The sequence below is a fragment of the Hippocampus guttulatus genome, chromosome 9, assembly GCF_054856545.1.
Source record: "Hippocampus guttulatus isolate MCC_2025c chromosome 9, RoL_Hgut_1.0, whole genome shotgun sequence".
Taxonomy (NCBI): domain Eukaryota; kingdom Metazoa; phylum Chordata; class Actinopteri; order Syngnathiformes; family Syngnathidae; genus Hippocampus; species Hippocampus guttulatus.
The window spans coordinates 14,890,547-15,134,339 of NC_141269.1; the positions used below are offsets into that span (position 1 = coordinate 14,890,547).

Below are 243,793 nucleotides of genomic sequence, written 5' to 3' on the forward strand. Positions count from 1 at the left end.
GACACCTACAACCAGACTAGAGGAGGTTGCATGCCACCCCGCCAGGCCCTGCCTCTTAAAGACACACATGCATCAAACATGCATGTGTCCTTTATACTCCTTGAAGGCTCAAATAATAAACATCACATGTTTTGGTGTTCTTTGGTGTGTTTTGCTCCTCTTGCTGGTGTGTTGTAATGCAACACAATATTTGTGGAAAATGTTGTGAGGGGATTTAACCTGCTTACACAAGCCAAAGTACCACCAAACATCTGTTTCACTTTTGCAAGAGTATTGCTCTTGTATCAAAGCTGGTTGAGGGCTTTTCGAAGCAGCCGCCATAAGGAGATTTGATGCCGATACACAGGGCTTGTACATCATTGCCTTAATGTTTAAAAGTTTAGAAAGGGAATGGTTGAGAATGTGTGTGTGTGTGTGTGCGCGTGTGTGTGTGTGTGTGTGTGTGAGGGTTATGTACTGTAATTGCAGGCAATGTAACAATGCAATGTTGAAGGGGGAATAGTCTCGCCAGCAGGAGGCATAATAGTAATGCATTCAATTCAGCAGGGTTGAAGTCAAAGACTTTTTATGACGCCGATGCAATGATTTGCATTCACAGAGTGGCTCCAATGATTATTGTTGTGACAACGCTGCAGCCTTCGGAGTCCTGCTGGAATGAAATCATGCTGCTTAATTTGTCAATGTTGACCATTAACAAGAAGAATGTTGTGTTTTTGTCCCTGAGTCTTCAACCTACGCCACAAAAGGCAGTTTGGGCCTTGGAGGGTTCTTAGAGGACAAGTCACAGTCAATATGAAGCAGTTGAGCTGAAACGAACCACCGCTCTATTAATTTCGTTAGTTTTGTAAATAATTGGCCCCTGAGGATATAGAAGTACACATTCGACTGATCATGTCAATGACAGGACTCGCACACAATCAACTCACATTCACACTGAAATCTACCGAAAATGAAAATTCCAACTCATGCATGTTTTTGGAAAGACGGAAAGCCCACAGAAACAAAGGGAGAACATGCAAACTCTACACAGTAAAGCCCTGACACCAGCTGGAACCAGCTGTGAAGTGACCGCATTAACTAATGGCCCTCTGTGCTCTCCCTATTGGAGTAAAAGTCCCCATCCAATTCCTAAATCTACCACACACCTCTCATCCTTGCTGCAAATCAGTGGCGGATGATGGTCTGTCAAGGAGGGGAAGCTCAATTTCGGCCTACATCATAAAATGTGTCCGTTTATTTATATCTGAATTCTACTCTGCATTCCTTTTCGAAAAAAATGATCTGTGTTCAATAAAACCCACCAGAAATAAAAGATTAATTTGTCGCTAGTCGCTTTCAACAAAGAGAGTGTGCTAAAATGAAGAAGTCTCCAGTTCAACTCAGAAGAGAATGAGAATTGAAAAATGCTCTCATGGGTGCCGACACCAAAAGATCGATGATTGGCTCATTTCGCTGTCAATCAAAAAGAGATTCAGCCTCAGACAGATCATCCAATCATGATGCAGAAAAGCTGAGCATCCGGGCCCGCTGATACACGCTCACTGTCCATAGACTCCCAGAGACGCTGAGCGTCCGATGGGCGGGACAAAACCAGCATTTATCCAATGACTCGTCTCGTTTCAATGCATTGGGACAACGGGCTCTGAACTGTCTCGACGCCCAGCGTCCACACTGTAGACGCTCAGCGTCCACACAGTTTAAAGCACAGTGAAGCTGCGGGAATGAATGAGAAGAGACTTGCGTCGTAACCAGTCTTAAGAAGCTGATTCGGAACAAAAGTTGAGCGCCTTGTAGCGCATATTTAGTCAATGACATGTACACACAATTGTATGGACACACATATATTTGATCACTTATTTTTGACATTTTAGGGGAAGCTGAGCTTACCTTGCAGTCTTAGAGCAATTGCCTCTGCTGCAAATGTACTGGAAAGTAAAAGGTGTTAGTGGTAGCCATATGATCATCCAGTCAAGGAAGCCTCCATTCGATTTCTATTTTCTGTGGTGTCTGAACCGTTCCATTTATTGCCATCCTGCCTCAATACCCTCTTCTGTATTCCTGCCTCTCTGGTGCTTTTATTGTTTACAGTGCGCATTTTGTCATCTCTCGTAGTGAAGGCTTCGGTGAAGTTCGGCCTTGCTGCATATGGTGCAGATAACAGTAAGTGATTGGACGGTCAAGTGCTCCCCACTGGTGTTTTACTTAACCGGCTGATGCTGCTACATACTGTAGCTGCCAAGCATTATGCTTAAAGTGAAGTGCATGACAGTTGGATGTCGTAACTGTTTGTTTTATGTATGGTCTGCTAGAATGGTTTCCCAAACTTTATAGAGCCAAGGCATTTAATTTAGATTAGAAAAATCTCCATGCTCCCAACCAAATAAAAAGGGCATAACATATCCAGTCCTGTGAAAAGGAAAAAAAAGGATTCAGAGCCATGAGGGCATGTGTGGAAAAAGTACTTGCCCACCTTGTCAATCATGAATTACCTGTGGCTAATCAATTTTTTTGCAAAGTTCATGTTCATCACCACACCCGAATTTGATTAATCCTAAACCTATTCAGTCAAGAAATCCCGATAATAGAATCTGTCGGCCAAAAGATATCAAAAAGCTGAAACAATACGCCATGATCCTGAGCTGTCACCTGATCATGGTTGAGGTGTTTGTGTAGTGCACTGATCCTAGGTGCTAAGTTGTTGGGAGTTTTTTGCCTCTGGCAAACAGATCCTAGGTGAGGGACCAGAAAAAGGACGGCGAAGAGACCACCTGTGGAGACTGAAAGCTTTGGGCCTCGATTTCCCTTGCCCGGACGCCAGTCCCCGGGACCCCCTCTCATGGAGGTGAGGCTCATAGGCGAGCGCCTGATGGCCGGGCCTGCATCCATGGTGCTCAGCCTCGTACACTCCAAAGTGGCAACGTGGGGCCCTCCTTCCCATGGACTTCACCATCTGTGAGCGGGGCCAAGGAGGTCAGGAAAAGAAAAAAGAAAAAAAAAACAATCCAAATATTTCTGTAATGTACTTCTGAAATAAATTCCTGATCTGCAAAAGAAAGTCACTGATGTTCTGTCACCTGAAAATGTATCCTCCTTGACGACAGAAACATGTGATGTGTAGCCTCATAGACCAACGTTAGCAACAGCCTATGGTTGCGAAAGATAACCTCGACTGAAAATAGAGGCAACAATAGAACTCCCTGCCCTTGAGTCGCACTTGTAACCTCATTGACACAAAGTTATACAATAGCTGAAGAAGCTTACTGAACAAAATCAAAGATTTTGGTACGAAATCAAACAGAACGGGAGTCTCTGCTTTCCAAAGAAGACTAAAGTGCTTACAGGGCGTTTTGCTGGACTTGACAAGGTTAGAAAGGCGAGAAGAAAAAGATACCACTGTTGTGGAAGGGGATGATAGAAACTCCTCTGGGCTGGATGTTGCTTTGCTGAACTGTTAGTTGCATTATCTACACAGTAGTTGTCTGCTGAAGAAGCATGGCGATTTGTCAATGTCAATAGCAGCCACGATACACCCTATTGTGGAGGGCCAATGAAAACTACAAGAGAGTACAATATGTGGAGGCTTATGTTGCTGACAAGAGCCCTAATTCATTAGCGGGACAGTCTTTGTTAGCACTTATTTATCCCACGTTCCAAAATAGTTCACTTTAGTTAACTTTTTACAGTTTAGTGTTGAGTACGCAATAAAGCTCCTTTTCCGAAATCAAATGTCAAGAAAGTTATGGAATTAATAAGTAAGTTTTTTTCTCAGCCATTACATCCTTTGTCCCCAAAAATCACATAACTATTCAAACATAATTTCAGTAATCTAAAACAGCGTCGTTTTCATTGGTGCTCCACAGTAGGAGGTGATCTTCGTATACGCCGTGCTATTCTTTGGCTACAGAGCTGTTGGGACTGATTCGTCAGCCTCTCTGTTGCCTGCAGCCATATTTGTCAGACATAAGAATCAGTTCCACGAATGATCAATGAATGTCCTTACTTGGATGCTGTATTTTAGGTGTAAATGATTGAGGATGCTGCTGAGGAATGTTTCTAATGGATCTTAAAGGGATCACCGGATGGTCCATTTTTCACTAACAAAGTCATTATACAATATCAGCTATATATACAATATATATTAGCTCACATGATCAATTTTATCAATTTGTGTTGGGGAAAGCAGTAAATAATTAATGGCATTAGAAACAGCCTTTGGAAATGAACAATATGGCCACGCTCCCCTCCCCTCCCTCCATATCTTGGTGGGAGTCGTGATGGGGACTATTTGCAAATCATTCTAAATTCATCGCTAATAACGTCAAAATAACGGGGATCAATCGGCCCCAATATGTATGCGGACATCTCTACTTAAGCTCACTACACCATCTGAAAATATATCAAAACGATTAGCCTTTCCGTGATTTAAAAGAGTAACAGATGAGCAGCCTACGTGAAGCTGAAGTGCACCTTCTGTCAGTTGGAGGTACCCGACTGCATGTGCGGCGGTAAGCGTCCAAGCCACGGAGCCCCAAGTCTGGATGGCAATAAGCCGCTTTCGTTCTGCTCAACTCGTCACTATAGCAGCTGAAAGCTAATTCTGCCTCAGCAGCTGCAGCAGCATTCCTCCAATGTGCATATACTATAAACCTAAAAAGTCCATTTCAGTGCTCTAGTGAGTCTTTATCAACCTAAAAGAAGACACAAAACTTTAAATGGTTCACTTAGACTGAAGTTTAACACTAGACAACGTTTTTACACTTTTATTTGAACTAAATGTGAGCAAGAATTGGACATTTTGCAATAATGTGTGTGATAAAGGCCAGTTCTATTTGAACAATTGTGTTTTGAAGCATAGTTGAAATCATCGCGTGGAATTGCATAGCATCCCTACCCTTCATAGAAGTCGGTGCTCCGCAGTTCTTCAGTGCATAAAGTCAAGAGGAGCAATGGAGCATTTTGCTTTGTACAACAGCCTTTATCGGACCAGATTACAAATGAGCAATAAACGGTATAAAGTGTAATACTGTATGTGAAAAGTTTTTAAAGGACCAATGTTGATAAATGCTCTTAAAAGAGATTCATCGAGAGTGTCTCCAACCCCAAAAGTGGCTTCTGGTTTGCCGAAAGGACCAGTTTATTCGATCATAGCAGGTCACAATGTTCGCAAAAGAGCCCAGTCATAGCCAAGATCACTCACTGTGGTCCCAATTATATGGACAGAGCAGTGGCCCCGGGCCAGGAGTGAATGATTATAATAAGGCTTGTCTGTCTGCTCAAAATCAGCTTAGAGTGCACCCAACGCTGACCGGCAGCATCACTCCAGCCTTAGTTGGATTTAAACAGGCCGCATGTGAACGAGCAGGGTGTTTTGGGGATTGGGTCCTCGCTTTCTTTCCCAGGATGATGAACCAAGACCTCTTTCGCCCTTCTCATCACATCTCAAAGCTATGAAGAGGATCAATTAAGACTTTCTTGTAACGCCGCCTGCTATTTAATTCAGTATACGGCTGAGCAGTCGGTGATTAATGACAGGTATTTAGCTGCGAGACGTGGTCAATAAACGCACTGGCCCGGGCAACCTAATGCCAGGCAACAGTTCTCCAGGCGCAGGCCCACCTCAGAGAGCTGAGGGAGGTTAACGGGAACATTGAGTCGAGGGGAAAAACAAGCTCGCACGTCAACTTTTCGACTGCTTCGCGGTGGCTTTCATCTGGAACAATTCGAGATTATATTATGTCCACTGGATGACTGGCAGTGTGTGTTGCAGAAAAAGCATTAGGAGGACAAAGACAAATCGAGCACAGGCCGTGAGGGGTGAAAGACAGATGGGGACATTTAGGTTTTGCTCTAATCGTTTGTAGTGTGCATGCATGTGTGCCCTCATGGGGCACAAACGCACATGAATAAATAAGCACATTGATATCCAGTGAAACTTCGAGGATGTGAATGCCTTCAAGGAAATGCGAGAGTAAATAAATCTGACACAAAAGTAATTGTTTTAACAAAGACACGATGTCAGTGCTCCGGTCTTCACATTGCCCACATCTACTTTCAGGAAGATTTTGTTTGCCATCTTAATAGAGTCGCCAACACTGTAAAATGACAAGACGCGGCATTGTCTTTTGGTGAAAGGCTTCCTCCTCCCAGTGGAGTGAACATGTCTGATAAATGGCAAGATATAATGAAGCTGTCATCGTGGTTCAAAACCTGCCAGTGGTGTATTTTTTTTTTTTTTTTACCCTCTGGACAGGGGAACACAGATGGTTGATTCTGTATCAATGTGCAGTTGCAGCTGTTCCCATTTAGTGCACATGATGGGACAGATAACCCCACCAGCTGAATATACATATCAGAATTGTTTCCATTTCATCCAGTAATCTTCTCATGAACACAATCACCAGGAGGTAAACATGCCACCAATTAATGGAAGAAGAGTGTTGGAAAATATGATTCCGTGGACAAGCAAGAGTACACGTGAATCAATACGTTAGTGTCCACGGACTCTATAAACGCAAGTGCTGAGACACACTACAGAACGGTAATCAAGCAATGGTGGGCTGTAGGCATGCTTGGAAGTCTGGGGTGGAAGAATTGAAGAGCGCTTAATCTCGTGAAACGCATAAATGTTTCCCTGCTGAAATTGGGCAGCAGTTTTCCTACTGAAATTGATGCGCTGTTGAGGAAACGCCACCAATGTTACTTTGTTTGGAATTAACACCAACAACCTCGGAAGTTATAAATGTAATGTTTTGAGCAGATGACTGACAATTAGGTATATTTTCAACAAATTTGATCGATGCACGCGAGTCAAAATCAGCGGCTTAAGATGCAACACAAAGTCGTTTAAATTCGCTTTCATAATACAAGGTGTATTCGTGGAAAGCCATAATCACATTAGATTTATTCTCACCCTTCAGTGCACATTATTGTAAATTTAAAAATCTTTCTCACAACAGTTGTTTGTAGTGTGTTTTGATTAAATACTTTGTCATCAAATAAATGGTTATTGCTTCTTCAAAGAACAAGTTACTTTGGAGAGTGATGACAGATCATATTTTACTCTCTCTGGGGAAACAATTCTTCAGGGTCTTTACAAGCGGTTCAGAAAATGGATTGATGAATAGTTTGTTTATACTATAATTAAAAGTTATTTCGTGACACCGGTCAGTGGTGCAAACTGGAGGTCATATGTAAGCATGTGTACTGTATTTTAATTTCGACATCGTGCCAGTCAAAAACAGGAGCAAATTTGCCAAAAATGATTAACTCGAGGCAGTAGTCCTGCAGTTTTGGAGCGCGACACTCTCTCTCTGTGCTCAGTCTGACTGAAAATAACGTTGGCCTTCAATTGTCGATAAGCGTTTTGGCAGAGTACTCCGTTGTAATTATTGTATGTGATTAATCAGTCATACAATGTGTCTTTGACCCGTCTTACCAAAATGGTCAGCAGTCTCTAGGGAGTAAAGTTATACAACGGTGACCTTTGCTCATTGTCATTTGCAAAATAATCTGGCTGTTTACAAGAATGTCGGCATTTATTCTGACGTATCTTCGACAATACCATAGACAAAAGGCATGACACATTGTACACTGAAAAAAAGTTTAACGTGTTGTTTTTGAATCAAAATTGTTGAAAAATAGTAGTATGCTTCATGTGAACCTTCTAATTTATATTCAGGATCAAATGTCATTTCTTTACTTTCACCTAAAGTAAATTTACAGTGCAGCACCAACCTTTTTTTTCTGTTTCGATTGAGTGTGATTTTTGCAGCTACAATGCCAACCTGGAGGGGAGGAGTTGCCGTTTTAAGGCATATACTTCTTCCAGATGAACCAAAATGTCACCAGAAAACATTGAATGGCAACAGTTAGAAGCATGTGCATTGCGTGAAGCTTGTATGAGTATTTTGGTACAGTACAGTATATACGAGCACTGAGACTTCGGTCGTGTCTCATGTGTTTGCTTTTCGCCAGAGCAGCGTAGTGGCTCACTGTACTTTCCGTCATGTCTGCATCCTTCAATCATCTCGGCACAGTTGTCCCAATTCTTGTTTCCAACTATATCAAGCATCAAGTACAACTTTATTGTCAAATGTGCCGAATGTGCAACATACAGCACAGATGAAATTTCTTCCCTCTCAAGACAACGTATAACAAGAGGAGCCGCTGCGGGTGCCCGCGCCGCCATCAAAAGAAAAGTATATGAACTATAGTATATGGCCCAGTGTTTACCAACATAATTTATATGAGAAAGCTCTCATGACACAACACCAAACAAAAATCAATATTTTTTCATGGTAACTCCTGCTATTGTTCCGCCTCTCACTATATGTTGCTGGCATGGATAGAAGAACAAAGATACATTATTTGTGGTCAATAAAAATAGATAATAGTTACAAGTTAAATTGAATAATTTCCCATGGCACACCCGATGATCTTCAATGGCACGGCTCAGTGGTTGGGAAGCACTGACACAGTATTCTGCAAAAGTCTTAGGACACCAATACTTTTGCTTTAATTAATCTTTTTTTTTTCAAATGTGACATTTAAAACATGAAAACACATGCCTTGGCTCATTAAAGGATTTGATGCAACGATACATTATATCTCTATGAACTATCATTCACAGAAATGACCTGTACCTGACTTCATTGCAGCTATACAATAAAGTCAGTGTTATCTTTATGTTGGTGAGCGCTCTTTCACATGTGGATCGTTGTTACAAGTGTGACCTCCAGTGTGCAAGCAGAAGGAGAGAGCTGCGCTTCTTCCTGTGCGTCTGGACAGCAATGTGATCTCCTTTGTGGAGTGAATGCTGACAGTCAGAAGAATGCCACACTCCTTACCAGGACTTCAACCTGAGTATTGGCGCAAATGCGCCTCCTCAGCGACAGCAGCATGCGTTCATATAATCAACAATTTTGCACGAAAGACATTCGTGAGATGAAAGGAAGTGTTGTTTTCAGATTTCTCTCCCATTACTGTGCTCATCTCATCTCCGGGGTGGAGAGCGTCACTCCTTTCCCGACGTAATTTAAAAAAAAATAAAAAAAATTGACACGTGGTTGTTTTGCGCCCTCTCAGCCTCAAACGTTCCGCGGGGGAGCGAGGGAAAGAGGAGGAGGGGAGGAGAGAGAAGGAGGAGAGATGCAGGAGCAGCCAGGAGGATAGAGGACGTGCTCAGAGGGGTGTCCGCTTTCTCACCGCGGCCACTGAGCTGCGGAGCATCCTGCGCGCATTTGGAATTTACACTTTGATCAGCACCTCCAACTAAGAAGAGACTTGCATGATGTGGAAGATGAGCCAGTGGAAAGAGAAGGAAAAAGACATGGTGGATATGTTTTTTTATTGTCAAGTCATAATGTGACATTGCTTCACATAATGCATGTGACTTTTTAGGAGAGATCAACTATACGCCAGCATGGATTTCTTGAATTTCTCCGCTTTAGAGGAAGGAATGGAGACAGACAACGTTTCCACTAACAACACCTCTCAGAGCAAGTACACCCCTCTCGCCATCTGGAGTCTAGCTGGACTTGTCAGTTTTCTAATCCTGTTTACAATCGTGGGCAATGTCTTGGTTGTTATCGCCGTTTTAACGAGCAGAGCCCTCAAGCCACCCCAGAATCTGTTTCTGGTGTCTCTGGCGACTGCAGACATACTGGTGGCCACCCTGGTCATGCCGTTTTCTCTGGCGAATGAACTTATGGGCTACTGGCTTTTTGGTAAGATTTGGTGTGACATCTACTTGGCTCTGGATGTCTTATTCTGCACCTCCTCCATTGTGCATCTCTGTGCCATTAGTTTGGACCGCTACTGGTCAGTGACACAGGCGGTAGAGTACAACTTGAAGAGAACGCCAAAAAGAGTCAAAGGGATGATTGTGGTGGTGTGGTTGATCTCGGCTGTTATCTCCTTCCCACCTCTGATATCAATGGATAGGAGCAACAATGAGACCACCCCCCAGTGTATTATCAATGATGAGACCTGGTACATCCTCTACTCCAGCATTGGGTCCTTCTTTGCCCCCTGCGTCATCATGATTCTGGTCTACATTCGGATATACCAAGTGGCAAAGACGAGGACCAGAACCATGTCAGAGAAGAAAAGGGACGTGGATTCGCCGCAGGAGAACGGTCGAACAGACACGACGGACAAAGCCGGTTCCTTTAAGTCTGAAAGGGGCGAGAGCGTTAAAGAGAAAGAATGTGAAAATGGCCATTGCAAGGAGCACACGGCGAGCACTTCCATGACAAACACGTCTAAAAATCCACACGTCGACCACCACGATGATTTTGAAGACAGCAGTTCATCAGACGAGAAGCCCAAGAAAAACTCCGCCTCATCCAAACATCACCAGGATGAGCGAAAGGACCGCAAGTCCAGCAGGAAAAGCAGCTCCGCCTCGAAATTCTCCAGCAGGAAATCGTGCGCCAGTTCCAAGTCCATGGAGCTGTTCTCATCTCGCCGCAAACGCAGAAGCACAGTCAACAGGAAGAAAGTGTCCGCAGCCCGAGAAAAACGTTTTACGTTCGTCCTGGCTGTGGTCATGGGGGTTTTTGTTTTGTGCTGGTTCCCCTTTTTCTTCTCCTACAGCCTGTACGGAATCTGCAGGGAGATGTGCAAGATCCCTGAGACTCTGTTCAAGTTCTTCTTTTGGATCGGCTACTGCAACAGCTCATTAAATCCGGTCATCTACACCATCTTCAACCAAGACTTTCGCAGAGCTTTCCAGAAGATTCTCTGTAAGTCATGGAAAGGCTCTTTCTGAAGGGCGTTTATGGACATTTTGGGCGCCAGATTACCATTTAAGCGGATCTGAGTTGCAGAGTAAAGTGTTGGCCGGGGGAACTATTTCCACCTTTTACTGTCAGGGATTGTACTCGAAATGAAGGCATGGAAACGGATCAAAGGCCTGAACAAAAGGTGCAGGAAGCTGCTCCGCTTTTGTTCACAGTCGAAGCTTTCACGAAATGCCAGGCAGCTTTATACACTCAAATATTTGCTCCGACCAAACCACTCACGTTGATTTACGCTCCCTTCATTGAAATACAATAAACAGACTCATAACAGTCACTGTGATGCACGCGCCGCACAACAGTCCCACCTGGATGAACTGCTCAGGAGACAAAGGGTTTATTGACACGCTTCATTCACATGATCTTTGAACGTAATTGTCAAAAACTTGACAATCTCCAAAAAATATCCATAAAACAAGAGGGCATCTGTCTTCTACGGCCCTTAATCTGTTTTGTTTTTTTTACCTTTGAAATGTTTCACTCAATATGAGGACCAATGGGACGAAGGGGCTCCTTTCTTACTGTTACAGTGTCAAAACGAAAAGAAGAAAAAAAATGAGCCACTCACAAAAAAAATCGATCCATGAAAGCTCTTGTATGTAAATTATATATCTGCCTCAGTGGGAGGTTTCTGCCTGCCCGTACACTGAGAATGAAGTGGCAACCTTTCACCAGGATGTGTGGCTTTTTTTTTTTTTTTAAATGTGTGAGAAATCTGTTGAATGTGAGGCTCCTTTGCCGCAGCGGGTCCAGTAAGTCATCTCTTTGCGGGGCATCTCTCTGCAACTACAGTATCTCTTGAGTCTGAAACAATACATGGATCACTGCCTCCCTGCTGCGGCAGATGGACATGCACGGAGGCTCCCGCTGAGTGTGTGAAAAAATGGTTCTAATGGAGGAGGAAGGGGAAAATGAAAGTGTATAGCGTGGAACAATATTGATGAGGGGTGTTAATCCCCACTGCCACTCATTGTGCGTGTGTGTGTGTGTGTCCGCCCACGTGCTGCGTGTGCCTGCGTGTGTGTATGTGTGTGCCCACGTGTGCATGCATGTGTGTTTGTGTGGCGAAAGCCTGAATTTTGGCAGCGGGACCGATCCTCTCTGCTCAAGTCTGTCCTCCTTCATTGACTCTCGGATGGATTTTTATGTTTTCCACCAACCCCACCAAAGTCAGACACATTAAAAACCTCTTCCATCTTATTGCTCACTTTTATCGTCTGCTGCCAGCCCACCTAAGAATGCACATTAGACACTCTTCTCATTTACGATATTTTCCTCTTGACATGTAAGCCATTCCCTTGTAAATATGTGGAAAATGATACAGTATTATTGTGTGGCGCCTCATTCTCACACACCTCTTGCTATGATCAACAACATGTACGGTTTGCATTATGAATAATGCCCTCGTGGATTTTCATGGCAAACCAAACTGTCTTTTTGTAATGTTTCAGAAGAAAAAACAAGAACAAGTGTTTGTTTCTCTGCTTTGAGCACATTCTAACAGATCAAATAAATATAATTGAAACTGTGTCCTGATGCCTCGGCTGAGTGTATTTTTCATCGATGTTAACGGGCTCTGCATGTTTATAACTCTGCGCGACGATGCTCCTGTTTTAAGTGTTGGTTGCAGTCCGAACATTAATTTTACTTTCGCAGTTTCTTCCTCAAAGTGGCACAGATGCGCAGCAGTATGTGGCGTAACGTCTCGGTGGTCAAAACAGTAGCGACTAGTAATGACGAAGGGTACACTGGATGAAAACAGAAACTCCAGTCTTGTGCTCCTCAACTCATTCCCAATTACAATTTGGAATTCAAACAAACGTTTTGCTGCTTTGTGTAGGGGATTTTTTTTTTGTCTGGAATGTCAACACATGCTGTAATGAAAATGTGTGATGTTAACCATAGAACCAGATACTACTTACATAGGGCTGCCTAATACAATTACATGTAAAGTTGCTTTTGTGCTGAAGTCGTATATTTTTCTATTTCACAATCAATGTTGAGTACATTTCTCAAATATTACATACTGAAAATCTGCAGCCAAACATATGAAATGCTCACATAAATATCTTCCTGTTCTTTCTCCGTTTCTTGTCAGTCAGCCGTCTTAAAACGATGAGTTTCTTTATTCAATTTGTCTTCTGTTCTACAGTAGTAGGTCTAAATGGTTCTTTAAAATGTCAATGTTATTTATGAATGTTAAAATGTTACTTCAAAAATCCCTTATATAGTTTGCCAAAGTTTTAAGATGGAAACAGTTTCAGTTTGGAATGAATTTTCGTACATTATATGGTTTGAAAAATTTGTGTGTGGAAATTTTAAAGTTGGAATTCAACCAAATATGTGGTTTCTTCTTTGTTGTAGCAAGTATGATTTTTTTCAACATTTTTTTAACAAATCACCCTCCATCTTCTTTGAAACTTGTGCTTTGTAATGCTAATTTACTAAAGGGATGGACCAGAATTCACAATCTTGCAAAAGATTGTAACATCTAGTCAAAACGGAGGTCAAGTCCAGAGTCAAGACTTCAGTTAATGACCTTGCAGTCCATGACACATCTCTCGCCTCCTGTCAGAATGATAATTACTACTTTAACATCTTTTATTTTTGTTATAACAAGGTCACATGTAATGGCCCTCCAGACTACAAGCATCTGCCATCGATAATTAGGGTCAATAATTATGTTGTAAATAAAAAATAATTTTGGACAGTTGATAACTTTTTGGATGGCTTGCAATGCAAAGCTCCATGTGTGACCACAGTCTTTACTATTAATGAAACTTCAGAAGGATTCAAACAGTATGGTTTGTAATGTATGCCACAGTTTTTGAATTTACACAATTTTTTTAAGGTATCAATTTATCATTGGGGATGATAAATAGATACCTTAAAAAAAGTGGAATGACTGTGGTGGGAGGATGTGAGGACTTGCGTTGTCATGATGCAAGATGACTCCTTCTGACTGATGATCCCTGCTTTTGAAAAACAAAAAGTAAGTAAGCTTCTATTTGTATTAAAAGTCCTTATACCGAAAAACTCACCTTATTTATTGAATGACCCTTATGTGTGTGTGTGTGTGTGTGTGTGTGTGTGCGTGCGTGCGTGCGTGCATGCGCGTGTATCAAGCCAGCCGCCACAAGAGCTGTTGTTTGTATGCTACGCAATGCGCCCCGAGGGTCAACTAGTAGGACTGTACATGGATATCAATGCCTCACTTGGCTTTTATTTTCAAGTTGCCCCTTGTAAGCAGTTGTGGCGGCTGACTTGACCTCAAATTGACTGAAGAAAAAAATAAAATAAACTCAGCCAAGTTTCGGTTCCTACAAATTGCTACAACATGGCAACAAACAGACTTTTTCCAATCATTTTTGTATTTTGTTGCACTCTTGTTGGCCATCATAGTACTTCGACTCTGCAGCTTGTGTTCCCATGGTTTTATTACATACGTTAAAGTTATGACTCCACTGACATAAAGAAAACAAAATTACAGCGATGACTTAAGACCGACGGTCTATTTTGCACCAGTTATGAGCTGAACTGCAGACAGTCTATGAAGGCTCGTCAGTAACCTTAGCTTTCAGTGATGTACATTTGTGTATGTGCTTGCAAAGACAACGAACAAAATATCCTATGATTCAGTCATAGATCAACTGTGGGTGAGAGCTGCTTCAGAAGCTGAGATAATTACCAGTGACCCCAACAAGATTTAATACATCCTGTACATACTTCGCCTGTCTCATGCCTCTTTATTTATTCCCTGAAAGCTGAGCGGTACCATTTCAGTGACCAAGCAGAATAGATTCTGTCGTCAGTGCCGCTCCCTTGTCAAAGTGTTTATAGGATGCTGTGTCAGCAGGTCACTTCTCACTGACACTTCTGATAGCCGCAGTGCTGCAAACGAGAACGAAATCCCATCAAATGTCCAGTTCAATGGCCCGATTTATATAGTTGCTCCCTGAAAATGGTGCTCGAGATAAGATGACCAGAAAAGAGAATCAACAACTGTGCTGTTATTGTTTTCGTTTGCAGAACTACCATATCAAGTATATCCAGCCATCGATTTTTGCTTATCCTGGTTTGGGTCGTGGGTTTGCTGGACCTTATCTCAGCTGACTTTGGGCAAGAGCCTGAGTACACGCTGAGCTGGTCACCAGCCACTCAAAGGTCACGGAGGGCACATATACAAAGTAATAAAAGAACAATTCACAATGACATTCACCCCTACGAAATATTTGGAGTCTGCACTTAACAAAATTGGAACGTGGGAGGAAGCCAAAGTATCCAAAGAAAATCAACAAAAGCAGAGAGAACATGCAAAGTCCAGATAGAAAGGCCTCTGTCACTGCCCCTGATTGGCTACATCCAAACATCTATCCATCATTCCATCCACCTATTTTTTTTATACCGTTTATCCCCCAAAGACATAGTCAAGCAGGGATGTGCGGTCAAGGTAGGCAGGTGAGGCAGTGCCGTCCCCTGCTGGCCATTCTCTGCATGTGAAGAATGAATGAATGAATAAATAAATAAATACATACATAATTATGATTGCATTACATTGTTCATTGTTCCATTTACGGTCCACACTTTACATTATATTTTCTTTTCAGTCCATTAATCATCTATTATTTTGTCATTAAAATAACATAGCTGAATTTAAATTTCCTGTTCAAATGCGCGGATGACAAATGAAGAGGCGTTCAATGTTCAGTGTCTCCAATGACCACGCACACATTAATTGCCGACTCAGGCAGTAGGCGAATGCACTCTAACAAGAGACGTTGCCGTTTGTCTTTCTATCTCCGATAACCATCTTTTTATCACACATGCACTGCATCTACTGACATTCATGTATTAAATCTTTCTGATCAGCCAGAAAACGATTGAAAGAGCACAGTGGAAACAAGAAAATACATGCTGGAAGCGTTGCGCTCAATTGGAACAGTGCATAGAAGAAGCCCATAGACGTACAGTAGATAATCACGAGAGGAAGCGTCGGTTGTCACCTGCCATCTTGAACGGGACTCCACAGCGATCTCTTCTATTCACTTGTGTTGATGTATCTGTGTTGGAGGAATTGGAAAAGGAAGAATAAGAAGAACTAATAGTCATGAAAACGAATGTGTGACGTATCCCTAGTTTAGCATGCTGCTTACTTCCATCATAAGGTTTTAACAGGAGCAGAATGCGCAATAACAAACCAGGATTCTACCTTTGGCTACAATGTGATATAGGACTGAAGTTAAGGTAAGCCATTTTGGACTAAAAAGCATATCTTATTCGGAAATTCACTGAGCGTGTGTGTTCAGAGAGGCAGTGTGCCCTCACCTCAGATTAATTTCCGTACGCAGACTATATTTTAAACCAGCGGCAGCAGCAGCAGCAGCAGCTCATGCTTGAAGTGTTCCCATCTGTACTGCCTAATGTACTAGACTCTGACACTACTTTTTTGGGGGCACCCATAACACAACCACCATTAGGGAATGGGAATTTTGAGTGCTTGTCCGAGCCCTACTGTTTTTGGTCTCGTTTTTTTGTCAAATAAATTTCCCCCCAAAAAGCTAGTTGTTTTGCAGAGCCACTTACAATATTTTCAGTAACTTCTACTTCCTTTTGGCAGTTGTCAAATAGTATTGGTGCAGTATTGCCACCGTCTTTAGCATGTGGCATCCACCAAAACAAGGATTTACTATTTACAGAACCAAAAGGTGCCATAACCAACCAGGATTCTACCTTTGGCCAGAGTCCACACAGGATTCTAGTTAGCGTAAGCTATTTTCAACTAAAAAGAAAAACTTTACCACAGGTCCAAGCGTAAATTTAAAATTCATCTTGAATTTGTTAGCTGCTGTAAACACGATTAGGTAACCAGGATTTTGGGTGCCAGTCAGACCTGTACAGTTTTTAATTATTTTTGTCTTTAAAAAAGTGAGTAACAGTCCAGTGTGTTTTATATATTTTTTTCTTTTTTCTTCATGGTGCATTTTTTGACTGTTACAATTTAGCAGAGCAACTTATGGTAAGAAAAATACAGTTAAAAGTACTAACATTTTAATTTGGGGGTGGGGGGGGGCAGCCACCATTCTAAAAATTATAATTTGACTGCAGGGCACAGACTTCACTATAATCCTTTAAGAAGGAAAAATAAACCAAGGAAAATTTACAGGGTGGTGTGTGATGACAATCACATAAACAATGACGCCCACAACACATCAGGACAATTGGACAGAATCCATTATCAGCAGGAAAATGAAGGGGAAGGGTGTGGGTGCTTGAAGCTACAATATATGCTAAGTGACAATGTCTTTTTTCTGATGCCCTCTGCAAGGTGAGAGCCACACAAGAAAAAAGTGCTGTACACGTTTCATACATTTCAGTGAATCATAATACATAGTTTCATAATGAACTGTTGTCTTTGGTTGCCCAAACGTCAGAATTTCAAAAGCTTGACGTCTAGCTTGAGAATGCACGTTGTCGTATGTTGTAGATATTGGTATTGTTTGTTTATTTGTTTTGACTGCACAGAAACTGTGACGAAGAATTGCAATGAAAAACTACTTACAAACTTAACAGCAAAAAACATGGCGAGATCAAAAAAGAAAGGGCATGAAACATGGGAGGTCTAGCAGATTCAACACTTGGTGACAGAGTCGTGCGCAAAGCGAATTATCCAACAGAGATATGACAACTTGGAACTCCTTAAATAGTCATCTGATTAACATTGGCAGCAGGTGTGCAAGCTGCCGGGAAGACCCTCCTCTGCCACCTGCTGGAGACACACCAAAACAGAATCATGACACAGAGGATCCACTCACATAACCTGAAGAAGTACACACACTGACGTCATTTTTTCATGAAAGTACTCTTACACAAGTAACTATTTGGAGGACTAATTTGTACTTTTACTTGAGTCCGTTCTTCCAAAGAAACAGTAAGTCTTACATCAGTACAATTGTGGGCTACTCCACCTCTGGATATGGGTATAAAAAGGAAATTCACAATTAGAGCCACTTCAACAGAGTTCCTTCTTGCTTTTGAGTTATGGCAGTGGTAACTACCCCACAGCCTGACATCCTTTCTCAATCCCTCAACTTCCCTGCCTCCCTCACACATGTCAGGAGCAATTTCAGCAGATCTGCACGAGTGCTCAGTGGGCGAGAAGTGGCAAATCAAGCCAGGCTGCACAGCAAAGTATCTCATTTTGGACATTATGTTGCTGTACATATGAATAAGAGGTTCCATTTCTCAGATGTTATGGAAAAATATTTTCAGGCACTGGATTCTTGCTTATATCTATCTTCTAATGGAATAAAATAAAATTGATTCCGATGGTTTTCTTGTTTCTCCATCTGAGTTGTACAAATTTTCCAAACGTTTTCTGTTTGCAGATGATAATAGAGCATCAGTGAATCCGTCAACTTCAATTACACGTAAACTCTATTTCACCTCTTCTTTTAAATAGTAATTATGCTCAGGTGCCAGTGTTCAAATCGCTATAATCAGTCGGTGTGCATAAAGTGATATTCTATTACGACTGCGACTCTTACATACACCATCAATCGAAAAAGTAACAAAATGAGAGAAAACGTTCGGCCTTTGCTGTTGCCCACAGGCGAAGTCCTGTGAACAGAGTCAAAAATATAACATCAAAAGAGCCATATTTCCCTCAAGAGTAGGGGAAGTCGTAAAGGACAGAATGTATTGAAACGATTGTTTGGTTGGTTGAGAAACATTGCTCTAATATGCAGTATGTTAATAGTAACATTGAGAACAAATATTTTGCGTTTGTGTGTGTGTGTGTGTGTGTCTCTTTTACCTAAAGCCGATAAAATTTGAATTCAAACAATCAGGCATCTTTCAGGGGTAAGTGTGGATTCTTGATGCATACATTTTAATGTACTAAGACTATATGTCAAATTTTGTTTGTAAATTTCAGTGTATAAATCACTTCACATTATGCTAGGAGTGAAATATTTAAAGCAGAACTTTTAACTGTAACTTAGTACAACTACTTATACTGATAAATGTGATTTTTTTTTTTACATTCCCATACCTGTCAACTCATACGGTTTAGCCATAGTTCATACGGATTTTGTGGTGAATCTTACGTATATGGCCGTATCGCACAAATCATATGGATTCTGAAAATTTCCGGGGTTTTTTTTCACCAACTCCAAATGATTTGGAGTTGGTGAAAAAAGTAATGCAGGAATACAACTCTGAACACAGTAATGCCACTAAGTAGAATGACGATTAGACATTAACCAGACATTGTATTATGGAGATCTACAATAAATATAATTGAAAATTTCGTGGGTTTTTTTCTGCCGTTATTTTGACATATAAAATGCTTTGGTATGTTATAAGGATTTTTGCTCTTTATAAGGATTTTTTTGGTAGTTTATACAGGTTGGCGCTCCGAAAGGTTGACAGGTATGCATTCCATAGGCCCAGGATCTGAGTGGACAAGTGGAGAATATTCTTTGGTCCTGTGTATCTAGCTCAGCTTTAATAAATGGCCCCTGGAAAGGGGAGGGGTACTCTTCCCTAAACTGCTGCTGCCTAAAGAGTAACGTTCACTTTCTCTTCAGTACCTTTCGGAGAACATATCTGCAGTTGCTTTAGATCAGGTTTATCCCAAAAGTACATCGAAATATCCTGCATATTATGTATATGAAGTAATTGATAGGTCGTGACCGTGTAGTAGTTAGTACCCTGCGTTGTGGCCGCATCAATCTTGGTTCGAATCCTGGTCATGGCATGTGCAAATGTCATGCTTAACTTCTGCGGCCCGGTGATCCAGTTGTTAGCGCGTCGACCTCACAGTGTAGAGGTTCAATTCCAGCTTCGGCTTCTCTGTGTGCAGTTTGCATGTTCTCCCGGGGCCTGCGTGGGTTTTCTCCGGATACTCTGGTTTCCTCTCACATTCCAAAACCATGCATGGCAGGCTGATTGAACACTCTAAATTGTCCCTGGGTGTGAGTGTGAGCGCGGATGGTTGTTCGTCTCTGTGTGACGTACGATTGGCTGGCAATCGTTTCAGGGTGTCCCCCGCCTACTGGCCGAAGACAGCTGGGATAGGGTCCAGCAGCCTCCGCAACCCTTGTGAGGATAAAGCGGATCGCAAAATGGAGGGATGGATGGATGGATGGAAATAATTGATGATTAATATCTTTAGTGGTGCTTCAATTGATCGGCCACTGATCGCCATCGGTTAATTTCCGCAAAGTGCCTGATCAGGATATGGCAATCAATGCGTTTCATTGCCAATCATGAAAACGATCACTCACAGCTCCTACTTTGCAGCCTGCAGCCAATTAGAGACCAGACTGTGTGCAGTGTCGCGTCTCCTCCTCGTTTTCTTAACACCCCACATGCTACACTAACTGAATTCAAATATATGTGCATTTTCTGCACTGTCAATTTGAAATAATGTCCCATTTTTGTCTTGTGAAGGATGGAATTGCCGATAGAATGTGTGTGTGTGGGTGTGTTTTTTTTATCTGATTCTTCAATTAGTTGAAAAATATACATAATTAATTGAATATAAAAAAAATATCTGATGAACCTCCAATTTTTGATGAAAAACAGGGGGGGGGGGGTAAATATTTTAAAATATACTGTAGGTGGGGGAAATCTGTGAATAGGTGAATGGTGCCAAACCACAAGTATATATGGTGGGGTCCACTGGGGGATAATCTTGTCGAGCCATAAACCAGACGTTCTGTTATCAGTTAATGTTGATTTCATGTCCAACTTTTTCCTCATTTGTTCAATGTTTAATGAAACAATAAAGGCACTTTATTTGACTTCCTGCTATTTCTTAAAATGAAAATACAGCTAAAAAACGGCAATGTCAGGTTGGTGTCAGAACGCCAGTGTCAGGTTTATTTCAGTTCATCTGAAGTGTACAAAGAGGTTAGCTGCAGGTTAGCTGCAATGCGTTCCACTTTTGCCTCTACTAATAAGTGGTTGAGAAAGACAGATATGAAAAGCTTTGTCCTCAATACAAGAGTGAATTCGTGACAGCGATATATGCTTTTTATTGTGCGTCCCAGGCATGGCCTTGAGATTTTTCTGCAGCCGAAAGGCCTCATACGCAACACCGTCAGTCAACAATGAAGAACAATCACCTTATTTCTGGTTCCCATTTTAATGAAATAAGCAGAGTCTTGGAGGGACTAAGACACAACCAGTGGAGAGCCGGCCTGAGGGCGGTAAGACGAATGCCAGGCAAGTCCTTTTTAGTGGATTCTTTATTCCTTTATTGTTTTATCGTTTGTTGTTGGACGACTTATTTTTGCTCCATGTGCAGCACTTTGTTTACGGCGTTTGAAATTGATCTAGTGCAGTTGAGTTGAGTCGAGTAAATATGCTTGATTATACAGTAGGTGTTGGATAATCTGCAGGCCCTTGGCAAATTGATGTAACATTGTGAATACAACCCCCCCCCCCCCCCCCCCCCAAAATAAATCCTCTCTGAATCATTACTATAGGCTGTAAATTATTGAGTACATGTGATTTAAACAGACACACAGCAATGACCAAGCACTGACTGGAGACTAATGTGTGTTGTGCTGCTGTAATATTGAGATGACGACATTAGAAACTAATAATGAAATGCAAATGATACTCAAATTGGTACATAAACTCCAAAGACACTCTCCTTTTCCACTTTATACTACAACCCAAAGCATCTCGTGGCCCTGTTTGTCTTTCGGTGCCAAGCACTTACATAAAAAAAACCCAAACCAAAAATAATACTCAAACAGTTTGATTATGTACACCTTGCCGGCCCGGGTTATTCTGAAATCGTAACAAATTAAGCACATTGCACGCCTCGTGAATCTGCTGACTGGTGACATTATGGTAAATACAGATTAACTTGTGTCTGCAAAATCCTACAGTGCGCTTTGAAGTGTAATGTATGCAATCGAAACAAAACAATTTTGCAATTAATAGCCGCATTCTAATCATCTCTTTTCTTTCACCATGCTTTGCGGTTTAATCACTCACTGCTTTATGGATCTGGGAGTGTTCAAAATTAAAGCAGCGAGTCATTAAGTGAAGCAATCTTCAATTATTAGTCAGTTAATCTGTCTAATTAATTTGAGCGTTTGGTAAATTGCAGCATATATCCGCATTCTCTTTTGAAGAATGTTAACACACATACAGAGAAGCACACACAGACACTCACGCTTGCGTTTTCATGTAAGTCTTCAGCGAGACATGAATTCTGAAATGTCTTGCAAAGTGTGGAGTCCAGCAAATATGTGTGTGTGTGTGTGTGTGTGGGTGGGTGTGTGGGTGTACCACTTTGTACCACTGTTTGTGGAAATTTCACCCATGACACAGGACCACGCAAGTAGTTTCCGCATTCGAAGGTTTTATTGTGCAACTGCTGGCCGGCTCAATAGATCTAATATAGTGTACTTCGTTTGCAGGTCATGAAAGGTACTTTACACTTAACATTGACAATGAAGGCCCTATTTTCATAGACAGGCATCTGTGCCGTTGGCGTAAAAAGGGGCGCATCTTCATTTTCGTGCCGAGGCAAGTCTAGTGAATCGTGTTTGTGAATTTGACAGATCATGCGACGCCTCCAAAGGCGTTGTGCCCTCTTCTCATGCACAGCTGACTTAACATCATCAAGGGGGGATCTTGCAGTTCATAAACATGCTTTGCACGCGCCCATCTCCTGATTGAAAACAACGAAATGGAGTAAAAAAGTTTAATAGGACCAATTAGACACTGCACAATCCAATAGGCATCGAAACCTTGGATGTATCTATCTATCTATGTGGTTTGATTGTGTGTTTTTGCAATACAATATTCTTTGTATTGCACTGATTGTGTCGTCCCCAATTTTTATCTTTGGATTGCTGATGTTCACTAAGACTGTACCCCTTATGCTTGTTTGCTATGTATCGCCTTTCCTTTCATAAACGTTGGTCAGGTGCAGCTTTCCCGAAAGGTGGTTTAAAAAGTTGCATTCAAGCACCTTTCCGAAGCATTTTTAGAATTCGAAGGACCTAAGCTCCAAGTGCTTTGGAAACATGCCTCAACTTCCTCTTTAAAAATGTATGTCAGGTCGAAGGGCAGGGCTCATGAATGATAAAGAGGTGCTTTAAATTTCCTTACTATCTCTCTTTCGGTAACCCTCACGTATGATCTGAAAACTGACTGCAAAGTGTCAGGCTGTTAAGGAATTACAATTATTGGAGAGAAAAGTCCAGTGGTGGTAGTTAGTGATGTGGCAACAGTGATGTCCTTAAAATGTGTGTCCGAATCATGTTTGGTCGTCGTGATGCACATGAAGAAGTTGTTGACAACTGCTTCATACCAGCTCTGCCTCCAGTCAGCAGCGAATTGGAGTTTGCAATTACAAATAAAAACAAAAGTTATTAAAATCCACCATCAGATTTGCATCAAAATGATTTCTTCATTGGCAGGCAAAAACAACTATGCTGCACTAAAAATTGTGAGTCCTCCTGGAACACACCACACAAATATGTGATTTAATACAATTCAACCTTATTTATACAGCGCAGTTCGCACCAGCTGCAACGATAACAAGTCACATATAACATAAAATAACAAGAATACAACAACAAAAGAAAGTGAAAACAGTCAAATTATAACACAAATTAATGATACTAACACATATACAGTAGATGCCAGAAGACAATAAAAAGAGTGTCAGTCTCATTTTTGTCAACAGCCATGGAATAAAGATGTGTCTTCAAACAAGTTTTAAAAATAGAGAGGGACGGGGCGGCCCGGTGGTCCAGTGGTTAGCGCATCGACCTCACAGTGCAGAGGTGGTGGGTTCGATCCTTCGTGTGTGAAGTTTGCATGTTCTCCCCGGGCCTGCGTGGGTTTTCTCCGGGCACTCCGGTTTCCTCACACATTCCAAAAACATGCACGGCAGGCTGACTGAACACTCTAAATTGTCCCTCGTGTGAGTGTGAGCGCGGATGGTTGTTCGTCTGTGTGTGCCCTGCGATTGGCTGGCAACCAGTTCAGGGTGTCCCTACTACTATTACTGCCCGAAGACGGCTGGGATAGTTCTCCAGCACCCCCCGCGACCCTTGTGAGGATAACCGGATTGGAAGATGGATGGATGGATGGACTGGGCTTGCCTCACACTTATCAGAAAATCATTCCGGAGGGAAGGACCAGCAACAGTAAAGGCTTGATCCCCTCTGAGGCTCCGTTTAGTCCTCTGCACCTCCAGTAACGTCTAGACCACAGACCAGAGGCAGGCAGTCGCATAGGAGTGGAGGAGCTCAGAGAGGTAAGCTGGGGCAAGACAATTTCAAGATTTGAAAACAAATAAAAGTATCTTACAATGAACTCTAAAAAGCAAAGTCTACCCATCCATTTTCTGCGACAATTCAATCTTACTTTGGACCAGATGCGGGGTACTTTTTGGACTGGTTGCCAGTAAATCAACGGCTACAGCACCAAGTATTTACACTCATATGCACCGACAGGATATGGCGACATCAGAGTCAGCAGATTTGACAACTAGACTATCAAACTCCCTAATTGCAAAATCACAGTGTAGAAAGAATTTACTCATGTAATCTCATGGTGCATAATGGGATGTTTTGTGGGTCATTTTCTTGTAGCGTCTGTCTTACTTCCTGTTTCTGATAGCTGTCTGTCTTGGCCTCTTGGTTAACGCGGTTATCTTAGCTCCCCGAATTCCCCTTTGGGTCCACTCAAACGGTTAATAAGACACTATTAAAGTTGACAGATTATTCAATTTCAACTGTGAATTTTTGTAATGCATCATAAATAAAATGGGCAGTCTGAGTGATTCGTAAGATGTGTGTTGGGGAAAAATGGACTTGAAAAAAAGCACAACAGGCAGTAAGTGGGAGTACTTTCGTTTTTCTGGGATGGACCTATCAGGTTGTTACCCACTATTCCCCATCAATACACTCTTGGCTTAAATAGAAGAGCAGCAACACCGCGCTTCATGCAAGGTGAAAGACGCAAACCAGACTGCCAAACGTATGGGTGAACGTGTGGCTATAAATCTGACACAGTAAAAAGATGGTATTCGATTACAAGTTCAGTGGGAATGTGAATATAAAGATGATGTGTCAGTCTGGTGTCGGGGCGCGCAATACCACATCAAGGAGACAGTCTGAATTCCTCCTTTTCCTCCATTCTATCAATGATGACACTGCTCTCTTGGACAATAGGTCAGCACATGCTGTCTGTCCAATGCATGTGTGTAGATGAAGCGGGCACTTGCTGAGTCACAAGTAGAGCAGATGTGTACGGTTTTGTAACAACACACTGTAAAATCGTTCAGCATGAGATACACTCATGGTGGGGGTTGTAGGATTTTGATAGAACCTGGCAGTGTTTCATGTCATCTTTAAAGTCTTACCTGACTGACAGCGTCCGTGCGGGACAAATCATTTGAGTCAGTCACAGGAACAATGACGGATCTGAATGACCCACATGTCTGCACAGCAAGGCTCTGTTGCTTCCACACAATAAAATATATTGAATGTTCCTTAGGAGATACTGTGGAATAGAAGCACATTTCAAATACATCCGCATCTAATTTAGCTTAAAAGCAAAATCACATTTCCATTAGGAATTGTATAGATTCTGGTGATCAATACTTTTAAGTCAGCATCTTTCTAGCATCTTCTAACTGGTTTAAATTAATTTTCTCCAACTGTGGTGGTGTGCTGGAACATCCGCAGCCTTTCAGGTCAAATAATTTGAATGAACAGCCCCTGCAGCCAGCACAGTGGCGCCATCGCAGAGGAAATCTCAGTTTATAAACATCAGCAAAATGAAAGGGGTTTGGCAGTGAATAAAGGAGACGAGTGAAGACAGAAAAACACCCGCATTGAAAGAGGAGGTCTCCAGTTTACAGGGCACAAAATAACATAATGGGGTGTGCAAGTGAATGAGTAAAGATGCATTTTTGCTTTCATGTTGCAATCTCAAGGCTACTTCTTTGCAATCCCAATTTTTCTGTGATCTCTCATAAAAGTGATGAGCCAGATTGCAAATACTATGGCTTTTTTTTTCATATTGATTCAAGAGCACTATTTCTTGTTTTCACTTTCTGACATCAAAACTTTTCCAGCACCCCTCAAAAAAATTATGCTTGCAAAATACCACTATAAATATCACTCTTTCTCCAAACTCCAATTTGCCGACATCTTAAATTGTGCATAGATTGCCTAAGATTATGATTACATAAACACATGGGTAATTGTTTCCCTTAGTAACAGACACCGTAAGTTAAGGATCAATAAAATACTACCTTTGGCATGCACAGGAGTACCTAATTAGTTAATATTTATATTTCTAAAACCTGCTAAGTTTTTACAAATTATTATTGAGACTAAAATATATACTACAGCATTAATTTAAGGGCAGCAAGTTGGTCGATTGGTTTGCCTGTCTGCCTCACAGTGCAGAGGTGCAGGGTTCGATTACGGCTACGGCCTTCCTGAGAGGAGTTTGCATGTTCTCCCCGTGCCTGTGTAGGTTTTCTCCAGGTGCTCCGGTTTCCTCACACATTCCAAAAATATGCATGACAAATTAACGAGGCACTCTAAATTGTCCCTACATGTGAGTGTGAGCGCGAATTGTTGTTTGTCTATGTGTGCCCTGTGATTGGCTGGCAACCAGTTCAGGGTGTACCCCACCTACTGCCCGAAGACAGTTGGGATAGGCTCCAGCATGCCCCTCGACCCTCGTGAGGATAAAGCGGATCAAAAAGATGGATGAATACAGGCACTTTAAACTTTGTCAATCTGCTGTACAAAGAGGGTGACCTTAGATTTGTCGACTTTGTTGAAATTTAGACTGTGGAAGGAAGTTGAGAAATGAAGTCCTGACTGCTAATGTGGACAATGGGCTGGAAGAACACAATTGTGTATGCACTCGGCACAAGTTTTACAGTCCAAAGAGTATGATAGTGTAGAGCAGAAGACGAGTGACAGTATGTTTCATCAGGATGCTAGTCAGGTTATCCGGGCTGAAATGAACCTGGGGCAGTGTGTTTAGTCAAAGAACAACAAGGGACAGGCAGGGGAAGCAAATATGTGTGAAGACCCAGCACCGATTGCTCCTTTGGACAGTGAATCTTGAGCCCCTGGACAATGCCTGTACAGAATCATGTATAATGTATTGGTTCACTGAGTCAAGCTTAGGGAGCTCAGAACACACACATCAGTATCAAGGAGCATGTCAGATGAATGTCAGGAGTCTCAGTGTACAGTGCATCTAATGACTGTACAGTTGCTACATAATAAAGTATGTTCATACAGCTCAGGTTCATAACGTTCAGTGTTATTAAAGGTTCTAAAATTGATGCAGCCATTTACTATTTTCACACTGGTCTCATATATGCATTGTTGTACATACAGCATATTCTTGTCAAATAATTATTTACACTGTCATTCACCTGTACTTATTGACCAGATATAAGAAAACGAATCCATTTAACTCACCGATGTATTCAAACCGGGGCAGCCCGGTGGTCCAGTGGTTGGCACGTCGACCTCACAGTGCAGAGATCGTGAGTTTTCCCCAGGTACTCCGGTTTCCTCCCACATTCCAAAAACATGCATGGCAGGGGAATGGAACACTCAAAATTGTCCCTAGGTGTGATTGTGAGCGCGAATGGTTGTTCATCTATGTCTCCCCTACGATTGGCTGGCAACCAGTTCAGGGTGTCCCCTGCCGACTGCCCGAAGATGGCTGGGATAGGCTCCAGCACCCTCTGCGACCCTTGTGAGGATAAAGCGGATCGGAAAATGGATGGATGTATTTAAACCTACGTCAATGATTGTGTGCACAAGGTGAAAATTAATTGAGGACCATTAGCCTGTATAGTTCTTGGCAGCAATTCCCAGGTAGGATGCGCATGGGATAGCAAGAGCAATTTAATTGGATGCTTAGTCAGTGGTATGACCTTCTGTTGTTCCCGTGACATCCATGTTTCTCTGTGTGATCTTTCTTCAAAAAAACAAACAAAAAAACAACCTCCAATAGTTTGTGTTTGAGCTGAGAAAATAATGTTCTAAGTTTAAGCCTTTGCCTTTTCATATGTACCGGCGTTTCAAAAACATCTGCATGAATTAAATTCTCCACACCCTGCTCCCAAATCTGCAGAGCTACACCTGTATTATGAAACAGAATCCCACAGTTGCTTTGTGTTAGTTTGGCTAAAATATCTGTCAACAATATGACTGTTTTTTGTTTTCATGAAAATTACAAAACACCAAAAAGACAGCAAAGAGAGTATGGTTTCGGTAATGTTCCCGGCGTTACCAAACCCAAGTTAAAGAGGCCAAAAGGGAACAGTTCTCACATCTTTTTCGGGCAAATCGTCATAATCGATGTATTCTTTTTACAACTCATGCTACTGCAACAAGTTTGTTCCAGGCTGAAGAAGAAAACACCAACTGTTTTCTGAAGCTGAGCCCTGATTGGTTGTTACCTGAGCCCTGAGCAACTTTGATGTCATTTTCAGTCCACAGCAAGTGGCAAAATGGCCGCCCCCTGAAATGGACAAAAACGGTTGGTTTTTATTGCTGAATAACTAATATTCCACACATACAATATTAACCACAATGTCGTGTTGAGACTTGTGGGGCTGCATAGAACATATGATTGTAAATTTTGACTTGACTTCCCCTTTAAACATAAAGAAGGGAAACAGAAAAAAAAAAATTTGAGACGAGGGCAAATACGACGGTATGTCAGTAATTTTTCCATTTGTCTAGCAGTGTGAGCATGTACATCTGCTATTTTTACTAGGTTCCAACAGTTAACATTAGTATGTTTAAATTCTTTTGAGATTACATTTTATAAAATGTTACTTATTTATGATTTCAATTTACAACTACACTTTCCAGCTACGCAAGCACGACTGACCCATGCGCACCAAATCCAGCAGACATTCAAACAGCTTCTTCCCTCTCGCCACTAACTCCCTAAACAGTAACCCGAATCGATCGTGGCTCTTTGCATTTTTGCATACTCCTGCGGAACAGTATTACCGTAATCATCATTGTAGCTCCAGCTTTCTTCATGCTTGCACAATTGTCACTGATCTATATTCCACAGCACCAATAAAACATTACAAAAAGCAAAATCACAAAGAATATCTACTGAACTCCTAAAATAAATTATCTGTCAACAATAGTGTCTTTGAATGAATAATGCAGAAGCGCTGCTCTGCTAATTCATGACTTCTCAATCGAAAATGCTCACAAATTCCAGTGTTGGGTCTTGAGATTCTAAGAGTCCATGCATCATTCCCTCAATTGCTGTCAAACCTGAAATCAAAAGGGACAATTTCCTTGGGTCAAGTCCCTCATCCATTTGGACAGCCTCCCCCATCCTCCTTGTGTGATTCCAACAAGAAACCCTCTGGGAAAGAAAAAAAACAATGACTGACTTGAATGATCATAATAGGCACAGCTACAAAAACCTCTCTGCGGGTCTGTGTGTGAGCTAGCCATGGCAACAGGCACCAGTACGTGATGGCAATGAAATTTATACAAAAAAATTACGAAAATGATTTTCATTTCCACCGTTCTGTGTGTGGTGTGCATCACAATGGGGAAATATTTAAAATTCAACTATATATTCACATTTGCTTCACAAAACTCAGTGTGTGATGTAGCATTGATTCAACCACATTTATCCAGCCATCTGTCCATTTTCTCAGACATCGCGGACAGGCTAGAGCCTATCCCAGCTGGTTGTCAGCCAATCGCAGGGCACATTTAAATGAATAACCATTTACACTCACACCAAGGAACAATTTAGAGTGTTCCATTAACCTGCCATGCATGTTTTTGGAATGTGGGAAGAAACCGGAGTACACACAGAAACCCACGCAGGCATGCGGAGAGCATGCAACCTCCACAAAGGGAGGTTGGAGCCGAAATCGAAACCTGCACCTCTACACTCTGAGGTCGACGTGCTAACCAATCAACCACTGTGCCACTCAACCACATTGAAAAGTATAGTTTTACTGGGCTCCAAACTAACTTTTTTTTTTTTTTTAAGGGGCTCTGTGGCGCCTAAACTACAATTTTAGGGGTGCACAACAAGTGGACTTGCAAAGAAAATATCCACTCCACTCAGTTTAAATCTACGACTGATAAATGGGCTGAAGTGTGGAGCGGATGTTTGTCAGTTCTAATAAATATTGAAGAATAGGATTTTTTTTAAATTGCAAATTTATTGGTCACGAAGGTGTGAGTTGATGAAAAATGTACTTGCACTGTTTCAAATTTTAGGAGCAAAATGCCACCATTTAGGGGCAATCTAGAGCCCTGCTATGCAATACAGACTTTGACATAGTTTGGCATGTGTTACGAAGTGGCATTATACAACTATTACTCAATTGTTTACCTTTTTAACAATCATCTGAATACAGAATCCCAATCTCTGGGCAGCAAGATATAATGAATAATGCAACAATGGTGGTCTGGCCCAAAGAGGGAGTAACCTGCATGCGTGCGTGTGCGCCCCACAGTGAGTGCAACAGCAGACGGAGCCCAGACAGACTCCCTGCATGAATCAAAGCTGGGCTGTGAGGGCTAGTGGCAGATGGAGAGGTGATGGTGACAGTGATAGATTTGAATATTGACCTGTTTCACTTAGTCATTATAGCCTCCTTCACACCATTAGTCCACAGATCCGTCGCCACGGGCGGGCCGTAGGGGGCTAGGCCCGCCTGCTAAGTTGTTTGTGAAGGTAGAAGTGAATTGAATGAGGAAAACCCGGAGTAGTGCAAGGAAAGACAAATACTTGTCCTGTGCATTATTGAGAACCATTCTCTGAGTGGGCCGCAAGAGGTTTTTGGCCAAAACGCTGGTGTGAAGACGGCTCATTTACCTCAATCGATGAATAAGTAGCAGAACTTCACGGCAGTCGTTGTTTCTCTCTTAGTGTTAAGAAATGCTGTTGTTGAGTTATTCATCACTCGGACATTAAAAATCTAAAGGAAAAAAATCTGTATATTTTGTAGCCGTGTATGACAACTGATGTGTGTAAAACGTTTGGAGTGTTTTTGTTCAATTAAAAGGCAAATGAAGCAATACTCCCTTCATCCATGCATTCAGGTTTGTTATCCAAGCTGCTCTAGATTTCTATTTCCTCAGTTACAAGATGCAGACATTGCCAGACGGGGAATTTTTCGAATCTGGGCCAGAGATCTTCACATGCACGATCAGGATCCGAGGGACAGTCATTGGGAGATGCCGAGGTAAGTTCGCAGCACACAAGTGCACCACAACTGCGACTTATAGCCTTTAATGTCATGGAAGCAAAATGGCAACGCTAGAGGATCTGCTTACTGTGAAGAAGAACTCAAAACCGCCGCCTTGCAATTAAAATACCTAGCGCTGCAGTAGTAAATAAACCCTCTAGTGTAGAGACTGCAAAAACATCTCTAAGACAAGTCGTGATCGTACTCACATCAGCCACTCTGAAAAATTAATTGGCTCTCTTTGAAACAACTCCCAAAATGTCAATCAAAGGTAAAGCTGTCTTTCAAGCAACCGTCGGGAGGACAAAGGCATCCGAGCCTTTTAATTGAAAAGTGACCCATGTGTGTCATCTTCATGGAGCCCCTCAAAGCTATGCGGTAGTACAAGGGGTGAAGGATTTGAGCAATCTGGAAGAAAGGGAAAAGTGCATTCGGACGTGGACACACCATCCATCCAGCCTAAATATGCTCATCACCTTTCCCATTTATCAGAGGATGTGTGTGACCACCTCTATTAATTGCTTAGTTAAACTTCAAGGCACGGAGCAAGTTTGACAAATGGCCTGTCCTCTCACTCAGACTGGGGGCAGTCCATCTGTAGTGCTATATCGCGTGGTCCCCTTCAAAATAACAGTAATAGGACTGAAATATCACTATCTCCCGCAGCCCCAAGGGAAGAGAAATGTACTGCTTGATGGAATATATTTCTTGTAAATCTTCCTATTTTCTATAAATCCCCAAAACATTAGCATACATCCCCATGTTTGAAATGCTGCTCCTTATACAAAAGCACATGCCGCCATCACCCGAATGGATTCGCTCAGAATGCGGAATTGGGACACGGGAGGCACAAAACAATATTTGTAAATAATGCATGACAATTTGAATTAGCGCTGTAGACTCTTGTCAGACTGCGCAGCTCACAGGGCAACGGAGAGCTCTTTAGAGAAGGAGCAGTGAGAATAAAAGGGTTTACTTCAAACCAGCCCTTTCAGACGCTCATGAGAAGTGCCATTTTAACACCTCTGAATGTAATGAGGGTTCAACGCTGTCGTTGGAGGTGACACTCCAGGATGGGGTGAAAAGCAGGCTGTCATAAGGAGAGACATTTGGATGTGATGACTCATCCAAGTGGACCGAAAAGTCAACGCTTTCAGTTCGAATGTCAAATGCTCACGCAGGGCTGTGGAGGATATTAACTAACTTCTAATCCTCCTACTGTCTACAACAGCAACAGCAAGAAGTGTACTGCCGCTAGTCTTATTTGATACAGTGCAGTATTAAATTGAAAAATACTGTCCAGAGAATTTGCCTTAAGCTTTTCTAGATGAATGGAGCACAACTTGCCAAAATTCACATCATTGCTGACCACAAACTCGTTGAAACTCAGGGCGGTGTTTTTCCAGACAGATGCACGTGTGCACGGCAGAAAGCCTGGCAGAGGTCAAGTAGCTACACGAGTAATCAAAACATGAGAGAAAAAAAATGTTGCTTGTTACACAAATGTGCATGGATATTATTGCCATATTTAATACGACATCTTTCTTATCTCGTGAAAGAAATACATTTTTTCATTTTGAAAATAAAAAAGGCTCAATGTATTCTTCCATCCATCCATCCATTTTGCGGTACACTTCATCCTCACAAGGGTCGCGGGGGGTGCTGGCGCCTATCCCAGCTGTCTTCGGGCAGTAGGCGGAAGACAACCTGAATCAGGTGCCAGCCAATTGCAGGGCACACGCAGAGACGAACAACCATCCACACTCACACTCACACCTAGGGACAATTTCAAGTGTTCCATTCACCTGCCACGTATGTTTTTGGAATGTGGGAGGAAATTGGAGTACCCGGAGAAAACCCACGCAGGCACGGGGAGAATATGCAACCTCGACACAGGGAGGCCGGAGCCGGAATCGAGCCCTGCACCTCTGCACTGTGAGGTCGACGCCCTAACCACTGGACACCCTGGGCCGCAATGTATACTTCTCTTCTGAAGTTATTTTTATGTTAGTAATGGTCGGTTACTAGTTACTGTTTGTCTCGCGTGCAAATAAGGAGGCATATGATTGTTCAAAATTACGGTAGATTAATTCATATAATTCTATATGAAATGATTGCACATCTTTTGCATTCTGCATTGCAGCGTCATTATCACAATCACATCTTTTCAACATATTATGCAGTTCTAATTTCAAATATGCCTCCTCTCTCTGGGTCGAAAGTAAAACAAAGCAAGGAAAGATAATGGCTCTCTTTTGAAGTCTTACTTGCCAAATAAATAAATAAGATGACAATGTTCTAAATAATACCTCTCCAGTAGAAAATCCAGCGTATAAAGCAATAGACTCACAAGGCTATTAATTTAACAAAGATTAAAAAATGTCACTGAAGGCTTTAGTTTTCTTCCTTATAATTGGTATCTTCTCCATCCTGTGTTGCCGGGTCTAACAATTTAGCAACTCTCCTCATCCAGCTTTTTTTTTTGTGTTCCACATTCTCCATATGAGCTGGGGCATAGTTTATGAGCCCCTTAAATGGGGCTCTTGGTACGTTTCAGAGTTGAGATGACCCAGACATTTTTGTCAATTACATAGTTTCCATTATTTTTTAATGGACAACATGGGACCATACTTATACAGAATACCGGTATATCCATCCATCCATTTTCCGAACCGCTTGATCCTCACTAGGGTCGCGGGGTGTGCTGGAGCCTATCCCAGCCGTCTTCGGGCAGTAGGCGGGGGACACCCTGAATCAGTTGCCAGCCAATCGCAGGGCACAGAGAGACGAACAACCATCCACGCCCACACTCACACCTAGGGACAATTTAGAGCGTCCAATCAACCTGCCATGCATGTTTTTGGAATGTGGGAGGAAACCGGAGCACCCGGAGAAAACCCACGCAGGCACGGGGAGAACATGCAAACTCCACACAGGGAGGCCGGAGCTGGAATCGAACCCGGTACCTCTGCACTGTGAAGCCGACGTGCTAACCACTGGACTACCGGGCCGCCCTACCGGTATATTGAAACTTAATTAATTATACTCCAAATGACCTGCGTGCTAAAATGAACGTAACAAAGGACTGATTTTATTTGTGTCACAAATCTCAAGTCGGTGATATGTTCTATTGTTCGTAACATGCCTATGCCGTGCCATCTGTTATGATCTCGGGTTTTGGGCAGTGGTGTTACTGGTTTGGCCGCCATATGTGCATGTCTAATGTTGCTCAGGAGTTTGTGTGACTGTTCAGACTGCATGGAAATTTTCAGGGAGCATTGACTCCAAACACCCTGGGCAAACTCGAGGCTGTGCCGCCTGAACAATTGTAAAGTACATTTTTCCTCATCCTCTCCACGTTGATAATCAACAGGGCACAATGTTAGGTACAGCTGCAGCATCGAAAGAGATCATAAGCTACAGTACATGAAAAAAAATCTAACTTTCTCAAGATAATAATACCTAGTTTTGATTGGCGTCACATTTATTATTGTAAGTCACAGTACCATAGAAATGTTCTGAATCGTACCGACAGGTGTATGGGATCCTAATATTTTGCCCCTTATGTATACTAAGTAACACGTCTTAGTATCTACGACCTTACCGCAACCACCATAATGAACAACATAATAGATCTCATTAGATGTACAAGTGTAACTACAGTACGTCATGCTCTTTGACCTGTTTCAGTCACCACCACCCAGACACCGATCATTATCAGATCGATATGTACTTGCATTTACATTCCATTCACAGATTAATGACCCTAAAATATAGCACTTCGTGGAAGACAAAAGACCTCACAAATCACCAAGCGCTTCCTTTTAATAGTTGGAGATGACCCTGAGAAGTAAGAGGACATCATGATTTGTCAAAATGAAGTTTGGAGCCATTAGCCTCTGCAAATCCAATCAAGGAAAGAAACCTTGGAAAGGGAAAACCTTCAAGTAGAGCACAATATAAGAATTATTGAATCATACCCGTTGCCAAGTCAACCAGTGGAATAAAAAAAAAAGCAAGAATGTTGCTTTCTCACAGAACCACACTAGGTTTTACTCTGCTACCATCTAACGGTAGGTTTTCACTCATGCGCATGCACACACTGCGTATAAACTGTGTACCAGCATTTTATACATATACGATCTAAATTAAATAAATATTTGACTTTATGCTTTTGGGGTGTGGGGGTGTTTGTGTATATGTTTTTTTTAGCTATCTAATTAGCTCATGCAATGCGACACTATTGGTGGGTGGAGGAGGGGGGGGGGGGGGGCACAAGCCAGTGCAAACTGCAGCACAGTCCTAAGACGGAATGAATGCAGAGAGTTGCTTTAGGAAGGGCATATGTCTTAAAACATGACCAAACAAATATAAACATTCAACCAAAGAATTCCACACTGCATCGGTTGTGGCTCGGCTTAACAAGGGCCCTAGGAGCTGTTAACCTACAAAGTGCAGGTTGGAAAACAATGACTGAATAATTACTCTCCGCTCAAGTGCTCATATTTTTTGTCTTATATAAACTAAGATGTGTCATACTTCATATTTAATAAGGATACTTTAATGATTATATATACTATTATTCTCTACCTCAATATACAGTAATTATGCGTGAGATCGGCTCAAGCATGAAGTATGTAATTTACTGTAATCTCTTTTTTTCAGGGGCCATGAACACACACAATTGCCATCTTTTAAATCCAATAAAAAGCATCACATGGACTTGAAGCGAACAAGATTTGCTTTCATTGCAGATTTTCATTTTTAATTTGAGGGGATTTATTGGACATACAAATCAGTCTTTCCTCACCATTGGATTGGGGCCAACACATTGCCAGGTGGTGACCATTTGACACCTTTGCCCTTCTCTTCACCTGAGTGTACAAGTTCGATGACGTGACCACTAACTGGTTCATCGAACTGCGTCCTTTAAGTGTACTGTTGTGATAGCCTATCATGCTATCGTGTGCTACATGAAAAGTTATGCATTGGCGCCACCTTGTGATGCTTCTCGTTTAACTGCTTATGGGACGAGAGAGTGAGGAAAAAATGTCTCTGGAAAATGAATGACTGAATAATGCCGAAAGACATCGGGGGAATTCTTGTAACTTTATATAATAGAGTCAATACGGTGCATTTGAGACTTACCCATCTTACCCAACAAAATTTGAGATCGTCCATTGACAATTTAGAATTGTCAATTAAGCATAGAAACATGTTTATGACATTGTGTGATTGATTACGAAAATGGAATATACATGATCCAGAGGACACATTTTTACCAAATTGGTGGATAATAAAACCATGTAACAAAAAAGATGTTTGCCTTCATATTATTTAACCACTTATTACCCACACATATGACACATCAAAATCATGTGCAGCCAAAAGAGGAAAATTTGTTAAATAAAAAAAAAAAAAGCACGTCCACCTCACTGTGCAGTGAGTGGTTTGGCTGCGGCCTGTGGAGTTTTGCATATTCTTCCTGTGTCTGTGTGGGTTTTGTACAATGCATTCCTCCCACATTCCAAAAACATGCATGGCATGTCATTGAACGTTCTAAATTGTCCCTGGGTGTTAGTGTGAATGGCTGTTCGTCTGTGTGTGCCCTGCGATTGGCTGGTAACCAGTTCAGGGTATACCCCGCCTACTGCCTGATGACAGCTGGGATAGGCTCCAGCACGTCCGCGACCCTTTTAATGATAAGCGGATAAGATCATGGATGCATCCATCCATTGGTTGGATGGATGGATGGATGGATGGATGGATGGATGGATGGATGGATGGATGGATGGATGGATAATTAATGCTAAGGGTCACCAGATTGAAACAAACTTGTGAAATAACACCAAAAAAATACTTTTAATTCTGTTATTTTTAATAATGAATCTTTAGTCCTATGTTCCTCCAATACAGTTTGGTTTGGGGCCACCACATAAAAGAACAAAATCCAACTGCAATGGACAGATAAGACTGCGGAAAAAATCATTGGCACCGCCCAACCCACTCCTGAGGAATTGCACACCGCAAGAACCAAGACAAGGGCACAGAAATTCCTACTGGACCCCCCACACCCTTTACAAGTTCCTTGTGTGTTCTACATACTTGGCCAGTAAAGCTGATTCTGATCTTATTCATCTGAAGACACTGACCATGCTAATGAATTCTGAATAATGAACAATTTAACATAGGGTGCAGATAATTATCAATCAACACTATTTTTGTTGTATAAATCTCTGCAAATGTACTGTAAATATTTTCAATCATCACAACATTCGTAGGAAATCACAAAGTCCCATTTTAACTAGCCACCAACACTGACTCGCTATACGACAGTATTTTTAGAACAGCTGCGGGCTACTCATGTGTCCTCTGGGGAGACCCGGTGCCCACGGGCATCATATTGGCGGCCCCCTCCCCGCCACACTACAATATTCCAGTCTATGTGACAATTATTGTCATGCAGCATTTATTTTATTTAACAACAAACCATTACTCTCAGCCATAAACAAAAAACATCACACGAGTTTACACTTAGTCAAACTTTCAAGGAGGAAGACAAAATGCTTTTGTGTAGGCGGAAGTTCTGTTTTCACACACTCAGTCTTGCGATTCTAAATCTCACACCAGCTATGTTACAGTAGTGATTGACAGGTGGCGGTCAGCATGTTTACTGCGACTGTCTCATATCTGTGTCCATTGCACTCAATCTCGGCCTACAAAGTAGCTACGTTTCCATAAACCTTAATTCATCATCATCATCATCGTTGTAAAGTGTGTGCTGGTACTGTCTTTCTGTGTTTACTACTGTATTTTTAAGGGTGCAGTAATGACTCTGAAATGCTATAAAAGTGTTTGGGGATTATTACCTGTTGCATATTTTGGGCAAAACTACTGTATTAATGGAGGCAATTAAATTGACTTTGACTGGAGCCAGATTTATTTGCGGAAATGTGCTATTTGCGTTGGGCTTCATCCCCATCCGCTATGAAGAGTGAGGATCTACGATACTGTACATCCGTTTTCAAACAGATGACATTTGAGGCCACTGTTGCTTTTACTTATGACTTGGGTCAGGATTAAGATGAGCCCTTTATTGACGAACATTAAACCTCAATCCTTGCACATGGAGGCAGGGTGGCAACCACTGCAGTCATGCATAGTTCTACCTACTGAAAATAGGCCGTGTGTGTGTGTGTGTGTGTGTGTGTGTGTGTGTGTGTGTGTGTGTGTGTGTGTGTGTGTGTGTGTGTGTGTGTGTGTGTGTGTGTGTGTGTGTGTGTGTGTGTGTGTGTGTGTGTGTGTCTGAGAGGGAGCCATGGGAAGAGTAGAAGTGGAAGAAGGGCGGAGCTTCAAGAAACATTGCGTGACAAGCCTGAAGAAAACAGGGTTCCCTGGTTCACATTCACACACACACACACACACACACACGTACAGTAGAGTGCATTGATAACTGTGCGCATGTCCAAAGACTGTTTATTCTTTTATGTATCTTCAGGTTGACTTAACAGCCCTGCCCCCTCTTCACTCTCAGGTCATTTCGCCCTCTTTTCATTTCTTTCACTTCAAGTCTGTCCTACTCGTGTCTTTCAAACTGATGTTGGAATATAAAGAATGTTACACTCCTGATGTAAAGGGAGACAACATAAATGGTCTAACCTGTCAAATAAAAGCTGTACAATTACAATTATAACTTACATTTAAAACACGTGTTTACCTATGCAAGCAACTATGACCACATAAGTAGAACACATTTCTTCCTTCAATTCTGAAAATAAGCAATGCACTTTTTCATGTATTCACTTAAAAAATAAAATATACTGTCGATAATAAAATGCAGAGCCACATAGAGCCATAATTACTCATAAATAAAACTTGTATGCACGATTTCAGGCCTGATAGGATTAAATATTTCTAAAAGGAGAAAAAAATATGTCCAGCTGAAAAAAAAATATAGGACTACATAATAAATCACTGCAAATTTTTCTTTGTCATTTTACAGAAGTTGTAATAACCCTTTGTGCCCCGTTTATGATGTGTTTGGTCCCATCAATCCCTTACCTATCAAATGCATTTTAAATAGTAATTATGTAGTATACGTTAATGTTATAATACATAGGTAATGTGTAAGTCGTTTCAAGTAACTACACGCAGAAGGCTGAAAATTTTAATGTGTGTGTGTGTGTATGTGTGTGTGTGTGTGTGTGTATAAACACACAATTAACTTAGGTTTTGAGCAGATTAAACGACTTTTGCTAGTTTCAGCTTCTGAGTGTGTAGCCTATCAAACGAACGCTGTTAGCTCCTTTACTTTATGCCACAATGAAAATGCACGCCGGTTTCGTTTAATTGGCACGTGCAAAGTCAACCGGTAGTCAAAAAGACACACACGCACACACACACAAACACACACTCACACACAAACACATTGACACACGCACACGTTGAAGTATAATAAGGCACTGTATATTTTTTTAAAATACTGCAAAAAAAAAAAGCGGGCGCTCAATTTAATGGTCACACGGTCACCTGGATTCTTATGTAGGTATTAAGTTCTTTGTGACAAATTTCCATGAAATGTCCTTGAACACGGGTGGTTGGTAGAAAATCTATAAATGAATACTGGCACCATTTTTTGTTTGTTTGTTTGTTTGTTTTTAACGCCAGCAATTAAGGGATAATATTGAGCGGATGACCAAAAGAAAATAACACTTTCAAAAATGAAGACTAATCTAGAGACGTAAAACGGCATTATGTTTCAAAGCTGTTTGAATAAATACATAAAAAGGCGCGAGTCTATTTATTCATAAAAAGAACAATTTCGTTGCCACATAAATTCAATTCACTTGCATGAGTTAACTGAGTTGCGTCCGCACAAGCCATTATAATAGTGATTATATCTTTTTCCTTCATCCCAGTGTTGCCACATATAAAGACGCGCCTCCATTAGCTCAACTTCTCTCGCAAGTTTTGCACAGCTGGAGCACTGCAGGATATTGTATGCTATATGGTATCTAATTGCAAAATTGCGTTCTGCTATGTTTCTCCGCGGGGGTTCATGCGTCTCTCTGCAACTAGTGCGTGGGTGCCAAATGCGTCCACCCTGCATCCAAACGTTCAAACGATTCATGCAGATATGATGCATGCAGCATGTGATTCATGCATTCCATGTACTGCAGTAACTTTTATTGCAATATTCCTGTTTTTTTTTCAGCATGAAATGATTGAAAATGTTTATTTATTCTTTATTTCTGCTTAAAACAGATACAGCATACTGGAAATGGGGTATTGTGGCGTTTCAAAAGTGTTGGTAGTGGGGGGAAGCGGGGGTGAGAAAGGAGAGAATAGTGTAGTTTTCGGAGTGTTTGCACTGAGCTGACGAGCAAGTCGTGACAGGGGTTAACGTGCCGTGAAGGGGTTAAACAAACGGACATTCCCCTCACAAATCCTCCACGCTCATGTGGCCTTATAAGAGGAGCAATTCTACTGAATTTAACCTGGCACGAACTTTTCTCATTAAACCATTTATACGCTTATAGGTTAATGATTGCTGTATGTCCTGCCACGATAAGCCGATTTGAGTGATAAACAATGTGTTTTGCTCCCTTTTTTAAAAATCAACCCTCCTAAAATGTTTGACGTTTGCTGCACTAATATATTTACCATATCTTATTTGTAGAGCCCCAAGGTTACATGTAAGAAAAAAAAACACCTTTGCCTTCCCTCACAAAGTTTTGCGTTCTCTCGCAAAGTTTGGCATTTCCTCCTAAAGTCTGCGAGATAAAGCTAAAAAAAAAAAGTGTTGCAAGGAAAGCTTTTTTTTAAAATGCACGTTTATATAGTTCTGGGTCTTTTCAAATGAAAGTATCAAAGATGGAGCGTTTTCATCTGCGGACGGGTTTAATCGCATTTTACTTTGAAATTGGCTCGAAATCCAAAGATAAAATCCGTTCTTGATTTTAAGCATATTTTAGCGAAAGGCATTTGAAAGCGGATAGTTGTTCCTCAAACAGCCACGCGTTGGAGGCTACTGTAGCCAAACTGACCCGGAAGTACATAAACCCGTTATAAAAGTGTTCCCTTACAAAAAAAGCAACAACTTTCTGTTAGCTCGCAATCTTTGCGATGGAACACAAAGTCGTTTTTATTTTTCTTCCATGTCACCTTCAGGGCGCCTTAGTTTTACAATTATTTGTAAGCATCGATTTGCACAATACCTCACAAAATGTAACCACAACAACAATGATAGAGTGTACATTGATGATCACACCAGGGCTATCTTTGAATATACTGAAATTTATCATGATCTACTCTTTAACAATAACTTCAACATGAAGAGGCTTGACCCCTGAGAGGAAGTCGGTCTGCTTCAGAGTGTCATGTTTTATATGTGAAGAGGGTGGGATATGGGGGAAGGGAGGGGGGCAAAAACACAACAGCTGACAAATGTATTCACTCTGCAGTGTTCAGCATAAAGCATATTACGCCGCAAATGTTCTAAAAAGAATGATGAGCATCATTCTGAGAGTAAATGGTGTTTTCTGTTTTTGTTAAATCTTCTCATGTTCTCAAGTTTAGTTCTTCATCAACTTCTCATGTTTAACCATAAAAGGAATCCAATTTCGTCCCATGGTGTTATTTTGCTTCCTAATACAAATATGAAAGAGCTGACTTTAAATCTGAAAACAGTGGAGCGGGTGTAAAAATCCCTAAACCCTCTTAAGTCCTTTGATTTGTGGGTTGAAAATCTCCTCCAAACATTCCTGCTTTGTGAGCCTTTTGCTGATATGGAGTTAAAACTGTCCTGCTAAGGTCTGGCATTTGTAGGCTATAGAAGCTGTTGACTTGCACTGAGGGGAAAGAGCACGGTAGAGATTATGGGCAATTAAAGCCCACTTCATGCCGGTCTGCTGGCGTCACAAAGTCTGGCTGAGAACGCTCACCTCCGCTAATACTATCAATGCGAACAAACTCTGCGGCATCAACTTATTATGTACAGTGAATTATTAATACGAGAGCACGCACATTCCGGCTCGGCTAGCTTGATAAAGGCGCACAAACAACAGGGTTACCTACTGAAGAGCATAAGAGTACATGCTTTGTTAAAACAGATGGAAATGCTTCATTCACCCTGTTCCACAGGTTAAATGTGAAAAGTCGACATCACGTAGATTTCATGAAAACTCCAATACTCGATGCAGTCAATGTGTTCATTGCGTGCAATGGGTAAGAAAGAGTACAAGAAGGAGTGCACTGTTCTCCATTGAAGCAAGACTTTACACCATGAACATGAAGATATTTTGCTTGCGTGACCTCTGTTCACATGTTTCAACCCCCGCAGAGAAACACTCCAAAACAACGGCGTCATGCAGCAATACAATCTTTCAAAATATGGCTGACACGGCGGTGCTGAAGCCTCAAACGTGGAATGAATTTGGAGTCCAAACAAATCTGCCGGGAAAAATACACTTTTTAAGTCACACGAAAACTTGCAAGTCAAATGGTGATCGTGCAGGGCGTTCGCAAATTGAGCAAAATTCAGCTATTTTCATGAGACTTCGTGTAGAGGATTGACTCCTGTGGTGTTTCACGTTGTCTTGTCTGGCATTGTCCTCAAGTTCAACACTCTTCTTAGATGCCATGAAACCCCTTTGCTTTATTTAACACATGTGCAAGTAAACCACAAAAACAATGACTTCTTTTTGTTCGACGCGGTGCCGTTTGTGTCTGAAATAATCTTCTTAGAGCATCTGCAGGTTGCTTCATGTTTTCTTCCAAAGATGATGTGGCTTGCACCAGTTCTCGATGGTTGATAAAACCAGTTGCATAACCCTGCTGTGGGCTAACATGACTGAAAGAAAAAGCCTTTGGCGTTTGCGGTCAGGTTGACCAATCAAATGGATACTTTAATCATCTGAAAAACTTTCTTTTGAGGGAGAAGAAAGTTAAATTTCAGAAAAAATATATATATAGTTGGACTCGGTCAAGTTTATAAAAATATTTTGCCAGTCCAACTGCAAAATGGGAGTCAAATGCCAAGACCGAGACAACAAACGTACCGAGTCCAGACTCGAGTACTACAGCCCTGCTTCTGCACCATGTTTAATTCAAGGAAATAAATGAGTCCAAAGTCGCTGATGGTGTACCTGTACACCCACCTGACTTGTGTGCAGGAAATGTGGGATCAGTTCCCGCTCCGTGACGGTGTGGATGTATGTGTGTATGGTTGTTCGCCTCTATATGTACCCTGTGACTGACTGGCGACCAATTCAGAGACTAATCCGCCTTTTGCCCGAAGTCACCTGGGATAGGCTCCAGCACCCCCGCGACCCTTGTGAGGATACGCGGATTCAAAAATCGATGGATGAATGGATAAATAAGTCCAGTTGCTACAAATTAGAATGTATGACATTTTGTACAAAAGCTGACTAAATTCCCATGAAAAAAGTTGGGGTGTTTTGCATGGGTATACGGTGTGTTTCGCTTTGTTAGCCATCAGAAGTCCCCCCAGCAAGCCGCAGACAAAGTGTCATACATTGACAAGTTGGAGGCAAAGGTTTGGGGGGCTGGGGGGGGTCCACACTTTGAAAAGAGCTCGAGTATTTTCACGCGATCTCATGCAATGCTGCTGCTGCTTGTCAACCAAGTCGGCTGAGGTCAGCGTAGTTCAGTGAATGCGAGTGTTTTCATGTAAAGAGCTGTGAAAGGCCCATGAGGAGATTCATCCTCCTGTCTGTCTCGCTGCCTCCAGTGGAATTAAGTGGGTCAAACTGTCTCCACTTTCATTGACTGTACGAGTCAAAGAGCAGCAGAGCCGAGAGCCATTACAATCACACTCGATTGACTAATGGCTGGTATAAAAGAGTAATTAGACCTGCGAGTAAAGGAAATCGGGAACTCCAAAAGGACAAAATGGAATCAGTCCCGGTTGCCAACTTGACTAAATGTTCAACTCGCTTTCAAACTAAGGTTTCTAGAAAAATATTCTTTCCTCTTCAAGCAGTTTTCAATTCAGTCTTACTGTCGTGTTAAAGAGGACTTGGCGTTTTCGCTTCGCAGATGGTAATCCGCCGTGTCCAGCATCAGGAGGCGCAAAAGATTGGTCATCAAAACAAGAGAAACACGCTCAATTTGCTCTCGCCGTGTCCCGGAGCACATGCTGTTGATATGATTTTGTGTGATGAAACATGGAGCGCAGTTGAGAAGCCGATGTTGCGAGCTGTGGCGGCACGGAGGGGTCGCGACTGCGGAGCTAGCCGGCAGGCCGTGAAAAGCAAAGGGCACGCCAGACTGGATGAGGATCAGGAGAAGAAGAGAAAATGAGAGGAGGGAGCAAAGTGAGAGGAGCCTCTGGGTCTGTGGGGCCCCCCTGTGCAGGCGGTGCTGGCCAGGGGAGTAACATCACTCACATGGCCCAATGTACACACAGAAGACTGATCTAATGTGGGCTTTTGGCACACACAAGCACACCCAACACAATAACAGATCCGAACCTGCAAATTAAAAAGTTCTGACTTGAAGCACAGATCAGAAAGCTTTTCTTGAATTGTTTCCTATTTTTATTGTTGTTGTTAGCATTTTCCAGTAAAAAAAGGACCTGTCTTTTTCCCGGAGTAAACTTTGCGATGATATATTTGAGGCTCATTTCAAGAAAGGAGTAGGAAAAAAAAGACAAGGGGGCTACATTGGTTCTCTTCATGGTTTGACCGCGCAGGAGAAGACAGGTGGAAGACTCAGTTGTTCAGCGCAGGGCTCAAGTTACCGATGTCTGCTCCGCGTGCTAGTTTGAAGAGCAACATTACCGCTGTGATCCTCTGTCAAATGCTAAGTCTAACCTGAGGGACGGAGGGGGAGAAGAGAAAGAGACTCAAGTTAAAGGTCACAGCCGCTGACTCCATTGAGGGAAATAAAAAGCTCAAATGTCTTGCCATTTGCGCTTAAAGGGTAAAGACGTCCGTCAGCACTTATTTCAATCTTTTAGATGATCAAACGATGAAACACTTATCCAATGTAGTCCTAATAAACGGATTTGGCTTGAATACTGGAAGTATAGTCACATCCAATAGTTGAATTTCTCAACATCGGATAATTTCAGGGTACCATATAAAAGACATTTATTCAAGTGCACACGCTGATTTGCATCGTAAAATCATTAAGTATTCGTAACTAAGCAGGAACACACTTAAAGTTATATAAATAAACTTAAAAAAGATCAAACTTGGCAGTATGCTAACAGCCATCAGGACAATCCGATGATTCTAATTTGCAGTGGTGCAACTGCACACTTCAAAAAGACATTTGCATAGTACTCTTTGTGGCCTTGTTTAGCAACATCCATCCATCCATTTTCCGAACCGCTTGATCCTCACTAGGGTCGCGGGGGGTGCTGGAGCCTATCCCAGCCGTCTCCGGGCAGTAGGCGGGGGACACCCTGAATCAGTTGCCAGCCAATCGCAGGGCACACAGAGACGAACAACCATCCACGCCCACACTCACACCTAGGGACAATTTAGAGCATCCAATCAGCCTGCCATGCATGTTTTTGGAATGTGGGAGGAAACCGGAGCACCCGGAGAAAACCCACGCAGGCCCGGGGAGAACATGCAAACTCCACACAGGGAGGCCGGAGCTGGAATCGAACCCGGTACCTCTGCACTGTGAAGCCGACGTGCTAACCACTGGACTACCGGGCCGCCCTGTTTAGCAACACATAAGTCAAAATGTTGAAATAGTAGACACATGCCTCAGTTGTGACTGTCAATTCTAACAAGGAAGAATTTTAATGTAGTCGTTCCACTGGATCTCATTAGATATGCGCAAGTGCAGTCTTCAGATTGCATGATTTTACGGTGACACATGCAAGTTTTGGGGTATTCTATAGGCCTCAGGTATCAAACTCAAGGCACTCGATAATTTTATGTGGTTGTAGCTTGACTCAATTTTTAAAAACTAGCAAGAAAAAAATAAAATATAAAATAAATTGGGGGTGGCAATTATGTAATGTCATGGGCCAATTACTCAAGTTCCCAAACTGAACATGCAGCTCATCATGGCAAGCAGACATCAATGGCTGGCTATATGCTTTTAAAAGAAAAAAAAAGCATCTTCCGGTGGCATTTTAACTGCACTTCAGGAGACAAAGAAATAACAAATTCATGGCAATTGTTTTAACAGCATCATAATACACTGTTCAAAGTGTTGCAGTTGCATTTGTCTGCTGTTCATTTCCTAAAAAGCCAACAATTAAACTAGTGATGTTTCAGAATGTACAAAATCCAGATGTGTATATTTTCAGTTACAGCTCCAGACATAAACTATAGACATGGACTTCATGAAAATAATTATGAAAACCTCGCCACATCCAAGAAGTAAACTGGGGTGATATAGGACACAAATTCAAACTGTTAAAAGATCACAAGACTGTCTTGTAGAGACAAGATGCTAGAGGGGTAGAAGCTACAATGTGGATCTTCCTTATTGATTTGCACTCTAATTGACCCAAATAAAAACGCAACAGAGCCAGCCGGGTGCGTAAGGGACGGGCCTTTACAGTAGCAACAGTCACTGGTGCAACGAGACGGTGACTCGTCTGTCCTCGGAAAAGCCCATTTGCTATTGTGCTCGTCCAATCACTGGATGCCCCCCAGCGCTCGCCAAGAGCGCGACTGGACCTTTCACTGTACTGTAGTGCTTCCGTCGTCCCGTCCCAGCAGCGACTCGTCGTCCTAGCACAGCGCTAAAGCAGCGATGCTTCACATGCCCGCTTGGACTTTTTGGACGTTGTTTTAACGCTAAATGGAGACGGGATTGCTTTGCTAAATATATGTGTATATTTTGCTCGGCGAAATCTGGAAAACATGCAGAAGAAGCTGACGAACACCCAGAGTCCTCTATTGTCATCATCGAGGGCGTCGTCTTTTTTCATCGAGAATCTACTGGCGCCGAGGCCACACGAGCGGGATTCCCCTTCCGAAAGCGGCCGATGTGGAGCTGCGTTGCGCACGGACTCGGTCAGCCCGGTCTCGCACGCGCGGAGCGGCGTCATGTTTACGCCGGCGCCGGATGGCTGCGGCTCAGCCTCGTCCCTCTGCACGGAGCCGCTGGTAAACTGGTACGCCGGGAACACGAGCTTGCTCTGCAGAGCTTTGGATGCACCGGGCAGTGAGTATTGCAAAAATCTCAGGTTGCGGGATGCGGGTTGTAACAGATCATGTAATTAGCTTTCAAGGATCAACGTAAAAGTTGCGCAATATCCGATTGACTTTAATAGAGTTTTGACATCCCTCACGACCCGCCCTTCGCCCCCACGTGTGACCCATTCCGAATCAGCAGCTCTTCAAATGACGACAAAACTGTATACGACTGTGCTTTCTTAAACGCAACCCACAAAAAATGTTCCAAGATATAGGCGCCTTTTAATTACCTGTGCATCGATTTCCGAAATCGATGCATTACTCGCGTATATCTCAAGAAAAGTCTATCCAAGCCGATCAATACCAAGCCTAGGTGTAATTTTTTAAATGCACATACATAGACATTTGCATCCATATTTCCGTCCAACTGATTTTTGCTCATCTGCACGACGATGTGACGATGTCATGCATGAGCCAGGGCGACAATTGTACGAGAGAGCGTTGTTACATTTTGATCTCCGATTAGGTCCATCTGTGAACACGAGGTGCGAGGACAACTGCTGCTCGGTGTCGACCAGTGACAGAAGTTCCCCCGCCGTATCAGAACCGATCACAGACGACAGCTATGAGTCGGACAGGAAATTAAGCGACGGCAACTTGATTGGCGACCACGACGAGGCTCCAAGTGGCTTCGATGCGCCCTCTGACTCGAATCAGACCCGGAAGAAGAAAACCCGTACTGTGTTCAGCCGAAGCCAGGTTTTCCAACTGGAGTCCACCTTCGACGTGAAACGGTACCTGAGCAGTTCGGAGCGGGCCGGCCTGGCCGCGTCGCTCCACCTGACAGAGACCCAAGTCAAGATCTGGTTCCAGAACCGCAGGAATAAATGGAAAAGACAACTGGCGGCGGATCTTGAGGTTGTACACATTCCTAACCCGAATCAGAGGGTGGTCAGAGTCCCAATTTTGTATCACAGCGGACCCGGAGCCGGCTCTGCACTGGCTTTTAACTTGAACGGACATCAGGTCTTCTCCAACTCCATCACTTACCCCTTGTCCTCCTTGGCTCACTCCATGAGCATACTGAGGTCGCAGATGAGCGGCTTGGTGTAAAGACATATCAAAGTATATTTTGCCATTACGGTGCAATAACACGCAATGTCGCGGGCAATCGCTGATAGCGTCAGAAGGAAACATGTGACACAAAGTGAAGTCATGTTGGTGTATTCAGTGTGCGTTTGTTTGCTACTGTCAGCAAATAATAACTTGTAAACGGAGTGCAATGTACTCTGTTAAGCTATTAACTATTTTTTGCCAAACTTTTATAAAAGAAAACACACACACGCACACAAACACACACACACACACACACACACAAGCACACACAGTTTCAATTTCATCATTTTTTTTCCACTCAATAAATGGATAAAAATACTGATTATTTTTTCTGTGTATGGTCAGTGATTAAAATATACCCAATTTATTAAAACAAAGTAAATAGCAAAGATTTGGGAACGCCAAAACGTCAATGCTATTCTGTACGTTTTTTTTAATGTGACAAGTCAGATTCGTTGTTTCAATCGTTTTTGACTGCAGGATTAAATTTATCAAAAATTATCAACAGGTAAATAACACCCAAACGCCAGTGGGCTCTTGAGCCTACTTCATTCTTTTTTTAAAGCGTCTGCAGTTCTGGTCGTTATGAATTAGGCTCAAAGTGTAGTCGATAAAAATGCATTACAGTTTGAGATTATGATTATACTACACTGAGATTAAACGTAAAACTGCAGCGAGTGTATTACATACCTGGAGTTGTATAAAAAAAATTAAAATCGACATTTGTGAGCAAATAAATCAAGATTAATAGCAAAAAGATTCAGGTGAATGCTGGTTTGTTATCCAGCAAAATATTATTTGAAATCATCACACAATATTTGATCAATCTAAATAAAAAGTTTAATTAAAGAGCGTTACGTGAATGAAGTCTCATTTTCCGATATCAACCACACCGGACACAATATGCACACTTGCACAACCAAATGCGATAAAGTGTGAAATCTCAAAGGTTTGCCTTTTCAAGGATAATAATGCTGTTTTGACTAACACCACCAGAGAGATATGAATTTAATTGTCATGCTTATTCCTGTGTTTTGCATACACGAGGCCTATTTGTAAAGATACACGCGTGCGTGTTTCTAATATTTTGGTTGCCGTATTTAGCTGCAAAACAAGGGCAAAAGTGTGAGAGAGTATTCGTTTTTAGGCTTCTTATTTTGAAGAGTTATGCCGATACAACATCGCGCAGAGCGCATGCAAATGCATACACTTTTCCCCCAGTGAAATCTGTAGACAATTTTAAAAATGGGGAGGTTCAAAACAACTTATGTAACCGTCTGGTTAACGTCTAAGGTGGAAGGTCAATTAAGTATTTGTGCAAATGTGCACCACAGTGTGAAATGACGTGTTGGCGAACAGCAGGTTTTGATGGAGAAGATGTAGTTCGGGTGAAGAGAGAGACTCTCGTCCCTTCACTGTGATTGGTCAACACTGCTTGACGACTGGACCAATCAGCGAGGATTTAGTTCGCCCCATCCAACGTGACGTGAAGGCTGAGATTACACACGGAGCCTCTCCAGCCAAGCAGTGTGTGCTTCGTGGATGCTGCTATGGTGTGTGCACCGTCGACAATTTAGCGGTGACTGCTCGCGTTTATTCAAGAGGAGAAGTAAACAAAGGGGCTGTTTACGCATTGGAGAATATGAGTAAAGTGGACGCGCCATGTCGTCCCAGCGCCTCTCTCAAATTCACCATTGACAACATCCTCAACCTGAAAACAAGCGGGCGCGGCAGTGACAGCTGTCACCCCCAAGGAGAGCACGATGTCTCGGCTACGACGACGTGTCAAGGCCGCGTCCTGCAGAGCAACCTGGAGGGGCCCGCAGCCCAGCGCAGGCGCGAATCGGACGAAAGCGGTAAGGGCTTGTATGGGGACTATTTGATTCACATCACCATAACGCATCGCCAATTATACGCGCCCGAGGATGACACAGTCTGAACGGATGTTGGGGCATTTGTTGTTTGTTGCAGACTTTACCCAAGAGAATAACCGGGCCAGCGACTCGGCCATCGACATTCACGGTCGGGCTGCGGAGACGCGTTTCGAGAGCGGGGACAGTAGTTGCGACGACTGCAGCTCCACCACCACGACCACGGAGATTCTTAAAGCGGACAGTCCCACGAAGAAGAGTAAAATGATCACGAAAAAGAAAACGCGCACCATTTTTTCCAAGAGACAGATCTTCCAGTTGGAGTCTACGTTCGACATGAAGCGCTACCTGAGCAGCGCCGAGCGCGCCTGTCTCGCCAGCTCTCTGCAGCTCACCGAAACGCAGGTCAAGATATGGTTCCAGAACCGCAGGAATAAGTTGAAACGGCAAATCTCGAGTGAAATCGACGGACCGGTGAGCGACTTCCCGGAGACGGTGAAGCCCGTGGTGGTGGGTCAGCTCCCCGCCCTGTACAAGGAGAGCAGCTTGCTGGGGAGGTGCCTGATGCCCATGCCATTGCCCGTCGTGTACCCGGGTTCGAATACGCCTTACCTCTGTTTCTCCAACACCAGCAAGTACTTCGGCCTCTATGACGGGGACGTATGACACTGCCACCAAGCCTGCATGTGTAAACAGACACTTTTGTTTGTGCCAACTGGAGCATTTATGGCGTTACGCCTATCCAATTCAAAAGGCCGGACACTGGCCCATCAGTGTTTAAAAGAAGGCTGCAAGTAGTAGGAACATATCACATTCAAATGAGCTGTTTTGGGTATTATTTATTTCTTAGCCTGGCTTTTGTGTAGGCCTAACATGCATTAACACCTGAAAAGAGAACATATAGCAGGCCTAGCAGATGAATACCCTGCCTGGCCGTGCATGGCCTCCATCTGTAACATCTTCTTGTTTACATGATAGCCCTTTCTCATTGTTATTGTTATTATCATTATTATTCTCAACAACAGCCTATGCCACCAAAGAAATTAATATACCATGCATGCATTTATAATATCATGAGGACTTTTGGATTACAGAAATTATATGTATTTAAATGAATGTCATTAACATTTTATTCACGCATGTCTATTTTTTGTCCTTAAGTATCTTACACTTACGTTATTCTTACATTCGCCTTTAGGCTCATTACAGCATTTACTGCAACTGTAATTAAAACCTCTTTATTCAAGAAAACCTTTACAGCTGATTCAGTAATTTCAGGTGGTTGTCTTCGGCTCAGCTCTACCAAGTGTTGACTGTGTTCACTATATAAATTATGTTTCCGATTTTACATGAAGTAAGACCCATAAAGACTCGTGCAACAAATCCAATATTTCAACAAAACACTCAGGCTTCCCCCCAAAAACTGTGAAATTGTTTTTCTTCTCTAATTCTTAAAACAGCACAGCATGCACACTTATGATTCTGGCATTCTGGAAATAAGAAAACATTGACATGGCTAAATAAATAATATAATTACAAAACCGTCACGTAGTTCTACTTAAATAATGGCTCATAACACCAACTTCCATCTATTAATCAACCCTTACGTGTAAAATAATATTTTTTTCCACCATATATTTTTCAAGAAAAAAAACAGACCAAAGTAATTACGAATCTATAGTTGAAGGGAATGAGTGGACAAAAACGTAATTATCAAAAGCGGTACAGCTGCATGTATGATAATATTAATAATAATACTAATAATAATTCATTCTTTACTAATCCATATTGAAAAACACTTTGCTCGCTGTGTTTTGTTAATATGCACAATTTTCTGCATCAAATGAAGCATCTTGCCAAACAATAATTATAATATATAATAATAATTATTATTATTATTATCATATTATATATTATAAGCACACGGATAACCCCTCTCTTATACCTGCTCCCTTTGTTAATGTACCATCTTCAATCATCCAAGTAATCTTCACTGACATACTGGCCCAAACCGAACATAATATAAATAGCCTATGTGACACGGGAGGAGCTGGCCCTTGACTCTAACGAGAGGCCATTCTGTTGGAAAACTACATGGAGCTGAAATATTGAAGCAGTATCTTGAGAACATCATCAGCTCTGATCAATTAACCATTGCTTAAGCCAACAAGGCTTTTGCATTCTTAACTGTAAGGATGATATACAAACGGTAAATTCTAGGCTCGCAAACTACACAGTAAGAAAATAAAGTAAAAAGAAGAAACAAAACAACATTACGGCAACATATTGTATCTGAAGTAAAACAAAAACAAAAACATTGAAGTACTGTTTGATGTTGTTTATTCCCCAAATACCTCCTGTCTTGACTTGGAAGTCAGTCAATCCCATCAGTGCAGTCCTTTGACCTGCAGTGTACTTTGCCAAAACACTTACACTCCACATGTGTCACATAGGATAGCTCCATTCTCTTCTATTGAGTATGCAATCGATAGGCAATAAGCATGCAAGCAATATTAATGGTCAAATCATCCTATTTATACGATGAGAAGGAAACATCAAGAGATCAATCACATACAGTATGGTGTCTAAATCAATCTTTTTTTTTTTAAATCAACTGCATCCATACATTATTGGAGTACAGGGGAAATTTATGATTGTTCGACTAAAACATAACACAACATTGATGTGGACATGATCATGAAGGTGTTGAGGTAAACAAAGCTACAATAACACGAATCAAGAAGGAAAAAATGACCAATGTGTGCAATGTCTGAGGGTGTGTGTTAAGTGGAAAAAAGGAGGTCGGTTATGTCCGGCAGGCTGTCTCCAGTTTAAGTGCTGCAATGCTCACTACCCACAGTCCTTTGAGGCTATCCACTCAGACAGCAAGATGGCAGGGAAAAAAAAACTTTTCTGTTGGAAAATATTACCTCTACATTATAATATTTGAGTGACAATTAAAGTATACATTGTGATCATTTACTGCATGTTTTAATGACTATGTTCTACTAAATGGCAGGTGAAGAGAATTTCAGCAAATGCAAGAACGTTTTATATTATACAAGCACATTTTTTTCAACATTTGGTCACTACCTCCTTTTAATCCCAGTTTGTTTTCATAAGTGCGCTCAGAGCCCTAATTTTACAGTATGTACTGTATGAGCAGGAGCAAAAAAAAAGTATAAAAGGGAGGGGTGGCTCAGTCAGAACCATTTGATGAGTGTGTGTTTGTGTTGGAAATAGTCTGATCACGTTTGTATTTCTCCACGGGTCTGCGCCTCCGTAAAGCTGAGGTCTGGCTCCTCAAAGGCAAGGAAGTGCTGCTCCTAATGGTTGCAGAGTGTATCCAAGAGTGACCAATTGTGTGCGTGCGTGTGTGTTTGTGTGTGAGCGTGCACAATATGTCTGTGTAAAAGTTTCTGGCAGCCTCTTTCTGCATGACTAGATGGGGGCCCCTTCTCTCAGCTCGGCCGTTTCTTTAACCTCTGTTGACCTCTTTTAGTCATCTGACAAAGATCGTCACCTAAGACGAATGGAGAGACTGTGCCCTGAACATATGTCTGAAAGACAATCATATTCGCAAAACAAGCCTACATTGGTCAAACCAAACCGCGCCGAGCCTAACCTTTACCACATACCACAACAATGGCAAGTCTTGTTGCAACACACTGGACAAACATGGTGGACATGCTGCAGTGAAAACACTTGGCTTCCTCTCTGATGTCAAACAGAGTCTCTTCCAGGATGCTAGTTGAACTTCATTTTCATATTTACATTTTACCAATTGAACGAGGGGTAATGGAAAACAAAACATTGCAGTGTTGAAGTGTAAAAAATAAGTTGCCAAAATCAAGCACCACATGTTCAGACACACGGTCGACTCTCAAGTTGTTGTATAGGACAGCTTTTGAGAGCCAAGGTACATATTTTACATGACCCGTCATGTAAAATACTGAAAAAGTATTTGGAGCTTTTTTCACATTTCTGCACAAAATCACCATTAAATTTGAGCTGATATTTTTCAAAATCACACGGATGGGCAAAAGGCTGAGTTACTTATTCACCCCCTGTTTTTATGGTTTGCATGTTATTATAGAGTGAAATTGGATAATTATCAGTGTCGTGTTGCATGATGGTAGCGGACCCAAAAAGCAGGCAGGAGGGAGACGCAGGGTGCACTGAACAAAATGTATTAACCAAACACTGGTAAAACTAAATCCAAAACCAAAAAAAAAAAAAATCCTAAAAACACCTAGAAACCAAAGTAAAAAATAGACAAACAAAAGCCCATGGCAGAAACATAAACACAACATGACAGCAATACACAGTGACCCGACAAAGACTGACAGAACCCAGGGAACTAAATACAAGCAAAGTGACGAGACAACAAGAAACACCTGGACCAGAGACAACGGGTTGAGGGACCTGATTGGTTAACACAAGGGACCCGGATGACGAGAACAGGTGAAGACAATAAAGGCGCATAAGGGAACAAAACCAAATATTATCTAAACCAGGGGTGCCCATGAGGTCGATCCTGATCTACCGGTAGATGTAAGACAGGTCCCAAGTAGATCCGAGGAGTGTCGAGGAGAAAAAAAACCAAACAACCATTTGTGTGTCTTTGTACATGTTAGTAAAATATTTTTTGTGTTAATGTACACTGCACCCTAATCATCTTATCAGTCTCATTTTCACCCAAAAAATATTTAAAAAATAAAATAAAGCAGGTAAATCTTTTTTTTAATTACGTCACCGGAAGTTGTTAGCGTTCAGCAGTCTGCAATTGCAGCTTGTGATCAGAACTGTTGCGCTCTATCTTTTATCGTCATTATTCTCATTCAGAGTTTGCTTCGTGTACAATTCACCGAGGGCACGGGCAAAGAATAGGAATCTAGGAGGGCCCAGGGAAGCACTTTAAAACGGTACGCGTGAGCTACGATAGTTAACAGGCTGCAAAAGTGCGTCGCATGCCTCCGTTTCAGGCTGTTTCTCATCATAGCGTGCATGTGTGTGTGTGTGTGTGTGTGTGTGTATCATTGACATTGAGACAGGAAATGAAATGCGCGTGAAACGCGCGTGCCGGTAAGGGTAGATCCCGGGAGGTTAGTTGATCGAAAAGTAGATCTTCGATCCAAAAAGTTTGGGCACCCCTGATCTAAACAAACAAAGAAACCATAAAAAATCAAGGACAACCCTCTCCGCAGCACTCCATTAAACTCCACTCCACATAAAAATTAAAGACATATGACGAGGACAGAACGATAAATATTCATTTCTATGGTTATCAATTACCAGTTGCTTTTTGCCGTCACTGCTACCACGTTGACATTCATACAAGCCAATAAGTCACGGCACGTCCAAATTGTGTCAGCGAATTGGTGTTATTGTTGAAAATGCCAAAGAAAAACCAAATTCACTTTTGGAATGTATGCCTTGGATGTACTTTCACAAGATTTTCTTAAGTCTCACCAAATACACTCGCATGAGGGCTGTTTGAATCCTGGAGTTTTATATGACGCTAGAAGCAGATTTTTCTCAAAAATTGTGGTCACATTTTAAATTGGATGACTTCTGTGACATTCCAATTTACAGGTTTCACTGTACCTTGTGGGTGACACAATTTCATTCTCATAAATGTACTGAAAGTATGTGGAATGTCTTCGATTTAAGGTGCATAAGATATATCCTGCAAACTAAAAAGAAAGATTTTTCTCAAATCACCGATTTGGTGCATGTGCTCCTCATCAGACAAGAGCAAAAACCCCATGGAAGGATTCCCAGACGTGACCCGATAGACCAGAGGGCAACCCGAGAACAAAACTACATGACACAGCATATTGTCAAGTAAACAACAAGGCTATTAGTTAGAGACGGAAACCTGACACAGGAGCTCTGCGTACGTGTCACACTTAAAGACTGTTTGATGGCCTATTGATCTGCTGATTTTAGACCCCTCCTGTTCCCCTTCTCCATAATGCAAATTGCTGGAGGAAATTGGAAGATAGCAGAGAGGATGGATTTGGATGACAGCACGGGGGATACAGAGGGGGAGTTGGACCATGGCCAAATACTAATTGCTGCGCAAGCCAAGTGAGAAAATAACAATAAATGCGTGTCAATGCTTTTAGAACAGGATATAGAGTCGTTGAATTACAATAAAGATTACAATGTCTCCATTTTCCAATGATAATTTAGCCTGTGATTTAAAAATACTTTGTGAGGTTATTCATGACGACGATGGGTCTATCCCCTTAGCCACGCCCCTCCCGAAAATGTTCGGCTACGATTGGATGTCTTCAAAAAAGTGCGGGCGAGGGTGCCGCTCATGCTTGGCGGACATACGGCAAAGTGAAACATCCAATTTCACAGCAATCCATCCAAAGTGTAATCCCACACTACAGAAAGGTCACAGGATCTCCAAAATCAAGAGGATCCCATCTTCTGGGAACGAGGTGCATGTCATGACAACTATTGACCTTGCCATACACACAAATATGTTGACACCAATGTTGGAGAAGAGACTGCATCTTTATATCTCAGAGGACGGTGTACAAATACTAACATTTGGTTCGGGAAGGTGCATACTGGTGTGAAAGTTAGGAGCCTGTGAAATATATTAGATGTTTAACTTTCGAACAAGGAGGAAGGAGTTGGGGGGGGGGGGGAGCAATACCTACAACATGCCTATTTCTACTTTTATTTTAAATGAAACGAACAATTAGAAAACAGATTAAAAAGAAGTAGTGTACAGGATTAATTCTGAATTTTCCCATTTCATTTCCTGTCTCAATGTCAATGATACACACACACACACACACGCACCCACACACACACCCCAAAGCTGCTCAATTAAACAGCATGGTGTCCGATGCCCTCCCTCTTGTCCCGTCCCCTCAGACACCCTTGTCAGGATAATGTGCCATTAATCTACCGCTGAAAACACATTATTGGCCAATCAATAGGTGATATGGGGGGGGGAAGGGAACAGAGGAAAGAGGAGAAGCAAGTAGATGGACAGGAGGCAAGGGAGGAATGCTCTATGTCTTGGGGGAGGCGTACGAGCTCCACTATGCGGACACGGAATACTCACTGTGGTTTCGCGCCGAATGTCAATATAGGTCCATTAACAACAGATAGCGTTGTCAAAGTGCCCGAACTCTTACAAGGATTGGAGACAGGTGGAGAAGAGTGCATTAGACAATTGATGTTTTTGTAAGAACTACGAAACTAGGGGAAAATATATATTTCATCAACTGAGTTGGCCACTAAAGATGCATCCAACTGAACCAAGGATTCATAAACACTAAAGAGACGACAAAAACTTTAAAAACAAATTTCAGCGATGGTAGGATACAGCTTTTAACCAGAAAAGTAGAAGGGAAGTAAATCCCAAAATTAAAGACGAAACCTTTACAGGGTGAGATCCAGTTTTACATTTAAAACAAGTATTGTAAAAATATTTTGGGAAAATAAAAAAGATGTATAAAAAAATGGTAACACCCTGCTTGCGATACGCTTGCTGCTCTGGCTGTGCTGTGTGCGTCTCTTGGGCTCATCTGTCCCACAGTTGATTTTTGACTCTGAGGTTCTCCGCTTTAAAAAATGTACACAGGACAAAATTGCTGTTACCCCACCATTTAAGAAATTAAAAACATCAATGCTGAAAGGACACAGCATCCTAGACTGCTCGTCTTGTCTCTATGCACGGAACAATGAAATCTCAAGACTATCAAGGCATTCTGAAACAAAGCTTGGTTCCAGTCGCAGGTCAGGGGCCCTCCAAAGGGACCTGTGAGCGAGCGATGACCCAAATCCTGTTGAACATCTATGGAAGGATCTGAAACATGACGTTCCTGGAGAAGGCACCAACAAACGTCAAGCAGAATCAGAATCAGAATCATCTTTATTGGCCAAGTATGTAGAACACACAAGGAATTTGTCTCCGGTATAACACACACACGGCTGGAGCAGTTCGCCCACAAAAAGTGAGCCAAAACACATCGGTGTATTGAAAGTTCCGTATTTCAGAAGAGTTTCAAGGCTGAGGTCAAAAAAGATATCTTTCCAACCCAAGTTGTCCTCTTCAAAGTAATAATCACCCTGGACTATTTACTGCGACCTAAGCTCGTCAAGCAATGAAACGGAGTGAGAGATGATAAGACTGTTATGTTTCTGTTTAGGTCACATTTGGGGTTTTTTTAGGTGGCGACAAAAAGGGCACAAAACCAAAACATAACCAATCAGAAACATAACAAAGACCGATGAAACCAGACTTGCTCGGGGGAGTCATCACCGGTGATGAGTAATAGATCTCCGAGGTCCATCGGAGACCAAATGCCAAAAGCCCGCAGCAGAAGAGTCCGACGTCAACCGAGGACAAAGAGAGCAAGTCAGTCCAAGTTCCAAAGTCACGTTGATGGCCTTCTTCAACATGAGGAGCATCGTCCACTGAGAGTTCTTGTCACAAAGCCAACACGATCAGTTAGCACGTCACCAAAGAGGTCCTACTGGTTGCTTCATTCAGTGTGTGGGAAGAGGCCATTTTTGTGGCAGGACTACTGGCTCCGCTTCACCAGGATCACGTGCGTCCTCACAATGCCCAGAGCTTCTGACTGGTCCTCACTGAGAAGAACATTGCCGTGCAACAACCCTACTCACTTGACTTGGCACTTTGTAACTTTTTCCAGAGCTCGAGGGATTTATCAATGGGATCTTTGATGAATGACTTTGACGGTGAAAACCTGAAGTTTGTATTTTGGACTTCAAATATATCATTTGTCATTCTGGAACTTTACATTTAATTTTGAAGTACTATAAAGTGGAGGGCACCTTCATTTTTGTCCCTCATTTAAAATACTGTAATTCTATTGGACCATAAAACTAAATCAAGGCCTGATTTTCATTCAGTAATCTTCAGTGTACGTTTATGCTTTGAATTATTTTTGTCAGTTTCAAGTTATTTTAGTGACCATTGTGGGTTTTTCCTCTTGAAGTGAAGGATTCCATTGACTCTGTCCACATCTGTTAAGTGTTTCTGACTGCATCTAAATGTATGAAGTTTTACAATATTGCCATTCATCGGAAAATATTTTTGAAGTTTAACTTATTTTGACACGGTGTGAATGATGATAAAACTTTCTGCCAAGTGGTGGCTGGCTGAGTTTTCTCCAGGGCCCTATACAATTTATATATACTTTACTACTTATGTCAGATGTGACGTGTTTAGGGCACAGGAATGTCGCTCCACACCTTTGCTCTATCTAGGAGCTACTCCACATTTCAAACCTTTAACTAGAGCCAATGAATACATTTTCTTTACACACCGGAGTGGATTTTACTTTACCACAACAGATCACAGAGAAGGATGTTATGAATTCACTCCATTCAAAAATATAGGTATATTTGGAAATATTTTGTTTTAGTATCAACATTTTTATTTCTTAGTGTGTTTCCATGGCAAGTAATATTGCAAAGACCATGTGTGGTGGTCACACTCTCGAGCTCCACTTATTTAGGCATTTTGGTAGCCAGCAAAAAGCGCTGCTATGGGACAGAGTTAGAGAAACGTAAAACGATGCACAGATATGGAAAAGAAAAAAATGCATGTATTATTGAAATCCAAATAGGATTTGTAAGAATTGTGTTTTTGTGGTGAAAAATGGGAAGCCCTTTGTTTGACTTCCCTTTAGTGCTTCACACCTGATCTGCCATTTCAGATCGCTTCATGTTATAAAGATTGACAAGGATGACAAATAACGATGCACCTTTTCTTCAAAGTGAATAGTCGACTGAAACCTGCTCGTTTGAAGTGCAAACGATACAAAACTATTCCGTGAAGACTTCTGCACATCAAAATGTTTTATTTTTTAAAACAAAAAATCAAAGGGGGCTAGTTCTTTTTGGTCCTAAAGAGCTAGCAATCTCTTGATTTCCAAAATTGTTTGCCGATCAATAAAAGTGACATTGAATAAACCACTAAAAGCTAGCTCAGGGACTACAAGAGGACGCGTGTGAAAACAAACATGTAGAAAAAGATGGCAACACACTGCTTAAAGAACCACAGCGACATCTTCACAGCCATGTAGCACAGGATTCGGTCATCCAGAGATAAGGAGGGCAAACCAAGTAATGTGCGTGTATCAGAGCTGACCTGCACGGCTCTTTAGTGACTTGATAAACTGTAACACTCAGTGGGTCCTGTTGGAAAACATGTTGTTGTGAAACCTCAACAGTGTGCATGCTTACTACATCCTGCACAAGTGATCCATGTAAGGGGTGCCAGACACTACCCAAAACAATTGTCTTAACAATGATCTTAAATGCTCACTAACATTAACCAAGTGCATATTACGGTACTGTAACTATAATAACTCCCCCAGGAAGTGCTGCAGTGTGCTTGAGCAAGAAAATGAGCCTCTAATTGCTCCTGATGAGCTCCACAGGGCTCTCAGTTAGATGGACAGCAGCAGGATCAAGCCAGCAGCGTTTTGGCAGAAAGGGCTTGTGAAACCCGGGAGACCACCACAATGAAAAAAATGGTGTGTTGGATTTACTCCATTTAATTTGTCAAGTGGTTGCACAAAATAAAATCTATACTGTACATCTACTCCTAAATCCAGATGATTCTATTGTGTATAGCCACTTGACAAAATAAAATGCAGTATTTCAACACCATTTTTTTTGTCAGTGTAGGTGACGTTACAGTTAGTGATGTCATCGGTTGCTCAACTCGAAGGTTGTGAGGGAACGTGTTTAGCAAAAATATGGGTGGATGGCTGCAGCGTGGTTAAGTTTTTTTGGGGGGGTGGGGTTCTATTACAGATTCACAAAGCTTCTACTCTTCTGGACTTCCGTTTAAAATTTAAATGTCTTTATTCATTCAGAGGTCAGAGGCAAGAGTTTCCGCAAATACCCTGCTGTAATGAATATTTGCAATAATTGAACTAAAGGGCCTTGAATAACTCTGGATTGATTAATGAATCTGCTTTGGCGTGTCTGTTACAAAAGCAATGAACATAACGCTCCGTCAAGAAGAACTGCTTGCCTAACATATTCAGGTTTATGCTTGCATTGAGTTGTTGGCAGCATGGCGCACGTGGTAGAGTCCACCTTCCCGAAGGTGGTGGGTTTGTAAGCATGTCAACTTTTGTTTAGCGACGGTAATTTATAGATGTATTTTTGTATTTGAATCAATACGGAGATACCCGATGAAACAGCTACCTAAGTAACTATTAGTGAACATTAAAATAAGAAACTTGATTCGATCACCACTCAGTAGAAAATTGATGCCACAGCTACTCTGAATTAACAGCGTCACCTTTGTATGTACATATTTGCGTATGCACGTATATGCTTTTTATTAATTCATCATTTTTCGAAAACATTTATTCTCAGCTAGGTGACAAGTAAACTGGAGCCAGTTCTTGCTGACTTTTGGTAGGAGAAGGCTGACATCCTGGAATGGTCGCCAACAAACCTGAGGACAGAAGGTTTCAGCGCCCGATACCCCCATTTTTCATTCAACAAGACCCGTTTTGAGATGAAAATGTGCAAAAGCGTAATAGAAATCGTAATTATTTTAGTTTGCCCTCTCAAGCTGTAAGGTGTGTGTGTGTTTTTCCCACACACTTCCTTATACACAACAAACACACCTCTTAGCCCTGAAATGAGTGGATCTCTGGAGGATTTTGCTCCCCTCTGGCCAGTTCTGGGGATGCTCTAAGTGCTCTGTAATAGCCAGCAATCAGCGCTGATGGATAGAAACCAACGTCCAGCCCCCAGGAACAAAATATAAATAAGTAAGATGAATAAATAAAAGCCCCGTGTCCTCACAACCGCATATTGCATTGGGCATGTGTTTTATAATGAATATAGATTGAGAGGTTGAAATATTTATAGTTCGGGGGCGGGCAGTGTGTGTGCGTATGTGTGTGTGTGTGTGTGTGTGTGTGTGTGTGTGTGTGTGTGTGTGTGTGTGTGTGTGTGTGTGTGTGTGTGCATCTGTGTGGTAGTGGAGTGTGAACTGACATCCTAAGTGGACAGGGATGAATAAAGAAAATTCTTCCTGCGGAAGCTTCCAAGCAATGTTCGCTTGTAATAGTCAATTGGGACCTAATGCGACCCACACCGTTCAAATTTGAAAACGTTTTCCAACCGTTTTGAATCCCTCACTGATGATATCCTTTTGGAATTCACTTGGAGTTTGTCACTCTCCTCCACCAATGACGCCATAAATAATAAAGTTGTTCACTGGTCAGTTAAGAAGTGTCTGATCACACAGGATGACCATGAGCAGCTCCGGGCCCAGTAGAAGAATAACTCTGACTGCAGAGAGATGAGACCTTGGCCTTGACATGAACGTACAGTTTACAACAATAAAGTGAATTATTGCTGGATAACCAAGTGTTTTAAAACGAGTAGTGAAAGTGGACTTGCAATGAAGTGAATCAGTGTCCCACAGAGAATGACAGGATTCACCATTTGGTGAATGCTTTTCTACTTGACCTATACTGCCGCATGGATTATTTTGAGCATTTTCTATCTTTAGTTACATAAATGTTTGTACAGTATAGCATAATCATAATTGTGATTGCAATATCAGAAAAAGGGATGATGGTTATAAATGTCTTTGGGATCCCCTAACGCACGATTTCATATATATCTCTTACGTTAGCTCTGAAATAGTCGACACATCCCTGTTTAAAAGCCCATTTTTGTGTGATCTAAAAAAGTGAGAGCACTGCAAATCATTTCCCATCATTAATGTGACCTGTTACCTGCACATCTTGACTGAAAAGAAAATGAAATCTCTTCGCCAGGGCAAAGTAAAATTAAGCAACTGGGATAACGCGGTTGCACAAAGGTGCACGCACTCTCCTAAGTGGGAATGTGGCACACCTGCCACCGTTTAAAATGCCTTTGAACAAACCCCAAATAACGTTCAGACATTCTAGTGTGTCTTTCCTGGCACTGAAGTTACATTTTACAGTCCAAGCAATGGTCTGTAAAGGACTTCCACGTCATTAGAGGGATCTCATTATTTTGCACTTTTGGTCAGGGTAAGGCTAGAAAAATAATTTCAAAGGCATCGATTCAAAGGCAAGAAGCAAACTGGAGTTTCGGCGATGATGAGCATCTCCTGTTCTGACTTATCTTACAAATGATATTCCAGTTTCAACTTATTTGGCCAAAATGAAACAAGACAGGAAAAGCCTATTCGAGGCACCATAAATGGTGGCAGGTAGCATTTTAATGTTCGCTAACCAATGACATTCAAACCTCAACTGTTAACCTGAATAATGACTCCAAACATGAGTTGAACTTCTCTAGTAGGACACTGTCGAAAATATGGGCCCTTCATAACCGACGACTTCTACGGCAACCTGAAGTGCCACATTCATCGCTATGTAGAGCGCCTATTAGATGAACAGACGAGAGACAAGCATGAGATCTAAGTTGACGTTAACAACTTTTTGCCCTGAAGCCTTGAGATTGTGTTTCAATAATAATGAGCATCACTCATGAAAGCTACTCGCTCTTGTGGCAATGACAACAGAGCACATCGTATGAGATCTCTCTTTTTCTAGCCTGCACAACTCCCGGCACTTTCTCTACTTAAGAGGCATAAAGCAGGATTGTTGTCGCAATGAAAAAAATGTCTGTCTTGAAGTAAATATTTTGTCCCGCATTTGGGGCCAGTTTCAAGACTAAGTGTTTTAAAGTGCCGTTTGGGGTTAAGAGCCTTCGATGAGTGCCAGAGAATATTTCACAGTGGCAACTTCTGGCGGCAAGCGGAATAAAAAGTTGATAGTCTGTTGGGAGGGTTGAATAATGAAACAAGAACATGTGGAGTTGCCGGAGTTAAGTACACTTAGGAGTGCACTCAGAAGTGTTGTGGAAGAGATAACAGATGACAAGATGGAATGAGGAGGTGCCAGGATGATGGTTAACAAACCTTTGAATCTGGGTCGTCTCTTGGTCAAAGGAACAGATTTGCCATTGGCGTAGGTGGAATTCAACATCCAGTTGCTTAGACACAATTAAGCGCGCGGCTTGTGTACTCCGACATTAAAAACCTAGAGGCACTTAATGTGAATGTATTACTTTCAAGGGGTTACAGACTCTGCGAGCGAGTGTCTGGTTGTGACAATGCAGCAGACTGAACAAAGAGCACAAGTGCGTTCCCCTTATTTGTGTCTGAACATGAACGCGCGTGTTTGCATGCATTTGTGTGTCTGGGCACGTGGATTTGTCGTCCCGCGCACTCTGCCATCAGGAGGTTTTAATAGAGTAGAATATTCCTTTGCATTTTACATGACTTTAGGGCAAGCTACTCTCGCCTGTCTGCTTTGCTCAGATCAGATGCTAAAATGGGAACACAGAGTGGACTGCAAGCCTCGGTATATTGCTCGGCAAATCTTTGTGTGGGCCTCGATGATATATTGTATTTAATGATACACTCACAAAGCGTATTTGTCAACAATGGCAGCGCATTTATGTTCATTAAGTAGGTTGGGCGGGTACCGTGTGAAAAATAGTTTTGGCCTTAACTAGATGAACTACATTACAGTATTGCCATTTCGAGAAATGTATTGTCTATTATTGGTGAGAGCCAACTAAACAAATTTGGCACCTTTCCTGAGCGTTACCCTTCCGCATTACATTCCTCCCATGGCTCTCTCTTGCAGTTTCGATTTATTAGTTATTTTACATAAAATACATAGAGTACATGCACATATCATAGTCCAAGGGCGCTATTTCTATGCCCAGCGCAAGTCTAGTGTAAAGCGAGTCTAATTGTGCGCATGTGTGGAATTTTCTGTCTTTTGCAAGAACAAACATCAAGCAAAGAAGTGTATCTGTCAAAGGTGTTAATCTGTGGAATAATTTCGAAACGGACCTGAAAATGAGTAAATCACTTGCTGAGTTCAAGAACAAATTCAAAAAAATAGTGCAAACAACCTACATCAATCAGAGTTAAAGTGATAAATTCTAAACATTAAATATAACAATAAATCAGATCTAAGTTGATAAATAGAGAAAGGTATTGCAATATCCATTATAAATAATAATATAAAGAGACAATTGACACAAGAGTGCCAGGGTGTGTATGTATAAAATCCCAATACAAACCAAAAGTTGTAAAAATATCACGGTTAAGGGTAAAGCATGAGCCTTAATGGAGACGTCTTTCTTCTTACTTAATTTTTTCAGATTGATATAAAAATGATCTATTAAATATAAACACATAACACGGGGTAGGACTAGACACGTTTTTTACTTCTTCCTACTCCCTTGAACATGACTGTGTTGAATGATGACTGATTTCTCTTTCCTTTTTACTATTTTACTTACCTTACTTTCTGTCAAATTACTACTGTGTATGTTTTATGTTCAATAAACAAACGAAACGAAACGAAACAAAAACTAGTGCAGAGAGAAGAGGGTGTTTGCGCCGTTGTGCGCCATTGTGCTGCCGACTCCCAGCCAATGGAAGCAGTTACTGGCTCGCTGTTTTTAAATTCAGCGCAGAGAGAGGCCCGCAGTCTACATGGGGGAAGGACTCACTGGAGTCCATGCAGGAGATCGACATGTGAAGCGCATTTACAACAAAAGGAACTGCAAGAGGATCTCCACCCGAGGATGACGTAAAGTTGGCCGCTGTGAAATGAGCACTTGGAGACCGCCTTGCCACCCCTGATTATGCGTCCGTGTGTGACAACAGTACTAGTTGAACAGTAAACTGTCAATGTCAAGTTCAAGGATTTTCTGCTTGAACGAACCCCTATTTACAGTACCGGTATGTGTCAGTTCTGAAGCTACTTTTCTTTCCACCACTGATTGTTTTCTTTTCCTTTGTCTGTCACTGGTTTCCATGCTTGTCCGTTCTGTTGAAAAATTAACATTTTTCTTCCTTTTGATCACACATCGAATTTGAGGATCCAGACCGCAAACGTATCGGTTACATATCACATATCACATATATTATTTCCACATACGAAAGAGGTCTGGGTTAGACATGAAAAAATTCTAATTGTTGTTATTGCAAGAAAAAAAACATTCAGTCAACTGTTGGCAATCATTTGATTGTAAAAATGATTATTGCTGATTAATGGGTGACTGCATCCTATTCTTCCAGTGGGTAATATAGATGGATGACACTTGACGCAATATTCAAATCCCACGTGCAATATTTGTGACATTTTGACCCTCTCAAATAAAGGACACTGAAATGTTCATTTCCCCAATTTCATTTCCAGGCCGAGATTTGCGTCTACAGAGTGAGGACAGGGATGCAGTCAAGCTGTTGTTGTCAGTCTTGCCTCGCAAAATAAAACATACACCGCTTCACAAACCACCTGAGTAGCTTGACTACAGTCAAACAACAAATCCCACAACAAAACAATTCCTCCCAAAGACATCCACGTCGGGACCTGTGAACTTCGCATTAAATAAAATCAAATAGATAACAACCAGCAGGCGTCAGTGATGAAAAGCAAACATTTAAGGGATGTGTGCTGAGGAGAATAGCGGCTTGCTTCAAAATATTGTTGAGTATCCCTTGTCTATAAAACAAAGTTGTAGCATCCGGAGGAGTGAAGACGTAAAAATATCACAGGGGCACAATACTCTCCATCCTCTGCATCTTTGCACTAAACCGAGATGCCGACCCCAACTCAACTCAATTCACAGACTCTAGGTAGCATTTGGCTGATAAATATTAGATGGCTGACTTTTATTTCGAGCAGCTTGTCGTGTTTGTTGTTGCTTACACAGCAAACCGCGGGACAGAGGGAGAGGGAGAAAGTAGCGAAGATACAAAGCACGCAAATAGATAAACATTTAGAGTAACATGCCCCAACACGGATAAAGCAGAAGAAAACAAAATGCTTTCTGGATTTCACCTGAAGCAACCAGAAGGGGTGTTTTCCATTTTGTAGCTTCAAAAAGCTTATGCTGTGGAATCTTCTCCTCCAATCAATATTTCAAAGGTGTTGTGGGGAGAAATAAATAAGTAAATAAAACACATTTTAAGTCTGAAATGCTCTTATTGCCGGAGCGCTTCCATGTATGCCCTGTGGTGAAGTCGTAGAAGAACATGTGTCCCATCAAAGAGTTGCAGTGCACCGAGTTGACAAATTCATCAATCGTGCGATAAATGAAAGAGGAGGCTTTCAATCCATGCCTGAATCAAGAATATTGATATCTGGACATTATAGGTTCATTTTGTTAGTTCGAACGCTAGATTCATCCCAATGACACTGAACTGGTTGTGAATCGAGAAGAAGTTTTCAATCTGTTATTCAGAAACTGAAGCTAAAATGCTAGCTAAGTGTTGTAGTACATCAGTTAGTAAAGACTAGAGTTGAAATCTGCCAGGTCAAAGTCAAATTGTTGGGACTGTTTGTTGGAACATCGTTATTCCTTTCTGGGCACGAGCTCCATACAACAGGTTTTAAAAATATTCACTCTTCTCCAAAAGTATTGAAACAATGAGGTAACTTCCTTTATTTCTACTGGAGACCGAAAAACATTCGATTTGACCTCAAAAGAGGAATATTATAGGTGACAGATCAACAGCTTTTATTTCCAGGCATGTACAACCGGGATCACGTTGTCAACGTAGAGGCATTATTTCAAATGAAGCACGGAATTTTTCTTATTCACCAATGCAATGGAATATAGTCTGAAATAGACTGACGTAAATAAGATCCATTTGGCATTCCCAAACGTTTACGTACTTTTGTGATGCATCCCCAGTCTTTCACCACTGCCTTTTTTACTGTCGTTTTATTGTTTGTCTTTTTTCTATTTTCTCTGTCAGAGGTCAAATGCATGGCGTCCAATGCTTCTTTCCACTGATCAACTTTTTGGCAGTGTGTTTGGATGTCTTTATGTTACTGAATTAAGCACCTACCAATCAAGTTTGGTTGTCTGTTTTTTAACTGGTTTAAAAAAATGCTTCTGTAGCATCCCAAGTTCATTTAGCTTCTACCATGAAGTGGTTAATCGAGGAAGAAAGCCATGCAAACCCAAGCCGTGAGATTAACTTCACTGAGGTTCACAGATGAACCAAATACCTCCAAACTAGCATTTCCATCACTTTGGTCCGAATAATATGTTATAATATAATATACATATAATAATATGTTGCTGAGGTCACTAATAGTTTCAAGATCTTTTCTTACACCTTTCAAAATGCATCTGTCATCAAGGGCCTGGTGTTTCCAATGGTCGACCTGTTACTTAATACACCAGGAGATGATTTCTTCTTCAGCACATTCCAAATGTCCTACTGGCTTTGCATTTTCCATCTTCTCTCGTTTCACAATTCCTTGTTCTTCCATCAATGGACAGCTATGGTTTTCATGCTGGTTACACCTCTAATTTGTCTTAATGTGCTCTTCACAGGCAAAACTCAGATCTGAAAGTAGGAATTAACTTTCAGGCAATGTATTGTTTAAATAATAACAGGGGAACGAAATACACCCATCGGTCACATTCCCCAATACTTTAGCTCACATGACCAAAATGGTTCGGTCCAAATAAAATTTGCAACATGTCAAAGCCAAATGTTGTCACTTAACACAAAATAAATACATTGGCCTGGTCATGTTATTTCAACAAAGAAAAAGAATCTTACTACTTAGGTCATTGTATAGTATAACACAGTTGTTATATATATATATATATATATATACATAAACGAGTGGGGGTTACTTGTCAACACATTTAATAGAAGTCAAGTCTCATGTCATGAATCTTTATTCTAAACACACAAGCACCGGCTGGCAGTCACGTGTGTGCGCCAAAGACAGCATGTATGAGCCTAACAGAGAAGTTAAAAGTGTGTGGATGCTGATTTATGAAACTTTATTGGTAATCAATACGTTCGTTTTAGTCATTTAGATACAGTGATTGATACTCAGAGTGGTCAGCATATGGGTCTGGAACTCGAGCTGCATGTCTGACGCTTCCCATAGGGGTAACACTATCTGCGCTACAGCAAATTCATTTCTTGTTTTGTGCTCAATCAAATTACAAGGAAATAAAATCATTTTTAAAAAAGAAAATGAAAAGAAAAATAAATACAATGACATTTTTATGCTGAATTTGAAACTCTGGCATTTATTTTTTGCCACTGTTGTTCTTCACTTTAACTCCCGAGTTAAGCACAGTTTATTGTAGGGGATGTTTCTTGTCTCTCCATCATCATGCAGCTTAATTTGACAGGAGGGCAGATGAAGATAAGAAGAAACAAAGCCCTCTCTTTGGTTGTCTGTCTGCACGACGCGACAAGAAACTCCCCAAAAGGCATTTCTTCTCCAGACAGAGGTAGAGGATTTTTTTTCCTTTTTCTTTTTTGATTGATCTTTGATTAAATGCTGTTAACAATGCAGAGAAAGGTTTTGGCCCCTTTCCCAAGCTGGGGGCCACATGGGTCATGGACAAAAACTACCAAGAAATCCACCATTGTGCTTCCACCGTGCTCCAAAACTATTGTACATAATTCTGCTGTTGTTGGTAGTTTTCCAAAATATTAAAGCGATTGGCAGCAAATAAACACTTTTGATCATGAACAAACGAAGCCACTGCAAAGACATCCGTTTTTTAACTTTTATGATATGCACATTTTAAAAAAGAGGTATTGACGAACTGAAAAAAATATGGTAGTATTGTCATATAAAGGATGCATGAATATTTCTTTTAATGTCACTCACTTCATTGGTCAGACAAATTACGGCCCGGGGGCCACATCCCAGCCACCCAATGTCTCTGACTGGCCCTCAAAGAGAGCGTGAAGTCAAAATATAACATAATTACATCCTGATTTTATTTTGAAAATTGTGCTTTTATTTTATATGTGGACAGCATTTATTTTTTTCCGACAGTATTTGAATAATATTAATATCATTATGTTTCCTCTTTTTTTTTCTTGTCAGCTCATCTTCCATGTCACTGTTTCATGAAACATGAAAAATTGATGTTATTAAGCCACAGATTTATTTGCATGATTGTTGTAATCTGTTTTATGACTTATGTTTCCATCACACATGTTAGGTTGAATTTTGAGAATTTGCGCTTAAGAGAATGCACATCAAAGTGTTAAGTAACTTAAATAAACTCTTTCACGTTAAATTATGGTTCATTTTGGCATAAGCCTAATCTTTAATACCAAAAGATTTAGGTAGGATCTTGAATAAAAAAAAAAAACATACTGAATCACAATTACAATAATGGGGGTGGAAGGATTGCAATTAGAATATTTTTCAAAAACGTCCTAAATGCATGTCATGAATTTGTGCTGTGTGCCTCTCTCTCTCCTTTGCCCCTCTGCTATTTCGTCTCCTGAAGAGCCGCTGAGGTTTTTCCAACGTATTAGGAAAGAATGTTTCATCCAAGGTGATGAGGGAATTCACCGACTCGAGTTTTATCAGATCTTGGTGATTTGGACGGAACATGAAGGATCGGGCAGGACATTATAATGTCATGCCTCTGCAGACGCCACATTCAGACACACTGAATGCCCACAGACTCACACGCACGCACACACATAAATTACTTTGAAATAAGATGACTGACAGACTAAATTGGCATGAGAAGTGCGCATCTACCACATAAAGAATCCGTTGATTTAAAAAAATAACTCCAGTTGAGTGAATCCTTTTTTTTTAACATCACAGTTAACAATTGTCAATGTGTTATTGTGATTAAAATATTTTTTTTAATATGAAGATGTCTTAAATACATAGCCTATTTATTTATTTATTTAACTATTTCATCTATCGGTCAATTGTCTTCAGCATCACAGGAAATAAAAGAAACTTTACAAGTTAACATGCGACGACTTAATGCTCCTGCTTAAACTGCAGTATATGTTTGTACCTTAGCGGAAACCTTTTTAAGGTGTGTGTACAACTTACACAAATTTAAAAAAACTATGCATCATTCATTCATTCATCTTCCGAACCGCTTTATCCTCACTAGGGTCGCTGGGGGAGCTGGAAGCCTATCCCAGCTGTCTTCGGGCAGTAGGCAGGGGACACCCCGAATTGGTTGCCAGCCAATCGCAGGGCACACAGAGACAAACAACCATGCACGCCCACACTCACACCTAGGGACAATTTAGAGTGTTCAGCCTGCCACGCATTTTTTTGGAATGTGGGAGGAAACTAGAGTACCCGGAGAAAACCCGCGCAGGCCCGGGGCATCATAAACAAAGAAATCACAATATTCACAAATAATAATAGTTTCAATTATACCTCATATTAAGCATCCATCCCTTTTCAAATGCGCTTATCCTCACAAGGGTCTCAGGCATGGTGGAGCCGATCCCAGCTGTGTTTAGGCAGTAGACGCGGTACTCCCTGAACTGCTTGCCAGCCAATCGCAGGGCACACACAGACAAACAACCACTCTCACTCACAGTCACACCTGGGGACAATTTGGAGTGTTCAATTAACCTACGGTGCATGTTTTTGGAATGCGGGAGGGAATTGATCAACCTGGAGAAAACCCACGCAGGCACGTGGTCACCATAAAAACTCCACACAGGAAGGCCGGAGCCTTCAATCGAATCCCGGACAGCTGCACTGTGAGGCAGATGTGCTCACTAGTTGTGAACCGTGCCACCCAACCTCACCTTCAACATTTATCTGACAATCTCTCTCTTTCACACACACACACACACATAATTCTCACACTTCGGCTGCGTGTATTTCATGTCCAATGCTGTACCGATTGCAATCGATTTAAAACGACAATCACCGCTTATATCTACAGTGTATGACCTAAGCAAAACAGAAACACAAGAAGACAGAAAGATGGATAGAGAGAAACAAAAATGCATGCATAAATAAAACAGAATGAAGAAACAGTTGAACAAAAAACATTGGGCGGATCAAAATATCCCAGTCTGCGTCTTGTGTCTGCATGTAATAGGAGTCATGTGAATTCATATAAATACCCCTGACACATTCACGCCTGGTTGTGTGCAATCGAAGAAAGATGTATTCATTACTTAGCGTTCATAATCCAATCTGTGACTGATTTAGCTGTCTGCTGCCCAGGAGTCAGGCAGGCGCTATGGGATACCCCATCCAACACTCCATTTTCCCACACCGGGAAAGCAGGACACTCGGATACCCCCACGGGGCCACAAGTGGGTCTGAGTGGACCGATCACCTTAGTCTAAACTGACATGTCTGCTTAACACACACCCAAACACACTCCAGGTAGCATGCAGCGCAGAAATTTGGAGGCACTACAACATTAGGATAGATATGCGCTTCGGTCTCTGGTATAGAATATCTTCCCTCAGGGCGCTCACAATGTGTTTGTTTGATCTGCTCTATGTACATTCTCTGACTATGTCAAATTGACCATTATGTATTTTGGCATGTTCCCAGCATGCATGTAACAGAGGCAGAGGAGTATATAGTAACTGTAACAAGCAGCATATATATATCTATATGAGAGAGAGAGAGATTTTTTTTGGTGGGGGGGGCAGCTTAAATGATTGTTAGAATCACATTGATCAAACGAATTGTGTCTGGATCACCATAGGATTTTTTACTTGCATATTTCAAATGTTCTTGGCTGTTGCTGCAGGCTCCTTCTATACAGTAATAGATGTCATACCAGGATGGATATTTTAAGTAATCACTTTTCCCAATCCCGGTTTAGTTTGTTTCGCCGTGAGGCCAAAGCCATACAGAATGATTGAATTTTCATTTAAGGTCCGGAAAGTTAACCACCAAAAACCAAGAGAAAAACATCCTGTGTCTCGAGGTCACGGTAACTAAGCAGGTATTGGGATCTCTGCCCTTCGTAATGAATACGCAAAGACTAATAGACCTGGAGTCTGACCTCTAATAAGTGCTCCACACTTGGAAACATGAATTGCTGTCTTCAAAGCAGAGCCACTTCCTGAATGTTGGCCTTTCATTAAACATGTAGCGTGAAAAAGCGAGTGTGTGAGAACTTCAACACACTGGAAACTAGTGCAGAAAGGTGACTGGCCCCTCAAGCAGTGAGGAGAACCAGGGGAATTCAGACACACACGCACACGCACACACACACACAATTATTCATAATTGCAGAGGAACTTAGTCGCTGTGTGTGAATATGTGAATATGTGTATGTATACATACATGCGTGTGTATGAGTCCCAGAAATGGACACGTTCAATGAAAGGCTTTGAAAAACTGGGCAAAATTGCAGGGAAATATTGAAAGCAAGATGCTGACACTGTGAAGTTTGGTGCAAAAACAGTTAAGACACAAATCTCAGAATTTCACAAAATACGCTACTTTTCATGAGGAAAAAAAAGTACACAGTGGGACAGCAATTGTACTGATGCCCGAATTAAATGGATGCAACCTGATCCATATTTGGCTAAAAATCATCAAAAGCACTCAAACAACAGAAGCTGTCAGCAAGTGAAGAGATGCACTGAAATATTTTGGATTTAATGTACTGAATCTGTGTGAATGGCTCATATCTAGGATTTTTATTGCTCAAAAAATTGTGATATGTACGAAAGAAGTTAAAACCTGGTTTTAGAGGTAGGTGCCTATTGCTGGCATCGGTATGCATCCTCATACCTCTCAAAACATTTTTTTTTTGGTAGTAAAATGAATAATTTCTATAACTCACTTATTGTAGTTCCAATGTTTTGTTTTGTTTTTTTAAATGAAAAACAACAGTTTTTTTATAATGATGATTTGCTTATGCTCTTTTCACCAATCAGTCATTCCCCCAAAATACAACTGCATACCAACAATAAATACACAAACAAAGAAACAGACAAGCTATAGCTAATCAAAACAATCTGCGATCAGTAGAGGTAGAACTGAATGTATTGCATTTGAAACATGACTTAATTTAAACATGTACTTTTGCATGCCTCCTCAAACAGGACACAAGCAGGGGCTATTAATCTGATCAATGGAATGTTAAATGGCGTACAGGATATGCCGCGGCAATACTAAGAGCCCTCGAGGCCCATCGAGGATATTCGACCTGATGGAGAAAACCCATGTCCCAGTCTCTTTAGGGGGCTAAATCTCTCCCATGTTAGATAAATTAGTCTGGCTTACTACCTGGACTTCCTATAGTCAACTCACAACCTTTTGATCTCTAACCACGGCAAAATGGATCCAGGCTGATGAATTTGTATTCCCCTGTTATGATTGATTGTGTGGGTGCTCAGGACCGAAAGGGCTGTTTGCCACTAGAGTGAAAGTGTGTTCCTTTTAAAAATTGGATTTTTGGAAGGAATTTCATTGACAGAGACGTTGAAAAAAAAAATTCAGAAATATAGCGGGGGACGGGGAGCAAAAATAAACAATGGTGGTGATCATTGGAAGTGTATCCTGGATGCATGTCCATGCTGATGAACCAAAGTGAACCAGACAGACATCTAATGAATCAGGCCTGCAATAATCTCGGTTCCCATATAGGCCAGGCAAAAAGAGACGAGCTGGAGGCCATCAAACACACTCAAACGGCAGAAAACAGAAACATATGGTGAGTGTGTACATGGTGGGACTCACAAAAGAGCGTGCACACAAAATGACTTCACACCCACCAGTCACCAATAGACTCCTTTTTACTCTCAGGACTGAACACGCCAAACAGCAGTATTTTGCCTCCTGCCAAGGGCTCTTGCGGTATCTTTGAATCATATCACATCATATCTGATTCATTTCATGACTGTTGGACTCAGCTAACGTTGTTTTTTGTGACCGATTTTGTTCATAACCTTTATGGACAGCAGTTCTAGATGCAGCCAATGTGTCGAGGGTGTCCGGTTTGGAGCAGGAGATCGACAGGCGGATCAATGCAGCGTCTGCAGAGATGCAGACATTGGTCTGTTGTGGTGAAGAAGGAGCTTAGCCGAAAGACAAGCCTCGGCATTTACCGGTCAATCTACATTCCTACCCTCACCTGTGGTCACGGACTATGGATCGGTCAGCCCGTCACTGACAGACGCCTGTTTTGCCAACAAATGATGGGGAAACTGAGCGACTAAGCGCCGACGGAAGAGGGTTTTCGTCCACCAGCGGAATCACCACGAACCACGTCAGCACTGATGGACTTTCTCAGTCCGTCAATGATGGAATCCCCGATTTTGGTGACGACTGAAGAAAACACGTGCGGTGTGTCTCATGTGTGGTTTTTCACTGGTATGAATCCACCGGGGCTGCTTTGAGCCAAGTGCAGAAGGGAGGACAAACTGTAATTTAGCCAAGATGGAGGCGCGGTTAAAATACAGACGACGGAATGACGGACGAAAGATGATAGATTTAGTCGGCTTGAAATAATGACGGTCTGGCGTGACTGTTTGGTGGTGGTCATAGGGGCCATAGGGACCTACTGGCAGCCACGCCTCTGTCATCCAACTGTGGCTACAGAACATAGTTTCCCACCAACAGAGTGTGAAAGTGTGAGTGCATAAGTAATGTATCCGGTGTGAGCACTTTGATTGTGGGGCTCTTCAGAAAAGTTCCAAATGAATCTGAAGCATAACTGACGTACAATGATGAACGGGTGGGTGTCGAATGATGTGTCAGAAATGTACTGATACGTGCACCTCTGCTAATTACAACAACTAGATTCAGTGGTGGCGGCACAGTGGCTGACGAGTTAGCACATGCAGTTCACGTCATGGGTTCAAATCCGGGTTCTAGTCTTTTTGTGCGGACTATGCATGTTGTTCCCATGTCTATGTGTGTTTTTTACAAGTACTAGAGTTGTATCTTGCCGTTCAAGTGTAGATTGTCTTTGGTCAAATTGTTTAACGTTCTCATTTGAACACAAACAATCATCAAGTTTGATTGTTGACGTTTAAGCCATTTCTGATAAAACAACATGATGACTTTCGGGGATGAGACCTTTTTCTGACATTTGCTTGACGAAAGGATTAGAAAGAATGACGGTTCAGCCTATCTGACCCACAGGCACTGTTCAGGACATACAGTACAGGAAGTAGAAAGTCAATGTTGGACAAGGTGGTATAGTATCAGAGGTCGATTTGGTAGTGTCAGGGTACGAAAGGCCACTCGTCTCCACGGACACCAGTTTCTTTACAGCCCTTTTGGCTCTGAATTGTCAAAGCAAAAGTTAATGGCTTGTCTCATCTGTGTCTGTATGTTACCATTTTTTGACTCCACTAAATGTACAGTGGAATCGACCGATATCCTAGAACTGACTTGGATGTCTCAAAAAGGTCATTCTCAAGACTCAAGTGCAATCCACACATATGAGAGCCAGTCGGCAGGCCATAAACACTATGTCTGTGCGAGTGTGTGTGTGTGCCAGTGTGTGTGTGTGTGTGTGTGTGCGTGCGCCCACGTGAGAATGAGTAAGTCCTGGATCTCAGGTCTCTTTCAATGACTACACCTTTTCATCTTTCTATCGTTGAGCCTTCTTCCCTGCCCCACTGATGTTACCATGGAGATGACCAAATGCATATCATATGCATGCATGGGTTTGTGTAGCTTTTGCGCCCAGGGCTGGGCGGCAAGCAGAAGGGGGAGGCTGAAGCAGTGCACGACACACAAATGTGTTCTACATAAAATGCTAATTTTACATATTTAATGCCACGGAGCATTCTCTATTGGGAGCTGAGCGGAGAAGCACTGAAGCAAAAGGTGAAAGGAGAGAGCACTTATTGCATACACTTGACTGTCCAAAGGGATGGGGGATGACAGCACAAATTCCCTCCTCTCCACTTAACTCATTTATTTATCCGTTTGTACCCGTGTCTCCCTCCGTTTTGGCGTTATGAGCTTTCTTATGGAATACACGAACTTACGTACGGACGGCGAACACAAAGCTTAACTAATTTACACCCTTTGACGTATAAATACGTCAATTAGCGCATAGCCGTTCCCTCCCCATGACGTATTAATACGTCAATCACGTGTTTTCATGGGGGAGGGTGCAAGAGAGTCTGATGCAACTTCTCACCACAGGATTAGGCTTGACGGCAATGTTAAATAGCAAAAAAATGGCCATCGGGTGGCAGTGGTGCAAAAATCAACCAGGATCACGCCGCAGAAGTAGTAGAAAGGGCATACAGTGAAGGAGGGGCGTATGTGGATAGTGGATTGGAACATTAGCAACGAGCAACGATGGAGAAAAGGAAATAACTAACTAAAAAAGATTTTTTTTTTCGGTATAAAAGCGTCCTCGAAACAAAACAACAAAGGAGATGGTGTTTGTGTGGAAGAGAAAATGACGCTTCGGTCACGTAATCGAAAGCGGCACCCGTCAAACGAACGTCGGCCTGCACAAACATGGCGTGCTACACGCAGCCCGCATAGCTCACGCCGAGTTTCGAGTTCATCTGATGAAGATGAACTTGCTCCACGTCAGCGATCATCGCTTGGCAGAGCATTTTGTGCCTCCCGATGCTCCACGTCGCCCACAAATCGTCTCCCCGGCGACTTCCAGCGATGACGGCAAAGAGGCTGCATTGCTTCGCATGGCCGACGCCGGGCACACGTCAGCGATTCGTTGGAATCGTCTCGTAGACGACGGCGAAAACGATGAATTGGAGAGCGATTTGGATCCCGATATGTCGGACGAATGTGTGCCTTCGGACATAACGGAAAGCAGCTGAGAGTCCTCGCCAGAGCCGCTGGAACGAGGAGGTAACTGCTGACTAGCTTGCAAGTTCCCATTCAAAACTTCATCACTTCTTATGCCTCCTCAGTCACTTTTATGTACCGCTACATTCCCCGCTATACTATGAAGTTGCCAGTAACACTAATCATTTATGTACGGTTGATGCGTCTCGTAGTTGTGGATGAAAATATGCACCGTAAATGTGCTGACTTGCATGTCGCCATAGGTTTTAAAAAAACAGGACACATTTGGTCCGCTCAGCTCTGCTAAAACCACTAGTGTTAAATTCATATTCCATTTCATTTCAAATTGGATGCTGAGCAACGTGGAATGAATGGTGTAAATAGCAGTGTGCGAGCATGTATGTGTGTGTGTGAGAGATGTTGAAATGTAAGTGGAAAGCAACCATAAAAAAAATAGAAAAATAAAAGTGTGGTAATTGTACATACTTCAATAAATTACTGATTGTCCAACCAGAAGCCAAAAGATGACGACTCCTCGCTTTGGTGGTGGAAAGAAAGGTAAATAAAATTATTGTACCTCACTCTGCAGCAAGATATATTTGCAACTTTTTATGTTTCTATAATTTATAGGTCATGCATCTGGACGTGGTGGGATGAATCGATGTGGTGACAAACTGGATGGAAGCCAAAAACCATCTTCTCCACAGCTGCACTTTTGTTCATAGTTCACTAGTTTTGTTGTGTGCAAATAAATTATTTTGCTACAAAAACATTATTTGTAATGTTCTTTTGTAGGAGGAACACATTATTGAGGTATTTGAGCTGCCACAAAAGCAAAAAATAGTGTAAAACTTGAAATGATGCTTGGAATGCATGCTTTTACAAAAAGCTCATTTTCTCTGGATTTCTGCAGAAAATCTGCCTTTTCCATCAAACTTAGCAGTTTTCTAATGCTGATTGCCAACGAACGGAGAAAGCTAGAAACAAACTTTTTTTTCTGCTGAAAGAAGAGAGTCTCACCTTTCTTTTGACAGGTTGCATGTATATATAGCCATAGAACAGAAAATTCTGTGGGCCTTGCAAATCAGTCAAAATTCAGTAAAATGTGAGGGATTGAGGGGGTTGCTCCAGTGAAAAGGGGTGGCATTCAATGAGTTAATTGACACCATTGAGTACAAAAAACGAATCTTCGGTTGCTCGACTCATGGCACATTCACCATGATTTGCCACTTCTCAGTTAGAAAATGTCACTGGGGGCACTGTGGATAAGAAAATGGATGAAATAATGTCTTTACTACATGTAATTATTAATATTTAACTATTTCAATGACCCTGTAACCTGATAACATAAGCTGTCCACTGTAGTAACCGCTGAAAGGGTTAAATGTGTGATGATGATGATGAAGTCAATAAATGTATTCCTCAGTTGCAAAAAACACATGTTCTGGAGATGATGATATTCAAACAAATCAAACTTTGAAAAAAAAATGATGGCATCAAATGCAACACGCAGCAAACATTTGAACATTAGTTCAATGTCCTAGTGTTCTTTCAAGGTCTCTTACAATTGTTCTCCCTGACCTCAAGTGTGGTTTCATGGTTGATTTCAGTTGTTTCTGCAGTAATCCTGTGTTGTTTTTGGGGCTAAAGGTAAAACCAGATTAACTCGACTTTGGATCTGTGAACTCAGCTGGAAGGCCAAGAGGGTCGGTTCTCATGGCGAGAAAATGGAAACACGCACACACAAAAACCACAGCGTATGGATATCAAACACGAAGAAATGAGAGGCCGACATAAGCATCATCAGCTCATCCTTTTCACAGGTCTTCAGTGTTGCTCTGGTACTTTTCACAGATCTCCAAACTATTTGTTCAATCTTCACATCATTGTGTCGCTGGTGCACCATCAAAACAAAAAGCAGTTTTTCATTTCCTTGAACGAGTTACAAATGTTTTGGCCAACGATTATGTACAATCCTCTTCTGTTTCGGACATTTTCAACTGCTGACATCATGTCGATCAAAATGTATAACAATGGGTCTCTGTTGAATGGTTTCACACTCAGAACATTTTGGCATTAGTTCATCATATAAATCTTTACATGCAAACTGGTTCGACAACTTGTCAGAACATGTGAAACATATTTGTGTACATTTCATCAGACTTTTTTTCCCCTCAATTTTCTAAGTAAGGGAAATGTGTGAAGCATTAGCTGAACCATTTTTTTTCTGAAATAGCTAACTATAGATAATTGTGATGTGGATGAGAATTTGTGCAGATTGGCCTATGTTCACATTTGTACTTTTTCTGTGTGTCATGCAGTGCTGTCTTTTCCTTTCTGTATCACAATGAGATACTCTAGCAACTAATTACAGTGCAAACAGTAAAACGTGAACGTGACTCTTGTCTACTCTCTTGCAATTACTCGTCCACATACACGAAGGTCAATTTACAACACTGAAATTTGTCATCAAAATTTAACTGTCAGTTTGCATTGGAGCATCCCCCCAGAGTAATGACCATGAATAAAAATGGTTTGATATTCAGTAGAACGCCGGAGTGGACCACCATCTCACAGCATGGATCATAGACTACCTCACAAATCGGCCGCAGTACGTGAGGTTGCAGAGCTGTGAGTCGGACAGGCTTCTCTGCAGCACTGGAGCGCCGCAGGGGACTGTTCTGGCTCCATTCCTGTTCATCCTCTACACCTCGGACTTCAGACACGGCACTCCAAACTGCCACCTTCAGAAGTTCTCCGATGACTCTGCGATTGTTGGCCTCATTATAGAGGGGGACGATCGGGAGTACAGGGGACTGACGAAGGACTTTGTGGACTGGTGCCAGCAGAATCTCCTCCAGATCAACCCTAGGAAAACTAAGGAGTTGGTTGTGGATTTCTGCAGGAAACAGTCCTCACCGGCACCGATGAACATCCAGGGTATGGACATAGAGAGGGTGACCTCCTACAAGTACCTAGGTGTTCTTTTGAACAACAAACTGGACTGGTCTACAAACACGGACACCCTGATTAGGAAAGGACAGAGCCGACTCTTCCTACTCAGGAAACTGAAGTCTTTTGGGGTTCAGGGGTCGCTCCTTAAGACTTTCTAGAACTCGGTGGTGGCCTCGGCCATCCATTATGGCATTGTCTGCTGGTCAGGCAGCATCTCAGCCCGGGACAGAAAGAGACTGGAGCGACTGGTCAAGAAGGCCAGTTCTGTCCTGGGCTGCTCCCTTGACACTCTGGAGGAGGTGGGCAACAGAAGGATGCTAACTAAGCTAAAAGCTATGATAGACAGTCCCTCCCACCCTCTCCAGCCAGCCCTGACAGCACTAGGTAGCTCCTTCAGCCAGAGACTGTTACACCCGCGCTGCAAGAAGGAGAGATACCGACGCTCATTCCGACCGACTGCTGTCAGGCTGCTGAATAAAAATAACAACAATAATAATAATAATAATAATTAAATGATGTGAAAAACAATTGTAAATAGCACTGCGATTTATCCCTTTTGTATTTATATTGCACTTAATTGAACGGTGTTTGTTTGTTTTTTCTTCTTTCTACCCACATTCTTGCTGCTGGAGGCTGTAAATTTCCCCAGTGTGGGACAAATAAAGGATATCTTATCTTATCTTATCTTAGTATCGTTTGGATAAATTAGAAAGAGTCATAAGTTGAATTACTTCCAGAGGATGAGACAGTGGGACCATTCATTTGACAAGCATTACTTATTGTATTCGTTTTTGTGAAAATTATTTCATGTTGTTTTGTCACACGCTGAAAGGTGTCATTTACGTATTTCTACCACCTACCCATACATCATCCAAAATAAGAGCTCAAATGTACCTGTGAGCATTTCCTTGCAATTCATAGTCTGAACTCCAACGCCAGAAGACTTTTTCGTCAGGCTGACAGGTTGCCGCTGTTCATAAGCTCAGTGGAGTCATTGACTCTTGGGTCTGGTAGTTGATGATACCCATGGCTGGCTAGAGCTATTGACAATCCCCTTCACTGACAGCCTCCCATTAGTGTGTGCACTTGTGTGTTCATTTGACTCAGTCATCTGACAATTTCCAAAGTGTTTTGAGTGAACATGTGCAGTTATTTTAACCCTAAAGCCCCCAACACTTGGATATTGACTCTGGTGAGGGGGTGGTCTGCCCTGTTTGAACACTGATGAGTCGAGTCAAAAGTAAAAGGCCACATGCAGTGGATATATACTGTATATATTTTAAAAGACTTTTTTCACCTCCCTCTTTTACACCTGGGCATGCAGAATCTGTGCACCAAATGATGCACACACCTTCAGAATGCCCTGTACCTGTTGCAATTTTTTTGTGTGATAGACTCAAACCAAGAGACAGAAGCACACGTGAGAACAGAGTCAATAAAACAAGAGGAAAACATCTTTAGACAAACGTCTACGTTCAAGATTCCTGTGCTTGCAGAGGAAAAACATGCAGGTGAGTTTTATTTAATGTGACCTATAACCCAAACATTGGGGCAAAAAAATTATTTTATAGGGAAAAAACAATAAATACTACAAAATAACCTGGTTGTGTAAACATACACAAACTCAAACCAATACTGTCGATCTTGTGGCAGTCTCCTATGGAGCGCCCCTGGTGTGAAGTTACGAGAAAAATAATCTGATTCCTCAATTTACAAATCTGTGTGTTCAATTTGTGTCATCTGTATCCTCGGTTTAGTAATCTGTACCCATAGTAAACTCTTTAGTACAACAATAAGAAACGGAGAAGAACGCACATGAAGAACAAAGGTAGCGCAACGTCATTTCGAAAGCATGCAGTTTAATTGCACTGTGTGCTACATTGTAAATAAGTAAAAAAGAAAAAAAAAAAAAGAAACTGACGGATTCTTGAGAATACCACACCAACCAAATTCTTAGCGGCGATTGTAGCTAAGAAGCTAATCCAAATGTGGCGTGTAAAATGTTTTGTACCCTTCTCTTGACTGACACCTTTGAACAATGAGAACCCTCTGACGCTTTGGGAGCGCTCTGCACTCCGTGGCTTGTGCTGCAAGATGTCACCACGAAATTGACAGGAAAAGCCTACTGGAATACCAAAACTTTATTTGGGGCTAATCAGAGGCACTTTAAATAGTGGCAGTGGGGTGCTTACTCCTATTTAACATCAGATGGATTTTGATTAGTGAATTCTGAACACAGACGCATCCCCCATTTATGAGGCTGTGCACAATTGGGCAACCACATTAATTCACTGATCAATGTTTGCTTCTGTTTAAAACATTTCACTTTTTTCAATTAGGTTGTATAGGTTATAGGTTACATGAATGGTGTGGGGGGAATTTTTTTTTTATTTTGGTCTCATTTTATTATATAAAAAACAAACAAACAAGGGTGTGTAGGCTATTTAAATCTATTGTAAGTCCCTCCCACCCTGTACGTGTGTGTGTGTGTGTGTGTGTGTGTGCGCGCACATGTATGGATAAAATTTCCTCTGTGTAAATAAATTATAAGTCTCTTGAAAGCCTCTTAAAATAGCCAATGCTGTGGATGGATGCAGCATGGTCTGCTGCGATGATGCAAGAGATTGTGCCACATTGCCAGTCACTAATATCCAAAGCAGGGGAAAAGTGACAGGTTAACCTTTTCAATTATCTCGTAGCCTGGAGGGAAAATGATGCCCACTACTAATTAGATGTGGCATGTCTACAATTGAAATATCATTACTCCCTGGGGCCTACACACACACAGTTTCAACATGATATACAGGACCCCAAAAAAATGCCCAAACAAAGCAGCTGGAATTCTATTCCAGAGTATGCTTGAAAAGTTCAACTCAACAGTCAGTGGACTCGCTGTGTTGTACATCTCAATAAAAACAATCAGCCATTGCACTCACACATACACAAATCTCAGTGAGTGGCTGACTAGACTCACACAGTTTGCCCAATCCCCCTACAGGCACCAGTCCAGTCCATGAGGTCATCGCCTGCCGAGACCCAGGATTATAACTCCAAAGGAACCCTTGGAAGCATGCGGTTATATGTTCTGACAGCTCAGCAGTCCGATTAAGCTCCCTGTTGGCTAATGCTAAGCTAATATTAGCTTTGTTGCCAAACCAAATTGCATTTCTCGGTTAAAAAAAAAAAAAGAAGATATACCTTTGCTATGTGCTCCCAGTACATCCTTGTATTTCCAATCCAAATGATTTCAATCAATGTGGGGGATTTATCATTGGGGATTACATGAGGCCAACTTCTAATACTAGATTAAGGTGGGTCATATGCATAGGATTTGGGTTTAACTAGTTTGGCGGATCAAGGCAATAGGAGTGAAAGGTGCTATTGCTTGCCTTTGAGATCATTTTTTCCTCAAATAACGGAATGGACTTAATGCAGTGTTCTAAGCATACAAATAATAGCCCGAATCCTTAATAGAAATGCCAGCGTAACCTTTATCTGGAAGGGCAAACTTGGCAAGAATATGCATTTTAAGCAAATTCGAATTTAAGTTTTGTGCCCTGCGACTGACTGGTGACCAGTTCAGGGTGTATGTACCGGTAGTCTGCCTTCCGCTCCAAGTCAGCTGAGATAGCCTCCAGCAACTCCCCATGACCCTCTTCAGGATAACAAGTGTTGAAAATGGATAGATAGATGGATGGAAGAATTTAAGTCCATAAATCCCAACCGGTTTAATTGAAGATAAGCCAAGTTAAACAGTTGGAAGTGACACAATATAAAGTGAATGTGAGAGCCTTGTGGACATAATTATGTGTTTTTTTTATTTAATATCGACTGCATATATGGAACTTATCGTTAGTGTCGTGCAGACGCCTCGCATATCCAAAGCCATAATTTTTCAAGGGGGGAAAAAAAAATGCAAGCTTTGGTGAGCAATTAACATTGCTTCGTCAAACAGAGAGAGTAATTTGTAACACTTTGGATTGGACAATAATTTGTAATCAGAAGAGACCCTTACTGGAGACTGACCAATAATTAGCGAGAACAGACCTCAAGGGGGCTAACAAACTACAGCGCTTGATACTGCTAGTTTTAAAATCATGTTATGCACCAAGTCTATAGTAGCTTAAACACAAGCAAAAGTCCCAGCTGTTTGCTGATACTGCGTTGCACAGTATGTTCATGCAGTAAAATGAGCTGGATGAGTGCGCAAACTTTTTGGACCGAAAATCGACTTTTCGATCAACCCGTTACTGCGCACGCGCATGCACACGCACGCCATGATGAGCAACAGCCTGACACGGAGGCATGTGACGCACTTTTGCAGCCTGTTAACTATCGTAGCTCACATTATTCTCTGAATGAGAATAATGATAACGATAAAAGATATAGCGCAACAGCTCTGATCACAAGCTGCAATTGCAGACTGCTGGGCACTAACTAACTTCCACAGTGTACATTAACACAAAAAATATATTACCAACATGCACAAAGACCCATAAATGGTTGTTTGTTTTGCTTCTCCTCGACACCCCTCGCGAGCGACTTGGGACCGTCCGCAATCTACCGGTCGATCTCGATCGACGTAATGGGCACCCCTGATGCTGGAAGATAACCTTTTGTAGAGTTCCCATACATGTATATTTAGTTATAATAAATGAGCTCCACCCCACATGGTATGTACAGTAAATAGTTTACTAGCAAGAATGTCGGTCCTCAACATAAAGCTGTAAAAATAAATGTGGTTGTTTGCGTGCTCATTCAATGCAGCGAATTTCATTCATGCCTTTATCAACAAACACAATGAGCCGATAATACGGTTTGGCAGAGAAATCAAATAGAAATGATCATTGTGAACAAAGAGGGAGCGGATAGAAGGACAGTCTTGTCTGAGAGAAATCAACCATCATCATCTCCATCCATATGAGTTCTCCGCTTCATTTTCCCTGTCTTAACACATCGACCAGCGGAAAAAGGCTGAGGCAAACGGCTCGACTCGACGCCACCATGCGTTATCCCTCAGCGTCTGCTTACGCCTCTTTGGATTTAATCAACTCTGACAAACCAAATATCTCTGGAGAGTTTACACCACCACTTTGATTTGTCTTCCAACAAGACAGCAAACTCTGTCTTTGAGGTCAGTCGATTCTCCAACTGTCATGTATTGGAGGGAATCTTAAAAGATGCATGGGCACACTCAAGAAATCTAATTGCGGGAACCGAGATGATTTTACACATTACAATAGCAATTTTTTTTATTGAATTTTTAAAGAACATTTTAACATTTTTGGATTGGATTTTTTTTCCAGCTTCACCAAGTTGTCTTTCAATGAAAACCACATGTACTAGCAATTTAGTGGTGGAACTACTTTTTTAAAAGAAGTATTATTTTAGTTATTTCAAGATCTTTAGACCAGGGGTGCCCAAACCTGGTCCTCCCTGGTCGGTATTTTGCATGTTTTAGATGTTTCCCTCCTCCAACACACCCGATTCAATGATTGGCTCGTCAGCAAGTTTGCAGCAGCCTGAAAACTATTCTGATCATTTGAACAGGGTGTGTTAGAGGAGGAAAACATCCAAAGATAGCGGCCTTCGAGGACCAGATTAGGACACCCCTGCTTTTGGCAAAGAAATACAAATTAGGAAATCAACTACCGTAGTTGATGCGGCTCAAATGTAGATTAGAAATATTTGACTTTAATTCTGACCCAAGCATACTTCAATGTCTAATAAGTTTCTCCATGTTTGCATTGTCTATAAAAAATATATATATTTTAGAGCAGCAGTCAAGTCACAGGTGCTGTGTGCTCCAAGATAAAGTTCTCATTTTGTTTTTAATCATTCCATTCATCATTAATCTTTTTTTTTTTTTTGGTACAAGGAGCCAAATTATATGTCATGACTTCATTTTATAACATCAGTTGTAGAACCTAAGCTACATAAATATCCCAAAGCTGTCTTATCAATAAGAGCCATATGTACTGTATGTTTGCTATGGTCTGAATAACTCTCTGTGATTTTATTACAAATCAAAACGGGAATTATTTCACATATAATGTGTGCATGGATTTAAGAATGGAGTCATATCAACTTGATGTAACCGCATATTTCTGTTTCAAATCATTTGATTATTTTAATAAGACAGTTGTTCTAAGGTTCATCACCATCACTCCGGGTGTCTCTGTATAATGTGTTCACTGAGGCTGACTGTGCGCGTTCAGTGGTGCGTTCACGTACTCTTGCATGACAGCTTAAGTGGCTCCGTCTAACGGCACTGATGTTGCCTGCCATTTGCCTTCAGGGCTTCTCCTCATGCTTTCTCTTCCTTGCTGACTTTTAAAGTGTTTTTCTCCCCATCCCTCCAACCCCCAACCCCGTGGAAATACAACAAACAAAGCATGACTTTAGAGAGAACAAGGCCGCTGATCTCACAGTCTCTTTGTTGAGTCTTCCACAGCGCTCGCCCACTTTCCTGTGACTGTAGTTGCGACGATGGAATGATTACAATTTCTTTTGGGCTGAAAAGCAAATATGTTGATTTCTGCCCTGATACAAATGTCTTTCCTGAAAATGTGTAGCCTTTCTAACCTCATTATTAAATATCGATCGCACAGCTACCTCCGCCGAGTGGTTAGCACATCCACTTCACAGTTCAAAGGTCAAATCAGGGCTCTGGACTTCCTGTGAGGAGCTTGCATGTTTTCCACGACATAAAGGTCAGGCAAAATGATCTGACACATTTGTAGGTTAAATAAAAGGCAAATAAAGTAAAGAAACAAAAAAGTGTGTTTATTTTCGAAAAGTACATATAATGCCATTCTGTTTCATTATGTTTTAAAAATTAAGAGGAGTTCTGGTGGTGCGAGGTCGGTCGGTTGATTTTCGTTTCAGTGCAGATCCAGTAGCTCTGAAGTTGGTAACCCATAAGTCGTAGAAAAAAAAGTACTGTGTTTCCGGTAACCCGACCGACCGAGAATTTCTACGTGGAAATAAAACTTTACGGTCGGCATTTTTTTTCAAACAACCCTCTACATTTTTGTGTAGAAGGTTTACATCGTGCAAACTCTCGCGATATTCAAGTTGAGCGCGTTCGTCGTTTGCTCTGTCGTCTGTCAACAACATTGAAACATGGCGGCGGTCGCGATCTGCGACGACAGTTTATACCGCGTTTTCTGTGTTACAGTTGCATGTTCGCACCGTAATGTTAAGAAAGTAGCATCCATTGATGTATAGAAAAAAATCAGCGAACTATTTGATGAACACCACGGGCAGAGTAAACACCGAGGGCGGAGGAGGACGTTGGCGGAGGCGCGCCCCGGCCCCCCCCCCCGAGTCCGGAGCGGGGAGAAAATGAAATAGGTGGCGGCGGCGCCGGCCGCGGAGCGGCGGGTTCAAGGTCTTCTTGTTGTATGTTTTATGGTTATTTTGTTTAAATTTTTGATGGGGGAAAAAAAAAGATTAAAAAAAAAAACTTTGTCCGACCTACCGACCCTATGCTGAAATTTCATGTTACCGGAAACACACTACTTTTTTTTCGACGCCTAAGTCGTGTTTCGAGCTGGTACGGGATCGTGTCTACCAAGATTGAAGTGCAAACGGAACGCTCGTTGTGTTGCAGTTACAGATTCGTTTGTTTTGATAAACATTACCACAATGAAAGCGCGATGATCACTTGTCCAATTCACGGCGGCAACTGAAAAAGAAACGAAAAACAATGGCATTATAAAGAAACACAGCAAAATGGCATTATATATTTTTTTAAAAAACTGGCATTATATTAAAAAATGGCATTATATGAAAATTAAAACACTTTTTTTTTGTTTCTTTACTTCATTTGCCTTTTATTTAACCTACAAATGTGTCGGAGTGTGTGTGTATATATACAGTATATACTGTAGGGGGGGGGTGTCAATATACTCCAAATTTGTCATCATAACATGTACTGTATCAGATCCCCTTAGAGCTCACTTGAGCCAATGTTTGGCTGCTACATGTAATTTTGCATGGTCTAATTCTCAGGATTGCAAAGGGAACAGGAGGCAGAACAGGCCTCGGGCAACAACAACCAAACTGTATTAATGCTTATATTCCATAAAAGTAAAATGGGTCGGAAAGATTGTGAAAGGAGAAATAACTAATTTTATCCACTGTATGCATAAAGAGAATTATGGACCATACTCTGAGGACAATGGCAACTCATCACATCTAACAGAACGCGGTTTAACATGCCAAACAGCTTCTTCATTGATTGAAAACCGTGCTTAAAGCCGACGACACACATCGAAACAATTGGGCTGTTTCCCCACAAGGACATCAAATTGCTGTCAATCTTATGTCTGATAAGATTGCAGTGGCGGGCCGTGCATTTCAACCTTAGGCCTTCGGTGACGTCACATACATTAACACAATACAGTATAGGCTCGTCAAGCAGCACTTAATTTCAGGAGCATTTAAAACCATCAAGTATGTATTCATAATTAAGAGCAGGAAACTAAATTTATAGATATTGTCAAAAATAAAAAGATGATTTAAAAATACTAAATAAAATGCCACCCAAATTACGCTGTGTGATCTTAAACAAGTATGTCCAATAAATTGCGCAATGTCACAGTTTCATATAAGACACCAACCAAACAACAACAAAACAAACTATTCTTTGAAAATAAAGTAAACAGATCATTTGCATTTTGAGAATCGGCTATACAACAGCAAATAACTGACGATGTTGAGCAGCTGAGATTGAACGAACTTTAGTGCACGAAGGTGACGACAATGCACCATTATAAATTGCAGGTGAGCAGATTTATTTGATACATTTTTGTATCTTTGTCATTTTATTTCGTTACCATTAATTTAATACTAACGAAATAAAATGACAAGAAGAAATGTAAAATAAAATTCATTTACTCACCAATGTAGTGCCTGTTCACTGAGCTGCACATCTACGCGAGTGTCCCCAAACGTTTTTAAACGCACCGTAGTTTGTAAGTGCCCAGCCGTGCTCCGATGTTTCCTTGCTGCCTTGGTAAAACAACTTAAATGGGTAAATCCAGTGTGGCTCCAAACACCAAATCGGTCCGTTGCAAGCAATAGGCATTCCCAGCAGTACAATTTGCAGCGTTTCTCAGAGGCTGTGAGCCACGGGTACCGTTCGCAATTGCTCGTCTGAAAATGACGGACAAACCCTTTTCTTTGCTGGGACAGACTCGCTAGCGCAGCAGTTGGGCGACCTCTTCGCACAATATCCAGCTTTTCGTGGAAGGTCCGTCTTGAAAATTGTGTGGAAAGTCGTTCTGCAACCAGATCAACGTCTTCTTCTTCGGCCATTTTGGGTTAAAATGCAGTGATAGCTCCCTCTAGCAGGTGCTAATCCAATCACCGAACGCGCACGTCCAGTCTCGACGTAAGGCATTCTAGCTGGCCCCATAATAAATAAGTTATTCGTGACATTGAAAGCCACTCGACTAAGTGGAAATAATATGACGTAAAGAATACAGAGAATAATTTTGTTTACATATTTATGAAAATAAAATAACATGAATTAAATGTATGTTATTGGAGGAATGTTTAGGCCAGCAGAGAAGGCCTTGCTGGCCCTGAGGGTCCGCCACTGTAAGATTGTCTTATAAAATATTATCATTATGTATGAGGTGTGTTAAGAGTAGATTTGTCCCAATGATAGGCTCCAAAACCAATCGGGCGGATTAAAATACAGTAGTGAACACATTCAATATTTATAATCGAAAATCTTTACGTTTGCCTTACGGTAAGCCGAGTTCTCCTGCGCTCTTTCACTCCACAAACTGTGATCTGACAGAATCTAGCCAATTAAAGAAGCTGATGAACAAGGAAGTTCATCCATCCATTTTCCGAAGAGCTTATTAGTGATGTGTCGGTCACGAATGAACCAGCTGCTTGAGCCGGTCTCCTTTTTAGGAGCAAAGTGACTGCTACATCACAGACAACGCTACTAAGAGTTGAGACCTTTAAGCCGTAACTGTGTGCAACGGTCAGCCAGGCAGCTCCGGAACTCAGAGGTGCTTGACTGTAAAAATTCAAGGAATAAGTTTGGAGCCAAACAGTTACCTGAAGACAAGTGAGAGGTAAAGATGGCTGTGGACGCCTGGTTCAAGGTGCCAGTTATGTCTGCATGTCCTAGCTTTGGCTTCCTATACAGGCTATTTATCCTTATGGTTTGAACAACAACGACAAAAAGTTTGTAAAAAGTGCATTTCAGACGTATGTTATTGTCAGTGAATGATGCCTTACTCCAAGACTCAAAATCTGCAGTGAAGAGATCAAGCATCAATAGGAACAAAACAATACATTTGGTGTCACAGCGTTGCCTGCTCAATCTCAAATATAAATGAGAAGAAAAAAACATGGGTATGTAATGTGTAAACCATGCAAACTTTCAAGAGCTCTGCCTGTTAGATTTGTACATTTCAGTATCTTTATGTGACAGCTTTAGACAGCGTTTGCCCTCGGAAATCAGCTTAATCACACACAAATGGTGCATGGCTGTGTCCAATTTCACACTTACTTTTCCTGCTTACGGCAATACTGCCCTAACCTCTGACCCTTTGGCAACCAGACACTCGATGTTGCCGTACATCAATGGCAGCGACATTCAAACCAAATCAAAAGCAGGTACTGTCTTTTAACAACTGTTGAGTACTGGAATTCATATTCATGAGCCCATATCGGATATATTTACAAGAAAAGAAAGAACCGGTCCCATCATACGGGTAAAGTGACAGGCCAAAATGAACCTACATTCAGAATGGAATGTTTGGCAATGAGTAAGTTAAAAATAAGTCAAAAGTCAAACATGCATGTAGGAGAAAGCTGAATGTGAGCAATGGGCTCTGTAAGAGCAAAAGTAGTAGACCTGCATTTGTTTTCAACTTTGTCCTTTCATTTGCCATTTAAAACCCTCAAGGGACAGAACAAGGTGCAAACAAACTTAATACTTGGTGAAACTGTCACTTGTTTAAAGACCTTAAGCTGGCAAATTAGTTGTGGGGGTCAGACCCCCACTAAGTTCTTTGTCTGCCCTGACACCAGTCTGTCATGCTTCTGTAGAGAAAATCAAATAAAAACAATAGCAGCATAACAGGAAAGATCAGTCAATGCTTTAGAAAATCCTCGTGATGTTCATTGTTAGGATCATGGATGGGTAACTGTGGCAGTGTTGAGTAAAGGAAGTGAATCACGGTGTGTGTGCGTGTGTGTGTGTGTGTGTGTGTGTGTGTGTGTGTGTGTGTGTGTGTGTGTGTGTGTGTGTGCGCGCGCGCGCGTGTTCCTCACATTCCCACATGGAAGTAAAGGAGGTTAGAGCATCCATCCATCCATTATCCAAGCCGCTTATCCTCATGAGGGTCGCGGGCTGTGCTGGAGCCTATCCAAGCTGTCTTTGGGCAGTTGACAGGGTACACTTTGAACTGGTCGCCAGCCAATCGGAGGGCACTCAAAGACAAACAACCATCGGCGCTCACACTCACACCTGAGGACAATTCAGAGTGTTCCATTAACCTACCGTGCAGGTTTTTGGAACGTGGGAGTACACCGGAATACCCAGAGAAAACCCACACAGCACATGGAGAACATGCAAACTCCAAACAGAAAGGCCAGAGTCCGGATTTGAACCGTGGTTGTCTGTACTGTGTAGACGTGCTAACCAGTCATCCATGAATTTAAAGCAATATGTCAATTTTTACAAGCTATTGCAATTGTGTATAATATAATTCGCCTTGTTTGACCAATGCATTGCGACAAGGAATTCCTGTGAAATGACACAAAAGACAGAAGCAAGATTCAAGAGGTTTTAGTGCACTTAATGAGTGCTTCTCTAACAAGTGCGTTAAAAATAAATAAATAAATAAATACTTAAAAGGTTAGCGTGAATCTGATCATTGGGGCCTGAGAGCCTTTCAACAAATGATGGCCTTACCTGTTCAGTATTACTACCATTAACTGCTAACTAACATTCATAAGAAGCTAAAGCGGCGTGAGCACATTTTGCTTTCCCAGCGTTCTCACACACATCTCTTTCAGTTACTTGTTCACTCCTTAACGTGCCGCCCCCGCACACAGTCCACTGTTCCCCTGCACACTTACTGCGTGCACGTCCAGTGGAAGGTCCAAGCCTGTAATTGCTGCCTCTGTGGCGTGGACAGACAGGCGGTCTGGGGATTGGAGATGACACGCACCCATTATTAGTGAACCAAGCACTGTTTTTGTAATTACCGTGGGTTTGGCTGAGCACAGTGAATCGGATTCTGAGATTCGCTATTCAGGAGCCGTTTCAACTCCATCTGGCTGCACAGCTTCTGTTGGCCCCGGCCTGAACAGTGCTGGGCTGTGTCTGGAGCCTGAAAAAATTCCGCTTGATGGTGTTAGGAAAGGGCAAGCGAGGGCCTTTACTTTTCAACAAGTCAATATTTTACAATATCAAAAATTCTGCCTGTCTCTGAAGAGAATCAGATGTTTGGGATTGTGCATGATGTGGTGGCCGAAAGTGAAATTCCTGACCTCATATCTAACAACAAACAAAAAAAGCCACTTACCATGCAAACCTAAACATGATTTACGCATTCTGCACGCGTGAATTTACAGTGCTTCACAAATGTATCTCACTGCCTGTCATGTCAAGAATACCAAGCGTAATGGAGTGCCTTACTTTTTTCTTCCTTGTCAGTGACCTCTGGGTGTTTTATTATTTTGAACAGGAATGAATAATTTCAAACCTTTTTTATGCCACCATTTGCGATAACTCACTGACCAGAAATAAATCAAGCATAACATTTGACCGCTATTGTTTTCTTTTTCTGAAAATAACTGCAATTTGACATTTGCATAATCAATCAATAATAATAAGATAATCAGATAATAACAATTACTTTATACAGCAGTTTATCTTAACATCACGGTTTGCTAACCATTACAGGAACAAAAACAAAACAAAAACGAGCTTTTGAGGGTGATTATTTGTTGTTCATTTCAAGCAACTGTGCCATAAATATTACTCTGGGTGGTGGTCCAATGCATTTGTTCAGCAGAGTAGCCTACTGTACTGTACGTCCACAAAGATGAGTTTCCACGAAGTCTAGACATACACATTAGTTCTGCCGCATAGGTCAGCAAGAGAGGCGGCCTTCCACTGAGGCATGAGGAGCTGAACCCTCGTCTCTTCAGTATGATACCGGGACTGAGGTTGATGCTGCTGTGCCGGCAGCCAGTGGCTGTTGCGTACCTGAAATCTACATGATAGTAATGCAACATGGCAGCTCCGAGGCCAGAGCCCATACAACTTTCTCAGCCCTCTTCGGGTAATTGGTGACCCCTGAACCTGCCTTTCGTACAAAAGGAGGAAAGGAAAGGGTGACACGGGAGGAGGAGGGGAGCGCAGCAAAAGGAATAGTCAACAAAGACACCGCAAAGGGGAAACGGGGTTGTAAAAAGAGGAAGAGGGGAGACAGAAGGATGCAGAAAGAGAGAAATTGAGGAGACACAAGCATGAGAGGAAAAGGTTAATCTCTTTTCGTGTGGATAGTCTGAAAGTTCAATACTGTGGAGACAGCGAAAGTCTTTGGTTCAAGTTGTGTCCATCACACTTTGGGGGCAATGGAGGGGGGGAAACCTTCACCTCATGTCTGTCCTCACTCCACATATTCTTCAAGTTGAAAGACTCACTCACCTCTCACCGAGGGATTACGCAACAAAACGTACGTGCAATCCAATACAATGAATGCAGATTATGATGTGCATTTTGAATAGCGTCATGGCAAAATACATGACATTAATTTCAGACCCTTATTTTTCGAATCAAGTCAGGTTTATGTTCCTGTACACATCGAAATGTCTTAATTGGATGCTATGAAACAAAAGTCTTGATGAAGCTTTTGCTTGCCGTAGTCCCCCAACTCGGCCGCATGCTTCACCAAGGTTGCCGTAACACCAGCAAGACTTTCTCTGTTGGTCAGAACAACATCAGATGCACTGACCTAGATTTACAATCCAAATCGTAATGGTGGTTCCATGAAACTGTGTTCATGGTTTTTCGTCCAACTTTCTATCGTTCTCATTTTGTCAGCTGCACTGCTATTATGTTTGCGCTGTTGATGGATTCTACCACTGGGACGTGATAGTATTGGCATTAACAGTGAAATTGGGTAAATCTGAAGGCCAAGGTACCAAATGCACAGCTTGCCACTGCATTCTAACCCTCACCTCATTTGGCCTATGCCTTGATTCACATTAAATGGTGCATACCATCGAGAGGACTGAGCTAAAAGGGTATCTTTGGCCCTGCTTTTCTCTGTCATATTGGAACTGACGATGTGATTTTGTGGACCATAGCTAGAAAACCAAACAGAGACTTTTAAGAATCTTATGAACGATTCGCCTTATTTCCGCAAATGCCCATGAAGCATATGAGACCTAAAATGTTACATACCGTAAAGGTTAGAATTCAGTAAAAGGGCCTTTACAGTCGATCTGTTTGGCATTTAACGCACGTTGTTAATGATGTTAATGATTCTTCCAGGTGGGCTGTTAGATTCTCGACAATGATGTTTATGCGATGGGTTTTTTTGGCTACATCAGAGATCTTCCTATTTTGATCAATCAATTCTTTCGTCCATCACATAGCACACTATTGCAATAAATATGGAGGAAAGCTACATGGCCCTTGTCATACATTTTGTCTTTCCAGTTTCAAAGCTTTCTGCTCCTCACCCGAGTTGCACTATGTGGCTCATCTTTGTCTTTATCTGTTGGCAGTGCACATTAGTCTGTTCCACTGCATTCACCGCTCCAGCCCCGTCTGTGTGGGTTTTTCTATGCAGTATGAATCCATTTGTCTCCACTGACGGAAAATAATTGCAAAGCAAACAAATCATCTCTGCCACATTGAGCAGGCCTCTACTCCTGGGGCATAACAGCTAGATAGCTACAGGATTGAAAGACTGAGAGCAGCAAGAGAAAAGGAGAGCGACGGACGGACTTCAGAGCAAAGTGGTTCGGTATTTGCATTATATATGCTGAGTGTTAAAAAGTGTTAAGTTACAGAAAGTGATGCAGTCAGATTGAAAGTGACTACATGGTGCATTGGGGAGGCCGAGGAAAGAGAGAGAACGTCAGTCGCAGTCTGCCCGATGGAAAGTCACTCCGAGAGCATAAGGAGGAGACATCTGGGAACACGCTGCCTTGGAAGGAAGATAATTATAGCCCAATTCAAAAGTGGTACTCGCTCCATTAGAGGCAGTAGAGAAGAGCAGAATTCCATTTTAGGAGAAAACATGAACAAAACTAGTTCTTGTGCGCTGTGTCATAGACGTTGCTCACACCTATATGCGCCAAGTGTTAGCAGTAGCAATCCACGCATTGTGTGCTTGCATGACTTTGTTCTGCTGTTTGGTCATCAGGCTCAACCATGATTCTGTTTTTTGGAAAAAAGACTTACGAGCACCTTTACAAAAGATGAAAAGATTTGAGACCAGGCAGAAAAAAAATGGTTGTTCCTACTTTCTGTTAGGGTGACAGACCGATAGAAGAAAGAGTTGTTCTCTTGGAACACTATGAACACATTCTGTCTGACTTTTCAAAGCCTCGCTGCTTAGAGTAGCGTGGATTTGTTCATAGTTTGACGTTCACTGTAATGTTAATGCAGGGAGTTTATCGAGGTTTTTGTTTCAGGATGAAATACTGGCAGTAAAAATTGAACTCGAGCCAGTCTTGTGGGATGTATTACAATTGACACATTGTTTTTGTCCCTGGTATGCATTACAACAAAGCATTTGGGACTCATGTATTGGACAGTTTAGTTACAAACAACTTTAAACAGCGACAATGACTTCTTCTTGCAACAATTCTCTTTACGGTTAAACACTAACAGCAGTGAGAGCCTGAGAATCAAAGCCTAAGAAAAAAAAAACGAAACACCAAACCAATTCCAGACAAATCCATTGCTGTGCTCAAGAATTTGAGAGTCATGTAAATGCATCATGTTGAAACTTTATGAACAACTGGTTAGTTAGGTAATTTTCTGGGATATTTTGTGTACTTGATCAACACTGCAGAGCTCAAATATTTATGGGAATTGGAACTTTTCAACACCATTCCTTTCCCAAGGCAATCTTTCAATGTGTTAATCCTGCAAGCCAATAACCATAATATGAACAATTTTGCTCGGATGGAGGTCAATTATTTCTCAATTGTGAAACAGGTAACCCCCATGGTTTTGAAATAAATGAGAAGCCTTCTCAATTAATAACATATTACTCAGTACAGAATATAACCAAATGTATTATTTGCAATTTGCTGAATAATTTTTTATTAGTCCATGTATTCAAAAATATGTACAGTGAGAAATCTTATATGTCATTCAGTTGTTCTTCAGCCTACTTGGCGACATTGCCCAATACGCAGGGCCAGTACGCAGAAAAAAATGGAAGAGTAATTTTTACAGGGTCACAGTTTGGGGATTTTTTCCACACCTGATTCAAATGATCAGGATCATTATCAGGCTCCTATAGAGCTTGCTGAGGATCAAAGTCTCTTCACTTGAGTATTTGAGGCTCCGCCACCTACTCTCATCGGTGTAAAATGTGGGTGAGTAACTTGGGTTTTCATCAAGTAAAGGTTTATTTTTATTGTTTGGAGTACAATTAGTCCACTACTTTGAGTAAAATTTTATCGGAATATCTGAATACTCTCTTCCAAGTTTAGACTGGGACCAAATAGTATTTTTCAGAGTTTAATTTTCCTCGATTAGAGTAAAATCTACTATCTGAAATTGACTGTGTAATGGATGCGTGATGATAAAGTGAAGAATTTCTTGAACGTACGTGAATTGTGGATAGTTCAAACATAGCTTTCGTTAGTTACACAAAAAAACGTTTTTAGTTTCCCTGTGACTTGAAATTGTGAGGCAGATGCTTTAATGCTAAAACTAACCTGGTAAAACACTGCGAAAGCGTGAGCTAATCACCACAGTTAGATAACCCACGATATTACTGACTACTAAACTGTGATACCTTGTCTAATTGTAAACCATTCCCTTCCTGGCCAAATACATTTTTATTCTTGGGTTATGTGGTTTCAGTTCTGTTTTGCTCCACTGATTAGCGGAGCATGTCTATCCACTGAAAACATCATTTTGATGATTACCACCAGCGCAAGGATAAGTGACCGTCTGCCTGCACACAATTCGGATCGAGAAATGTTCTTCTGCAAAACACCTGAGAAGCATCAAAGTAAACAAATAGCAAATCATCTTGTTTTAGGGTTCAGTAAAATAGGCCTACGGGTGGCCCGGTGGTCCAGTGGTTAGCGCGTTGGCCTCACAGTGCAGAGGTGGTGGGTTCGATCCTTCCTGTGTGGAGTTTGCATGTTCTCCCCGGGCCTGCGTGGGTTTTCTCCGGGTACTTCAGTTTCCTCCCACATTCCAAAAACATGCATGGCAGGCTGATTGAACACTCCAAATTGTCCCTAGGTGTGAGTGTGAGTGTGGATGGTTGTTTGTCTCTGTGTGCCCTTTGATTGGCTGGCAACCGTTTCAGGGTGTTCCCCGCCTACTGCCCGAAGACAGCTGGGATAGCCCCCCCCCCCTCCACAACCCTTGTGAGGATAAAGCAGTTCAGAAAATGAATGGATGGATGGATACAATAGGCCTACTTTTTTTTTTAACATTTAACTTGATTTTTCCATTATTACCAGGGATGGTGCGACACAGAGGCTGAGGAGGGCCAATCAATGTAACCCCAGCTAAGTCGGTCCAAAATTGTATTTGATATTCGGAAATATATTTATAAATTATTTTCTCAGCAACTCTATCTGTGATCAAGCTTCGCTTTAGAGAAAAAAAAATCCTGGAACTTTGCCCGATTAACTTGAGTGTGTGTGTGTGCACATCTATAAATTAATGCTGAACTAGCTTATTTGAATATAAGAATAAAATAGTAAATTATTTACGCCACAAGTATGTGCAGTTACTGTATATACCTTAATTACTGTTGTTGAGTAGTCTTCATGTTCAGTAATGTAGTTTTTATTGTGAGAAAGCGTTGGCTTGGTAGAGCTTGAGGCTTGCGTACATGTACCCTGGCGTTCTCTGTCGGTCAAAATTGGTATTACCATATAAGAAAAAGAATGCATCCTGGAGCGAGGGACTCGCTGTGGCGACCCCTGATGGGACAGGCTGAAAGGTACAACAGCTGCTATATTCGTACACAATGTCAAAAATTCTCGGTGGTAAAACTGCAACATATTGTTTGCTGAGTTCAGTTGCACCTAATTACCGTGCGTACCAAAACTTGTGCGGGGTGAAAGTATTATTTTTTTAAATCCTACATTTATAAGTTGACACATGTTGCAACACAAGAAATAACCATTAGACTGCAAGAACAAAACAAGCGTATTTTATGCAGCTGCCTTTACTTTTCTGAAAATCTGCGGAGTGCGTTCCATTTTTTGGGGATGTCATCACCTTCAAATGCTCACTAGAGTTACATGTGATTCCTGGTAGAAGAGTTTCGTCACATCCTTTCAAAAGCATTAAACTTGTGTTTGCGGTGTTGAAGTCAATGTTAATATATCTCAGATGCTCCAAGAATGCATCCAAAAAGCGTTTTACAGTGGTACAATGAGATTTGTGTTGTCCTCAAGTGAATTTAGACATTTCGCAGCAGCCAGCTTGGAGGCGAGATGCCAGACTGGGAGAAGTAGGACCACCACCAGGGCTTTTCCTGACGCTCTGTCCCACCCTCAACTACAGATGACTCGCTGTAACGTTCAAACTCATTGTAAGGGTCAAATCGATCCCATGTGTCTGTCGTGGGGAAGAAGTGGTCGTCAAGATCCGGCTTCAGGGGAACCTGCGTACAAGACGTAAAGGAGAGTGACAATAGAGAGCAGAGATCCCATTTTATCCATCATATGTTGCAGAACAGTCAACAGACCTTCTTCAAAACAAAGTCCACACGTCCAGCCTTGTTCAAGCTGTGAGGCAGATGAACCCGTTTGCTGACCCTTGAGTAACCTTTGGCAGTGGCTGTCACGATGTGAGTCCCAGCGCTCAGCAGACGCCAGTAGTCTCCACCTTCAGCTGAACGACGAGGGTGCACAGAGCAAGAGTGGTGACGTCAGACAAGTAGTCAGGAAAATGAGAACAAAAACAAAAAGGAACAAGGTGATATTCCAGCAAAATTTTACCCGTGGTGATATCTTTCCGAATCCCCTTGACAGAGATTGTGGCATCTTTGATCCCATTGCCATGAACATCCTTTACAACACCTTTAATCCCCCGATGGACCTGTATGAGCAGCTCAATGAAAAAGTGAAACTCTATTTTCTTTTCCCATCACATGCACCGGCAACAGTTTTGGCATCTTTGTCAACGTTAGCTCTGTGAACCATTATTAATGGCCCTTCCTCAGATAGATGTTGGGAGCAGTTCTCATGCAGTCAATGTTGCCAAGTTAACAAAACTTTCAGATGTACTTGCCGACTCTATAAAACTGAGCAAAGCTTCCTTGTTGCGCTTCCATTCGGGGTAAAGCTCGACTTCGGAAGGGAATTTGTCACAGCCCAGCTCGACGGTGATCTCCAAACAATTTGTGTGCAGGTAGTTAAAGTCTGACATACCTGCAAAAGAGAAATACTACATGTGGTAACTGTGCAAAGGCAACCGTTAGAGTGCTTTGAACAGTTATTATTTACATCACTCTTGTTCGAATGCAAATACACTCTTGCTAACATAACCGATGACTATTTGGCGAAATGACAGCTGTGAGAAATGGTCATTAAAACCCAAAAACTACAAGGGGCTGACTTTGCACAGTGCTTGTACACTAGCCAGTACATTGCCTTGGAAGTCCGCTGAAACAAATGAATACATAGTATTCTCTTTCTCACCTCCAGGAAAACTGTACCACAGTGCCCCGTTGATGATGCCCTTCGTTAGGTAAAAAATTGCTCCACACCTGTCTGTGTCATTGTCTGACATAGTGGCATGGGCGTCTGCATACGTACGCGCCAGTTGCTTAAACACCTGCAGGTGGCATGGTTATTGGGAGAGTTACGTCGACAACTATCATCCACATCAGTCTTCCCATTTCATTCATTCATCCGTTACCCGTTCATCTTGAGTGGGTGAGAACATCTTCTCCTCGTGTGGGTGTCTGGAGTAGTCAAAGGGATAAGAGACCACCAGCTCACCTCCATGGAGGCTGGCTGACTGGACAAAAGGAATTGACCTGATCCACTTCATCACCGCAAAGGTCTCTGGTGCCACCTACAGTGCATCACATGTATTGAACTAACTATATCAGTGGTTTGAATTAGTACATTCAGTTCATTGACAAGAGGACATAAAGTTTTATCTACTGTATTATGATCTGAGTGATTGGTTTATTCAACAACAACATCGACACTTAGAGAAAATATAAATAAACGCGACCTAATTTCATTGTACCTTGTCAAACCAATAGCCATCAGGAATTGGGATGTGATCAGTTCGGTAGTGCCTGCTGCGACGGTTCCGGTAGAAGACCGAAGTGAGGTCAGGAAAGTTGCGGTTCAGGTCAATGTTCTGGGCGTTTGTGCGGCCATGAGTCCAACCGTTCAGCAAGTGACCCTGAAACATTTATATTCAAACAACTGGGAGCGTTAAACCATGTGAGAAAGAGTGACCTCAATGTACACGGCCCATTGATTGTGACGAGGAAGACGATGTTAAAGGGAGCAGGCATCAAGGGAAGCATGTGGTGACAAAACTACTAAGAAAGTGTTAGACTATCTTTGTCAAGTCCATTGTTAACACGTAGACAAGAGAGACCATGTATCCGACAAGAGAAGTCATGTGATCAGTCCAGTGCATACAGTATATGCATGCAGAAAGGAAACACGGAGTAAGAAGCCCCTTTTTTAAAAAAAAGTTTAGTTTAGTTTTAACTCATGTTGTTTTCTTGTGCCGCTTTTTTCATGTACTGTCTACTCGTTATGTTTTCGTCTCCAACTATTCTCATCAGTCCTTTTTCTTGTGTCAGTCAATCAGCTCCCTTTCAATCACTCGCGGCGTGTCCATTGGCTCAGCGATTTGTTTGCATTTAGTTCCCTACTTTCGGTTCATTGTTGCTGTTGCGAGTCACCTTTTCCATAGTTTTGTCAAGTTTCTTGTCATGTATGTGTTCTGTTTGGGTTCGTTGTTACTTTGATGATGATGATTATTTTATTTGTTGTTTATTAGGGGTGGGGTAGGCTTTGCCATTTTAGTATTGAGATTTTTCCAGGTGTCTTCTTTGTCTCATGGAAATAAATTCCTCTCCGTTTTTTGTGCGGCGGGAGAGGATAGAAACAAATTGGTAAGACACGAGACACACCTGGATAAGACACGAGTAGCTCGAGGAAGGTGCTTGGCGGACGCAAGGAAATGGGCTGACGAGAACTGATGGAGACAAGCATCTAACAAGTGGACGAGATATGAAAAAAGGACGCAGGAAAACATGACATCAGATGAAAAGTCAACAAAAACACAGATCCACGACAGTGTTAACGGATTTGAGAGAAGTCGCTCTTTCAGAATGTTAAGATTTCCGACGGAAAATGCGTTTGCTGGGTAAAGGGTGACAAATGTGTCACAGGATACAGAATTCGCCTGATAATGATGATGAGTAAGAAATACGTTGATTACTGGTTAATTGAAAGCAGAGTTCTCCCACTGCCAGGTAGCGTGCGATATAATTTGTCAATTCTGCTTGCGTTAAAGCTCATAAATCTAAAATAAGTGATGACTCGATCTGGGTGTGGGAGGACCCGGGTAGGTACAGGCAAAAAAAGAGAGTGGAGGGTGGAAGGCATGAGTACTGCCGTGAGTCAATGATTTCTACTTGTCATCATTCTCTCACATTATTCGAGTCACTCAGCCCTGACCTCGTCACTACGCGAGTGTAGTGTATGCCGTTGTCTTGCCGGCCCCTATGAGGTAGGTCTAAAAAAAAAATTGAATTCGCTTTAAAGAGGTTTCAAGCTTTGTTAGATTTATTTACAATCATTTTGTACTGTCCTGGATACTTTAAGGCCAGGAAAAAATACTCGCTCAAGCCGAACGAGTTCAAATAATGATGGATTACGATAACAATTACAACGAGGGGATGTGACAATTACCTCATCAGATTGAGCCACAGCTTCGGAGTCGATTTCAAGTCACTGGATCATTGGATCAGATCGTTAAATCATGACATCCATTATTCCCACGGTAACAGAAGTAAGAATACTCAAACAGTCCACTGAAGCAACGCGTCTAGCTAATAATATCTTTGGACAAACTAATAGCAGCAACCACTTTTTGAATGCTGTAATTCAAATTGGTTGACGCGATCTGACTTTGGGCCTCTGCCCTTCGCTCAGGCAACCGTTTGATGTGTTTTTGTTTCGACAAACGTCGAACAGTAATCCAGGGGTGCAACGGTTAATTGATTAATCAATAACTAATCGATTGTCAAATGACTTGATAATTATCTTTGATCATCTATTGACCGTTTAGATCCCTTTTTTGTAATTAAAATTGTCCGAATGCTTGGAATTTAATCTTCTAAATAATAAATATTATCCGACTTATGTATAAAACAGACTGATCATCAAACTATAAAATGTGTTACATTTCGGAGACTACAAAAACTCGAAGTTGGAACTTTACATGACATCATGCCTCACTGCAAGATCTTCACATTTCAATTTGCCATCAAATCAGATCATCAGATCAGCACTTTTTGCCTCCACCCTTCCTCCAGAAAGACAAAGCAGAGTGGACTGACAACGGATAATGGCAATTTGTCTTTTCTTGTACTGTTAACAATATTTACTTCCTGGTTGATGAGCTCCGGGTCATTGCTATCCTCTACCTCTGCAGCGGCAAGCTCGTAGCCGTCGGGGTTCATGGAGGCCAAGATGTGAACGCGGGTGGTGTTGATGATGGTTTGTACCCGTGGGTTTCCCAAGGTATACTCGGAGCACAAGTACTGAGCCAGATAGATGAGCAGCTCCCGGCCGAGTACCTCATTGCCATGCATGTTGCCAATGAGCTTGACCTCCGGCTCCACTTGAGTATGAAGACAAGAGGCAAATTTGGAGAAAGCAGGCATGATCTTCAGAAGTTGTGGAAAGAATGTACGGTAAGCGTTGCGCTTGGTCCCTATCCGAGCATCCACTGCGTCCACTGTCGTGTAACAGTTTCCACTTTGAAGACATAACAGCTTCCACCGCTCTGGGAATGACTTGATGCAATATTGTATCATCTATTGGTGTTTGAATGGTACAGTATTGCCAGAGTTATTTTGAGTATCTATATGCATCTGCTTGTTAATGTAATTAATATTTCATTAATAGTACTGTTCATATTGAACTGAGCAGTCAGACCCTCTTCTGGTTTGGAAATTACACTCACTGATTTGAAGTCTCACAAGATTTTCGGATTTCTCATGTGACGCTACACATCATGACGGTATAAACGACTTTTTTCTATTGCACGGCGGCGTGCAACACAATACGCCAGATCGACAATTGGGGTGTAGCGCGGTCTACAAAATTCATAAACACGCTAACTTAGACTTGCTCCAGCAAAATACGTTCTGTCGGGGGCGTGCTGGCGCCGTCGGCCGGAACGCCCTGCTAGAATTCCCTAAAAAGGTAAACTGGACTTCCCCAGCATGAAAATGAAGATGCTCCTGCTTTTACACAGAGTGCATGGGTGCCTGTCTATGAAAATAAGGCCCCAGATGCACATGATAATCAGTGACTTGAACACTTGAGTGTTAAGTGACTGTAGAACAATTTCATCTTGAAGCCATTGAGGCTCAACGGATGACATTACTTGGCTGCAGCCAGCAGAGACACTGGTACTCCATCTCAACTAGTAATTAGTCGTCTACAAAAGCACACATTTACATGGGCAATGTAAAGTTCAGCTACATCCACGATATTGCTAAATTCCAGAGGTGTCAAAATCTAGGTCCAGAAAGTAAAACACCCTGCTTCTTCTCAACCGGCAGGTAACCGAGCTCAGTTTACCCGCCGGTTGAGTGTTTTTACTTTCTGGCCCTGGATTGGACACCTCTACTCAAGACGACATTTCGATTGAAACAAGCACTCAACACAAAGAGATTCCACCATATCTTGATATTTTGATCAAGGAAATGTAGTCAATGGCCCGTCGCTACCATTCAATAAATACATTTTACTTACATAGGTCATGCTGTCCAGGATTGTTGCTGAATTCGATGACCAGTAAATCTCGGCCCTCAGTGCTGCGGCCGATGCTGTAGACACGAGAGATGTGGGAACACTTGGCTGCCGTTCTCTTCAGTAAGCTGTACATCTGACTGTTGGTGGTATGGGTGAACTGGATGATGGTGCTGGGCTCATCTGGCGAGAGGCTGGACCTTGCTTGCACCTGTCTGGCTGAAAAGGAGTTGGGACGGGCGTGGGAGGACTAAGTTTGGAATTCTGTTCAAGGGGCCAAACAGTTTTTTTACCTCTTAGGGCAGCCAGTGGGTCAAAGCAGCCTTCTTGGTCACTTGCAAAGAAGCGGTCACAGTCCAGGAAGTATGGCCAGGCCATGCGTATGGCCTCAAAGGTGTGAGCACAGTCCTTCCTCAGGGCCTCACACGTGCTGCGACAGGGCTTGATCATCTTGTTATCACGGCAGGGCGACGCGAGTACCGAGCAGCCCACGAGACGGATGTCAGGGGAACATTCTCCATTAAGCAGGCCATGGATGACACTCAGGAGGAGGTACTCTGCCCCCGATTCGGCATCCATACGAGTCCGGTGGCCAAGGATGTTGGGAAACATTGTTCTGGAGCATCAATGGAAGATTTCATCACATGTGGGATTCAAATGTTCCCTTTTTTTTTTTTTGCAGTAGATACGGGGGTCTTCGGTTTTGTTGCGAGAAGCGCGCGGAGTAAGAATATGTCATCACACGGCACGAAAAGGCACGCTACTCCCGTTATTTCCTCTGATTGATTTATATTTATTTGTCATTGTCATTCTGACTTTACAACTGGATTACTGTCTGTTAGTAATAGACTAAAGCGCTGACCAACCTCCGTACATACTTGCAGCCATAGGAACAGAACACCTTCGCTAACCGGGAAGCCCTGTATATAGCCACTGAGTAGAATAACCAAGCATGTTTGATACAGCATCGCACAGTGGGACTGTTTTCTTTAGTGACGTTATACCAACCTCTGGAACCCACCTAGTGTATCCTACATCATTACAGTAGCTCAGATGCATCTCTGTGCAGGTCGCTGTGGGGAAACAGAAACGTATGTTATCACACAAAATTCATTGGGTGAGCACAAAAGTGTAAAACCAAATGGGACTAAGCTGCCATTCATTTTACAGGAGAGGCATGTGGAATGTCGCAGCAAAGAAACATTTGAACATTTTGGGCACTAAAGGTCAGGTCCGAAAAACTAAGGGTTTCCTCATTCTTTGAAGCTGAATGGCAGGCTGCGATCAATAAGGTGTGAGTTATATACCTTGACTCTCGGCTGGTTTCATTCATTAACTGAACCTCCATGTTTTTGGGGGGTTTTTTTGGAATGGGCTACCCATTACATACCCAAGATTTAAATCTTGAACTTTAAAACTGTGAGGCAAGTTTGTGTATATATAGCTAACAACAAATTGAATTTGAAGTGAGAAGTCATGGAATTTTGTGACATGCAAATATTTAAGTATGCAATTCTTCAATTCATGTAAAGAAGCGATTTGCTGAACAATTAAGTGTTTATAATGAGGGAATGAGGGTTCGGTAAAGATTTTCTGCCAAAACTGAAAAGAACTAACTAATTTGGCAAGAAGTAGACTTGCTTTAGTCAGCCAACCCCCCCCCCCTCCCTCCCTCCATCAAGCTTAGATGTAACACCTGTGATGCAGACATTAGAATTGCTTGATTACAGTTATTAATAAATGAAGATTAAAAACTCTTCTCCGACGAATAATGCTGAGTCACTTACGTGTTGCTTCGGTGACACCGATACTGCATCTTCCTGTGCGGGAGGGGGAAAATGCCACACATGAAGATGGATGGAATGAAGGGTCGTAAGATCTATGTATAATCTATGTATGTTATTTTTGTTATTTTGACTTCAAAATGGCGCCGCGTGAGTGGCTGCCTTTCCACCAGCTCCTATATTTTGTTGTTCTACTTCTTCCTTTCATAACTTTGCTGCCGTGAATCTGGGATTTCTCCATTGCGAGACTAATAAAGGTTTTCTTATCTTATCTTATCTTAAACGCTAGGAGGCGCTATTTGCGAACACAGAGCAGAACTTTTGTTGATGTGTTTTACGAGAGGATTATTTTCGCTTAAATCCACAGTAATATCGAGGATTCATAATGAGAATGGTGGAAACAAACAAAACGTTGTTTGTTTCCACCATTCTCTCGTTTAAGCGTAACCATGCTGCATTCAAGAAAGGCCATCCATAGACGCATGCGGACATCCTTCTAAAGTTGCATGCACCCTTTGTTGCTGAAGTGTATGAAAAAAAAAACGTCATCAATTTACTCACCCAAAAGTTCATCTCCTGGATGGCAGGTCTGCTGTGGTGCGCACCAACAACTTCCCGACAAAGCCAGAAACAACCCCAAAAGTCTTAAAAGCATGTTTCTTTACGCAGGAAAAAGCTTGACAACACTGTGTGATGTGGCAGCTGCGAGCGGCGAGATACAAAAGCGGGGATAGTAGTTACAAGCCGCTGCACGGAAACTTCCTCCCTTTGTTTGTGCGGCGCATCCCTGACCCTGAAGAGCTGAGCAGAGTTGAGCCAAGCGTGGCTTTACCGCTGCACTGATCATATTTCACTGCACCGCTCGCACAATGTGTGTGTTGGGGGTGGAGAGAGAGAGAGAGAACGTAGTTAAAACCAGGAACGCAAAGAAAATTGTCTCAAAGCTGACATCATCGAGACAATGGACTTCCGATTATTGTAAAAGGGCCCAAAACAGGCATGGCTCCGGGAGCAATACGTGATCAAAATTGTTAAATGCTTGACTTTGTTCATGTGTGTGATGTGTCGCAGATTTAAAAAAAATCTTTTGAGATTTGAAAATTCCTTGTCTACTAGGCCTAAGCTTGTTTATACAAAAACACATCAATTCCAGTACTTGTATGAAACCTTCTGTAGAGGTGAAATAGGAGCTCAGCAGTAACCCTTTAAATTACATTGTACTGTGCATATAAATCTGATTGAAAATGCATATCGGGGAATTTATTTCCATATTTATTTTTTTGCCATTTATCTTCCCCTCGCCAGAGATTGCAAATAGTAGCATCTTATCCTCCCCAATTCTAAAATCTTAGATCAGTCTTTGTGAACCAGGAGGTACCCAACTCATTACAAACATGCAAACATATGCACAATAAAAAGCACAACTTGTATTCTTGGGGGGCATGGGGGGCTAGAACAGTAATTTCAGTTGGAAGAAATTGAAAATGTAAACTATTAACATTTAGGGGAACAATGCAACAAAGTAAGCAGCTTTCTGAGTAGTTTTTACTGGCACCTATAAATTGGGAAACATTACAAGGGATAATTAGTTGTGTAAACTCTTATTTCTTTGTTGTGAAATGCGGGAACACCAATTTTCAAAACAGTAAAACTTAAGATATTTTGTTGAATTGCATTTTTTATCAAAGTTGGCTGTCTTGGCATTGTGAGGTCACTCAACTTTTTTTTCTTTACTGTATGGTGTTCCTGTTATTTTCTTTTATTCTCTATCTATCACACAATGTATTTGGTGTTATTGAGGCAGACTAGTTGTTTGTATTGTGTGACATTGTGTTTGAATGACTAGCTGGTTGCGTCATCCACTGTCTAATTTTTGGCAGAGTGAACTTTGCTGATGGCAGAAACTCACCACAATGTGCTTGGACACAAACACAAATTTAGTGCAGCGCAATATGTATTGTTGTGTTTTTTTATTTAGTTATGTATTTCAATGATTTCTTCTGGAACTACTCCATTCACATGCAAGGTCAAAACACTACTGAGTGCCCCTCAAGCTAAGTTTAAATACGTTGCACAATGGTGCTTTTATGAAAATAGTATTCTCAAAATGTTTACCTCATTTTGTGGGGTAAACAAGAGCATTTCTCAACGCATTTACACACAGACGGCATGTTTTTACTTGATTAAGTGCCAGTTTATTCTTTAAACAGGTATTTGTGTTGTCATATGGTACAATCATACAATTTCAAACGCATGGCACTGGACACAATATTCAATGTCAATTTCATTGTTGTCTGAGTCTATGGAATGTGATATTATGCAATGAAATAACATTTCTTTACAAATTCAACATAATTGGTAGTGTGCAGTACAATAACATTTATGATGTAAATGCATACTGTATAATGTGTACATTTGCTTGTATGAAGAAGTCCTTGGAAGTGCCTCTGCAGGCAGACTGACCAGCCCTATGGAAATCAACAGTCTGTAGAGTTTCAAAGGATGCGTGACACACATCACAACTGTGCGTGCCTGCATTCAGCATACATTGTTCCATGTCCTTGACACCAAAAAATAAATAAATAAAATGGTCACACTTTGTCTTCACGAAGCACATGACCAAGCCCTCAGTGGAAGTGTCTTTGAGCAACGTACGGGTTCCCTTCCATCTGCTCTGGAGCTACTTCCAGACAAACATTGAGCAGAAGGGGTGCAAGTTGCCGCCTCATTAGAAGGAGCTGCACACTGAATTCATGTTGTTCTGGCGCAATTGTCCTCTGTGGTATCAAATGTGCTGCTCCAGCTGCTGGCAGACAGCAAGTAATGATCCTTTCTCAAAAAGCAGCTGATGATACGTATCAGGACCTTTCTGTACTGATGTCGCAGGAGACAGTAGACAAAGGGATCGCTTGAAGCCTTTGCATAGCACAAACATTTTGTGGTGATGCCCCAGTACTGCGGGATGTGCACAGAGGGCAACAACTCCACTAACCTGCAGGAGAAAAGAAGGGCTTTGGATTGTTTTGTAATTTGCGCTGGTGTAGCACTTATTTTGAACATTTTGCTTATCCCATGTAACGAAATAAAACAAACAAAATATTACACAATGAGACTTTTCAGGACGGTGATAGACCATACAGTAGATATGGTATTGTTAAATGAAAACCTCTTTGACCGCATCGTTTCTATTATTTCAGATACAGCTCTTGTACTGGATCTCATTAGGATGTGCACGTGTAATGTGTGGCTGATAATTTATATACACAATGAAATGTAGTTATGACTACAAATCATATAATATACAGTATATAAATTTTATTTTGAGTACACTTCTGCATAAAATGGTATCCTTAACATTAAAGAAAACAAAAAAAGCGGTGCAATACATACAGTCACTGAATATACAAGCACTAGCTTTATTAAATTTGACTCCTGCTCTGTATGTGCGTGCTTGGTGCAAAAAAAAAAGGCTACACCTGATAGGGCAAATATCCATGTGCACACTCAGAACATTGGTTGACGAACTACAACGAGTGCTGTTATTGAAGATAAACTATTCATTGTCTAACCCAAAAAAAAAAAAATTGGGAGGTTTCATAGATCGATTCACTTGTGGAGTATGGAGTGAAATGTACCCCAGAATCATTCCTAAGGCTACATGCTATAACTATGACATAATATGCAGAATTGAGGAAACTCAAATCACAGCAAGAAATGTACAAATTGCATAAGATATATAAACGCAAACTGGAATGACCGCAACTCAACATCATTTGTATTTTCACAGGTTTTCTGTTCCAATGTGTCCAATTGACTTTTGCTATAAAACATCACTAAAAGAAGAAAGATAGTAGTGGCCAAAAACGTTTGCACAATACTGTATATCCCCCATCCATGTTCTACTCAGCTTTTCCTCATTAGGGTTGTTGGTAATAGGTGGGTAAACTAATACAAAGCCGGTAATTACCTTGTTATAACATACGGTGAATAGCAGAAGACGAAGGAACCGATGAAAATGCAGATTTTCTTCGTGGCCCTCTGCCTCCTCTTCTTCTGTTCTGCCAAACACCTTTCTTTCACACTAACAAGACAAAGAAAGAAAGAGTCATGCACATGTGATGTTTGAACCTATTATATATTTATCTGATCATGTCGCCTGAATGTTCTCGGCACAACGACAGACAAGCAATTAGACTTCGACGTGCCCCAAAATGTACGCTTGTGCCGTACCTGGGGTGAATGTCAACCAACAGGAGCAGAGTCTGCACTGTGATGACGTCGATCCTCTTGCAGTGGGACTTGGCCACTCTCAAAACTTTGAGGTAGGAGAAGCACAGCACGGCCAGGCTGAAAGTGAAGCTGCTGCAGTGGAGCAGCACGGTGAAGGTGGCATAGGCAGCCAGCTGTGACCTTCCCTCTGTGGCCAGGTGAACGGTGCACGAGGCGTACGTAGGGCTGTAGCCTCCCCAGTCCATGAGCAGCTGAGTGAGAGAGAATGTGAGGGACTGCAGCCAGGAGTAGAGCACCATCAGGATGGCATCCCGGTAGCGCATCTTGCTGGAATAGCTCAGAGGAAACATGACGGCGATCCATCTGTCCAGGCTGAGAGCCGCCATGCTCAGCATGCTGTTGGTGGTGAGGAAAGTCTCGGCAAAGCCAACCAGTTGGCAGAACAAGTTCCCAAAGGGCTCTCCGCTTTTGGACACCCCGAAAAAGGTGGAGGGCATGTTGATGAAAGCGAGGAGGATGTTGGAAAAAGACAAATTCAGGACAAAGACTCCCGGGACATGGGACCTCAACTCTGAGCTCTGGGTGAAACACAGCAGCACTGACATGTTGGTCACCACGGAAACAACAGCCACCACCACGATGGACACTTCCAGGAGGAACTCGGGGATGGTCATCATTCGAGGCTCCAATTTGGCAGCACTTGTGGAACAAAGTCCTACATGTCTGAGCTTCCCATCAGCTGAACCAGATTGCCACATCAAGTACTCAAGTGGAGAGCTGTCCAGTGCTGAAACACCAAACCTGATGATCCCTTCTGGCATGAGCTGCCTCAGCGACTCCGAATCCGTTTTCACCTATTGTGAACCAACTGCAGCAAACACCAGAGGAAAAGTGTGTGGACGGTGGCTTGCTCTCTCTCTCTCTTTCTATCTCGTGGCTCTCAAACATGCGCACTAGCCGGCGCCTCCTCTCACGCTGGCGATGCCGTGCGCTCTGCACGTGCAGCCGCTTGCTGGCTCATGTGACGCTTGAACAATATTCATGCAAGCAGCGCTTAATATGGGCTTGTCGGGGTGTTTGCACCCTCATTTGGGCTCTTTTCTTCCCCGGGAGTGCAACAACAAGCTTGACAATTTATAGACACACAAGGTATGCATATAGAGCTGCATGAAAAACATCTGATCGGCCTTTACAAAGATAATGATCTTCAACTATGAGTAAAATTGTTCATGGGATATTCATTTCTGAAATTGTTTATTACTTACAGTGGCTAGACATGCCCTGGCATCATATTAAGCATGTCAATTAACATTTGAGAGCCAAAATAATAGCAAATATGATACCGTGCAATGGAACTGCCAAATAGAATAAAGCACATATTGAAAAATGAATACCTCTGACAGCGTCGAGAAAGTGAGCAATATTATCGTCTTGGTTTGTATTTACCCATGTAGGGGGACCAAATGTCGTGCCCAATGACTGTATGTGTATGCTGTGTGTCATTGACAGCTAATCTTAACAAACTTCAATTAAACAAAACATGATAACATGGCCACAACTTAAGCGTGACCATGATGACAGATGGAGTTCAGGAAACAACAAGTGAAATGTGGTAACTCGCTTGTCTCCGTGGCAACGCAAAATCTCTGGTGGGCTCACAACTCTTTGAATTTCATCCCTTTTAGTCCTGATTTGTGCTGAGCTAACCACTTGCCAGCATTTGCTCATATATCCTGAATATCTACAACACACATATATGGGAACTCGTGCTTTTGGCTTTCAAGGGACTGTTCGGTTTAGCAAAGACGTGCGTTGTCTATGGCTGAGCTCATGTGCATCACCTCAAGCATGCAAGTGTGAGCGTGCTTGAGCATGTGACTGTTTGGGCAGGTTATTCCTTACAGTACAGTATGTAGCACACATGGTTTATGATTGTTAGTGGGCATGAAGTGCTTTTCCAAGCACCTGCCCAGATGTTGTTTTTCTCCCTGTGGTCCCCCCATAGGGGCCATTTATATACAATAATTAACAGACTGCTAGCAGATTTATTCTTGCCCTTTCATTTATTGACAGTCACTATCGTCAGTGGAGCAGTTGTCCTTGTCCATGTCAACTTAATAATGATAGGAAAAAAGTCTCTTTGCTGCTAAGAAGAAAAATATAGGGAAAAATGAGGGAGTGACAAGAAATAGTCTCTCCCTCCCCTTCGTCTTAAGGAACCCTCTCTGTGGTCACATGCTTCCTCTGGGTTCTCAGAGCCGAGGATGCGGTTATGCAAGCAACACAATGCTAATGGCACAAGCACTTAAGAAGTGCTGTTAGAACGGCGAGGAGTCCACCCAACAAACTGCCCGTGGCCGTATGACTCGATGCATATGCTGAGTATGTTGGGCCATTACATAACACCACAATTCCCACGGTCGGCACCACAATATGGAAGGCTTTTGAACTGTCCACCTGCCCTGCACGCAAGTCAATCTTATCCCACCTGCAGGTGATGTTCATTCTCAGCTCAAGCAGCCCTTACTCACAGGTGTATGCTTGACATTTAAGGGTCACGCTTTTTGACAGGATCACCCTGACGGATGTGTTCAAGGTCGAATCAGAGCCAAGAGTGAGGTGTTGTAAAGATGTGATTGGCATGTATGTGTGCATGGGGCTGGGGTTGACTTGATCCACAGCAATAGCATTAGATGGGTGTTTGGTGCTCTGTGCATGAACCCCAACTCACACAGAGACTCACATGTGCAGACATACGCAGATGCACTCGTTTTCAGCCACGCTTGCTGTCACTCTCGCTAGCCCACCCTGCCTCGCTCTCCCTTGCTACATCCCTCCCAGTCACGTGCTGATAGTGGAGGAGTCTGGCTGTGGAGTAGCTGTATGATGCTAATTTAAGATGAAAATAACAATAACACGTACAATGCTCTATGTTTGCCGCCGGTATTGAGAAATAGGCTCTTATACTGTCTAGCTATCTGTTTCCAGTATCCATCTAAAGCAGGGGTGTCCAAAGTACGGTGCATGGGCCATTTACGGCTCGTTTTTTAGCAGGCCACAAATACCAAAAATTAAATAATATTTGAAATGGCTACTTTAAATTGAAACAAAAATGGGATGGGGGCAGTGTGACAGTGTGGGTGTTGGAATCTGTGCGTGGGACCCCCCTGACAACTGCTACTACTACAACTAGTAATACAGTTGTTTTATACAGAACTTACCGGTATTTTTGATACTGTATACAAAGATGAGAATAAAACAATTAAAATAGAAACAAACATCTCTTTTAGTCTCTGTGCAGGGGAGGATCTATTTAAGTGGGATAATGTGTTGCAGGCCATACGAAAATCCTGAAGAATTCTAATCAATTTTCTTTATTATCTATACGACAGATTTAGTGATTTTTATCCATCCATCCATCCATCCATCCATCCATTTCTTCCACTTATCTGGGGTCAGGTGGCAGGGGCAGCAGTTTTAGCAGGGACTTCTCTCTCCCCGACCACTTCATCCAGCTCTTCCAGGAGAATCCCAAAGTCTTCCCAGGCCAGCTGCGAGACAGACATCCCAGCATGAGCTGGGTTATCCCCTGGCCCCCATTCCTGTGGGACGGGCCCAGAACATCTTACCAAGGAAATGTCCAAGAGGCAACCTGAGCAGATGCCCAAGCCACCTCATCTGACTCCTCTCAATGTGAAGGAGCAGTGGCTCTACTCTGAGATGACGAGTTTGTCACCCTATCGCTAAGGGAGAGCCCAAACACAATTTTGACCGCTTGTAACCAAGATCTAGTTCTTTCGGCCACAACTAACAGCATGTGACCATAAGTGAGGGTGGGAACCAAAGTGGACCATAACAGTGAAAAGCAAAATATTAATTTGCAATCTCTTCCTTCATCTGGACTTTCACCAAAATGTAAACTTAAACGTGTGCCTCCTCCCGCCCCTCGACAATCCAGTGATTAGATGGCGACCCAGTCCGTTGTGTAAAGTGCGTCTGGCCCAAAGTCAGTTGGGATCGACTCCAGCGTCAACAATGGTGGATGGCTGGATGGACGGACGAGCAGCTTAAGAACAACAAGTAATATCAACAACAAACACTGTGAATAAAATGTTAATAATAATAAACATGTGATGATCAAAATATTCCATAGCACAAGTATTTAAGTACAAGGTAGAATAACCAATCCACTCCCAAAGGTCCTCAATGATAAAGTGAGGCCCGCAGAGCCGACAGGATTGTGGCATAATATGGCTTAACCACACAGATAAGTCAGTCAACAAATACATGAAGTTAAAAAATAAACCTCATGTAATTTGTTCTTTTACCGAAAGTGCTTTAAACTATTTTCATACAAAGACAAGTGCAAAGCACGTGGAATAACACATGCCAAACTTCTCAAACAGTGCCACAGACCACTGATATGACATTAAAGTTGATAGTTTCATTCTTCCAAGAAAGCAGTGGTCATATTTTGCTATCCGAACCCCTGTTGTCATTGCAGTTTAGTTAGGTGTGTTTGTGTTTCTCCAGCAATCACCACCCCCCTCTTGGGTTAAGATTTTTTTTTTTTTGGTCGGGTCAGTCTGCCAAATATTTTCTGCAATTATCTCTGCGTCTGTTTCTTGTCTTGAGCCTTCTGGGAATGTGTATTGGGGGTCTACCAAGAAGTAGTAATACTAAAACAAAAATTACAGCTAGGCAAAAAACATCCCGTAATAGGTTCTTGGTCTCTGGAAGAAAGGGCAGCAAAAAAGATGACACCCAAAAAAAAACAGAAAAACAAGAACACTAGTTGGAGCCCTGCATGCAGAAAACGACTATTATCGTGTATACACAGGCAGTAAGCATAAGATGAACCCTTGTTACCAAAACCCACACACACATCTAATGAACTTAACCAGCACTTACAACTATATTGCTTATGCAAATGCATGCGCACAGCCCACACAGAGGTCGCATGATTGAAAAAAAGTCACGGAATGATTTAAAATCCTATGAAATATTTGAAGCAGGAGGAGTTTAAGAGAGAACTGATTGGGGTTTGAAAGTGAGACATTGCAGGATGAAGAGAAGGAAAAAGAGATAGAGACATACATAGCGTGAGTCAGCAGTCTGCCAGAAAGGAGGAGTTGAGAAAGAGAGGAATGCCTCCCAGGATTTAGTCATCTCAGAGTTCAGACAAAAGAATTTCTGGCCTCAGTTTACTCTGTGTGCTTATCCACGCATTTGTGTGTGGGGGTGTCATTTTGAGGCCATCCAGTTTTGAGGAATTTGTTCAAAACCAAAGCAAAGCATTGGCTTGTCTCACTGTGACGATGGTTTGGCTCAAAGCAAAATAAATAGTTTTACATCAACTTTACTAGTGTAGGTCTGGGAGCACACTGAGAATTTGGAGCAGGTCATTATAAGTTTTATATTCCATTTCCAGGGCAGCAGTGGACTGCACGTCTGACTCACATTTTTTAGGTTTGAAACGTGAGTGTGAATGGCCGTTTTTCTATACCGTATGTGCCTTGATATTGGCTGGCGACCAGGCCAAGGTGCTTCACCCAAAGTACTTTGGGCTAGGCTCCAGCTCACCCGAAACTTTAATGAGGATAATCACGAGAGAAAACGGATAGGAAAAGCCAAAACTATGTATCTTAGCTTAGAGAATCAAAATAATATACAGCCTTTCATATATATATATATATACATATATATATATATATATATGTGTGTGTGTGTGTGTGTGTATATATATATATATATATATATCTCCATCCATCCATTTTCCGATCCTCTTTATCCTCAGAAGGGTCGCGGATCTCAGCCGTCTCTGGGCAGTAGGCGGGGGACACCCTGACCTGAATCGGTTGCCAGCCAATCGCAGGGCACACAGAGACAAACAACCATCCACACTCACACTCACACCTAGGGACAATTTTGAGTGTTCAATCGGCCTGTCATGCATGTTTTTGGAATGTGGGAGGAAACCGGAGTGCCCAGCAAAAACCCACACATTTTGTCCATATTTTTTAAAAATAGCATCTTTGTCATACATCTGGTTAGGAAGTGTGTGGTCCCATGTGGTCCCCCACTAGCACTGATAAAAAAAAAATAGAAAAAATTGTGGCCCCTCTGAACATTTAATTGTCCATCCCTGCTATAAACACTATCGATTCTACACTGTGATTATACAATGTAGATTAGAGAGCACTCAACATATGGGCTCACTTCGTATTTTCCAAGACTAATTGAGCAGTCATGGAGCCGCATTTTTTTCAAGAGATGGTGCTTACTTTGTCTGCGTTACACTGTGCGCGATAGGCAATTGTGTGTGTGTTTGTGTGCGCGTGTGCATGACTCACCCAATCGAGGCAGATGGAAGTAGTTAGGGCCTATTTTACTTCTGCAGCTCTATTTTAATTCTTTCCCCAAGATGTTACATTCTATAATGGTCTCGTTGAATAATGTGTTTCCTTGCTTTTGGTCACTGTTGAGTGCCAGGTGACTTCTATAGGAGCACATAGATGATATTTACGAGCATCAATTAAGCTGCTGCTGCTCCTGGCCAGACGAATCATGTCAACGCTGCTATCAATGGATGTTTTTCTTTCCAATGTCCATAATAACAAACCAAACCATCCATCCATCCATATTCTAGGTGGTTTGTCCACATTGGGGTGGTGGACCTACTGACTTTGGGAAAGAGACGGGATACACCCTGGAATGGCCACCAGTCACATTTACACCTATGAACAATTTACAGTCTTCAATTAACCTATCATGCACGTGTCTGTAATGTGAGTGGAAGCGAGAGCCAGTGAGACTGGGTAGACTGGGTGCTTTGTTCGTGACCCCAGTCCCCGGATCATTGGGACACATACACCTTTCCACCACAATGTGTATTGACAGCTCAAGGAGGGCTTATTAAAATACATCATAAAAACCTATTTCTCTGCAGGGATTGGACAGCTTTATACAGACACGCTGCTTGTGCATTTCATACTTTCCTGGAAGCAGATTTATGGAGTTAAAAAAACAAAAAAAAGTATAATTTCACTTCCTGATTTATAGCCATGTCAGAAAGCGGTCTGCACATCCACAACACCATCTATTGGCTACTTTTGGAATGATGAGCTGTGCAGTGGTTTACAGTACTCATTTTGGTCTCGAGATGGCCCTGTAGTCATAGCTCAGAGGCAAACTTTGCCACAGAGTTAAGATACAGAAACTTGACTTTATGCTTGTTTGGGTGATGGTGGCAAGGGAGTGGGTATTGTGTGTCGGGGGAAACCTAATCAATCAAAATTCTCGAAATACCTTGCAGTGTGATACACGTCAGTCCTACACCACTACAAACTAGTACCACAACAATAAATCTCTCTGAGTGTGGTAATCAAAACAAATTATTTTGTATGACTTATTTTTTACAGGGCGGCCCGGTAGTCCAGTGGTTAGCACGTCGATTTCACAGTGCAGAGGTACCGGGTTCAATTCCAGCTCCGGCCTCCCTGTGTGGAGTTTGCATGTTCTCCCCGGGCCTGCGTGGGTTTTCTCCGGGTGCTCCGGTTTCCTCCCACATTCCAAAAACATGCATGGCAGGCTGATTGAACACACTAAATTGTCCCTAGGTGTGAGTGTGAGCGCGCATGGTTGTTCGTCTCTGTGTGCCCTGTGATTGGCTAGCAACTGGTTCAGGGTGTCCCCCGCCTACTGGCCGAAGACAGCTGGGATAGGCTCCAGCACCCCCCGCAACCCTAGTGAGGATCAAGCGGTTTGGAAAATGGATGGATGGATGGATGGATTATTTTTTACATAAAACTATTGGCTGCATGTCATTAGATTGTGCAAGTGTGTATATGCTGTCGCTAGTTAAAGGATTTACATCTCATTTGTCAAGTTATGTGGGGGGGGGGGGGGGGGAATCATCGTGGATCTCAATAATATGGGGTTTTTTTCTTCAATGACAAACCTGTGTCTCCTGTATTTACTCTGTCGCTCCACTATGATTTGAATATACATATGTCTTTCGCCAGACTAAAAATACCGCAAGCACCCACTCACACAAAGGGCTTCAAAGCACACACGCATTGCAGCACTGCCTCAAGGGAGACGCCGCACATGGAAACTCCTACCTGGGCAATGTGGAACCAATTTGTCTAGCGTGGGACTTAACCAGGGGCGGGATGGCACTTGGGAAATTTTATAGGCCCTAATTCCGACATCATTTCCAATACACAGCGATCTTTTAACACAACATTATTGCATATTTCTGTTTAACAAATAGGTACAGGCTGATTTATAAGGCAGCCTTGCATGCCCAAGCGCACGAGCATGCACACGCCAAGGGCCTGACGAGCACACAGCTGGTCGAGTGTGCTCGGCCTGAGTAGAGTACAGTGTTCAGAAACAACAAAACAGTAAGTCTGCAGGGTGCAAGTTGTGTTCATGCTTTGATGGACAGTTGCTTGTTGTTGTGCGACCAACGAAGCAGCAGAGTAACAAGCCCTGAGCCATCACCCCGCCCCCCTTTTGTGTTTATCCTTTTTTTCTGAGATCTGATTGCTGAAATTTATGTCTTCAGCAATTTGCAAATGTAGCAAGGAGGCAAGGTAAGAATGTTGTTGAAAAAAACAAAGGCAGGTGAAAATAAAATGATGAGGACAAAGAAAAAATTGAGGGATGATCAAAACAAAAGAGCAAAATTTGTTACTTTTACAGGTGATGTGCAGCTGTGGTTTCATTTACACAGACAGTAAACATTGTCCTTTGGAAGATGTATTTATTAAAAAACAAAGCATGCACTGCAAACAAAAAAAATACTCATCATTTTTTAACCATGCATCGTTATAAATATTATTTAACCTTGGCATCATACAACGGCACTCATAGATGTCCTCCTTGTTTTGTAGTGCTTGACCATTCAACTTCACAATTAAAAACCTTTCCCCTTCTTGTTTACACATACATCTGAGTTCATCCATTTTCAATAGCGCTTGTCCTCATTTGGGTTGAGGGTTGATTTGGGACAAAGAAGTAAGGAACAAACTGGACTAGTCGACAGTAGTATACAGTAGACAAACAACCATTAACCCTCACACCAATGAGCAATTTTGAATCTTGAATTAACCTAACACTTATGTTGGAATGTGGGAGGAAGTACATGGAGAAAATCCACACAGCATAATGGGAACATGCAAACTCTACACAGGAAAGCCTGAACCGGGATTTGAATTTATTAGCTCCCGATTGTGATATGCTATACATCATAATAATAATAATAATAATAGATTTTATTTATAAGCGCCTTTCAAGACACCCAAGGACACTTTACAATAACAAAAAACACAAAACAATACGGGTTGAGCAGCGGCAGCCAAAACGCACCAGCGTTCACTCAACCCGAAAGTCAGAAAGAAACAAGGGAGGGAGAGGGGGAGAAAAAAAACCCCACGCTCGAACTACCCTCATTTCAGGATAATTTGAGTGAGGCAAAAAACTCCTGCACAAGCATATGACAGTTACAACAGGTCACAAGACATAAACAATGAAGACGTACCGCCATTATGGCACCTAACAATGTGCCATGCCTAAAGTAGGCGAAGCTACATTTGAAATGCTGCTCAGCAAGGTGAATTCCAACTTGTGTGTGTCTTTTCTTTGATATGTGCATGTGAGTGTGAACAGACTTTTCTGATTGCATAATGACTTGTTACACCAAAACACCTCTGCTGACGTCGGGAAAATCCAACTTGTGATATTGCCGTGCTACTGCGAGACTGAAGCAAGCAAACACACAGCGCTAATGCTACAAAGTCAACTAGTACAAAAAATATATAACATCCTGTTCTTTTTGTTGTGCTTCCAGGAAACGCCAAAGTAAAAAAAAACAGCATATAGTCCAATACACATATGGCATCACCGTATATCGGTATGTTCACATTTAGGTAATTGTAAGCACTGTAATGCCCAATAAACGTCTCTTCCCTCCAAGTACTCCTGAGAATACAGTACAGTAATTAGCAAATGCTTTAGGACTAAATAGAAGTTTCAGGCTTGTGGAGCTCACCTGCTTCTGACGCTGCCATCTCTGTCAAGCCATTTGCAGATGTAGTGGGATCTGTCACAAAGGAGATAACACTGATACAATGTACTGACTCCATTATTAGAAACGGGTTTAACTCTTCACAGGAAACACATTTCTTACCTTGGCTCTCCTCAGAATTTGACTCATATTCATTGGAATATTTAATCTCTGACTCCGCAAGAAAACACCTGATTCGGTCCGAGGGTATGGCAAAGGAGATGCCTGCTGTCACTTTTAAAGTGTTGATGCCTATCACCTCGCCATCCTGAAACAAATTGAAACATGCACTTCATAATGCCCCGTGAGAGAATCGGCATTTCCATCATGATTTGCTGCAGACACATTGATCACTTGTGACTGTATTTAATGTGGTATTTTGTACAGAAAGTTACAAGTTACACCCACTCGTCCACACTTTTCAATGGCCATTTCACTTCATTTGACTTGATATTAACGTCAGTTTCTAATTTCTATTGCACTTGTCCTCATCAGGATCACAAATTAGCTGAAGCCTATCACAGTTTACGTTGAGCAAGAGGCAGGGTACATGCTGAACTGGTTGCCAGCCAATCACAAGTTACAAACGACAAACAATTGCCAGTGGTGCTATGATCGATCGGCCAATCATCATGATCGGACCAACCCAGTACCTGAATCATGATATATGTTTCTGCATTTTCTGCACTATCAATTTGAAATAATGTCCTGTTTTTGTATAATAAAGGGAAGGAAATGTGGATGGATTTTTTTTTCAAACTACAACTAAACTACAATTGCAGACTGTAAAATCTTAATCGTTGATAGTTTTCTTTGTTTTTGTACTTTTTTTTCACAAAAAGGTAAATACTGAATAACAAGAATAATTTGCAGTGGCACAATGCCCAAATGGTGAGTACATCTGCCTGACGGTTCTATGGTTGTGGGTTCAATTCCATGCGCTGGTGTGGAGTTGCGCATATTCCCCAATACCTGTGTGGGTTTTCTCTGGGTATTCCAGTTTCCTACCACATTCCATGAACATGCTTGGCAGGTTAACTGATGATTCTAAATTGTCTGTAGTTTGAATGAGTAATAACTTGTATCTACAGTACAGATGAGGTTTTTGAAATGGCCCATATAATACTCACCAAGTTAACAAGGGGTCCTCCAGAATTTCCATACTTGTTACATAAGTGGATAAAAGGGAGAAACAATGCTCATTTTTATTTCGGCATTTGCGCAAACAATCAGAATGTTATGAATGAGCGTGTGCGGGCATACACTAACATTAATGATGGCGTCTGTCTGGATGTAGTCGATGTCAGAGTCGTGGATGCCCAGTTCCTTACCATCTCTCTGTGCTGTGCTGACGATGCCAGTGGTGACTGTGTTCTGCAGGGCAAAGGGGCTGCCTATGACCACCACAAACTCACCTGGTCTGAGATCAGCTGACTGGCCCAGAGGCAGCGCAGGGAGCTTCTTCTGCTCACACATCAAGACACACTTTGAGCAAACGTTGAATGGTAAAGAGCAAAAATGAGACAGAATAAATGTCAGAGAATTGGTGGGAAGGAAGCTTCCAAAGATGAAGTATGTCAGGTATGGGTGTGATAATACACACGTCAGCGTCACAGTCCTGCTGTTTATGGACATAGTGCTGTTAGGCTTCTGAAGATCTTGCAAACCATTTTCAGAACCTGGCAGTGTGAAGTGTTATACACCAGCCCAATGATCTCCAACAACCAGGCCATGGAACGCCACTGGTCTGTGGGCTATTTAATACAGGACCATATAGAGAGACTGAACTGAAGCTATTTATCAGAGTTCAAAAAAGGTTTTATTTTGAAAATCTGGTGAATCCACCAGTGTAAAGCATGATGGCCAGATCAAATTTGGACACTTGCTAAAATCAGTGTGGACAGTTGACCATGAAAACACAGATTTGAGGAGGAATCTGATGTTAATCAGATCCACGTTCCTGCAGTCTGAACACGGCCTAAAAACAACAACTACAGTAAATTTAGCATGAGGATAAGTTGTATTTTTAAGCATCCATCCATCCATCCATTTTCCGAACCACTTGATCCTCACTAGGGTCGCGGGGGGGTGCTGGAGCCTATCCCAGCTGTCTTCGGGCAGTAGGCGGGGGACACCCTGAATCGGTTGCCAGCCAAACAACCATCCGCGCTCACACACACACATATTTAGAGTATTCCATTAACCTGCCACGCATGTTTTTGGAATGTGGTAGGAAACCGGAAAACCCACGCAGGCCCGGGGAGAACATGCAAACTCCACACAGGGAGGCCGGAGCTGGAATTGAACCCGGTACCTCTGCACTGTGAAGTCGACGTGCTAACCACTGGACTACCAGGCCGCCCTATTTTTAAGCATTTGTTCTGATTTGTTTTCGTGTCATTTTATCAAAAATATTATTCTATTGAAAGTGGTCTGCGACATAAAAAAGGATGGGAGCAGCTGCTATAAATGGTTTGGTACACTACAGTATACTGCAAGTTCAAACAATACTCACTTGCATTAACAGAATTTTGTTCCTTTTTCTTTCTTTTTTTTACCTGAGGGTTGATCTTGATGGTGGCAATGTCAGCCTTCCTGTCTACATCTCTGACCACAGCCTCATACATGCTGCCGTCATGGAGCTGAACATGCAACTGGAGTTGGCCCATCACCACGGCACTGGTAGTTATCACATGAGCATTGGTTATTATCAAGCCAGAGTGGGTCACAATGAAACCCGAGCCACTGGAAAGATGCATGTGGTGGCCAAAGAGAGGATGTCTGAGGAAAGAATAAAGAGAGGAAAAATAATGTGGTACAATGTATACAATCTGTATACAGGAGACCCCTACATACTTGCAGTTTGGCACATGTGGATTCTCACATGTAGTTTAAAAAATATATTTTCAAAAAAAACTTTGCCATTTAGACAAAATCCATCAATCGACCATTGACTTAAAAATCATTGCAAGACAAAAGGTATGGTGTTAGAATGAAGAAATACTTTAAAAAAACAATTAACAGCTTGTATTGTTTAGTAAAAATTAAGGGTCTGTAAAACAGTAGATCTTACACTGATTAGAGTGCCTCATAGACTCTCAATGTGTATCATTAATGTTTGGCATTACCCTCAATGAACTGCAAACTTGAGGAACAGACAAGCACATACAGTAACAATAGCTAGTGCTTCAAAGCAAATGTTTTCACAACACTTAGCGCAATTGAGTGGAGCTGTAAGCTATTATTGATCAGGTGTGCCGTTACTTTTCCTGTTTGGAGTTTGCCTGTTCTCCCTGTGCCTTTGTGGGTTTTCTATAGGTACTCCAGTTTCCTCCCATGCGTCGAAAACCTGCACGGTAGGTTAACTGAAAACTCTAAATTGTCCGTAGGTGTGAATGTGAAGGTGAATGTTTGTCTATTTATGGCCTGCAATGGGCTGGCAACCAGTTTGCCGTTTGCACCACTTAATGTCCAAAATCATGAGATTAGCCTCCAGTCTACCCATGACGCTGGTGAGATTAACCTGGACAGAGCATGGATGTATATTTGTTAAGGAGGCAGTAATTGTGAAGTAGTTCAATCGCTTGATTTCCTGAGAGGAAATCCCAGTGAAGTTCATTGAGTGGTTCAGTTCCCACTCAGTGACAAAATTGCAATCTCTCGCTGTATGTGCCCTGCTCGTGTAATGTATGGAAGATGCATGACTGATAGAAGTGATGTCTGCTACATACTCACAACATACTGCATAAATGCACATACCTTAGGAGCAATTCAATATGGACAACGGCTGGTGCTATTTGCTCCACGACATCAGCGATGAAGTTGAACTTGTAGCGGGGGCTACTGGTACCTGCACTGACATATATTTCAGTCTAAATGTCAGTATTTACATGCATAAACACACAGTCCAATATATACATACACACTATTTATTCCCCAAATTACATTATGATAAGATAGGAATAATGAATTTCATTACTGTAGTTACTGATTAATTTCCAACTCGTACACAATAAATGAATTTAGGACCAGACTACATCTTCTGAATGAATATGCGGGCTGAAGTTGCCCCGAGTTATTGCAGCATTTAAAACTGCTGATTTAACAAGAACTCTGAATTGGGCATCACATCCCGCAATGTGAACGTTGGCCTCTAGTGGGTTTTCGCTCTTCGCTGGGCGGCCCGGTCCCTATCGCCCGCAGTAGCATAGGGACTGGGTGCAGTGGCGGTTCACTGTTCATGTAATCACGAGTGAGTTTAATATCACTGAGAAATCTGTGGTTAATTAAAACACAGCTGAAATTGGATGCCAATGTGGACAATACAAAACAAACAATACTCATAACATTTGCTTGTCTTGCTTAAAAAAAAAAAATTAATAATTAATACTTCAGGCTCGTCCTCAGTTTACTCAAGACTATGCCTATGAGCTGTGGTGCTGAAGCTCGCCACAGCCATGACATTTTGCTATTTTGTACAAAGAGACCATTGATGCCTCCCTCTCACCATCATGCCAGTGCTGACTTAAGACATCCAGTTGTAATACAGTACACAATTTTGAGCGTACTCCAGACAATCAGGAGTCCGCTAAGGTGAAGGCGAAATGACTGTCGGCAACTATTTGTAATTATCAACCTACTCATTTTAAAAACATGGCTATTATTTATTGATGATATTGATATTGATAAGTAAAACATTAGGTTAGTGGTATAACTATTCTCGCTACTAGGGTACTTATGCCGAACAAATTCATTGTACAGTAGCCTTGACAACTGTTTGGAGTAATCTGTGGGGTGGAGGGGGCCAATATTTGCGTTTATTCTAGTCTGCTTTGGGGGTTATTAATTCCTCAATAAACTCAAGCATAAAACCACAGGAAAAAAACGCAAAAAAAACTTCACGATGGACAAAGACTTTCGCGACAGATTGCAGCGGCGTTGGGGGGCAAGGTTGTCTTAAGGGTGGGGTGGGGGTCCTTCAGAAGATTTACCTATGAGGGTCCTGAATTTGGTACTACTGTACTGTGTACACTTCTGGATGTGGCTCTATATGCGCCCTGTCTGTTTGTAGGAATACCATACTGTAGTCGGAAAAAAACCGTTTCCAGCAACACAACGTACTAGTACGTGGACAATTCAGCGCAAGGGATATCGAATAAATGCTCGAACGGCTTGCTAGTACCTGCACTTGAAAGAGCACAATTTCCTTTGTGCACTTGGTGGACTGCGGGTTTCCCTTTCCTCTTGCGGTTGGCTGTTCTCATCTTGCAAACATTTCCATACGTTTTCCCGTCGCTCCCACACACCATATATCCCACCTTACAGCGGCAGATCCCCTTGGAGCCCCGTCGCACGCACACCATGCCGTCCTTACAAGGATTGCGGCTGCAGGGGTCGTCCTCGCCCTGTCCAGGTGCGCATACCTTGCAGCAGTTGCATCGGTCAAGGACGTATCCAGCTGCACAAATGGGGCTTGGACAGGAGCTCGGGTCGCACCGGGTGAGGCAGCTGGGACGGTATACGGCTCCGGTGAGGTTAAAAGCGCAGAGAAAGGCTGCTGTGAATAAAAGTTGCTGGGTAATCATGATGAAGACGGTGACTTTAATTTCAGTGGAATACAAACTCTTGTCAAGTTGTCAAGCCCTGAAAAAAAGGTCTGCAGACTCAACATCACTTATAGGTAGAAACAAGAACCTGGAATCATGGGCGTAGTTGATAGGTGGGCAATGGGGTCGGCTTGAGTGGTGGGGTGGTATCCTGCATGCCTAGTCTCGTCGTTGCAGTCAGAATCCAATTGGCCACCACATACTCACGGTAAGGAATGGTCAGCGATTACAATGTTACAAGCTGTAACGTTGTATGTGATCGTTGAAATATGATTAGTTTAGTATATGAAAGATTACATTGCATAAGTGTCACCTCTGCACAAGTACGTGTTGAAATTAAGTCATAATGACTGGATTAATTATCATTTGCGCGTTGTATGTACTCTGGCCTCCTCCACAATTGCAAAAAGATGCTTTTTGTGTTAATTGTACACTCTAAATTGTGCGTAGATGTGAATGTAAGCATAAATGAATGTTTGTTTGTAGTTGTCTGCGACTGGCTGACGATCAGTCGAGGCTCACCTCACCTCTCACCTTCAGACACTAACTCTATAAGCAGTGTAGAATGGATAGATGTTTAAATATATAAATATACTGTTATATTACACATTATGAATCAAGCAAACAATGGAAAACTGTTAAAACAGAATTTGCAAGTCTGAAAATATTTGACAAGGGCTTTCATGCTGATTTATAAGAGTCAGTAATTTTATATTCACTTAAAACCCTGAATTACAAAATAAAAATGCATGATATACTGAGCTCAGAAAGGCACCTTAGGAGTGAAAAGGCAAAAGTATATTTCGGTCTTCAAAGGTATAGCCACAAGATGGCGACTGCTGCTTACTGAGGCCACAATATAAGACGACCCGTTTCCTATACTGTACCATTTTTAATATGGCGAGTGCCACACTGTACGGGCACATTACAGTCATACTGCTAAAAAGGAACAAAAGCTTCATCATCAGATGGTTTCTGTATTTAATTTCTCACCTAAAAAATGTAAATGTAATTTCCCATGTCGCACAGTAAAGGAGGTTTCATGTTTTTCTTCTTGACCAGGATGAGACAACGATCAGAAAAGCTACAAAACTCCACCAAACGCAGATGAAATGCTCCCAAATCTTATTAATTTTGTTAAATATACAACTCTGCTCATACAATCATGTTGGAATAAAAATGTCAAGAAGCATACATACACTTGCTTTGACTTTCTTTAAACAATAAGTCGCAGAGGGATGACAGTGGTGCGGCTCTCCATGCTGTGAGGTAAATAAATACATCTCAAAGAACAAATACATTCAGTGTTGTGAGATTGGTTTTGACAGCATTCACTCCCTGTGAAATGTTTTAGAACAAGAGTACAAAGAGTAAACATTACATTCAAGCAATATGGTTATTCCAAGTCATCTCCCTCTTCCGCCCAGGCTTAAATTCAAGTTTCAACAAGAGTATATATATTTTTTTTCTTGGGGCTTTTCAAGAGTAGTTTTGAAGACAAGGGTTTGGCAGTGGTACTGTAATGGTTGGCAACACTGGCTTTGTGTATGCTCAATAAATTTGGGAAAGGAACGTTGTGTTAATCAATTTTAGTGACACTAATCATATAATTCTCAAATCTCAGTAAGTCTCCATACAAGGCAAAGTGACGATTTTTTTACGTTTTTTTTGTTTTTGTTTTTTAGAAATGCCCATTATTTTACTTAGAATGTCAAACATTTGCGGACCACAGAGGTGTTTTACCCTGTTCTTTTTAGTCCTTTGACCCACTTGTAAAATCTGTGAATAGGATAATTGTGATTGAAAAAACAAACTTCTTGCGTGTCTTAACAATAAACAAAGCCCATTCACGCTGATTATCCAATCAAGTAACCCTGACAACCCCATTTAGGTCCAGTCTCTCTCGGAAACAATGGAATGGAATGTCATCCTCTCAAGCGGTCATATGCTGATCACACATTTCCATCACAACCAGCGTTATGAAAAAACATTCTTCATCCTACTTCTTCAAAACATTCCCTGATGGAACCAAAAACACCAGTGGCTGATGTTCCCTCTCTACCAAGAGGAGAAAAATGGTCGCTTGCAGTGGAAGGTCTGAGTGAAGGCGTTGCCCAAGGTTACCACTCGGCCCTGGCCACCTGACCGGCTCCGCTCCACTACTACGCGAGGCATCTGCACTAGCTGTAGAGGGCTCTTGCCATCCTTAAGAGCCTGGGTGAGATTCAATACCTGGTACACACAGCATTCAAATAGATTACATTCACAAACAATTTCAATTGTCAAAAGGCAACACTTAATGGTAACAGAATTTCAGATATTGCCAAGTTTGCTGTATTACATTTTTAATAAATTAACCCCCCCCCCACTGTTATTGTAATTAACAACCATACCGCTGGAAGGTGGTGTGTGTGGGACACAACAAAATTACATTTGACAGCTAGCAGAAAACATGCCTTAACTGATGCTCATTTAAGTGCTGCATACTAGAATGCATTCAGAAATACAAAAGCGATTTTTAAACCATGTAATGAACTCAACGCCCGTGGCTAGACCTGGCCAGCTACATTATTTTTTGTGGCTGTTTCCAGCCTAGGGGAACGCAAAATGAAAAATAAGCAAAAATGGCAGGGCCTAACAGTGGCCCACAGAGCACCCAGAGAAAACCCATGCAGGCACAGGGAGAACATGCAAATTCCACACAGGAAGGCCAGAGCTGGAATCGAACCCAGTGCCTCTGCACTGTGAGGTCGCCGCACTGGACACCGGGCCGAAATCCAGAATTGAGACGGCGAAATTCCAAGGATTTTGACAATTTCAGGTGACACAATCTTTGTACACCGTACATAGAGCATTCAGTGTCTATGTATAGAAACATTGGATTTATGTGGTCAGGAAACGTGTGTGTGGATGGCCTAAAATGGTATTGGCAATGCCTCGGGGCAAAAGAAATTCTGTGGACCATTTTTGTAGTTTAATTGGTTGATTTTTTTTCTCCAGCCCTAGATGAGACATTCCCAAAAATAAAGCACAGCAGATAAACACCGGATAGAGAGGGGAGGAAAGGAGAGCCTAAAGGCTGAAGAGAGACAACAGGAAACTCACCTGGCCTCTCATGACGGACATCTGTTTCTCAAACATGGTCTTGTCAAAACCTTTGTCTCTCTGACAAGAAGAGATTGACTAATGTTAGCTGATTCCCTACTCGTGTTCACAAATTGTAGCATCTCTCTGATGGTCTATTACTGATAACATTGACAATAAAAATGGAATTTGTAAAAGATAAACTATTGCTCTGTACCATAAACATCTCATAGAGATCCTCACTGAGGTCCTGCACAAAGTTCATGTCCGAGAGGCGGGACAGCACCAGCTCTCTGGTCTCCTGGGAGAAAGACACTTTGGCCTGGGGGAGCCACGCCCAGTGAAAGGGGTCTGAAAAGAGAAAAGCATAAACTCACAATATTTGGTCTCAATAAATAGTTTTATTCAAGTGTTTAAGTTTTAAGATTGAAATAAAACACCTAAAAGACCACCAAACAAATATAGCATCATGCACACTGTCTCTTAATTAAAAAATAAGATGATAAAAAAAGACCATGATGACCCAGTGCCAACTAATAGGGGGTTAATGATAATCATGATTGTAACTTTGCATAATGACTTTCTCAGGAAAGATCACTGATGCAAAACATCATCAAGAAGGGATCCATAAAAAAGGTCCAACTCACAGGCTCTCCATTCATCAGGGTGTTTGAAGGGAAAGGCCAGGCCATTGTCAATGGCTGCGATCTTGATGCAAGGCTGGGAACTGTTCTCTGGCCATTCTGAATCCTGTAGTGAGAAAAGAGACTCAATTATTAATGACTGACACCATCATCAGTTATTGGTTGCTGTCCAAAGGCCTGATTAACTGGCCAGACAGATGAACAGCCTAGTGCTTGTTAGTCGATATGTGGATAATAATGACTGATGGTAAGTAGTCACATCATCCTGGCACCCACTGGATTCTGGTGCAGTGCAGTCAACATGTATATATTTCATTATTTCATGAAACAGGAAAAGTTGAAGTGATAAAGCCATGGATTTGTGTGAATTATTGTCGTAATCTGATTTATGACTTGATGACTTATGTTGACGTCAATCTTGTTTGGTACCTTTGTTAAGGCACAGTGAATGCTTAAGACGTCTAGTGAAAGTGTTTTGCAAATTAAAAACTCTAATGGAAGTAGATAATCTGTATTTCTTATGAATCCGTGGTTCATTTGCCTTTATTTTAGTGTAAATGTAACCTTTAAATCCAAAACAATTATTTAATAAATCTACTATAACTTACTGCAATACAAATTAATGTGTTACATGGACAGAGGACCTTGAAAAAATAATTGTATATTAAATTGTAATTGCAACACTGAGGTAAAAAAAAAATCTGAAGAACTTTATTTTTCAAAATACAGTTCAGGCCTATCAAAAGAGCTTTTTGTCATCAGCAGCAAATGGCATTAAAATACTTCTGAATAACCAGCAGAGGGAGTAACTACATCAGACCCAACTTGTTTGCTGCCAATAGAACAAAATGTAATCAATAAATAGATAAAAGTAAAAATGCACATTTTGTAGAGGGTTCTAGAGACATTTAATTCAAATGCCATTAAATTAAATGCCAGCATGCACAAGATGAAAGTGCCATTAGCTCGACGATGAGACTCACCTTTGGTCCGTCGCACTCGCCTGGTTTCTCATACTTGATCAACCAGTTGTCGTTTCCTCGATCTGACATGGAATGGATTTCATTAAGGCATGTTTATGTGAAGATAGAATAAAGCAGCGATTCTCAACTTGTGGGTTGGGACCCAAAAGTGGTTTGCAGACAATTAATGGGAAAAAATACACAAATTTGTATTGTGAGATTTTTCAGTAAAGTACAGACTAGGAATATAACAAGATCCAAATGTCACAAAATGATATCATCAGGATATGAACCTCACGATACGATAATTATCACGATATTCTGGGGAGTTTAACAATATAGCTCCCAATACTGTATAAAAACCCATTATATTGTTTACCAAAAAGTAATTACATTCAAAAACCAAAACGCACAATATTATGTTTTTGTACATAATAACAGCAATGACAAAGATGTAGGCTGGAACAGTCATTGTAACATCATGTGTTCTTATCGGCGCAACAGAATAATTAAAATATAGTTCACAATGCTGTGTTTGGCAGCGGGCGAAAAGTAATGTTTTTTTGTTTTATGTAATAGGACAACGGTGGCACCATGGCAATTTTAATAATGTGCTATCGCCGTTCTTGTTGTATCCCTAGCACAGACATTTGAAAAGTTCCCACACTGAAGCTGTTAGGTAAGCAAGAGCAAGACGGAGAGAATCAGTGAGTGAGGAACAGAGAGCAACACAGAGAGAGAGAGGGAGGAACAGAGAGAGAGAGAGAGAGAGAGAGAGAGAGAGAGAGAGAGAGAGAGAGAGAGAGAGAGAGAGAGAGAGAGAGAGAGAGAGAGAGAGAGAGAGAGAGAGAGAGAGAGAGAGAGAGAGAGAAAGCGATAAGAAAATGTCAGTGAACTACTGCATTGTCATTTTGCACTGTAGTTCAGCGAACACTCTTGCATGGACAAACACCTGTGTTTCGGATTACATAATCCAGCACCACCAGCCGCTCAAACTGTGACTGTAGCTGTTTTCTGATGTTCTCTGGCAGGGGTTCTGCTTCAAAGTGCCTCAACCAATGGTCGGCCTCACGATAACCTTCCACAAACAGTTGAAATGAGCCCACCTAAACGAAGATATAAAAATACCCAGGATTGCATCATTGTCCCTCAGCATTTGCATTTTAACTGTGTGCAATTATGACATCAAATGGAAGATATGTCAGCCAACTTCCTCATTTTACTTCCTGAGAGCATCGTTTTCACAAGCAAATATAATACAGTCTAAGTGCTCTATACAAAACATTACCTATACAAAAGACCGTTACACTGAAAGGTCTTGTATACTCAGATTTTGGTTAAATACCATTGAACGAGGGGAACTAATGTCTCAGTACGCTTCTCAAAAGCAATATTAAGTTAAAAAAAAGCATTAAAAGAGGAGAAAAAAACCCAATGAATTTTCAATGATTTTCTGTAAACACTATTTATACCTATACAGGATATATATACAGGTATATATTTTAATCTATGCCGATCACATATAGTACCAGGCAAAACATTAAAATGCTTTTCTATTAGATTATTGAAGGTGCAGAATTGGTTAATAATGTACCTTCAATCATGTATAATTAATAATAATGTATATCCACTTTTTCTGAGTCATTTTGCTAAGTGGTGTGCCATGAAATTTGTTCCGTTGTGAAAAATGTGCCTTGACTCAATAAGGGTTGGGCAACACTGCTCTAGCACTTGCTAGGGAGCACAGACATACAATACGAAATTCTGATCACATACTTTTGAAGCTTTACTTCAGACCCCCCTCCCCCCACACACACAAAAAAGGGGGGGGGGTGCACAAAGTTTGGGAAGCACTGATATAAGGAGGAGGTAGTATTACCTTTGGTGGCAGGCCCACTCTGTGGAAGCGTCGTCCGACTTTGGGCACCTTCTCTAAAGCGTACTTCTTCCCTCTGGATTTGGCTCTGTCTATGGCACTGTAATGAAAGGTCTCACTGGCCAAATACACCACCTGACAGAAGAAAACAACCACTCAGTTCACTTGCTAAAACGATTGCTCGTAAAGAAAAATAGCACTATTTATTGTATGCAGATACACATGAGAGAGTCTAACCTTGGTTTTTGGCACCACACCAAGGCCCAGTTTGCTGTCAACTAGCGAAGCAGCAGCCTCTGAGAGGTAACCCTGGTTTGGCAGCAGGCAGCCCCTCCCAAAACAACATGGACAGCAGAGCTAAAGAAAGAAACACAATGGTGATGCACTTTATCTGCTTACGTATGACTGAAGAACTAGAGAATGACGAACCATGTACTGTAACATGACTACCTTGTGAAAATATTTGGTCCATTTGGGATTCAGATGACCATAGGGTTCCTCTGACTTTGGTTTGAAAACACCGATGACTTTCTGTTGAAGACAGAATGAGTGATGTTGACTTCCATTGGCAAAATACAAAAAAATAATAATACACAGATAGTGTACCATTTAAAAAGTTGAAAACAAGAACAAAAGATTCAAGTGAAGTTACACCAGCAGCGGTGACTATTGAGTGCCATAGACGCTGCAAATAAGAGTGGGATCCATACAATCTCTCTGTCGTGAACATGCTGCAAGATGGCTCTCTCTTTTTGATACAACAATCTTTTTCTCCATTAATATTCCAAAAATAATATTCCGCTGCTCAACCCATATTGTTTTGTATTTTTTGTTATTGTAAAGTGTCCTTGGGTGTCTTGAAAGGCGCTTATAAATAAAATCTATTATTATTATTATTATTATTTCACAATTTCTCTTTTTGGGGAGGGTGGAGACATGGTCTGCATTTAAAAGAGCACTTAAAAATATATCGATACTGTTTTCGTGTCATTTTTGAATGTCACAAATGAATACGTTCCTTACCCCTTTTGGGTCTTTAACAAAGTAACTCCCACTGGAGCCCTGCGAAATCCTCTCTGGAAAGACACCACCCTCAATGGCTTGTTCAGCCCTTTGGATAATATCCGCAAACTCAGGATCATCTGGGAAGTGGTTGATGTCCCCATTGTTGATACCTAAAAAGACCAATGGAGAGTGGTGTTCACTTTTACATCAGAATTTTATCTTGTTGAATTTTCTATGAAGGTAGAATGATGACGCAAGCAACATTCCACCAAGGAACATGTATATGGCAATAAATGTATACAATCACAATGATTACACTTTTGGGTGCTGAAATCGCTGAGCCAATGAGGCTAAACAGGACACAAATATTTATATATTTAGATTTATTTAGATACTTTTTGTCTTCTACTTTCTCCCTTTCATAATATTGCTGCTGTAAATTGGGAATTTCTCCATTGTAGAGACAAATAAATGTTTTCTTATCTTATCTTAAATCTCATAGCCACACTTAAGCCTAGTTAGCCACATCATCATATTTGTGTGGCCAAACCCTTGACCATGCTGAGCCAGTCCTCGTCACTGCAGAGACATAGCTCAAATAACAAATAGCACTTCAGGGAATATGGGGGTTTTTTCCAGGTTGTAGGCTTAGCTTGATGGCTAACTGCACGTCGTAATGGTAGAAATGGCCCAAGCTATTATCAATTGCGAAGTGGAAAATGTGCAGTGCCACAGCTAAATTGAGGTCACTGTGTACTTATATGCTCAGGGTGGAGCGACTCATTCTGTTCCTTCGTTGCATCAGCCCGGCCCCATTATAGCCCCTCCGCCAAATATTCGCACAACTCAGAGGGTGAGAGTTCTGCACTGTATCTCAGCAATTCAGTACTAAATTGTATGTTGTATGTTTTCAACGCTTATTTTCTAACATATTGCATATGTAACATACATTTTTAGGGAAAAATTTTAACAGGAAGTTAGCATATCCGGCGAGTACAACAACTTGTTTCCAGCTGTCAACCAAAATAGCATTCCACAGCCAAGGTAATAACACAATCACCACCACCAGGTTGACAAGCATTGTTTAAACTTTTTTTTTGACTGTCAGAATAGCCCCTCTTCCTCTCCACTCGAAACAACCCGCTTGTAGTTCCTTGGTGAACAGAAGCACACGAGACCTGGTTTGAACCAAGCATGAAATCAATCAAATAAACATATGGTACATTTTGGAAACAAACTGCAAGAATAAACAAAAATGTGAAAGGTCATGAATGTTTACTGGTAGTGTGGACACCCTTTTATGTGGTGGTGTTTTATCACTTAAATAAAAAATCTTCATCTAATGGTCTGACCCTAAAATGATCAAATCATGCAGAGGTCTCAAATAAGAATAAATGCATTTTATGTCATAAAGTCAAACCGAGTACATTAAAGTGCATTTGACATTCTCTTTGGCTGAGTGAACTATCGTTAATCACAGTGATGGACATACCGTCCCTGGGACTGACAAAGAGGATAAAGGATGAGAATTTTTTTTGTTTTGTTGTGTTTTGCTTTGTCTTTAAGGACAGGCGGTGGTTGTGTTGGCAGCTAAATACTATCTTTGTTGACCCTTAAAAAGTGGTAAACAATTCAATGCAGCCGGTTAAGACACCTGGCTGTGTTGTATGCCTCAGTGCCCCCCCCCCCCTTGAGGCACGGATTTCTAAAAGTAGTTTTTATTATTGTTATTGATTTTTTATGTTGTCATAGTAGCTATTTTTGTGTTGTGAAATACTAACGTTGAGTTGCTTGGCAGTGAGACATTAAAAAATATAAAGAAACATGATGTCATTTTGTTTGATTAATGGCCAGTATTGTGTGCAACAGCCAATCACGGCGTTACTGAAAATAAGGTTCAATACGCAGGCGAAGACGCGATGAATACGTCAATGTTAGCTGCAAGAGTCCTGCTCATATTTAAAAGTGTGGCATTCTGTAATGTGGCAAAACATGCCATGTGTTTTGTATCGAACCGAAACGAATCATTTCACTTTCAAGTCGAACCATCCCTGATTCACACCTGACGAATCGAAAACTGTATTCAATCGTCTTGCACGCCACTAGTTATTTTAGATCCGATACAAAAAAAAAATCCACACTTCTGCCTCAGCATTAATGAATACAGTAGCTATTGGACTAGTGCGTCCTAGTCGTTCTAGTTGTGTGCATAAATGTTATATAGTAGTGTAAGGCTAAGGAATAGGCATAGCTACGGTAGGGTAAGGTAGTCTTTCCACTACTAGTGGGCTGAATTGTCTCGTCATTAAGGGCAAACAGCGTACTAGCTATAGCGAGGAGATGGACCTTAAACTATACAGTGTGGACATCAATGACAGCGAATAAGCATTCAAACGGAAAGCTACACAACACCGTGAACCAAGTAATTGTCTCTTGAGGGATAATGCACAACGTCGCTATACCTAGATCATTGCTGTGAGATCCGGGTAGCAATTACGTGCTATTATTAAATGGCGGGTAAGTTATAGGGTACGCCAGGATCTCAAATACTCTTCTCTCAGTCGGACACAGCTTCTATAAATACACAAACCAGAGCTATTTTCGTAAATATCCAGCAGCACTTGTTCTGGTCAATTATTACCTGGCGAGGCTAACGTGTCTCTATCCGACGACGAGCTGAGTCTGCTCAGCCTGCTCTTGTCTCGGGCACTTTTAAGTGGGGACGAGTTTCCAGCAACGCACGGCAACAACAACGCGTCTTCGCCGGAGCCTTCCGCCTCGAGCTCGGTCAAGACGCTCTCGCACGAGTCCAAAATTCGAACGGCAAAGCCGGGGTTAGACTGGAGCCCCGAGTCCGGCGTACTCTTGTCAAATAACACTCTTGAACGATGTACGTTGAGGGAATTGGACTCCGGTAGCGAAACCGCGGTTGTCTCGGTGTCCAACGCAGGCTCCGAGGTCCCTGTCGGGTCGCATTCTGACATCATTGTCGAGCACTCAGTTCTTAATTCTTACTTCTTAAATGTACACTAATAGAATGCCACACTGTGTTGGAGTTGTCAATAATCCATTCTCAATTGATGTCCCTTTGAGCGCACATCAACGCCAAACACTTGTTCCGTGAGAGCCGATTTCGCTCACACTGTCCATGGCAGCATACACCGACCGACGGTCTCACTTCCTGGTTCATTCAGTACGCATGCGTACTCAGATTTGCCTTTGGTATTGTTCGTAAATCGAGAATGTTTCCGAACAGTTACCTTTCATAATTGTGATCAGTCGAAACGACGACTAGACACGTTTTGTTGTGGTAACAGTTTTGACATCCAGGTTTGATAAACGTAAACGTAGTAATACCTGAGAAGTGAACGATAATTAATATCGCTCAAAATTAAAAACAATCAGCTAGGGGCCAAATGGATCGGATTATTTTCAGTCAGTCACGGTTTGACATCACAAAACAAGAAAATACATGGATAAACTATCTATAGTATATAAAATGCAGAGACTTATGCCGCAGCTGTGGTTTTCTAGTCGCAATGGATTCATCGAATCCATTTTTGTAACGTAAGTCACCACTAGATGTCAATACTGCTACACACAAAAAGACAAGGCCAAGTGATGAGTCTTGGCAAAACTAGAAACGTGTTCAAATGCTTTTGTTTCCACACACTTCACTTTGTCCTTGGATATGAAATCATGAATATATCAGGCATACAAGTAGCTCTCAAAATTCAACCATATTTTCCATTGTTGTATTTTTCTTTCTCCGTGCTCCTGTTGATTCCATGTCAGAGGGCCTCTTCCTGGCTTTGAAATCACCTGTCCTGAGGCTTCAATAATGAGCCTACACTCACCACAGCTTCTTGCTAACCCCTGGCTCCTCTCCACATATATGCCCCTGTCCCTTCACCACCACCTCTCTTTCTAATAAAGCGCTGTATTTGGAACATGCAAATGAGCAGTCAACCAGCTGGTTTCACAGCAGTAATGTGATTTATCAAGGTAGGAGGTTAGAGGGTGAAGGAGACGGGTAGGGGAGGGAAAGAGCAGCGATGGAGTGCTTGGGTTGAGCAAAGGGAGGATGAATGAGGGATCTTGGTGGATGAGAGGGAGACAGTCACATTCAAAGGCATTCTACACACAAAGCGTCATTCAATTGACTCCACTTTTGCTTTGTCCATTAGATTTCTCCTTACTTGCTGAGATGTGTTGACTTTTGTATTTTGTATTTGTATAAACCAGGTAAGTCTAAATTGTGGAACACATGATACTGCAGAGAAGCTCATCATATCACTCTATTTATGTGTCAACTATAACCATCAGATGACACACCCCATGCATTAATTTTGGTGCACTTCAGACTCTTTCGGTACAAGATCTGTCAGTAGTTATCTTGCCCATCCTTGCCTTTGAAGATTAATGGGGTACCCATTAATCCACAGTTCAACTAATTTCTAGAGTAAGCTGTTGCTTTGTAAATAAGATTAACTTAACCCCCAGCTGGTTTGTCTTTAATGAAAGCTTAAAATCTGTTTTGGTGTTAGGAAATGTTAAAATGCATTAATTATTAGTGTCTGAATGACCAAGTCACACACGTTCTTTCATTTCTTAAATCAAATACAGGTACACTGATAATATATAGTCCATCATTCTTATGTGCTCTCCTCTCCTTGTCAGTCAATGATGGTAGATCAGTGCAGTCATCCCAGTTGGTTTGAGACTGCCTGTGGATCCTCACCTGTTACCTGTTGAGAGAAAGCGATATTGTGGGGTGGAGGGTTGGGGAGGAGGTGATTAAATCCAGCAACTGGATATATAACCTTGCGTTTAAGTTTGAATGTGAGTTGTTAGAAACTACCTCTTGGACCAAACATCTTCATGTAGCAGTATGAACAATATGGCTTCTCATCATACTGAAACACAATAAACAAGAGGGGGTTTTTTTTCTTCATCGTCCACCTATTTGCTTTATGTGTTACAAATTCCCAATTTAGTTACCTCAGCATGTTGTCCAGGTGTGAGCTGTCTTTTACACCTTTGACATTTCAGACACAGTGGATGGTAATCTCTTCCTAAAGACCTCTTCTTCTCACCTGAACCAACACAGAGGAATGATTTTGCTGAGAAAGAGGAGGATGTGTCGTCCACTGTAATGAATGGTAAATGAACATAATACTGTGTAGTTCATGCAGTCAAAATGCGGTGTTTCTTTCAAAATATGTTTCTTGTATTTGTATTTGTATTTGTGATTCTGCTTCGATGATTGCTAAGGCAGAAAGTAGGGTTATTGTCCATTCATCCATCCATTTTCCAACTTTATCCTCACAAGGGTCGCGGGGGATGCTGTAGCCTATCCCACCTGTCTTCAGGCAGTAGGCGGGGGACACCCTGAACCGGTTGCCAGACAATTGCAGGGCACACAGAGACGATCAACCAACCACGCGCACACTCACACCAGGGACACTTTAGAGTGTTTAATCAGCCTGATATGCATGTTTATGGAATGTGGGAAGAAACTGGAGTACCCGGAGAAAACCCACGCAGGAGAACATGCAAACTCCACACAGGAGTCGGGATCGAACCCACGACCTCTGCACTGTGAGGTCGACGCGCTAACCACTGGATCACTGGGCCACCCTAGGGTGATTGTGTCAGACAATTTTAACTTAATTGCTTTTTGCTTAGGAGAGACAAACGTACTGAACACACTGACATAATTGGAGTGACATATATCTATACAGTATATACTCTAAAATCCCTACAGTAAAGTTTTTTAAAGTATATTTTACAAGGAAAGTTTTTGCATAGTATTTCTTTATTACAAAAAGACACTCCAATTACTTACTACTAGTTTTTTCCCCCAACCAAATATTGTTCTGTTTTCTTCAGTGTATAATTGACTGGTTAAAAGTAAGTTACTCGTGAGAAGTCAGAGAAATAAGAAAACTGACTGTTATGTAAACTTGTTTGACTACACCCACATCCTGTTGTCATTATGGAAATGAGAGAGTGCTTGCTTATAAGAGAAGAATATGAAATATATTTTTTCTATCTCAAGAGAGCAAAGAACAGGGAGATGTGAATGCCACAAATTAGTCTCTGCAAACCTTTTCGGCACATATAAAATGTCCACCTAAGCTATCTTTTAAGACATGTACTTCAAGCTATTATTTGAAAAGAGCAAAACGCATTGTTCTTCATGGGTTGAGCCGACAAGATCAATCAAGCAGAATAGAATGTAGCCCATTTGTAATAATAGGCCTACTGTACTTTGAAGTTTAACCTTTCCCTGTAAAAAAATCCATTATAAGAATGACACTTTTATACTTGTCTGATATGTTAAAATATACAGTATCAAAATTATACAGCACTGTATGACTTCTTCAAAATGTTTTCCTTCTGTTGAACCACAAAACTAAAAGAGCTGGTGAGAGAGAAAATGTCAGAAAGACACTCATCTGGCATAGAAAGGTAAGAGGTCATATACTCACCAAAATAGACAGGCTTCCCACAGATTGGACAGTAACTTACCATGACTGTGTAATTATTGAATGGCTAGCGTATGTGACTGTTGTAATGAGAATGAAAGAATATGCTCTATCAAAGGGCGATGTGTGTGTGTGTTTTCACACCGTTAGCCAGTATACCGTTTGAAGCCACAGCCAGGATGTGGTTTGTGAAACATCACAGGAAAAGAGAACTGTGAGTTTCATGAAGAAAAGCAAAGAGCAAGCAGTCAACATTATTAAGGTAAATTTTATATCCAAAGCAGAAGCATTTGGACAAGGGTAATTTTTTGGGGTGGCAGGGGGGCTCCTTTAGTTGCTGCTTGTTTGTGCATGTTCCTGCCTTCAGTCTTGATATTGTGAAAATCTCATATACGCCTTGGCTGTAGTTTGTCTGATGACCAGTCCAATGTGCCCCACCTCTCACCCTAGGTCAGCTGGTTTCGGCTCAAGCACATCAACAACCTTGTACCTGATAAATGGATGGATGGAGAGATAAATCAAAAGTCCATACTTTTGAGGCCCTAAAAATGAAGGTGCTCGGTCAGTACAAAATGGCTATTAGTCCAGTGGTATAGGCTATACAGCATGCCCTATTTTGTAAAACCCCTTAAATTGAAACATAAAGTCTACAGTTGACTCACATCTTGATAAAAAAGACTCCCAGGAACTTAAACACAGCAGTCTTTTCTTTACTCCTGCACACATTTTCTTCAGACTAAAAAGAAGGAGGCAAGGCACTGAATATAGAAGGGAAACCAGATACTTGTGCCTTTCTTTTTCTCTTGTTCTCACTCAATCGACACTCATGCACATGCATCAAGCGAGCACTCACAACTACACTCATGCACAGACCATTTTCCTTCAGTGACATCACAAGAGGTCGCAGCCAAAAAGCAGGAGGAGAGGCAGTGTGAGACCAAGTTGGGAGAACGAAAAAGAGTCACACAGAGAGCAGCAGACTCTTGAGTTAGTGTGGAGGTGGTTATTTCCTCAAGATAGCTGTTGTAAGTGGACCTCAGGAAGGACATTTGTGAGGGGGGATGAGTGAGTAATGGATGGACTCCAACTAACTTTACTGAGGTAGACTATTCCTCATTGAGGGAAAAGTACTTTGTGGAGGGCCTTTGTATTTCTTGCTTTTGGTCAACAAATGTAGATTCCAAATATTGATTTACATGGACCAGACTGCCCATTTACAATATGCTGTCCTTTGTCTGACACATCACAGTCTGTTCATCATTTCAACAGCTGATGAATTTCAGAAGATCATTAAATATGAGGTATGTCATCATTTGCATACTGCGCCTTCTCCCATGTGTCATGATTTGGAGATGTTGGAATACCAAGTGGCTTCTGTATCTCATCTGACCCCACAAGATACCCACTATCATGTTTCTCCATTAGCATTCGTGTGTGTGGCAATATCTCATCGTCCACGTGTTTTGATATAAATGGAATTATCAGGATTTCAATACAGGAAACAGAGAGTGAATATGCAGTAAAAACAAAACGGGGAACTGGTGTTATTTGATCCAAAGGAACAAATCAGTGAGGATTTCCCCCTGGCTGAAAATTTACAAAGAAAGAGATAGCATGGCACACAGAAACGGAAGCAATCTAATTGTGAAAGCACCAAATGAAAGGACACAGGAGGAGGTATGCGAGGAGGCGTTAAAACCACATTTCCCAGTGGATATTTTGGTCAGGCTGCCTTGAAAAAACTGCCAAAACTCTTGACAAACACATTCCTGCTCTGGCACACACAAATGCGAGGTTCACTTCTGCCAAGTCATATGAGGTACACCAACACACTGGATGGAGGGATGTTGGAATATTCTGTGTGTGAGCAGGATTTGTCGTAACATTGAATGAATGCCGTTAGCCACTAGAAAGACCTTGTAGAAAAAGGGAGAAAATTGCGCTTCGGTTCATCTCCTCTGTTGACTTGAAACTTGCCAATGCCGAACCCGCCAGTGCTGGCTTTGAGAATGGGGGTTGGGCAATTCCTCCTGCCCACACATAAATGCACTTTTAATGTGCGTACACCATCGAAGTGCATTCACACATACTAAAACCTTGGAAAGCCTCCTCTTTCAGCCGGTCACACCCATTCATCAGCAGGTTTTACGTTTTCGAACCCTTGTCACTGTTCTGATCTCAGTATACAGCATGGCTCTGCCTCTCTTGCATGTGTATGAAAACACACAGAAAACAAGTTAAAAACACATTTAAAATATAATCAGCTAATAAAACAATAAAACACTACACTGTAAATCACTTTTGTTTCGTTTACAGTGCTACATATCAATTTAATACATTTTTTTCTGTTCATGAATATGTAACAATTTGTAAGATTTAATAAGGCTTTCTATCTTGAAAAACGGAGTATTTACTATTACAAATACACTGATGCTCGACCATACTAGTTCATTGTATTATACGAGTAGCATCCACAACAAAATGGGGTGTTTTTCACCATATCCCCCTCTGTGACAGTCTAAAAGACTATAATCCTCTAATGTGGCTGTCAGTGGATGGAAAAGTTGGGAAAATAAATCCTTGTTTTTCTGTTTTAATCTGGCAACGCCTATAAATCCCTAGCTTCCTCTATAGAGTGAATGGTTATTTTGGAAATGAGACCTTGATTGTACTGTATATGTGAGTGGCTGGGTCAATTTGATTGTATTACAGGATCTGTTTGCCAAATCACGATACAGTACTACAACTGTGTGTATGGAATTTTGAATCTGAAAGAGACTTTCATTTGTGCAGAATTGTTTTATGAAGCGTTGGTTATCTTATATCAGTTACATTAAATACAAAAACATGTATTAATGGCATCATAATACTGTACATGCAGCAAATGAGTGTAAATCAACATCTCCCCCAATTTGAATAAGAAACCTAATGCAAATGTGTTTGAGTATTGTTTGTAATATGCAGATTACATAAAACTAATACGAACTCATTTTAAACAATCAAATTATATTTATTAATCAAGTGAAAATCCATTGCTCCATCCATGGTAGTTTTCAGCTTTGCAAATTCCCTTAGTAGTTGTGGTGCCAGTCAACGGTGTATTTTATATATATTACAAGCCAATTTAAAATATCTAAAATGATCAAAACTCAGAAGATTGTACATCGGCAGAATATTACAGTCCCAGTACAAAATTACTTTTCTGGCCAATATTTTTATTGCTCTTTTATATAATGATTGTATTGGTTTGAATGTGGTTTCATGTTTGAGAGACTAGTTTGTAAAACAATACTCAATACATGAAAACACCATAGCATGCAAAAACTTCCTCGCTGCCATTAGTGTCAAAGATGATTGAATATATTTGAAATTGTGAAGGGTGAATTTGATTGTTTTAGAATTTTTTTATGACACGGTGGCTGGCAACCAGTTCAGAGTGTACTCCACCTATTGCCCAAAGACAGTTGAGGTAAGCTCCAGCATGCAGTAATGGATGGATGGATGGACTTTTGAAAGCGAGAGCGGAATCCAGGAACAGTCGAAGGTACTTGAAGTTTTGTGCCAGTTTGAGTTCCTTGCCTCCGGGAAATACTTTGGAATTTGCGAGGGGGGGGGGGTTGATTAATTGTAAAACATTATGCAGGCGGTCATTTTAAAATTTAAAAGGAGACATGATTTTGTGAGCCAATCTTGAACCTGGGCCAATTCGGTTGTAAGGATATTACTGCATCGTCTGCATACATTTGTATGTAGATGCGTTTGGAAAGTCATTAATGTTAAAAGAAAAAAGAGCTGGTCCTGCAATGGAATCTTGCAGGACACCCATGGTACACCCCTGATCAGGCAATTGACACCGATGACGACAACACACTGTATTCTATTGGTGAAAAAAGGTTTCATCCAAGTAATGTTTTTTTTTCTGAAAAATTACAGTTATTGAATTGTTGGGCCTTTTGAGTGTGTAGAAAAGGTTTTTGTTCTTTGAATCCTGCTCCCAAAAAATGGGGGTGTGAGTTCATATTTTTGCTCAGTTATATGTCATTAATGGGCTTCTGAGGGAAACCATAATTACAATGTGCTACGCAACAAGAATTAGTTTGACACCCCTGGCCTACAAGGATGGGGTTAGTGCTCAACATTAAAACTGTTATTCACAATGCAGAGGTTTTGGGTTTGAATCAAGGCTTCACAACTATTCATCATACTTAAAATGAATGAATAATGATTTAAATGAGTGTGATTACACCAAATCGAATTTGCAATGCAGTATGCAGAGTTGCTCAAACCAACAAACAGAGGCTGAAGGTAAGTAATATGTTACTTTATGCCTGTGCATTCTTGGCAGCTATTCCGCCCCCCTACCCTCTCCTTTTTTTATATGTGATCTGTTTCGGGTTTTTTTTTTTCCTTGTCCACCTGCTTTAATAGGGTCCCTCTACTTTATTCTAGATAAGCCACGGAGAGCCGGGCTTCTTCTCTTGTATGATGGCATCTGTTCTATTGCTTGTGTCTGTATGTATGTCTATCAGTATATTTTTTAATGCATTTCTCAATGTACTCCATTGTCTTAATTTTTTTAAATCAATTTGCTGTCTTTCTCTTCAGAAATGAACACACATGCAACACCATGTCTATGTTCCATGTCTGTCACTCATTCAGAGTCAGCAGAGTGGTTTAGCAGGCAGAGTTCAGCTGACCTCCACAAACACATAGCTTCAAATGTGCCTTTTACTGTGTGTGGAAATGGTATTTATCTTTTCAGTACACTTCATGAAGTGTGTTTACATTTAATTACATTATGTTCATATGATTAAATATTTTGTCATAAGGTGGTATGTTGATGCAGACATCTGAGAAACTGTACTGAATATTTTTACATTTCAAAATTACAAAAATAATTTTATTCAACATGTTGAGAGACATGGCGGCCCGGTAGTCCAGTGGTTAGCACGTCGGCTTCACAGTGCAGAGGTACCGGGTTCGATTCCAGCTCCGGCCTCCCTGTGTGGAGTTTGCATGTTCTCCCCGGGCCTGCGTGGGTTTTCTCCGGGTGCTCCGGTTTCCTCCCACATTCCAAAAAAAACATGCATGTCAGGCTGATTGGTCGCTCTAAATTGTCCCTAGGTGTGAGTGTGGGCGTGGATGGTCGTTCGTCTCTGTGTGCCCTGCGATTGGCTGGCAACCGATTCAGGGTGTCCCCCGCCTACTGCCCGGAGATGGCTGGGATAGGCTCCAGCACCCCCCGCGACCCTAGTGAGGATCAAGCGGTTCGGAAAATGGATGGATGGATGGATGTTGAGAGACATACGTAAGGTCACTGGTAGTGTGGTGGGGCATATAGCAGACTTTCAGGCAGCTGCTATAGGATCGATTCCTGCTCCCTGACTACTGTACAGGTCAGCAATAGTGGTTTGAGTGGTACACCTGCACAATCAAATGAAATGCACTATGAAAAGATTATATTTAAGAGCATGTTTATTATTTGCGGTGTTGTAGGTCACAAATACAGACTGGAATCACATGTAGGATTTTGGTTACCTTATCAAGGTACATTAGAGGGTCACTTGTGAGAGTGATGCAGTGCAGTACTGCACACTACAACCATAACAATTGACATATTTTGTAAAATTAACACACAGGCATCAAACTCAAAACCCGGGGGCCAGATCAGGCCTGCCACATCTTTTTATGTGGCCCACGGAAACAAAATAAGCGCACTGACATCATATTTCTTTTTAAAATAACAAAACTATGAACATTGAGATATTGCAAGGATTTTTTGTCACCAATCTGCTTTAAAAAATATTGGAACAAACTATCACTATCAAAACTAGTTACTGTATTCATTAATTTGTTGTCTACAGTCGATGCAATATGAGGCGATCAGATATTTATTTGGGATAATAGTCATAACGGCCCTCCGAAGGAAACCATAGCTGCAAATTGGCCCTCTTATAAATTTGGCACCACTGAATAAAGCCCTCTATTTTTTTGTGTTTTTTGTTATTGTAAAGTGTCCTTGGGTGTCTTGAAAGGCGCTTATAAATAAAATCTATTATTATTATTATTATTATTATTATTATTTATAAAGGCAGATTTGTATACGGATCTTGTATTGAAGCTCATGACATTTTCCAGGTGCACCTAATGTTGCAGCAGATTACAAACTATGAAACAGTGTTGGCAATTGGTGCCTTTCTGTTTCTCAAATAAATTTGAAAAATAAATCAAGAACTCATGCGTGTGCAGAATTCTCACACTCAAACAAAAGCCTGAGCCTTTGTCTCTACACGACTTGTATCTGATAAGCACAATTCATTCCGGAATTTAATTAGACCAGAATATCAACATTAACCCCCCCCCCCCCCCACACACACACACACACTCTTTGTTCCTTAGCACTTCCTATACAGCTGGGGAGAATATGCTTTGTGGCTGCCCCTCCCCAAGCTTTTGAACAAGCCAATACGAAAGTACGTCAGCAAAATGTCCCCCCCCCCCCCATACGCTGCGTATGGGGGGGGGGGGCGTATGATACGCACACACATATCTCTCGTTTTCCCTTACCACCCCATCCATTCCCTACCCCATCCCCCAGAGTCCTCTCTACACCCCATCCCCCTTCCCGACTACCCTAACCCACTTACTCATCCTGCACCCACACATCCGCGCACCCGCGAGATTTCCTCCACATCCACCACTTTCTCACCCGTGTAAACTCACAATTCCCTTTTCTTCCTACTCATCCCTTTTTCCTGGACACACTTTCTTCCAGCTCCCTCCCCTCTATTATACCCACTCGCCATTTTCCTTACTCCCATCTCTGCAGCATCCCCCTCCTTCCTCCACCTCCCTCTCCATGGCCTTATCTTGTGAATATCGGTAGCCCACTGGGTAAGAAATTGATCCTCCCCGCCTGTCTGTGGCCACTGCCACAGCGCATTAGCCTGTGCGTGATGTGTGAGTGTGTGCATGTGTGTGTTATTGCTTGAGGCAGAGAAATAGGAGGGAGGAGGGAACAGGAGGAGGAGGAAGGCGACAGGGTGGAGGGTTATTTGCATATCATCAAAGTCGGAAAAGGGAGCGTAATGAGGAGAGAATGTCTTTGGATGTGTGTATTAGGAGTGGCGCTGATGAGTGTGAAATTAGGGAGCTAAACCAAGAGAATAATGTTGAGAGTTAAAATGGACTGCTCGGGGTGAAGTGAACGTACACAAAATTACACACACGGAGGCGCACATAGCCGATTTACTAAACTACAAGCTACAGTACATAGTTGACATTTGGCATAAATGTTTTGATTGGAAAAATATTTCTTACACTCAGATTCCATATGTATGTCAAACTATTGTATACAGGTAAAACGTGGCAAAAACTACGCATGTGATCTATTCTTACGTGTTTCGTTTGAAGTATTTTCGTGTTATCATCCAGCAACAAGAAATTGCATGAAACTTTTGCGAGTATAGCGAACATCCACGGCAAACTTTCAGCACTGGATGAAACAGCTGAAATCCGCAGGCTTGGTATTTGTAAATAAATAATTTAAATCCCCTTTTAGCCTGCCTCTTTGCCACCCAGCTTCTGATTTCACAGACACTGTTAATCGAACATTAACCAAAGTGCCCAGTCATTTGGTCTCGTACGTTCGCTATTTTGAATGCAATATGTCACCCTATTGTGCACGCTGAAGTAGTATTTCCATGTTCCTTCACAACGGGGGAGAATGTATCAGGAAATGTAATACAGTATAAGGGATGGATGAAGCGGCAATCCATTACTTTGGTCTTGTACAATCCGATTTGAGCGTTGACGGTCTGTCACATTTCACGCTGACACCAAGCGAACACTCAGAGCTCAGACACACGCTGTAATATCGACAGATTGGAGGAAAGAGTACGAGTCCGCGAGATTACTTTGCAGGTTAGTCGTCAAGAAAACGCGCACAGATTGGCGAAAATGATATGCTAACGCCAGCCCGTAAATAGCGTTCGTTATTTCTTTGTTGTTTCTGGTTGGTAAGTTTTTGATTTCCTTCTTTTATAGATTTGCCTCTGTTTCGTTAAGTAACATGGCCGGCGATTGTGGCTGGTTCGGCAGACTCCAAAGTTTTTTTAATCCTTATTTTTGCTTTTCGCTTATAACCACGCAGTTTAAGGGTGTTCTAGGCGTGGGTGGCAAGCAACTCAATTTTTTCCTCGGTGTTGGTCGCTGTAGGAGGAGGGGTTGCGTTATCTTTTCCAAGCTAACGAGCGGCACTACGCAGGCACTCTGAACAAGTTTAATTTGTTGCTAAAGTGGTCAAAGTTGTCAGAAAGTCAGTTCGGCGATCGGCCAGGTTGAGAAAAGCAACTGCGTAATAGTATGGAATGTATTTAGAACGCAGTACGTTACGCGCACTTAACGTTAGCCTACCTCCAACAACATCACAGCCTTATGGGAGCTAGCGAGCGGTACTCTATCTCATGTTTATTAGCTTAGAGTTGTTCAGCGTGTATTTTCACGTTTGTGGGGCGCGGTGTGATAGTTTTAGTCGACCTCAACCCACAGTAAACTTTGATCAATGATAGATACTGTACAACCGTGCTAGTGAGCAAATGTGTTTAGTTGTTCACACCACCCGTATCCTAACGCCTTCGGTAAAGTAGTAAATTGTCTTTTGACAGCGTGCTATAGCATTGTTATGTTAACTGTGTTACTTTTTGTTGTTGTTTTTCAAACTGCCTAAACTCCGACAAGATTCCTATGTGAGTGCAAACCAGTCGAAAAGAGGAAACCGAGGAAATCCCCCAAAAGGAAATGCCAATCGCAGCCACTGGCCAGCCGACAACTCAAGAGCCCAGAGTGTGCCCCCGGCTGCCTTCCACCCCAGAACCGGTCCCTAAAGGGGCTGATTTATTCGAAGAGGCGGGGGCGGCGGAGTCGGCAGAGCGAACAGAGTACGGGGGCGCGGAGGGGGCCAGAGGCTTTGGGGGCTATAGTTACAGCCACAGAGGCAGTCGGAGCTTACAGCCAGCATCCACCAACAGCTCTCCGCCGCAGTCCCCAGCCGCGTCCTCCTCTTTCCTATTCCACCCCTTCCACGGCCACCAAATGGCAATGGAGCCCCCCAGGACTCGATCGCGTTCCCGGTCTGGATATTACCAGCAGTATCCTGGTGGGAATGGAATTACTGGCAGCGGAATAACAGGAACTAACCAGCAAAATCCCCAGTTGTTGCAGCAGCAGCAGCACAGTGCCGGTGGTTGCTCACCCTCTGGTGCTCACAGCAGCCAAGCAGAGAACCAGCATCGAACCCTGGGAAGTAATGCCTCCCCAGGCATCCAGAGGCTTCTCCCTGTTCCTGGAGCTCTCCGCATCCCAACTGAAGGTGCGTTGTTATGTATGTGCTTACGAAGATATAAACGTACATTACCTTATACATAAAATGACATTATTCTGTTCACTTAAGTCTGGGTGTACTTACAGTGCAGGGGTGTAAAATTAGGGGTGGAAGACCTAGATTGTCATCAATTTTATTGTCACTGCTCCTTTCACGATGGGCAATTTTACATTATCGAGTATTAATACTGTCTCAAAAGAAAACCCGAATGGGCCCATTGAATGGTTGCAAAGTAGATGGAAGTGATGAAAGTCCTCATTTGGCGAATCAGCATGCATAAACGGCAAAGGAGGAGGAAGTAATAAGTCTTAATTCTGGGAATCAGTGGGCAGAATTCAGTCATGTGACTCAATGGGGCCAGTCAAGCGCAAGATGACCTTGTTTCAAATTGTGGAAATGGAGGAGTTACCCATCAGTCTGGAAGTAAAGTAATTCGGAGTTGACAAGACTAACGTCAATCAAAAAAAAAGTGAAAAATTGTAAGCTGTTCTGATAAACGGTCACCGTAAAACCAATTCGCTAACTCTTCAGTTCAACCACAAACTATATGAAAGATTATAATGACCTCACAAACAAGACTAACACTAAACAAAAGATAAGTAAAGCTGAAACCCTCGCCGAGTTGAACAAACAGACATTGTACCATGATGAAGCAAGTTAAGATTGGTTAGACATAACGCCTCATTCACGTACATTACTTGACGCGAGCTGGTAAAAGTTTGCTGGATGTTCATTATTCACTTAACGGTCGATTTTTACTCCACATCAGCATGACATGTGCGACTGAATCACATTTTTAATAAGTATCACTTTGGAAGCTATCTGTCAAAAGATCATTGCTCCATATTTGTCACTTCAAGTGTATATGCAATTACACCGAGAACAGCTGTATTTCTCTTCTCTTCTCTGTTCAGGACATCCACAAATTACATATTCCAGGGTGACATACTGTAAGTCCCACAAATCACCATATATCAAATCAAAGATTTTTTTTTTCATTCCGACTGTTGTAGTAGACTGAAATGGAATTCTTTGCATCCTACACATCAACCTTAACTGATATGTTTCATGGAGAAACTAGATGAAATAAATTGTCCGAAATGTTCAACAGAAATCTCTTTAAACAACTTTACTCATTCTGAATGTTGTAGTAGTTGAGAATTGTAGACCAGTACTTACTGTAGCTCAAAATGTGCTGATATCTGTTATAATGGAGTTATAGCAGACATTTAAGTGAAATAAATAATCATGAAAATCAGTGAAAGCACCCCATCTATCGATCATCTATGCATCTATCCATCTATCCATCCATCTATATATCTTGGAAATGTCGTTTGGAGTCAGTGGTACAAAAACTAGTTAACAAGGCCTGTTAAAATGGGATTTTATTGAACAATTTTAAACCCACTGTGACACCTTGTGAAAGACTAAACTGTCAGTCCTGGCAATGAAAAGTACCAACATTTACATTATGTACAATTCAACATTCAGTCCTTTAAAAAGAAAAAAGGAAAAAAAGAACTATTGTTTTGTGGTTTTTGTTATTGTAAAGTGTCCTTGGGTGTCTTGAAAGGCGCTTATAAATAAAATCTATTATTATTATTATTATTATTATAAATCAGACAGCAATTACTCAACTTATTTATTTTTAATTATTTTTTTAAATTTTTTATATGACCTAATTCACAAAATACTGTATGATGTCCTGTTGCATTCCATCAGTTGGTCTGGGATTTTTATGAACAACACCCTGCTGTCTTGGATGGTCATACTGTGGATGATACTGCAGTTATTAGATATTTGTACTTCGATCGATTTTGGACGAGACTGCTATGAAAAACCTATCAAGTGTGCAGTCCTTGGTATAAGATTTAGAGTAGGCTACATGCTGTGCTGTGAGAGATTCACATTCAGGGAAACAGAGGGAAGGTTTCTTGAGATTTTAGATAATGCTTGACTTAGCTAAGTTTATCTTAAACCCATGGGGTGGGAAATATATTTGATGGTTGTATTTACGGGAACTTAAAGTTGAGACTAGGGATGTTTAAGTTTTTTACTTTTGGACACCACAATGTAGACAACTGTACATCTCTGAAAAATAAAACCACATCTTTCGACTTTTCACCTCTGATCGGATCAGCCACTATTATATTTATTATATTTATATTTCATGCACATTTTCTGATTAGCCATAAATTTGACCAGCTGCGTGAAGTAAAACTTTGCAGTCACTTGTTTCTCACGTAAACATTTACCCGCGGTATGCCACCACAAATTAATTTTGGCAGCTAGTTAAAGATTTTGGCACTACCTGTCAGTCTGTAATGTATTAACTTCCTTTTGCTGCACAGAGAAGTTGCTTAGCTCTTTGATGCAAGTGTGAGTCTGCTCATCGACACCCATAACTCCTCTTTTGATATGATATTGCAAATACAGTAACTCAGAATACATCATGAATTTTTATAGTGTAATTGTGTTCTGCCCATTTGTTTGTGAATCACACTCCTTGGTTTTGAACAAGTTAACTTTTTGGCCTCACCTGGACCATAGTTTCTGAGAACCACTCCTAAACATTGGCAAAAATGCTTCAGAATACTTCTGTTGATGCTCAGTAAACTGAACACAAGCATTTATAGGAAATCATTGAGTTATTTTGATTGACATGTTACTCCATTTTGTGAACTTGCTGATCGGTTCCAGTAATTGTTTCAATGCTTTCTATTTCAGCAAACAGCAGCAATCTCATCTGAAATTGTATTTTAAAAACGACTGTTCCGTGTCAACTTTTACCTCTGTAAAAGAAGTTGGATTTCCATTTCATCCAAACAATGAAAGATATATTTTACTTTGTGCATTCATATTATGGCTGTCAACAACAAATCTTTTTGGAAAACATCTATCGACTATTCCATCGAATATTCGGACCCCTGCATGTCACCCAGTTGACAATCCCCCCCCCCCCCCACCCCCCCTTTGGGAAAATGTCTGACAGTGATAAACACAGCTCTTAATAGCACTTAATTTCGCTAAAGTTGATATATATTAAGATTGAACTCACTTGAAAGTAAAGATTTTAATATAAGCCAGGGTATGGTGCCGTGCTCTCTTGTCAGCTCAAGAGGCCCTCACAGCCTTTAAGCCCCGAACCCACTGACCGGCAAACAACTGCAAGTGTTTTTCGAAGGCAGTGAATTATGCGTTCCCATCAAGAGTTTGTCGGGGGTCGGCAGACGTTCGCCAGTAGTTGTAGTCTTTTTTTTTTTTCTTGTCGCAAGTAGATTTTGAACATTCAAAATTCCTTTGCGACAAGAAAAGTACAGGCGAAAGTATGGCGACCGTTTGTGACTGTGAACGAACCCTGATGAGAACGCAACATTCGCTGCCTTTGCAAATACTAGCAATTCCTCGCTGTTCAGTGGGATAGAGGCTTTAACGGCTGTTCCAATGGCCCACTGGCATTGGTCGTGAGGAGGACAAGGATTCAAAAATGATCCAGTCTTGGCTGTCATGCTCTCCTGCTCTTTATTTATTTTTTGTACACATTTCACACAATTCTCACATTACTTTACAGTCACACGCCATGAATGCTTAGGGACTGTTGGAAAGAGACGCGCTTTGTCTGCAGGGCGCGAGCTATGCTAAGCTAAGTTACCTGGCAACTTGGGCCACAACAAGTTAAACCGGGCATGATGATTTACCCGAAGAGGAAAGGCTCCAGTAAAGTAGTGATGCGATGTACTGTGATGAGAGTTTAGATTATTCAGTGCTAGGTTACTGAAAAAGTACCACTTTGTGAGCTGCACTCAGACACAGCGCTATTTGCAAAATGAATACACCACACATGGTAGTCTATAACAAACGTACAGACGGGAAACATGGATAGTGGCTAAACATGGTTCCGTATGGCACAATCAAAGTTGTTTATTGTTGTTTGTAAGAAATAACTATGATTTTGAACGCGAGGTTTTCTTATTAATATGAGAACATCTTCAACATGTAAATACGCTTCTTCATTTGTATGCTTGTCATTAGCCATTATGCTGTTAGCCAATATTTAAAGGCTTACAAAACATAAATCACTTTCACGGCACAATTTTTTTGTACCAAGAAGTTTAGTTTATTAAGGATCCCCATTAGTCGACACCGCAGTGGAGACTATTCTTCCTGGGTTCCAGGCAATCACAAAACAAATCATACAATACAGTTCAGCATGATCAACAATGAAATTTTGTATCACAAATATAGCGACAAAAAAAAAACCCCATTAGAATTTACAAAATAATCTTCGTACCAAAGATTAAAAACAACAATTATGTTGGAGAAGAATGCTTAGATCAGTATTTTCCAACCTTTGTGGAGCCACAGTACCTATTTTACATGTGAAAAATCTCACAGCCAACCACCACTTAAAAATAATATAATTGAATGAATAGTGAAATAATGATCTCGTCTCATTTACTTATTCAGTTGCGTTCAAAAGGTTTTGGATGGTTTTGATTTTATCCCGCCAAACAAGGTTTGCGGGAAGTGGCTTGCAAATACAGCATCTTCAGGGCCATGGGAATGCATATTTTAAAAAGCGGAAAATATAGTGAGCGTGAAGAGCAGCCGCTTAAAGCTTTCTTTTATGGAGAAATTATTACTTTTGAATAAAAACTGGTAAATGCATACCTGGGTCCTAATAAAGTTGTCTATGCCTCTGTGTTGGAAAGATTAGACATGAAGTGGAACAGAGGCTGCTTGATTATTGGTCCAACTGCATAAGAACATATTGTAATTTTTCCAAGCTGGCCACTGGTCTGATTCTCGCCCAGCATTTCTTTTCACTGTCACATTCATGTCTTACTTGCCTTTGGATCAAGCAACCCTTTCTGTGCCCCTGTGGTCTATTTTTGCTGGCCTCCTCGTGCACATTTGCCTAATGGATAGATCGTTTTAATGGACTGCCTGCAGCAGCATAGGGACCGACCCTTGTGCCACTCGCTACCTTTATTCCACCACTCGTTGTCTGTCCTCTCCATCCTTCTGTCTGCTACAGAAGTGGAAACATGTACTTTCCTTTGTCTTGTCACCCAGGCAACCTACTCTGGTTTGAAAAAGAAAATCTCTTTTGCTTTGGTTGACCAAGTAGCTGGAGTTCCCGTCATCACTCCAAATAAACAACAAAGCAATCGCGTTGGTCACTAAAAAGAGCATCATGGGAGAAGATGCGAGTGACCTCAAATTAGCCCCCGGTCCAAGGTATGGACTCTGATCTGGTTTGGGAAAATAACACTGTTAGACAGACTGGTAGAGGAAATGCCAAAAAGCCTTAAGCAAAAGGGAAGATAGAAAGAGGTCAAAGAATGGGAGAATGGGGGTGGGGGGGCTGCAAGAGCAGTCCATGGGTTCAAGAAAGGCGGCTGTGACAGATGTGCCAAAGATAAGAATGAAAAAGAGACATAGACATGGGTTAAATGTGCATACAAAATTGCATTATTGCAGCCAATAACATAACCAAGAAGAGAGGAGGGTCTCTCCTTGAGAATAGTGGAGGATGTTGCTAGAAGCCGTTCAGATGCTGTGTTTGGAGAGTTGAAAATAATTGGCTTGAAGCAAATATACAAGGAGGAATACCACTGATGGATAGAGACCAGAAACAGGATGTTGGTTATTGTAATGAAAGGCATGGACAAATGTTGAGTGCGTGAAAATATAAGAGTTGTGATTTCCTCATATTACAACATCCATCCATTCTCTGAACCGTTCATCCTCACGAGGATCGCGGGCGTGCTGGAGCCTATCCCTGCTGTCATCGGGGCGTAGGCAGGGTACACCTTGAACTGGTTGTGAGCCAATCGCAGGGCACACATAGACGAACAACCATTCAAACACACACTCACACTCACACCTAGGGACAATTTAGAGTGTTCCATTAACTTGCCATGCATGTCTTTGGAATGTGGAAGGACCCCGGAGTGCCTGGAGAAAACCCACGCAGGCTTGAGGAGAACATACACAACTCCACACAGGAAGGCCGGAGCACGGAATAGAATCCTGGATCTCTGTACTTTGAGGCGGACATGCTAACCAGTTGACCTTCACGCTGCCCCACGTCAGCACAAATAGGAAAATTACAATTAAGTGTACCAAATTTACCAACCGTACAGTGTCTGATTTTCACATAGTATTCAAATAAATAGGTATGGTGTGACCTGTAAATTAGTGTAATTAATTGTTATGTTTTCATTTCATTGTAACAGTGATGGGATAAAAGTGAACTATATGCATCAGTCTTTATGTCACTCTCAACATGTTCAGTTGGATTTAAATCTGCGCTTGTGGTAATTACAGAACTATTCTTTAATTGTCATGCTGAACCATCAAATTGCTCTTCATCTTCAACAAGCCGACAAGCAGATGACTGAAGCTTGTGTGGCAAAATTTTCTTAATCATGGGGCATTTATTTCAGGTGTTTTTCGCGGGTGTATAGATATTTTAGATCCACCTCACTTAAGCGTTGGTGGCGAAAGGTATGACATCTTTTCCCTGCTGTTCAAATACGGTACAATAGTTCTGTGCTGAGAGTGACATGTCTATGTCGCTACCAGCAATTGTATGAGTAAAGCTCTTAGTTGGTAATCATCAGTGGGTTTTATTTATCAATGTATCAATTGAGAGTTACGTTCAGTTCAAGACGGAACTAATGAGTTGCTTATGAATGTGTTTTCTTGGTCGGCCTTTACTTTCTGTGTGATTGTGTTCATTTCACCATTTCCCTATTGCGTGGTTGGCTTAGGCTGAAAAGCACTGACAGAAACAACACACTTGCGTATGAAATTATATAACTGTAGAAAATGTTCTGTGTCAAATGTTCTTGTCAGTCAAAAAATTAAATCAACTCAGAATTTTTAGATAGCGGGACTCGCAATATAATCAGACTGGTAGCTGTAGTCACATGGGCTTTTCAATTCGGTGACATTTCTTCATAAGCTTTTGCAGTAATAAACAACAAGCAGGCTAAGGCTGCTTCATCCAGGAAGTGGTTTGGGTGGAGACATTCGACAGCTTAATGCCTTTTACACAAGAGTAAACGATTGCAATAAAGAGTATTTCTGTGTTTAGCTCATAGTCTGGGATGCATAGCAGCTTTCGTAATTCTCTACTAAATTGAGGCTGTAAGACAAAACACAAAAAATGGAGGGAAGAATGAACAAATAGTGGGCAATGAAGCAGGAGAGCGGCAGAAGGCGAGGTTCACGGCAGGTAAGGCTGGGCAGATGTTACTTAGCTGCCTATTTTGAGCGTGGACACCAACTTGTTACTCGATTCTCTTTTGTGCCAAGGTGTGCACTTGTGCTTCTCATATTTTCACTCAATCACCTCTTCACTTTCCTTAGATTAGATACTGGTATTTAAATATGGCATGGGATTTTTTGTCCAATTTATAATGACTCGGATAATGAGCAATGCTTTCAAGACACTTCATTCGGTACACCTTAGGTACGCAATCCAATGATAACCACTGAAAGTGACGTTTGTCAAATACCCCTTTTTTAAAAATCTGATAACACGAGAGGGGTCTCCTTTTTTTTTTCCATTTTCCCTTTCTTTTATTTCAGTGAATACGAAAATGTCCAAATTCGAGTACATCTTGGTTAGGTACTGGTGACCCCAATTCAAATTCTGAGTTGGCTCTGGGTTCTGAAACATCTTGCCCAACATGGCTAAACCAGTGATGCCCAATACGTCGATCGCGATCAACCAGTACCTCGCGGACTGGTTACCAAGTCAATCGGGAAGGGTGTAGAGGGAAATGGGGGAGGGAAAAAAAGATTTGTGTGTCCGTGTGGAATTTTTTTCGGGTCATTGTTTCACTGAAAATATCCCACATCCTCAAATTTTAGCCTTTAAAGAGTAAATATTCTCAGATTTTTGTAGTTCATGAAAACAGATTGATTGTATTTGAACAAAATAAGACATTTTCTAAATTTGTTTTTACTTTGGAAAACAATATGAGCAACAATGTTCCAATTTTCTGATAGTAGGGACCAAACCAATAATCAGTCATTTTAATCAGTATATGCGGGGGACAAAAAACAAATTCCCGACCATTAGGCACACGGTATGTTAATACGCAATTATCAATGAATGAGTCTATTAAAACAAACCAAAAAAATCATACAAAATACACATTTTTGTGAAGCAGTTTGTTATTTTATTGTGACAATGCAAATAAAATCAAATAAACATATTGCACAATCGCCATTAAGCTAGATTCTGACAGGACATGAAATCCCAGGATGCGGCACGCCTGAGCAATGTTGTGATTGTACTGTAACAAATCCGTATGCGTCACTGCCCGCATGGAGAATTGTGCGATTATTTGATTTGCATACACTTACACACGGACACTTCTGCTTTGACGTCAGGGCTTTCAACACGAGGTGATTTTGATCAACCAAATTAGCTTTCGCCAGCGTGGTGGGCATGGGAAACATTAACCTCGCCAAACCGTATTTCAACTCGCCATTACGATGTGGGGAGCATGAACACTGGAAATGTTCAGCCATGGCTGACATCTGCACTGTACTAAAAGCCATCCCAGTTATCTTTGCAAAAGTGAACGTTTTGATTCATCTCTTACATTTGATTGTGCCTGTGTACCTAATGATGTGGATATTGAGTGCATTTGACCACCAAATATCTGCTGCTTGTCACTGACCTTAAAGAAAGGGGCAGATAGATGGGGAAAGACTAGGAGAGGTGGACACAGATGATGTGGTAGTGCTAAGCATAGAAATGTGGATGCTGTGAGATGAAGCAGCAGGGGTGCATGGGAGAGAGAGACAGGATGGCAGAAAGGGGAGGGTGATGAAGTGATGAGGGTGTCGCAGGGAAGAGCAGAGGGAGAGTGAAAAAGGGAGGAGAGGTGAAGGAAATGGATAGAAATAGCTGATGCACTCTGAGGCATACAGAAAATCAATCGCAGTCAAGAGGGGAAGCCACAGCCCCCATCCGGTGCCCCTGCTCTCTTCTCTCACCTCACTCCGTCCTGTTTTGTTTTGTTTTTTAACTCCCTCAACTTGATCTCCCCCTCTTCTGACTTTTCCTCCCCATACATCACTCTTTCACGTGCATTTTTAACCTCCTTACCTTCCACTGTACAAGGCTCTCACAAGTGTCATTCCCATAACCTGTAAAAGTTAACATTTGAAAATTCAGATGTGTCCCTTTACACTTGGAGCACATAGTAGGTCGTGCATATCACCTTCCAGGGATGTCGTGTGATTAGACAGTCTTTTTGAAAACATTGCTTGTTCTTCAACTGTAAATAGCTCCACTCTGTAGATAGCTCAACAAATTCTCTTGCCAGTGTGCACTTTGTTTCACACACATGCTCAACACTGGCTAAACTGAGTTTGTGCTGGGATCTGCAAGAACTACGTCTGTGTTTCTCAAATGGAGCACATTGCTATTTGTTTCTCACCTGGAGCTTCATGCTCGAGAATACTGGAGACAGGTTTGCAGTGTAAAAACAGCATCAAGACCCGAGATACGGAATGGAAATGTAACATTTCATGTTCAATCTACAATGTCATTTCATTAATTATTTTGTTTTGCGGGGGAGGGGGGTAAACGTCCACTTTCCAATTCTTAGTAGATTCCTCCTATTCTATGCTCCCCTTTGCAGAGAAACTGAAGTGTGTGGTGTATACAGTCTCTGTTCATCCAACAGGGGACATGATGTCATCTAAACATTTGAAACCTGTTCTCGAACTTCCGTGTCGTGCTCCCATGGGTGACTGTGACTGAATGACTGGCCTCTGACTCAATTTACTGGACTCTGACAATGTGCAAGTGAGCGCTTATTCAAGGAGAGAGCAGAATTTTTGCCCATTGTGAGTGGTGAATGAGTGTTCTGCACATGCAGCCACTGAATCCCATGACTACTTCACCAGTCATCTGGCCCAGATCATCCAAATGTGAATACCCTTTTAACTGGTTTCCTCTTCACTAATGTTAGCTTTACTTACCTCAACCTTTTCCATTCGTTTACCTTTTTTGCTCCGGGGAGTGGAGTTGGAATGGAAAGGCTCTCTTCAGGACTGAAGAATTCAGTGGTTCAAACCTCAGTCTGCCTGCCTCTTTGTTGTCAATCATGGATTTTTTTTTCTCAAAGGGGAGTGCTAGAGCAGGAAGACCTCTGCAAACAAACTGCCATTTAGCATTTTAAAATCTGTTTTTGTATGTTCTCCCTTTTAGTTTAATATTCTCAATCTCAATAGTAAAGGTAGCCTTGTGTGGCGTGCCCTTGGGAGTGCTTACCCTTGGACTGTATACTAATGCCACCATCTGTGGTGAGGACGTTCCCAGCTAAAGACGCGCTCAAGACAAAGGCAAAAACAAAAGCCAGACTGAATAAATAGACAGGACGATAAAAAGATGAAAGGATCGTGGAAAAACAAACAAGTAAAAGTCTTAGCCGCGATGCAACTGGCGGTATCATCAGAAAGCTCCTCTAATCTGGGATTACTCTGTTGATTTTGCATGTGTCTGCGTGCGTGTGCGCATCTGTACTGTCTCTAATCCGAGACAAGACTGTACCATATGTGTTTTGGTCACTTTTGTGTGGCACAAACAAGTTGGTTTTTTTCCTGTGATATTTGATTCTCCCATGCCCAAGAAAAACAACAAAAAACAACTGTAGCTGGAGATAAAGAAGAGAGTGAGTGATGGGTTGTGATTATACTGTATTATTCTTTTTCAGAAATGGCGTCAACATGTTTTTTTTTTCCCCAATGCATCTTCTGAATAACGACTGGTCCTCTTTATTGAACGATGATGGCCTTTCACATGAATGTGTGAACACAATTTAGTAAGCACCAGATATTTACAGACTTATTGTAGCTTCATCTTTCAATGTGTTGAATTCTTTTTCCTTTGTGTAGGAGCCTCGGATGGGTCTTACCATTGCCACCAAGAGCATGCATATGGGGAGAGTGACAAGGTAAGCTGCTATTAGATTTTTTTTACATTTGTTACAGAAAATTTGTAACGGGGAACGCTACAACTTTGTTTGGTTTGAAAATGCTTATCAAAGTTAATAAATTACGAAGAGCACAGAATTGTTGTCAAATAAACATGGAAATTGTACTACAGCATCTGAAAATAGAAGACATGATCATACATGTAACGTATTTAGTCTGTGCAAGTCCATCACACTTATCACATTTGTGCTTCTAATGTTTTCTCAGTTTTACAACATTTGCTGTCTATCATCACCAGGGGCTATTTTTGATAACGTTGTCACTTAAATGTGAAACTTTCAAAAGGCAAAGAAAAAAACCCATTCGTTTTCTCCCCTTTACTCATGTTGCTCTGTAAGCAAAAGGTCAACTTTTTTTTTTTTTACATTCATTCATTCATCTTCCGAACCGCTTGATCCTCACTAGGGTCGCGAGGGGTGCTGGAGCCTATCCCAGCTGTCTCCGGGCAAGGGATACTCGTAGCATTTAATAGAACTACATCGACATAATAAAAATAGTCAGATGAGTTGCAAAGCAGTGGAGGAGAGAGAAGGGGAGGGAGGATGCTGAGGAAGGTGTTGCAATGAGCTTGCATGGAGGGGAGGGTGGTCGCATGAGGCCAAAAGCAGGGAGGGGGTTTTGCTAATGATTTCACTTCCAGCTGTGGGGCTTGCTTGGAGTGAGAAATGGGAAGGAAGAGAGGAACAGTGGCAGATGAAACAAAATGAGCTTTCAAATCTCGTTGATAGAAAGAGAATACGTGGGGGAGGGCTAGGTGTTTGTGAAAGCATGCCTGCAAATATTAATGTTTCTGTTTAAGAAAATGACCATATTTGCTCTGTGTGCTGCACACCTACAATTTTAGTCTGACCTATTTGGTTTTTGTTCTTTTTCTGAGGTGTGTCTCAGCCTTCACTGTAATTTGGATCTCAGCATTGAGAGCAAGGTCTCAACAGCTGCCTGCCACAGTTAGTCCATGTATGCAAGTGTTGACATAGCCAAGCAGAACATGGAAGGGCGTGTCTGTTCTCATGCTTCAGGGTGTCTTTCCTGCCTGATATTTGCTCTCAACTCAATGTGGACGGCGCAAAAAGCAACAAGGGTGCATTTTTGTGGTCCTCACACTGCAGAATGTGCTGTATTATCACCCCCAGTGCAGTTCGGTTTTTCTAAGCTGTGCTGCAAGGCACTGTGTGTGTTCATCTTCTGTCAGCAGGGTTTTTTTTCTTCCTGTGTGTACCCTGACATTTTGGGTTTATTGGAAACATGTTTGCACCAGCGGTGTGTATTCGGAGAGAGTATGCTGGTCCAATCTAGGACCATGGAAAGCCATATTGCTGGAAGACTCTCTCGCTCTCACACATGCACATTCTTTGTCAGAGAAGAGTTCTCTCCCCCCTAACGTTGGGAGACAACCCTATCAAACTTTCATACTAATGGGCAAACGTGTGTGTGTGTGTGTGTGTGTGTGTGTGTGTGTGTGTGTGTGTGTGTGTGTGTGTGTGTGTGTGTGCGTGTGTGCGTGTGTGCGGCCGTGGCCGTGGCCCACCCATGTTATCTAAAAACCTCTTGTCATGTACCCTCAAATTTCAGGCCAGGGTCTTGGACAGGAGAAGCACACACAGTTAAAGGGGAAAGAGCAAGGATAAGGGGAGACGATAGAGGAGTTGCGCTTATCTGGTGTTACAGTGGTGGTGGGAGGGATAGGGGTAGTTGAGTGGGGTTTGGAAGCGTATGTGGAAGGAGGATTTTTTGTGTCAGGCTTGGGATGGAAGAGGCATGCTTGGATATGAGAATGGGCATAGTGATTATTGTCCCAAGGGTTTTGGGGCAGGGGCAAGCTTACAATAACGAATGCAAAGTGTTGGGTCCGAAGGGAGGCATAGGGAGGTTTGAGTCTTGGGGTGAAATGTAGGTGCCTGCCATCTTGTACGAACAGAAAATAAGTAACATTGCACAGTACATGTTTGGTAGCATTTAAAGACTATTTTTAACCATTAGAATGTTGCATATGTGCTACCTTCTAAAAATTAATCTGCAGAAACTTCAGAAGCAGCAGTGACTCTGCACTAGGTGCAGGGGAGCAGTGTTACCACCATTTCCTAAAGATGGTGCTTACTGCTTTTGTTGTTTGTTTAGCTTTTTGTCGTTGTTCCGTCATGAAATTGTATCTTTATATTATCCAAAATGAACAGCTGGGCAAGTTCATAATCAAACACGCCAGGTTCCCTCACGTCATTGTCAGAGTCAGTCTCATTGCCGTGCGGCTCCTCAGAAATGATGCCAACTTTTGCATAAACTCGAACAACAGTGCAAGCAGACACGTTAACCCAAGCATCCACACTCCATTCACAAATTGTGGCATAACTCGGCCGGTGATTCACAGTCTAAGTAAAGCTTTGTTCACCATCACTCGCAATAGTAAAAGCTGACTTCACCACGCCCTGTTGTGCGTATCGCTACCATGCTGGTCCCCTTCTTCTGTACAGTGTGGTTCACTGGGATGTCAAAAGTGAGCGGCACCCTGTTGGTGATGTGATTGTCAGCAGTCTTTTCATGTGAGGAATCGTCAATGTCTAAACATCACATCCATTCCTAACATGGAATGGAATGTGATAGAATACTCTCTCCTGTGTATTAAAATTGACCAGATTATTTTGGCAAATACTGAACTAGACCCAAAATTGGCAACACCAGGTATTTATCAAACCGTACGATAATGCTCCATTTCCCCCATCAGTATACCTGTACCACGAAATGGGCGTTTGAAGGTACTCTTTAAGCTACAAATTTTCTCACAGCTGCATTATATGAAAATGTTTTACAACAAAGAATATGAAAAAAGTTCAGCAAAACTATCACAAAAGTAGTATCAATACTTCTTTACTCGCACTTTTGGAGACGCTCTCCACTATATGTCTACACATCTCCACCAAGTACCTTAACTCCAAAGACTGTCTAGGCCTCTGCTTCAATGCTGCACACTGTGCTTTTTTGTTTTGTTTTTGCCCGTACTGGCTTTAGACTGTTAGACAATTTTTTTTTTTGTCAGTTATTTTGAGCGATGGATTGTCGTTGTATAGACTGTCAATGTATGTAGGCCAACATCATTCACTGTTGAAAGTGCTCAAGACAAGATTTGTATTTCAAAGACTTAGTCTGATTGATTGAACCAGTGGGATTGCGATGAACATTCTGATGTTAAGTTTGAGGTGAGTTTAAATACGCAAACCACTGAAGGGCTGTCATTTTTATTTATCTGTTCATTTTTTAAACTGTACCTGTGCTACAATTGTCATATTGATCACAAATTAGTTTATCCAGCCAGAACATAATGAAACAAAACCATGACATGAATGACAGCTGGAATTTGGGAGCACCGTGGTATTGCGGGATGAGGGCGTTTGCAGTGACCCAACTTTCTTGCCTCCGATCAAACCTTCTTACTGAAACTGTGTTTGGTTCTCTAACAGTTTCTGTTTTGTGTGCACCTCTTTCTTAATCATGTTTGTTATTGAAGACCTCAAGTCATTATAGTCAGTTGTCTTTACCATAAGATTAAGCTCAGCTCTCATCGAGCGCAACTTGTGGCTGACTGTCATTACACTGTGGTGTCTTTGAGTCTTGAGTGAAAATATATTTGGTTCAACCTTGCTAGAACAGCGCAGTGGGCCTCCAAGCAGCTTCAGTAGGTATTGTTCTTTATAGGGTGTAGAATACACAAACAGTGGCAGCTGTCCATATGTGACTGTGACTCACAGGCCCCAACCATGCCGATTACATTTCGAAAGGCAATACAAGTGGGCTGGGTAATTATTTGATAGAGATTTGGATATCATGTGACCAGCTGTGAGCATATTTACTCCATCAGACATGCTGGAAATGTCCAGCTGTTGCCTCTAACTTGGGTTTGCAAGTTGAAGTAAGTGGAATCCGCCAATAAATGAAAGAAAAAGCAGTAAACAAAGAGTAATAGTAATAGTAACCATCACCGACCACACAGCTAAATGCGCAGCTGATGGGCAGCCATGACTTGAAGTTCCTTCCCATCGCTTGTGTAGTTGTTTCGAGGGACGTGGAGGAAACCGTTCTGCAAGGTATGTTGTCATCAACAAGGCAATACAACAAACCTGTTGAATCATTTGAGCAAGTGGCACCCAAGTGATGAAGTGAAAAGCATGAAAATACGAGCAGTTTGCACAGCCTCCCCACATAAACATTAGCAGCCACGATAGCAGCATTTAATTGTCATCTTTTGATCATCCACATCTGCAAGTAGCAAATGTGGATGATCAAAATTATATTTACATTTTAAGGCATATTTATATTTCTGAGGAGTCCATTATTAGTAGTTGACTGTACTATTTTATATTGTTTGACATTCGCCATACCGTTGAATAAAAATGCTTGAAATTAATGTGCAGTAAAATGTAGGGAAAAAAGTACGTAAAAAAAGCAATGCAAAGTCGATTTTTATAGCCACCAAACAATCTTGCTTATTTCCATGATTGTCTCCGGTTAAATGCACATGATACTTGGTTGTTCTAGTTAGTTGTTCTACTCCATGTGGTCTAGCACGTGAACTGGAAGATGACTGTGTGCTGACACATGTGCTTTTGTGCTGAGCGGGAGTCATTGCCTTACAGTAAGTGTTGTGACTCACAGATGACTTGATAGTGCTGACCGAGGATTTATACTTCATCTTAACCTGGATGACTACTCTGGGAGTATGCATGCACGTTGTCTCAGTTTAGTGTCACAGTCTTTTTGTCGAAGCTTTGGGAAACTAGAGCCGGTCAGTTGTGGGTGTGGATGAATGACTCCCTTATGGGCCTGTGAGAGCGTGTCCTGCCTTTTTCCTCATTTCCTCACTGCGAGAGGAAGTGACTGTGGGCCCAGAGGGCCTCTGAGCACTGGTGGTGCAATGTGCTCACACTCTTTCACACCAACAGAGGTGTGCACATACAGGAAATGCCATGAGTCACAAAGACGCTGAGTGTCTCAGCAGTTGTATGGATTGTTGGCCAGAGGGATGGAAGAGCACAGTGAAATTGATTTGATTCGAGCGTCATTGGTCACAAACCGCAACCCCCTTTCTCTCACCCTCATCTTCCTTTCTCACTCTCCTCCTCCACTTTTCCACCCCTGTCTCCCCAGAGTGAGGAAAGCCCCAGTCCAAAGCGCCAGAGGCTGTCCGGTCATGCTGTCTTGGAACAGCTAACTTCTTCCGCCCCACCGCCATCTACCCCTTCTCCCCCCATTCGCCCTTGGGAGTTGGGACCTCCAAGCAGGAGATCGTCTCACCCCCACGCACACTACCACCAAGAAAGATCCCTCACACCTGCTCGTCACAGACGCAGGTAGGCAGCTTTGAAGATTTTTTGCAACTGATTTCTACATCTGGAACTTGTTGGAGGGAACAAAACCTGCAACTTTTACATGTGGATTTACTGACCCCTCTAAATTGAAAAAATATCATTTTCTATCAAATTCAAAATGTATTCGTGCTCAAAACAAACATCAGTTGCACAAAAAAGCATCACTTGCACACAAATACACTGTTTTCAAACTAAGAACAAAACTAAAAACTTAAATTTGACTCAATAATTGTGTGTATCTTGCCCTTCATTGAATCACTGAAACGGGCTCACTGAAAGCTTGGGGTGATGAACCACTGTTTGAGATGATGGCATACATGATCCCTAAATGTAAACCCTTGATTCCCTCCGCCCTAGCCCCCCTGTTAGGCGTCAGCGTGGCCGCCTATCCAGACCGACTCGCCACTTGCCTCCCCATCATCACCCCTCGACCCAAGGCCCTGGACCCCACCCTTTGCCATCGGAGCTCCAGGATGAGAACTTTCAACGCAACCCACATTCCTCCACACACCAGACGTACCCAACGCACACCTACAGTCACCCCCCCACACATGGAAGTGGGGGTTCAGAGGATCTCCGAGCATTCCATCCTCCCACCTTGTCCCCTCGACTACTGCACCCAGCTGCACACCACCACCATCAGCAGCAACAGCATCATGCAACGTCACAGCAAGGAGCCATGGTCCTGGACTTGCATGAACAGGTACTGTATGCCTCAGATCTGATTGTGTTTGTGCTTGTGCCTGTGCCTGCGCGTGTGTTTTAACTGTTATCTTGCTTATTTCCAGCTACAGCAGGGCAGTGTACCGGTCTCCTACACTGTGACCCCAGTCGCACCTCATGGCCTAGCAGCACCGCTGTGTAACGGTCAGCACCTTCCCCCCAGCTGCTCTTCACAACAACAAGTTCCTGCCTGTAGCGTGGTATTCAGCACTGGACAACATTACCACCCGGTAAGAGTAGCCTGTGGGAGTGGGTTGGTGTTTTCTTTAAGATCTTCAGAATCTGCAAATGAGAGATTGTTTTCTTGTTTGACATTGCCTCCTTGTGACAAGGTGTGGAATATCAGGATCACCCACTGACAGTGTTATCCCTTTTGTGGTGTCCAATTTTCAGATGCTACAGGCATGTTCAATGCAACATTTGCCAGTGCCCTATGCCTTTCCCTCTCTGCTCTCCAGCGACCCTCAGTTTCTTCTTTCCCCTCCACCCCACCTCGCTCATCACCCGCCACACCTCCACACACACAGTCAGTTCTTGCCATTCCAGACGCAGCAGCCACGATCGGTAATAGATGTATCTTGTCCTTAACTTTGTTTGTTTCATTGTTCCATGATATTGTAAATATCAATTCGATATTTTTTTTCTCAGCCTTTACAGAGGATTGAAAATGAGGTTGAACTTCTAGGAGAGCAGCTCTCAGTCGGTGGAGGGTTTGGCTATGGCCATCACCACCACCACCACCACCATCACCACCAACCTCCCTCCACTCTCCCACCATCCACACCACTCCAGTTTCTTTCGCACCATGACCCCCTTTCACAAGAGCTCTTCACAGTGGTGAGTACATCGATTTAGGACTGATAGTATATTGGGATTATAAATATAATTTTGAACACATTTGTGGGGAATCAATTTTTGGCTCTAATCTTCCACAGCCGTATCCACACTTCATGCCACGGCGATTCACAAGTCGGCGCTACCCTGCTCGTTCCCAGCAGGCTGTGCCCCCTTCAAGTTACCACCCAAGCTTCCTGCCTTACTTCTTGTGAGTGTTTTTAACCTCATCGTTTTGTTGGATCCATACAGAAGAACACATCAGGGAAACCTTTCCCTTTTCCTCTTTTCAACCAGGTCCATGCTCCCCGTGCCACCAAACGTAGCTCCCACCATTAGTCTGGAGCTTGATGTTGATGATGGAGAAGTGGAGAACTATGAGGTACTTTGACTGTTAGTGATACTAGGGTTTCCAGCATCTCCGTGCTGTTGAATGTGCAACTGTAAGAGTTCTGCCATGAAATCTTTTTTCTAAAAATTGTCCCCTCCTGTTGTTTATGAAATTTCCAGGCCTTGCTGAACCTTGCAGAGCGTCTTGGAGAGGCCAAGCCCCGTGGCCTAACTAAGGCTGATATTGAACAGCTCCCATCGTACAGGTTCAACCCCAATAACCACCAGTCTGAGCAAACACTGTGAGTGTCTCCAAAGGCATGCTCTTGTGCTGATATGATGCTGTGTGAAATGGGATCAACCTTGTTGTGTGAAAAATCTGGAGGATACTTAAACACTGGAAAGCGTTCAGAGATGTAAAAGCAAAACATCCAAGGATTATGTTGTTTTAGTTAAAAAGGTCATTGAACGGCCTTCTAGCATATTGGTCAACATCTGTAAGTAATTACATTGTGAAATGGTATTTGCGACTGTAGAAACTACAATCCAGTTTCGTTACTCCGAAAAATTGTTGAAAATATTTGAAAATTTCCTACTTAAATATAAAACAGTGCAAAGTGTGGCTGAACTGTTAATAATTAACCGTTGAATAATCGAATTGTGACTTATTTTTGTTTTTGTTTGTTCATTTTTAATTACATTAATTACCTTGTAAACATTATATATTAAATCGCAATCACAATATTAAGTACATTGTTTTTTTTTCAAAATCGTTGAACCGTGGGGAAGAATAATTGGGTATGTGGTGGTATATGTATAAATTCAATGTTTGCTTTATACAGGGGATGAAGAGAAAGTCTACACACCACATTCAGATGCTAGGTTCTTGTGATTTAAGAAAGTGAGACCAATACAAATCATTTCAAAACCTTCCACAATTGTGACCGATAACCTGTACAACTCAATTAAAAAACAAACAGAGATCTTGTCCCAGTTTAGGCACAAATCTGGGCCAGTTTAGTTGAACATAAAATTGAGACCTTGCAAGAATTGGAAGAATTTTCTGACCAATTAAGTGAAATTGTATTTCCAGCACAGTAGTTAGGAATCACTATTATAGTATCCACCTTAATTTCATTTGCACTTTAGGGTTGATAATTAACCACAAGTAATGGTATGGTACAATTTAATTAAGTTTTACTACTTTCTACTCCTCTCCTGACCGGCACAACAAGTGTGTCAGTATGGGATCATGTCTGTTAAAAATAATTAAATCAATTAATTCATCCATCAATCACCCAGGTGTGTGGTCTGCATGTGTGACTTTGAGTCCCGCCAGCTCTTAAGAGTTCTGCCTTGCAATCACGAGTTCCATGCCAAGTGTGTAGACAAGTGGCTTAAGGTGAGTAGATTTTCAAGACACTAAAATTCAAAATAAAAGTCAGTGAATAATAATAATAATATTGATGACAATGAACATGCTGGGATTCCTGTGCACCTGGTCTAACATACATCCACTAGTTAATTGTTTGCTTTATATTAAACTGATTTAAGACCAGAATGTTTCTCATTTGTATTCTCAATAGATGCAGTATAATACATGACCCTCATTACTTGATTCTGTGTTATGTCCAGGCTAATCGTACTTGCCCCATCTGTCGAGCTGATGCATCCGAGGTCCAACGGGACTCTGAGTGACTCCCTGGTTTCTATTTTGATGCGCCACGCAAATGTTGAACTTCTGTCCAGTCATCATGCACATACATGGACCAGTATTCCTAACCCGCACATCCAAAAAGGACGATGAGCAGTACACTTTTCTGCATATTGCTACAAATTAGGAAAAATAAGCCCTTCACACTGCTCCACCTGCACCTAATGGTGTAGATAAAACACATATAAGTGCACTCCATTTACCATTTACTGTGCACTTGTTACTAATAATGGCCTTTGAAACACACACAGCACAGACATTGTATTATTCGTAGAAAACAGAAGCTTCTGTATACTAGTAGTAACAAACTTTGCAGGAGGAATTGCAATCCAAAGATTTCGTTGTTGCTGTTCTTGTGGAAAACGCCCATCTTTAATACAGTAGCACAAATTGTTGTCTCGGTTCATTGTGATTGACATTGTTGGTTAATTTTTATTTCTGTATGTGTATTTTAGCATTCCTCTGCGTGAGATCAGCCTGAATGGGATGAGGAAAAAAATATATTGTACACTGTGATTTAACCCTCGCGACCGACTTTGGAACATCAAGTAATTTAGGCTACTTTATGCTCCGTAAGCCTGCGTGTTTTTCTGTCTTCCCCTGTAGGTATGGAGGGTACAATCTCTTTCATGACCTTTCAACACACATAATCTGCTCTCGCTAAGGTTCATGCCCTTATGCCACACACAATGTACATCATATTCATCTTAGACACAGGAAGGCTTTATGGTGTAATTTATGACTATTTATTACAATTTGTAATTTGGCTCAGTAACAACCAACCAGATGCTTTTAAGAGAATGGATGATTTCAAGTGTATCTTTTCATTTTTTGGGGGCGTTTTGCACCACACACAACATCACGCTGATGTAATAAAATTAATTTTGGCTTCCCCAATTGTGCTTTATTTTTTTAAATAACCTGACCTGCTATTTTCCATCACTCATGTCACATACATGGAAAATTATTCGTTTTTTTCATCAAAGGGGACTGGATGTTTCCATTGTGTCTTTGAAATGTGTTTTACTATTTTCTGTTGCTTGGTACCCTAGCAGTTACCTCAGTCCCACTATTTATGGCTTTCCAGACAATATTACAACCACGAGTTATTGCATTTTGCTGACTTTTTTCCCATGCAAGTTCTTTATTTCACTATGAAACACTATTAACATGGTGTCATAGTACTTATGTATTATATCTGTAACCAAAATCATTTGAAGGCCTGTAATGATGATGCTGACATTTTTAACAAACCTTTGTACATTTTGTATGAGAGTTATTACTAGTTATACTTTATAAAGTAGTGCAATGGTTTCCTTAATCCCTTATCCTGTCTTTTGTATTGCAAAAGCTGGTTCAATAATAAATGTATAACATTCTTCTGTTTTTTTTTTTTTACTTATTCTGTCTTCGCTTTCATACTGTTTTACTTCGCGTGTGCTTTTTAAAACTATCCTCTTCGAGACATGCATAATGTTTATTCGAGAAGGCCACGTTCAACAGAATTAATTCTGGGTACGAACGAAGGGTCGTTAGAGGGCGCAGGCGCTATGCTTCTACATGTGGTTTGTTTCTTTTTTCAACGCCTCAAAAATTCAGTATCATTAACGAGCAGTTATAAACACAATTCATACACCTCACCAACTCTATTATTTTAGATCAAAACTATCAGATAACTTGTCTTCGTCAACTATTTAAATATTCGTTGTATTAATCTATTATGGCCAATTTGGAGCCACGCGTTATTTTATTAAGATATTAACGTGTGTATATATATCTAATGTTGCTTAAACAGAACGCTGCTCGTTTCCGCTATATAAATGTATGACAACCCCAACATCCGAAATGGCGGAAACGCAACCAAAGGTGTTCTACAAAGAGACGCCCTATCTGGAACGTAATTGCCACGCGATGCTAGTTGTCTTCTTTTGTGTTCTTATTTAGTCAGAGCACTCGGTGGTTATTTACTCCAAACGTGTCAAGTGACAATGTTGTTAGCAGCAATGTTGTTGACAATATCTTACAAATGGCAATCTTTCTTTTAAGAGTGTTTCAGACAACCGCGCAGGTTGGTGACGTCATATGTAAGCGACTCGTCATCGATCGCTAACGACAAAAAGGTAGCGACGTTTCTGTCAGACAGGTCGACATTATAAATCCGTTTTCTGTTTTGAAGGTAAATCGTTTACACGCAGATTAACTTGCAATTGTTTTAGACATACGTCAATTATATACTGACAAATTGCTGTATTTCATAGCAACTTGACCACGATAACCTCGATCACCAGCAATGCCCGAGCTACAAACGCTAGCCTAGCAAGTTTCGAAGTAAAATATATATATATTTTTAAGTATGCTGTTAACCAAACACGTAGGGAACCATTGATGTTTTGATTTACACAACACTTACACTACCGAACAACTACTGCCTTTGGGGTAAAGGAAGAAGAGTTTTCAAACACAGGTGGCCCTGGTAGCTTCGATCTGTGAGACGTGATAGCATGGCGGCTAGATGGGACGAACATCAAGCTTATGATGAGCTTCTACACTGGGACAACCTCATCCAACAAGGCCACCGGTTACTACCGCACGAATTTGACAGGTACACCTCTAAAATTTGTTTTGATATCATTTGTCCGGTTTTGTTTTGTAAAAGATTACTGTGATAAAATTCTGCGCATGTGGATTGTCATCAATGCAATTGCATGACCCCTCTAAGGGGCCCGCTATACTTCACCTCCACTATATTGCTGCATTTGGGGAAGGTGGGAGGTTGGACCTTTACGACCCCCCAGAGAGAAAAGTGTACTCGAACACCCATTTGACTTGTGAGGTCCTAGTTGCGAAGTCGGATAAAGAACGACCCAATTTCGCCGACCGGCTTATATCTGACGTCACTCGACAATGGCGACCCCCTGGATGCACGGACCGTGACCGCAAAACATAATTTACGGTGCAAGTTATGAGCATCTCTTTAGCTTTATTTATTTATTATCGCATTAATTTAGTTATTTGACATAACTTTACCGAACACAAGATGATTTGGACTGAAGGTACGCCGCTATCTTCCTGCATAAAGTTATTCAATAAAATATATGAAATGCTTATAAGTCATGCTCTATACATGCTTTATACAAGTAATGCGAATTATGTAGGAAGCTTTGCCAGAATTCAACATGTGTATTGTTGAACAAAACAAAAAACAATTATTTGCAATCAGCCATGATGTTATTTTTAACATTGTATTTGTGTTTTTAACTTCATGTTGTAAGGTGTCCTTGAGTGCTTAGAAAGGCGCCCACAAATAAAATGTACTATTATTATTATTATTATTATCCTTATTGTTTACATTCGCCTGGAACACTTTGAAGTCGCAACTGGTACAATCCGAGAAGGATAGGTCAAACGTACCACTTTGTTGGAGTGCAGCATTAGTGATGTATTGGAGGGGTTGAGAATTGTGTCACGACATAGGTCAACATATTACAACCATATTGACTGTTTACTACCTTTGCCAAACTCATTTTAGCAAAATGTGTGCAGATTCTTGCTTTATTGGCTCTCTCATCTACATCATGCAGATATGAGGAGCTGCGTTACTGGTACGACTGCCGGTGTTACGAGGAGGAGCTGAGAAATTACCATGACTACATTTCTACAATGGCGACAGCTGATGATAATCGATATAATAAGGTTCCTCTTTTATTATCCAGTGACCCAAAATCTTGAGTTTAGCCATTCAGTCTGCTTTCTCAAAGCTGTTAATTTCAATAATGATCAAATATTGTTATTCTGCTAGTTCGTAACCTGGTTCATGTACCTTGTTTTGGTGCATTTCTGAAATGTTAATTCTAATTTTCCACTTCGCAATTTTTTGCGTATATTACATTATTCGGAGGACTAAATATAGATAGCCTAACATCACATAAACAATGATTATTTGATACAGTAGTGGGCTTTTGCCACTTTTCACACAACTGGCCAATAGAGTGGATACTAACATTTATTATAATTGATTAACCTGTTCATCAATGATGAATCAGCAATACAGTAATCCCTCGTCTTTTGCGGTTAATGGGGACCAAACCCCCTCGTGAAAGATCAAAAACTGCGACATAGAATCGTCAACTCATGGGATAAATCCACTCGTGCTCTCTTTGGTCGATGTTGTGTCGGGAACCAAACACAAACCTTGTTTGAGTGTCCATGGCATGTACAGTACAGTAGAGGCATGGACAAAACCTCACGTCAACTCTTTGTTCGGCATACAGGGAAACCTCTCCCGCGCATAAACATGAAACAACGCGTCTTTCTGCAGTATGGCTGCTGATATGGCTGTATTTATTTTTTCATTTTTGAATTTGTTTGATTATTTTTGGGGTGAATACAGTTTCATGGAAAAACCCGCAAAGCATTGAAGCCGCAAAACATGCCACTGGAAGCGACAAGGCATTACTGCACATTGAAAACCAGAACATTATTTCAATTGACAGTGTAGAAAGTGCACAAACTTTAAGATTAAGCCACTGGCTAGGTCCGTCACACGTCAGAAAATGGGCAAAAATGTTGATAATTCTTTTACAAAGTAAAGCAGATTTTTTAAAATGTCTTATTTTGATCCAACACAAAGATAATATGCCTGCTTTCATGGAGAACTACAAAAGTCTGAGAATGTATACTGTTGAGAGGCAGCAAGCGTTTGGACAATTAAATTAAATGATTAATTGACTATCAAAATATTTCTCAATTCGATTAGTTGTTTGCTCTGATAATCGTTGCACCTCTTCTGGCCGTTGATCATCCATCTATTTTCTTTAACCACTTCTCTAATTCAGATAGACTGGGGCCCATCACAACTCACAGGGCAAATAAAGAGCACTTTGAGTGAGAATTGATCCCATTCCTGCTGTGCAAAGAATACAGTAATGCTGCTTTTCTGTTAGTTCCAAACAGCCCCACACCACTCCGCTATGCTCGACACCGCCGCTATTGCGTTTCCATTTCAACATACGTGTGGCGAGACGTTGGCGGGATCAATTCTATGATGCAAGTTTGCGGCTTGTCATTTTACAAGTGGCACGTCTCGGCCAGTTTTTGAAGCGATTCAAAATACTAATTGCCGTTGCATGACATGGAGACATCGCAAAGTACAGCTAATCAAATCTTCAGAAGCTTTCTCACATAGACAAAAAAATCAATTTCCGGGTTAATACAGTCGCTAGCCGGCTGACATAAAGACAAAAATACAGTGCAGACACTGCACAGGTTTTGTGTCTTATAACCATATTGTGCCATGCTTAACATGGATAGCGCGATTGTGATTTTGCGAGCGGCATGCAAAGCTCGCTGTCAATGGTCATTCATTCTAAATAGAGAGCTCATGCTGCTTCTTTTGGCTGCCTCTCCCAACTCAAGAGCTTGTCATCCTCACTCTGTGGCATCTAAAGCCCTCTGGTGGCCACCCAAAGCCACCATCTAGTGTGCTGCTGAAAACCTCTCATTCAATTGAATGAGACACGGCGAGCAAGCAGTGCGTGTGCTGCAGAAGTTTCAAATTAAATCATGAAAAATTCATCCATTATTACATGTGAAATTGTCAATATGGTTCAACTTTGTTATGAACTTTGAGAATCAACTCCGAGATGTTTCTGAACAGTGAATCCATTGGAAATGCTTGGCCCGAAAAAAGTTGAATGGAAAAGTGAACATCCGGGGCCAAGCGAGTCCCTCTCAGTGTGGAGTGGGACAAATGGAAAAGCACCTTATGTGAACCACAGCAGCACGAGTGACTATTTGTTTGGGATCATTTGCCTCTCACTCTTAGTCAGCCAGGACTGGCTGTAGCTTCCAATTAGTGGTTTATAAAAGGGACCAATGGATAAATGGGGAATTTTATGGTAGATAGTAATTCATTTATGCTTTGTGTTCCACAAAAAGTTTATGTATTTCTTCCCCCCTCCTCCCCTTTCTCCTCCTCACTTCAACCCCTTCAAACTAAAGGGCGTTTCGCACAACCAGATACACTCGGGGCCAAATGATCGCCGTGTGATGGCCAAACACTCTGAAATATACCCCTCAGCAGAGGAACTAGACGCAGTGCAGACAATTGTCTCACATGTGGAGTGTGCATTAAAAGCTCTTTCTGAGAAAATGGACGCTTCGAATAAAGGAACAAAAGAGACCAAAAGGTAAGTTATCCCAATGATATCTCCCCATTGGTACACCTGGTAGCATTAATCCTCTGCTCTTTTGAACTTTTTCCCCGTTTCATTTGTTTCAAGTGCTCATGCACAAAATCGTGTAATGCATGGCATTATGAGGGTTGGCCTGCTGGCCAAAGGACTTCTGCTCAAAGGAGACCTGAACCTGGAACTGGTGCTGCTTTGTCTCAACAAACCAACCATCACATTGCTAAACCAGGTGGCTGAGAGTCTCCTAGACCATTTAGAGGTACAACAGCATCGGCATGGATGAACCGTTTTTAAATCGCATGTGAAATCATCAATAAATGGATAAATAAATTCTATTCAATTCTCTTCAGTGAGACAATGATGGATGGACTGCTACCTATCCTAGGGCTGGATGTTTAATTAAAATTAAATCATGATTTCCATTTTGGCTTCTCCTGATTGTTGAAACGTCATAATGGAAGACAAATGATTAACTTGCAGAATGGTGCAGTGCATTTACATTGTGAAAGTAGCCTGAATACACCATGTTGCTTGCGCAGCAAACATGTAGCATATGTGATTCTGCCGTCCCTGAGCATGCTTTAAGCTGTTTAATGACATCCTAGTTGGGGTTTATGGTCAAACTAAACACAAAACCAAAAGAAGTGTTCACATTGTATGTGTATTGTATGCATCATTTAAGTTGCCCATCTCTGGCCTGAAGCATTGTTCCTCTTTGCAACAGATTGAGTCAGCCGGCTTGTACACAGTGACCCCTTGTCCAGAGGATGCAGCCATCAGAGTGGAAAGCACCAAGGCATTGGCTCTAAGTCTCACCCTCCATCTCACATCTCCTCAAGTTAGGGTGGAGGCTCAAGAAGAGAGTGAGTGTACACTAGAGTAGTTTTAACACAGATCAGATGGGTGTGTACACATCCTGGTCTGTTCCACTGACGTAGTAAGTCAAACCCCACCCAAGTTGTAAATGTTTCACGTTATACATGTTGACGATAATGACTCAGTTCTTTATTTTAAAAAAATAAGGGAAACAACTTCACTGCTTATCCCGTAATTGAAGTCTTCCCAGCGCGCTCTGAATGTCCATGATGCTGAAGGTGTGCATCTGCGCTCACTGCAGCAAAACTGATCACCAAAATCCAACCTGAGTTTTGGTCGAGGATTAGCAATGTGAAGCATGAGTCAGTTATTTTTGAAGTTTAAAGTCAAGGTGAATTGTTTGGACTGGCCCGAAAACTGAAGGCTTATACAAGGAGACATTGTAGTCCTGGTACAGTTCATGAAACAGAACTGCACTTTGTAATATTTTGTGCTGCTGATGATCGAGAATGGCGGGTGCTTTACCTCCAGATCGTATGTTGCCGAAACAGGTCCAGGCTGACCCTGATCAGTTGCTCTTTCACTTAGTCATTTTCATAGTAGGCTAATATAGCTAGATACATTGAGCATGTGTTGCCTTCATTATAAGGCCTATATGAGGCTTTTAATTTTTTTGCAGCTCCAGACATACAGTATGTTTTTTTGTTTTTGGGGTTTTTTTTGGTCCAATATGGCTCTTTAAACATTTTGGGTTGCCGACCCCTGGACTAGAGCAGGTGAGCCGTCTCTCGTGAAACCTGTTTACAAAGTGACCATAAATTGAATGGTTTCTCCTTTTTCCCAAGTAAAGAAATGCTATAGCTTTAAATTAAAAGAAAAATTAAAATAGCTATTTATATAAGACATGGAAGCTGTTGCCCAACATGATGCTGTGTCGGGTACATCATAAAGAAATGGTGGTTTTTGGGTGAGGTCTGTGACCATCCATTTCTAGTCTAGCGGTAGTTGCCATTGAGCAATTCTCAAACAGTCCTGTGGCGGTTGCTCTACCTGTTGGTTGATCTTGATGTTTTCTTTGTTTTTTTTAAACAATGCTCGTGTAGTCATTGAGCCACAGTGTTTAGTAAACAAACACTGGATTATGTCCAAAATCTGTCCTGCCATCAGTTTTGCTGCAGAGTAGAGCAGACGTGGAGGTTTTTCCTGTGCTTTACCACTGATTGATTTGGAGTTTGTCAAGCTTTTTTTTTTAGGACGGCTGGACCTTTGACCAACTGGACATGCTGTCTCAGGATGGGGGGGAAAGCAGCCCACCCGAGCCACTGAGCTAAGGGAAGGGGGGTCTTTGAAGCGATTTTACACCTGAAACTGCCACATGCGAGCAAAAGCATGTCAGGATGGCCCAATTACAATGGCAATTTTATTATAAGTGACCATTTCACTCAAAGATGTTCTTATGACTATTAGACCTCATCTCCCTACTGCTCTGGGTTTGTGGAAGGCTGCTGCTCCCTAAGCTGCAAGACAGAATCAACCCCCTTGGTCAAACTGTACCTTTTCTTCTTACTCCACCTCGTCAATAGAATCGCAAACAGACAACGATCTGCCGGATGTTCTGGACAGACAGAAATGCCTAAGTTCCTTGGCGTCTCTCCGCCACGCCAAGTGGTTCCAGGTTTGCATTCACGTCATTATTTGTACATAACGTTCAACTGTATCTTTGAATGCCTTTGATTTTCTCTCCCTAAGGAGAAAAACAAACATTTTGAGTGTCAGTTGTTGTAGTCGATCATCTTGAAAGTGGCGCTTTGACTAGTTGAAATGATGAGAAATTAACTGCTCCCTTATACTAAATTCCAGACCTACCTAGTCCTTTTTCTTTTTTTTTCCTTCTTTTTCTGTCTTTATTTTTTTAAATCACAACTATCAGCGCATCCTGTCATTACCGTTCATGTCACAGAGAATTTCTCGCCTCTCTGTGCTTTGCTCTTGGTCTTTGGAAGAAATTAGTAAAAGAATATGGAGATGATGCAGCTTAAACTCAACCACCTTATTTGTGTCTCCAGGCCAAAGTCAATAACCTGAAGTCTGCTGTAGTTGTGATCCGGGTCTTGAGGGATTTGTGTATCCGTGTTCCTACTTGGGCGCCGCTTTCAGGATGGGTAAGCACACTTTTGAAATATAGTAGAATTTTCCATCTATCCCTGCTGCTGACATAACTGATTCATATTATCAAGAACGGTATCCAGCTTCTGCAGAGCTTGCTATTTATCTGATCATTTGAATCAGGTGTGTTGCAGCAGGGAGAGATGGAAAACAAGTAGGACATCGGCCCTTGTGGAAGGATTGAAGACCACTGCATTATCTGAACTGATTATCCTCACTAGGTTTGCAGATGTGCTGGAGTCTATCCCAGCTGATACAGACGTGTCAAACTCAAGGCCCAGCGGCCAGATGTGGCCCGTGGAATCATGTAGCCCACGAAGGCAAATCATGTCTGTTAACTTAATGATTCATGCAAATTGTCTTCACAACACTGACATAGATATGAGATACTACAAGATTTTTTAATTACCAATACCCCCTTTAAAATAAACTGAAACATAGGTGAACAAACAATTTACTGGCTTCTGATTTCAAAACTTAACCATCAATTAGTTGTGTAAGACTGATACCATCAGGCATTCATACATTTATATGTGTTCAAAGTCATAACGGCCCTCCGAGAGAAAACATAACTCTACTGTGGCCCGCGACAAAAACCCTTGGGGTACACCCTGAACTGGTCACCAGCTAATCACGGTACACAAAGACCAACAACCATTTACACGCACAATTACACCAAGAAATAATATAGAGTGTTCAATTTATCTACCATGCATACAGAATATTAAATCCCCTCAAAATCATAAGCCGTTGTATTTGTTTCCATTCATTACATACTGTGTAACACAACTGTTCGCATGCTGTGCTACTGTGGCTGTCACCGAAAGGAAATGGTGCTCAAATTATTTCGGTGATGCATGTATGTACGTTGGTAGATGCCTACTTCAGGACCTTTGCAGCTTTTGACAATACAATGCATACTGCATTTAAAATAAACCAAACTACTGTTTTACTTGATTGAAATATGATTTTAACAGCTAATTCATTATTATAAAAATTCCTTTTGGAGCCAAAGGTAAGATGTTAACCAATACCCATAGTCAAATCCAGTTTTGAAGTTGAGCTTACGTTTTAAGTGTTGGCGGAGGTCTTTGCTCTGAAGTTTGCATTGTGGTCCTCTTGTCTCTTCTTGCACAGCCTCTTGAATTGCTTGCAGAAAAGGCCATCAGTACATCTGAGAGACCACTAGGTCCAGGCGAGGCGTTCCGTAGGGTTCTTGAGTGCCTTGCCTCTGGAATCCTATTGGCTGGTAAGCCTTAAATATGTCTTTGGGATATTATTATAATGAAATTGGCTAGGCTATAAATACAATTGAGTTGAGTTAAGATGCTAATTTGATTTTGTATTTGTCCGTAGATGGTCCTGGAATTAAAGATCCCTGTGAGAAGGAACCCATTGATGTCCTTGGAAGTCTCACCTTGCAACAGCGTGAAGACACAACTCAGAGTGCTCAGGTAAAATGAGTTTGCATTTCAAGGTTGGCAAGAGTACCTAGGGATGTCGCAATCCGATCACGTGATCTTAAATCGGGGCCAATCATCTGATCGGTGATCAGGGGCAGTCACATGATTGAAAATCTGTGACGATCATGCGATTTTCATCTGACTGGAGGCGGGGGGGGGGGGAAATTTTCTTAATATTTTGACATTTCAAAGGTCACAAAATGACCAAATAATCCAAAACTATAAACTCGAGGGTGCATGGGAGTTGAACCAACCAGTCTACATGTGCTTTGTGGACTTGGAGAGGCATTCGACCGTGTCCCTCAGGGAGTTCTGTGAGGGGTGCTTCGGGAGTATGGAGTACCGACCCCACTGCTATGGGCTGTCCGTTCCCTCTAACACCGATGTCAGAGTTTGGTTTGTATTGCTGACAGTCAGTCTGACTCGTTTCCATTGAGGGTTGGACTCCGCCAAGGCTGCCCTTTGTCACTGATTCTGTTCAGAACCTTTATGGACAGAATTTCTAGGTGGAGCCAAGGCATTGAGGGGGTCCGGTTTGGTGACCTCGGTATTGCATATCAGATTTTTGCAGATGATGTGGTGATCTCTCGACATCTCCAACTCCGACTGCAGCAATTTTCAGCGGAGTGTGAAGTGGAAATCTGTAACAATGGCCCTTGGTTGGAAAATGATGAAGTGCCCTCTGTCGGGGATGAGGTTTTACCTCAAGTGGAGGAGTTTAAATATCTTGGGGTTTTGTTCACGAGTGAGGGCAGGATAGAGTGGGAGATTGACAGGCGAATCGGTGCAGCATCTGCTGTGACATGGACTTTGTATCGATCTGCCGTGGTGAAGGAGCTGAGCCCAAAGGCGAAGCTCTCACTTGACGGTCGATCTACGTTCTTACCCTCACATGTGGTCACAAGCTATGGGTCGTGACTGAAGGAACGAGATCCCGGATACACGCGGCCAAAATGAGTTTTCCTCTGCAGCATGTTCGGGCTCTCCCTTAGTGCTGAGGTGAGAAGCTCTGTCATAGGAGAGGGGCTCAAGAGTTGAGCCACTTCTACACGTTGAAAGGAGCCAGATGAAGTGGCTCAGGTATCTGATTAGGATGCCTCCTGGACACGACTTTGGGGAGATGTTCCTGGCATGTCCCACCAGCAGGAGGTCCCGTGGATGACCCTGGACACACTGGAGAATGGTAATGCCTTGGGATACCACGGGAAGAGCTGGAAGAAGTAGCTGGCGAAAGGGAAATCTGTACTTTCCTGATAAATCTGTTGCCCCTGCGACCCGGCCCCGGATAAGCGGTAGAGATCGGATGGATGGATGGATGACGTGTTTAGATGTGTGGCGCTGCATAGGACATAGTATGTAGACACATTTTTACTGGACTACTTCCCCTTTAATGTAGTGCCGAGATAGTGGTTTGTGATTCGGTAATGGCAGGTAAAACTATCGACTCGGACACGGGTGCACGAAAAAATATAATCGGGACGTCCCTAACTCATACTATTTATTTTTTCTTTCTATAGTTGGCATTAAGACTGTGTGCCTTTGGAATGATGTACAAAGTTTTGGGGATTGAAGCAAAACCTGGTAGGCCATGGAAAGTACAAGGAGCCAGCGCAAATATCTTCCCAGGTATTTTGCTCTGTTTTAAATCAATTCACAATTTTATCTTTAATTTTATATGTTTGTTGATTGTATTGTTTTCCAGCTCACGGAGACCCGTCTGGACCCTCTTCTTCGGCTAAAAGATCCTACACCGAAATGGCAACAGGAACGGATGCGTCCTCCTTAAATAGCAAACAGAGGAAGTTCCTCAAATTCCAGAAGCGTTTTCCTCGGAAATCATGTAATCTATAATCCACTGCTCATGCGCTTGGAACAAAAAAAGAAAAAGAAAACCATCAGACAATGCTTACACTCCAAGCTAGAAATACAAAGCCCCACGTCCCTTGGTTATTGACAAAGATCTGCATTTCCTCTAGTGACAGATGATCTGAGCATGAACGCCGTGATGCGTCTGAACCAGTACCGGCCAGGCCTGGACTACCGCCTCACCTCTCAGACAGGTCCAGTCCATGAGCCAGTATTTGCCATGGCTGTAGATGTAAATGGGAAAACCTATGAATCTACTGGGCCCTCAAAACGAGCGGCCAAGCTTAATGTAGCCACCAAGGCAAGTTTCTTTTAATGTAAACAATGTAATGCCAGCTCTCAGAACCTAAACTGGTTTACTTATTTATATTTCATAGGTCCTGCAAGATCTCGGTCTTCCAACAGGTTCAGACGCCAAGTCCGAGCCCAAAACTGATGATGGCCAAGAAGCAACAAGTGCTTCCAGCACATCAGATGATGTATGTTGGATCTCTGCCTCTTCAGTGATCTTTTCAAAATATTTTGTTTCTCTTAAATGACACTAGTGAAATGGATTAAAGGATTTTTTCTGCGCTTTTTGTCTGTTTTAAACAGGGTACTCAGGGTCCTATTTTGACCAAGAATGGAAAGAACCCTGTCATGGAGTTGAATGAGAAAAGACGAAGTCTCAAGTATGAATTATCTGCCGAGACGGGTGGCTCTCATGAGAAGTGTTTTGTCATGGAGGTGATCTGACAGCATCTCGCACACAATGCATGTTGATGCTTAAAAAGTCAACCGTGGGCCGTCACACCTGTCTGTCCCTGTCTGCCAGGTGGAAGTCGATGGACAAAAGTTCAAAGGGAGGGGGTCAAACAAGAAGGAGGCAAAGGCCTACGCTGCCCTCGCCGCTCTGGAGCAGCTGTTCCCAGAAACACCTCTCATGCCCAAGAGAACAAAAAAGCTGACTTACACGGACATGGTAATTGCACCCAACACACGAGAGGGGAGCTCAAATTGACTTTCCGTCTGGGCATAATTTGCTCCAGCGTTCCCAAAATATTAAACTAAAAATATTGTAATGTGTATATTAATGAGGAATGATAACACTCCATGATGTGTTATTTTCAAATAACATTGGATGTTGATGTAATCAGAAAGGATTCCAGTTTTTGTCACACTACATCAAATACTTTTGAATCCTCCTTCGTCTGGTGTCATTGGCCACTTGGGGGCGGTGTAAAATGGATGGATGGATTAAAGAAGGAGAATACAGTATTTTGTTTTATCTGCGAGCCAGATGCAATCCTCAAAAGAGCCACACCTGGCTCGCGAGCCACCGGTTCCCGAACCCTGATTTGGGGTGTTCCAATCAGGGTTTTAAGATGACAATACTGATCATCCGTGCGTGTGTGTGTGTAAAAGCACCCCAAAGAAAAAGCCCAAACTATTATAACCCTGCGCTACATCGATTTTTGTAGAACTTTTTATGATGTGTTGACATTTCAGAATCGGAGTAGAAGAAATGAAGTGAACCTCAAAACATGATTAATAAGTCAAATTCTAACCAAACATAGACATTAATGTTGAATCATGAGTGGTTTTTATTTTAACAGCACATCCCAGGCTTCGGTACCATTCGTGGGATTCCTTCAGATTCCGGAGCTCCTGACTGGGGCCAAGGCAGAGGTCGAGGGAGAGGCAGGGGCAGAGACTATTCTTCAGGACCCGTTTACAACAAGAGTAAGGAACTCCATGCTCTCCCTTTTCAATTACTCGGCACAGCTAATGTGTGAGGTGACTGATGGTGAATATATTCCCTTTATTTTAAAAGCCAACTACAGTTATGGGAGCAACTCCAGTAAAGGCTATCGTAAGTATATACCAACCGGCTTCCTTATTTTTGTATTCTGTACCACTGAAGGTAACATTCTCATCTCGGTGCTCTGCAAATGGGTCAATTGTGCCGCTGTGTCAAATTTAACAAAACACATATCACTAACTAATACGGGTGTCCATGTCTCCACAAAAGACAATTCAATACGGTTTTCGATACGTGCGGTGCGAAGCGATTCAAGGAGGGTCCAATTTCAAAGGGGAAGCTGTTTGATTTAGTGGGATTACAATTTGATTTGGTATGTCTCAGTTTGAGAATGTAAGATGCAATGACTTTTTTGCCATCATTTTACATGCATTTGAATGAAGTTCTCAGTAATGTATACTGTATATTTCTCCCAACAAAAGACAATTCGATACATGTCTTGATATATTTGCGGAATGATTCAGGTCGATTTAATGCACTCCAATCTTTTAAATCAAAAAATGATTTTCGACCGGTTCAGGGCGGTTTTTGTAAGACCCCTACTAAGTAACTATAACTGTATCGCAACAATGCATGTCAGGTTCGGCAGCATCATGAAGCTGATGTGCTTCATTCCAAGGTCTTTGAACACAACAATTCAGCATGCTTTTCTTTTGTCTTGATGTACTGTGCACAGCTTTGTTTGTGAAATACAGTATATTAACATTTTGACTGCATGTGTTGTCACTACTCATTATTAATTGCAGGCAGGTCCACAAATGTTTGGACATATGCATAATTTTAAGGATTCCATCTTTGTACAAAACCCCAGCGCATTTGAAATAAAACTGTGTGTTGCAAGTGCAGGCTGTGAGTTCTAATTTGAGGGTATTTACATCCAAATCAGGTAAACAGCGTAGGAATTACAACACATTTTATATGTGCCTCCATCTTTTTAAGTGGAAGTCAACCCCATAATTTTCTTTACAGTATGTTCTATACGGCCCCAAAAGTCCAAACACGGCTCATCTGCTTTCTTCAGTTGAGCTCTGATTGGTTCTTACCCGAGCCCTTGAGCAACTGTGATGTCATTTTCAGTCGACAGCACGTGGCTAAATGGGGCCCCTGAGTTGGACAAAAGCGGGTGGATTTTACTGCTTGACTAATATTCAACAAACACAATTTTGATTGGAATGCTCTGTTTAGAGTAGTGGAGGCACATAGATTACATTACTGTAAAGAAAATTTGGGGGTGGACATCCCCTTGAAGCTCATTGAGCTCATCCATAAAATCAGGTGAGTTGCAGGAGGGAAACCTCTAAAACATGCAGGATAGCAGCCCTCGAGGAGACCTATGCAGTGAATTCAGACCTGGCATGGCGTTTAGATCACCTGCCAATACAAGCGTGTACATCAAAGGTGAAGCATTTACAAAGATACTGTCATGGTTGGACTTGTCGTTTGCCGTTGTATACAACTACATTACTTTATGTTGAGAGGCGTTTCTAACATTGTCGTTGCTTCATTCAGCTGAATGAGTGTTGAAATATTGTTTGTTTGATGTAGTACAGTTTTACACTGTTGTAAAGGTGATAACGATCAATTTTTTTATAAAAAAAAATGTCTTTGATAGAAATTCCTCCAGGAAAAATTGAGCATGCACTCGTTTGTATATTTTGATTTGCACACAGCACATGCAGGCATTCCAGTCGAGATGCCCATGTGATACAGTTGATGTATTACATCTAATCAGATTGTGCAGTTAATCATATTGTTGTGGCCGGTCGGTGGATATCGTGCCGCAAAACTCAAGCTTCCAAAGCAGTGATGTTGTCTTGATGTCGTTCGAGATAAGGTTGCGCACACAGATGCAGATACTGTATGCCGCAAGGAAATAGCAGTTTTCAAAACACTTGTTCCGTACTTAAGTGAGCAACTGCTGACAAGTATGTTTTACCTCCTTGTCAATGGAGTATTAAATTAAGAGTGCTTGGATTTCCAAAGGATCCCATTGTTGTTTTCACATTGGCGCTGCGTGTTTGGTTGAAAGCGGAGACCCACTTGACCATCTGTGCATCAGCATTCATTTAATAGCATTCACACATGAGCAAACAAACCGCACCGTTGGAAAAATGGCACCAGAGTTCTTAGAACTAAAACATGTCACGTTTCAACACATATATTGAATACAAAAAAAATGTCTGTCTTTCCATCTTAAAAGACGAAAACGTTTCAACCCCACTTTTAAATGTATTGGTTTGAAGTACAGTACCGGTATTTCACACAGCAAAAAAGATCAAGTAACTCTTAAAGCTCTGATGTCGACGCACTCGTAAGTCAATGTAGCAAAGTATTTGAAACACGCTTTGATCTTCTTCACCGCTTCCCTTTCTTCCAGATAAATTGTACGGCAACAATGGAGCAGAGACCACAGTTGCCACCAAAGCCGCAGCCGCCGTTAATACTGGCAGCACGGGAGGCAGTACTGGCTACGGCACATTTTACCCAGAGACAAGCGCCACCACTTTCTCCTCCCCACCCGTCTCCAGTACCAATGCCAGCACAAGCACAGCGACGAGTTACAAGTCAACGCCCCCACCTGCTGACCAACAGAGTCCCTACAGTTACGGCTACGGGGATGAAAAGAAGAAGATGCTTACTCAAGGCCAGACGGAGGTTTCAGTACAGGGAGGCAACTACTCCATGTACAGCACTGCTTACCCCAGCTCAGTTGTGGGGACCCAAGTATATAATAATTATGGTCAGTACTAAGGCTACCGATAGCTGGCTTTGAATATTTAGTCTTTGAATACCCTGCCGTCATCCCATGTTTAGTGACTTGGACCAAGGTGCTAATTTGATCTCCCTCCACAGGTTGGTCAAACCAGTCAAATTGGAGCACTCAACAGGGCTATGCCTCCTACCAGACCTACACAGGACAAAACCAGACCTCATATCCTGGAAACAGTGGCACAAATTATTAGTCATGCACTTGTGCTGCTTTTCTTGGCTCACTGGGCCACCGAGTTCTGAGTGTTCACCCTTCATTAGGATCCCGGCACACCACATGTGAAGAGAAAAATCTTTAAATGTCTCTCATACTGGAATGTTGTTTGTTTTTGTCACAGCAAGTCATTTTTGCGTTTGTTAGAGCTTGTTCCCTGAAGTGTTTTTAAATATATAGATCACCAGTTCTGTATGCCTTTGTCATAGTTCTGATTTAAAGCTTTACTATAAATAAGCTTGTTCGGCATGCTTGTCCATCTGAGGCTTTATTTACTGTCAAAAAATGTACTCTCTTAATAAATAACTTTCATTTTAGAGCAAACTTCTTGCTCGTCAGTGAAATTGTAAAGGACTTCATGAGAATCAACCTATATTTTTGTCCCGTCAGTAGTCTGCCTTTGAGCTATAAGTTGAGCTTTCACCTTTACCATGAGAAAGCAGCTCAGCCTGTATTTTTGCTTAAAAGACCAAGCATAACACCACTGGAATTGTTTCGCAGCAGTTAAAACACGTGGCTTGTGCACACCGCAATGCATGCTAACATGTCGCAATAAGTTACATGAGGTCACGTGGTCGTCATGTCAAGGCATGTTAGTAAAAACATGGGAGAAGAGCGGTGATTCTAAAGTCCACTAAGAAAACAAAAATAAGAATGCATCCGCAATTGCAATTGAGTCATGACATGACAATTGTTAAGATGGACTTTACCCATTTTGAAGTTGGAAAAATAGGTTTTCAAGCACATGATCAGTATTTGTGTGTGTGTGTGTATACATATATATATATATACACACATATATACAAATATATGTATATATGTGTATATATACATGTGTATATATATCAGTATTTGTGTGTGTGTATACATATATATATATTCATATATATATATATATACACACATACAAATATATGTATATATGTGTATATATACATGTATATATATATATATGTATATACACACACAAATACTGATCATGTGCTTGAAAACCTATTTTTCCAACTTCAAAATGGGTCCATCTTAACAATTGTCATGTCATGACTCAATTGCAATTGCGGATGCATTCTTATTTTTGTTTTCCTTTGTTTGTGTGTATATATATATATCCATCCATTCCATCCATTTTCCGAACCGCTTGATCCTCACTAGGGTCGCGGGGGGGTGCTGGAGCCTATCCCAGCCGTGTCCGGGCAGTAGGGCGGGGGACACCCTGAATCAGTTGCCAGCCAATCGTAGGGCACACAGAGACGAACAACCATCCACGCCCACACTCACACCTAGGGACAATTTAGAGCATCCAATCAGCCTGCCATGCATGTTTTTCGGAATATATATATATATATATATACTGTATATGTATATACATATATATATATGTATGTAAAACCCACACGTAGTACTGTACTCAGTCACCTTGAAGGAGAGGATCCGCACCACACAATTTGTTCCTATTGTTGTTGAGGAGCCTGCACAACTGGGTTTGATAAAGATAGTCGGCTTCCCTGTCAATGGACAGGAGGCACCACTTAATTGAAACCCTAGTCATCGGTTGTTGATTGGAACTGTTTGAAGCTCAAAGGCACTGATCAGCAGGTCGTTTCGGAGTTGGGCTGTTTCTGCTGCTGTGGAGCAAGCAAACAAGCTTGGCGGCCATGTCCGTGATATGCGCCTGTGTCAAGAAGCCTACACATTGCACGTTTGCTCCCACCTTGATCGATTTCCAATGAAAGTAGAGGTGCACTGGGGGGCCCGGTGATCCAGGGGTTAGCACGTCAACCTCACAGTGCAGAAGTGCAGGGTCCGATTCCAGCTCCAGCCTCCCTTCGTGGAGTTTTCATGTTCGCCCATGCCTGCGTGGGTTTTCTCTGGGCACTCCGGTTTCCTCCTACATTCCAAAAACGTGCTTGGAGGTTAATGGAGCACTCTAAATTGTCCCACGGTGTGAGTGTGAGCGCGGATGGTTGTTCGTCTCTGTGTGCCCTGCGATTGGCTGGCAACCGGTTCAGGGGGTCCCCCACTGCCCGGAGACAGCTGGGATAGGCTCCAGCACCCCGCGCGACCCTTGAGAGGATAAAGTGTTTCCAAAAATGGATGGATGAATAGAGGTGCACCGATCACGATTTTCTGGCCGCTCACAGATCCCTGATATTCCGATCCAGATTTTTTTTTCTCATCACCAGTAGCATACACCTTGAATATTTCAATCTTGTTTTATTGTAAAACATTGAGCAATACCCATGAAACAACATAAGCGGGTTGTTTTAACTGTATATGAAGTAGTTCTCTGGCTGAAAATGAAGAGACGCTATTTGTCATCTCACAGCAGAAGCGAACAGCGGCTGACTTTTTCAAACCTCTACGCAAGTTAGTCAAGAGCACAGCGGTCAGGTACACCTGACTGAGTCCATGCCAAAAAAAAAAGGTATACTGTATTACGAAAGTTTAAGGAAAAGGGTGACCAACTGACGGTAGTAAATTAAAGAGGCGTCACCGTGTGGCATGATACTGTACTATCATAACGGACTGTTAAAATGAATGCTGCAGTAATTGAGGAACTACATTACATTGAAGAACCCATGATTGCCAGCATGTTCTTTGACTACTGAAGCAGAAGGATCCCCTCTCTCTGAAAAATGGCTTGCAGGGCAACATTCCAATATAATGACCCCAAACACGCATCCGAAATTACGGCTACTCTGTTAAAGAGGCCAGACTGCCATCTCTGTGATGTCATAGAGGAGTGGAAGAGGTTTTCCATGGCAACGTGTGAAGCTCTGGTGAACTCCACGGCAAAGAGTTAATTAAAGCCGTGCTGGATAATGGTGGTCGCACAAAATACAGTATTGACGCTTTGGGCATTTTCCCTTATGAGTGTACTCACTTTTGTTGCCATGGGCTTAGCTATTGATAGCTATATTCTCATAAATTTTGAGGGAGCAATACATTTACTCGGTTATATAAGCAGTACATTGACTACTTTTCATTGTGTGAAAGTGTCATCCGATGAAAAGAAATAATTAAATATCTGCAGAAATATGAGCCATGTGCTCACTTGACTGTTCCTTGATGTTGTCAATTGGTATTGTCCTTTATTTTGCCACAAAGGAGAGGTGTGGCTATAGTTCCATCAGAAATCTGTCTAGCCCCCTTTTGCCCCCAAACTAGCAATTTATTTTTTGATGCATTTTATTCTGTTACAATGCAATTCCTGTGTCTATGTTTATGCTGCAGCTGTACGAGGGACATGAAGCGCTAGTGCTGGCTGCAACATTTTCCCCCAAATAATCTCCCAGTCTTCCATGGAGGTAAAGAAGAAGAATGCGATTTGAAAAATGAGCCTGGTCCAACTCCTGAAGGAGCGCCAGCTGCAGTTCATAAATGTGGAGGCTTTAAAATAGTGTGTAATAAGCAACGGGAAAACAGCAATGTGATGCGAGCGTACAATTTGGGCATTTCTGTCACCCATTTCTCTCCAGTAAAGTCATGAAAATCCTTTTTTTTTTCTCAGTTCCCCCACATATTGGGAGCCGCAGGGAGAAAAACAATCCTGGTGCTGTCTGCCGTGGCCTGATGTCTATCAGTATATTAAGCCCAAATTGCTCAATTACATGTCATGTTCTTTGTTTTTACCTTGTTTTGTGTTTATAAACACTTTTACTTTGCCACTTCCATGTAAAGTCCGCTTCTGGCTCCAAGTTATGTTCCTCGTGTCACAACTAAAATTGGCAAAAATGAAGAAGTACATATAGTGAAGTGGAAATTGTGCTGTCTGCACACACGTTTTACAATAATAACCATTGTAAATCACAAGGTCTAGGTCAATCTGCACTCCCAAGACCGGTTGCAGTCAGCGTGTGAGCAATGGTCATGCCCCTGTGGCGTGGCTAAGCTGATAAAAAGGAGGAGCAGCAAGAGATCTGTGGAGGACAAAGGGTCCCGTCCTGAGGCTTTCCACACCACTTATCAGCTGTGAGTGATTTGATCTGCTTCCTAACTTGACACGCTCCTCGCATGCAAGTTTAAGCTTACATCTGGCAATTTGCTTCAATAGACAAAACATGTCATTTGCTGATTAGCTGGAATATGTCAAGATTGGGCCACAAGCAATCACAAGTCACCATGAGGTAGAATACAGTAGTTCATGTATTGTTGCAGGCGGAGCTGGGGGCTTCAGGAAGAGTAGGCGTGCCCAGTACGCTTGAGAAACTGCTCTGTCAGACCTTTCTTTTTCCTGCCTTGAGTTTTGTTTGTGCATGTGCTAACTCATAGCTTGATGACTATTTGATTAAGCCTGCTGCTCAAGGATGATCGGATTTGAATTTTCTTTTTAATATTTAGACGATGGCATTGATTCTGGTTGCCTTTACGCTTGCTGCAATTCCAACAGCCTACTGCTATTCCGTTACTTTCCAAGACCTGAGTGGGGCTAATGGTAAGTATTGTCTCACCTGTCACAGACAGTTTTTAAAGTTCTTGATAAGACTTTTGTTTACCCTGACAGCGAACAGGACCTCCATTAAGTTCCTGGCATTTGGTGACTGGGGAGGTGTGCCTTACCCTCCTTATAGGACTGTGGTACAAAAGGCCACTGCTCATGAAATGAATAAAGTAGCAGAGCAGATGGGAGCTGACTTTGTTTTGGCCCTTGGTGATAACTTCTACTTCAAAGGTGTGGACAGAGTGGATTCTCCGAGATTTAAGGTCAGCCCAAGAGACGTCTAATACTCTGACAACTGTTCATCGTATTTGAAAATGTTCTGATTGGTTGTCATCTGAATTGGAAAAAAAAAAAAAAACAGGACACCTTTGAGGCTGTGTACACAGGAAAGTCCCTCAATGTCCCCTGGTATGTTCTAGCTGGCAATCATGACCATGCAGGAAATGTCAATGCCCAGATTGAATATTCAAAGAAATCTACAAGATGGTAAGAAAAAAGATTTGTCTTCAGGCTACAAATGTTCCGTTCATTTTAAAGGTTCAATGATCCTTTGTGAATATACATAGAGCAAAGAATGAAACTCAATGTGTGAAATTTCAGGTGGTTTATTAAAACAACATTTTAAAAAAACAATTTGCAGCAGAATATGAACTACTTGGACTTATCTTATTAGTCATACTACATTTATTATGTGGATAAAAAAACAGCCCTTATAGCAAATGATATTTTATTTGTATGCTTTGGCAATACAAAATCTTCACTGTACGTTACATCTTGTGAAGTGACTGAAATTTCAATTTAATGGTCCCAGGTTCCGGTAGAGAGTTTCCAACCGACTTGCCACGTAAAATTTGTATAAATCCAACAGAAATGTTCCATCCCGTTGCACCCTGAGTGCTGTCTGTATAAACGGTGTGTATAAAAAAAAAAGTGATTAATAATCAGGAAAAACTACAGTAGCCCTCTGTCTGATGTTTACGTAGACTTGAAATGTCTGCGTGAATAGCAAATAGAGTGCTGACAAAAAAAATGTGAGAAACGTATTTTTGTGGTGAACTTATTTGACTTGTTCGACTGTTTTTCTTAGCCTGATTTGAATGTAGCCCCTCCGAGTCGCGCGTCACGAGCCATACCCCTTACATGTACACGACGGGCAATGTACGTATTATGCACTGGAAGGAAGCTAACAGTAGCCACGGCGGCTCAGTTGAAAACATTACTTATCCGTAATAGTGATACTGTAACACAGATGTTATCATTTTGAAGTTTAATTTCAAGTAAAAGTTCTTAATGACTTAGCCCATCTGTTCATTCTCAAAATCAAATGTGGTCCTTGAGCACAAAGATTTGCCCACCACTGGTTTAAGCGCTGCCCTAAAGTGGTTTACTCTATCAACGGAAAAGTGGTTGGTGATTGTAAGGGTTGCTGTTTTTTGTTGTGTATTAGGAACTTCCCTTCCTACTACTATGAGCTGGACTTCCGCATCCCGAACACAGACAAGACGCTGACCATCATCATGCTTGACACCGTGATGCTGTGTGGCAACTCTCTCGATTTTGTGAATGAGAAGCTCAAAGGCCCCTTGAGTGTAGAGGATGCAAACCGCCAGCTGACATGGCTGGAGAAAAGAATGGCTCAGTCCAAGGCCAATTTTCTCCTGGTGGCCGGTCACTACCCGGTGTGGTCGGTGTCCGAACACGGGCCCACACATTGTCTCCTGCAGGGCGTTCGCCCCCTCCTGCTGAAATACAACGCCACTGCCTACTTTTGCGGCCATGACCACAATCTGCAGGTAACTCCTGTCAAATGGATTTAAATGACATGCTTAATCTCAAACCCATAACCTCCGTTGCAGTACATTGAGGAGTCTGGGGTGGGCTACGTAGTGAGCGGCGCTGGAAACTTCCTGGACCCGGATATCCGCCACTGGAACCATGTCCCCAAAGGTTCCGTCAAGTTTTTCACTGGCCAGGCGTCCACGCTCGGTGGCTTTGTTCATGCAGAAGTCACACAGAACAAGATGATGCTCACCTTCTACCAGGCTAAAGGCACTTCTCTCTATCGCACAGTGCTCTCACCAAGGAATGGCTATAGATGACAAAGGACCTTTGCATCCAAATTCTGCATGTTTTTAATCTCTCTCTCTCTCTCTCTCTCTCTCTCTCTCTCTCTCTCTCTCCCTCTCTCTCTCTCTGTCTATCCTCTCTGACCTTTGCAATCTAATGTTATAGAAGGAATCAATTTTTTATATCTTGGTCTGAAGTTTTGAGGGGAACCCTGATGGGATCTGAAATAAATGGCCTTTGCGCTAAGACTGCAAGGGTTCTGTATGAATGAGCATTGTAACCGATTACAACTGATGAACTGTTTTCAATATAAACAAGTCTAAATTCTACTCTCAGCGTTGTTCATGAAAAACTGGAAAAAGATGACTCGCACTACTTGTCATGTGCTTTCTGGTGAAGAGAGTGGAAGATAATGGTGGATTGACCTTCTGCCATCGATTCAGGTGAGGATTTGTATAATGGAATCCTTGCATATGCTCAAGAAAAAAATGTATGTGTGAATTCTGACTGACAAGATAAACCAGTTGCTCTCAGGTGTATGGACTAGTCAGACTCAAGTCTTATTCTGCTATGTACATGGTTGTGTATGTCATTCCGGGCGTTATCTCAACAGAGGTACAGGTAGCTCTTACCCCCTTTTCCCCTCCCCAATTTCACTCTTCGGATAAATCTGAGAATGAAAAATGAGTAAATGACGATCACGTAATTTTCCATCAGTTTTCAGTTTGTTGAACAGTTAAGTATTTGTAATTCCCTCCTCATGTTGTACTGCATGTTTACTTGGTGCTAATCAAATTGATGTATGTTGAAAGATGCTAAATTGGGATGAGCAGTAAGGCTTGTTTAGCACCCATGCGTTTGCTGTATTGATATTTTGTCTCAAAGCATTACAGCACTTCAGTCAGACTAGGAAGGTGGGTCTCTACTTAATAGTTGCACTTGCAGACAGACCACACACCCTTTGGCAAAATGCCTTTTCTTTTGCCCTCCCTTTTATGTAAATAAATATAATCATTGTGAAAATAAAATGTGATCTTGTTACTGTGTGCTTAAATGTCCAACACTCTAAAATAAGGGATATTCGCCTTTGGGGTAAAGTTTCAGGAGGAACTTGCATTACGACCTTTACAAGTGAACTTAATATGACCTCGTTTAAATTTCAGAAAGCAAATGTACCAGTGTCAGCGCTCCTGGATGTTTTGCACAATTTGCTGTTTGCTAACAAAACCGATCCATGAATTGACCAATACATTCAGAAGGACATCCACTTCCATACACTTCTGTGACTCTTCCAGTCTCACTCTATCACAGCCTGCTATGTTGCGATACTAAGCTCAGTGACTACTTCCTTCTGAAAACATCCTGTTTGACCCGTGGGAACGTCGAGCTAATTGTTAACCATTTTTTAGGTGTTGTTTTGGTTTCAGGATGTCAAAATGCAACCAGCACAATGGTCTGTTCAAATAGTAATTGTTATTGTAGCAGGAAGTGGGTTGGTCGAGTCATGAAACAAACACCTTGGAGGAGAACAGTAAATAAACATTGAGCAGTTGGACGTTAGCACACAAAAGTTTACAACAAGTTAAATTAGTTGACCGGTTAATATTCCAGTATATTTTAGGTTCATCCTGAAATTTCACCCGAAAGCCGAATATTCCGAACTTTTTGTGCTTACCGAAGAGTGTATAGTAAAAAAAATAAATTAAGCAAAATTTAATGTCACTAGATGCATTGTGCAGGTTATCAGAAAGTAGCTTGACCGTTGACTAAAAAAAATAAATAAATCATATTTCACAAAACAATCCATATTGGACATCACACCCCGCAGTGTGTACATAGCTTAAGGCTAGGATCTCTTACATGATCTCTGCTCGCCTCCACATGACATGCCAGATGAGGATTGGGCAGATTGGCAGAGATTTAAAGGATAAATTTAATCCACCAATTGCTCTTCCCCTAAGGGACAGCAGGATGCATTTATAGCACAAGGTGTTTTACCCTCCTTTCCTTTGTTGACACTTGAAAATTGTATTTGAGAATTTGCAGTTATTTCATTTATGAAAAATGATCAATTTCACCAGTAGCAAATGTTATGTTGATATTTCCGTGTCTTCCCCGTCTTGAAGTCATTGTTGAACAATCCGATCAGCGTGGGTACAAGCCTGCCAGGGTTAGCCAGAAATCGGGTTAAGCTGTCAAGTGTGACTAATGGACAGGTGAGAACCACTTAATCCCCCGCTGATGTCAAGCCACGACTACACAGTAGATGCCTCGTGAAAGTCACTGCTGAGCACGCACTTTTTTCTCACGTCATTCCTTGTCTGCATTCACCTTTGCTGAGGTTGTAAATGTGATGTGGGCTTTGCTGGCCCTGACAGTTCACCATTGTACACAATTTAGAATACATTTTAATCGTTGGGGGTTCGAGACCTCTGTTTGACTTTCAACCAGTCCAAGGTGTTGTCTGCCTTTCAGCCAAAGTTAGCAACAAGATGAGCTGCCTAGAGGATGGATAGAAGGATAATATGATGATCACAAACTTAAGAAGCCAGCATTCAGCACGACTCAAACACGTCTGTGTTATATTCTCTTGTTAACGTCATGTTATGAAAGAAAAACAACAATGGTTAACTGGTTCAGCATATGGAACACATAACAGTCTAGGCCAGTGGTTCTTAACCTTGTTAGAGGTACCGAACCCAACCAGTTCATATGCACTTTCACCAAACGCTTCATTAGTGGAAAAAAATATATATATTTTTTTACCAATTCAAGACATTAAATAAACAACACATTTATTAAAACCAGAAAAAAATTAATACAATTACATGGGATAAGTATAGTTTTTTTAAAAATTGTACGATCACGACAGTCACACGGTGACTACTGAGCGAACTAAATTTCCCGCAGTCCTGATTGGACAAGCAAAGTAATGCAATCATCTGCAGCCAGCGATGGCCAAGCAGGCATGTCATAACTAATTGACATCTTGAGTCGGGTGTGTCTTAACCTCCATGGCACAGGGTCCGTCGAACCCCTGAGACCGACCGACTCACCAAACACAGAGGATTCAATCAAACCAGGGTTAAGAAACACTGGTCTAGGCTCTGCACAGTTGCAAATAAACAACATGAGTGGAGTCCTGGCACAAATTCCTGTCAGTCTTATGACTTGTAGCTTTGCGCTGTCAGGGGTCACTGACTTCCTATGTTTGGCAAAGTTTCAGTATCTGTCCTGTTTTAATTCCACAGCTCAAAAGTAATGAAACGGTGCCATATTAAGGCTAAACTGTTCTTCTAATCGTCTCTTCCTAATCTCTATATCCCTCACTTAATGTAGACACCCATGTTGGTGCCGCGAGCAGTGTGACCTTGACAACTATTTATTCCACTGATGAAACAAGACTGGCAACCTGAAAGCATTGTTTTATTCATTGTTAGCTTGCCAGCAGTCCTCCACACACTTGGCTGACCGACACATAATAATGGTCATGTGGGGTCCGGTAAGTTTGTGCTGTTCTGTGCTTCTCCCTTCACATACACTGTAAAAAAACAATTTTGGGGATTGGTAAAAATTATCCATGAAAATTATGGAAACATTTACCTGATAATTTTACGCAGTAACTGGATTCTAAAATAAAGGGTAACCTACGCGACCGATTAAAAATCAGTAACTCGGAAAAAAAATGTTCAATTATTCCTACACTTCTCCCTGTGCCTGCGTGGGTTTTGTCCGGTGTTGAGGAGAGTCAGCTTTTCGTTTGCTCCTTGCTCTCCTTGGACACAAGTCCTTTTATACCTCTGTAAGGTGGAATAAAGACCAAACACCACGTCGTACTTTTTCAGTTTATCACAGCACAGCACAAATCGATTTGGGCTTCCGAGAGTTTCAGATTTCTTTCGGAAGCCCCAAAGAAACACATTCATGAGATTATATAGAGACAATATGATAATGAGAGGCGGGGAGGTACGCCTCTCATGCAAATCCCTGAAACAAAGAAAGTAACATGTCATCTAACCCGGCGTGGCTGGAAGAAGTTGGGAGCGGTGGGGTTCGAGGGCACTAAAGGTGATTGTAAACACAGCGAGCAGAAAATACCTTTAACAGCATTCTACATTGTTTCTCTCAAGTGCCTGAACAAACACAACTAGCAGAGAGGAACAACACCATAACCATTAAACCTACCTAAGCAAAAACTAGAGACAAAGAAGGTCAAGCAAAGTTCGACCTTGAAATGATGACGAAGTATAGACCACTGCTGTTGGTCACAGATCTTGAGATTAGGGTTCCTCTTTGAGGGCACTTGACAGCCTTCAGGGATTTATACGAGGTGGTGGAGGCAGGAAAACCCTCGGGGGCTGTTAATTAACCAAGTGAAAATAGGACCTAAACTTCACACTACATTCTTTGTTTTAAGTACTTCAGCAGATGTTCAGGACAGAGACTAGTGTCAATAGTTCTCATAGCAAGATGAAATTCCTCAACAATGTTCTACTACTACTTCTTGCGGAATATTTCCTTAACACCGGGTACTCCGGTTTTCTCCCTCATCCCAAAAACATGCATGGTCGACTGATTGGACACTGAATTGTCCATTGGTGTGCAATTTTGAGAAAGAATTGCAGTTATGATCTAAATAAAGCGGTGAGCTGTTTTCTGGGGCAAATATTTTCCGGTCGACAGACAAGCTGTCTTTTGTCCAATTTATCCTCCAGCAGAACACAATAAGGTGCCAATATGATCCTCGGAAAAATGAAAAAATCCTCAGTGTCTCTGTATTCCGGGGCTCTTGATGTGGTTTGCAAGGAGCTAACACGCTATCACCGCTTAATTGCCAAAAAGCAGTCTTTCTCAACCGCTGTCATTCTGGGACCCGCATTTTACTTTCGTTGCATATTGCGACCCACTTTCGTAGACGTTATGGAGAATAAAAAACACCCTTTTGTTTCAAATTAGCCTCTGACAACACATGCATACAAAAACATATATTAAACTTGCAAAAGCTTTTTAAAATTAGTTTGGTGCACTGCAAAAGAATATCGCTTGCCATCTCTACTCATGCTCTGTTCAACCTTTCAAAAATAATCGAACACTCTCTCCAGTACAGTATTTGGGATTTTATGGAGATGAAGCCTTCTCCTCCCGATGGGCATTCATTATAAAGGAAAAGCTTAACATCACTTAATGCCACAAAACTGCTGTTAATCATCAAATCAAAAATCTTGAGGCGATCATCATTAGAGGTTGAAGTAGGCATAAGTACAAATGTCCACATCCATTTTGACTGATCACAGTTTTCTGATATGAAGCAACGGTAATCTTTTTTACACTTTCATAAAGTGTTTTAGACTGTCCCAAAAATTGAAAATAAGAATACACGAATACACCCAAAATAGGCCTGCGACCCAGTTTTTGGTCTCGACCCACCAGTTGGAAATCACTGAGATAAACAGTGTAGTTGATGGACAGTCACAAAAAGGCTCCAGCATCGCAGAAAAGGCTGGAAAGACATTCCGTCAGGCATCACTCTCTTTTGGGATTGGCTGATTGTAGGACGGGCTGCCACTAGAAAGGCTAGTGGGAAAGAAGGAGGGTATGTATGGAATGACCCCCATGAGCGGGCTGGTCAATGGCGTCTCTGAAGAAGGTGTCATGGGGATGATGACGTCATCCTGGTCCCACACGTGGAAGGCGTTGGGGTGTGAGTGGACGAGGGCAGGAGGCATTTGGAGAGGGCTGACCCCCTCTGTCACGCCATCTTTTTTCACTTCCTCATCGACTGGACCCAGCAAACAGTCTGTGGATCGATGGCAAATGGCAGGTGATGAAAGATAACCATGATTGGCACTGAATATTAAATAGTGGATCCGCTATCTACGGTTTACTGAATTTAATGTGAGTCGTAGTAGGCCACCAAAACGTCTTGTATTCTCATCCTTTCAAGTGGTAAGGACCACAAAAGAAATGAAAGAAAATACTAAACACGAACGGAGATCTCAGGGTACAATGGCAGTGTGGCATACTTTTAGTGGAATGCAGAATTATATATTTGACTGTAGAAAAAAGGTTAAATATCCATTCATCCATCCATTTTTCTACACCCCTTATTTTGCTCAGGTTAGTAATAATAATAATAATAATACATTTGATTTATAAGCGCCTTTCAAGACACCCAAGGACACTTTACAATAACAAAAAACACAAAACAATACAGGTTGAGCAGCGGCAGCCAAAACGCGCCAGCGCTCACTCAACCCGGAAGGCAGAAAGAAACCACAAGGGAGGGAGAGGGGGAGAAAAAAATCCACGCTCATGCGTAGTTAGGCATTTTTTAAAAAATCTGGAGCCAATTGCAGCTGATTTTAAGCAAAAGTCAGATTACAACCTGGACTGGTCTTCAGTCAACCACAGGCCCCATATATGATGTTGGAAGTAATGACGTACAGTAACTCATTTAATGTACTTGGACAGATTATTTGTGTACATGTACACGAGTATTTCTTTTTCTGATGACTTTTAGTCCCTAAATTTCAAAATAAGTATCTTTACTTTTTACTTCTTCTTTTTTGTCACAATAGGCTTGTGATTTTTTTCAATCTTCACCGATGATGACATAATGTTAAACAGACTTTGAGTAGACATACCGTCCTGACTACCAGTAGTTCAAATTTGTCCTCTGTAGAGAACATGTGTAAACCTAAGTATCTCCGAACCAGTGCATCCAATTGCATTAACTCCTTTGTGCTCTAAAGAGGACATTCGGTGCTTTCCAATGATACCAAATTTGTAGGGGGTGGGGCTTTGTTACCTTGACTTCACAGTAGAGGAAAATGGTTTCCTTCAGTGCAAGCACTTTTTATGGCGAGGAGGAAAAGTAAGTGTTTAATACTTTTTATCAAATACATTTTGTCTTGAAATGCTGCTGGCATTTTATTGAAAGGCTCTTATGATCACGTTAAAGTCTTGTTTGAGTTAGTTTAAGTGTATTTGAGCCTCGTATTCAAGTGTTTAAAAAATGTCCTCTGTAGTGGACATTTGAAGTTATATCGTCCATTTAGCTTTTTTTTCCCCAAATAATAATAATAATAATACATTTTATTTATAAGCACCTTTCAAGAAACCCAAGGACACTTTACAATAACAAAAAACACAAAACAATACGGGTTGAGCAGCGGCAGCCAAAACGCGCCAGCGTTCACTCAACCCGAAAGTCAGAAAGAAACAAGGCAGGGAGAGGGGGAGAAAAAACCCCACGCTTGAACTATCCTCCTTTTGAGGATAATTTGAGTTAGGCAAATGACAAGAAAGAGAGTCATTCTCAGAAGCAGAGGGAATTTTACTGTGCATTGTTGATGGAAACTCAGACATTGAGTTATCTGATGAAGATAAGATGCTGCCATGACACACCATAACTGGACCGCGGTGGATTATTTTAAGCAATACATTGATGACTCTGTGTTTGAAGAAATGGCCCTTTACACAAGTCAGCATGAAGTACTTGTGTCTGGAGCAACGTTAAATACCACACCTGAAGAACTGAAGACATTCTTTGGGAATTCTATTTACATGTGCTGTCTAGAATATACAAACATTCAAATGTATTGGGCCTGAAGTACTAGAGTAGAAACGGTGGCAGAATCCATGACCAGAAATTAGTTTTACAAATTGAGAAACTCCATCAAGCTCGTCAACGACCTTGATGTTTCAGATGAAGAAAAAACAAGTGATCTCTTGTGGAGAATCAGGCCCCTCTTGAGCAAAAGTAAGGCAAGGATGTCTGAGTCTGCCAAGAACAAGAAAATTGTGCATTGATGAGCAAATGGTTCCTTTTACTGGTCGATGCCCAGTGCGCCAGTATGTACTGGGCAAACCAAACCCAACTGGACTGAAGGTATTTGTCTTGGCTGCACCAACTGGTCTCGTTTTGGATTTTGTGGTCTACCAAGGCAAGACAAGGTTCACAGCCACAGGAGGAAAGGGCTCCGGGGAACAAGCTGTTCTTCAATTGACAGAGTCTGTTCCCCAAGGCACCCACCTGTTCTTTGATGGGTACTTTACAACAATCAGCCTCCTCGACACCCTGGTGACAAAAGGACTGACAGCGACTGGAATCCTCATGAATAACAGGGTTCCAAAGGACTGCAAGATCATAGGCGATAAGCTTTTCTTTTGTGTTTCTAAGAAAGGGAATTGCTTTTTGAAGTATAAGACCAAATAAGCATAATAGAAGCAAAAGTGAAACAAAAGAAAAGAGATGATGGGCAGTTATGTTTATGTTGAACACTTTGTCAAGTTGACTTTTTGATATTTTTGTTAGACGAACTGTTTCACAATGAAGTTCCGTTTCCCCTGTATTGGGTTCCGATGTCCACTGTAGAAGACACATCAAAGCTTAAAAACAAAAATAAAAATTTCAAAAATTTCTTTTGCAGTATTCCAATTACTTCACATAGATTGGGGAATTTTAAAATAAATGTGATTGGACAACATTTTTTTTCCTGGTAGTCAGGAGGTTCAGTAAAATACACCGCAGTGGAGATTTTGCTTGACTGATTTATTGGGATCTTGAGGACAAAGGCAGGAAAAAAAAACCCAGGAAAAACAGCAGCATGGGGAACAGGAACCAGCATTAACAGTAACGACAAAAAAATTCAGTGACGCAAGATATTCTTCATCTGTGACCTTATTGAAGACAATTGTTTGATGCTGAAACAATTTTGTTGTGTTAATTTTTTACGCTCACGCGGAACCCGTCATCAGTTGTCTTTTTTTTCCTTGTCACTATGCGCTAGTAAACACTATGCAACTGATTACAAGTCACAAACTATTTTGTGCACAGAATTTTTGTTGTTGTTGTTGTTGTTGTGCCAGGTTACCAAAAAAAAAAAAGTTTTGTACATACCTGTCATTGAAAGTAAAAATGTACGTGTACTTTTGCACTTAATTAGATTTCAGGGTGTACTTTCTTCTTTTTATTTATTTATTTATTTAAACTAAAGTAAATGATTTAAATAAATACATATATAGATAGTCCTTTAATTACTTTGATTTATTTCTTCTCAACTGCTCAGTGATGCGAACCTTACTACAATACTACCTTACTACAATATCAGGATGTACAATGGCTTATCATTAAGAGGAACCCAAAATAACAGTTTTGTCCCCTTGATATTTGCTTCTTAGAGGCAGGAGAAAACAAAACAAGCAAACAAAAACTTTTGCACCAGGCCCAAACAGTTACGTTGGAGTCCAACACGGACGGAGGTGCTTAAAACTAAACTGGATGTCATTGTGAGAATTTTCGGAAATTGGGTGAGGTATATTACCTGTGATATCCAGCAGGAGGTCTTTGATGAGATGGCCCACAATAGCATAAGCCACAGCGACCACAACCACAGCGGCAACAAACACGTAAAAAACTGATTTGGGTAGCTGGATGAGGTCCCTTGAAGGAGGCTTGTATTCCTCATACAGTGGGTCCACATTCTGGACCAAATATTGGAAGGAATGTCTCTCTTCTTCTTCTGTATTGTGAAAGCTGTCCATATTCCCAGAGTGTCCCAGAGGCGTTGAAGTCCTTCAACAAATTCCAATTTAGTTTTACATGTGATGCATACCTGCCTTGAGGTGGATGTGGGTGGTGATGTGTGGTTTCAAATGTTAGTCAAGGTTGAAATCCAACATAGCAAAATTAAACCCACTTTTCCAAAATGTTTTTTTTTTTGCATCAATTGTTATTAGATGCTATTTTACAATATTTTTTCATTAATGCATTATCCTGTACCAAAAAGAATATACATTAGATATTCTTTTTCTGACTCGTGCGTTCTCTTCACTGGAATAATCCAAACTGCAGACTGTAAAACACACACTCGCACACACGCAAATGCGCGCGGGGCGCGCACACAGTGAGCGAGATTGAGAGGAAGGACGGGATTAGATTGCCAGTTAGCAAATCCCTCTCCCCTTTAACATTCCAGACGACACAGATTAGCCCACTTTATACATCACAGACAGAATGTGTCTGCATTGTGAACAAATCAGAAAATAATAATATGACTGTATCATACCTGTCAACTCATACGGTTTAGCCATAGTTCATACGGATTTTGTGGTGAATCTTACGTATATGGCCGTATCGCACAAATCATACGGATTCTGAAAATTTCCCCTAACAGGTAGTTCCGTTTGCTTTTGCCCAGAATGGTGCCAGTCTACTCGAATGCTTTCATTTCCGGTAACTTTCCAGTAAATCACGTGGTTCCTAGTCGAAAACAGCAGAGTATTAATTGCATACTATGGTTGTGTACAAGCAAATTCTACAAGGAAACAAATCTCCGAAAATCGCTTGCACCAGAAACACTGACAGCATTAATGCAGTGCAAAGTAATTATGAATGGATGCTGTAACTTCGAGCCGATGGGTCAGCATTTGGAGGTGGTGAAAAAAGTAACGCGGGAATACAACTCTGAACACAGTAATGCCACTAAGTAGAATGATGATTAGACATTAACCAGACGTTGTATTATGGAGATCTACATGTACAATAAATATCATTGAAAATTTCGTGGGTTTTTTTCTGCCGTTATTTTGACATATAAAATGCTTTGGTGTGTTATAAGGATTTTTTGCTCTTTATAAAGATTTTTTTGGTAGTTTATACAGGTTGGCGCTCCGAAAAGTTGACAGGTATGCTGTATATTAACGTCCACGCCGTCAATGAATGGAAACGAGTGCATTTTGAGTGCATATTTATGCTTTTATTAGAGCTGCAAAATACTTTTGGTGCCAGGAGCACCGCATTCTGTTGTTGCATGTTGTTTTGAGAGGGAAGAAATTTCATCTGTACTGTATGTTATGTTGCACATACAGTACATTTGACAAAAAAGTTATACTTGCTTACTTAACTTCAATGCATGGTTTGTGAAAGCGTACACTGCTTTTAGCCACACCACGCTGGCAGCGGCGCTGATAAACGAAAAACGATGACGTATGATCACCATTCCATACGGGCTACAGTTGTATTTTCCACGATGCCGGGCTACGGTGGCTTGTCGATCCTAAAACGTCGCTCGCATCCTGCATTTGGTGCGGGTCAGCAGTGCCTTGTATTCAGACCTACGGCGAACCGCACCGAGACGACCTCAAAATATGGGAACAGCGTGCGAAATGAACGCCGATACGCTCAAAGGTGGCAAATAGTGCAGGTTTGAGGTTTGACTACACTTTGATGAAATGTAGACAATGTGAAAACCAGTGTCTTTCCACGTAAAAAAACTCTGGCAAACATTGCTATCTACAGGCCAAAAAGTACAATTGCAATCTATTAATTAAATTGGAAGGCAAGAGTTGGACAGGGGCGAGACGATGAAAACGAATAACATTAATGGATTAATCTGTTGATTGTTTAATCGATCAATCAGTCAATAAATCCATGTTTTAATGTACATAATTTTATTTAAAAAAACAAACAGGAAATTATTTCAAATTGACAGTGCAGAAAATAAATTATTATTCAGTTACTGTTTTGTTCCGTAACATGTTGGAAAATAAGCATTGTGAGAATTGCTTTCTAAAATAAAAGCACAAGTTAAAGAATGAAAGACATTATGAATTATGAAAATAATTACTGATTAAAAAGCGTCTATTTCTCAATGCTTCCCCCCGGCAGGGCTGTATTTGTTTTTTAATTTTAGATTCATAGAATATATATCAAACTGCACATTGGGACCATGAACAGCTACAGCCTTGTATTAGGATCAGAAATAAAAGTTCTGGGGGTTTTTTCTTTTCTCAATGTAACCCCATATGATTCGTTAAAAATGTGTTTCGACGAAAGCAGCAGAAACGACTGGTATGTACATTGGAAGCTAGCACCCAAGTAATAATTTTGGATTCAGTGCCATTATAAACACGTAGGTATTAGCACTTGCGTGATAATCTTTAATTTCTTTATAGATTAATTGTATATGTTGTATGTTTCCACGTCAAACGTGTTCTTTCAGTAGTACACGTTTGAAACGAAAGCTTGAGCTATATAGCATATAGCATCCGATAGTCCAGAAACATACTTTGAACTGCAAAGGAGCACGACAGTCTGAGGAACCAGAATGGACTTTTTCTTTGAAGAAACACCCATCTCCCATTCCAACCAGAACAAAGAACGCGATGAGGACCCAGGAATGGTAGAATATCACGTTACATTTTTTTCGTTTAAATTATTATTCAAGTATCAGTAGTACAACTCGGTAGCCATGATTGAGTTGGACTGTAGACAGTGTTGCTGGTTTCATATCTTCGTAGCTGTGCAGTCACTGTCTCTGGTAACTACAGGTCGAAGACCCACAGGCCTGTTTGAGCAGGGATGACACCGACGAGACTTCCAGGTACTGTACTGTACAGGCACCTTTCAGCTCCGCTCAGTTAGGAATCGTTCAGTCATTCCCAAGTCCCCAATTATTATATTGGGATATTGGTAAATGAAAAATACTCTGTTCAGAATTACACCCATCACCACTAGATGTTGCCCTATTTTTAGCGAGCTATTTTGTAGTGCTGTTATGGTATTACAGTAGCTGTCTCCTATATAGTGCCCTCTGTGTAGCCAGGAATTGCTGGTGAAATATAGACAGTGTGAAAGGCATATCACAGATTTTGATCAGTGATTGCAGATGAAGACCCACCTTGAATTTTTATGCGTCAGATTTCTTTCCAACCTGCTTATTTTACATGAACGCTAATTTTAACGACCCAATTTCTACAGTTTTTCAAAAAATTTAAAGTCAAGCTCTTCAAGTCATTTGAGTTGCTAGGTCAGAATAGAGAAGGAATTTGTGGAGAGTTGTTTAACATTTGTAGATAAAATTCCAGTTGTGTTCCGCTTTACTTTACCTTTGATTTGCATGTTGATTCCACAATTTAAGGAACTTTGTAACTTAAATGGTGTGTTTCATTGTGCCTTAGCCATCTGAGTATACTTATCCACTAAACTCAATGAATTTCAAATTAACAAAGGGAAAACCTTTTACTGGAAGTGTATTTACTGTACATCAATGAAAAAAAGAACTTCTATGCCACCGTCTGCTCTGCTGTTAAGAAGAGCTGCATTTTTAAAGTTGTGCGTTTTGCTTTGTGGAATCATATACATATAAAAAAGATGGATAAACAAAAGGGGACATGCCCTCACCTACGGCAAAAAATATCTTCTGTGTACTTAGCCTCATTGAGTCTCTGATTGCTGTTGTACCGGTAGTTGCAGCCCCAACGACATCAGCAGAAGAGTGCAGGAGCTGGTCGAGAAGATTCACGACCGCCGCACCAGTGACCAAAAAGAAATTGAAAGCTTTCAGCAGAGTCTTGTAGAAAAGGTAGCCCTTTTTAAATAATAATAATGTCCACAGCTTTTGTAGTTGACCTGCAAACCTAATGAGAACCCCGCCCCTGCGGCCTGCCAAAGGTGACGGAGGTGTGCCAGCAAATGAAGCAGGACTTGTACAAGGTCTATGAAGAGAACAGCAGCGACATGCATGTGAAGCTGCTGGAGTTGACCGATGTGCTAGAGATGTGCACCAAGCTCCACAGGGAGCTCCTGGAAGCCAGCCAAGTGCTGGCCAGCCTTCAAGATGGCCTCGCTGTCAGCGGCACAGCAGAACCTGTGACAGACTAGATTGCATTCAAGTTCACAGAGTCGAGTTCTTTCCTCCACTTTTCAGAGGTTATCATTTACTGATGGCATCATAGACTTGGAACAATAGTTTGGATTTCAGTCTTTAAGTCAAAGAGCACACAAAGCTTGTTTGCCCTATTTGCAGTTTCTATTTCATTAAAAGTATTGTGTAAGCAGTTCCGTTGCGTTCAAAGAGTAACGTTGACACCATTGAGGAGACCAGTTTCAATGGTTTTCATGTGGAACATCTCAACGACCCTCATTGTGCATTATTTAAAGTTGTATTAAAACAACACAAAAGCAGCTCTTAATTTACAGTGTGACATTATTTTTGTACAGTTATAGAGTATACACTTCCTTGTTGTCCATTTCCATTCAGGTATCATTTCATCAGATGTGAGGCCATCAGCGTTTGACATCTTATTCTTTGCAGTTTCTCTAATCCGTTTTACATGGCTCACTAATTGACATTGGAGCAGCGTTGCGATATTGCTGCCCCTCAAGAGGTTTTGACCATCTGCAGTTCAAGGCCAGTTTAAGAAGCTTGTTGGCTGTCACACTGCTCCAGTGCACAGACTAGTTTATAGTACCCAAGGCACTTTTCTCATCAGGATCTGTTCTTGACCAACTGTGCAGAGGAAGGCCTGCTACTACCACCCACCACCCTAGTCACTTTTTGGACACTCTATTTGTAATATTATCCCACAAACCAAAGCAATTGCTAAGATGGCCATAAAGGCCTGTAGTTTACACACCCAAAAATCCTCTGAAAACTTTACTTTTCAACTGTAAACGATTGGAGTCCAGTAATAGCTCTGCCCAGGATCAAGGCGTGGATGTCATGGGTTCCTGGCAAAAGACAAAGCAGAATTCCACTCCAATGTTTTTCACAGCAGAGCATAAGCATGCAGTCCAAAAACACACTGCTGATCTCGAGCAACGGATGGGCATCGCTGCAGTTAATACGATAGTACGGTCCCAAATTTCCTCATCATGGCTGTGGGCGGGCTTGTTTAATCAACCCCAGAAAGCAACATGTGTACATATAATGTCAAGTGAAACGACTGGCGAAATGGAAGACTGGGCAGAATAATGTGAAGCCGCTCGGCATCATGGAGCAAAATGCTGTTTAGCTGCCTCGGCAAGAAGTGGACCGCTCATCCCCACAAGGTAAAGTGACCATCATTCATCATACAACCTGCTTTTTCTTTCTGAGGGAAAGAGGATCCATCCATTTGAGGAACATGTATGCGCTACTTAACGGAGCCACTTTGTATGTGGTGTTATTAATTAGTGACTCACCTTCGTAGGTGTTCACAGCCTCTAGGTTCAGGACATGACGGATGATGTGGTATTCATCAGCAATTCCGTTGCCTCCCAACATGTCCCGGGCTTGTCTTGCAACATCTAAAGCTTTGCCACAGCTATTCCTCTTCAGCATGGAAATCATTTCTGGAGCTGCTCTATTCAGACAAGAACAAGAGCATCATTGGAAAGAGCCTTCAAAAAATAGCTTGACGTATGATCAAGTACTTACTTCTTGTCATCAATAAGTCTTCCCAAGGATAAACACGACTGCAGGCCAATGGTGATCTCTGTCAACATGTCAGCCATCTTCTTCTGCATCAGCTGATTCCTCGCCAGTGGCACCCCAAACTGTATTCTGATTGCAGCACAGAAATATTTCCCATTCTAATAACGCTAAGAGTGATGAAAGACAAAAAAGGCCTATGAATTTGTCTATCAAATCGTACCACTTTGGAATACAGTTTTCAGCCTTAGCTGTGGTTTCAAGAAACATAACAGACAACAATAAGCAGAAAAAATTATTCAACTACAAATGCTCAAAAACAATACAATACATCCTGATTTATGTATTGTATTATATGTTATATATTATATATATTATCCTGTCCCATGTAAATCCGTTTCAATTCCAAGCGGCGACTCTCAGTTCCAAATACGCATCGGTGGTCTGTGCCGACGCTCTTCTCTCCTCATCCTCAACTTCAGCAGCCAGCCATCCAGCCTCACCAAAGCAGACTGTCCAACAGCGCCGACATCTCCACTGAACAAAACGGGGCTGTGAAAAGTGCAGCCCATTGCCGGCGCAAAAAACAAGCCCCCCCCGGCTGTCCAGCACCGACAGGCAAATGGTGCCGACATTCCTCCCAATTAAAATCAGTGCTGGTACACGCATGCTGCCGAGAAGGAGCAACCACCAAGCACAGATTCTTCTCCTTTGACGAATGTCGTGGCCAAAAAACGTTGAAAGCAATCCACATCAGGTCCACATGACGTCACACCATGTGACAAAACAAACAAACAAAAAAAATCAACAAAAAAAAGAAAGGCTCTTGAAGAGCACTTGCTGACGGCTGCCTACTTGGGCGCCATCTTGGGGGAAAAAAACTGCAGGAACCACACTAAAATGCCTGTTTAGTACACTACAGTCTATAGAGTGGAACCAGTGCGGGAAATGAACAGAACTAGCCTGAGGGGTTTTAAAAACTGCAGTTCTGAAGTGTATTTCTTTTCTTTTTTAAAGGCTAATGGAAATTTTGATTAACTGGTAACTTTAGAAAGTCACCAGCCAGATTGGCTGGTGTTCAAAAGTGTTAATTTAGAATCCTGTTTATAAACACACACAAAATATCTCCAGTGGACTCCACTGACAAATGACTGATACTAGAGAGAGTCTTTCAAGGGAACCAACGCTGTTTAGCATTACGATCAATTTCGAAGGTTAAATGAATGTCATTCAAGTGGAATGCGTAAACTACAAGTACCGTAGTTATTGTGCACATGGAGGGGCAGCAAGTACCTGTCCAAAGTGTATTGTCTAGCTGCATGGAAACAGAATTCCGCCGCTCCAAGAGCTCCCCAGGCGATGCCATACCGAGCGTTGTTGAGGCAGCCGAAGGGACCCTGGTGACAAGGGCGCCCAACAAAGACGAATCGTCACTGGCTATTTCATTAGGAATTTCAATGCAATACGATCTTGATAAAGGCAATAGATTGTGGCGTTAACTGAGCATAGCATTGTGAAAAGAAAATGACATGAACTCCGTTTTGGAGATAACCTCACTTAGCAGATGAGAAGAAGTACTTACAGCAAGACCAGAGACATTTGGTAAAAGGTTCTCTTCAGGAACTTCCACTTCGTCCATTAAAATCATGCCAGTAGCGGAGGCCCTCAGAGAGAACTTGCCCTCAATCTTCGGAGTCGCCAAACCTTTCATTCCGCGCTCAAGGATGAAGCCGCGCACCTTGCCATCTTCGCACTTTGCCCAGACCACCGCGATGTCTGCAGCAGGGGAATTGGTGATCCTAACAAGAGGAGAGAGAATCCCTTTTGCAGTAACTACCCATTAGCATTGAAACGTTGCACAACATTCACACGAGGTCTCCTGTCAATCAATTCAGTGCATTCAGATCTTTATGAAGGCATGAGATTGTGTCATTGAGGACAGCCTTGTGAAACGAAATGTCCCAGCAACTGTTGCTAGATTCCACCACACAAATATCACATACAGTAAATTACCACTCGACGGCTGTATCAGCTCATGGTTTGAATAATAAGGCCAGCTGAATTCAAACTTTAGACTAACTTAAGAGGAAAAGACTGACTGCACTGACATGTCAAGCTATCGACATCCAACATGTCCACAATTCATTCATTCATTCATTCATTTTCCGAACCACTTGATCCTCACTAGGGTCGCGGGGGGTGCTGGAGCCTATCCCAGCTGTCTTCGGGCAGTAGGCGGGGGACACCCTGAACCGTTTGCCAGCCAATCTCAGGGCACACAGAGACGAACACATGGCCAAAATCACACCTAGGGACAATTTGGAGTGTTCAATCAGCCTGCCATGCATGTTTTTTGGAATGTGGGAGGAAACCGGAGGACCCGGAGAAAATCCACGCAGGCCCGGGGAAAACATGCAAACTCCACACAGGGAGGCCGGAGCTGGAATCGAACCCGGTACCTCTGCACTGTGAAGTCGACGTGCTAACCACTGGACTACCAGGCCGCCGTCCACAATTCATAGAAGCTAAAAATAAAATCTTGTATTGATCTCGTTTGATTATGCACGTGCAACTGCTGCGGCTGGTGAGTGTATGTCTCGATCAACCCACCAGGTTTTGGCTCCGCTGATAGAGAAGGTCCCACTGGATGGATTGTACGTGGCCTTGGTCTCCATACTGCTGGGATCGCTGCCGTGGTTCGGCTCGGTCAAGCCAAAACAGCCCAGGATTTCTCCACGAGCTGGAATATACACACACACACACGCAATACGCAGAGGTCAGAATAGTTTTATAATGCATGTTATTTATCCACACAATCCTTACCAAGCCTGGGTAGGTATTTCTCTTTCTGAGCTTCTGTGCCATATGCGTTGATGGGATGCATGACCAGTGAGGACTGTACGCTCATGACTGAGCGATAGCCGCTGTCCACCCTTTCAACCTCTCTGGCAATCAAGCCGTATGCCACATAACTTGTTCCCGCACAGCCGTAACCTGCAGAAGGAACAATGGAACGAATGTGGACAAAGGAACGAACGGGTACACGTGAGCTCGATCATTTTCTCTACCTTTAATAGTGGGGCCTAGGACGCCCAACTCTCCCATCTCGGAGACAATCTCGCGGTGGAAATCTGTAAAATGTTGGGAGAAATAGAAACAATCAGGTTAACGCTGATCGAATGATTGTGATGATGCTAAGAGGGACATAAGGAAAATTGAACAGTTGCTGATTTTGTAGGAGCGCCTGCCAGCCATCAAGTCTGAAATTGAACAACCAAGTCTTTAATCACAGAACCTAACAGATCATCTGATTTGCATAAGAAGCTCGGCATTTCTTCTTCCATGACAACAAAGCGATTTCCGCTGTTATGTTGAGAGGCAAACCACACATTCCGAGTGGATATAGAAATGAAACCACAAAGTATCATCACAAAGTTGTCTTTTTTCTTTTTTGCATATCAGAAATCACAATTTAGTAAATAGTACTTTTGGTTCAAATTCAGTGCAGTAATGGAACCAAAAAATGTTTAAAAAAAAAAGATGTCCGATCTGTTGTGCAAACCTGTACACATTTAATCGAAATTTAAAATGAAACATGAAATATTCATTCTTTTTTAGGGAAGCACAACTTCAACTCATAGTCTTCTTTTTATGAAATGAAGGGTGCAACTGTTCAGTGTTAACTGCTGAATTATTATGCTACCGCCAATGGCATTTCTTCTTGCTTTTGCCTTCTCTAAAAGCCTTTGGAGGCATTTTAAACGGTGACAAAAGTTTCTATAGCGCTACTTTTTTCCCTCCCCAACACTTCACTGACATACACGTTTGTAAGATTCCATTTCTGACAAGCACGACATTCTCCCAAAACCATATCGTAGCCATGACGTCAGCTAGCCAGAAGCTGAGCTGCACTGCATTTATTACTGTAGAGCGCATGGCAATACACTTCTTGTCCTGAATACGTTCTGTATGGGATGCCTAATTATCGGCCAAGCGTAATTACATCACTGTCTCCTGCATTTGATTTTTGAAAATTATTTGTGTGATAATTAATTTTGACCACAAGTGGCAAGATTTCACAGGGCACGTCAAATTCCAAGAGCCAGAGTTGATCTGCAGGCTTTGAGTTTAACAGTTGCACTATTGAAGTGACTTGCAGACAGGGGTGAGCCAACACGACGAGTGGTGACCAGCAGGCAGCATAGTAGTACAGTGTATCTTATAACTAGCTACTAATGTTCTACAGACAACAGGAATTGTTTTGTTTTTTGAGAAAATGCACATTTTGGATTCTTTTAGGATGTGTGTTTTTCCTCACGTTCATGTCTGTTGGCCATCACGATACGGGACATGAGTTTTTCTTGGCAGTAGTCACGGAACGAGTCCCGGATCATCACCTCCTCTTCTGTCAGCTGACCTTCCAAGTCCAGAGCGTCTCGCCAGTTGAATGGCACCTTGGCTGAGGGTCAAAACATATCCACAGACAGAGGTTATGTCACTGTCACACGTGGTAACAGAACATGTAATGAGCACGGTAGGTTAAACTTCAAATGTTACGTACTTACCTCTCTTGGCAGCCTTTCTGACTTCTTCAGCATCTATTGTTAACATATATAAATACCTCACCTTAAACGTGTCCAATGCATTTTTATTTTATTTTTTGCCAAGCATTTCTTCAATTCTTCGAAAAAGAGCCAACTTTACCATTAACTTTGAGGGGGGCAGTAGCAGTTGTACTGTGGGCTCGGCACACATTGACAGCTGCACATTTTGGGGTGCCGGACAGCAGACGAGTAACACTTCTCAAAGCCATACTGCGCCTAGTGAAAAACAAACTCATAGTCATCCAACCAGTGCATCCTGAGAAATTAAAATACAATCATCTCATTAGAAACGCACAAACGGTCTGAGGAAAGCATGCATGTGATAGGAAGCCTATTGTGTAAAGAGTGCTGTCAAGCGCAACTAAGTACTTTAAAAGTCTCCGTGCAACGATTTGAAGCGAATTCTGCTACTAATGTGACAGCGACTGTTCTCACTTTACCTGACCGTTTTCTTCTCGGCGCGTTTATCAGCTACAATGTTCTCATGAGTTTTTGTCCCAGACGCTTGTTGTTAAGTAATGGTTCGCTTTGTGTTACGTCACTCGCGCGTCACGTCCTTGGCAAAATGGAGGGCGTGGCTCTACGTCCTCGGTGCTCATTGGCTGTTTTTTGGTGCCCCTCCAGTAATTCAAAAAGCTAAATCTTTTCGGTCTTATTGCACCTGCTAGGAATGTTTGACTTTGACTTGTGGTTGTTTAATCAGACATCTGATCTTGGAAATTCGGGTGAAGAGAAGGGCGGAGCAGTCAGCCGATCACCACACGGTGGTGTGTTGGCTTCCATGGTGGGGGAATGTCCCAGTTCGGCCCGTCGGACCCCAACATAGTGTGATTGTCCGCTGGAAACATTTGGCAGAGTCCACTATCAGATGGAGTTTCAACTCGCACCTCCGGCAGGAGTTCCACCACGATCCAAAGGGAATGGATGAAGTCCGAGTGGGTCATTTACATACCTGTCAACCTCGGCTAATAGCTGCCCTCATAAATGATTACGATTCCCCTTACAAAGCAACAAAAACCCTTACGATAGTTTACCGCGCATGCGCACATCATGCTTTACCAATTGACCGTATGCAGCGATGAAAAAAAATAAACGATTGAGGATTACTTTTGCTGGTTTGTCTTGACAATCGTAGCGATCGACGACGGCGTTGTCGTTGGCTACCAGCAGGTAAGACGATCTGGATTTGAGCCAAAATGGTCTTTGTGAGATCGGTTCACAATTGTTTTTCCCCCGTATAAAAGTTGTAATATGCCGTAAATGATTTGAAATGATAAAAAAAACGTATAAGATACGGGGAAAACGTACAAGTTGACAGGTATGCATCTTCCATCTGGCTGTAAAATGGATGGTCTCTGTCGTGGTAGCCATCCCTGAACACATCACAGTATGAGTTGCGAGAAAGCTGAAGAAGGGCCTTGGGATCACCCCGGAACTGTTTACATGTTATCTGATGTATATCATATGCTATTTACATGTTCCACAAAAATAGAAGAAGTGCACTGAAGGGGAGAAATGTTGTTTTATTTATGTATGGATTCTCTGAACACACATTACACGTGAAAGTGAATAGCTTTTAAATTTTAAATGTTCTGTAAAGCGCTTTGTCATAGCTGCAGCTGTTGTGAAAGCGCTATATAAATAAAGCTGTATTGTATTATATTGGATGATGTTTGTTTTAGAGTGATAATCTTGACCAGCACTTTTATATGAGGAAAAGAAAATCCATACAAGAAGTGCAATACGTTTTATCTAATTTTTGAACCCTATGGTAGTTTCTGAACAACACTTGATTTTTGGAGGGTGATCACGTTGTGCACTTGAAAAAAATCCAGACACGACATTGTCGGGGGAAATTTTGTTTCGTTAGTGTTGTCTTCTTTCTGAAAAAAAAAGGATAAAACATTCTATTTACTGTCAAACCTTAAGATAATTGATGACGGTTTTAATAATATGAAGAAACACTTAAAGGTCATAAAAACTAATTGAGATGTATCTATCCCATTATGCATCTACATTAATTATTAACCCGTATTGAGATTGATTTGGGCAATACTGGTGCTGTATTTAGTTTGTATGGATCAATACCAAAATATGAAATATGGCATGCTTCTAAATAAGTATATTCAAGTAGCTGTATCAGCAATAAGAAATTAATTTTCAAGTCATTGGCAATGCATCCATCGTACCCTTTTGGAAATTGCATACGCTCTTTGGGTGGCTGTGGAAGCTGTCACTCAGCATGGTTCTCTTCCTATTGGCATTGTCTCCTCTCCGCCGGCGTGGAGGTAAAGCGTGCTTCTCCTTTGGAATGGTTCATTTGTGGTCCTCTCCCTCACTGATCTGAAGACGATTCCGTCCACTGATTCCACCCCCTCCCGATGATAACTATCCTGACTGAGTCCTGATCAGCGGCGACTGGGGCAATATGGAACCAGAGGAAAAAAAATCGGAATTTAAATACGGTAAGAGTGGTTCATCTTTAACGCACTTTCCCCTCCCGTCTTTGTCTTTATAACCTAGAAGCGGGAGATACAATGACCGCAGTGGATGTTTTGGGTGTGGACCACATGGCACCTAATCGATGCGTACCTACTACCTAGGGGGTATCGTTATCCTCCACGACCTACAGCTTGCTTTTGACCTTTTTTAAAAACAATATAACGTGAAAGATTATACATTCACCTGAACTGTGAGCGCATTCGTGAATGTGTTTATGTGTTTTTCGCTGCGCATAGCTGCAGGTACATCAAGATGACACACCCCTGCTTGCTTCCATGGGAGCAAATTGTATCTGCAATCCTTTCATTACATTTGCATTCATTCAAACGATTCCAATTACTGTCTCAGACCACAGCGAATCAAACAATGTTTTGCTATCCTCGTCTGGGAAAGAGTTGCGTCCACATGGACATTACAAATCTCAAGTCTCAACCGAACTGGAGTCGCTATTATTGCACCCCCCCCCCCCCCCCCCCCCCAGCAGGTTGTTGTGTTCATGAATGACTCGGTCTGGTCTTGGTTGTCCAAACGCGTATACTCAGGTCGTGTGATACGTAAATCGACTCATCAGCCCCTGAAATGCAAGGTGGATTTCCTCTTCAGGGCAAGGGAGCTTTATTTATATATTTCATTCACAAGGTAACTCGTGTGCTTCACATAAATACAAGTACAGCATTCGTAAGCATTTACAAACAAAAGAGTGAAAGACATTTAATAGCAAAGTAAAGTAATCAAAAGTAGCTTACTAAAATTAAAAAAAACTAAAAAGTACAGTGCAAGAAAAAAATCGGATATTTTAATTTTAAAAATGCATTCAAGGGCCTGAATCACAGTTTTGGTGGGAGAATAAAAACTGTGTTTGTCTTGGATTTAAAAGCATTCACACACGGGCCTGAATTAACCTTCACTGTATAACAGCTACAGTAAATGCTGCTTCACTATGTTTGACTTGAACTGTGGGCTTCACTCATCGACCAGAATCTCCAGTGTTTATAAGGACCTCACTCTGTGTCGCATTTCGCGATTACCACTTTCTCCATGTAAACAGCTGGGTCAATATATCTCAATAATGTGCCTTTAGTGTCCTCATCAGAAACATTCATTCATCACAAATATTTGATACACGTTTTTTAATTGCATGTGCGTAATTTTGCCCCACAAACTGTACTGAGTAAGACTTTGGTTGAATGTCACCTCATTTTTAATGTCATTTTTGACACTGATAATCCTGTACAGGGGTGCGTGCACAGGGTGCTGGACCATATCCCATATGAAGAGCACTTCATATGGGACCAGAGGGACCAGATCAAGGACAGCTCAGAGACCCCTTATGATGAATAAGAAAAATGGTTACAGTTTTCCTTTGCCCAGATACGGGTTACTGGGGCCTCTTGGAGCCAGGCCTGGAGGTGGAGGTCGAATGCGAGTGTGGGCCTACATCCATGGGGTCCGGCCAAGCTCAGCCTGGAAGGGCAATGTGGGTACCCTTTCCCATGGGCTCACCACCTGTGGAAGGAGCCAAAAGGGTTGGGTGTGTAGTCAGCTGGGAGGTGGCCAAAGGCCACCTCCCAGCTGACTACACACAATGGAGCCTTGGCGGTCCAATATACCGTACTCTGTATAAATACCAGTATATACAGCCTGATTTACTAAGTTCCCAAATAATGGGCCCTAAATTCACGCTAACAGGTTGTGCATACTGTTAGTGGCTATGTTGCAATCTTTCACTAAGATCCCAAACAGCAGGCGATAAATTGAATGTTGCCTCCTTAACAAAGGGCACATGCTGTTAGTAACAAGTGGGTCAGCCATATTTATCAGAGGATTTTGTGGTGTAGGTATATCTGATGGTTTTCACCAAAGAACATCTGGTAGACCACCGCAAGCATCAAATGAACTCAACCCAACTCAATAGTATTCATAAACCATTTTAAAACACCAACCAAAAAAATGCAGTGCAAAGTAGTGCCCATTTTTAGCATGCAAAAGTTTGACTAATAAGACATTCCTGGATGATGAAGATGATGGCAGTCATGTGCAAGAAAAACCTTCATGTCAGGCTGATATTTTTCAAACATTCACAATCAAGCTAAATCCCTTAAAAGTCCATTGCAATCCTTGTCACTTGTGTGGATAGTTTATTTTGCAAAGTTTGACAGATGTTGGTGAAGTGTGGTTAAAGATGTTCTAACCCAGGGTGTCAAACTTACGAATGCGGGCCGGATCCGGCCCGCAAATGAGTTTAATCCGGCCCGCGAGATGATTATGTAAATCAGGGGTGTCAAACACACAGCCCGCGGGCCAGGACCGGCCCGCAAGGAGGTTCAATCAGGCCTGCGGGATAATTTAAAAGTGAAAAAAATGCATGAAAGACAGAATTAATATTTTTAATAAGGTGCAATTCATTGAGTATCCGCTAGGGGACACTGTTTTGATCAGAGAAGAAGACAACAGCAGCCTCAGTCGTCACTGAGACAGACCCATGACAGCAGACGCTATCAATAGCACTCTCACATTTACACATTTAATAGGACTCTCCTTAGTTTGTAAGGTGTAGGCAGGGATTACATTTAGATTTTATATGCACGTGTAAATGGTTTAAAAGTCCTTTCCTTATAAATATCGTTTAATCTTAAAGTGCATTACTAGATTTTTAAATACCAATTACTTCTTAAAGTTTGTACAATCAGTGGGATCAGTTGCAATGCATATATGTGAATGATAAAAGTAAATTGTACATTTCTCGAAGGAAATGTAAGGTGATTCATGAAATGTTTTGTAAAAGATATGTTCATTAAATTTCAACATTTTCCTAATGTTCTTGTGCTTCTTTAAACAAAGGAAAGACATATTGTTTTGGTTATTTATAGCAAAGTATGGTATAATTTTAATGGCCCGGGCCACTTGACATCTACCGAGGCCGTATGTGGCCCACCATGTGAAATGAGTTTGACACCCCTGTTCTAACCGGTTAACAGTGGGAACACTGCACTGCTTTGTCTTTTAGATGATGTGGACTCCTTGTTACGTCGAGGTGGCAAACAGAGGCTTAAGGGTTGAGTGTAAGATGATCATGTTCATCATCAATGATTGTCATCACACCTATATGATGAGCGCTAACGGTCACCGCTGTTATCATGACAAGTCTCTGGTCTTGAAATGACAACACGTCTTTAAGAAACGCCTCTGCTTTGTGATCATTTACACATCGTGTGACCTAATAAAGGTATTCATTTCACTCATGGAACAATTAAGACACCCTCACTACAGCTGACATTGGGACGGGAAAAGTGTACGGTCCCAGAAGTGAGACCCCAAACAAGAATTACCCAGAAATAACTGCCCAACAGGATACGAGAAGAACTGACGCGTGACAGTCATCAAGTGACAGAGAACTAACGGCATAATGTTACAGTTCAAAAAAAAAGGTATAACTGTGCATTTGCTTGATTTGTGTGTGCGAGTACTGAACCTTGTAAATGACGATTTAAGGCTGATGGCAGACAACAGCCATTGATGTGACAAGACATTGGACATTCAAGCACTTTGAGACCCTTTTTCTTTTTCAAATATATAGGTAAGATGAATTATGCTATGTGGGACACACTGAAATGGGTTCATTCTTTATCTTCTGTGCTTTGGTGGAGATGTTATGATGGTGTCTGGCACAATCTTCACAGGGACTCCCAAGGGAGCTATTTTTATTGCTAGGCTTGTTAGCCATAGGGCCCCTTTCTTTGTTTTGGATATTGTCAATACACATGCACACATTTAAACACAATCGATGCAGTACCCGGTAATTACAGTAGTGTGCTAATTTTCACAGAAAAGTGTTATTTGTCTGTGATCATGCTAATTGGGTCGCTGCTGTGATTCTGGTCTTTGATGTAGAAATCAGGGGTGTCAAACTCATTTTTGTTGCGGGCCACATTGTAGTTACGGTTTGCCTTGGAAAGCTGTTTTGAATTTTGGGAAATCTTTAATCACCTCCACATATTACATACACAGCGCACAACAAATTGATGGATAACTAGTTTTAAAATCAGAAGTCAAGAATAATGACGGTTATTGTGGATTACATGTGACAATTTGAAATTTTGGTTCAGACTTTAGCAAGCATCATGGAACTTGACATGCTTGATTTGCTTTCGCCGGCCACATAAAATGATGTGGCGGGCCAGATCTGGCCCCCGGGCCTTGACTTTGACACCTGTGATGTAGATGCTTTGCAATGAAATATACAGTGCTGGGCAAAAGTCCTTTACATAATTTTAATGAACTCTTAAGTTAAAGGTCTCTTAAGCTGGCCAAAATCAATCAACATCTATCCAAAATGTAGAACTTTTTTTTTTTTTTTGAATTCACAACGTCCTAATTCATAATCATGCAATATTACCTTTTCCTAAAGAGCCCATCTGACTAGCTGAAATGGGAGACACTTGAGAAACCAATTCTAGAAATGTAAATCCGAATTCTCAAATCAAAACAGGCATTTTGGCATGCCGGTGTTAATGCATTTAGCCTGTGTTGCTTCATGGACAGCTTCTATCTAAAAATCTCCCTGAATGTATGAACCCAATCCAACCAGTTTCCGAAGAATGAGTTATGATGGAAATACAGCTCAGGCCACAACCCAATTAAGTAGCTAAATCCAGACCTAATCAATCAATCCAGCCTCCTAATAAGTGAATATGACAATTCAACATGGCCCAATCATTTTAATTTAAGGTACTGTCCTTCATATCAACAAAATAAATAACAATTAAATGGAGTGGAACCCAACTCAGTTTCATTGCTCACACATGTATCTGTCCAATTGATAATTTACCAAGTGTGTAACTAATCCAAGTGAACTCAGTTAAAAATGAAAATGGCAAAATTTGCGACGGCTTTGCCGAATGGAAGCAACTACCGGTATTACAATTGCGACACTTTTGAAGAGTGAAATCAACAATCCTGATTTTCCAATGTACTCGAGATAGTGATGAATATCCATCCATCCATTTTCCGAACCGCTTGATCCTCACTAGGGTCGCGGGGGGTGCTGGAGCCCATCCCAGCTGTCTTCGGGCAGTAGGCGGGGGACACCCTGAATCGGTTGCCAGCCAATCGCAGGGCACACAGAGACGAACAACCATCCACGCTCACACTCACACCTAGGGACAATCTAGAGCGTTCAATCAGCCTGCCATGCATGTTTTTGGAATGTGGGAGGAAACCGGAGTACCCGGAGAAAACCATTGTTGCTTTTTCAATTTCAGGAGAGGTCAGGAAGTTTGACCCAGAGTTCAAGGGGCCCCTTCAAAACAGGTATGATTACTTTCAATCAGCAGTTCCATATTTTTATCCCCAAAGAATTGATGATCAACCACACGCTCTTCGTTCTCAGGGGATGCACGGATATCATATGCTGTTTGCTCTTCCTTCTTGCCCTGGTTGGCTACTTGGGTGTGGGAATTCTTGGTAAGGCCGACAAGCCATTAACTCATTCAATCCCAGCCATTTTCACTGAAGCAAGCCCCTCAACCCTAGCGTTTTACTGGATTTTGATTGATCTTGCAAGGCCCACAGAATATTTGGTCCTAATGCAATATAAACATGGAGCCTACCAAAATAAAGTTTGAACTCTCTTCTTTCAGCAGAAAAAATGTTGTTTCTATCTTTTTCCATTCTTCAGCAATTGGCATTATAAAATGGCTAAGTGTCACGAAAATGGCGATTCCTGGGCAAAAAATGGAGAAAAAGAGCTTTTTTTGTAAAAGCTTGCATTTCAAGCACGTGAGGCACCACTACCACCTACTGGTCACTTTTTTACATGATTTACAATGTAAACGGCTTATTCTAATGCACAGATTGCATCATCCCCTCCTCCTCTCTATGACGCAAAAAATAAAGGCTTAGACGTACAAGTACGTCTTTGGTAGGCGGGCCTAATTTTAAAAAGACGTACATCTTGTGGATTTAAAGAGTTAATGTAATATATAGATTTGGATGAACACTGTCGTGCCTTACTTTCCTTCTTCAAATCGGGCTCTTGCTGCCGTGTTTCAATTTAATTCCAGGTGTAATATTCACAATCTGTATTAAAAAAAACAACAAAAAAACTCATTAGTCAACACAGCGAGTCACTCATATGGTTTGATTGATGCATTTTTGGGGGCGGGAGGGTTAAGGAGGCGTGATTTGGGATTGGCAGTAATCAGGTTCTGGTGGGATATCAACCTGAACCCTATAATCCATCCACCCATCCATTTTCTGAACCCCTTTACCGTCACAAGGGTCACGGAGATGCTGGAACCTATCCCAGCCGTCTTCTGGCAGTAGGCGGGGGACACCCTGAACCGGTTGTCAGCCATTCGCAGGGCACACAGAGACAAACAACCATTCGCGCTCACACTCACCTAGGGACAATTTAGAGTGTTCAATCGGCCTGGTATGCATGTTTTTAGAATGTGGGAGGAAACCAGAGTACCCGGAGAAAACCCACACAGGGCCGGGGAGAACATGCAAACTCCACACAAGAAAGCCAGAGTAGGAAGTACCTCTGCACTGTGAGGTCGACTTGCTAACCACTGGACTACCCCAACCCTTTAATAAACATTTTAAATTTTTTAAATCAATCAGTGTTTTTCACAAACTAGGTATTTCATATTGCTAGGACTTGGTTTGTATTTGGATCTTACAACACTCTTTTAAGTGTTACAAATGTGGGTGGTAGAGAGTGAGCCACATGTTGGAATGGTCAAACCTTGGTTTGTTTTTGTATGTCCTAATTTGTTTTGAATTTGTTACGATTCTATTTGTCTTTCCATTAAGCCTGGTCCCAGGGTGACCCCCGGAAAATCCTCTATCCCACTGACAGCAGAGGGAACTTCTGTGGGCAAAAAGGAACAGAGCAGGAGTGAGTCATTGGACAGGTAATAGCGGAACGTAATGGTGCAGTCAATAATACATGTTGCTCTTCTCTACATATACAGGGACAAGCATCTGCTGTTTTACTTCAATATTCTGGCGTGTGCCAATCCCGTGGTGTTGGTTGAGCTCCAGTGTCCCACAACGCAGGTCACTGACACGACAAATGACTTTTTCTAAATGGTCACAATGGTTTTTAATCTGCTTTTTTCCATCTCCTGTTCCAGATATGTGTAAATCGCTGTCCTAACAAACATCTCACGTTGCAAGAAGCCCAGACTAATTCAAAAGATCGGGAATATTTCACAAGGTTTTGCAAGCCAGGTGTAGAAAATGTCAAGGTATAACATGCACAAACTTTATCGCAGAGCCATTTTTTTTTTGTTTTCATAAATGACTTTAGTTTGTGCATTTTTTTGTTGAAAAAAAAATCCTCAAAAATGATCCATTTGTGGTACACATGATCTGAGGCGGTTCTAAATTTGTTTAGAGTAAGCACAATTGTAAGTACGAATATATTCACGTGTCAAATGTGGAGATGCGCCGTTTGTGAATGAGGCCCAATGTGTGGTTTGTTTTCATGACATCATGTAATTGCTATGATAGGCTTTTCTCAGGATTGACAGGTTTTGCTATTTGTACTCAAATGATACTGTGTATCAAATATCGTGTCAAACTTCACTCAAGGGCTTTTTCTGTTTTTTTGTTTTTTTAGACTACGCATGCGAAGAGGGAGTACTGCCCTACTGTGATCTTGGCCAGCAAAGTCTGTGAGTGTCAAGCGTGTCTCATCCTCGGAATACATGAACAACATCGTGATGTCACATGTTACAAGTGTGTTCTTATGCTCCTTTTGTAGTTGCACGTCGCTGCATTCCTTCCCTGTCAAAGTTAGATGATGGCACAATTGTCGTGGGCAATGAGAGCTCGGTTCAAGTTGGCGATGAAAAGGTTTCCGCCGGCGAAGTATACAATGCGACCAGGTGAGTCTTTTTCACAATAATAGTCACATATAATCTGGTAATATTACCCACATGGAATTGACGAGATTTTAAAGGTATCGCATGCTAATAATGTATTTGTCGCCACTAACAAGCGTTCTGTGTGATCACTTCAGAAGAAACCGCAACCATTCATTATTGTGCTAATGCTACATTTTGTAACTGGTTTTAATGTCATTACATTTGAATTATTGTGCTTTCCTTCCAGGAAGGCCAACATGCGTCTTGAAGCTCGCCAGTTGGCCATGAAAATCTTTGAGGATTACACTCAGTCCTGGCACTATATCGTGATGTAAGGACATGTGAATGACACAGAAATGCATGAAATTGATCAAAGTGTAGCCATGTCAGGAAAAAAAAAGAAACGCCTCTCTGGCTACATTTTCTAAATGCAAATACGGTATACTGTGACCCTCAAATTTGTGCACTTTGATATCTGCCATCTCAAGAGCTCTGACGGTAGCGACGGTTAGCAGCTGGCTCTTCATAGTTCTGCTACGCTTCCTGGCTGGCATCATGGTCTGGATCATGATTGCCATGGTCATTGTAGTCATAGCCTACGGTAAATCTCCTTTTTGCCTCTTAAGAATGTGACTCCAAACAGCATTTGTGCCTCAGTTACCATGGTTCTGCTTTTATGTAGCACCGAGAATGTAAAAGGGAATAAACATTGGGTGTGTCCTTAGGTGCGCTACATTGTTATCTACGGTATCAAAGTCTGATTGGGGACACTTCCGCTGATGTGACCATCCGTGAACTGGGAATGCAGAGTGACATCACGATCTACCTTGAGATCCGACAAACTTGGTTCATATTCAGTACGCTCCAGAATGCGCCACTTATACTCAAGTCACCCAGCTAGTGTATTGAGACTGTTTTAATTCCTTCCGCTTTTGCAGCAATCACCCTCATCGTTGTGGAGTTCCTCGTCATCGTGACTCTCATCTTCCTTAGGAAGAGGATCTTGATCGCCGTCTGCCTCATCAAAGAGTCCAGCAGGTCAGCCTCCTTTCAGGCCACTCATCCTTCATCAGTACGTCATTTCCATCAGTTCCGTCATCTTTACAGTTTCTCACCACTCTGATCAAGTGGGGTTGCATGCCGGGAGGCGCGTTGTTTGAAGCTAAAACTTTGCTCCTTTGCCTATTTCGCCATGATAGGCCAAAATGAACTTTTGGTGGTACCCACAGCCATCGAGAACGTATGTACATGCTATGTCATACGTCTCACTTATGCGCAGAACAAGCAGACACATGACCTCATAAAAACATCAACACATCGTTTGGTGAAATAGCGGGACAATATCATTGCGGTCTGTCGGACCAAGAGGTACACAACACAGCCAGTTTCTTCCTTTCCCCAAACGGGACGGAGACAAAAAGGAAAAAGGAGCAGCTTGGAAGTTGTGAGTTGAAAGCATTGTTTACAGCTGTTGGAACTGTCAACCAAAGTAACCATTTAGCAAACAACATAATCATATCGCTCACCAGATTGATTAGGGATGGTCAAATTTGGGTTTTTTTTGTCTGTTGGAGGGCAAGGAGCACTTCCTACTGTCCAGTCAAGGCAACGCCGGTGTAGTCACTCACCTGAACAACACATGAAACCCGTGTTGCGATAGTTCCCGTTTTGGTCTGAATGTTTCGTTACGGTTTAACTCGTTTCGAGATTAACTGGCTGCCAATTGCAGCTGCGGCTGTGTCGATGTCAGTCCAGTAATTATGGTTCCTGTTTGAAGATTCGTCGTGATGTAAATAGTTTATCGATATAACTTCAATCAACTCATCTTGCTATATGTTAGCATACCGACCGTTAGCATTTGAGGTATTCCTTCAAAAAAAAAAAAAAAATAGACCTGACCACAGGCAGACAATCCTTCTCGCACTGCCTCCCTGCTTTTTGTACTCAGCTTGATGATGAATTTGATGATTTACTTGAAAAAAAATATTTTCAGGGCACTTGGACATGTGACATCATCATTATTCTACCCATTGCTGACTTCTTTCCTCCTGGCAGTGGTGATAGCTTACTGGGCGGTCACTGCAGTGTATCCTTTCACTTCAGATAGTAATCAGGGATGCAGACTTTCCTCCTGTTTCTTTGTCCACTGGGTTATTTTTGTCACCTTAATATCTTTGCCATTCAGATATCTCGCTACATCTAATGCTGAAGTGTACCACGTAGTAGCCAATGAGAATTGTACACACCGTTTTCACACATGCGATCCCAAGGTGATGAACCAATCTCCGCCTCATCACGTCTTCTGTGTTTCTAGCGTGAAACATGTTCACATATCGTTTATCCACAGACATTCGCCACATCTGATGTGAAGCGAGATTGTCCTAAAGCGGAGTGTAATTTTGCCTACTACGGCGGGGACACCCTGTACCACAAATACCTCATCGTGTTCCAGTTTTACAACGTCTTCCTCTTCTTCTGGTGTTGCAACTTTGTGACGGCTTTGGGACAGGTCACTCTGGCTGGGGCCTTTGCCTCATATTACTGGGCCTTTAAGAAGCCCGACGATATGCCCCTCAGCCCTGTCTTGTCGTCTCTGGCACGAACTCTCAAGTGAGAAGACGGATTTGTGAAGATGATCACTTACAGCAGATTTGTATTTGAGACGAATTTTCTTTGCCTGCCAGATATCACACAGGCTCAGTGGCATTTGGCTCATTGATCCTGTCGGTGATCCAGATCATCAGGGTTCTTTTGGAGTACCTTGATCAAAAGCTGCAAGGTACTATTTAAAGCAAATGGATATGAATATTAACGACTTTTACACACTGCATCCAGGATTCTCAGTTTGCCCCGCCTCCCCACTGAAAAAAACAACAACTTCAGTACTTCACATCAAGTACCAAAATGAACTAAATATTTCAGGCCTCGTTAGAAGCCTAGTTCGTCGAGGATAGTACATCGAATATAGATGCCTGACTCCCACCAAAGTGCTTACTGAGTGATTCTTCCACCTCCTTCAGGTGCCAGAAACAAGTATACTAAATTCTTGCTGCAGTGCATGAAGTGTTTCTTCTGGTGTCTGGAGACATGCATCAAGTTCCTCAACAGAAATGCTTACATTATGGTGAGTTTCCACAAGTACAGATAACCTTGGAGTGGAGAAATGTTAGTATCCTAATTCAAGTCTTATGATTTTATGTCTGTCAAGATTGCCATCTATGGGAAAAGTTTCTGTACGTCAGCTCAAGATGCCTTCATGCTTCTGTTGAGGAACATTGTCAGGTTGGAAATCATTTATTATATGCTTTTGCTCTCACTGGAAACAAAATGCTTCCTTTCCAAATATGTTGTTTTGACACCACTCATACCACCAAATCATGAGAAATGTCATATACAGTCAAACCTCGGTTTTTGTCTATAATCCGTTCCAGAAGGCTGTTCGAAAACCGAAATTGTTAGAAAACCGAAACCACGCACTTTTTAAAATATAAATGTTGACTGAACACGTCTGCTCGCAATGGAAAGCAACACGAAGCGTCACTTCCTCGTCTACCTGAGGAAGCGTCACTTCCTCGTGTAAGGAAGGGGGAGGAGTCAAATGGTGCATTCAAGTGCACTCAGGTTATTCGAGAACCGAAATTTGTTCGTCATCTGAGGCATAAAAAAATCGAAATTTTTGGTCGAAAACCGACTTGGACGAGAACCGAGACGTTCGAAAACCGAGGTTTGACTGTACTCCCTCCGTCACTCATGTAACACTGCAGAAAAAATATGCAAACATTTCAATAAGGCACTTACCTATCCCCACATGGAAACATTCACACTCCCATTCACCCCTTTCGACAAAGTTGTCTTCAGTGAACCAAATATCCGAGCCAATGTGGCGTCCAAGTGCGCTGAGAGCGGCAGTGGGTCAAGGCAATTTACTCTTATGCATTGCATTGCTTTCAACACAGGGTGGCTGTCTTGGACAAAGTGACTGACTTCCTGTTGTTCCTTGGGAAACTGCTCATTGTTGGAGTTATTGGTAAGAATGCTCTCACATCTCTCAAAGGTATCTTATATAATTCATGTGTCCATTTTTTTTCTGTGCAGGAATCATATCTTTCTTCTTTTTTACTGGAAAAACGGATTCTCCTCAGTACTCCCCTCCTAATTTGAACTACTACTGGGTGCCAATCATGGTGAGACATATAAAAAAATTTTTTTTTTTAAATCTCTCTCAACGAAAATCTTGATGTGGCTTCCACATTTTTCGTTTGTGGAATAATTGTGAGGATGGCTACAATCTAGGACAGTGGTAATTAACCATTGTCAGTTTGTCACCCTGGGACCCAGATTTCATTGTTTTGGAGAGCCGCGGCCTGCTTGTGCCTAAAAATAGCCTCGTACAACACATTTGTAGTACCAGTATTATATTTGAGTTCCAATAGCCATTTAAGATGAATCTGATGTCCCGTCAACAGCATATCGCTCACTATGACGTCACCCGCTCTGACGTCTGCTAACCAGAGGCTGAGCAGCATTGTGTTGGGAGTAAACGAGTGACGAAAGCATGACACAGCTCCTCTTCCTGCCACCTACGTGATTATGTGTCATGTAAGAATTTGGTGCACCTTTACGATGTAGCAACAAATCCAAAAACAAAAACATCCAAAAAAGAATATAATCCGTTTTTTTAACTAGCTGTCGCTTTTGGGTCCTGACCCACAAGTTGAGAATCACTGATCGAGAATCCAGTAAATGTAATAAGATCTGATCTATTTTTTTTGTGTGTGTCGTTGATGCTACGAGTCCCAGAATGTACAGCAAAAGCTTCCGCGTGCAGTCTCCTCCAAAAGTATTGGAACGGCAAGGTCAATTCCTTTGTTAATGTTGTGTAATGAAGACATTTTGGTTTCAGATCATGATCAAAAGATGAATATGAGACTAAAGTTTAGAAGTCCAGCTTTCATTTCATGGCATTAACATCTAAATGTGTACGGTAGACCACAAAAATCGAAGGAATCGATCTAGCGTTTCTAATACGGTACTTTCGGAGGGAACTGCTTATTGTAGTGCTCATGGAGCTTGTTTGAATACTCTTTGAAGTCTTTTTTTTATCTGTGGCGCTGAGTGCTTGATGTAGGTTTTTTCCCCTCCTTCAATTAGACAAATATAATTGGATCCTACTTCATTGCCCATGGCTTCTTCAGTGTGTACTCTATGTGCGTTGACACACTCTTCCTCTGCTTCTGTGAGTATTTTTCATTCCTCCTTGCCCTGTTGTGCTATTTCCTATTTATGAACTGTTCTTCGTCAAAAACTGAGCTGCTAGTTTCTTTCATTTTCATGTTTTCATTTTTTTTTTTTTACCCCCCATTTACCTCAAACCCACTTCACCTAACTGCACTTGCTGTAAAGGTGAGGACTTGGAAAGAAACGACGGCACCCCTGGAAGGCCTTACTACATGTCCCCCGAGCTGCGTGATCTCATCGGTTTAGGGAAGAGGTCTGAGGGAGACGGAGACGATGCAAACCAAGCAGGTGCGGGGGAAGAGGAAACTGTTCAAGTGGAAGAAGGCCAGGTTGAACTGAAACTGGAGTCACAAGTCTCTCACTGGTATGTGGACGACGAACCTCTGCAAGCGGATTATGACGAATTGACGGAGAAGAAGGCGAGACGGTACGAGACACAGGCGCAAGCGTACAAGACCGAGAACCAAACGCAGGAGACCAAGGGGCAAGCAGTCAGTAAAAAAGGCGCGTTGGAAGAGGAGCAAGCAGGGACGGCAGTGGTAATGAGGCCGCAGCAGCAGTTGCGGTCGGAGGCACCTCCGAATGTGGAGACGAATGAGGAGAATCGTCGGAGAGCTGAAGAATCCAAGTGAACAGAGGAGGAGAATGAAAGAACCTCAATAATTACAATGTTGTGGCTCTAAAAATAAATGTACAGCAAGATTTGGTAACCCGGAGGAGGTTGCTGCTCTAAGTCTTGGGCCCAGTGTTGTCTATAATGCTTAAAAATGGGGTTGTTCTTAGAACAGCGTTGGTTTGAACGTGTCGAGAGAATGCGTATGCCGTGTCTGTATCGTATCGTTTTACATTTTTTAAAATGATACCAGCAGAATCGCGCATGTGAATTGAATATGCTTTTTTCTTTTGATCTGATCTTTCCGCAGTAATGTCTAAGATTCTTGGCTTCATTCTTGTAAAGAGACCCACACCATGTACCGTGTTTTACTGCCAAGTATTTGCCTTGACACTGGACTGGCGTTAAGTGCTGTGATTTGTGGCTCTATAACGCCGCCATTGTGACATCTTGGACTGCTAACCTCCCCTCGCCTGCCTTTCTCTGGCCTTATCCTCCTCTTAATGTGCCGCATGATGGAGACATGTTCACACTGCGGGGCATGAAACCCAATTCACACTTGAGGTTCTATCCGATCTTTTAAATGCTCACAATCCAACTTTGCAAAAAAACATTTTTTTTAAATCACCTTGATCAACAGATGTCAACTTTCCAGCATTTGCTGATTGCATTCCATATTGTTTGGTTTTGGTCATGATTAAAGATTATTGCATTTTGGTAACATTGGTTGCGATTAAGGATGGGTGTTCAGATTTTATCAGGACTACTATAAGAATACAGGTTACCAATCTGGTGCCTTAACAGTATTGTTCTTCAGTATTAGAAACCTTCCAAAATGATTCGAACTCTCACTGCTTTTTGGAGTGAATGTACTTGCACCTACAATGACGTGAATGTGAAATTTGAATATTTTTTTTTAAGAACAAATCACTATTACATTGTTAAGCATTATAATGTACAATGTAAAGTAAATTGTGTTGAGAAAGGAGGCTGAAAACATGCATTTGGGCTGCAAAATGCACTTCTGTCAGGTGAGATGCACATTTACTGTGTTGAGATTGCATGTGGTCCCCCTTCCATTTTAATGATTGCACTTGTGACAATGAGCCTTGAGCAACGACATCATCCCTCCGCCCCTCCAGTTTCAGACCAAGAATAACGGTTGCATTGGGTGTAAAGCGATTACTTTCGTTGCAACAGAGCTAAACCAATGTAAGTGACAGTTTGCACTGTGTACATTTTTAAAACCTCTCTCGGATCCCGAAAGCAAAACTTGCAGCCCGAGCTCACTAGCAAGTGAGATGATGCCCAGTTGCCGCCATTGATGAACAATTTCCGATGCCAGTCTTAAAGTAAACAACTACAAAGTATAATTCTCAACTAACTGTCCGTCTTGTTTGGATGTACAGTACAGCAATACGAAAATAAATCCATTTACAATCAACCACGAAAGGTGAAGGTCATCTTTATTGTCAACTATGCTCTATGTACAACATACAGTACAGATGAATTTTTTCCTCTCAATCCTCAGTGCACACATGCATGTCAATTATAATAGAAGAAAACGAAGATACAATTTTGTTTCAATTGGCTTTTGTTTTTTGAAGCATTGATTTCATTAGCCAAAAGGTGTTTTTTGTTTTTGTCAACCGATAACCTTTTGCACCACAAAATCCCTCACTGCTGTTCAAAATGGTATAACAAAGAACTGCCTGAAAATGAAAGGGTCCGCTTTTCTGTGACAAATGTGACAGGTACGGTCGTCTCATAAAACTGTTTAGCACTACATGTACATTTTAACAATTTATGTTCTCGAACTTGTTGAAATAAACACTGGCTGTGATCTCATGAGTGCATTCAGTTGTTATTTTGATTTTTGATCAAATACGATGTTAATATTGATGTTGGAGGGAATGGTAAGCTGTTTAATGTGTATGTGAGGGCACAAAGCTGTGAGTCGGACAGGCTTCTCTGCAGCACTGAGGTGCCACAGGGGACTGTCCTGGCTCCATTCCTGTTCACCCTCTACACCTCGGACTTCAGATAGATCACTCCAACCTGCCACCTTCAGAAGTTCTCTGACGACTCTGCGATTGTAGGCCACATTACAGAGGGAGACGATTGGGAGTACAAGGGACTGACGAACGACTTTGTGGACTGGTGCCAGCAGAATCACCTCCAGATCAACCCTGGGAAAACTAAGGAGTGGGTAGTGGATGTATGCATAAGATGCATATGTGCAACTTATATTTATATTGCATGCTATACTGTGTACAGTTCTTTTTCTGAAACATTTATTTTGTGCATGCAACACTTCTACCCCCCCCCCCCTAATTTTGCTGCTGTAGACTGCAAATTTCCCCAGTGTGGGACAAATAAAAGTTATCTTATCTTATGTTATCTGATCTTATCTTATCTTGTCTTGTCTTGTCTTGTTTTAAATTGACACATTAAGGGTAAAACTATGCATTATCTTTTAAGGCGTTGTGAACTAAAGTGGACTGGTCTGAGACATGAAACTCCAGGGGGAAAAAAAATCCCAATCCGCCTCTGTCCATGAATCATTCTTATCAACAATTGTTTTAAATGAAGCTACGGGGAATATCTTGCATCCTCACATCTCTTGCCATTGTCTTTAACGCTCCCTGGTTCACATTTCTTTTGGGTGACCAATATCCTTGTTTTTTCCCCCTTTATAAAACTCCCAAGCGCTCAACTAATCAATCAATAAAGATATCAACCGCGATTGACGTTACCCTTATGTCTTTTTGACACTGCGTTGCTATCCTTCAAGTTTCCAAAAACTAACAAGCGTTTGTGACAAAGTATTGCGAGTGGAAAGTACAGTACATATCTGTTTTCACACGTAGCAAGTCAAAGAAAAATAAAGACGTCTTAAGTAGAGTTATAAAGTATCTGCAGGTTACTTGCCACCACTGCATCTTTGTTCTCTGCAGATTTTGGCCATTTATCACTACATTGTACGTGATGGCTTCATAACGATCGCGTTGTACGTTGTCAAAGTTAAATACAAATGACATCACAAAGTCCACACTTACTTGTACGTAATCAGAGGAAATTCTGACCCACTAAACAGTCGAGTTTACCCGTTGCTAGGCAACATCGCTCGGCACTGTGCGCACGTCTTAGTGCTCAACCCATTCTTTGCCTTCCCTTTTACTCAATGAGAAGATTATACCGAAAACATGCTGTTTGAATCGGAAAACACCAAAACTTCCATCTATGACCAAATAGCGGATTTGCAGCGTAAACTTCAACTTCTAGGTAAGTTCGTTTCAACTCGTCGAGGCTGTGATCACTTGTACTTCATCCATGAAACCGACTGCAATCATTTTTATGAACTCACGCTACGTGCCGCCGGGCAGAGAGCGACAGGAGCGCCTACTATGAAAGCTCTCAGTCGGCCTTGGAGAAGAATCGCCAGAACATCTTGCAGCTACGAGAGGAGAACAGGGACCTGAAGAAGAGGGTGTCGGAAGCCGAAGCCGTGAGGACAACACGAGACACTCAACGTGATACCTCGACATCCTCACTGAGATCATATTGACCACAATCGACTGTCTTTTCCTCTTCAGGATGAACAACAATTTGTTCAGTCGGCCTTACACGGCCGAGGCGTGGAAAAGGACACCGGACCACCAATGTCTGGGAAGGTTGTATGCACGAACTTTGAATGTACTTGATTATGTCACCACGCCAACATCAATATGACATCAAAATCAAAATTCAACATCAATTTGATGTCGACTTGATGTCATGCGCCCACTGGGTTAAAATACCAAAGTGGAGAAAATACTGTATTAGGCTGTGGTATGAGGTGAACATATTTTTGGGGCATCTGTATGTGTCATAACCGAGTCAAGATGTAAAAAAAAAAAATACATTTGTAACATCCTGGAAAAAGTAGTGCACGTGCAGTTAAAATCGTTACTGGATGAACATCACGTCTTGGAAGTCTTGGGCCCCCTGGCTACTTTAGTAATCCAACAGTCTTGAACTTGGGTTTTAAACTAGACAGTGATTTTAAATCGGACCGGCAAATTGGTGCCGTTGTTAAATCCATTCAGTTGAGTGAGGTTCCCAATGAAACAACAGTGAGGTTTGATAAACACACACACACACACACACACACACACACACACACACACACACACACACACACACACACACATTTGTGTACAGCACAAGATATTTGTCTATTTAAAACGGGTGTCAAACTCATTTCACATTGTGGGCCACATACGGCCTCGGTAGCTGTCAAGGGGTCCGGACCATTAAAATTAAACCATACTCTGCTATAAATCACCAAAATAACATGTCTTTCCTTTGTTTTGGTCTAAAGAAGCACAAGAACATGAGGAAAATTTCGAAATTTTATGAACATATCTTTTACAAAACATTATATGAGGCACCTTAGATTTCCTTAGACAAATGTGCAATCTACTTTTTTTATTCACATATGTGCATTGCAACTGATCCCACTGATTGTACAAAGGCACAAAACTTTAACAAGTAATTGGTAGTGAAAAATATAGTAATGCATTTTAAGATTAAATGAGATTTATAAAGCCAGGAATTTTAAAACCATTTAACATGTGCCTATAAAATATAAATGTAATCCCTGCCTACACCTTACAAACTAAGGAGAGTGCTACATTATGTGTAAAGAATAAAGTATTCACCTGTCCTTGATAGGATCTGCTGTGTTGGGTCTGTCTCACAGACAGACTGATCAAAACAATGTTGTCTTCTACTCTGATCAAAACAGTGTGTCCCCATGTCAGCGGATACTCCATGAATTGCACCTTATTAAAAATATTAATTCAGTGTCTATGCATTTTTTTACTTTTAAATTATCCTGCGAGCCTGATCGAACCTCCTTGGTGGCCTGTTCCAGCCCACGGCCCGTATGTTTGACACCCCTGATTTAAAAGAATGGTATGGTGGTGACTACGTCACAGTTTCAAACTATTTACCTTTTCATATTTATGTTGGTCGACTACTTGGCACGCCCGCCTCACAGTGCAGAGGTGGAGGCTTTCGATTCGGGGCTGCGATCTTCCTGTGTGGAGTTTGCCTGCATGGGTTTTCTCCCGGTACTCCCCATTTCCTCCCACATTCCAAAAACATGCTTGGTAGGTTAATGGATCTCTCTAAATTGTCCCTAGGTGTGAGTGTGAGCGCGGATGGTTGTTTGTCTCTGTGTGCCCTGCGATTGGCTGGCAACCGGTTCAGGGTGTACTCCCGCCTACTGCCCGAAGACAGCGGGGATAGGCTCCAGCATGCCCATGAGGATAAAAGGATTAGAAAATAGATGGATGTTTATGGAGGTGAATACCAACACTCAAGACCAGCAGGTGCTCCTCTATTTGTGTTCTTCAAGAGTTTAATTTTTAGAATCAGGGAGGAAATAAAATAACTATTAACACAAACCACAACACAGGACACCAATTGAGGACAATCTTGCGACGGATCTGATAAAAATGTTCAAATACAGCCAGATTATCGACATGTGTTTGCTTTGGACAAATACCAACAGACCTGTCACAATTGTTTTCAATGAAAACTTTTTTTTTTTTAATGCATAGTAGTATTTTGGTTTTCAACATGTAACCCGGCAATAAATGTAATCTAATGAGAGAGGGTTCGTTCTTGTGTTCTCAGGCAGCCCTATCCAAACTTGAACACCGGGTGGCATCCAAAATGAAGCGTCTCAACGCCCTGAGACACACGACTCTAACTCACCAGCGTCGCCTCGATGACCTCAAGAGGGAGTGCCTCAGATTGGAAGCAGTGGGCTTCAACCAAGCACTCTCAGAAAAGGAGGATATTACAATGGTAGTACTTGTTTTCATAAGCAAAAACTTGACATTTTCCTGGCACTATGACTGAATCAATACCTGATCAGAAAAAACCCCCAAAACAAAACTAGAGTTAATTATCCACTCTTCAATGACTTTGAAACTAATACAAAAAACATACGTTGACACTCTAATTATTTGTTTATTTATCTTCAAACTAGAATCTGACGTGATTTCAAAGTGAGAAAATTGCAGTCCAGTGTTGACTTTTCGCCTTTAAGAGGGTTCATAAAATCCACCACTTACCACTTGGAATAACAGGAATCTGATGCAGAAAAGCAAAAATTCCAAGGACACTGTTACCATGAATTTACTCAAGCCTCTTATTTCTAAGATGATATTATAGAAAATTACAATTATTTCTAATACCTTTGTTAATCTGGTTAAGCCCCCCTTTTTAAATATAAATCACTTGGAGGGAAAGGCATCTCCATTTACATTTTGTTCCATATACATTGTTGCTATTTTGTGATTTTGACATTTGCAAGTGCCAATGTTTTTTAATTGTGCTGCTGTCTTTTAGCCGATTAAACGCGATCAAACACGAAATTTTTGCTCTCTGAACCTGCAGAAATTGAGGTCACTGCAGAACTGTCTGGAGAAGAACCAGCTGAAGTGCAAGGAAGCCGCAAACATCATGACTAACTACCTTAAACTCAAACGTCACTTGCAGGTTAGTTGTGGTGAAACTCACCATGACTTGAAAGACCCCTCTTCAAATGGGAGACAATGATGCAACCATCTTCCTCATTTTTTTTTTTGTATGGCAGGAGGAGAGCCTGACTTTCCAGGGTCAGATAGACGGTCTAGAAGCAGAAATCATGAAGTACAGGAGGGAATTGCAGGAAGTACAGGATATGAACAACAAAGCCCAGCTCTCCAAAGAAACAGCAATTGTAATTTACAGATGTGTCCTACACAATTTCATGAAATTCACACGGGCACAAATGATTTAATGTAAATGTGGTCCGTAAATTCGAATCTTAAATCTTGCTTTGAGGATTCCCCTAACCATACTTATGCATCATCATCATCATCATCATCCATAAACTGCTGTAATTTACAAGTTACACAAACTCCTCTTTAGTGTTTTTTTGAATCGCTCACACACTCTTTTGCATCCTTCTAGGCCGAGTTACAGCAACAGGAAGAGCTGTTCTACAAGGAGCACCAAGAAAAAGATTATCTTTTAGCCATCTACCGGAAAAGGGTGCAGGAGATCAAGGCCAGGGCTGAAAAATTAGATGTGAGTCACAAAAATGCTGTACTCAGTATTTTTCACTTGCATGAGAAAATCGTTGATGCTACCTCGTAAATCAAAACTAACACATTAAATCAAAGCTAATCAAATGTGTTGAACAAGACACTGTTATGACCTACAGGCTCAGAGGAAAAACGTACAACAGGAGGAGCTGAACAGTGAAGCAGAGTCCGGCGCTGCCAGGATGGCTGCTGAAATGGAACAGAGCATTAGCATGTTTGATGAGACCCTCCAAAGTATGAAGGATGCCACTGGTTACACAGATACGCAGGTATCAATGCGGAAAAGGGATCATTTATACCAAGATAAACCTTTATTAGTCTCGCAATGGAGAAATTCCAGATTCACAGCAGCAAAGTTATGAAAGGAAGAAGTAGAACAACAAAATATAGGAGCTGCTGGAAAGGCAGCCACTCACGCGGCGCCATTTTGAAGTCAAAATAACAAAAATAACACAACACAACACAAAGGACACAGACAGTCGTGCAATCTTCACCACTTTTCTGCATACACTTTGTTCTCTGAAGCAGTTCTAGATGAAAGAGGAGAGGATCAAAGTGTCCTTTCACCAGTGGATCAGAGATGCCATGCTGAAAATGTGCACACGTCTGCTACAAGCTAAGTTTTGAAAGCAAACACGAAGCTATAGCGTCCATTGACGAAAAAGAGATTGGCTCACATCTCCTGTCCCATGTAAATCCACTTCAATTCCAAGCCGCGACTCCCAATTCCACATCCGCATCGGCGCTCCGCGCTAGCACTCCTTTCTTCTCATCGTCGGCTCCTCAAGCCGTACATCCATCCAGCCGCAGACCGTTCAACAGCACCGATCTCTCCGCTGAACAAAGCGGGGCCATGCTGCCGAGAAGGCGCAACCACCAAGCACAGAGTTTCCTCCTTGATGAATGTCGTGGCCAAAAAATGCTGAAAAAAGTCCACATCAGGTCCACACGACGTAAGGGTGTCAAACTCATTTTTGTCACAGGCCACTTTGGAGTTACGTCTTCCCTCGGAGGGCCGTTACGACAGTGAAACCGAGTAAATGTTTACGGAATCTTCTCATCGTATTATTACTTGTACACAAACAAATTGATGGATTACTCGTTTTGCAATGACTCAAGTCAACTATCTGTTTGTTCTATTAGGTTGAAAGTTTTTTTTTTTCCAGACAGTGGTCTCTTTTGGTGAAGAGAAAAACTCTTACCGAGCTGACAGCTTCGGCTGTTTCTTCAAGCTTAGTCGACCTGTCACTGCTTCCTTGTGACGTGTCTTAAAAATTGTTCAATGTTCAATTATTGTTCAAGTGAGTGTAAACAGGGTAACAAAATGATTGCAAAATTTCAACGTTATTTCAGTGATCCCATGCTATTTCGCGGTTCGTTTAGCGCGGCTTCAGTGCATCACAGATTTTTTCAAACATAAAATTTTTTTTAAATCATATACATGGAGTACAGTAATGTATATGTTGCTCTAAGTGACTCGCTGTTGTTTTGCTGACTTTTGCAGCTTCTCATGGACCGCTTGCGGACTTAAAAAAAAAAATAATATATATATATATATATATATATATATACAGTATATATATTATTTTTTTTAAATATGTTAATTGGTCGCTACTTGGCGGATTTTCGTTTATCGCGGGTGGTTTTGGTCCCCATTAACCGCGATAAATGAGGGATTACTGTATCACACAATCACAATTTGACATTTCGGTACAGACTTTAGCAAGGATCATGTAAGCTGACACGTGATTTGCTTTGGCGGGCCACATAAAATGATGTGGTGGGCCGGATTTGGCCCCCGGACCTTGACTTTGACACCTGTGATTTATACCCTCCCTCTACTTAGATTTCGGCAAGTTACTGTCCGTGTCTACAAATACGGCATGTGACCTACTTGGGTTGATTCACTGCCTGTCATGAATGGGGCCTTTAAATATCTTGCACTCCCCGACAGTATCGCCTGTAATTTGCAACTAAATGTGTGCTTATGCAAGGAAGACAGACAATTCTTTGTTATTTGGAAGAATGACCATGCACCCATATACTAGATCCAGTTGTTTTTATGTTGTGCTGCTACATAAAAACACAAAAATCAGTAACTTTCATCAAGACTAGAGGAAAACCTCCATCTCTCCATCATTTTACCACTTGTCCTCAGTAGGACGGCAGTTGAGCAACCATTCACAATCACATTAACACCTATATATTATAGGTTGGGCGGCCCGGTAGTCCAGTGGTTAGCACGTCGGCTTCACAGTGCAGAGGTACCGGGTTCGATTCCAGCTCCGGCCTCCCTGTGTGGAGTTTGCACTCCCCGGGCCTGCGTGGGTTTTCTCCGGGTGCTCCGGTTCCCTCCCACATTCCAAAAACATGCATGGCAGGTTGATTGGATGCTCTAAATTGTCCCTAGGTGTGAGTGTGGGCGTGGATGGTTGTTCGTCTCTGTGTGCCCTGCGATTGGCTGGCAACTGATTCAGGGTGTCCCCCGCCTACTGCCCGGAGACGGCTGGGATAGGCTCCAGCACCCCCTGCGACCCTAGTGAGGATCAAGCGGTTCGGAAAATGGATGGATGGATGGATATTATAGGTTAATTTGAATACCTGTCGGTTAATTCAAAACTTTCAACCTACCATGCATGTTTTTGGAATGTGAGAAAGCCACAGTATCCTGAGAACCCCAAAGCGTAGAACTGTTAAGCCAGATGTTCTAAGCACCATTCCGCCATGCTGAAAGGACACAGGCTGAGGTGATCTAGAATACACCTAAATAAGTCTCCACAGTGCTCGAATGCTGGAAACAACACCACTATTGCACGCTCTTAATGTGGTGTGCTTGTCCCGTTTATTCCTTGATAGGCTAAATACAGAAGTGAAATGATTGTGAAAAGGTCTTCTGCAACTTTGAGTATATATATTTGTGTGTGCTGTATACAGGAGGTCATGGATCGTTACATTGCCCAGAGGGAGACTCATCAACATATGCAAGCGGTGAAAGCAGAGAACGAGTATGTTCTCCAGCAGCTAAAGGAGCAAAAGGTGCACCTGAAAAAGCAGTTTGAGGCCATGAAGTATTCGGGAGAAACACAGCTGTCTAGGTGAGAATTTCTGAGAATGTGTATGCATGTGCCACCTGGTTGGTTTTTGCATTTAAAGCTTTTTAAATGATCAATTATCATTTTTAAATGAGCAACAATGATTCTGTCGAAAGCACAGTATCAGTACTTGCACAACCTAATGAGTTCTGCCTTTGCAACGTTGTACTAGTCACTTTTGATTGTCACTGTCACAAATCTTTAAATGTAACATGTTTACTGTTGGTGCGATAGTTTGCAATAGTGTAAGACCGCTACTCTACTCTTTTTATTGGTTTTGTAATTTAACTATGTGGGGTCGGGGGGGCGGGGTTATTAGTATGGCGGTAATGGCGCTGTGCAGTTGCACATCACTGCCAACTACACCCACAAGAATAAACATGGAAGGAAACACTGTTTTGACACTTGCAAAACGATCATCATACGGCTCTTGTAATGCATCACGTTAGAACACATTGTGCCTGGTGGGTGTATATTTTTCTAATTACTGTAATCACATTTCTTCTAGATCAACAACCTCTCCCGACACTCATTGACAAGGAGGAGTGACTTTGTACATAATGGGGATTAAAAGCCTATTCCTTTTCTCCATCCGTAGTGAGCAGAGGTTGCTGGACGAGTGTGAGCAAGAGCTGCTGGTTAAGCAGCAGAGTTGTGAAACAGCTAAGGAACGTCTGTCTTCTCTTGTCAAAACCCTCAGCAGTATCCAAGCTGGAGTGGAGCACCTCGCAGACCAACTTAATCACATCTCTCTGGTAAAAAAAAAAAAAAAAAAAACCTTAAAGTGAAAATTAATAGGCGGCCGGCATCGGTGCAGGGTTTGATTCCACGCCCCGACCTTACTGTGTGGAGTTTGCATGTTCTACCCGTGCCTGCGTGGGTTTTCTCCGGGTACTCCGGTTTCCTCCCACATTCCAAAACCATGCATGGCATGCTGATTGAACACTCAAATTTGTCCCTAGGTGTGAGTGTGAGTGTGGATGGTTGTTTGTCTCTGTGTGCCCTGCGATTGGCTGGCAACAGGTTTAGGGTGTCCTCCACCTACTGCCTGTTGACAGATGAGATAGGCTGCAGCACACCCGCGACACTTGTGAGGAAAAAATGATGGATGGATGTTAATTAAAACACATGCTCCCACACTTAGAAGAGACTGCAATGAAACAAAAACTATTTTTAAAAAAGAAATGTAAATTTCATTTTAACTGTTTGAGATTCAGTTCGGTCATGGTGGGGTGGGACATATTGCAGACTTTTTTTTTTTTTGATTTGGTCTTCGGACAAGTAAATTTACTCAGGAACTGCATGTTTTTGTATTTTGTATGGGTATAATTTAAAATTTGATGCGTGGGCCATAAGATGTCTTCCATTTCTAGAATGACCCTCTTGTGTTGCCTCTTCTGTCCTTGTTGAAGAATGAACCACCGCCAGATATTTCTCCAAACTCAGAAGAGTTTGTGGTGCAGCTGCTGGCCCAGTGTGAGCAGAAAGTGCAGTTACTGCAGAGCAAGCTTCACGGAATGGATCTCGATGAGATTGCCAAGGACATGGAGGAAGAGGAGGTGAGACACAGGGAGAGAAGTTCAGATTTTGCTTGGGGAATGAGGATTTTTCTTTTGTTGCATGTTTGTGCTTGTGGCCTAAGCTAAAGTGCCTTGTATGTGTTTCAGATACATAAAATCTTAAAGGCATTCATTAGCTCGTAGTGACGATAAGGAAAAACTGAATTTTAAAACAAAAGCTTACCTCCATACAAGTTCATGAACATGGATTTGTCAACAAAAGGAAAAATACAACATCATCAAAAAAAATTTAAAAAACATGTTTTGGAGAATGTAGTTTTTAGTGGTGAAAATGCAGTTGGCTGATGGATGGGCAGATGAATGGATGAATGGCACAAACAAATAATACGGTTTCATGTCTTGTATAGTTCTATTTTATGATTGAGAAGCAACTGCCTGCTTACAACAAGCGAGTCACCGTGTCTGAGGACCAAGAGATGGGCCTCTTAACCAACGGTGAGATTACACACACACACACACACACACACACACACACACACACACACACACACACACACACACACACACACACACACACAGGCACTAACTTGCAATGTTGGTTTCAGAAGAGGAGAATGAAGAGGAAGAAGGCATCCTCTCACGAGAGGCACTAAAGCGCCGCTCTCAGGCTATGATTGATTCAATGTCCAACAAGAAATCCTGGAAGGTCAAGAAGGGCAAGTAAATGAGATGCTCTAAGGCAGGCAGGGAGATGTTTGATTAGGTATGGTAGGGTTAGGTAGGTAGACGGGTCATTAGGTCGATCCAAAAAAAAAAAAGGAACTACTTTATCCTATCGCTGGAAAAAAAATAAAATGAAAGATGCATATAACCACAGTTCACTGGATCCTGGAAGAGCACCACAGCGGCTGATCACTCATAATTCTTGCGGATGAGTAAGAAGAATGAATGGACTGAAATTTAAAAAAGGACATTGAACTTGAGAGTGATGACCTCTAGGACTATCGTTTGAAGCCTGATGTCATTTTGGTCTACTGTATTTGCAGTTAGAGGAAAGTATTTAGTTTTCATTTTCAAAGAATCCTTTGGGTTATACATGGCGTGTGATGCCCCATCATTTTTCTTTGAGATCCCATAGTTATCTGGAGGTCAAAGGTGACCATGTTGGTATGGTAAGAGTCGACCTGCACATGCACAAGACAAGAGAACATCAAGTGCTTATGATGGAGGTGATTATACGGAACTTGTTTGAAGTTTATTTGAAGGTTGCTAGGTGGAGTGACTGTTCTTCCACTACATTTCGAACAATGGTTTAATGAATGGCTGAGGACAACCACAGTGATGTTCTGTGTTGTAATGTACTGCATGTATCAAAACAGCTGTCTTGGAGTCAACCAGACAGACCAGTTTTGACAGTAAACGAAACCACTTCGACCCCCTTGACTGAGTCACTTTGTACAGTAGCCTGATTTCTTTTTTACATTTTTATGTTAGTGTGTGTCCTCAAATCATTGTTGCTAATAAAAGAAAGAAAAATTCTAGCTTTTGAACCCCTTGGATTATATTGCAGTTGATACCTGCACAGTAGTAAGATGATTTTGGACTTTTTTTCCCCTTGTCTTTACATAACTTTTCAGTTGAAACATTCTTGGGATGTCTGAGCCTAGTGGTGAACACGCCCACCTGACTGTTCAGAGGTTGAGGGTTTGAATCTCAGGTCTTCCCCTTCCTGTGTGGAATGTACAGGTTGTCTCCTGTGCTTGGGCTTTTCTGAGCACAGCGACCTCCCACATTCCACAATCGGGTTAGGACTGTAAATTACCCTGAGGTGTGAATGTAAAAGAATCATTGTTTTATTATATATATGTCGCGGTTGTGCTGGAGCCTATCCCAGCCATCTTTGAGCAGTAGGCAGGGTAGACCCTAAAACGGTTGCCAGTCAATCGCAGGGCACACATAAATGAACAACTATTCACACTCACAATCACACCTAGGGACATTTTAAAGCATTCAATTAATCTACAGTGCATGTTTTCGGAATGTGGAAAGTGTGTGTGTGGGGGGGGGGGGGGGGGGGGCGTGATAAAACCCACGCAGACAC

The 243,793-nt window shown here is 41.8% G+C and overlaps 16 protein-coding genes and 1 long non-coding RNA gene across 31 annotated transcripts; 10 read left to right on the forward strand and 7 right to left on the reverse strand.

Annotated features, from left to right (window-relative positions):
• Positions 1-9,164: 9,164 nt before the first annotated feature.
• On the forward strand, positions 9,165-12,800 carry adra2c (adrenoceptor alpha 2C). The gene has a single exon (XM_086121135.1). The coding sequence runs from the start codon at positions 9,422-9,424 to the stop codon at positions 10,769-10,771; it is 1,350 nt and encodes a 449-aa protein (XP_085977261.1). The 5' UTR covers positions 9,165-9,421; the 3' UTR covers positions 10,772-12,800.
• A 33,767-nt stretch (positions 12,801-46,567) lies between these two features.
• hmx1 (H6 family homeobox 1) lies at positions 46,568-48,991 on the forward strand. The gene is made up of 2 exons (XM_086120219.1): positions 46,568-47,235; positions 47,734-48,991. The coding sequence occupies exons 1-2, from the start codon at positions 46,932-46,934 to the stop codon at positions 48,318-48,320; spliced, it is 891 nt and encodes a 296-aa protein (XP_085976345.1). The 5' UTR covers positions 46,568-46,931; the 3' UTR covers positions 48,321-48,991.
• Positions 48,992-49,887: 896 nt separating this feature from the next.
• On the forward strand, positions 49,888-51,451 carry hmx4 (H6 family homeobox 4). The gene is made up of 2 exons (XM_086120161.1): positions 49,888-50,179; positions 50,295-51,451. The coding sequence occupies exons 1-2, from the start codon at positions 49,966-49,968 to the stop codon at positions 50,858-50,860; spliced, it is 780 nt and encodes a 259-aa protein (XP_085976287.1). The 5' UTR covers positions 49,888-49,965; the 3' UTR covers positions 50,861-51,451.
• Positions 51,452-77,175: 25,724 nt separating this feature from the next.
• LOC147200505 (uncharacterized) lies at positions 77,176-78,768 on the forward strand. The gene is made up of 3 exons (XR_015101838.1): positions 77,176-77,859; positions 78,311-78,354; positions 78,427-78,768. It is a non-coding gene; the product is annotated as an uncharacterized LOC147200505 (long non-coding RNA).
• Positions 78,769-99,175: 20,407 nt separating this feature from the next.
• On the reverse strand, positions 99,176-107,582 carry cpz (carboxypeptidase Z). 2 transcript variants are annotated; one of them, XM_086120029.1, is made up of 13 exons: positions 107,334-107,582; positions 106,776-106,808; positions 106,010-106,061; positions 105,282-105,604; positions 104,992-105,207; positions 103,614-103,849; positions 101,225-101,386; positions 100,886-101,044; positions 100,666-100,801; positions 100,256-100,395; positions 99,964-100,063; positions 99,711-99,856; positions 99,176-99,626 (listed from the first exon to the last, which is right to left on the reverse strand). In XM_086120029.1, the coding sequence occupies exons 1-13, from the start codon at positions 107,425-107,427 to the stop codon at positions 99,423-99,425; spliced, it is 2,001 nt and encodes a 666-aa protein (XP_085976155.1). In that variant the 5' UTR covers positions 107,428-107,582; the 3' UTR covers positions 99,176-99,422. The 2 variants fall into 2 exon arrangements, with proteins under 2 accessions (XP_085976155.1, XP_085976154.1); XM_086120028.1 differs by having other exon boundaries at positions 103,653-103,849; positions 107,334-107,573.
• A 1,388-nt stretch (positions 107,583-108,970) lies between these two features.
• gpr78a (G protein-coupled receptor 78a) lies at positions 108,971-111,838 on the reverse strand. Its single transcript, XM_086120035.1, has 3 exons — positions 111,003-111,838; positions 110,740-110,853; positions 108,971-109,764 (listed from the first exon to the last, which is right to left on the reverse strand). Exons 1-3 carry the CDS (start codon positions 111,821-111,823, stop codon positions 109,524-109,526), a joined length of 1,176 nt encoding a protein of 391 aa, XP_085976161.1. The 5' UTR covers positions 111,824-111,838; the 3' UTR covers positions 108,971-109,523.
• Positions 111,839-114,440: 2,602 nt separating this feature from the next.
• On the reverse strand, positions 114,441-126,802 carry htra3a (HtrA serine peptidase 3a). Of its 4 annotated transcripts, none has more exons than XM_086120031.1 (8): positions 126,257-126,802; positions 124,834-124,924; positions 123,633-123,855; positions 122,344-122,559; positions 122,205-122,237; positions 121,198-121,342; positions 121,060-121,110; positions 114,441-114,553 (listed from the first exon to the last, which is right to left on the reverse strand). In XM_086120031.1, the coding sequence occupies exons 1-8, from the start codon at positions 126,657-126,659 to the stop codon at positions 114,510-114,512; spliced, it is 1,206 nt and encodes a 401-aa protein (XP_085976157.1). In that variant the 5' UTR covers positions 126,660-126,802; the 3' UTR covers positions 114,441-114,509. The 4 variants fall into 4 exon arrangements, with proteins under 4 accessions (XP_085976157.1, XP_085976160.1, XP_085976159.1 ...); XM_086120034.1 differs by lacking the exon at positions 114,441-114,553 and adding an exon at positions 119,759-120,989 and having other exon boundaries at positions 122,344-122,448; XM_086120033.1 differs by lacking the exon at positions 114,441-114,553 and adding an exon at positions 119,759-120,989 and having other exon boundaries at positions 122,344-122,538.
• Positions 126,803-127,552: 750 nt separating this feature from the next.
• pi4k2b (phosphatidylinositol 4-kinase type 2 beta) lies at positions 127,553-137,423 on the reverse strand. The gene is made up of 11 exons (XM_086120793.1): positions 136,893-137,423; positions 134,270-134,421; positions 133,697-133,777; positions 133,484-133,603; positions 133,250-133,381; positions 132,323-132,476; positions 131,392-131,453; positions 130,412-130,514; positions 129,982-130,115; positions 129,786-129,845; positions 127,553-128,912 (listed from the first exon to the last, which is right to left on the reverse strand). Exons 1-11 carry the CDS (start codon positions 137,236-137,238, stop codon positions 128,739-128,741), a joined length of 1,518 nt encoding a protein of 505 aa, XP_085976919.1. The 5' UTR covers positions 137,239-137,423; the 3' UTR covers positions 127,553-128,738.
• Positions 137,424-138,228: 805 nt separating this feature from the next.
• Positions 138,229-140,890, reverse strand: LOC147200510 (cysteine-rich protein 1). The gene is made up of 4 exons (XM_086120163.1): positions 140,746-140,890; positions 139,253-139,347; positions 139,113-139,167; positions 138,229-138,999 (listed from the first exon to the last, which is right to left on the reverse strand). The coding sequence occupies exons 1-4, from the start codon at positions 140,786-140,788 to the stop codon at positions 138,989-138,991; spliced, it is 204 nt and encodes a 67-aa protein (XP_085976289.1). The 5' UTR covers positions 140,789-140,890; the 3' UTR covers positions 138,229-138,988.
• A 7,663-nt stretch (positions 140,891-148,553) lies between these two features.
• Positions 148,554-171,492, forward strand: rnf38 (ring finger protein 38). 4 transcript variants are annotated; one of them, XM_086119394.1, is made up of 13 exons: positions 148,554-148,665; positions 149,482-150,112; positions 161,057-161,115; positions 166,292-166,494; positions 166,870-167,215; positions 167,301-167,465; positions 167,629-167,799; positions 167,884-168,072; positions 168,171-168,280; positions 168,367-168,451; positions 168,580-168,701; positions 169,702-169,801; positions 170,035-171,492. In XM_086119394.1, the coding sequence occupies exons 2-13, from the start codon at positions 149,542-149,544 to the stop codon at positions 170,095-170,097; spliced, it is 2,184 nt and encodes a 727-aa protein (XP_085975520.1). In that variant the 5' UTR covers positions 148,554-148,665; positions 149,482-149,541; the 3' UTR covers positions 170,098-171,492. The 4 variants fall into 4 exon arrangements, with proteins under 4 accessions (XP_085975520.1, XP_085975523.1, XP_085975524.1 ...); XM_086119397.1 differs by having other exon boundaries at positions 167,307-167,465; XM_086119395.1 differs by having other exon boundaries at positions 148,629-148,760.
• A 709-nt stretch (positions 171,493-172,201) lies between these two features.
• Positions 172,202-187,723, forward strand: LOC147200512 (interleukin enhancer-binding factor 3 homolog). Of its 5 annotated transcripts, none has more exons than XM_086119389.1 (20): positions 172,202-172,289; positions 172,556-172,715; positions 173,695-173,806; positions 176,114-176,301; positions 176,395-176,563; positions 177,029-177,167; positions 178,704-178,795; positions 179,187-179,282; positions 180,424-180,535; positions 180,643-180,740; positions 182,267-182,375; positions 182,452-182,589; positions 182,726-182,916; positions 182,993-183,094; positions 183,210-183,341; positions 183,430-183,576; positions 184,211-184,337; positions 184,429-184,467; positions 186,794-187,156; positions 187,270-187,723. In XM_086119389.1, the coding sequence occupies exons 2-20, from the start codon at positions 172,615-172,617 to the stop codon at positions 187,377-187,379; spliced, it is 2,565 nt and encodes an 854-aa protein (XP_085975515.1). In that variant the 5' UTR covers positions 172,202-172,289; positions 172,556-172,614; the 3' UTR covers positions 187,380-187,723. The 5 variants fall into 5 exon arrangements, with proteins under 5 accessions (XP_085975515.1, XP_085975518.1, XP_085975517.1 ...); XM_086119390.1 differs by having other exon boundaries at positions 172,226-172,289; positions 172,578-172,715; XM_086119392.1 differs by having other exon boundaries at positions 172,207-172,715; positions 173,657-173,806.
• Positions 187,724-191,263: 3,540 nt separating this feature from the next.
• acp5a (acid phosphatase 5a, tartrate resistant) lies at positions 191,264-194,236 on the forward strand. 2 transcript variants are annotated; one of them, XM_086121018.1, is made up of 6 exons: positions 191,264-191,371; positions 191,741-191,834; positions 191,904-192,103; positions 192,202-192,326; positions 193,288-193,633; positions 193,697-194,236. In XM_086121018.1, the coding sequence occupies exons 2-6, from the start codon at positions 191,744-191,746 to the stop codon at positions 193,937-193,939; spliced, it is 1,005 nt and encodes a 334-aa protein (XP_085977144.1). In that variant the 5' UTR covers positions 191,264-191,371; positions 191,741-191,743; the 3' UTR covers positions 193,940-194,236. The 2 variants fall into 2 exon arrangements, with proteins under 2 accessions (XP_085977144.1, XP_085977145.1); XM_086121019.1 differs by lacking the exon at positions 191,264-191,371 and adding an exon at positions 191,385-191,526.
• A 3,502-nt stretch (positions 194,237-197,738) lies between these two features.
• Positions 197,739-204,128, reverse strand: LOC147200514 (uncharacterized). The gene is made up of 2 exons (XM_086120182.1): positions 203,234-204,128; positions 197,739-199,704 (listed from the first exon to the last, which is right to left on the reverse strand). The coding sequence occupies exons 1-2, from the start codon at positions 203,451-203,453 to the stop codon at positions 199,424-199,426; spliced, it is 501 nt and encodes a 166-aa protein (XP_085976308.1). The 5' UTR covers positions 203,454-204,128; the 3' UTR covers positions 197,739-199,423.
• A 1,309-nt stretch (positions 204,129-205,437) lies between these two features.
• syce2 (synaptonemal complex central element protein 2) lies at positions 205,438-207,884 on the forward strand. The gene is made up of 4 exons (XM_086120183.1): positions 205,438-206,092; positions 206,241-206,293; positions 207,160-207,274; positions 207,364-207,884. Exons 1-4 carry the CDS (start codon positions 206,018-206,020, stop codon positions 207,571-207,573), a joined length of 453 nt encoding a protein of 150 aa, XP_085976309.1. The 5' UTR covers positions 205,438-206,017; the 3' UTR covers positions 207,574-207,884.
• Positions 207,595-214,250, reverse strand: LOC147200516 (glutaryl-CoA dehydrogenase, mitochondrial-like). 3 transcript variants are annotated; one of them, XM_086120180.1, is made up of 12 exons: positions 214,149-214,250; positions 213,809-213,924; positions 213,670-213,702; positions 213,423-213,563; positions 212,173-212,235; positions 211,928-212,098; positions 211,715-211,844; positions 210,687-210,903; positions 210,398-210,501; positions 209,111-209,236; positions 208,876-209,036; positions 207,595-208,422 (listed from the first exon to the last, which is right to left on the reverse strand). In XM_086120180.1, exons 2-12 carry the CDS (start codon positions 213,915-213,917, stop codon positions 208,349-208,351), a joined length of 1,329 nt encoding a protein of 442 aa, XP_085976306.1. In that variant the 5' UTR covers positions 213,918-213,924; positions 214,149-214,250; the 3' UTR covers positions 207,595-208,348. The 3 variants fall into 3 exon arrangements, with proteins under 3 accessions (XP_085976306.1, XP_085976307.1, XP_085976305.1); XM_086120181.1 differs by having other exon boundaries at positions 213,809-213,918; positions 214,149-214,236; XM_086120179.1 differs by having other exon boundaries at positions 213,809-213,964; positions 214,149-214,226.
• A 1,758-nt stretch (positions 214,251-216,008) lies between these two features.
• LOC147200517 (choline transporter-like protein 2) lies at positions 216,009-231,783 on the forward strand. The gene is made up of 22 exons (XM_086120725.1): positions 216,009-216,173; positions 221,472-221,520; positions 221,600-221,673; positions 223,027-223,111; positions 223,188-223,272; positions 223,350-223,463; positions 223,838-223,892; positions 223,982-224,105; positions 224,332-224,415; positions 224,573-224,685; positions 224,810-224,941; positions 225,023-225,122; positions 226,078-226,170; positions 226,270-226,354; positions 226,432-226,694; positions 226,769-226,863; positions 227,105-227,208; positions 227,293-227,366; positions 228,041-228,111; positions 228,180-228,268; positions 229,236-229,320; positions 229,488-231,783. The coding sequence occupies exons 1-22, from the start codon at positions 216,137-216,139 to the stop codon at positions 229,952-229,954; spliced, it is 2,478 nt and encodes an 825-aa protein (XP_085976851.1). The 5' UTR covers positions 216,009-216,136; the 3' UTR covers positions 229,955-231,783.
• A 1,327-nt stretch (positions 231,784-233,110) lies between these two features.
• On the forward strand, positions 233,111-243,156 carry odad3 (outer dynein arm docking complex subunit 3). Its single transcript, XM_086120231.1, has 13 exons — positions 233,111-233,220; positions 233,322-233,443; positions 233,532-233,609; positions 235,621-235,794; positions 236,389-236,490; positions 236,588-236,713; positions 236,947-237,063; positions 237,200-237,349; positions 240,015-240,175; positions 240,771-240,927; positions 241,585-241,731; positions 242,100-242,187; positions 242,298-243,156. The coding sequence occupies exons 1-13, from the start codon at positions 233,142-233,144 to the stop codon at positions 242,414-242,416; spliced, it is 1,620 nt and encodes a 539-aa protein (XP_085976357.1). The 5' UTR covers positions 233,111-233,141; the 3' UTR covers positions 242,417-243,156.
• Positions 243,157-243,793: the final 637 nt, after the last annotated feature.

Bases quoted from the DNA above. Each gene is read 5' to 3' on its own strand.
- syce2 (XM_086120183.1), top strand. From the start codon at position 206,018: ATGGACTTTTTCTTTGAAGAAACACCCATCTCCCATTCCAACCAGAAC. The intron at 206,093-206,240 runs GTAGAATATCAC...TGGTAACTACAG, and splicing joins GCGATGAGGACCCAGGAATG to GTCGAAGACCCACAGGCCTG. The intron at 206,294-207,159 runs GTACTGTACTGT...TTGTACCGGTAG, and splicing joins GACACCGACGAGACTTCCAG to TTGCAGCCCCAACGACATCA.
- rnf38 (XM_086119394.1), top strand. From the start codon at position 149,542: ATGCCAATCGCAGCCACTGGCCAGCCGACAACTCAAGAGCCCAGAGTG. The intron at 167,800-167,883 runs GTAATAGATGTA...TTTTTTTCTCAG, and splicing joins AGACGCAGCAGCCACGATCG to CCTTTACAGAGGATTGAAAA. The intron at 169,802-170,034 runs GTGAGTAGATTT...TGTTATGTCCAG, and splicing joins GTGTAGACAAGTGGCTTAAG to GCTAATCGTACTTGCCCCAT.
- hmx4 (XM_086120161.1), top strand. From the start codon at position 49,966: ATGAGTAAAGTGGACGCGCCATGTCGTCCCAGCGCCTCTCTCAAATTC. The intron at 50,180-50,294 runs GTAAGGGCTTGT...TGTTTGTTGCAG, and splicing joins GCGCGAATCGGACGAAAGCG to ACTTTACCCAAGAGAATAAC.
- gpr78a (XM_086120035.1), bottom strand. From the start codon at position 111,823: ATGCCAGAAGGGATCATCAGGTTTGGTGTTTCAGCACTGGACAGCTCT. The intron at 110,854-111,002 runs GTACGGCACAAG...TTGTCTTGTTAG, and splicing joins TTGGTTGACATTCACCCCAG to TGTGAAAGAAAGGTGTTTGG. The intron at 109,765-110,739 runs GTAATTACCGGC...TTTCTCCTGCAG, and splicing joins TCACCGTATGTTATAACAAG to GTTAGTGGAGTTGTTGCCCT.
- LOC147200510 (XM_086120163.1), bottom strand. From the start codon at position 140,788: ATGGTAAGTTACTGTCCAATCTGTGGGAAGCCTGTCTATTTTG. The intron at 139,348-140,745 runs GTGAGTATATGA...GTGTTGGTTCAG, and splicing joins TGGGAAGCCTGTCTATTTTG to GTGAGAAGAAGAGGTCTTTA. The intron at 139,168-139,252 runs GTAACTAAATTG...ATTGTGTTTCAG, and splicing joins CACCTGGACAACATGCTGAG to TATGATGAGAAGCCATATTG.
- adra2c (XM_086121135.1), top strand. From the start codon at position 9,422: ATGGATTTCTTGAATTTCTCCGCTTTAGAGGAAGGAATGGAGACAGAC.
- acp5a (XM_086121018.1), top strand. From the start codon at position 191,744: ATGGCATTGATTCTGGTTGCCTTTACGCTTGCTGCAATTCCAACAGCC. The intron at 192,104-192,201 runs GTCAGCCCAAGA...AAAAAAAAACAG, and splicing joins TGGATTCTCCGAGATTTAAG to GACACCTTTGAGGCTGTGTA. The intron at 193,634-193,696 runs GTAACTCCTGTC...CCTCCGTTGCAG, and splicing joins GCCATGACCACAATCTGCAG to TACATTGAGGAGTCTGGGGT.
- LOC147200516 (XM_086120179.1), bottom strand. From the start codon at position 213,950: ATGACTATGAGTTTGTTTTTCACTAGGCGCAGTATGGCTTTGAGAAGT. The intron at 211,845-211,927 runs GTAAGGATTGTG...TGTATATTCCAG, and splicing joins GAAATACCTACCCAGGCTTG to CTCGTGGAGAAATCCTGGGC. The intron at 210,904-211,714 runs GTGGGTTGATCG...TCCTCTTGTTAG, and splicing joins ATCAGCGGAGCCAAAACCTG to GATCACCAATTCCCCTGCTG.
- htra3a (XM_086120030.1), bottom strand. From the start codon at position 126,659: ATGATTACCCAGCAACTTTTATTCACAGCAGCCTTTCTCTGCGCTTTT. The intron at 124,925-126,256 runs GTACTAGCAAGC...ATGTCAGTGCAG, and splicing joins TTGTGCTCTTTCAAGTGCAG to GTACCAGTAGCCCCCGCTAC. The intron at 121,111-121,197 runs GTAAGAAATGTG...CCTTTGTGACAG, and splicing joins AAATTCTGAGGAGAGCCAAG to ATCCCACTACATCTGCAAAT.
- odad3 (XM_086120231.1), top strand. From the start codon at position 233,142: ATGCTGTTTGAATCGGAAAACACCAAAACTTCCATCTATGACCAAATA. The intron at 236,491-236,587 runs GTTAGTTGTGGT...TTTGTATGGCAG, and splicing joins AACTCAAACGTCACTTGCAG to GAGGAGAGCCTGACTTTCCA. The intron at 242,188-242,297 runs GTGAGATTACAC...TGTTGGTTTCAG, and splicing joins GATGGGCCTCTTAACCAACG to AAGAGGAGAATGAAGAGGAA.
- LOC147200517 (XM_086120725.1), top strand. From the start codon at position 216,137: ATGGAACCAGAGGAAAAAAAATCGGAATTTAAATACG. The intron at 223,464-223,837 runs GTATAACATGCA...TTGTTTTTTTAG, and splicing joins CAGGTGTAGAAAATGTCAAG to ACTACGCATGCGAAGAGGGA. The intron at 226,864-227,104 runs GTACTATTTAAA...CACCTCCTTCAG, and splicing joins CCTTGATCAAAAGCTGCAAG to GTGCCAGAAACAAGTATACT.
- hmx1 (XM_086120219.1), top strand. From the start codon at position 46,932: ATGCAGAAGAAGCTGACGAACACCCAGAGTCCTCTATTGTCATCATCG. The intron at 47,236-47,733 runs GTGAGTATTGCA...ATCTCCGATTAG, and splicing joins AGCTTTGGATGCACCGGGCA to GTCCATCTGTGAACACGAGG.
- cpz (XM_086120029.1), bottom strand. From the start codon at position 107,427: ATGCTTTTAAGACTTTTGGGGTTGTTTCTGGCTTTGTCGGGAAGTTGT. The intron at 106,809-107,333 runs GTGAGTAAATTG...CCTCCCGCACAG, and splicing joins TCCAGGAGATGAACTTTTGG to GAAGATGCAGTATCGGTGTC. The intron at 103,850-104,991 runs GTAAGTAAAATG...TTCATACTCAAG, and splicing joins TCCTGGACAGCATGACCTAT to TGGAGCCGGAGGTCAAGCTC.
- LOC147200512 (XM_086119389.1), top strand. From the start codon at position 172,615: ATGGCGGCTAGATGGGACGAACATCAAGCTTATGATGAGCTTCTACAC. The intron at 173,807-176,113 runs GTTCCTCTTTTA...TTCAAACTAAAG, and splicing joins ATGATAATCGATATAATAAG to GGCGTTTCGCACAACCAGAT. The intron at 183,577-184,210 runs GTAATTGCACCC...TTATTTTAACAG, and splicing joins AGCTGACTTACACGGACATG to CACATCCCAGGCTTCGGTAC.
- LOC147200514 (XM_086120182.1), bottom strand. From the start codon at position 203,453: ATGGACAGCTTTCACAATACAGAAGAAGAAGAGAGACATTCCTTCCAA. The intron at 199,705-203,233 runs GTAATATACCTC...ATCGATCCACAG, and splicing joins CCTCCTGCTGGATATCACAG to ACTGTTTGCTGGGTCCAGTC.
- pi4k2b (XM_086120793.1), bottom strand. From the start codon at position 137,238: ATGATGTCAGAATGCGACCCGACAGGGACCTCGGAGCCTGCGTTGGAC. The intron at 130,515-131,391 runs GTGAGTCTCATC...TTCTCACTACAG, and splicing joins GCGAGTGCGACGGACCAAAG to GATTCAGAATGGCCAGAGAA. The intron at 128,913-129,785 runs GTGAGTTTCCTG...TGTGTGTACCAG, and splicing joins TGTCCGTCATGAGAGGCCAG to GTATTGAATCTCACCCAGGC.